Source organism: Corvus cornix, chromosome 4 (genome assembly GCF_000738735.6).
Source record: "Corvus cornix cornix isolate S_Up_H32 chromosome 4, ASM73873v5, whole genome shotgun sequence".
NCBI lineage: Eukaryota > Metazoa > Chordata > Aves > Passeriformes > Corvidae > Corvus > Corvus cornix.
In genome coordinates, this window is record NC_046334.1 from 24,359,897 (window position 1) to 24,626,472 (window position 266,576).

The 266,576-nt window shown below is 37.2% G+C and overlaps 3 protein-coding genes and 1 long non-coding RNA gene across 4 annotated transcripts; 2 read left to right on the forward strand and 2 right to left on the reverse strand.

Annotated features, from left to right (window-relative positions):
• Positions 1–26,925: 26,925 nt before the first annotated feature.
• Positions 26,926–166,620, reverse strand: LOC120409982. The gene is made up of 4 exons (XR_005601880.1): positions 165,986–166,620; positions 164,199–164,271; positions 163,986–164,091; positions 26,926–30,241 (listed from the first exon to the last, which is right to left on the reverse strand). It is a non-coding gene; the product is annotated as an uncharacterized LOC120409982 (long non-coding RNA).
• Positions 166,621–204,091: 37,471 nt separating this feature from the next.
• CTSO (cathepsin O) lies at positions 204,092–213,527 on the forward strand. Its single transcript, XM_039551100.1, has 8 exons — positions 204,092–204,412; positions 205,097–205,202; positions 206,172–206,305; positions 207,362–207,529; positions 208,918–209,039; positions 210,235–210,398; positions 210,852–210,944; positions 212,252–213,527. The coding sequence occupies exons 1-8, from the start codon at positions 204,236–204,238 to the stop codon at positions 212,284–212,286; spliced, it is 999 nt and encodes a 332-aa protein (XP_039407034.1). The 5' UTR covers positions 204,092–204,235; the 3' UTR covers positions 212,287–213,527.
• A 56-nt stretch (positions 213,528–213,583) lies between these two features.
• Positions 213,584–225,228, reverse strand: TDO2 (tryptophan 2,3-dioxygenase). The gene is made up of 12 exons (XM_010411837.4): positions 225,122–225,228; positions 224,665–224,770; positions 223,482–223,572; positions 222,225–222,295; positions 220,501–220,628; positions 218,627–218,813; positions 217,739–217,846; positions 216,675–216,786; positions 216,493–216,550; positions 215,907–215,986; positions 215,240–215,330; positions 213,584–214,374 (listed from the first exon to the last, which is right to left on the reverse strand). Exons 1-12 carry the CDS (start codon positions 225,154–225,156, stop codon positions 214,221–214,223), a joined length of 1,221 nt encoding a protein of 406 aa, XP_010410139.1. The 5' UTR covers positions 225,157–225,228; the 3' UTR covers positions 213,584–214,220.
• A 9,027-nt stretch (positions 225,229–234,255) lies between these two features.
• Positions 234,256–251,649, forward strand: ASIC5 (acid sensing ion channel subunit family member 5). The gene is made up of 10 exons (XM_010411838.3): positions 234,256–234,295; positions 237,835–238,141; positions 240,055–240,286; positions 241,437–241,556; positions 242,477–242,626; positions 243,186–243,333; positions 244,797–244,853; positions 246,906–247,074; positions 250,743–250,834; positions 251,456–251,649. The coding sequence occupies exons 1-10, from the start codon at positions 234,256–234,258 to the stop codon at positions 251,647–251,649; spliced, it is 1,509 nt and encodes a 502-aa protein (XP_010410140.2).
• The last annotated feature ends 14,927 nt before the right edge of the window (positions 251,650–266,576 follow it).

The following is a 266,576-nucleotide window of genomic DNA, read 5'->3' on the forward strand; positions in this document are numbered from 1 at the left end:
AGTTCAGTTTTTATGGTGTTACATTCTTAGGACTTCTGGAAAGTGAAATGAAAACAGACTATTACTAGTCAATTTTTATATATCTTATTTTATTTCTTAGGTCACGGTCAAAATTCCTGGTGATGCCCTACACCTCTCTTTATAGCAGCTATGGGTACCACAGAAGATATTTTCCCTTTTTTCCTTTGGACAAATACCTGGTTTTTCTCTAGTAAGTACAAAGTCAAGTAAATAAAACTTCACAGACACCCTCGCACAACTGAAATTTTTAAGGCAATGTCAACTCTGAGCTGCCTTAGGTGACTCTTGTACCATTTACCCTCACTGGGCATGGGTGTGAGGGAGGTGGTGGGCAAATACCCAGCCTTTACAACCCTGAGCCCTGAAAACTGGTTTACCACTTCCTCATCTCAGCTGTGCCTTAACATCTCTACTTAGAAAGATAAGTGTTAAAACAACAAAGATAATTGTTTATATAAGCATAATGAAATTATTCAGGTACTTTGTCTGAAGCAATAGTTTATTAAGACACTTCAGCATACAACAGCTGAAAGAGATTACCACTGAACACAAAACGGCAGGCATAAAAACTACACCAGTCTGGAAACAATGACAAAAATGTGTCACTTATCAGTAAGTTATACACGTGTTCCCGCTGGCCAACCAAGCATGCAAGAATTTAAAGCTTGTGGCAGATCCAGTGACTGCATGAAATCTAAACAAATAAGAAGCATAGCAATGGGAAGAATGACCTCCTACTGTATTAAGTTTAAAGCCGGATATTGCCAAGAGACATGCAAAACTGTTGGAGTATGCACACAGATAATCCTTGAGATACCATGGAACCAGACCAAAGATAGCATTGGCAAGGCAGATGGAGGGTTAAAATGCAGCCTTATAAACTGCTGCCAGCTGCCAGAACTGAGCTGGGATTCAAAGCTGTGTTCCACAAGCAAGGCTGTGACTGAGCAGCCTTCAGAGAGAGACTAGTCCAAGAATCTCCTTTGATCTTATTCTTTAGTGGATACAGCCATGTTTTTCAACAGTTGAAAAGTTTTTAATTTTTAAGTTCACTTGCTTTCTGTTCTCTGAAGAATGAAAACTTATTATTAGCTGGGAAGTACAAATAGTAATTGCCAATGTGTACATTTTGTACTCCCTCTTCCACCTGCTCCCTCATGCTAGATTTCTGTGTTAAGCCAAATTTTGGTTTAAATGTACTAGAATCAGGTTTGGGAAAACAAAAAATTTACAGTATCAGTGTAAACCAGCTATAAGGTACTAAAAGGCACAGCACAGTATTTTAGACTGTTGTATTTACACCCAGCATATGTTGTCATCTTTATACAGCTTCACATATACACTTTATTAGGGTCAAAAGGGGTATGATTGTGGACTAACAACTTGATTTGAGGAGGTTGAGCAATCCCATAAAGAATCAAGAACAATCTCAATAACAGTATTTTGCAATGGTGGTTTCTTTCACGTATTACACTAAATCCAGTGTGTAGTAAAATTTGTTCCATGTGACAGAAATTCTACCTGCATGTTATTTCAAGTTCTAGCTTTCCAAATTCCCCACCCTTCTCCTCTCTGAATTTCAAAAGTCATGTCTGTCTTTTAGAGGAGAAAAATCAAACACAGCCTACAACAACCATCCTGCCCTACTCCCTAAATCCTAAGATAGTCTTCCAGGTTCCAGAAGTAAAAGTATAAAAGCAGAGATGCAGAGGCGAGCACCATCCCCAAATCCACCAGAGGCAGACAAGTGCAAAACTCATATCAGTCACAACTCTGCTGTCTTCCAAGCTAATTCTTAACTCCTAGGTCTCTGGGAAATGAACCATATGAAGTCACTTCATGTCAAACATTCAAGGTAAAATCTTTACTGATGTTTGGTTGCTTGCTCATTAGATTGCCTTTAGTGAAAACTTCTCTTCAGATGATCATTTTTCTCCAATAGTTTAAACAGTTACAACTCTCACATTTTCTAAATTCTCACCATGAATTACCCTGGTGAGATTTTGCAAAGTATCTAAATGAACTCCTGTATAGTTCTGGCAACAGTAAAATTTCTTACTTCTTTCTGAACGCTTCTTTCATTTTTGGCATGACATTTACATTCCCAAACTTGACAGACGCAGCAATAGTTAGTCTTGGCATTCACTGTTGTGCAACTCCAGTTCAAATGCTCATTTGTGTACTTTTTTTAAAAGAATTCCCTCTGGCTCTTCCCTTTCAGCACAATTTTTCTTTTAATTATTGTTCCATGACAAAATACAAAATATTTTGTTGCAGAGGTGCAAGATCAAGGTATTTTGATACCTTACAGGATAATTCAGAATAACTTGCTGATGATAAAACTGGATGGGAGAAGCTGATACACTTGAAGGCCGTGCTGCCATTCAGCAGGACCTTGATAGGCTGAAGAGCTAGATGGAGAGAAACCTAATGAGGTTCAACAAGGGCAAGTGTAGGGTCCTGCAACCTGGGGAGGAATAATCCCAAATACCAGCACAGGCTGGGGACTGACCTACTAGACAGCAGCTCTGTGGAGAAGGAGCTGGGAGTCTTGGTGGATGACAAGCTGTCCATGAGCCAGTGGTAGCCTTGGGGTCAAGGGGGCCAATGGGATCCTTGGGAACGTCTGCAAGAGTGCACCCAGCAGGTTGAAATCATTGATCCTGCCACTCTATTTGGCCCTAGAGAAGCCACAACTGGAGTGCTGTGTCCAGTTCCAGTCCCTGCAATTCAAGGAAGACTGGACAAGGTCCAACAGAGGTCACAAAGATGATTTGGGGTCTGGAGCATCTGTCTTAGGAGGAGAGATTGCAGGAGCTGGAGAGGGGAACTCATAAATTCACTTAAATGTCTTGAAGGTGGGTGTCAAGAGAGTTGTGCCAGACTCTTTTCAGTGGTGCCCAGAGACTGGACAAATAAAAAAAACCACAAGAAGTTTCAGCTCAACATGAAGAACTTTTTTACTTTGAGGGTGGTTGATCACTGGAACAGCCTGGCCAGGAGGTCATGGAGTCTTCTCTCTGGAGGTGTTTAAAACCCAACTGGAAGAGTTCCTGTGTCACCTGCACGAGGAGACCCAACCTTGGCAGGGGATTTGGACTAGATGAGCTCCAGAGGTCCCTTCTAATCCTAACCATCCTGTGATGCAGCATCAGTTCTTTAGATTTATAAAAAAATTTTCTTTACTTAGTTTTCCTGTTCTCCTCTCATATTTACTTCCATCTTTTCTTGCAGAATCACCATTGGCTAGGAACCCTTTTTTTAAAAATTGTGCATTAACTCCTTCTCTTTAAAATACTTTACTATATTAAACAGATGCATAAACTCATTTGTAATTCCAAGCCACGTATCACTGATAATGTGCAATGGAGATCTGCCTCTGTTTTGCCCACCAGGATATGCTTTTCTTTTTATTCTAAGCTGAGCTGATGACATTGCAGTTATAATATTTGATTAAAATAAACAAATAAAGCAAACTCTTTTAAAGGCAGGGAGAGGAGAGAAGACAAATGAGTCAAGTAGGGATGACAAAGTTCTCAAGGACTGAGAAACAGTTGCATTAAATCCACAGCAGAGACCCCACCCTTACTCCACAGGAATGTGGCTGCCATACAAAGTTTCTGTAAACGTTGCAGAAAGATATTTACACACACATACATGAAGAGTCCAAGGACAAAAGACATCTAAGCTGTGCAATGCAGACACTCAAGTAAATAGATATTAGGAATTAAAATCCCTCCAGCATGGCACCTTATACCATTTGAAAACCTCACATTCATTTGTGGAGATGACAAGAATATTAATTCTGCATTCTACATTCTTGTTCTACATCATTTTCCAGCATCACCCATTCCTAAAAGTAAACTAGAAATCAATACCATACCTTTTGTTTGATGAGCAAAAGTCAACTAATTTTTTTTAAATAAAGTTTACAATTAAAATAATTAATAGTTAAAAATTTTACTGCTGAGTAAGCATGAGGTTGTCACTGCACTGCAAGCAAGCTCTTTAAAGTTACTTACAAATGCACATATAAAAGAAAACGTGAAAGAGACACTGCCTCCTGTGTGGCAGAAACAGAAGAGTAACTCTTCTCACAGTCATTTAAACTGCTGGTGCTCTAGAAACAGGGATGCAAAAGTTCAAAAAACAGGATTTTAACAATTTAGCAGGATAAATCTAACGAAAAATTACAAAAGTCAAGGAATGTTACTTATATAGGGAATTGGGTTTTACTGAGCATCTGGATTTTGCAAATAAGGTTTTATGTAGTGAAAGCACTAGTTTCCCCTCTACTAGCAGGTCAATGACTATAAATAGCTACTATTAGCAAATGCAACTATCGCTTTTAAAAAGACAAGTGTTACCATGGTGACTCTACAGGGAAAAATCATGTAAAAGTCATGATTAAAAAGATCAGGAAAACCAGCCTTACATAATGCTCATTTTTCCACAGTAGAAGAAAGCGGGTACTGTGACATTTGCAGACAGGCAAGCAATGCAACAAGGGAGAGGAAAATTGTAATCATGAGGTGCTTGATTGACAAATACAATGTATAATCCAAACCACTTAGTGGAGACAAAATCTTTTGGCTGTTATTGCTGGCATAAATCCTATGAACCAATGAGAAAAGCAAGAGAGGACAAATTAAGCATGGGACACTAGGACAGGGATTGTTCAAACAGCAGACCACGATCTAGGTTGGGCTGTGAGTGAACTTTGCTGTGCCAGTGCATAACATCTCCCACATTCCTTTGTGAAACCTGAAAAATCCATTTTCAAGACAGATACAGCATACCAGTTTAGCTGCTGGCTGGCAGCTGGAACCTGAGCAGGTCTGCAACAGGTACACACAGTCCTACTGAATAGCAAATAAATAATAATCAGGAGCTTCAGGAAGGTTGGGGGGAAAGTGTCTTGCCTTGTTCTGAACACTTCAAAAAGATGGACAACAAACTTTCAACTCAGCTTTCTCAAAAGCCCTAGAGAAACCAAAGGCTTTTCCCCTGAGATGGAATCACAATTCTCAGGCAAAAGCCTCTCTCCTTCAACAAGGGCAACACTATTACAGGTATGACACTGATCTTTTTGCTCTTCATTTACCTTAATATATTAGAGAGAGGAGTTAGGCATGGTGTCTAGAAGGGATCATTCTGGGAAGGAGGAAAGCAAAAAGAAATGAAAAACACACTGGATTTTTTTTTTCTGCCAGGTAGTTTTGGTGACAAAGGTCTAAGCTACATGTGACAAGTCTACAAGCTCTGTTGCAGCAATGTCATTATACGTCATGGCATTCTACATCTGACATTTATTGAAGTTGTCTTCCTGGAAAGAGAGCAAAAAGATTGCAGCAGCTCACAAGAAATTGCAACCCTTCAATGGAAAATACAATTAACTTTATTTTTACTTTTAAAATTAGATATGGTGGCCTTTCAAATAAATAATAAGAAAATAAATGCTCCGTAAATTGAAATACACATAACTCACTGATTAAAAAACACTATGGGCTTAAAAAGCCTACAGCTTTGTTGAATTTTTAATGTAAGCTACCAAAAAAATCCACTAACACCCCAAGCATGATTTAAAAATATATTATACTAAGCAAGTATGTAGGTAGATGCAGGGAGAATGAATTTCATGCATTCTCAGTGCATGACAGAGTTGACAGATTAACAGTATTTCTCCTTAAATAAAAGACCAACTGGTCACAGCTTCGCTTTAAGGAAATGAGTCATGAAGAAATGATATAATGATAATGCCTGCCTATCATTTGAGTTATTTAGGATACAAAATGCTACAACACATATGGAAACATTACACTTAAGTACTTTGTAATAAAATAAAATTAGGGAACATTCCAGAGGACAGTCTTTTGTAGCCCTCCAATCCCTTAACTGAAATACAGACAATGCCTATAAAACTAAAGGTTAAAAATATGGTGATGATCAAGTAAATCAGGTGTACACAAGGAAACACACAGGGAAAGAGGTAACATTTGTTAAGGATACTGTACCCCCATCACTAAAATCAGTGTCTGACACTCATGATCTACTTTCCAGATTTTAAATTATCAAATAAGTGGTTTTTTACTGATTTTAAATTTGACGTTCAATCAAAATCTTTAGAGGAGGAAAAAAGAATCTATTGTGCATTCATCTTGGGGTGAGACATTTAGCTATAATAGCACAATACATTATTCAAAGCTACTGTTATATATGCATGCTAAATATATCTCTCTATATTCAGCATTAAAAGTACTGCACCGTAAACTCTCGGCCAAGACAAGAATTACTTCTTCTTTGGCTATGGCCACACAAGAGTTTAGTAGGATGAGTTCAGCTAAATAGTTTTTCAAAAGAATTTGTTCAGCCTTATAATTTTTGTTCAAGATACCAATTCATTCTGCTTTCCAGGACTTCATTGTTCTTCCATAACCCTTTTTATACCTGTGCCACTGCCCTCAGTTCAATTATTCTCCATTCACAGCTAACCATCAAGCCTCAAGTCACTGTAAGTCAGATCAATGATTCAGCCATGTAAATCACTCCAAGTTACACTCCAGATCATGTAGGAGATCTGTCTTTCACACTTCAGCGGAGCTATGAAAACAATCTGAAGGAGAGAAGCAAAGCTACAATAGGAGACCTAGGACTTCCACCAAAACCAATCACAATACTGACTCTACTGTGAGATGATACACAACACGATGCATACTGGGGTGTTCTGATGCCTTAGCTAGGGCAAACTCACACAGCGTCACTGGCTCCCAAATCAGCATTTGGTAAGTTCTAACTCACACCTGAAGCAAAAGTAGCTTGGTTTGATATAAAGGGGTATGATTACCATGTAAGATCTTTTAACCAAGAAGTTAATTTAGCATTTCTTTTTCTACACCAGCATTTCATTCAGCCAGGTATGAAGCCTGTGCAAACTGCATTCATGGGAAGTAGCCAACTAGAATTGATTTCTGTACAGTTTTCATCAAAATAGAAAAAAATATATTAGAAATGGCTCCCAATATCCATCGTTGTTCATATAAGTACACGCATAAAAAACTGCGTGCATACCCATTCCCTCCCAACTGTTTAGCACACAGCTTAGGAAAGACTCAGAGAGGAATCTTCACCAATAGAGATTACAGAAATATTATGTTCCTGCTTGCCTTCACCCTGGAAAATAAACCTTAAAAGTTCGGCTTTCTTGCCCACTGAGCTCTTGACCTCTTTTTCAAGTAGACAAAGGATACTGCAGTACCCAGGCAGACACAAAAGGGCAGAACAGGATCTTACTTATTTCTTAGTCTTTGAAATAAAAATGCACTCATGGGGAACACATGATTCGCTACATGCCCAGATCCATTTTTGTCATGTAAATGGCCACATATAGACAGAGCCTCGATGACAATCGCATGGGGATCTATGCAGCAACAAAGTCATCCCTTACAGGTAAGTGCAGGACCCCACCTAAAATTTCTGACTGGTGTTGTAGAAGATCAAAGACGATGATTAAATAAAATAACAATGGACCACGGAATGGTCCACAGGCAGCAGCAGCCTTTCATATTGTGACTGTAGAAAATTGTTCACATTACATTCACATTTCTTATAGCATATCTGAAAACTGTTTGCAGCTGTTCCATTAATTTTACAATTGGGGAAATGATTACTGGTGTAATATTATTAATGTATAAATACTTGTATATTACCTGGTATTGAGATACCAAAAATACCTCTTCAGTTTCTAAAAGGAAATGATATCAGAAAGGCATCTGCAGTAAGTCTTTCAGACGTGCTGGAAATAAACAATTTGCCACAGAAAGCATGGAAAATTCCACCACCTTCCCCTGAATACTGGTAATATTACTTAATAGGAAGCACTGAGTCACTGGAATTTATTTCATATCCAGGAATGAGTCTGGTAAACAGGTAGGTCATCTGTTTATGTAGCAAGACACTTTGAGGAGAAAAAATCCTTTAGGACTCGTGTGGTGAGGGCAAGGAGGTCAGTGTGTTCCCAGTATCCAACCTGCTTTTTCCAAAATTCATTATGAAAGAGAAAAATAGAGTACTCCACTTCTGAGTGGCCTCACAAAAAACCCTCTACCTAAAAAAAGAGCCAAAGTTCAGGCTAATTTTTTTTTTACTGAAAGAACTGTATTCACAGCTATATAATGGCCCTTAGGCTTACTGAGTGGAATAAAACTGATGCAGCCTAAACTGAAAATGAAGGAGGATGAGACATGAATATTTCTGTCTTATGTATAGCCTCTTTTGATAGTAAAGCAAATTAAAGGACATCCAAACCCATGAATACTAACAGATCTATTCAGGATAGATGTCATGTTCTGAAAACCAATTATAAATTAAAGCATAAATGCAACCATAAAGAATTGATCCTGGCAAACAGATAAATAAGATGCAGCACATATAGCCTAACTGCATAATCAACCATATGTGTGTGTGTGCACAAGAATCCAATAGATACAATCAAGACTGACAGAGCAGCATGCCTCACTCATGAAAAAAAGTAATATTTTAGCTTTGCTATACAGTTATCTTCGGGTAAGTGTAACAGCTATGAAATGTTCTGAATAGCTTTTATAGGTCACTAGTGATATTGCTGTACAACATCTCATGCTGCTGGCCCCTCAGTTCCACTTGGTAATTTGCAGAGAGGGGAATCTTTTGTACTTATTGAGAAAAGAACCAGTGAGATGGGTACACAACATGAATAGTTGTTTTGCATAAATATGTTAGCCCACAAAGGGGTTTTTTTGGTAAATTTTGCTGTAATTTAGATGGGAAGGGACACACTGACCCCTTCCTATCTCCTTCTGCTCATTTTTTTCTTCACACCAGATCTGTCACATTCATCAGTGACACAGGAGAATGCACTGGGGACAGTTTAGAGAGCTTTGACAACTGTGGACAGGCCTCCATTTCCACAGAGAAATGGTAAAATATCTGAGTCAGGCAGAGGAGTAAAGAGAAATTTAGTACAGGGAAAGGTACAGTCAAATCATTCCTCACATCATGATGTATATCTGTCAGAAGACATTATCACAGATAAGTCAAGGTTTCTTGACACTGCTCCAGAAGGGAGTCCTGACTAATGTTGAAACAATCCAGGAAAAAAACAAATAAATAATTGGGGCCACTTTATCAAAGTAAGACACAAATACTTTATTTTCACTTGTGGAAAATGGCAAGAGGCTAACTAACTCTTTGAAGAAGCAAAACAAGACATCTTTGAAAGAATATCCATTTTTCTTCTCCTAGTTACATAACGACGGAAAATTCTAGAGAACTACATCCTGCCTTCCTTCCTTTTTTGGGTCTTAAACTCAAGTTCTCCTTTGAATTAAGTCTTCTGACATAGAGGTACAGTACAAAGCAAAACCAGAACAACAACAAAGAAATAGAAAGAGAAAGAGAAAAGAACAACAAACCCCCAAGCAGAAACTAAACCACCCTCCAAACAAGGCTATCAAAAGCTTTCCCATTCTAGTACAGAGTGAACGCGTCTTCTGAACCTGCTGTCCCCACCCTTTGAAAGAGTCAAAAGCAGTTTGCAATGACACCTGCAACTAACTGTTCTGACCTAAGTACTGGTGCAAAAAAGCATCAGCATTTTTGCAAAGCTTTATTTGATTACCCTCTACAACAATGAAACCAAAATTTTTGATTTTTGCAAGTGAGTTCATTGGCACTGTCATTTCTCTTTCCTTTTCCTGTTCCCTAATTAAGGCTTGAAGAGTCTCATATTCCTTACAATATGCTCTGCCATTTCTACAGTAGCTATTCTTCCTCATCAAGTGAGAGGAATCTTGATTTGCAGATCAAACAAACAGCACACTCAGGGTTTTGTGAATTGGCCCTATCAAAAGACAGGATGTACAAGAATAATTAAACCAGCATCCCCTTCTACCCTACAAGCACATTCATTTCCCAGTTGGTAACAATAACTTTTTTTCAAATTCTGAACTCTCCCTCTCCATGTTTGGAAAGTGATCCTATACATCCAAGCAAAACATAGAGGATATAGCAAACTTGGTTGCATTTTGGTTTCTCCTCTCCCACTTCAGACTGGTGCATGAAACATCATGAATCTAACCTGGACAGTGTAGGACCCTGTACCTCCCTGTCTTTTTCTGCCCCTCTGAGTCAAGATGAGCTCCTTCAAATTTACTTCGAAGTTTTTCATGATACTTAATCAAAGTTCAGATTCAGCCACCTGAAAAATAAGATGCCATTTATACTCTCAAATAGTTTCCTGGGGTTTACAACAGTTTCTAAGTGAGTTTGACTAGCAAAATGAATTCAGATCTAATACACCTGGCCATAACATGACTGTTTATTAACATTCACCAGAAACATGAGCTGAATCTCATTTAATCAGGGTAAACCTGCTAATGAATAAGTCAGAGTAATACTACAGAATAAACCCAGAGAACAAAGACATTCACACAACCCAGTGAGAATTTTCCTTGCAACCAAGAAGACTGCTCCTATTAATCTATGAACACCCCTCCTAAACAATTACTAAAGACTAAATACACAGCCAGATCCCGCTCACCTTCCCACACATTTTCCTTCTATTTAGACTACAAATAGGATTTTAGATATTTATCTCACAAGGATTAATACATTTCCACTATAAATCTAGCTCCTGTACTGCTATGTAAGTTACTCAAGTGCTCCATAATCAAAACAGAAGTATAAATTGCAACTGATTAATTCAAAGTGCAGAACTGGAGAATGGACTGCAAAATCTTTTCACAGATTTCAAAGTTATAGCTTTTCAGATACACCCTGCTGTACAGTCAGTCACACTGTAGAGTTCAGATCCAGATTTATTATGTGCTTATGTGCACTCAAAAGATTTAATCATCAGCTTTTCCTCATAAAAGCCTTACAGTCCCAACTCATTTAGATGCAGAGAAGACAGATTTTTCAGCAAGACATTTGCCTTTTTCCTGATCCATCCATTCAAGGTTCTGTCTGTTCAGAAAAGGCTCCCTATTCCAAAACCCACTTAAAACATCACATAGTTTCCTCGGTTACCATACCTGTATGTCACATGGTGAAAGCATACTAGAGCGCAGACAGGAAGATTTTATGCTCATCATTTTTATTCAGAATTTCTCTATTCCATGCCAGGGATTATGTTCTGCCCCTTCTCCCAAATTACAGAGGAATCTATTAAAACTTTGTACAGAAGTAACCAAAAAGAGATCACTCATGTACATGAAACTAACTCTGCAGTTTTATTTTTTTTTTTAATAACAAGAATGTTGGGTTCTAAATCTTTGTCTTTCAAAGCCATTAAGAATTCCAACAGGATTGGTAATTTTTTCTTTTTTTCAGCAGAAAGTCCACACATTTTAACCAGTATAAGCTCAACCCCAGAATTTGGGGCTACTCATTGTCTCTTTGCAGGAGCAGTGAATTGCAGGATTCAGCCCAAAGTCTGTCTGCCTAGACCTCATCCTTCATCAAAGTTGACCTCTGGACTTTATAGGAAACTGTTCCTTAATACAAAAGCAGTAGTCCTGATGCACCAGCACCCACCTGATCCATTAGTCCATGATGTCATACCCTGGCACTGAGCCTTTGCTGAGGGAGAACACACCAGACGCCAGCAGCTCATCTGTCTGCTCTACAGCTCAACCACACTGCGGGCAATGGTGTCTGCAAACGACTCCCCTTCCCAGAAATATTGCCAAGTCATCAGTGTCCCTTCTGGAGTATCACTGAAGACAGCTATGCTGTCCCAGGGGTGTATCCTTTGTATGCAGCACAACCGCGGTGTGAAAGGAAACCACAGCTGGGACAAGACCACCTACACCACAAGACTGAGCGATGATGTGAATATTAAATGGTGTCCTATGATAACTGAAAGTGGAAGATTTTGCATTGAATTCAGCAGGGCTGAAGAAACACAGGTTTTCAAGAAAGGAAAAAAGGTAAAAAAACCTAGTAAACTTATTTTTTTCTTCCATTTTTACACACAAATGGTCAGTTTCCAGACTTGAAAGTTTATAACCATTAGCAAAGTGGCAACATAAACCCCAAAACAGCCCTTCCCACACACTTTCCCCAGCATGAAAATCCTGGTAGTTTGCTATTGCCACATGCCAAATAAACAGTCAATTTAATAAAATAGCTCAGTAAAGTGCTGGCTTTGGGTCATCACCCTTTAACCTGCCTTCCACAAGCTAAGACCGTGCTATTCTACATTGACACAACACAGATTAGTTTTCTTTTAACTCTCAACCTTGGTTTCTGTTACAGAAGATAAATCTGGAAGGAGAGAATATTTCTTATATCCCTCAATGTATTTGTTTTGACATGTGCTTTTAGTTCTCCCTTCCCTGCCACTGTCCACAAAAGCACGGGCTTGCATTGTCCTTCCCAGTCTTTTTTCCCTCTCCTTAGATGTTGCACAGATTTATTTTTAACTTGTTTTTGCATCATCCTGTGTGCACTGAAGCCCTTTCATCACTGGATAGTTTTCTGGGGAATGCTGCAGTGTGAACACTGTAACTGTGACCACATGCAGACACTGTAGCATAAGCAGCATGTGGCAGCCACAGCTACTGTACACAAGACATTTCAGGAAGTGTCTCTAGCATAGTGCATGCACTTTGTCTGCAGCTTCCAGACAACCTATCATATAGCACTCAAGGCAGCCAGGGCTTTTATGGGAAACACATGGTAAGCAAAAGTCATGACCTACTTAGTAACTAGAATTAAAAGAAACTTCGGAAACATGAGTCCAGCTACTTTTTCTGTTCCCCTGAGAAGCAGAAGTCATGCCATTGAAGTCAATGGAACTACAGCAGTGAAATCCTAATACTACCCCGAAATTAAGACTGCTGAACAGCCTTGATGTTGGTTACACAATCAGGAAAACTGGTATTTTGATTCATTGATCATTCATTTGAATAGATACATCACAACTGCCCCATCTGCAAAACAGATGATACTTGTTCTTCCTTTAATTGATCCAAGACATTTTTGGGGTGATTCAGGGAGGTTTTGGGTGATTCAGCACCGTATCTGCCCTAATGCTTTATTCTCTAGCATCCAATAGTATCGCACCTCCCAGCAACACTGCCCTCTCTTGCATTTACCTGTTACTGCCCTATCCCATGATTGCAGTTCAAGGACCCATAGTGGCACTGATGGCAGTAAGAGAGAGAACTAAAGGCTGATTTACTCGAAGGAACTCAGTGGACAGCCAGTCCCAGGTTAAGGGAACACAGAAGCAACACTTACAGTACTTTCTCTCCAACTGCAGCAGCAATCTTGGCCTAGCCATTAAGAGATTTTCCTAAAGCATGTAAATTGTAAGGATTTCATGGAGAAGGCAGCTTTAAAATCATCAAGCAGACAACATCTTCTTGCAAGTAACAACAGTCATCTTTTAGTTTCAACTTTTGATTAAACATCCACTGAACATAGTTTGGTTCCCAAATTATAGGCTTCTGCATGTCCTTGCAGGAAAGGTGCTGAACGCTTTGCAGGCTTTTGTGGAAATAGCTACTTTGGGAATGCTGGAAGAATGTACTTTGTAATTAGTAATTTAGCACTGATGACAAGTTTCAGAATAAAGTATTTCTGCAAGTCAAAAAAGGAAATCTAAAATTAATTCTCTGCAATCCAGTATTAGGCAATGATGAAACCATAAGGTAGGGGCTCTCACAGGCAAAGGAAATGAAGGGAACAAGGACAATGGTAACTCCCTGAGCCCAGTCAGAAGAGAGCTACAAATTGACACTGGCAGAATTCTTCCCTTCATGCCACATCCTGTGCTTCTATTTACTTCTGGGGAAAAAGAAAAAAACCTACATAAAAACAACCAACAAACAGAAAAACCCCACAATGTGCATTACTGGAAAAGGTCCAAGACTGCACATGATCATTCTGGGGCAGCAGGAAGCTTTCTACTTCCCCATTGTCAGGGAGAGAAGTATGTAGACTCCCACCAAAACCACCAACTTCCTGCACATAGAAAAGAAAAATCACTCCTAAACATCAGACTGATTTTAGCATCGCAGAGCTTATGCAAGGTAATGCTCTGCAGAAATGAAAAAAGAAATGTTAGAACAGTGTACCAGTAGCACAAGCAATTTGAAAATGCCTGAAGCTTAAGACAGATTTATTCTCCTTCCCATCTTTATTCCCTCTACTTTGGCTGCACACTGAAGATTTGCATTTGAAAAGGACTTGCTCATCCTCTCCAGGGAATCAAAGCAGAAGGAAATCTTACTGCTGACTTTAGAACTTAATTAGCTCCCACAGCAACAGGCCCATCACAGACACACACCCCTGGGCAGCTCTAGGAACAGCCTTGCAAGAATCCAGACCTTGTTTGGAGCAACTGCACATTTCAGAGACCAGTGCACTTCACATAGAGCTGCAGCACAAGAACGACACCTCTGCACAGTCTAGGGTTTCACCAAACCTCTCACGAGCTGACACAGTCTACCTCACCTCACCTGGGTGCTGCATTTGGAAATTCGTCAGCAGTGCTTTGCAAGCAATAGAGTTCCACATCTGACAGAAGGAGTCTCCCAAATACAAAATAAACAAAACACAAGCAGGGGCTTTGGAATATTCACTGTAAAAACTGCTTCTCAACAAATATCATAATTCCATTTTCCCTGACTCTGGAGCTGTTGGCTCTCATTTTTTCACCCTAGATCCCTAGGACTCTCGTTTCCTTGGCTGACGTGCAGGAGTCTGGTGAGACTGATGATGACACATGTGAATGTGAATTTATAGACATATTTACCCAAAGACAAATGCTTATTTCTGTAGGCAAAATCAGGATATACCATCTTGACTTTTAGCAATGTTGCAGAAAACATGATAGCTTCTGGCATCTGGTGCCCTTTTACTTTTTTATTTAATTATTTTTCTGTGAAGAAAAAAATAAAATATTTACACAAACAAGGCTTTGTGATAATTAATTTAAATGGCCTCAAGTGGGAAACAGTTTTATCCCAGATGATCAACAAAACTCACATATTAAATGAGAAAGATGTAAACACAAAGGAAAAACAAATTTTCTTTGGCCTTAAATGTATCATTTCTATTGATTAATGACATCCTTTAGAGTTTAATATCTTGGGCAATCACATTTACTAAAGACAGCATAAAAATATTTTTAAATTTTCATAATATTGCCCTGGGAGGCTGTTTGAAAACACAGGAGAGAGAAAGAAGGCATATGTACTCCAGTATAACTTCTCAAAGACAGACACATTGGCTTATTTTTGTTCCTAGGAAGTCACTGAATACTTGTTCCTCTCAGAAAAATGCTCTCTGGGGATGTTGCATATGAAAGATTTCAAGGAAATGATGATCAAAAAACATTCAATGCCATTTCCTCTCCCACCTCACACATTAAAAGACTGCCTTTTCCATCTGGAAACAGACTTCATCATTTTGTACTTACGGGTGACATAAATTTTTCTGAAGTCTCATCAAGAGATATATCCACTGCCAACTTAACCTTATTTGTTCTTTTAAAATCATTTCAGTTGCTGGATAGTGGTATGTTTGTGGAGGCTAGATCAGATCTATTCTGAGACAATGCAACCTGCAGAAAAATAAAAAAAGCATACTAGATTTATTATGAATTTAAAAAAAAGTACACTGCCCTACTTTCTGATCTGTGTCAAGCTGGCTACTGTAGAGAAAAAAAGATGACAGGCATTAATTTACTGAAGGAGCTCAGCCTGTGACACCAGCCCTGCCCAAAAGTCCTGTATGGGATAGTACCATAATTCAGGTCAGCTGAAGACAAGCAAATCCAGACAGTAGTGAGGAGGAGGAAGTGAGAGGGAAGACAACATGCAGGGAGATGGAACATGCTCCAATTTTAATCTTAATGCCAAAGTATTTACTGAAGTATTTTACATGTTCACGTTTACAAGGTTCATTTCTTTCACACATCTTTCAAATAGCTCTTCACTTGTGTCCTGACTGAAAAATAGGAGGAAAAACATGGTGTTTTCCAGCAACTTAAAAAGGGGGAGGGGAAAAAAAAGGAAAAGGTATTTAGCAGGCTCTGTTCTTAGTGTTAATGTTTATTACCATAGCCACAGTGCACAGATGTGCTACTCTTACTACCAGGCTAGCTTGTTACCCACACCAGGAACTTCTGTATCACATTCTAAAATGTTGACACGCAGAACACAGAGATGTACAGATTTTTACAGAAAGACTACTGGGATAACTTTTATTAACAATGGAAGGAACAAACTTGTTAAATAAGGACAATCTCTATCTCTCTCTCTAGGTCTTCCGTTCCTCCAAGCTCCTGATTGTGGTACAATTCACCAAAGCAGCTAATCTGGAAAAAAACCCATCTTAAGGGGATTTCTTTCTGTATCAGATGAAGGGACACAGATTTTATAGATATGTCTTCCAACTGATAATTAGTCCAGATATTATGAGCATAAATACACTTGAGGTTATGCCTTGAGTTTTTCAAGACACACATTGTCCTGCATGGAACATTCAAGACTTAGAAAACTGGGTGATGCCTGCAAAAGCATCAAATAATTTTACAGCCTGAAGCTGCTTCCTATTTGTTATTCTACACAGACTTTGAGGTCTCTGCATTACCCATTCACACCCAGGAAGCCACTTGGATTAAATCACAGATCACTTCTTTCCCACCATCCCAAAGCTGTCTGAAACACAGTCTTTCTTTCTAGCACTTAATCACAGCTTTGCTGAGAGTGGGGAGGAGTAGAAGGGCAAGGGCAACAACTTAGTGTGAGTCAGAGCAAATACAGCTACTGGCTTCAATACTGGTAGCTCTACAAAAGGATCTGCCAGTATTTTCCATTTTCCTTTCAGAGCACTTTGGCTCTGTTTACTTCATAAAAGGTGATCTAAGTGTACTGGATGATGGAGCTTATGTTCTTTTCTGAGGAACTAAGAACTGAAAGGGATGTTTCTTCAGCACGACAGTAAGCAGAGTACTTCCGAAGGCAAGGATTTTTACCTTAAATCACATTAGGTCTCTTAAGTTAGAAAGCACCTTAATGGCTAATGATGATACTTTGCAATTCCCTCACTTTTAACTTCTAACAGTAATATAATAGCTCCAGTCTTTTATTCTATGTGGTCACTTAAAAGTGTCTACACACAGTAGCAACACTACTCTCCAAAACTTAGAGTAAAAAAGCAAACCCAAATCCAGAATAGCTGTAGTAATTCTAACATTTTTCTCCAAAAGATTTTATAGGTCCCAGATCAAGTTATGCGAAATACAGCATTAGACTCCGTAAGAGAGTGGGGCGACAGCAATCAGAGCTCTGTGAGGAACGTGCAGGATAGTTTTTGCCAGAGCTTTCCAGGCAAACAGATTCAGATGTAACAAGAACCCTACTTCCTCCACTGTCATTTAATATCCAGAAGGAAATTCAGTTGCATTTCAAATGTCCTCTACTTCCTTCCTTTCTTTGGGGTTTTTTAATTGGCTTTTTTTCTTTGCCAGACTCATTCCCTTAGAAGTTTCATTGATAGTAACTTTTGCTGGAGAACCCAAGGTATACTCAAGGCAAGGGGAACCTTCATCCCTTAAGACCAGCAATGAGAGTCTCTAAGGTTCTGCCAGAGTATTCAGTCTGCCCTTTGTTTTCAAGGAATCCTTTTAATTATTTTCTTCATGTCACAGATCCAAACTTCTGAAGAAAGTCTGATTTGCAGCTCAGATGTTTATAGGGCTACATAATTTTACCGAAGCTTCAAGAAAGAATTTATAGGCTCTGTGGAAACAAAAGAATTTCAAATAAGACAGGCCAATGACTAAAGCAGTGTAACACATTTCTTGGTCTTCTTTCAGCTGGTTTTGCTTGCCCTTCTGATATCCTCCCCAGACTGTGGGCATACCTCATCTAAAAGTAAAAGGCTTCTCTTTTTTAATGTCTAGCAAATGGAATTTTTCCAGGTCTATATTGGCTTCTTTGCATGTTATATAGACTGTAGATGGCCCACAGGAAAATGCATGCTTTTATGATTGTTCTATTGGTTTTGCTTGTATCTATCTTGTAAAACTGTATGTGACAAATATGTTTTCATTATGTTCCTTTAATACAAAGTTATGTTACTTTTGCTACCATATTAAATCTTCAGATAAATTTTTATGGCAACGGCAAATGATTGCAGTTTGTTGATTGGTTTGCAAGCATGAAATTCAAAGTCACTTACCTTTAAAGAAGCCTGCCTGAAAAAGATATCCATTTGCAAGTTATCTGCAAGATTTTGACAACACAGATTCAAAGCTGACAAACAGAATAACAGGACTGTCAAAAGCCTTACTGGCCAAGATACTTAAGCTTCTCTAAATGTTCAGCTGAAGGCTGTTATTTTGCCTTATAGTCAGTTGGCTCTTCTACCCTGTTTACCTCTGTATTTTGATCAAAATCTAGAGGACTCTTACAACATCTCAAGGGGCAATAGGAATTTTTCTTGCTCTTGGAGTGGGCTACCAGTGTATCTGTTTGGAAGGCTAGCCTGATCCTAAAAATTCAAATTGGAAAGCCTGCAACATTAAGTCTGCTTTCAATTCTGCACAGAAATTATTAGGACTCAGACCAATGAAGCCTTTACTCAGAGACATGCTTAATTTTTTGTCGATTTTTTCTAATTGATTAGTCTATGTAACTCCTAACAAAACAGAAGGCTACAATGCCCTTGACACTTGGACTGCTTAAGCTTAGTTCAATTTGAAAGCCCCCTGCATTGTTTTGATGGAAATCTCAGCTATCACTGCTATAGTAACTAGTAATTCTGAAATGAAGGGATCCAGTTCCCCAAACTCCCCTCTCTCTCTGCTCAGGTTATTTGCCATAACTGCTTTTTCAAGGCATGAACCAAGACACAGTTTCACCAAAGTCGTTGCCATGTTCAGTGTTATACAGAAGAGTTTTATAATGTAGGGTGATAGAGGAGTTAATATTATTTCTGTGTCATGATTTGACAGCTCTGGAATTTAGTGTTCGTGACATTTCATTTCCACTCACTGAGCCTGCTGAGATTTACAATGTCCAATGTCGTAATAGTACAAAGGGAAAACTATTGCAAAGTTCAATTCTATAAGAACATCTACCACTGTTGTGACAGTTTAATTCATGCTGGTGAAATTCTTTTAGAAGCTTGAAAAGAAAATGTGTGACTGGTTGGTTCTTATATGCTGCTGAAATTATTTAAACAGCATGACAATTCTTGAGACCGCTCCATACCAAAGCCTACATGTGCAGCATTTGACCAAAAATTGTCATTTGAGAAAGATTTTGGAAGTTTCTAAATAAGCCCTGTGGTGTGGTGCACCTGTATTTTGGGTGCTACTTCTGCCACTTATTGGAAGGACCACCAACCCTTGACAACCTGAGTAAAATTCATTATGGTGTGTACATATATACGTAAGTGTGTAGATAGATTTGCAGATATGCACACAACTATACTTTTCTAAAAGTTTTGTATACTTTTACAAGACAAAGAAAATCAAAATAATTTACTGTTTTCTCTCTGTTGAGAGACTGCTTTCCCATTAAAAGTTTTTTAATTCTCTAAATTAAAGCAACTCAAAGCAGTCTTGGTGAGCTATTTTGAGTATAATGTGCTTCCCCCATCACTATCAAAAAGCACAGTAATTAAGTCCAACATGATCTCTAAAAACATTCCCTACTGTCCAAAACTTCTTTATTGTTCTTGATGACCAGACATTATTTTTTTTCCTTCTGTAACCTAAAGCACCAACACTAATTAATATTTAATGCCTCATCAATCGATAACAAATCCCAATTGTCCAATCTTTCATCATGTGCCCACAGCAAGTAGTTAGGCAGTCTAGAATAACAAGCAAACAAAAAACTGAAACAAACAGGCATCCAAAGCAAAAACCACCAATCCATGGCCATTCGCACTTTCAAATGACACGGCATCTCCAAGAACAGTGTATACTCACCACAGAACCCTCAGATTATGTTACACAACCAAAAATCACCAAATCATGAAGGATGTCTAAAACTACTTTCAAATGCTATCCCAAATTCTTGGGCTACAACATGCTCTCCCCTCAGCCAGCATTAATGACTGGGGCCTCACTCTGTTTTCAGTGAGCGGTCTGAAGCCGCATCACCTCAACATGGAAAATGCATGAAATAAACGTGTCTGGTCTCGACTGAACAAAAACAGACTGACTGAGAAAGTTCCCTGGCAGAGAACCAAAGAGTAGTTTCAGAAAAAAGAAACAAAAATTACATTATGGAGGGAATTTGTAGCAGGTGCCTTCACTTACCAGCTACCCAAATGCTGCCAGGTCACCATGGTCCACAGAAACAAAGCTACAAGACACCATTCCCTGTGCTTTTTAACTTCATATTACTTCCCATGAATATAATTGTTCCGTTTTAATGCCTCTTAAAAGACATAAAAAGGAAATCTATTTACATCAGAAGGCTTAAGAAAACTGTGGTTACATCTTGAGGGGAAGTGTTGCAGTGTTTTTGGCTGGGTGTATCAAGTGAGAAGTTATATATTTTATAGATTAAAAAAAGCCTAATCTAACGAGCAAGCTCCTCACTGATTTCAGAAACTCATGAATTACAGAAAGTATTTTTCATATTTGGTTTTTAATATGATAAGGATTTATTTAAAGGTTTACCAAGAAGCAAAATTCCCAATGAAACCCATGATTTACACTTTAGAGGAGAGGAAAATGAGAGTAAAATAATAAAGATTTTCTGCTGTAGAGTTTCCAGTATTAACAGACTTTCTTTAGCTGCAGCTTTACCTATTACTTCATCCTTTTAAAATTAGATTTTCCAAGTGAAAACAAAACAAAAAAGGGGTGTAATACTATTCTAAGATCACATGTACAGTTCCATTAGTGAATGAAAGTTCAATATTCAATAAAACAGAGGAGGGGATCAATATTTATACTCTGTAGAATTATTTGGCTCTAGGATAAACAAGGCAAAACCTTCAGTAATTATATAATTATAGCACACATATCAGTAAGCAGTGACACAGCTTATACAGGAATAAAGAAATTTCTCTGTGTTAAAACAAGCAGTCCCTAGTATGGGGATGGACCTTCACAATTTGCATCCTTTACCCTTAATGATTTTAACTGAAAGCCATATTTGGATCAGAACAACTTGGTGTATGAAAGTTTTTCCAAGCCAGAAGAAGATACATACAAAAGCCAGGATTCCTCTCTCCCAGACAATTCTACATTCCAACACTTAACAGTATTGCCAACACATGAGCACTATGCACACTAAATAGAAAGTCACCCTCCTCCAGAACATATCTGCTTGGCATAACCTAGATCTACCTTTCTTCTTACATACAGTATGTTTATTACAAGTCTCAAGATGTCTCTCCAACACTTCCTTTTTCCCATTGCCTCCTAGGAATAACACAAGCAGCCACCACCAAATACAAATAAATAAATCAAACTTACGGCTTTTCAACAGCAAACATTTCTGTACTGCAAGTCTTCACTCCTGCTAATACAAAAAACAACATAAGAGAGGAGACTGAGAAGAAAAGCCTTTCCCAGATCTAGACTGGAAAAACTACCCCAGCCTGCAGCCTTAATCAGCAGTAATCACCAGTAACCTCTGGCACCTAAGATTAGACAAAATGAGAAATGAAAAATAATGTAACCCTTCACATCTTTTTAAACTTTGGTATTTTTTCTACACCATTTCTGGTTCCTAACCATTCCTAAAAATTGCAGTTAAGCAGGTTCAGGGAGATAAACTTTAAAAACAGCTCCCACATTCCCATTGAGACTTTACACAAAAAATACTTTAATTTTACTTTTGTGAGGAATATGATTCATAAGAAAACAAAGGAGATTGTAGTAAGTGTTTTGATAGTTTAAAAATAAACATAGAATATGAAACAGAAGATGTTTGGGCAAAGGAAACAGCCAAGGTAATGCAATAGTTTCAAGTAGTCTAAGGCTATGATCAGGCTGTGGTGATAACCAAATTATCATAAAAATATATCACTAATGTTCAGGATTTCTCTTTCATGTGAATTCAATATCATACATTCTAAGACAAAATTTGATCCACTACTGCTTACTCGGGAGCAAATTACATTACAAATATTTTATCAATACATTGCATTATCATCATATATATATATATGAAGGCTTTTTCCCTTTATTTTAGAATACATCAAAAAAATCCCAGATAATAGTCATATCTACTAAAAGCAAAAAAGAAGCAAGATTGTAATTAAAAGCAACAATGAGAGAAGGAACATACAGCATAAAATTTTTCATGATATTTAGAGACAAAACTATTCACTGGAAATCTTTACTACTACGGCTTAACAAGGAATAAATATGGATAGATGACAGAAGTGATTACAACATACTCCCTGCAACAGAAAAATTACTTTCCAGAGAACCAAGTTAGAATATTTATTGTTTGGAAAACTCAGAAAAAGGCACAGCAACACCAGTTCCCAGAAGAGTTTAAAGAATTAACTTAACCTGGTAAACTAATCATAGTTTTCAAATTGTCGCCTGCCTAGGCATGTAAAGGAGGGTCAGCATGCAAGAAACCTTCTTTATTTCTGCCTCTCAAGGAGAGAAATGAGCTCCTTCAGCTGTAATGGATACAAGTAAAATGACCCCTGCACATCTTATCGTTGAAAGTTCAACTCCGCACCTTTAGCACATGCAAGATTCTATCACTTATAGGAAAGAATAACTGCATTATCTGCTTAAATATTAATAAAATGGGTTTTCCTGTGGTAATTTAGGAACCCTGTTACTCCTCACTGTTAAAACCAGCATACAATAACCTCCTTTATTTGGTTTCTGGCTGTGGAGACACTTGTGTATCCATGGACCTTTGCAAGCACCAGCTTGAATAGCAGCTGGGATACCTAACGAGATACAAGCAAAGGCCGTCATTAATTGATTAAACTCATTTTTATAAACCCTGAGCTCCTGTTTGCATGCTATTGATGAGTATTAGAAGCTCTGTAGCCCACACTACCTGATTATGACACATTTTTTTTGTAATCTGTTCACTAAGCAAGGTCTCTCCTTGTCACACCCTTAGACCTGTAAGATTCTATAGAGGATGTCTGTACTGTGCCTGTAGCACTGAGCCCTCCAAAGCCTTTATTGCAGCTTTGCCTCAGTATGGCCTGTAAGGCACAGGAGTGCTGCTGAGCCAAGCCAAAGTGCAACAGAAACCAAGCAATATATTCAGGAATTTGTTGGAAGTATTCAGTAGCACAGCAACTGGAGTTTGTGTCTTAAATTCTAGCTAGAGTTCTACCCATGGAATTAGCTTTTTCTTCTCTGATTTTTCTGGCTGGTGAAATAGTGAGTCATCTTTTTAATTCTCTCTTTAGCAAAAAAAAAAACCAAACAAACAAAAAAAACCAAAAAACAAACCCTCAAAAAACCCACCTCTGTGCTTGCAATATGTAGAATGCAATAAAGACTGCATTTTAATCAGTTTCTAAAATAGTTTACCCTCTTTTAGAAAACATACAAAATCAAGGCCAGAAAAAAGTACTATTTGCAAAAATATTTCTCCCAGTTTTCACAGCATTTCAATTTCCTATAAATTTGGCTCCTACTGCTGTTTAAAGCTTGCTGTGTTACATACTGTCTCTCTTCAGTTAAGAAAATAACTGAATTTAACACCTTATACGCTATCGTATCACAGGGAAACAAACTAGAATTTAAAAAAATATATGAAATTATTGCCATATTAAATGTTTAGGAGTCTCTGTCTTTCCAATTTTCTTTAATGAAATGGCATGGATCAGAGCAGACATAAACCCATTACTTCTCTTAAGTCACAGAACAACAACCTACCTCCAACCTTCCACTTTAGCAGAGGCTCAGCAGTGTTTTTGTGGTATGGTAAACATACCTGAAATATGAAAGCTGCAGTGTAGAGAGTGAATATGAAGACAAATGTAGCTCTCTATGAGAGAACTACTCAAGGAGGGAAAATCAACTTTGTCTTTTCCATAGGACTCTCCTTTGTTTTATCCAACCTGTGAGTGGCTCTGCTGAGGGAAGTCTCATCTTCGGGCCATTGCTGATGGCTCCTATTCAGTGATCATAGTAACACTGGGAGAGAGCACCTCAGAGGCCTGATGGGAGGAATTAACCTTAGTGCATTTTTATTCAGTTCGGAAGGTCAGAATTAGAAAAACAAGCTTGCAACCATAAAAATGTCACTCATGTTGCTGCTTGGCAGTGCATTAAAATGGCACTCATTTACTTGATCTCATTGCTTTTTGGCAATAGACTTCCTATGCTATAGCTTTCCTTTTTCCTTTTGGGACTTTCATGGCAGGCCAGTATTTTCCCCTGGCATCAACATTTTACTACCAATCCATTATCCATTACCTTCCTGGCACGTGCAAACTTCAGAAAAACCTTGTCTGGGATTTGGCACTCTACCCAGTGCCTGATAAATGCTATAAACTTTATTTCTTCTCTTGTGGTGCAAATTGGAAAAATATGTCATGCAGTTATGCAAGCATGACACTGTCCTCAGCAAAGGCTGCTTTTCAACACAAAATCCTCCAGAAATAATTTAGTACCTCTTAAAGCACCACAAAAAGAAAGGGGAAAAAAATGTGGCAGTTTTCCTGGAGATGTTTGATTCTCTGAAGACACCGAAAAAGCTTATATTTTGAAAATAAAGCTTCTCATTACAAAAACTTTGAAATGCTGCCTTTAAATCAGCAATGCGTCATCCATTTCTGAGTGGACTGAACTTCAAAACTGAAGAGGCTCCTTTGAAGACAAAAACTTTCCTGCAACTTTGTCATAACTACAGAAAAGTAAAAGGAACAAGGTTAAGAGATAAAAGCACAGAAAATCTGGATTACAGATAGAAGTGGCACTGTCGTCTTCTGACTAGATGTGTATGTGTTCATTTTAGGATGCATTTTTCTCTCTTAATTTGCACATTAGGTTGTTCTGGATACCAAGTAACAACCTTGAGCAAAACTGAAATTATTTGCAATAATAAAACCTCTACTTAAAGAAAAAAAATCCTAATGTATAGGCTGAAAAATCTCCCTGATGTTAATAAAAAGTGTGAAAATGTTACTGTTTTAATATTTTGAAAATTGCATCTTGCATTTTAAGTGCTCTTTCCTGTAATACATGTGCCACATTCTCTTTCCTTACCAGTTACCATATTCTATTGCTTTATGCAGTTATACTGGAGAAAATAACACAATATGAAATAGTCCAAGGTTAGCCACCTGCTGTGATTAAAACAGTTACCAGTATGCTAACAGCAATGCCTCTGTGAAAAAGGCAGGGAAAAAGCTATCCCCTCAGACTTAAAAATTTAATTCGTGTTAGATGGTTTGAAGCACAGGTACTCTGGAGAATAAATACTTTGGTTCCCTTTGATCCAAAATGGGTGTACTTGTCTAACATAGTATTTGCTCCCTATGTCATCACATACTTGCAATTCTCAAATTCTGATGCTGCTGGTGTGAATCGCCCAACAGATCTTGTACTCACCTGTTCTTTTGAGTCCTTAGGATGCTCTGAAAGCATACTCACTAGTGAGACCTCCATAAAAAGGCTTGGGATGAAACCAGACTTAGGAGAGGCTTTGTTTCTACTTTACACAAAAATTCAGTGGTTTAGTGCTCACCCAACACTTTCTGTCGCTCCTCTGCCCAAACTAAAACAGTCATTGAATGATGGCAGGAGACAGACATGTACAGGCAGAAACACCCACACCATCAAATATGAGAAAGTGGTTCTCCAGTTTCATAACCATGACACTTAATAATGTCACAGAAAAAAGAGGTTTAAAGTACTCCTGAAATTAGCATTTATTTCTTCAAAATTTAGCAATTCCAGTCTGAGAGGTTGGGAAATAAATCTCCCAGACTGCCCACTTTACCTGCCATTTCTTAAGGCGTGACAGAAATAACTTCAAGCCCTTACTCTAAATCAAACAGAAGGTGATTGAAATGACATCACTTTCATTCTAGTAAATATCTCCACTGCTGAACTTCTGTGAAAAAAAATCTGTTCACTTAAGTGTATAGCTCCAAAGCACTGTAATAGATTCACATTTCCTTCAAAGTCAACAGCTACATGCCAAGCAACCAGGGCACAGAAATCTCATCTTACTTCCAGTTTAGCTACTAGACTACCTCCATCCAGCTTACTGGTTGCAAAAAATGTAATTCAGAGGCACTTGATTTTACTTAATCCAGGATGTTAGTTTCTATGAGAATAACAAAAACATAATCAAATGAATATTTTTATAAAAAATCTTGTACCCTAACAGAAATGCTACACAGGCAAGATCCAGGCAAGACTCTTAGGGAGATGATGCTGCTCCATTCTGAAGTATTCTGCTTCGTCCCTTGAACAATGATACACTCACTTTGTATCTCTGACATCCTGGACAGGGAATCTTTAGCTAAACATGGATGTGCATGCATGCCCTGATAATCAACAGAGCTCTAACTGCTCTAGAATGCTGTAGCATGGCACATGTTTTGCAATTTGGAACATGGTACCTCTCCTAAAACGTGGGCTTATGCCCATCTGGTTAAACATTAACTCACTGATGTTTAACTTTCTGCTGAGCAGATACATTTTGAAAACTGAGTTATTTATAAACATTGTAAACATATAATAAGATTGTACCATATGTAGCTTTTATTTGCTTTCTGTTCATCCTGTAAACATAGAACATGTAGATTTCCCTTAGTGAGCCTAATGTGAGTTCTTTGGTCACCCTATGGATATCTCATATTCTATGACAGTTACAGTGACAAAGTATGACTGGATTTGCATATTATTTGAACAAAACTCTTTGATTTCAAAGCTAAAAAAATACACAATATTAGCAACTTAAGGAAAAAAACTATTCACCATAATACACAAACCAGTATACCAATCCTATTTCTGAGATTTATTGGAGAAACTGTCAGGGAAGTGAGTACCAGGCAGGTGGATCATTTGACTGGGATTAAAAGTAAGATAGCAAATTCACAACTAAGTAAATCATCCCAGTAGCTGCCGAACATCCTGGCACTAGAGATAGAAATTTCTAAGTAAATCTAAAAAAGACATTCCGTTAAAAAGCAAAAAGAAATCAGGAAAGGGATATCCTAACACAGCAAGTTTAGACTGTCTGGCATCACAGGTTCAAATGCTCTCACTGACTCAGCCACTCCAAGTACTCATCAGCAGAATATATTAAATGATGTGAATGCAATTATGACTAAATCTTGCAGAATGACAGTATCATTAAAAAAATAACAAAGAAAATATTTTGTAAATTTTTGCTTGAATATTAACAGCATAGTGATGCCTTTTTTAACAATAATGGTTTATTCTTTGCTACTGTCTGGCATTTTTATCATTATACTGCCACCTGTTCTCATTCCCAGAAAGGTCTGCTTTTGAAAAGTGTCTTATTTCTATGAAGTGAAGTATTCTGGCTGAAACTGCAACTGAGAGTAAAATATTGTCATTGTTACAAAACTTACCGGTCTGAACAAGATTTTCATACGAAATTTTTATAGGGAAGATTGCAAAATGAGAAAGTAAGAAATAACTGAAAATGGAAAGAGCAAGAAAGAAGCCCTATGTACGTAGGAAAGAAGAACAAGAGAAATTTGCAAGTAATACCAGGCATGGAAGTAAATAGATTAGATTTTTGTTACAGGATGTTCTTGTTATCCCAGATCTAGTTACAGTTATAGTTCACAACATTCAGTTTATTCCCTTTTATCACAGCATTAATTGTATGGCCATAGTAAATCAATAAGATAATACAATAAATTTAACTTTTATTTTCCATTCAGTCTCAAACAAGTTGCAGGTCTAACCCTTTCAGTCTTTCTTTTACATATTAGCAGCTATACTGTTTGGGACAAAACTGTGGAAGACTCTAAACTGATGACTCAAAATAGGACACCAAAGTGTACCAGGAAATGTAAGCTGGTAATAGAGGGACTCACTAAGGAAAGAAGACAAATATACTGAAAATACTATTCCAATACCTGTTTTCGAGAACAGCATGTCACATTCAGGGTGTTAGCAGAAGAGCTGCATACAGAATTTAGGATGACAGCACAAGGCAAAAGGTTTGTTGAAGCAGTCTTCCCCTCCATAACTGTATAGGGATATAAATTTAACCATTTGTTCTTTTGAATATAAAGCCAGCCATATTGCAAGAGACATAATTTCACATATTAGATATGTCAACTCTATCCTGGAAAATGCCACAGTCTAGAATTAACTGTTTTATTTAAATTGTTGTTCTATGAGTTGTGTCTTTATTGAAGCTTTTGACTGATACATAAGCACACAATTAGGGTACAAAAAAGTGTATGTTGTTTTTATTTTTCCCATGCTCACAAGTCTGTTAAGCTGGACTGTCCTAGGTTTGCTGATTAGACTCAAATAACTGCAAATCAAATCTTCATCTTCACATCATAGAAACAAAAGCAAGTGTCATTCTTTTCTGTGGTATGCCATAGTGAGCCAGAGTTACTTTCCAGAGGTGAATAACTCTTGTCAACTACTTAATAAGTGCTTCACCAATGACTCAGTGGCCTTCCTGGTGCAGACTTTCTTGGTGTGCATTTAGGATGACCATGTGTTGTAGTTTAACCCATGTGACTCACTTGTGGTTTTGCCAATTGTGAGCAATGTAAAGTCATCCTAAATGAGTGCTAAAAGAACCTTACAACACCTCACATTCACGTGAATTCTTTACACAGCGCACAACATACTGGAGAATTAATTTCTCAATGTTTAGTTTTTGGAAGAAATTATGCAGCTCTCTGTGTCAGCTGAGATCTATTTTATGGAAGACAGGACTAGGAGAGGTGGTAAAATGGTTGTGTTTTACATGTTTGCGTCTCTCTAGTCTTGGGACTAGTGGGTTTAACTATGGCTTGTGCCAGCTGCTAATGTTTGTGCCAAACAAGATCTGCTTTCATGCCAGTGGATGGGAAATTGCTGTCAAAGGAACTTTTATAGTATTCCGTTTGCATAATGGAATCTCATAAACATCAAGGAATACCTTGGAGCTTTAATAAACATGGTGAAATCTTGTCTCCATTGGGATTTTTGCCACAGATATCAGAGGAGGCAGGATTTGAAATTGCTGTGTTTAAGACTGCTTTGCTTCAGGGGCTGTAATGCCTGTCCAGAGATTGTGAAGGTATAGCAGGAATGCCAAGTGGAAAAACCACACTCCTTTTAGTGTCATGAGGGATGGTTTTGATTCAAAGAGGTATGTCATTCTGGGAGCTTTTATTCACTGTCTGCAGCTAACACTGCTTAGGTAAATGGCAGCCAACCTCCTCAGCACTCTGGAATGCATCTCACTGGATCCCGTAGACTCATGTACATTCAGGTTTCTCAGGTGGTCATGAAAATGATCTTTTCTTACAGTGGGATGGACTTTTCTCCCCCATCCTGCCATCTATCCACTCAAGAGGTGTGGGAAGAGAAGCTGCCATTGAAAACTCAGTCAAAGAAGTTGTTGAGCACATCAGCCTTCTCCATTTTTACCAGTTTGTCAGTTCATTTATCAGGATGGCACAGCTTCTTTGACCTTCTTCTTCTGGTTTAGATACCTGTAGAAGCCCTTCCTGCTATTCTTTGCCAAGTACACAACCATACGTCAGCTCTGTGCCCTTCCCAGGTCACCTGTCCTTGTGTCCAGTGCCTGTGCATTTGCTTCTTTCCCTTTAGTTTGACCAGCAGTTCCCTCATTCCCTGAGTTCCATTCAGCCATTCTAGTCTCTTGGTTTCCTTGCCCATTTTCTTGGTCCTGGGAATTGTGAGTTCTTGTACTCTATGGAAGACTTCCTTAAATATCTGCCAGCTCCATTTCACTCCCTTATCCCTGAAGGCAGTCTCCCAGGGGATCCTGTTGACTATTTCCTTAAAGAGATAGAAGTTTTCTTTCCTAAAGTTCAGGCACCAAATCTTTAATCCTTATCTGACTCATATCCTTTAGGACTGTAAACTCCACAAACTCCATCAGGCTGCCTCCAATCTTGATGTCTCTGATTCGCTCCCTTACGTTGGTGACCACCAGATCCAACACTGCATTCCTTCTGGTAGAAGTCTCTTGGATTGCATGGAATTATTTTTCAATAACATTTCTTCTGCCTCAGAGAACTGTAAAAGATTAAATAAATCTGAGAATTCAAGAAAGAACATTTAAAAGCCCAGATACAAGGTCTGAAACTTTGGGAAATATAATTTGTTCTGCAGCATGAGTATTGCTCTAAGATAATATAAAAATATGTGCCAAATTTTGCTTTAATTCAATTCAATATAAATCAGGAATAGTTAAAAGTATTGATACACTTCTTAATTTATATGCATTCAGCCATAATATAAAAACAGCCCACACATTTAACATATGTTTTCATATCATTATGGAAGAAATATTTAAATGCCTCTTTGCCAGATAAGCACTTTAATAGGAGTATACTCTACAATTAGACATAGGCATTGTATTTTAAGTCTCAAGAAGAAACTACACTCATCAGTTATCATAGATATATAGGATATTACTGGCAGCAGTGGCATGTCCTAAGAGTCCTTGCTAAAGAATTAAATTTACAAACTCTGATGGGCCACACTTGACGACACATCACTTAACTGTTATAAACAGTCAGCAAGACATAACTGAAAACAATTATTTCACTTAATTAGCGAGCCTGGTGAGAGAAACCTTACATCTATTTCCTTTTGCAGGATTATTTTTAAAAGGTGAACATGGGTTGGCAAAGAGTTATGGTAGTAAAACAATGGAGTATATTCTAGAAGAACAGTCAAGATGAACAAGAGAAATGGCAATTCATTTCTGTTCTGAGAGACATTAGGGTCATGCACGCACGCTTCCATTGATCCTTAAAACAACTCATCTAATCCCATGTCAGCAATATTGAATCATTCAAATAATGTACTGATCTATCAGAAGTTTCCATGGACCGTGCCATCTGAAACCTTCATTTAGTTGATGAAATTACCAATGGGGAAAGAGGAGATGCACATATCAGCGGCATGTAACAGCCTAGGGAAAGAACAGCTTTTCTGAGTCACAGCAAATGTCCATCTAGTCCTGTATCTTCAACCACCAGCTAAGGAATAAGGGAGGTGTGAGTATGTAGAAACACTTTATTGGCACATCCATCCAGTTTCTCAGGAATTTCCCTAAGCCAGAAGACTACTTCATTACAAAATAATCTTACAGAAATATTTTTAGACTTCAGTCTAAATTGTCAAACGTGTTGCTGACACACGTATTTTGCTTTGCTTTCAGTTAACTTTGCAATATTTATTTTGAAATTATTTACACAGCTATAAAAACCACCACATTAACTGGAGAGCTGACTAAGCAGAGGATACCAGCATGTCATGATCTGGGATTACTAAAATAACAGCATTAAAACATGAATACAGGTGTTGGTATTATGGATGCATTCATAGTGAAGGCCAAATGTCCTAGCTTATTTTAGGTTCAGTAAACTTGAAAAAGATCACATAATTACCTGAACATTGATTTAGTGTTTCAGTTTACTCTTTAATTCCATTCTCATCACTTTCATGAAAGTTCATTTTTATTTCCTTAAATTGATTACTAAATTCCCTACAGTTTTACTTTAGAAGCAGAAAATAATGTAGTATATGGTATTAGTCATGTTATTTTTCTTTTTCCAGGGCAGCAGTAAGAGGTGGCAGAGTTCAATGCCCCTTTATGCTGGGCAGAGTGAAAAAACATGCACACTCCCTGAGCTTACAGGCTTCACTATTGTAATGGAATACAGTTCAAGTGACAGAAAAAAGGCAGAGAGCACTTACAAGAACGTGAGTCACACCAAAGGTCTGCCTAGTTCATATTTTGCTCCTGACAGTGATCCAAAGTGGAGGTCCAGGGAGAGCAGAAGAGTAGAGCAAGTACATACAATGCTTCCCCTGAGTTTTCTTCCACCCCTAAATCATGGATGTCACAGTTCCTGTGTTTCTAGATACTCTGATTACTGTACAGAGAACAAAGATAAATTCAAAATCCCAATGTTTTCAAATTACCAAGCTAAAATTTAGTCTTTAGAACATTTATATTGATTCTTAAAAGCATTTCCACATACTTCATCAAAGCCTTTGGAAAACACTGATTGAAAGTACCAACTCAGGTTTTTTCCAAACAGAAATACATTGCAGTCATTGGTGATATAGGAATGTAATATTACATGTTATTCAGACTAAATTTCAGGTGTTGATTCATGAAATTATTCATAGAGTCATAGAATGTTAGTCATAGAATGTTGTCATAGACCTTGTAAAGCTCATCTAGTTCAACCCCCCTGCAGTGAGCAGGCACATCATCAACTAAATCAGAGCCCAGAGCTATGGACAACCTGACCTTGAATGTTTCCAGGCACCCTCTTTCATTTTGGCACAAGGTCATTCCCCCTTGTCCTCTCACTACATGCCCTTGTAAAAAGTCAATCTCCAGCTCTTTTGTAGGGGAGCCCTTTAGGTACTGGAAGGTGCTCTAAGGTCCCCCTGGAGCCTTGTCTTCCCCAGGCTGAACACCCCCAACTCTCTCAGCCTGTCTCCATAGGAGAGGTGTTCCAGCCCTCTGATCATCTTTTTTTTGTTTTGTTTCTACGGGTCTTTCTTGTATACACCCTTAGGAAATTGAATTTATTTAGATAACTTTTTAAAAACCATTTGAAGGGTTTTACGATCTAAGTAATTGAGATAATTTTGAAAATCTTATTATTCAAAAGAGACAATAACATATAAATTGAGAGAGTTTTTAGGTAAGAGTAGCAGGACCTCGAGGTAGCACAGAAAATGTGTTATATTTTTGACAGCTCTAAAGGAAATCAGAAGAATTCATCACTACACAACTTCAGTGTTCAGACATGTTTTATAGGTTTTCAGCTGGACATGCTTAAAGAACTTCAAAGGGTTCTTTTGTACCTTGATGTAGACTAACAAAGCACCTTATCTGTCATTATCAGTCTAGTATCATTTGTTTCAGATATTCCAGTAAAGACTGAAAATTGCAAGGGAAAAAAAAGTTACTAACACAGTTTGTGGATGCATCTGAGACTGCACAGGTTTGTGCAGCTTTCCAGAAGTATCCTATAGCATAGCAAATTGATTTCCACATGTTCCTCAGTATTCTCTGCTGTTCATCAAGGCCTCAAGATAATACGGTCCATAGCTGGAAGTTAGAACAGATGTAGCATACTAATCTGGAAATCACTAGTTTCTGATTATGAGTTTTAACATGTCTCTTTTACACTTCTGAATTTTAATAGTTATTAGAGTGTAAGCCTTGGAATATAGCTCAGTTGAACATTGAGATCAAATCAAAAGAGCAAGGATATCAGAAATTAAAACAGATACAATACGTGCTGCCAAAGAAAAAAAAACCCAGACATAAATAACACTTCCTTCTTCTCAAAAATATCATTTTGTTTCTATTGGTGCTGGCAACCAGAGTACATATTCCCTTGCTCCCTTCAGAAACTCATACTTTTCTCTTCTATACCTCAGGATTATGGTGAATGGGTTGCAAATATCTCAGTATTATATTCAGCTATAAAAACAGCCATTTAATTCACAAATGCAGAGGCTATTCAGTTTAAAATATGATCTTTTTGCTTCTAGGATGCAGTTTCAAAGCTACTGTTCCTCTGTGTATGTGCATGTGTAAGTCAGTACACGTGTAAGTGTCTGTTCGCTGTCCAGTGAACAAACTTGCATTGAACTGGCAAATGCAAAGAGGGTTCCTAACGAGGTAACTCCCCTGAGAAATAAATATATTGCCTCATAACTCAGCTCTCTCTTGGTAGATTTCTCCATAAATCTGCAGAAATCAGAGGAGCAGTGTCACGAGACAACATCAGGAGGGAGAAGGGGCTATTGTGTGGTCACATTCTAAAGCAGAGGAAAAGTGAGAAGTGAGCTATGTGAGACATCAGCATCTGTGAGCAGGCAGTTAGATGCAGGTAGTCAGTGCCACTTCTGTGTGCTCATTCTCCAGACCTCTCCATACTTTGCACAGGTCATTGCTGGTCTGACTTTTTCAGCCTTACACAGATGAACGCATGAATTTCTTATGAGAACTTTGCATAAACTGTGGTTCAAATTTCATTGAAACTGATGTCTGCCAAGAATAATATTTTACTGGTGCTAAAGCCTCTGATAACTTGTATTTTACAAATCGTAATTTATATGCATCACAGGAGTATATTATATCAGAGAAAAACTAGGTTTTCTGTTTTAATCAGTACTAAATCAATGTTATAAACACAATCAGAAATATTTATTACTTTTCACTAAAAATTTTCTTCTTTGATCTTTAAAAGTTAGACAAGGTATCTGTATTTGCTTTGTAAGGTTTAAAAGTCACAAAAATTATAAAATATTAAGAACTGACTTCCAACTTATTGTTTAAAAGAAGAGACAAGGTTACTGTAAAAGAAATTTCTTAATGAACTTCAGGCAATTGGGTTTTAAGTTAGTGCCAAATTGAAGCTTCAAAACCAATCTAAATTTCACAAGTCTATAGTCTTGTAATCTCCTGCTTTATTGTCCATCATCTTATTTCTGTGTCTTGAAACTTCCAAGACAGCTAGTTCATTTGGCATTATTTCCTAAGGCACAAATCAAGATTTAGTCCAAACTTGTCAAAGCAGAAATTTTTAAGACAACAATTTTCCCCTGCAGACATCCAGAATTATGAAAAATGTACTCTAACTTTTCACTAATGACAGTTAAGAAAAATACAGTGCTGTTTCTGCCATAGTTTGCTCTGCTGTCAAACATTGTCTCAGTACACTTCTTATGTATCTGTGTGTGCTTCCTAAATAGCTTTGGAACTCACAGTCTGATTTCAGTGGAAATGAAACAAAAGGACATTGATCTCAAAGATTATTGTGTTTCCATGCATTTTGCATAAATATAAAACTGAGGAGTGAGATCAGATTCTGTAAGTTTGTGGCTGAAGGAAAGACTGTAAAAGGAGTGTAAAATTTTTATGATACCTGACAATCTGCATGCCAGCACTTATAAATATTCAGTATTAAGAAAAGCCACAGCATTTTTGTACCTTAACCATCAAGGCCAAACAACTGCAAGGCACCAGTCCATAGGAAATGGGGCTTCATTCATGCTTCAGCTCTACGTGCCACTTGTTAGTTCTATTACTTTTTCATTAGTCAAACATGGATTTATAGCCAGAGGGGACTGCAGCCAGTGTGTAAGAAATCTTAGCCTCCATTATTAACACAACAAAGTTCTGTGCATTTGTCCGAGATTTCTGATATCTGCGCTCCAGCCAAAGTGCCATGATGAATGGACAGTGTAGCCAGAATCTGCACAATTCAGTCTCAGAATCCCTCATGCTTTGGGTTTACTGTAGAAGTGTTGTGTAATCACCCTGTACAGGAGCATACCTCTCCTTATATACGAGCTAAGATCAGTGGCGATGGAATTAGTTTAAGCAAATTCAAGTAATGAAAACAATCACTCATTTCCAGTGTTCCATGTACAGATTCAGCAGATAAAAGAGAATATCATTCTCCACCAGTTTGGTGACTACTTGGAATGGACGGGAAAAAGGGCCATTTTGAAGGTATGTTCACTGGGAGGAGCAGACTTCATTAACAGAGGATGCTGAAGACCACATGTAAAATTACCACGTTCTGCATGCTGCTGTGAGCACAATGAGCTAACAGTGAGTTCTCAGCTGGTCATATTAGGCTGTGTGAAGGTGCTGCACTAAGGTAGCTGGAATTTAATTGAACCTGCATGGGTGTCTCTGCCCAGTATTTCCCAGGTTTTTGCAGGCTAACACAACCAAAGGGAGCTCAGACCTGCCTCTATTTGCCAGTGCAGGCATGTCCTCCTTCACATATTTTTAGTGTGATTTTAGGCAAGTTATAATCAGTAAAAAATGGGTGGGTCTGGAAAATGGTTAGAACTTGTCTGGAATTTTTGGTGAAACATCAAGAAATTCTAACTCTTCAAAACACAGGCTTTTTGTGGAACTGTACTGATTTTGAAAGGGAAATCACAGGAGGATAATTCAGATTGAGAGGCACGTGTATGGCCAAAGGTGAAGACCTAAAAACCTAGATGGTCATGAAGCCAATCAACAGCAGTTTTCATCTAGGGCTTAGGCAGCCAGGTTCAGAAATCTTTGGGTTGCAATCAGATATAGCAGAGATATAAGGTCCAAATGACAGTCTGATCTCCATCTGAGATTAGGAAAGCAGTAAATGAAATTATGGACTTTTGCAACACTCTAGTAGAACATCAAAATATTGTGTGTAATAGCCCTGCTTAGGCTAGGTAGGGTTTGGAAAGTTATTTTGCAACTATCTGAACTCACACATCAACTTTGCTACAAAGATATATAAGGCTTTAGCAGTTTTTAAAGTTACTGCAGCTCTGAGCTCTACTGCAAGAAGCTGCTCAAGAACAGAACCCTTCTCTCAGATGACACATTCAAATACCTTTGACTTGGCATGAGACGTTGGGCAATTTTTGGACAGTAAGATTTTTTTCTATGGGCATGCTCATGCAAAATATATGTGTATCCTATTATCATCAGAATTTTATTCTTCACAATTATTCTATAAAAATGATTAAAACCCCCCAACCAAAGCAAACAACAACAACAAAAATTAAAGGAGTTATGTGTGAAGTGTAAGGAAAAAATGGTTCTAAATTTATGAATGGCTCTAAATTTATTTGTATCTCTTAACTCCCAAGTACATCTTCTAGCAGTAGCTTCCTATCTAATTTACAACATTCTCCTGTTAACTAAGCCACTGATATTTCAGTAAGGCTATCAATATATAACTTGTACCAATGAACAGATTGATTGAAAACAGATGTCATAGCTATAGCCCTAAATAATTCACAGAATATTTTTCTCTAGGCCAGCTTTGTACAACTCTAGATAATGTCCAGCATTCTAGTGTGAGCTGTTTAATTCCTCTGTTGCTAAAGCACTGTGGTATTCCTAGGAACCCATGCACAGACAACTGTGCAATACACAAACAGATGAGAACCAGGATTAAAATGAAACATTACAAACAGGATTTTTAAACTTACTCAATGAAATCAATAAGAAAGGAACTCATTGCATCCTTTGTTACCTTATCAATCCTAGACTATACCCTAGAGTCTATTTGGTGAAAAAGGGATACATCAGAGCATAAACTTACCTCTGTGTGTGTACTGAAGTCTGGGTTCTTCCTCCATTTTAAAACTGATCCTACTTATGAAGAACATTTAAATTGTCTCCTTGAATTTCTAAGAATAATAATTTTCTTAAAATATAAGTCCACTCTTCAATAATTCCTCGATTTGGAAACCAAAATATTAGCAAGAATAAGCAATGTATGATGGTATAATGGCACTGACAGCATGAAAGCATAACAAATATGATATTTTCATATTTTATACTCTTTTAATTTCCGCTGCAGTTTACTGTTCCACTAAAACCCAGTGTAAATGAGGTTCAGCCTTACAATTCTTTTTGAAGTACATGCTGGTAATTTCATAAATGTCCAGTAAAATTGTATGCAATCTTAAAGATCCATCATATAAATTATTGTTTTAAGAGTATTTTTGCTATCACAGCACACTGAAAATAGATTTTTCATAGACAGAGTTTAATTCAAAATTAGAGTGGTCAATTCAAAATTTTCTGATAAACTATCTCATCCTATATTGGAATAGTGTGCTGCTAATAATTTTCAGATCATTGAAAGCAAACTGGAAAATATTAATAAGTCCTTTCCTTAGAGCTGGAGCCAAAAGTGCTTTGGCCAATTTAATTAACTACTGTGTACATTGGTTCTACTGCTTCAGCTTCAGCTGAACTCTTTAAAAGCCCTTTGCCAGGTGGCTTATGGCAAAAAAAAGGGCCAGATACAACACATCAAGGGCCCCTCACAATAAATAAATAAACCTAGCTGATATCTATGCTAAAATGTGGGAAATCTAAATGCAGCTTCTTCATATGGCTTTCTCAAGCAAAATTTTGAATATAATTATATTTAAGATTTTTTTTCAGAATATGAATAAAATACACATAGACATACATATAGGCAACTAAACAGTAAATTATGCATTAAGTCCTTCTGAGAACTCTGGCAGTGAGTCTCTCTTCCAAGACAGCAGTGAGATTATTCCATTTGTTTCATGATGACCGTAATTAATTTATCTACTAAAGTCCACTTACATTTTGGAGCAACACAGAACAGGATTTGCAGTGACTCTTTACAGATCTGCTTTTCTCCCCAAAGAGCTGCTTCTTAAATCCCAGCTAGAGTCATCAGCCTCTTCCTACTGAATTACTCTGGAGACAGGTAAGAAGGCAAGCTCCATCTCCATGAAAGCACACATGGCTCTTCCAGCTGTATACAGCTCCCAGTTTTACCTCATGTCATGTTTGTTCAGTTCTTCAAATGACTCCTCAGGTGGAGGGCACTAAGACATCTGAGTTGAACAGACCCCCAGGCTGACATTCAGTACCAGCATTTTATCTGACCTTTCCCCTTACTCACTGGCAAAAGACAACCTCCTACCCCTCAAGTCAGGCTGAAACTCTTCTTGGAGCTTCTCAGTGTTCCTTGAGGAACTGTGAGGAGGCACCCTATGCAAATGAAAACGATTACTACAATTTTGCCTCCCCATTAATACAAGGAGTGATTTTGACACAACAGCTTGCATGAATATATGAAAATGGAGTAACTAATATTACACTAGGTTACTGCAGATTAACCAACAGTTTCCACTGGTGAGCTTCACCTTTAACCACTTAAAATTAGCATCAGATAATCATCATTACAATTAACCAATCATTATCTTAATCAAACATGCATATATCAAAGCAGAACAGGACATTCTGACTATCAGTAAAACTGTAGAAATGCTGATGAGTAACATCATCTTCCCACATTTTTGACTCAGAGTACTGTATTGAATTTTTTTAGGAAAATGCATGCTTTCTGTCTGTTGTTTTGTCCTGTTGTTTCTCCAAAGAAATAGAGACAGTGTTACTTCTATCTTCTGTCAAAGTATGATTACTCATAATCGTATTTTTTTCCAGTGTATTCTGAACTTACTTCAGTGACAGCACTCCTTCCAGCAGAAATCACCCCACTGCTTGAACAGGCCTCTACTTCACAGCACCTTTATATATTTCAATTGAATCTTAATGTTCTTACTTATTTTATTTCTGTTTGCATCACCATAAATACGGTGCTCATGCTCTGTTCCTTTTTCATCATTACATCTCACATTCCCATATTCTGTACAAGTGCTGCTCATGAAAGCTATGTTTGTTTATAATTTTTCTTATTTCCTAAATCACCTCCTAAATTTCTTATGTGGGTCTGGATGTAAATACATACTGCAATTTAAAGATATGTTGTGAGTGTGAAAGAGAGAAAATGTGCATGGGAGATCTGTTCTTCCAGTCCTATGCCGATGTTTTTTTCTAGGCAGAAGTCCCTGGAAATAACCACATTTCCAGCACTTGAAATATCCTAAATTTATTTCAATAAATGGAACATTATTAGGAGACTGTCTTCCAAAATAGGTGGCAGACAATAAACTTAACCAAAAATAATTGTATTTTAATAGGAAGTATACACAGATCATTAAGGTTCAGAATCAAAAGTCCATGGCATTAAATTAATCCTTGGTCAGGGTTTTTCAGGTGAATCCAGCCTGCTGCCTTCTCTTTCCAAGGAGGACTGTTCTCCAACCCCCTGCCAGCTCAGCTTTTATGTGCTCATGTGTTTTAACATCACAGCCCCTCCTGATATTTCCAGTTTGATACCTTCTTCCCACATGAAACCTTTAACAGCTAAATAGATATGCCCAGCCATGAGGCATGGCTTGATTTACTCACGGTTTAGCTGCTAATTATACAAGCCTGCTGCAATTGCCAGCTTTGGAGCAGTGGAAGAGCATGGGGTATATAGGAAAGGGAAGTATCTCTTTCAGGGTAGTGTAAGGCACATGCATGTACACAACAGCAGTCAAAAACCAGGCTCCAGCTCCTGCAGCTACCAGTACTGCAGCATATTCCACTCCCTGTCCTGCTGCTCCCCCAGGCATCCAGTCAATTTTCAAGATGTCTTAGATGGGAGTAATTCAGTGGCCACTCACTGCTTAGAATGTATATTTTATTTCATAAATATGTTTGTGGCAGTTTCTCATCATCACTTTTCACTAGTGCCTTTCTAAATTAACATCCTTTGTAACCCTTTTTCTCCTCTTTAGAGACACATACCAAACTATACAGTCTTAATTTTGGTTTTTACTCAAAAGATCAACAGGCAAAAATAAAGAGGGGAAAAAAAGTTGGCAGAAGCTCACATGGTGTTGAAACAGTTCACAAGAAGCACAAGGTGGTCACAGCCCACCTACTCAACAGTGCATTGTGCACCCTTTGTACTCTCTGTCTTTAGAGGGCCTCTAGCAGCACCCAGTGGAACACCTCAAAAAGAAAAATATCACTTTCACATAAATTGCTGAAGAGAGCCTTATTCCTTCAGTGTGTATCACTCAGAGTTTTACCTGTTTGTCTGCATGATTAAATAAATGATGGCTCTTGGGATCACAGTGTTCCTGAATAGGTGCTGTAGCACATTGAGTTGGGATGGGTATTTTGTTGAACTGTGACAGCTGATTATGCTGATGCTTCTGTCAAGCATTGAGACTCCTGGGCTGACACCCAGAGCATGGGGAAGGAGGTAAGACATTGGACTTCTTTTTTAACCAGTACTCTGTTTAGAGGTCTCTGCCCATATCTCAGGAGGAGTCCTATAGACACAATGCTCTGGTTCTATTTTGAAAAGAAAAGTAAAATTGGAACTAACATGTTGTGCTCACAGTTCAGATATTCTCACTAAGTAATGCTTCCTTCTGATGTACATTTCAAATTCCAATCCTCTTGCCGAGTTAAAAACCTAGAGTTCAATATAAAGAATTATGCTTGTGAGATAGAATAAATAGTCCCCCTATCTACTCAGAAGAAACTTCTGTTGATTAGTAACAAATGCAACCATAAAAACCTGTATCAAAAGGAAAATGCCTTTATTCATTATTTTCTCAAATTGCTTTCAAGTGCTAGGTTTTTTATTAGCTTTATTTTTTAGAAAATATACTATTATATGTAGCTACTTGGATCTTTTCCTAAATGCTTATTTATTCACAAAAAAATAGCTTTTATATTTTACACACAGAATTTTCACAATAGACAATTTCTAAACATTTAGAAACTTCAAGGGATCACTATTTTTATTCCTACTTCGACATTAATTTTGCTTTTTTTCCAAAGCGGCACAAGCTGTTTTTCTCATTCTTACCGTGAACTGCTTTGAACATCATTTCCATTGAGTATGCCAACTTTTCATATTTTGTGATCCAAGGCCTCCTAATTTCATAGCCAGCTTGCATCACCATGCAAGTTCAATTTCTATTTTATACCTTAAGGATTACAATGATGAAATCTGACCCAGTTACCTTAGGGCTAAAAAGACTGAAGTTTTGATCAGTGATCACTGTCAGCTTTAGCACACATTTTCTTTAATCCTTCTTAGCGTGCTGGAGCCATTAGGATTGTTTTTGCTGGGCTTTGGACTGGAAACAATCCTTAATTTAATCATGAACATTTGTTCACATAAACCAAATTTTTGGGTCTGTTAAAGTTTCATTAAACATGTTGTGTGTTCAGCCATGCTTAGAGACTTAAGTGACTGACATTCACAGAGAAATTATTCATGACAGCCAATTTTCTGTCAAGGTCCTCAAAAAAATACACCTTTGAATATATGAAACGCAAGGTATTTCTTTCAAACAGAAATAAGCCAAATGAAAATACTCCAGAAAATAACAAGATGTGGAACTAAATGTAGTGGAAAATAGACAAATCATCTCTCATTCCCAATTTATCCACCTCTCCCACTGCATTCCCCATGCTTTCAAATACATGAGTATATACACAAGGAGAAATCTAATGTGATCAGTCTTTGTTTTTAATGAAGCAAAAGAAAAGCAGAATATCATACTTGGAGTTTGCTCTGTGCTAGCACCTTTTTTAACAGAGCTGTTTCATCCTGACCTGATATATTGGAAATCAACACTTTCACCAACTTTTGATAAACAATTAAGTGGTTTAGTAATGCAAAGCAAAATATTTTGAGGATCTGAGTAAGATCATCCAACTAATTCCTGCAATGGGTATTTTATTTGAGATAAAATGGGAGATCAGCTCACACCACAGAGATCTAATTTCATCAAAACTTAAACTCCATATTCAGCAGCTTGAGAGATTCAATTACTCATTAATCAAGACCCGCAACAGAGGGATAATTATTCTTTAGTATTTCTTAATTTACTGAGGTTTTCACTGTGTTTACAAGGACTGCACTGTTAGTCACTTCAAAATAAGTTTGTTCCCTTGAAGGGAGAATGCCCCATTATTATCTTAGCAGCTACTGTACATAATTTTTTCTAGGCAGAGTTAACCTTTATTAAATGAGTCTGTGCAAAATCTCCATACTGCACAAGGCTGGCAGTGGATTGGTCTGACAGACACTGAAGCCAGGTACATTTCTCATGTTTATAGTGCACATACCATAGCTTTAGTTCCTCCACAGTAGAAAGGAGTGTTGAAGAAAGTCTTAAAACAAAAAAAACAAATGCAGGTACAAAATGGATCTGTTTCTCCAATGACCCATAACATTATCATGGAAGAGGAACAAGTTCTTCTAAAAGGGAGATACTCAGGATGTTATGGTAGCCCTGGACACAATCCCTAGTTCAGGAATAGTTATCTTCCCTCCAGTGATTTCTACCATCTCACATACCCTAAAAAGGTTCATCTCCTGTGTTTTCACGTACTTGTTAAGCTTTTTCACACACATAGGTTTCTTCCACATATTATCACTTATGTATGACCTTACTAAAAGCAATGCCATCCCATAAGCTACAGTACAAATGTGCATACAATTCACTAGTTCTGGATATGACTGGAGATGTTGATTTTTTAGAAATAATGTTACTAAAGTGGGCATCAATTCATAAATTACTGTGATATTTGGATGCCTAAAACCCTACTGGGATTTTGAAGTTTCTTAGCAGATAAAACATAGGAAAAACTTTAATTTTCTTAAACTAAGCATGTTGTGCTTCCTTGCATCTTTTAAAAGCTATCCTGTGTCCTTTTCTTAAGTTGCACACAATTTTATATAGTATTTTGTTTTTACTTATAGATGTATTTAGAAGTACATAAACTACAATGCTACAGAACTTGTATAAATAACAGACTTGCAGCAAGACATTTATATTATTGTCTGAGATTTCCAAAATCTTAAAATTTTTTCCCACATCCACCTTTGTAATCATGTAGGTAGTTCCTTAATATCTATCCTCAAGTTATACAAGCACATAGAAGTAGTTAATATTACTTCTACTTTAGCATTTCTGACCGCTTGCTAATCTGGAAACAGTAGAGGTCATTTAAATCCTTGCCTGGTTAGCAACTCTGCTTAAAGACTAGTAGAAGCTTCAGTATTCTACAGTTGAAAGAGCTTCATTACCTCAGAAAAACTATATCCCACTCTTTGGTCCTGTACTTTTTGGCAACCCAATCTTTTTATCCTGTTTCATCAGGTGTGAGTGATACAAGATACTTACATTTCTATTCCTCCTTAAACAGACTAGCATAAGCTTTATTATTAAAATATGGTTGTATACTACATAAAATTCTGTTTGGTTTTAAGTATGAAATGTTTAAGAAAGGTTTAGGAGATTATGCAGTTCAAGATAACTTTCACACATAGTAGAATTCTAAAAAATTATTGCTCCCAGGAAGAACTTTGTTCATTTTGCATTATGCATAACTGTCTTCTGCTGTTTTACTTACAACCACATCATTTAAATATCCTACCACACAAGTTTCTTCCTTCTTAACCTGCAGCCATGGTGACACAATTCTACTCCCATTGCAAAGGGGAGAAACAAGTTCAATCTCAATAAAGCAGAAGTTTCTGCACTAATATTAAACTATACACAAACTCTATGGTCTAGAAATTGCTTCCAAGTTAAAGACACAGAGAAGAAAAAATACATGTTGAAACAAATCATCTTTTACCCATTAATTTGATGAAACTGGAGTAACACTAAAAATACTCTTCAACACCAGTGGGAGTGAGAAGTCAATATTACAGCAAGGAGTGATGCATGCAATTGCATAAGGCAAATAGATTCCTTTTAACTATTAGTTGTAATGAAAGTAACTTTGTAACAGCCAAATGAGTTTACTGCCTGTGGGTTGATTTATAAGTGTATGTACACATGGACATGTGTGTGTGTATTGACTCACATCTGTGTGTCCTCTCCCAACTGAGATATCAGTTACTAATATTGATTAACCACATTTCTCTTAGCTTAAGTATTCTGAGACTATCTCACAAGCAAGGATCTTCCAAGAACAGGCAAGAACCAAGACTTAGTGCATTCTTTCCCAGGGCTATACTTCACATGAATTCACAGATGGCTGTTTTGTAGGTTACAGCAGCTTATTTGGTAAATATTACCTTCCACAGTTATGAGCGGAAGCAGTGCTGGAACTTCTACACCTTTTTTCTACTGCTGTCCAGAATAACTTGAAATTAACTGCTCTGAACGATAGCCCTTTAAATGATCAAGGTCTTTGTACCTGAGATACATCTTAGCAAAGACAACCATGCTCTGAAACCATAGTAACAAATAAGAGAGAAGCCCCACATTTGGATCCAGCTCCTGCCTCTGAGGACACAGACAGTCCAGTGTTTTTCCTCAGTTTGCAAAGAATAAAGTCTGAAAGTTATTTCCCTAAGCTTTTCAAGAAGAAGGACATAAAAAGAGTCAGTAGATGAATAGGAGGAAAATTGCTGTTTTGGTTCAGGTCTTGATTGGCTACTTTCTGACTGGTGAGTGAGAGAAGAGCTGCCCAACTGCATCACAACAGCTCCTACAAATACATCACTGACATGCCCAAACTAAACCCCCCCAAATAGTCATAAAAGATAACTTATACCACTGCACCTCTAATCAGTTATTTTTTGTGATAGTCAGATCCTCCAAACCACAAGGAAGAAAGAGGATTACTTTTTTTCAATTTCCACAGTCTTCCCCATCATATACCTATAAAAACCAGCTGATTCCTCACAATGACCTGACTCACTCATTTTCTTCCTCCAGAAGTTTCCCACTTCATAAATCATAATTTCTCCAAAGCTACTCCTTAGCAATATCTGCTTACATGCATAGCTAGTTTAGCTGAGATAGTTGCAGAGAGTAAATTCAATCACATCTGATTGTCTTTTCTTTACCTGTCATCCCTTGTTTCTGTCCTTTTTGATATCAAGGTCTCTTTCTGATTTCCTACTCCTCAACAGGCCTTGAACTGCAGGGTACAGCACATCATAGCACAATAACTGCCTGGTTTTTTTACAAATTTAACTCTTTCTATTGCTTCAAGAATGACTCAAGTGTATAATACAGAAGGATAATTCATGCTGGAACCTACACCAGCTCTGCATGTTGACCTATTTGATAGTACTCCTATATCAGTTTTTAACTTGACATTGTGGGAAAGATCAGGACAGCCTCTCACACACACATGTAAGAATACACATACAAATTTAGGATGATATGCTACCTGTGACTGTATTTAAGTGTCTATACATATGCAGATAGAAAAGTAATGTGGATGTAGATCAAGTGGTCCTGAGCTTGCACAGCATTAGCCTGGACACGGAAGATAAAAAGGACTTTTCTCTACCATTCTGCTGCTTTCACCAATAAAAGCCTATCTGCCTTGAAGGTAGTTAGCAACACTAGAACAAATTGTAGCGTTACAGTGTCCTGTAACTAATACCCCATTTTCCAATGCAAAGGTTCATTAGGGAAAATGAACATAACTATGTGGATCAGGGGAGAGGGAAGAGTAAGAGAGAGAAGAGAAGGCAAGGTCTGGCAAAATAGAAGGAAGGATGACTGTGTAAGAAATGCAGTTTCCTTAAGAGGAAGGGAGAAAAGGTTTAACAGAAAAAGAAAAGTACAAATCCTATGAGGTGAAATATTGTGGAAAATGACAGCAAGAGGGAAAAGAAGATGGAAAAAAGAAAGTCCAGGAAGGAAATGAAACTAGTGCTGAAAGAAGAGCAGGCTACGTATATTTCAAAAATCCCTTATTATTTCTTTTCCTAAAAACAATTTGGGATCACAACTGCATGCTTCATCCCTGAGGTGTTAAATCCCTGAACATAACAATAAAAATTCAATAAAACAAATACTCTGTTAAAGTATTGATTGCATAAAGCCACAGGTTAATGAGCATCTTTCTAACTGGTGAGTCCTGCATATAAATGAGGGATGTGGATCTCAAAAGCTTACAATTCTGGTCCAGCTAAATACTGAGCATGTTACCAGTACATTGTAAGATACTATAATGGGCCAAAAATCATTTTCTTTCTATAAGAACACAATTCTAAATAATAAATATGATTTTACTAATCAAATAGCAAAGATTGAGGCTACAGAATTCATCCTCGTTACAAAACAATATTAGCTCGCTGGATTGCTGTGGGTTGAAGCTCTATCCTTACACAGGCATACAATTTTCATTTTCAGAAGCAGTTGCTAGGATCCTCTTCTGTTTCCTAGCAACATATTTTTAACCTACTTTCCTAGTGCATTGCTTGCCATTAACAAAAAGTCTTTGTAGAAGCAAATTTTCAGCTCTTCTTTCAATACAAGTATATGCATGTAATAGTAAATTGAATATCTATCTGGAGGAGTTACTGAAAATTCACATTTTTCCTGAGATTAGGTGCAATGAATGAAAAAATTATAATGAAGTATCCCTGAAAAACTGCAGATTTTCTATTTCTAGTGTCCTTGTAATTCTGAACTTACTATTATCTCTTTGGGGGGGAAAAAAAGTGTTCCTAACGGAAAAACCTATTGTTTCAGGGGAAAGTTTACTGGAGAATTTGAGAGAACAACCTAATGAAGGCATAGATTTTTAAAATAGATAGTACTCCCTTTTTGATTGTATTGGGATCCTTGGAGTACAATATGCTGGATATTAAAGAATCTAACACTAGGGCATATTTTGAAGCCTTATTTAGAAGCAAAAACTGAATAAAGATACTTTTTAAAAAATTAACAGAAATGAGACATGTAAAGGGAACAAGGTATACTTCCCATCTCCAGTGCCATTCTCGTAACCATTGTTTAGATATCATCTTAGCAAAATTAAAATCCTCTGGGGCTTTTTTCAAAAGCAGAGTGGTTTTGCCCTGCAGCTAATTAAGCAAGAATTTCAAAACACTGTAAGTACAACATTATTTGCGTGTTCCTGGTATTTCACTTTCACTTCTCATCAAACACACTAAATGATCCAATAACATAACCAAATCATATCCTGCAGCACAATAGGAGCATCACAGAGTTCTTTTGATATCAGTCTGCAGTGGGAAAACCACAGTACCTTCCCTCCAAGAGTTTGTAAACAAACCTTGCATGTTCCATGTAATTTAGAGCAATCAGTCTATGCCATGTCATTATGTTTCCTTTCCAGCAGGCATTCTCATAACCTGTCAGCAAGACACTGCATTCCAAATAACTAAGCAGGCTTAATCAATATGGGATTCAAAAGGAAGACCAGATCACTTGAAACATATACCAATACATATCTTTTCAAGCTAATATTCAGACACTAAAGAAGGCACAGGAAAGGCCAAATGAGTGACACAGAAAAGCAATGCTGACAGATCCAAATTCTAAAGCATTTTTCCTACTTCTAAACAAGCAAACAAACAAAAAATCCATGTGTAAATTAATAAATATGCATGATGTCAGCCCTGCTCCTATTTATCAGTTCTTACTACAAAAATGACTATTGATTTCCTAGTAAAAATATAAATTTCTATTAAAGTACGAAGATATTGCCCAAAATTGATGTGTTCTATGCCATTGGTATTTTTTTCCCTCTTATTTAAACAATAAAAATGGAAATATTGATACATGATTTGTGACACCCTATACAGGAAGAAAAGTGTACAGCACATCAGCAACAGAAAAACTGGGTTTTTTTCATAAAGTATTGATTGAAATGTTTGTAAATTCTAACACTGCTCTGCTACATTGGTAATTTAATTGCAACTAATGATAAATTATTAGCTCTGATATTTATAGATAATTTCCTGATTCATGTAAAATTCATTTCAATTGGAAAAATGTTCTTTGTATAATTACATAGATAATAGATTACTTTAGTAACTCTACTAAAGACATCCATAAGTTTATCATAACAACGGTGCACCTGTTCTGAATAAGAAGCTATAAAGAGGCTAATAAATACTTGCAAATGATACAGTATTACTGACAAATAGAAAAACTCATGATTGTAACCCAGATATCTGACAATTTCTTTCTTTTGTAGGCACCATGTGGTATTTAATACATTACGATCACTTTTCTGGATATAAACTCTTATTCCTGAGAAACTACTGCGACGACAGGTAGCACCATGGTATACAACTAAAGATGTGTAATTCCTACTGAAGTATTTTTTTCAGAAGCCAATATTGCTATTTCAACCTATTAACTTTCAGAATTACCACTGATTAGGGAATGGGACTTCAGGAGAGGTTTAAAGCATTGCCAGTTGCCACAGTGGAAGGAACTGTGGCACAGGCAATTCAGTTATGTTCTTTCAGGAAAAGATATACCAATATTATGGTCATTTAACAAAGGTTAATATAGTAAATAATTCTAATAAACTCTATAAACACCTATCTCACAAGGAAGTGTTAAACACCAGGGTAACTGAAAAAAAAAAATTGTAAATTTTAGAAGTGTTTAGTATAGCTCTCAGGCATTATTAGGTTAATCATTTATATTTAATAAGTATCATCACAAATCCACAGGAATGTGAGAAGCCACTTCCTTTTCAATATTGATCTTTATGTTATGAAACACATTAAAAAAATCAAAAGAGCAAGGAGACAGACGGGGATATTAATGTATGGGAAACTTCAGAAGAATAGAGATGCCTAATTGCCTTCCAAAGCAAACACCTGCAGATTAAATGAAGTGGGTCTATAAGTCATGCCAAGTCTTGCCACAGAATCCAACATCTTTCATCCTTAATTTTGTCCACAGGAAAAGACTAAAGTATCCGAGATATGCATTATGAATGAAACCACAACATTGCTTTCACAGTTGTGTTATGAAGCACCTGAGGAAACATGAAAAGAGGTTGACTTTCAAAAACCACTTGGAGACAGAAACACATAGGGAAAGAAGAGATCTGAGGAAGTTGATTTTTCCTCAACCTGATGTTAAATATAAAAACACTTATATTTTATTGTAGAAAAGGTGATTTGGCTTGCAAGGGAAGAAAAATAGTGGGCAGTCTCAGAAACCTCACTATTTGGAGACTTATGCGTGAGTTAAAAATCTACTGAGGAAACTGAAAATTTTTCAATATGTAACATTTAAAGTAAATAAGAAAATTAAATCAGAATGTAAATCAATTTTTTTCCTACTGTGAATATGACATTTTTTACTACAGCATAACATTCTTCTCATGTACAGTGATTTCTACACAATACAAAAGACCTCAAATCAAATTTGAGCATATGCAGGTTGACTTGGAGCACTAGGAGTCCTTTAATTATCTTTTGATACAAAATTTAGTTCACAAATTTCAGATGTCAAGTCCAACATTTGGAAATAAGTTTTTGAAACAAAGGGTTGATTTATTGAAAGCAGTTTTATCATTTTGCACAACAGACTTCTGGCACACTGAAATATCCTGTCACTATTAACACTAAGGAATCAGATACATACCTACATCTATAATATCTCTGCACTGTTACAAACCCCTTGTAATTTAATATCAACGGCTGAATGTTCAAATGGTTTTGTCCAAAGATTCCTATTTGTGCATATTCATTGTTGGAAGATTTTAATTATTATTAAAACTTATAACTGGCATCCAGGGATCATAAGATTTTGCTAATACACTCCTTTCTCTTCTACTCATTTAACAGCTACATAACTAATTTGGCCTTAACATATTTACACTTAGATTCCTGTAGCATAAATTAGAAAACTGCCACATCCTGTATCTTTCCTGGGACTTGGAATCATGCCTTATTTTATTCTCATAACCCGTCACATTTCACTCTCATGTGAAGTGTGCTTGCTAATGGACATCTTCATTTCATATATGACTACCATATGATATCACACTCATTCCATATTTCAAAGAAAAAACAGAAAATTCTGAGTAAAAGACAGTGATGCTGGAACTGCAGGGGTACCAACCCTACAGTGGGATTTAACAAGATACTATTTTTGATACTCTAAGATCTTTATCACTATGGTAACACATGCACCATTTTATTGCTTCAAAATCTTTCACTGAAGAAATGAGATAGCACAAATACAATTTAAGGAAAATACATGAATACACACCCACACAACTGAAAAATAAATGCAGACTGAACAAAGGCTCTTTGGGCTTTAATTAAATAGAAAACTGTGAGATATATCTTCATAAATATGTGCAATTTCAAACATGTTTAGGAAGAATTTCACCTTCATTTAGCATTGAATAAACTAGGCACAAAGAAAAAAGCATATAAATAACTGTTTATAAGTGTAAATTATATTGACAAAAAAACATAGCTGTTTTTCCTGTTGCTAGGCTCAGGGTTTGCAACAACATGACTTGGTTTGGTAGGATGGAACTTAGAGACTGCCACGATTCCCAGATGGCAGAGTAGACACTATGGGCTGTTTGTCCCTCAGCAGATTTAGAACTGCTGCTTTCAACCTGCTGTCGAGGAATGACTGCACTGTGGGCAGGGGGGGTAATGTCAGCAGGAACAGGCCAACCTGTTCGGACCTCACTGTGGGGTGGCCAAGAGAAGCGAGTGGAAACAAACATCCTCCTTTCCAGCCCACACCAAAATTTCTGCTGACACTTTCATTACCTATCCCTGCTGGTTTGATTGAAGATGTAATTCAAGTTCCCCACTGCATTGTAGACTTCCCTTGACTACAGAACCAAAATTAGTTTTTACTTGGCCTAGAAATTAGGGGAAGGATCAGAAGGTGACATATCCCCTGAAATATCTGGAATACAATGTCTGTTATGCAGCCAAGTTTTAGAAACAACTAAAAATGCCACCACAACTAAAAATGCTAGAAAGGAAGTCCCAGCTCATGGAATACTGAATCTCTCTCACTGGAGATATTCAAGAACCCTCCGGATGCAATCCTCTGCCATGTGCTCTAGGAAGACTCTCATTGAGAAGGAAGGTTGGGCCAGATCACCCCACTGTGGTCTCTTCCAACCTGCGACTGTTGAATACTGTGATTTCTTGACCAGTCTCTCTTTCTATTAATTCTTAATAACTGGGATGGCAACAATTTCATAATTTTGCAAATAAACTAAAAATATGGCACCAAAACCAGAAGTTAAGAAGACAGATTTTTTTCTTTCCTATTTGCATTATTTTGAGTGCCCTGAAAAACTGTTTTGGTTAGCAATAATACCTATTTCCCCTTAACTCCCAGAAGTACCATATCTCACACATACTTAGTTCTTAGTTTTACAAATATGCATGCTTTGGACTTAAGCAATCACAAAGTTGCAGATTGCTTTTTGCAAACAGCTTTTACCAACTTGAACCTAAAGGATGTAAATTGACAGCTGCACCTACTCTAACACAGCAAAAATTCTAGCACAGTGAAGCTCCATCTTTACATGGAATTCTGGTTTATAATAAAATAACAGTAATAGCAGTGCAAAAGAAAATTGCTAAAATGTTTGGATTGAAAATGTCAAAAACTGCAATTCAACTTTAAAAATTGCTGAAGAATCCCAATTCCTTATCAAAGTTTGTGGATAGACCTTAAAAGCTCCTCATTTCTCATACCAGAGCTCTGAAGTCATACATTTATTTTGCATACTGATATTCAAAAATGTTTTGGGGTTTTTTTTTTCCAGTTTTATTAAGGGCACAGTAACTTGTTATGCTACAGGGTTTTTTTCTTAGTGGCAACATTTGTACTTTCCAGAAGCTGAAATATTCTATTTACCTGGTGATTTACTAAATACTGCTAATGTACTAAAGACTTCTGCACTGATACTTTTATCATAGTAACAGCTAAGGTTATAGATTTTAAATAAATAACATAAATTTCCTCTGAACTGAAACATCTCTTCAGTTTCTTACAGTTACTGATCTGGAGATGGTGTAGCTTACATTTTTCAAATTTATCTTGTTACACGTCCTCAAAATGGACTATTAAACTATAAATCTACCTTATTCGCTCAGTGCTATTTTTTGGCCTTAAAAGACCATATACATTATATATTAGTCATAACAGTCTCCTCATGACAGTACAAATGCATGTGATGCATTGCACAAATACCTTTCACTAGAACATGTCTATCATGTGTTTGCTTTTGAGACACAGATTATTTTAGTCTCAGTGCTGGCAACAGTCAACTGTGTGCCATTCTGTTTTCCCCAGTTGTGTTTTTTTCGGCTTCTTACTTCCAGGCAAAAATTTTGTATGTAGATAGCAACTTGATACGGCAAATTTGGAGCCAAATGTTGGCCCTTCTGTACAGGGAGATTTGAAGAAAGTGATTGGGTTCCTTGCAGGCTGTGATTTAAGGAAGTATACAAACTATCTTCTATTCATGCAAGTAAGATATGAAGCTAGCTAGCTCTTACCACAGACAGCTGAGAGGTACAGCTTTCCTTCCCTCTGTAACACTTCTCTGGGTAACACACAGCCTGAAGGCTCCCTTTTCCAGCACCACACAGGTTATATCACACCAGTGCAGCTCTGATTTCCTAAGCACCTTCTTTTCAGGATAGTCTCTGCTCTCACAATAGCGACCCAGGCCTTGAGGCAAGTGTACTTCACCACTGAGATGCTGGTGCGAACACCTCCTCAACTTGGCTTTTTGCAGAGCTCCTCCCTGTGGCACAAGAACCCAAGAAGCTGTACAAGAGCACAGCCAAGCCTGGTCTGGTTGTAATTCCATCTGTACCGCAGCCTTGCATATTGGAAGAGAGACAGCTGGAGAAGAAAATGCTCTGTGTCCAACTGAGTTCTTACAGCAGCTACAACATTACTGTAACTATTCCAAATGTGTTAGGATTAATTGAATTTCCATATTGATAACAGTTGGTGATATAGTGTGCAACTGGTTATTAAAAATCTACTCCTAAATTCAATGTGCGTTTAAAAAAAGTTCTTATCAAAATTCTACCAGAACTGGGTTAGGGCTTCTCCATGCTGAGTTAGGTCACCTGTTATCAATTACTTACAGCCTTAACCACAGCTGGAAAAAGCTCCTATAAAGCACAGTGTGTTTCCATCCTTCCTGTTCTCCACCTAGCAAAAAGTTACAGGTCTTAGTATCTATTTTTCATGGGTTTCATTTTGTCTTCAAGCTGAAAATGCAGAGTGCAGCCCAGCACCTGAGATTGAAGCCAACTACAGTATTTTAGGATTCCCTTCTTTCCAGTTTAATTTATTGCACCTGCTATTATTTTGAAATTGCCATTCCCTATCTTACTGCTCCATCACAGTCCTCTGTTACTGATGACCTCCAAAATTATTTGTTTTGATGTGATTCATGATGTAACACACTTTTGTCTTTCTTGCACTGTGTGTTCACAGTTTGCTACTAGTGGACTTGCTTTGGAAATGTATATTCTGTCTTACACTTGCTACTGCCTTGCTCTTTTCTACAAAGTCTTTCAGAGCTGCTGGAAGCACTGAATTCAGCAGCCATGACAGCAGCAATATTTCTTCCTTTCTCTGAAACACAGCTCAGGAGGGAAATCGTGTTGCTAAGGCAGTTCTATAACCTTGAAGGACTTAGTCTAATTCATAAGACAATCTGCAGTCTATAAATGCTACCTGTTACACAAATAAAATAAGTAAAAAAAAAAAAAAGCTGTAAACTGATCAGAAAAATAGTGTTCATAAAACCTCAGAATAGTAGAAACTCTGTTATGATATTCTGACTTTCCTTGGAAGCAAATCAGGTCTGAAGGACAGACAGCATTCTGTATTTTAAATACAGATGATGCAGGAAGCACCACCACTTACAGCTTACTACATGTTTTTCACTCTAAGACTAAAAAACAAAATTAGAATTTAAGAGAGGTCTGCTTTTTTATTTATTTTATCAATGTTATCAAAGTAGAAAACTTAGTACCCTGAATAAAGACTGGACTTGAGTTGACTGACATGAGACTTGTGACATGATAATGCACAAAAAACATTTTGTGAGTTTTAATCACTAGATATACACTGCACCAAAAAAAAAAAAAAAAAGGAAGAAAATAGAATACCTTAAAGAAGAGCATTAAGTTACTAAATGGAATCATTCTAATACTTCAAGCACACATACTATCCATTATAAGAAATGTTTTTCAGTGGATTTGCTTTGCAGTTGAGTCAAACCCCTTTACTTTTGGTTCTCCCATTGTTCCAGTTGACAATACAGCTTCTCTGTTCCTAGCTGCCTCTTGTCACCTTTGATTCACTGCTCAAACTATCCCTTTATCCTGCTTCCTTTTATAACACTGTAATGACTATAGCTGGTTTTTTTTAAACAGAAAGGTGGTGTCACTTTCCCAAGTCTACAGAACTTGCTTTACTTTCTTCCTTCCAATCCCTTAAAGAATTATAAGCAAATTCTCCCATAAGAAATTTGAAAGCTTATCTCCTCACCTCCAAGTCCTCTCCTCCAATCTCAAGCATTTCCTAATTCTTCCCTCATTCATATGTTCCCTCTGTTTTTCTTCTTTGTCTTCTTCTCTCTATCCCTTTTTTGTCTAATTAAGGATGCAAATAAATCTCTTATGCTTACAAACCTCATTTCTTGCCTATTTCCCATGCAGTTACCAGCTCATTTTCCTGCCACAACCCAAAACAAAGCAGCTACACTTTGAATATTTATTGAATAATAACTAGGTGTTAATGGAAGACTTTTTTTTCACATAGGCCACTAATATGTCAAGGACCACAGAAAGATCCGTCCAGACAATGATAAAATAGTGGCTCATATAGAAGCCTAAATTTAGCATAAGCATAGTTAAACTCAGCTACTATATTTGTGAGACATATAGTTCCCTGTTTATCAGCCCATCTGAAGCCTTTGGTAATTAACTGCATTGATCCTGTTGAAAAAACACTGGAGAGAAAGAGAATAGCACTTTACTGAGTTGCTTCTTTCGTTGCCATACAGCTTTTTCCCACATGGGAAGGATTTTGCTATAAACTTGTTTATAAAAATATCTTATTTATTGGTTCCACTTTTTTTAAACCAAGGCAAAGCAACTTTTATATCAATAAGCTTCCAACAGAGATCAGCTATTTGTGCTTACAGTTCTGATAAAGTGTTTATTCCCATAGATACTGAAAATGTGCTCTCTTTTTCTAATTATTTTGATAATCAGATAATTTAAACACTCTTTTCCATATGGATATCCCAGCAGTGAGCCTCTGGGGTGTATTCACCATGCCACTCTGCAAAACAGATTTCAAGATTTGCTATGATGCAATGATGGAGCAAGACTCCTCATGTCTATACATTTATATTGGATGTGGCAATCTCAGCTGCAAAGGAAGAGCTCTCTCTGCCATGAAGAATGTTTATTTGTTTCATCTAATGAATAATTAATATATATGTGTGTGAGTGTGTATATGAATACATGTTTATACATGCAAGCAGGAGCATCTGCATTCTAAGTGGGTTTATTTGGGAGACAAGTGCTAAATGTCTTAACCCAAAGCAACCTAAGAGCTTCACAAAAGCAGCAAAATGTCTAGAGGCTTTTATTGCTAAAAATCTACACTTCAGGTGTTCAGTCACTTCAAAGAAGTAGTGGCAGACAGAGTGTTTGGGGGGTTTTTTTGAACTATGTCTTCAGTATATTCACCTTTACCCAGACTCAGCTCTGTGAGGTGCTTAAATTATTAAATAAGTCTAACATTTACAACTTTTCTGCCTGTTGAAATAGGGAACAGTGAGGAATGAATGATAGTATCAGTAAGACTTCTAGTCTTCTAGTTCATTGTGTCTATTTCTACACACTTTAAATTTCAGCTGACATAAAATACATTATAAAAAGATATGTGTATATACCCTGACTAGTTCATGAGTAATGGTAAAAAAATTTGCAGAACAAAGGGAAATGAAATTACTTCATCTAATAATGCTTCCAATTTACGCTTCCAAAGGACATTGTTCACCATTACTATACAACAAGGGATTATTTCAGCTCACATAGAGTGGTATGTCGCAGCATTATAATTTAGACTGGTGGTTAGATTCTTACAGCTGCAAAAATCAAAATGCAGTCAGCTCTGAAATATTCTTGAGTAGTTTATCCAACCTGCATGTGTTAAGACTTCCAGCTTGGCTCTGTACAGTGGCACCTTTGGTCCAGTTGTTTTATAAGCCCTTAAGGTTGCTGCTGTAATTTCCAGAAGATTTATTAGTGAGGCTGTAGTGAAATGCAAAAGCACGTAGCCAGCCCAGGTTTCCTTCTTTCTATAGGAAAATCATTTGCATCACTGGTAGAGAAGGAAGGAAGAAAAGGAGACGGAAGATTTTGAGTCACTCTGACTACTAAAATATGCCAAACACAGATGAGATTAATATGGCTAAGGAGAAATTCAGCACATAAGTACAAAAGACGCAGACATACTCAAAGAAGCTTCCATCTATGGAGCAGAGACAACAGCAATGAGGACAGGGTGGCAACAGTGCTCCAGAGACCATACATTTGCTAGCCTGCACAAGCAATCCTCAGCTATCTTCATTGCTATTTCTACCCAAGAAAGTAATACAGAAGCCTTGCAAGACCATGGCGATACGTGGTGGCAAAATAATCACCAGCACCTCTTCCCTCTTCTGAAACATACATATGGAAAGAGGACTATTAAAAGGCCACTAAGGGTAAAGGCTTGTTTGTCACAGCACAACACTCGGTTCACCAGGGTTCCAGTTTCAGCACCTCACACTCCTGTGGGATCTCCATGTGTAGATTTTATGTGCATGGAAACCAGTCTGTGATTATGGTAGCAATCATTCCCACCTATCCAAATATGGAGGCAGGACATAATTGGGCACAATTCTGTGGGGCATCTGGGCCCTCTGGTTTCTGTATAATGCAACAAACACAAAAGAACAAAGAAGAAAGTGACCCAGGCAATAGGGAGATTAAAGTTGACCTAACCTAGAACTAAAATGGAAATTTTTTGAAAAAATATTGCTTTTCCTGGAGAATTTTTATTTCAGCAAAATACCGCTGGCAGGAAAATGTTTCATGTGCAAACTGTATAATCAGGCTACGTGAAAAAAGCAATTTTACAGAAGCACAGGAACACTTAAGAAAGAGATTCATTTGACACACCACATCCTCGTCTGCCTTTGTTCACGTTATATCTTTTTGGCACTGCAGCAAGAGAGACTCACAAGATTTGTAAGAATTCTCTCTTAAAGTAAAACCTGTTGAAGGAATTAAATGACTGCCTTTAGGATTTGCTGTACATGACAAATCTAAGGGCTTTAAATTTAACTGAATACAAACAAAATAACTGACAAAAAAAGCTTTTCATTCTTTCCAACTGGCTACCATTAGTTCCTTTTTTTTTTTTCATTAATGCTTGGTATTTTTGAATAAAAAAGAATCCATCCATCTCTATTCCCTGTTTCAAAAAATCTAAAAAAATATCATGTTTTTTTCTTCAATCTCCTGGGTTTTTGTTCCATTTTTATAGGAGTATCTTTCAAATGAGTTAAATTGGCTTAGCCTCATACACTGTCTTGTGTCAGCGTCTTTAGTCAGTGTTCTCTAATGCAGAGACTAGATGACTAGAGATTTCATTGGTGATAGATGTTTTAATTATTTGGTTTTCTTCCAGAAGTTTTTAGTGGTGATAGCAATAATGAGCATGACTCCTGAGATTCCTTCACAAGGCAGAATATATTTATATTTATATAAAAATATACAGTAACTATCAGATTAGTGGTCTCTCTGCAGTACTGTTAATTCCTATATGTAGGAAATGATTCTCTTATTTGAGAAGAATCATTTTCTCATCCACTGCAACCTTTTTATCCAAGGGCTACAATCACAGAAATGCAAAAGCTACATACTGCCAGGCATAAAAATAAAATAGAAGAAAAGAAGACACAGTGCAGATATCACACAACAAGAGCAGCATCATTAAGCTGATGGGGACCACACTGATGAACTCCAGAGAGAAAAGCAGACTAATTATTAGCCACAGAGTATAAATTAGGGTTTGCACTTTAAAAAATAAGCTGATTTACTTCAATAAACCCTGAAATTCACTCTAGGTTTCATTGAAGACTTGGTATATTTCACACTTTACTTTTTAGTATATCTATATTACTGCCATTTATCCCCTGATTGAACTATAAAAAGATATAAAATTATGCCATCTAAAATCACATGTAAATTAAATTACCCAGATTTGTGATACAGATAACTACTGCTCAGAGGGTATCTAAATGTCTAATTGATTTACCTTAAAACCTAAACAAAAATTACTAAGGTGGGGTTATCTCCACATAAAATTAATGGGGAAAGTTAAGATCCTAGATGAGCTGAAGCCTATTTTAAGTGCTTTGGTTTTGCCAGAGAAATCAGATGACTGAAATGGAGTTTGAATCTAGTGATGATGCACACCAGAATCAGATATAAGATGAGCTCCCAGGTCCTAAACTACCACTTCAAATAACTTTTTTTTTCTCATTCATAACACAGGAATATAAGTTTCTGTGTGAGGCATTTTTGTTGGATGTATAAAATCAAGAAGTATGAATATCTTCTCAGATAAAATATTCCTCATGACTCAACAGCTACTTTGGGTTTTTTTTATAAACTTGTGAAGTTGAGTATTGAATGTTTTCCACTCTAGCTGGAAAGCTACAAGTGGGCATGCAACAAACACTGAAAGACAAATATGCACATGTACATACTGTCCCTAACATCTTATCCACCATGATATAATAATCATCATTATTCTTTAGAGCTGCCTAGAAAGAAAAGAAACACAGCAATCCATGATACATGAAGAGTTGTTCTGCTCAGATCTGCATTTTTGCTGAACTTTGTCATGACCTTGAATGCAAATCAGTCTGGGATGTATGCGTTCTAGAGATTTATTGCTGTGGTTTGCTCCAATCTTTTCTTAATAAACTGAGTCAAAAATAACTCAGACAGCTCATTAGTTATAGCATGATACATTTTTGCCTTAATTTTGGGGATGGAAAATGTTTTCATTATTCTTAGAGCAATATGTGCTGTGTGATACCTACTGTGCCACAAAAACCAGTCCAGTCCTCTATGCATCATCTGCTTAAAGAATAATCACCCTGTGAAGTATTTGCCTTTGGCATCCTACTTCACACTATTTTCTGCCTTGAATATCCTTCACTGCATTAATGTTTGCTTAGCCCTGAGATTTATCTTTCCTGTTCTCTGAGTATTATTTAGAGTTATTAATAAAATTGAAATAATCTCCTTTGCCACGTTTGGGTTGTCTACAATGTAACCAAAATGAAACATTTTAGAGAGTTACCTCAATGGAAACTCCATAGCTAAGAAAATTCTTGTGGCATTAGCATCAAATGTTCTATGCAAAGGAATTGTTTTTCTTCAAGGAATTTTCCAGTAAATCACTATAAAAATAGCATTTCTCTTGGTGTTTCCATTCTATACTAGTGTATTTTTGCCAGCATTTTTTATTTAAAAGACGTTTTGTAACATAAAGAGTATTTGCCTTCATTTTTAATCCTCCATTTGTTCAGTGCTTTATACCTAGTCAGAGCCAAGGATGGTTGTTTCATTTACATATTCATCATAAATATGCATTTCCAGGGGTAGCACTAGACTCACTAAGCAGCAGTGGAATTGGTTCCTTTATCACTATGGTCCCTTTATCACTATGATGTCTGTTTTTTCTGGAAACTGTTAACTCTGCACTGTTCATTATTCACTCTTCTCCCTTACCCAGCATTTTGTGGGCAGTAAGATACATAAGCATTTGTTATATATACATAGATGTGACTTGTCTAATGAGTTGCACCTTGCTGAACATGGTAAGGCAGTGGTGTGTCATCTTCTGGACTGTCATGTTAGTGTTTCCTGTTTCCAAAATTAAAATAGATCCACAAAAACATAATAAATCTGCTATACCTAAGATCAAAATGTAATTATTTATTCTGCCATACATTAGTCCTGACTTTGATGTCAATTGTTAGTTTTTTAACAGTCAATTGGTTATTAAAAATTTTCTTATTTTCATATCCCTGAGCAGGGATGTTGCCTCGCTTGTGCCTTATTCCAGAACTAAAAGTAAAAGCTTGTCTAGACATTTTGTTTTGATTTGTTTAAAATCTGTATGGAATAAGGGAACACATTTGTCACAGTAAAACTGAAACTATACTAACCACAACTTCATAAAAAGCAATGAAGATCTTATCTCCTTAATTCATTTGGACACAATACCTCTACCATACCATTATTCCACATCCAACTCTTTAATTGATCCCAGCAATGAAGCGTTAAGTTACTTGGATCCTGTTTTTTCTTTTCAGCATACAATAATTCCCACTGATTTCAAGTTAATTATTCAGTTCTTTAGGACAAACAGACAGATCACACTTAGGCACAATCATCCATATGGAGTCTGCTGGAATTTCCATCACAGAAATAATAAATCCATATTCAAATATGTCCATAAATAGGATCCTAAGGAATTAGCATGAAACATGTCAGTCAATCAGAGTAGTTTGAGGTAACATACAACCAGTATGATGCTACCAGTAGGCAGAAAATACGTATTTTAAATAGGAATTGTGCAAAGAATGCCTTTGGATTTTATTAGTGTTAATGGAAAATGGTGACATTTCTCATGAAGGAAATGTTAGTTTTTGTCCTTTCATGTTGCTAAACCCATGTCCTTTTAATGGGCTTTTATCCAAAATACCAGTGTCTTCGTATTTTTGATGAGTGGCATCAGAACATCTGTTTCCTTAGCTTTTTATCACTGCCAGGAATTAGCCACACTCTTTGACTTTTTAACTGCCTCTGTGACTGGATATTTGAGGCACATAAAATAAAAAGACATCCTCGTGGAACAAAATTTCACTTCTCTATTTTTATTCCCTTTATGTATTTTATTTTTTACCACTATTTCAACTGAAATACTGGAAATACTGGAAGAGGCCTAGCGTATGGCTTTTTACGGTGAGATTTTTTTTTTTAATTAACATAAACTTGAGTTTTCAAGTGTGGTGCATGAGTATGAGACTCAAAAGCTGAGAGCAAAATGAGTCTGTTTGTTGCAGAGTTAAGACAGTACTTACACACTTAGTGTGAGAATCTCTGTTCAGTCCTTCGCACGCAACCCAGTTGCAGGCCTGTAATAAATCCATCTGCCTGACAGTTTGTTCGTTTCCTCAAGGCTTGCAGGCTTCAAAGAAAACAGGATGTCTTTCCTGTTCTCAGATAGTGTGTAATCTACTTTCTTCCATGCTTCCCGGAATTTTCGGCAGTGTCAGGCTTGTTTGTTTCTCACATTCAAGAGTTTCATTTGTACAGCATGTAGAGAAAAAAACCCCTACAGTATAGTGCTAAATATAAAAGGTTTGCCTATTTCCGGTTCACAAGAAAGAGGCTCTAAAGAAACAGAGAATACGGATATGTTTTAAGTTCCACTATGAATTCTAATTCTTGCATCAAGGTGATTGACTTCATAGAATCATAGAAAACGCTGAGTTGGAAGGGACTCACAAGGATCACTGAAGTCCAACTCCTGCCCCTGCACAGGACAGCCCCAAGAGTGACACCATGAGCCTGAGAGCACTGTCCGAATGCTTCTTGAACTCTGGCAGTGGTCACTTATGTGCTGAGACCACTTCCCTGTGGAGCCTGTTCCAGTGCCCAGCCACCTTCTGGGTTGAAGAACCTTTTCCTAATATCCAACCTAAACCTCCCCTGGCACAGCCTCAGGCCATTCCCTCAGGTCCTGTCACTGATCACCACAAAGAAGACATCAGTACCTGTTCCTTTGCTTTCCTTTGTGAGGATGCTGAAGACCCCAATGAGGTCTCCCCTCAGTCTCCTCTTCCCCAGACTGAACAGACCAAGTGACCTCAGCCTCTTTGACAGCACATTTTTATGCCTTACATGCTGGAAGTTACTGGTCTAAAGTGACTAATTTTTTAGAAAGAATATTTTTCATATAACTTTTCCATATGCTACTATATCAAGGTAGAGAAAATAAGAATAAAAAATGGGATCTGAAAGCAAAGGGAGCAAACCAAAACTGTCAATGGCAATATAAAAAGGAGCAAAAGCAAGATGTTCATACCATTAATTTGCAACTTACCAGAGGAGAAGTGGGAGATGAAAGGCAAAATAAAATAAAGAAGGGAGACCTGTAAGGCCTTGATCTCTGAGAATCCCACGAAGAAAAGAAGAAACCCACAAAATACAAAGCATGAAATTTTTTTTTTTGAAAATCTGCTAACAGTATTATTACTACAGCAAACACTGATGACTGGTTGAACTCTCCCCTCCAATAGTTATGCCCTTATTTTTGCCAATATATTTATAATTTGTCCCAGAAAATGGGTAAGTAATTTTGCAGGGATATCCTCTCGATTTTTGAAAGTGATCATCTCCAATCTCCTCCTTGACATTTTCTACTTAAACCTACTCATAGTTCCCATTTTTACATGTTTTTATAGTTTTACTCTGAAATAAAAATGCGAAAAATATGTCTATTTATCTGTCAGATCTTACCTGAAATGAAAAGTCCAGATATGTAAGGTTTAGCAGGCAGATGAAAATTTCAAAATAAATCTGTCTAATTAAACACAAGAAATGAGAGAAAAAATTACTTACTCTTGTTTATATTTAATTTTTGGTAGAACTTGTCTCTACTCAAGATATTGTACAAGTATAATTTATTGAAGTTGCCACAATTAACAGAAATATCTTTTGCAACTCTCTAAGAAGAAAGATTTATTGTGAGACCACTTTACAGCTGACATTTAGTCCCAGTCTCATGGAATCCAAATTTTAGATAAGCACTGCTCCACAAAAATGAATCTGAACAATTTGTTCACAGACAAAATCACTTTGTTGACTTAGGTAGGAGCTTGTCACTGACATTTAACAAAATTGCATGCCTGTTTTTAAAGCTGACAAAGACATTTCTTTTCATATGCAAACCCTGGGTGTTCTTTCCAGAGCTACCTGAAAGCTGCACTTTTGCAGAATCCAACAGTTTGGCTCATCTTCTTTCAAACCTTATCAAAACCATTTATATTAAAACAGTAATGGATGATGTGATCATACTTTACCAGGTATTTTCATCACTGTATGACAGCCAAGGCTCCAGGAAAAAAAAATCCAAATATGATTAATGATACAGCAAATTCCTGTAATAGTGGTAAAGTATGCAGCCATCTAAAAACACACAGGAGCAGTTTTGCAATGATGAACTGCCAAGGAGATTAATTTCTCTAGAGCACTAAGTCAGTGCCACATATGATTCTCAGTGTCACATATGAAATTCCTTTGATCCTAGCTGGAGTTAGTTACTGCTCTGGGTACAATCCATTCCCCTGTAAACAAGCCCTTCTCTTTGCAGACATGCCCACATGGTCACGGTGCAAAGACGAATGGCTTAGCTCAGGCTTTGTACAGCCCTACATGGCTGCCAGAAGAAAACTGGCTTTTATCCCAATTTCTTGAAATGTATGTGAAGCCACTTGCAGATTGTGTGTATTTGACTTTATAGATGTATCTCAACTCCTTCTTTGTCAAGCTAAAGTGCTGCCAAATCAAGAGTTTCAACTTCTGCCACAAGTCTACCACTACAGAATGCTGAGGAGCTTCTTTTATTCAAACTTCATTCCATTAGATGTAATAATCTATTGAAAGGGATTTCAGGCTACCAACTCCATGAGTGCAAAACCCACCACCTGAAGAACTTTAGCAATTTCCATGTGAGAAAATGTCCACTTCTATTTTAATGTTTTACTCCACATAATAATAATAACAATAATAATAATAATAATAATACACAATTCCTCAAAAAAGAGTCCTGAAAATAATTCATGTTTTCAAGACATGCTCAGAATACAAAATCCCTGATAAATATGTAAAGTACTAAATGGTACAAAGAGTATTAAAAGGTATGCTATTGCCTTCTGTCCAGTCATCATCTGAGGATATAAGAAGATCCAACCTTTGAGCTTGAAAATTTTCAATTCAAAAAGAAAAATATTTTCTGGAGAATAAATGGAAATGGATCCATAAGGGCTGAAATGATAACACAAGCAGCAATTTATAGTATGCAAAAACTGAAGCTGCAGATGTTTTCAGTGCCAAAAGGCTGAATTTGGTTTAAATGAACATAAACAATGTGATTTTCATTACAAGTCACAAGTTTTCCTAGTTCAGCCTTTATTCCCCCAGTGGATATTAATGAGGACAAATTCTTTATTTCACATCTATGTTTTCTACTGTCATAGACAGATATCACACCCCTGGGTACCTATGACCTTTCTCACATTAAGAAAAGGCCTTTATAAAATAAACTTTATAAAATGAGAGAAAAAGCAGCATAATATAGACACCAATGAGAACAATGCTCTTGGCAAATAGGAATGATGAAGGAATCATCTAACATGGAAACTCCACAATGTGCTCTCAGAGTAGAGTAATGGCAAAAAAACCTCAAAGACCAAGTTATAGCTGAATTACAGCTAGGCAGACAAGTACCAAGATTACACAAAAGAATAAACACATGATCTCCTGAGTGAAAACTGCAATAAGTCATCAGAACAGCTCACACAGCTCACAATGTTCTGCTTGTCAATCTCCTCCCAAAGGCACTACAGAAAACAACAGGCTGCAATGTGAATAAATCTTTTTGTCACCTTCCTGCCACCTCTAACAGGGATGGCAATCCCCCATTGCATGACCACACATCATCTTTCCATGGCATCAACATCCCTATCATCTTGTGATGGTAGGCACCTGCATTAAAATCACTCAATAATGTCAGTTCAAAGGACTTTATGACGCCGGTCTTAGTAAAAGATAAAAATAAAAAAAAAATCCCTACCTCCTTCTTCAAGATTTTATCACTTAACTACTGTCTGCTTAGCATCAGTAAGCAGTGGCTATAATATTTTAATATATGATTGCTGATAACAGTAAAATAAGAAGAAAGCCACGTGCATGTTGTCTACAGCCATCCTACAGATTGAAGGAAGCTGGTTCGTGAATTGGTCCCAAGCATTATTATATTTGTAAAGACAGAGGATATTGCAGTGGAATTCTTCAACTATCAGAGAGACACTAGACTATTTGCTTTTAATGTAATACACATACAATGCAATAAATACCACTATCAAAAATCATTAGATCAACTTGTGTGGAAAATTCCTTGTGATATCATTACAACCCATATGTTTTGAATTTAGTGACAAATTAAGTTGCATCTGAAGTAAATCTAATCAACAGAACTTTAAGATAAGTATAAATTACTGGACATGTCATAGTCTCACAGACAATAAAAGCTGTGCCCAACTATAGGAGACACTGGATTTAAATATTTTTTACTATTTCTTTTGCTTAGTACCTGATGTTGTTCAGCTTAACTGGCAGCTGTACAAGAAACAAGAAAAATTAGTTTAATAACGTAACAAGGATCATTCAGATTCATAACCTGGGAGAGCAGGAAATGGTTTAATACAGATTTTTAGGACTGACAATATCTTTTTTATTTACATTACTTCATTAGTTTCCAGAAAAGTATGTATGGAACATCTGGTAGGAGCATAAAGGGCTGTAATGCTTTCTATGGAGTCAGGCCTTACATGACAAATCACCACAGTACTTCCAAGAGGCATATAATCAGAAATCATAGATTAAGCTTCACCCTCACACTGAATGGAAAATGTCTGCAGAGCTCAAGGAGAATAAGGGTCAGTAGGTGTCTTTGAATTAGAAATACCAGGCAGCATTGTTACATTAGCTAAGAGAAAATTTGTCTGGAAAGATGAACGCTAAGAAGATTTGAAGTCATAAAGGGAAGCTCTCTAGCTGATGCTAGACTTAAAACTCCAGATTCACCCAATTTGCAATAGTCCATAATACCAGACATACAGGTCAGCAGCTGAATAAACTGATGTGGCCATTAGACACAGAACAGTGACTTGCAGTGACTGAAAATTCAATCAGAGAGACCCCAATATTTGTCACATAACTTGAGTATTGACCACGGCAAAGACTCTCAAGACATACTGTCCCTATTTATTGGGTTATGATTCATGCTCATCTTCTGCAGCAACTTTAAACCTAAGTACTGGATTTTATATCCCATTTGGAATGTATAGATACACATACCCATTAAAGGAGAACTTTTATTTAAATTTGACAATTTTGACATTGGAATGAAGTCCATTATCCCAATATTTATGGCAATGACTGAATTTAAACACTGAGATTAATTTTCAGCTAATTGCACAGACATTAAGAGTGAGCACAGTAAGGCTGACTGCTCTCACTATTTTGAGAACTCAAGATAAGTAACTACTAAGTCATATTTCAGCAATGTTTGAAAATCATTTTCATGTTAAATGAAAAGTCAATACCATACTGGATAGCAATATCATTCACAGTACAACAGAATGTAAAATTTCAGCTAAGTGTCCTGAAAATCACAAAACCTAGTTTTAAACCCCTGTTTTCAATTTCTTTGCATTTTAAAAAGCTTTGAGGAATACAGATATTCAAAAACATAGTTATCCTAGGCAATTACATAAATTATGTTAGCCCTGTGGAAGCATAATATTTCCATTCATCTCTTCCACTTTCATAGAACCATAGAAGGAGAAACATGTTTCATTTTCACGCTGAATGTGCTGTCTACACTATGTGCTTCATTCATTAGGTTTCAGAAGAATATTTTCATGTCTGATAAATAGCATTTCTGGGCCAATTTTACAGCTGTGTGGCAGACAGAAACAATAAAAAAGCGTGTTCACACTGGATTATTATCCAATTTGATCACATGTTCAAGACTTAAACATTTATAAATTATGTGATTTTTTTGCAATAACAAATACTATATGGCTCCTGTATATTCAGCTTGTCAAATCTTTTCAAAAATCAAGTGTAATCCATCATTCTTTTTTTTTCTCTATGTGCAGTCATCTGCAACATCAAAGGGAGATCAGCTGATAACACAGTAAAAGAAGAAGAAAGCCACGTGCATGTTGTCTACAGGCATCCTACAGATTAAAGGAAACCAGTTCGTGAATTGGTCCCAAGCATTATTATATTTTTATAGTAGAGACAGAGGATATTGCAGTGGAATACATATGCCAGTTTATCTCAGACTCTTATTCTCTTGAGTGTCTTCTTCCTTTTCACACATCACCATAAAATTTTGTTTGGAAAGTACCAGAAATGTTACTATAATTTGGAAATAATTAGAAAATTTCTCCTCATAAGATTTATGTTATTAGCTGAAATGGATGTTCTATAGCAAGAGCTCATCTGGTTTGTAAAATGTCTATCATGCATCTTACACTGTCTTGCCCATCATTCAATGGCTTTAAGATGCTGGTGATGTGTGAAATTACATATACAAGTTTGCTAAAAATATTTGTCAACGTCTAAAACACCTCAGATGTACCAGAAGCCAAATTTAGGGATAAAACTGAGTAAAATATTCTGTTTACCTAAAGGGATTTCAAAAGAATGATTTTGCTATCGCTATTTACTTCTTTACACTGTGCTAAGAGAATTCGGTATTTATTGTCTTCCTTGTATTTTTTCCCCATGGAACTCAGCAGCATAGATCCTCCTTCCTGCAAAATCTCTGTCTTTACATTATGGATTCTATACATTCATCTCTGTTGTCTGTGTCATATAAGAAATAAAGATATGTTATCCAGGAAAAAAATACAGTTCCCAGCTGTACTCAAGCAGTACCAAGTACTCCCTTTACACTGGAAACAAGTCCTTTTACTCTAGTCACATGACAAAAGGGTAGCAGTACCACTCCTCTGCTTCACTCTTGCAAAATAACTATCCCACTTTTGAAAATCCAAAACCAGGGATTGATTAAAAGACAATCGTTAAAGAAACTGAGGTCTAAGGCACACAATTCAGTTGCCACAACTTAACAAGCAGCCATGAACCCAGCAAACAGAGTAATAGCCTATGTATGCCACCAGATTTAAAAGAATTACACATTTAGGAGAATTTAGTGCAGAATGAGAGGAAGAGAAATGGGTGTCTTGCAGATGACATGGCAGGCTGAGAAAGTGAAAAGCTGAGATTTTGGAAAAATATCTATAGCCTCTGAAAAAATAGCAATTCTATAAAGCTGAGATTGCTAAATTAATGTTTCTTTCAATCAACATGAATCAGTAACTTCATACTGAAATGATCCACAACGCAAAGTCAGCTATTAGCTCTCCATCATCTTATATCCATCCATAAATACGACATACACTGACACAGCATACACATGAGCTTTGACACAACTTGCAGATATATGCTTGCTTCTAGGAAGGCCATTCATTTATTTACACAGGAGACCCCCATTCAGGATTTACAAGTAAAACAGATGCTTTTCAAATCAGCCTAATTATTAGTTCACCCCGGAGAGGCAAAATTTTGTCCTCAGTGATAAATAATACTTCATTAAGATGCCCAATTATTCTTCCCATTTAATGGGAATTAGTTCAAAGTCATAGTACCAGTTTTATGTATAAATATTTTGGTACACATATTTAAGCTGTCCGTGATGGGCTTCAGAGAAAGTAAGGAGGCACACACAGATACATAAAAAATTCAAAACCAAGACAGATTTTTCTATTTGCTAGACCTTGAGAAAAGTAGAAATTAAATTAGTGCCCAAATACATTTAGTCACACAACTACATGGGTGCAAATATCACTCTGCAAGGTTATAGATGATGAAAATACTATTTTTAAAATGGTTATAGCAGCAAAAAGTAGTTACTTAATAGACCTTAAAAACAGGGTACAAGACTTTAGAATAAGAAAACCATTATAGAAGTTATAGTCTTATATGTATTTGAGAAAGAAAAGTCCAGGTTAAGCCCCACTGTCAATGGGCAGAGAATTTAGGGTAGTATCATAAAGCAAAGATAAGCCACTTTCTTCTGCTAATTCTATATTCCAACCTGCTTTACTGTAATCCTTCCAGAGGGTAAATCTAGACTGCAATATCAAGATAGGAAGAAAAGATTAACAGTTAGCTTGCAGTACTATTGTGCTCAGTCTATCACAATAGATTTCAGTTTGGTTTGCCATTATTTATCTGTCACTATTTATCTGTTTACTCATTAACAATGGAATGGAAATATAAACACATTCAGTGCTATATTACAAAGAGTTTGTACTGAGAAAGAGACAAATTTTGTTAATGTCATGTTTAAACACCAAGCATTTAACAAGACTTTTAATTTTTCTTTGAATCCTAACACAGATAGAGGAAATAAGACTTTATCAAGATATAAATAAAGAATCACCCATTAGTTGTGAGACATATTGAAAATGTGTTACCTCTCTGAAATATCCTTACCAGTACTGAATCTCTGCTAGACTTAAAACCAAAATTTTCAAATAACTTTCCCTGGGGAACTTACAGAGGTGCGGAAACATAAATCTTGAGAAAGAGGTGGATGACCAAGCCAGCAGAAACACTGTGACAGATGCACAGAGAGAGTCAACACTTAATTTTCAGTGTAGCTCTCAAACATACAACTTATATCTTACAAAACCCTGCTCAGATAGCACTTTTCTTGAGGCAGCCAGAATTCTGAGTACATCAACTGGAAGTGATGCTTCACTTTTATTTTTCATAATTCTGGCACTGTTTTCCTTTAACATAGAAGACAGTAAGGTTCAATATGTCTTTTGACTGAGGAAATATGCACCTACCTCATGAAAAAAGCCTTGATCACTTGGCTATGACCTAGTCTGGAACAAGGCGCTCTCCTATGAAAATTGTTTTTCAATGTACAGAATAATTAACAGGCTAAATAAAGAAAAGACATAAATATCTCTACAAGATGGAAACCAGAGCACTCAATACGGAATAGAGAGACTTGAAATAAAATATTTCCAATGACTATTATTTATTGTACGTTCTGTCTCAAGAATTCCTTACTGACAGATCCATAATAAGCTACTTACTTTAACATATGCTTATAGTAGTAGTCAGAGGTTCATTTTGGGGTGAAACTACGACAGTTTAAATAAAAATTGGGATTCAGTCTTACCTCAGTATGATCTTTAATCATCTACATGCTTCTAAACCAGCCCATCTATTTTACATTCCTGTCTCAGGGTGGAGGTGCATATTTATCTACCACAAGCACAGAAAGAATCTAAAGACATGTTAAACAGTGATGGTTAACTTCCAGGTCATTAAAATACAGCAAGAACCCAGAACCCTGCTCAGAGAAGTTCAGGTTCTCAAGACTGAGTAGAACTACACTTCAGTTTTGAAAATCAGCAATAGTGACTAATTCCTCCCTGATTTCAATGACAACACTTAGAGAGGAGTGAGACAGATTTACATTTAGCTCCTGTCCAAAATAGCCTTGTCAGTAAGAATACATTGACTTAAACAGGCTGTGGAAAGAAATGTAATAGCAGAAAAAAACATACTTATAGGTCAACCTCAACTATTTGACGGGTTTGTTATGCAATTATTTTATGGTCAAAATGCTGAGATCTGGTGCTAATATAATGTTAATAAGCCAAAATACAAAATGTATAGTGAGTCACAAAACCAAATGTGTGAAATGTCATTCTCAGATGTTTAGGACTTGGCACTTGTGAGAGACTGAGATGTTAATGGTTAATGGCTCAAGTATTTAGCAATTTGTGGAGGTGGCAGGGTGCTTTGCTGGAGCTACGTTTGCAAGCCCAGAAGGGCAGGAAGGGAGTTTTTGAGCGTGTAGTGGCGAAGCCTCTGGTCTGCATAAGATAGTGTGGGTGAACACCCACAACGAGAGGCTCTGGGGTTTGAGCCAGATAAGGGAAATGGCTGATGATAAGCAGATCCTTCGAGGTGGGATAGTGCTTTTTGCCATGCCATTGTCCTCTCTCCATCCCAGCCTGGGGGGGGTCACATCCCTATGGGACATTCATATTCACACATGTAGGCCTGAGAATGTTGATCCCTTCTCACTGGGCATAACTGGCTCAACTGAGCTGATGTGAGAGGCAGCTTCATGTCTTAGAACGGCTCATAAACCATCAAAGACCCCCAAAGCACCCCCCAGACTCATTTCTGGGACCTTTCAGCAGAGGACTGTGCATGATCCACAGTGTTGCAACAGACAGTGTAAAATTTCCCCCCAGGGGAGATACTGTGGTGTTCCCACCTAACCTCAGGGTATTTTTACCCAAATGGACTTTGTGTTTCACGGGATTTCCCCCACCCCTGGAGGATCAAGACTGCAACCATCACTTTGACCAACAGGCATTGAAACTGCAACAGCCAAGTCTCATCTCTGGATCAACGGGTGGTGATGTCTTTCTACTCTTATCCTTTCTTTCGCCTTCTTTTTTTCCCCTCATACATTTTCTGACGTGTTGTTTTTATTCCTTTATATTGTTGCATTTCTATAGATAGTAACAACCAAAACAGCTAAACTAAACCTGCCTTCCTTTGCAACCAAACTGTACTAAAATAAACCACATACATATATATGTATATGTATATGTATACGTATATTTATAAACACCAGTCATTCAGTGTCATTTCACTCTGAGGGTCACCTAAGGGGTTAGTAGATCTCCTGAGGAATCCATTACAAGAACCTGAGCTACCCTCACCTTCAGGGGCAAGTTGTAACAGCTCTCCATTCAGAAACCTCTCCAGCATTTAAAAGTTTATTAAATGAAATATAATTAAAGAAGCGTAAATCTGTTATATCTTATTAATTAACAGGAAATTTCAAAATCAAGTGCAGCAATTACTTTAAGTTTTGTGATTGTTTATTTGCCTATTTCAAATTACTTTTAAGGAAATATTAAGTGCAAGGGAAAAGCAGATTGCCTCCTGGAGATTGCTCACTTTAAATGCCAGTGACTTCATTCAAGATGCAGAAAGAAGACACAGTGGTATCATGAGAAAATTATAGGCATCTTTTCTTCTAACTAGCATTTGAAATAATATAATGAAATAGATACTAAAAATTGTATTTGAAATCTTCAAAAGAAGTGAAGAGTTGTACATGTAGCTTCTAAAGAGATTTACACTGGATGCTTCAATCATTTTAAAATCCCTTGAATATTTGAGTCTCCCTAAAACAATTCTATCACTAGAGCCATGGGCAGAAATCCTTCTAAGGTGTCATGCATTTGAAGTCTTAAAAAGAGATGATTTGGAGCTATTTCCTAAACCTGATTTCAATCATAGTATTATTAGAATATGATTTCCACTGTATTGGCTAACAATATTTAACATTTCTACTGCTAAAATAGTTCAATATAGACAGTTTTGAAAGCATTAATATATAATCTTGTATATCTCTAAATAGCTGAGCAAAGAGAGTAGCATAAAGCATACGTCTGAGAATGACATGAAACAGAGACTGTGAGGCTCGAGTTATCAGTGGGTATTATTAAATCATCTCAACTCTATCACTGAGAAACTCAGCTCCTTTGGTCTTCCATTTTAAGGGTACTAACAGGTTTGCAGTGTTACCAAGTGATTTTGGGAAGCATGTAATGTAAATACACTAGACAGTACACACAAAAAAATACGTGTATGTCTCGTATTAAAAATCGTTCTACAAAGAGATCATCAAGAAAAATAGAAGTACACAAAAGTTTCAGGCCTGCATGGAGCACTGTAATTCTAATGAATTTTTTGCACCATTTATAGAAACCTCAGAAAAATTAAGCACAGCAGGGATCTTTGCTGTCATTAGTTACATGACCAGGATACTACACAGTAGCAGTAATGCCATGAGCTTTGAAGTGACCACATTGTTACAGCAAAATACCATCTGCTATTTTCCCCTGTTTCTCCATAAATGACATTTATATGCTGGAGGTGCCCTTATAACATATTCTCAAAAGGTGAAAACACTAAGCAGATGTGGGTCAAAATGAACTGGTTTTATGGCATAGACTTCAGACAGGCAAATTAGAGTTTTAAAGTTATTTTCTCCTACTAATACTACTATATTGTGAAGCAAAATGAACAGCATTAAAAAAAACCAAAAAACCCACAAACAGAACAAACAAACAAAGCCAAGACTCCACCATGAACCAGAACATACAAGCTGTATATCTAGGAAAAGATACGAAATTAAGTTCTTGGAATCATAACTTGGAGATCCCAAAACACCAGATACTGCTTAGAGAATCTTCTGACCCACAAGATACATGCCACTAAACAAGATGAAGCTTTTACAAAGGAGTAGAAAAAGAAATTTTAAATTTTTAATTCCTCACCTGGGTATGCATTTTATAATGTCAAAAGCTGAGATTCACATTTTTAAGCCATAATTCTGTTCCTATTATCAACAATTGCAGTATTGGTAAGGGTTACATTTCTTTTTTTTGTAAGAGTTCTGTAGCTGCTACTTTATTCACACCAACAGGACTAGTTCTGTTAAATTCACCTAGAAACAAACCAGAGTAGGGATAAATACTTGGCTGTCTGTCAGTCAGAAGACCTGTTTTGGTCATCTATGTGACAACCAGCTGGTGTTAGGAAGGTCACATGGATTTTTTTTACTCTCTTCAAGTACTGAAACTGTCCAATGGTTATATCTCTGAATAAGCAGTCAGATATATGAAAGAACCTAAAATATACTATGCCATAAAGTTACAAATTATTACAAATATTACAAATGCCATAAAGTAAACTTAAGAAAGACACTGCAGACATGTTTTGGTTTTTTTGCTTCACAAGTAAATCACTTACAAATATATTTTTAGTCAAAAACATAACAAGACCTTTGAATATCATCCAAACTAACTGTGATGAATAAGTGAGGTATTCAACTGCTGCAGTGCCCACTCAGGCTAAATAAATTCTCCTTTTCTACCCCCTCAGAATCTTGTGAGGATTTTTCTCCTGACTTACACAGTTTTCCCATTTGTCTCTAGATGCTATAAGGCATTATAGCTAAAGTTTTAGAAAAGGGAAGTATCACCAGATAACAGGCAATTGCTGCTGCTAAAAGTGGCACTCATTCCCCCAACTCACTCTCTGTTAAATTGGCTCAGCAACCTCATGAAATTTCACCTTAAAAGGACAATTAATCCTTTGACCCAATAAAGTTGAGCCCTTAATCCATACCATATCACTTCAGGAACTCAATTACATTGAACTGTTCAATGAACTGTGATCCTAGTCTTTCTTCATTATAACTCCTTTTCAGTTAATTTATAGTGAAATATTTGGACAGATTGTTACAATTATCTACCTTCTACTGTCAGGAGCTTTTCCTGCTTCTCTATGAATGATTCCTTATATTCATAGTTATTTACACAGCAAATTTTACCTGTATAGCAAAAGTAGTCCTTCAACTTTCTTTTTTTAATATTTTGCCTATTATTGCAGCAAAATCACTTGCTTTCATTTTTATCCTGGTTTTAGTTTCAATGCTAAGAATTAGTTCTTGATTTAGTAAGCTATGTAAACTCAAGATAAGTTTTAAGCATCTGCACTCAGATTTGGGGCATTTTTGTTTAACATTAACCCTCAAGCAGCAGCAAGTAAAAAGTAATAAATTTACTCCACCGAAAACCTAGTATATTCCTAGCAGTCTCAGAAACCAAAATATTTTACTGGTAGAACAAAAAAAAACCCAAGCTGGAAGAACAAATAATTTCATCATGTCTTAGCCCACATGTGGTTTTCTTGCATTAATGATGCATTAATTTGTTTACCAAAATACTATTGAGGCTCCTGGCCATTTCATCTCACTGGAATGAATGTGACAATGCCTGCATTTGTCTCAGTCTTGGAGGTTTCTTGGTTCACTTCATTTTCAGTGGTAAGCCAAAACACAAAAGGGTATATATAACAAAGTAGCATTCTTTACAGACACATCTCTGAGCTATTCTTGAATACTGAGGAACAACAAGTAACTTAGTTGTCCTGGCTCAGATTGTTCTAGGGAGAATTGTTGCTAAATCTTTTGATATGAGGTAAGTCAGAACTGTTTAGTGAATAACTACTGCCATCTACTTATCTTTTCTAATGTCACTTTGACAATTCTCATGTTGTTGAGATCACACTAAGATGCACTACACTGAAGACATTTATGGGGAATTTCTTTTTTTTTTCTTATACAATCTTGGCATGAAATCGTCATAATAGAGAAACCTGTATTAATCCTTTCTGTGGATAATGAGAAGGCAGAGTGAGCAGTTCTAATAAACTCTACCACAGCAGCAATGCTTTTCTACAATTAAGCATCTTGTTTCAGTGATTTGTGTCAAACCGGGTCTGTGTTTCTCACTTGAATAAATAACTAAGGGAAAGACATGAGACAGAAATGTAGAATAATTGATAATTTTCTCTGTGGAGAAAAGTAACCTTTGGAATATTGAGAGGGTCTATGTGGTTCAGCATAGTTATTAATGAATATTCATGAATTCAATCACTCTAGAAATGATAGTGAATAGTATGTTCAAAAAGCCAATGAGACAAAGTTATTCAAGTTAGTTGAGAAAAACAGTATTGATTTTTAATGAGTAAGAAAACAAATTAAATTTTTAAATAGTTTTTAAATCTGTTCTCAAACCCAGAATCTAGACACTTCTAATAAAACATAATACAATCAGAACCTTACATTTCTGAACTTAGACTCAAGCTATCATTTCATTTTTCCTTTCCAAACTTTACCTTTTAGGAGGCAGTGGTGTGGCCCTGTATACTAGGGAGTGTTTTAATTGTCTAGAGCTAATGATGGTGATGATAGGGTTGAGTATTTATAGACCAGCAAGGCAGACATCCTGGTGGGAGTCTGTTATAGACCACCCAACCAGGACGAAGAGGCAGATGAAATATTCTACAAGCAGCAGGGAGAAGTCTCACAATCACAAGCCCTTATTCTCATAGGGAACTTCAACCTACCAGATGTCTCCTGGAAATACAACACAGCAGAGGAAAAAGTCCAGGAGGTTCCTGGATTTTGTGGCAGATAACTTCCCAATGTGGACGGTGAGGGAGTCAGCTGGGGAAGGTGCACCACTGGACCTCCTGTTTGTGAACAGAGAAGGATTGGCGGGAGATGTGATCGTTGGAAACCGTCTTGGGCTCAGTGATCATGACAAGATAGAGTTTTCAACTCTCAGGGAAGTAAGGAAGGGAGTCAACAGAACTGCTGCCTTGGACTTACAGAGGGCAGACTTTTAGGAGACTGGTCTACTGTTTAGGAGACTGGTTTGGAGAGTACATTGGGAGGCAGTCCTGAAGGGCAAAGGAGTCATTCTTCAAAGACATTCTTCAAGAAGAAAATATTAAAGGCATAGGACCAAGGCGTTCCCATATGCCAAAACATGAGATGGTGAGCAGAACAGCATAGCTGAACAGAGAGCTTTGGCTGGAGTTCAGAAAAAAAAAAGACAGTTTATGGCCTTTGGGAGAAGGGGAGGGCATCTTAGGAGGACTACAAGCATGTTGTGAGGTTATGCAGGCAGAAAATTAGAAGGGACAAACCCCAACTAGGACTTAATCTGATTACTGCCATAAAAGACAATAAAAAATGTTTCTATAAATACATTAGCAGCAAAAGGAGAACTAAGGACAGTCTCCATCCTTTATTGGATACAGGGGGAAACACAGTGACAAAGAACAAGGTACTTAATGCCTTCTTTACCTCAGTTTTAATAATAATACCAATTGCTCTCTAGGTACCCTGCCCCTCTTTTCTAGCTACTTCTGATGGACATGTCTTGACTTTCCCACAGCTTCAAAAAGCATTATGCAGAAGGATTGAGAAATTTAGACAGAGTGGCCAAAACAGAAGAAAACATGACCATGATAAGTCAATACCTAGAAAAGCAAAATGGTGATTAAATCACATAACCAAGGCAAACCACTCATGAAGTTTTGGGATGGAAGAAAGAAGGTATCATGTTCAGTGTATGTGCATCATGTTGCCTGAGTCACAAAATGATGAACTGTAGGAATGCTGAAAGTATGAGAATATAGTGTCTGGGAGAAAACTCTGTCCCTAGCTGTGTATACTTCATTCATTCTCTTCTTTACTTGATTTGCTCTGCTGTCTCATGTCTGAGATGTATCAAGGCAGTAAAGAATCAGCCATGAGCGAGATTATGAGGACCATTTGAAGACCAGGCACAAAAACAAGCACAGGGGAATGAGTTTTATGATGACCCACACAAACTAGAACTAGTAACAATGCTGACTAGCTCTGCTCTGTTTACTGAAAAGATTTTCTAGAAACACCCCTTCCCAAAGCAGTAGACAGTTACAGTTTATTACCTAGATGTGCATTACTGTGCTTGCACTGACATTCATTTCCCTCTGCTGTTTTATTATTCATTGCTTCAACTGTGTTATCGTAAGTCATTTGTGGGCTATTAAGCAGGACAGAAGTGGCTAAGAGATGCACCCAGCTTAGCTGGGTTTACGAGGAGATAACAGTGTGCAGTGTGATCAGGAGATTATATGCATCCTAGTGTACTGTTCTAAACTCCCACAGAGAAAAATAGTCATAGAGAAATCTCTTTATAGGTTTCAGAACCAGGAGAGAAGTCAATAACTAGGAAATGACATTTGGAATGGCTCATTTTCAAGACCTGCAAGGTCTGCTGTACAGATTCTGAAGTGTATTCTAAAATCAAGCAATGTTGCCTTCCAGTGCAATCTGTGAATAATTTGTGACAGACATTTAACGTATTTTTACACAAAGATCGTGTGGAGGACAGAGGATTGTTTGTACTGAAGTACCTCAATATATGTATTGCTGAAAACTTACAATATGCAATAGCAACAAAACTGGGTGGTATCTCTCAATAAAATAGTAGCCTCGCTGTCTAATAAATTTGATTTTGAAAGGTACTAATGTTCTTTTATTCTATTATTATTTTGAATTACAGTATATATTGTCAGGAATGGGCATTTCAAAAGTACAATTTTAGTAGTACTAGATTATCTTTCATAAAACTCACTGGCAAAACCTTAACACTTTTAGTAGTAGTAGTAGTAGTAGTATTACAACAGCTCTGAGATAAATCCTATTTTCTGAACCACTCTCTCTTTTATTCCTTTTGTTAATATTGCTTCTTTTTTTTTCTCTTGGCTTATATTAGAGCACTCACTGATTAAATATATTAACTGTATTTAGAAGTCTCACATAAAATTTATCAAAAAAAAAAAGATCCAGGAATTCTAGCAGATAGGAATTAAAGTGCTTGTTTTGTCCTTAACTGTGCCTGAAGGCAGAAATCAACTTGACAGATCTACAAGCAATCACTTCTTGAAGGTTTCCAAAGTGGAAACTCCAAACTGTTATAGGCAATTTATTTCACTTCTTTATCTTCACCTTTAGCTAGTTTCCAATATTATATAGTAGAAAATCCCTTGCTGAAATTGGAACTGTTTCATTCTTGCCTGATCTCACTTCACTGTGATGAACAGTTCCCTTCAATTTTCCTGCCGTCTTTTATGTATTTGAAAAAATAGTGTTCTCTGAAAGTCTTTTTTCTCTTCTCTTTAGGTTAGATAAGCCCAGTTGACTTAGTTCTTCCTTCTAGGAATAACTCTAATAATTTTTCTCCTATTTCATTGAATCTTCTTCACTTTTCAAGGTGTAGTCTATTGTTGTAGTATATTCTGTATCTCTGGCCAGCTTGAACAGAGGTTATATGTCTCACCATAAAAAATTCACCTGATCTCTAATTTTGTATAATAGATTCTAAAGTACTGGGTATACAATGGGTTTACCCATGCTCAGAGTAATCCTGTATGTTCTCAGTGACTGAATGGCACCGATAAAACTATAAAGTAAAGATCCTTTCTCTCACACTAAAAGTGAGATATAGCATGGCTCAGTAAGAAGTGCCAATTATAGTGGTTTACATGTCAATATATTGATGACTGTCAGCTCGGTCTGCAATTTACTGGTACAGTTCTGATTCTCACAGTAATTAGAAGTGCAAATACTAGCAGTCTGACATCTATATTTAAGGAGCTACAAATAATTCCAAGTGTCCTACTATTAAATATATACAAAACAGAAATAGAAGGGAATAGTAAGCTCTGCATGCTGATAGGTTCCTCTTCAGTTACTACGGAAACCACCATGGTCCTCAAAATAGGCAAGGTACTTCACCCTCCAGTCAGATGACAGTTAAAATTTTGTTTGGTTTTTACTCATTGGATAATGGAAACTCAAGTCTCAAACAAAGTTAAGTTCCTATGTGCTCTAAAGTATATGAAATACAAAATAAATCTGCACACATAACGATGCCAATTTCTAAAAAGGGAAAAAATAAATGGTATCTGAATGGTAAGGATTTTTAAATTTAACTTACTGGTTTAAATTTAGAGATTTTAAATTTAGAATTTGGAGAAAAGAGATTATATTTCACCACTAACTTGTCATTTTTTAATTTCTCTTTGATGTATTTTTCAAGTTTGCATCAATCTATTTGTTTTAGAACTGGAACTTTTTAGACTTAGTCATTAAAATAACCCATCCCTAGGAGATCACCATTAATTTAGGGCAAAGTCTTGTAGAAATACCTGGTTGGGATTCTGAAGCTGAAATGCTGGCTTTGAATAGATCAAACTTCAAATTTCCTTCCACAGTGGTGGAGAGATTCAGATTTGGTGTCATTTGATATAATTCTACACTATATAGTCAACTTATCCAAAATACTTACCACATGATACATAAACTTCTTAAAAAACTTCTCAAAAATATTGTATCCAATTAGAACCATAGTTAATGAAGTACACATTTATTCAATTTTAAGGGATTTAAAAAATGGTACTTTTAATTCTTGATTGCTGACAGAAAAGAATTTTATGAAATTCCTTTTCGAAATTAAAAGTTAATTTTGCCTGAAGGAAGGATATTTTAAATCCAGAGCAAGATGGAGATTTGATGTAATCTGGTTAATTTTTTTTATAAAAAGAGAGGTGAAGAATATGCTAATGACCCAAGTGGCAAGCAAGCAATATATGATTGCTCAGTCACAATATATGAAGAAAAGAATAAAGATTGATGTTTTCAGAGAGTTACCCACATATATAAGTCAATATAAACCAAATACACTCCTAATCATTGACAAAATATTTAAGATCCCCACATTCATTCAGCTCTTCTAAGCATTTCACTTCTAAGATAACAGCTAGAGCTAATTAAAGTGCTTTGTGTTTATTTTCTTTATTTTGCACCAGTCCTGCAAACAGAGCAGAGTATGTACACCACCCTTATATGACACATCTCTTGAGTTTTATAAACATTCAGCAGCAAATAAAGATCACAAAAGCTATATTCTCACTGCTTTCTCCTCTTTATTACAGGCAAATTAATCCTAAAATTCTTTCAACATTAGTTCATGTTTATCCAGCAAAACCATGACATGCCTGTACTCCAGATATGTACAACATCCTGGCTTTAACTCAGGAATTGAATTGATAGAGCTTGGCATAGGACAGGACAGGCACAGCAGCACTGGGCAGTAACTCAGCACATCCCAGCCCCTCCTGCCTGCCCAGTGCAGCTCTGCCTGCTCAGTGCTGCTGCTGCAACCCACAGAGCACAAGGACAGCAGCCTCGGCAAGCCTGCTCCTGCTCCCAGGCACACCAGCCGAGGGTGCAGACAAAGCCACAAACAGGCTTTGTAATGCCTCCTAAAGGGCTCTGTGTTTGATCATATCTGCTCCTAATCCTGTCTCTCAGTGGCAGAAGTACCTCTGGCTTCAGTAAGGGCAGCACTAGGTCAATCTTGAGCTCTTGGGCAATTGTGTTCTGTCATACCAAACAAACTGGATGTAAGCAGCAGGCAGATCGAACACCTCTGATTTTTATATAGAAAAAGGGCCTGAGTTTTTCTTCGGCATGGGATGAGCTCAATGCCTTAAACAGGCACCATATTTATTAGTACCTTTTGCAGATAGAAAGAAAAAAAAGAAAAATTTCATTAAAAAAGGTAATACAGGGAATTTTGTCCAAGGTTGGAAATTCGGATATTTGCAGTTTTATGTTTAATCCACTCAGGATGAACTAAAATTGGTAGCTGTTAAAAATTCAGCCAAAAATACAATCCAATTTATGAGGCTATCCAAATCCGTGGACACAATTCTCAAACCCATCCTGATACTGTAAGCTTATATATCTGGTCTCACAATACACTTGTTAGGTAGCATTCACATCCTAAAATGCAAATCTTACTCTACAAAACCTTTTGATTTATTTTAGACACAGAAGAGAGAATCTTGTTTGGCTTGGACTATTTATGCCATCATTTAGCCACTGGCCTGAGACTTTGCCTTTACAGCCAGCTTCAGTCTACAAAGCCTTACAGCCACCAATCACTGGGTGAAGTTGATTGAAATTCCAAACAGACACCACTAGTGAGAAACAACAAGTGGAGGAAAAAAGCTGATCAGTAAGAAATATTGAAACACTTCAAGGAGAATTGTTTTTCTAGAAATGACACCACATATGTGAGAACACTACACAAAACAAGTTTATTAATTGATAAAAATGGTTTTGCCTTTTGGAGAGATGCCGTCTAGTTTACTGTATAATGTCATGCTCTAGGAAAAATCAGAGTGAAATAAATTGCCAAGGATACCAATCAAATATTGTCCAGCCTAAGACAGAATTTTTTTAAAAAGCTATCCCAGGACACAGCCAGCAAAATGCAGACAAAAACCAAGGGATCAGAATTTGCTAAGCTGAAGAATGTCAAAGACATCTTGAATGAATCTATGGAGCTGAAAAATAAAAATCAGCTAGATGTAGAACTGAAGCGAACAGATGCTGGATACTTACACTTACCTTCTATCACACCTTTAATATTCAACGTTTTAAAGCATACTTATAATAGCAAAAAGCCATTTATATGTGCTTATTATGGTGCTTACAAAATTATTTGGGTTGTTGAAATTATTTAGTCCTCAACCCTAACATTTATCAGTAACCTGTGTATGCTTACAGTTTATAAAGTATGTTCCAGCGCTTTTCTCCTAAAGCAACTCATAACTGCGCAGGCAGGAAATAAGCATTATGTAAACCAGCTAATATAACAGCTAAAGATTATAACTTATGGGCAAGAAAAGGTTTGTTTTGATAAATTTTTGAAAGGGAGTAGAAGCAGCAGGAATATGTGAGCCTTCAAATTCCAGTTGCCATAGCAACTGGTGGTATTTTTAGCCATCAAAACAACTTTAACAATTGTAGAGAATATTAGTGCTGCTCTCTCCAAATATCAGTGCTGATCTTTCCTTGTTTTTCCAAATAGAAGTCCGTATGTTGCTGCAGCGCAGGAAGTTCTAAATAGCGGTTTGCACATATGAAATAACTTGCATGACATTTTGCCAGCTTTGCCTTCTCTTGCAGGGAAAAAAAAAAAAGAGGCCAGAATCATTTGGCCTTTTAATGCAATTAGAGAAAAATTGGGATTAAGTCTTAAAACTTTATGGAATTCATTCCTTTTTGAACCAGTTAGGCATTTAATTTTTTTTTCTCTTTCTGTAGGTATTGGTAGTCATAATTTTTCCAATTCTAGGTCCGTTTAGGACACATATGCTTCATTCCCTATAGTTCCCTCCCTACTATACGGCTCACAATAATTTTCTAAGTACAAATTTCTTTTACACAAAGAAGTCACTTAGAAGAAGGTAATTCAAACCACAAACCAAAATTCCCCAGCAATTTTCTTGCTATAGGTCACACAGGGGACACTCTTCATTCTTAATGGAAAACCTTATAAAAGACAAAATGCTTTTTAGATTTGTTTCAACTTCCCTCCTATTTCTAGTACTTCTAATGGGCCAGATTATGGCTGAAATCCTGATTCCAAACACCTGCAGGGTAGGGCAAAGACAGTTGCTTATAGCAGTCTATTATTTCCACATATATAAAATGCATGTTAAGTTATAATTTTGATTAAGGGTACAATTTATTTGTTCTTAACCAGGTGCACACAGCCCAGGACTCACAGCCACAAGATCCTAAGAGTAGAATTTTATCAGTCTTGATGCCAGCAATAAAAACTCCAGAATTGCATTATAATAGTGTAGAAGGTACAACTTCTATCTTCCTTAAATCCCAACTAAAACCCAAGGCAATCATCATAAGCAGAGTATGATTACACAATACCTGAGCCTTAATCACAGTTTAAAACAAAAGGTAGGATGCTGCTTTACCTGTTGCTTTTTCCTTTAAGCATAACCACACACTTAACCAAAACAAGGTCCTCTGAAACACAGCTTGGCTGCCCCAGCTAAATTCCAAGAACACAAAGGACAGAGCTGAAGGGTACCCGGGACATGCAGGGGCTTGCTGTAAAAACACTTGTTGTAAGAACACTTGTTGTAGTGGAAATAACAAGAACTAATAGGTGTGTCTTGCCTAACTTTATGTAATACTTCTACAGATGTTGCCACAGAAAGCAAAGTGCACTATAAGACTTGAATATGTTTACTATGACCACAGAAAATTACAAGGTGAAAGTGTGTAGGAAATATGATTTCTTTTCAGTATGTGTTTTATTCTTTAAGACCTAAAATGCTATTGACCCAAAAACCAACATATAATTTACATCCAATTTCATGAACAGCCATGGATATTTATCTTCTGAAATAATCTGAATAAATCATAGAGGCTTTTATTCTCAATTAAAATGAACAATTAAACACTCTCAGGATGTCTACTAATGAAATTCCAGGACAAACCAAAGGCAACAAAGGATGACTATACATTGAATGCCACCCATGTGCCCCACCCAGTTCTCAATTATTTTTTTTAAATCCTTCTAGTTAAGCAAAGCGCAGCCCAATTATGCAGATAATGCATAACCGAGACTGAGGTTGTGCATTAGCCTGCTGTAGCATGTGATCATACTGCCCTAAGAGACACTGTAAATAGGGATTTAGAGTATTTATTATCTAGCAGTTTATTTTTACATGGGTGCATGAACTGCAGCCCCGCCTGCAGCCAGCAACTTCTCCTTGCAGTATCTGGTCAGCAGCCAAAGTGTATTCCCATAACAACCAATAACTCATTATGCCTGAATTGCCTTCACCTCACAGTGCTGCTAAGCATAGCAATCTGCTCTGTTGCAGAAACCCAGGAGTAAACCCCACCAAAGGCAGTCAAATCACCCACATGTGCAAGATCCATCCCTTGACTGGGACTGCAATCCCTTGGTTGGTGAAGCCCTTTGCTGCATGAGGTCAACAGGCTCAGCATCCTTCAGCTTTAAGCAAAAGTTGCACTTAGCCTTTCAAATGTATGACAAATGTAGGTCTGCTATTACTTTTTGCTAGCACAAAACTGTGTTTCCTGACTTTCCACATAGATTAGACTGAATTATTTTAAAAAGCTATTTTTGACACAAGGAAGCGCAGCAAAAAGAGGCTATTGAGAAATATATTCAAAGACCAAGTCAGCCAAACTAATCTGTAAGGCTCAGTGAACAACATCATACAATAATTATTTACTGAACTTAAATTGAATTCATTTTGTCCCTGGATGAATCTCATCTGTTTAATTTTTTAAAACAAAATGTTCATCAAGTTTTAGCTCTAGGAAGCAATATCTAAATGTCGAAGAACAGCTCAGGGTTGGGGTTTTCTACTTTCTGCACTGAGCACACTCCAATTCCCTTAGAATAAGCACTGTTCCTTGTATGAATTCTTACATTTGGAAGCAAACTCTATAAGCCAGATGGATCTATGTACATGAATAAGGCAGGTTTGGCAGGAAGATACTTGCACATAGTGGTAAATTAAATAGGGAAGACACCACATCATCAAATATGGTTTAATAAGCCAAAAAATAATCTGACATCAGACTTTACAGTAAGATAGCTATACATGCAAATATACTTATTTTGAGCAAAATTATTTAAAAATATATCTGTTCAAAAATTCAATCATAAACCAGTCTAATTTTAACACTTTTGTTGTCAGAAAACAAGGAACAGTACAAAATTCTATAATTCTTTGTTCCTGAGTTATGGGGAGGTTGCTGACTTTTTCTCTATTTTTTTTGTGTTAATAGCTAAAGTCCTTTTTGAAGTCATCAGGTAATTAGAGAGCAGGATTTGGGCAAGAAGTCAGAACTATCAAGCATAATGAGGATGGCAAATAGTATTTAATTTTCACAGCAAGCTGTTTGCAATCACATTGATGGGAAAAAAAAGAAAATTCTTTCCCAAAAATACATATTCAGTAGATTTTAATAATAAGGGAATCTGAAAAAGTAACAATTCACATTTTTAAAGAAAAATATTTCTCAAACCCAAATATATCAAATTTTCTATTTGTCAAAAGATCTACCCAAATTCCCTGGTTTGGTTTTGTTTTGTTTGTGGCTTTTTCCATGTTTTAAGTAGAACAACTGATTTCACACAACAGAAACCTTATTTTCCAAGGCTAGTTTGTGTTCAAATCACATAACTTCAGAATTTAACTCAAAGGCCAGTATCAATGGTTTCGTGACGTAGGACAAATAACAGTTCACATCAATACTACCTTGAAAAACAGGTAGTTTTTCAAATCCTTAAGTCAGGAGCTGGGTTCTAGCCTCTTACTACTTCCATTTTTGTGGTTTCTTCTTTCCCACATGTTTGGAAACTGTATTTATACAAGAAGTTTATAGCTTTAAGCTTGGTAAATAGATACCAATCACAGAGAATCAAAGATGAAACACTAAAATAATTTGCATGTGCTGTTAACTTGTATGGAGACACAATAAAACTGTACCTAGTAAGTCTGCCAAAGAGTTGTGAGATCTGAGGCTCCCAGTCAGAAGTATCTCCATTTTTTTCCAGAGGGTGTTGATCTACTTATTTGGGAGAAATATGAGCCATCCCAGGCAAACATAAAATGCATCTCTTCAAGGAAACATAATATCAGAGCACAAAACTTGCTACTTTTATGTCTTATCTTTTGACCTCAGTCATATTTAAAGATCTCTTCAAGGCAGATTAGAAAAACAGATACAGCAGAAAGGATTTTAAACCCAAGACAACAATCATTAGCATTACAAAGAAGAAAAATCGGTAAATGCAAAGGTTTCAAAACAAAACTCTGTGAAGAAAAAAAGCCCCAAATTTCCATAAATGTCCCACTTTTGTTTTTTTCAAGCAAGAGAATAAATAAAAGTTCTATCTGTTACAGAAAAAAAATATTCACAGCTGATTGCCAAACTCACATTTATCAGAGCAGCATGAATCAAAGCAGGTTGTTTTGTCTTGCTTTCACTGAATTTTGGTTTCAGAGTTTATTTTTCCCTTAGTTGTCATGGAAATATGTACAAACCAAGTTTAAGCAGATAAAGCACCGCTGACAAAAAAAATTAAGTTGTTCCTACTCAGGCTGTGCTGATTAATGCTTTTTGAGATACTTAGGAAACTGTGGTATTCATATATCATTTGATACAAATTTAAAAGTACATTTTATGACACTAGAGCTTTATACAGTCAATTGTCCAGCTGTTATGGAAATGTCTATTATTTTTCCCAGAATTCAACAAGGCATCTCACATTTTAGCATTTTTTAACATTTGCAATGACAGTGAAAGAGAAAAAAGACCAAAGGAGGGACAAAAAGAAACAGAGAAAGACTAGGAAGAAGAAAGAAGCACAAGCTTACTGCTTCTATTTATAGATTTTAGCATCTCTGTATTTTAATAATATTCCTTTCTCTGCTACACCAATCTCTACAGAAAAATGACAGTAAAAGCGTGAACTGATCCCACCTTTGGCAGTTCTAGGTGTATTTCAGTAGTGTCCACTGGTGGGATTATCTAACACCTTTTATGTGGTATGATAACCTGGATGTTGGTAATTAAGGGAATATTCTGGAAAATGTGACATCTTGGAGCAGCTGCAACCTGACAAAAGGTAAAGGTGGCACAAGAGTGTCATGACATGGCCTACATGTCATGTGTGGGATAATGAGGGACTCAGTTGTTTCCAGATGTGAACTGTCCCAGCTGAATGGCAACTTCAGGTTCTTAATTCTAGCATATCACATGTGAGACTCATGAGGTGGATATTGGAACAGGAGATATATCCTGAAGGGCACTTCCCAAGGACTTCCCATAAGCAGATGGAAACAAGGCAACCCTCATTTGGGTCCCTTAAGATCAGTACAGTCAGCAGGGCCATGTCAAATTCAGTACACAGGAGATTGAAGCTGGGATTCATGGTTGGTATTTTGAATGGCTCATTAGGCAGATGAACTATATAACTTTCTACACTTTTAATGTGGCATTTCCCTGGTCAGCAGGCACCCAATTAGTAAGCAGCACCCTAACAAGTTCCACTCCACCAGAGCACCTGAACACTTGAAGTCAGACAAGAAAGCAACTTCAGTTGAAAATGTCAGATTCCAGAATTAAAGCAAACACAATATTAATCAAACCCTAAATATCAACATTTTAACTAAAGGCAGAGGTAGGAATAACCATGTTCTTCTCAGGTTGTTCAAAACATTTGTACTAATTGCGGTATAATTTTAATGTGCATAAAACTACATCCAATGTACTTAATTTTAAACCACCCACTATATCAGTAAAAAACACTCTATTCTCAGAGGATAATAATCCTCTCTTAGTACTGAATATGCACATGTGAAAATGGATAGGAATTTGTTGAAATGATAATTTATTAAATCATATGTAACATTATTTAAAACTCACTAAGTCATTTTTTGATCAAACACATTTTCTTTTTTTTTTTTATAGTGAAAAACTTCTGGAATTGATACATGTAAGCCATGTCTGAAGGATTATTATTAACTTTCTATTCTTTTATCAAATAAAGAAAAAACCCAACATCCTGCTGGTTACTGAAGACTGTAGATACAGGGTTCTCTCCAGGTGGGTATTACCATGTAGGGAAATGAGTGGATAATGATGGAACTGGTGAGAGTCATAATTACAGGATGCTAATAGTTGGCATTTTAATTATTTGTATTTAATTGAGAAGACAGTTGGAATTCGGGGCTGCATAAGTACATCAGTGGCATAGATACTTTTAATTATACACTCATCATGCACCTTTCCATAATAGATTGTGCTCACAAATACCATCCAAAGTATTTCAGAGTGCAAGAAGCATACAGCTGGAGACACTTGCAACTTACCACTAACAAGATGTTGTCATCACTAATTCAAAGACTGGTTTATGCTCTTAACACTGGTTTTAAGATTCACAGAATCAGTTCAGTTGGAAAAGACCTCTGACATCATTGGGTCCAACCTACGACTGAACGCCACCATGTCAACTAGACCACGGCCCTAAGTGCCACATCCGGTGTTTTGTTAAACCCCTCCAGGGACGGTGACTCCACCACCTCCCTGGGCAGTCAATATCTAATCACCCTTTTCTTGAAGAATTCTTCCTAATGTCCAACCTACACCTCCCTTGGTACAGCTTTAGAGTATGTCTTCTTGTCCTGTCACTGCTCACCCGGGAAAAGAGGCCAACCCCCACATGGCTACAACCTCCTTTCAGGCAGTTGTAGAGAGCAATAAAATCTACCCCCAGCCTCCTTTTCTCCAGCTGAAACACCCAGAGTTCCCTCAGCTGCTCCTCATAAGACTTGCACTCCAGACCCTTCACCAACCTCATTGCCATTCTCTCGGGCAGCACCCAGAGAAGATTCTCACTCCAGCACCTCAATGTCCTTCTTGTAGTGAGGGGCCCAGAACTGAACACAGGATAGAGGTGAGGCTTCACCAGTGGTGAGTACAGGGGGACAGTCACTGCCCTGGTGCTGCTGGCCACACCATTGCTGATACAGGCCAGGATGCCATTGGCCTTCTTGGCCACCTGGGCACAGCTGGCTCATGTTCAGCTGCTCTTGATCCGCACCCCCAGGTCCTTTTCCACTGGGCAGCTTTCCGAGCACTCTTCCTCCTGCCTGTAGAGCTGCATGGGGTTGTTGTGGCCAAAGTGTAGCACCCAGCATGTGGTCTTGTTGAGTGTCATACAGTTGGCCTCAGCCCATTCATTCAGCCTGTCCAGGTTCCCCTGCACAGCTTCCTATCTCCAGCAGATCGACACTCTCATCCAGCTTGGTGTCAGCCCCAAATGTGCTAACTCACATAGGATTCCTGAGGCATTTTTGCTTCTCAGAAAAACATAAGCAATGTAAATACTGGTTTTAGCTGCTTGTTAACTCAGTAGTGGAGATGGGAATTTGGCCTTATTCTACTCCTGAGCTGTTTCAAGTCTGGCAATGAGAGACAGTAGACATAAATAGTCCTTAAAGGAGATAAAATCTTGTCACTGCTACTGTCCTATTCCCTGGCTGTCCTCTGAGCAACCATGTAGCACAGTCACAGAACAGACACCTGCTTTTCTGTTTTTCAGGCACAACTACTACACCAGTAAATAGACAATAATGCATTCTAGCTCCTAGATTTCTTGGAGCAGTAAAATTAGGTTTAAATTTAATTATTCTTAATAATGCTTTCTTACATTCATGTCTTCTGGTAATTACATTTAGTATTACTTCTGCAGTGAATGCCAGGTGTAACTTGGATCCTGTAAACAAAAATACATAGTTCAGGCAATGTTTCTGAAACTACTAGAGGAAAACTGATTAGGTAAGTCCTTCTGACAAAAGCTGTCTCAACACTAAGCACATCCAGTTCCAGACTTCTTTATCATGAAAATTCCTCTTCTGTGAGTTCCTCAATAAAGCACTTCATGCTCAAACTCTTTTCATGATTTCAAAATCTTAGTACCTTGGATAGACAGTCTTTTTTTAGCAATCCAATAGATCTGTGAGAAGGTTTGTAATGACCATGAACTCACTCTGTTTTTCTGTTATTCAAAGCATAAACCCCCCAATCAGGGAAACATGTGAACTCTAAGAATTCAAAATGCCAACACAAATTCAATTTTTCAAACATGAAAAATTCAAGTTCTCTAATACCATAAACCGAACTGTTGCAAATCACTTATTTAGCTACATTTCCTGAAAACTTTTAAAAATCCCTGCCAATAAATTAGTTTTCACTTCTTTAAGCTTGAATGGACTTAGTACTATAACATCTCTCTATGCAGAATGGAGAACATAAAAATTAAATACAAAATGCTTGTGTCTGCTAAAAACCTTTGATTAACTTGAACTGACGATAAGAAAGGATTTTTCTAAATCCAACAAGGAAAAAGATCTAACTTTGTGCTATAGTACATATACATTAAAATACAAGCCTCTATATAAATTAGTCAATTCGAGTTTCAATTTAATTGGCAAATGGAAAAAGTATGACCATTTGAAATTTTACATCCTGATGTCCTTCTGCAAAGAAAAAACTTTGTCTTAAATATTTAAAGCTCAATATCAAATATTATTTTTGTATACTAACTAAAAGTAAAGACAAGGCTGCTCTGCCCTGAGAAATGTCCAAAGACACTTACAGGTTACTCTTATTTTCTTTTCAAATAGTGATTCAAAGAATACAGGTAATTAATCACTTTGACTTCTTTTTAAGTTTGTTTAATGACAATTTTCAAAGGTGTGCAATCTATTTAATTTAAAATACTATATTGAATTTTGAAAAAGGCTTTTTTTCTGTAGTCTACCCAAGCCAGAGTACAAATTTGCACTTGGCTTTTAAGATCTTTCAAATCACTTTTCAACACATTCTGACCGATTTCTGTGCCAGATGGATGTGGATCAAGAATGTATAAACATATGGCAGAAATGGTAACCAATATGCTCCTAGAAGTGTATAATGATTCATTTCGAAATATGTATCTCAGGGTTATTAATAGTCTCTCTTTTGAAAGTTTCATATTTTTGAAAGGTTGAGATTTAGAACAGCGTAGCTCACGTCAGTTTTCTCAGGTGAAGTACCAGCCCAGCAGAGCCTAACTGATATGTGCCCAGAATGATTGCAATGCTTAGCTACAGGCTTTTAGGCAGTAAAAGGCAATGAAATCATCCTGCATCAGGACATGCTCTGTCATCCTCAAGTAACTGACATGTTTTATTTCATCCACCCTGTTTCACTGTCAACCAATGACGTCAATAAACAACCAGAAATAAAGGGCTTTGGTTTGCTTTAATTTATGTGTGTGCAAATAATGATGTATTTAATGTGAGTCAATAAATACACTGGCTAGACAAGGAGTAAATGAAACCAGGAGACAGGGCCCTCATACTGCTCTTGGAATCCTTCAAATACAATATTAGACAGTGAGGTAAAGAGCTTTTATCAGGTCTTTCTCTCAGCACTCATGACACCCTCCTTAGTGATTTTCCCTCTGTAGTTATTAATACACATATTGGTTCTACAACCCCTTACTTCTGGAAAAAAAACAACTACCAAAAAAACCCAAAAACAACAAAATAGCAAACGAACAAACAACAAGGAATAAACAGGATAAGAGAGAAACTGATAATCGGTATGTTTTGGAAGCCAGCTTCATACCCTCCATCTCCCTGGCTTCTTTGTGATGACTCATCAAGCAGCAAGTGCCAGATTTTTAAAAGGCATTTAGTACCTACAGATAATAATGTCATTAAGGACAATGTGTCACAAAAACATTCTGCTCAAATGCACTAGTACATGACAGACTTGATTCCTCAAATCTTACTCTACTTAAGGCCAGAAGATCCAAATTAGGTCTTTGAGATGTAGCCATGCACAACACTTAATATTTGTCTTTCAACATCCTCTGACATTGCAATGACTTATAAGTAATTGTTTCAAAGTAAATAACTACATTTATTTCTCAGAAATCTTGATTTAAGAACGAAGAATCAATATGACAATACATCTTAATATTTCCTTTTGTCACCTAACTCCACTCAGTATTAACAGGCTCGATAAACCAACTCAACAGGTCAGTATCTAATTTATGCGCATCAGATAGCAGGAAAAGTCCATTCACCCTCCTTCTATAGGTTTTTTCTCCAATGTCCGTCCAAGCATTGGGAATTGATTTATTTATTTATTTTATTTTGCTAACAGCCTATTTTTTAGATTTAGTGACTTACAGGTAGTCTCAGGAAAATGAACCATTTTAATTTGAGAGAATGCTTAAAAATAAAGTCTATTTTTGTTTTGCAATTTTATTTCTTCATGGTTTGTCCCTTATTGGGCTCCTACTAGTGAATGTCTAACTACCACTGTTTAGTACCAAGCAGATAAAACTGACAAAAATTCATATATATATATATATATGTATAAATACACGTATAAACTGACAAAAAGATATATGACAAAAATTCAAAACAGCATAGCTAAGTTGTGTCTCTGGAGTTTCAGCAGTACTTTGGCATCCAAACACCCATGTTTTCAACTTTAGTGGCTTTACTGCTGCGGCTACTCATCCCCTAAGTGTTGGACAGCTACAAATGCTGACAGGCTCACACTTTACTCTCTGCTGCTGGATTGAGTATTTGCAGATGGATATCTGATTAGCATATCCGAGCCCTCTTTACTCTAAAGAGTTCAATACTAGCAGCTCTGAAGCAGGGTAAGCATTTTAGGCATCCAGGGAGATGAATGAGCTTTTGAAGAATAGGTGAAAATTCATGCTGCTGTAGTTTCACTAAATTTGAACAAAGCAATCAACACCTCCTAGATATGGCACTGATTAACTCAGTACATCACTATCTGCAACTGGAACTAGAAGGTTCCTAGCAATCCTGGTGAAAAACCAAGAGAGATTAAAAATAAAATCTGATACACTCTTACTCATTCCATTTTCCATCCTTACAAAAATCACTTCTCCCTGAAGTGCTAGTGTGCCAGATCTGCATTTACCTATGCATTTCACCACTTGCATGCAAAATAGTGTAATTAGTCTGTTGAACTGCTCTGTCACAGTACTGTCTCAGAAGTAAAATGAGCTGTGAAGATCTGGAGAGCTAAATCTTTACTCTGCTGAACCACAGTACCCCAGAGATAGGTAGGTTTCCTCACAGCACTGTACATTTGTAAACAGCAAATTCACATACTATGTTTTTTCCACAGTTTTGCCATAATTGCAAACTTGATCCTTTGAAGTTTCTTGGCTCCTACTACTTTTTCTTTTTTTTTTTTTTTTTTTTTTAGAAAAGGAAATTTCAGGCTGTGATTTTGCAAGCTTTTTAGACACAAATTTCTTCTTTGAAAAAGCAATTCACTCAGGGATAGCATTTAGAGGAAAGGAACATAATTAAGTCAAATATGGTTCTGGTGTGTCACATTAAATGGTACCCTTCTGTCTCTGGGTGTTAGTAATGTTTATGGGGAAACCATCTTGAGCTGTTGTAACCATCTAGCTATAAAAATGACGTTGAAACACAAGTATGTTCTGGTTTGTTCCTTATTACCTACCAAGCGACTGTGAACACGATTAACATTTTAAAGTTTTTACTGCAATCTACAAAGTATGTAAGTAAGAGTAAATATCAGAAGTTTCTTTCCATTGTTATGATAGCAACAGCAATTTTCTGAGTGTACTGAATTACATTTCACCCAAAGTTAATTATATGTTACTTGGAATTTTTCTAATTTGACAAGTCTACAGTGCGCAATATCCTGTATGTGCTACAGATGCTCCTTTTGAATTCCTAAGTAAATCTTAAGAGTTTAGATATTTATAACTAACAGTTCATATGACTTGAGAAAGCAGGATAGTTTATTCATGCAATTACTACTACATTATGCAGGATTTGCATGCATAGGGAAGTGTTATTTAACCCAATGGAAAAGATGCAGATGTTGAAAATTCTGTGTAAAGAAATCTAAATATTTTCAAATAGAATTTGGCAAAAGATGATCGTTATTTGATAATTCAACCTGTGAAAAAGATACTTGAGTTCACATAAATTTTCCATGTCATGAAATTTACCACTACTTATCAAGCTTTAGTTTGACAATGTGTAATGTTGTGTGTGCTCTAGGCAAAAAGGTATTTCACAGCTTAATACTACCAGTTTTCTCTTTTTTACAACCATGATAGAAATGAATAAAAAGTATTAAAACAACAAATCTGGCTAAATAGGGTAGTACAGGATAGAATGGCTAAAGTGTCATCTTGTACATGTTTTCCTGAGATGGCCGTGCTAATGTTGATTCTAACTCATGCTGGGAAATAGAAAACTGGGCCAGTAAGAAAGACAGTAGACATAAATGTAACTTGGTTTTTTAGAGAAATGATTTTTTTTTTCCTTATTGACCATAAGTTCAGGGTGGTCTTAAAACTGGAAAAGTTTCTCAGAGAGAATATTAGACTGTGATCCTTTCCAATCTTTCATTTATGTAACCAGTCCTTCAAAGTTGGAAGCCTAGACCTTAAGCTCCATATAACTATCTCTGCATCACAGAAAAAAAAGTTATAGAAAAATCTTTTTCAACTTCTGTAAAAGAAGACACTGAATTTCAATGTATGTGTACAATTTTCTGTATATACTAAATATCTAGAACCATATAATTTACACATTGTGTCCAACTGTGTTAGTGCCATATAAAGCCAAAACACATTCTTTCTGAAGCTATATTAAAACAGTGTTAAACTAAAGTTAATACTTACAACCCATGAACGACTAAACTGGAATACCTTCAAAAACTGTCTCAATTATCATAGGGAAAACTGGACTCTCTCATGACTCAGGCCATAAAACCAACGTTGCTGACTTGACACATCTATAGGCATAACCTTGATAGTACAGTACACAGGATTAAAACCATAAATACATTTACTTGTCCATCAGCCTGCCAACTCATGCAACAGCAATGTAGACAGACCTCAATAATTTATCCAGAATTTGCAACACTTCTGTCTATGCTGCAGACCCAAAACCAAGGGATGAAGCAAAACTTTGTTTTTCAGCAGGCCTGAAAAATAGGCTCTGATTTATATTGGGAGAACATCTGGTAATAGCCATCTTTTCATTACACAAGAATTGTGGGGGTTTTTTCCATTTTTTCCCTATGATCTTAACTATCTGCCTGCAGAAATAAATGCAAATACCACAGTATTAGTTCCAAATACACAACAGAGGAAACTTTATTATATATGGATATATTCTGGTTAATTTTAAGGGCACTTTAATTTCCATCAACTTTCACATTATAGCAATCATTTTCCTATCTGTAATTTCATAACTACTATACTATTATTTTAAAAGTACACAATTACATATATTATTGAATGAAGAACCTCCCTGTTGGGGTTTTAGGAGCACTCCTGGTTTTTTTGGTTCTTTTTCTGTTAAAGGAATTTTCCCCCCATACATGTTGCTAGGGGAACAAATGGCCGACTACTTCAGAAAAACAAAAGACCTGGCTGCTCTTTTGTTTCACCTGGGTGTGTAAGCAGTCGGTCTCGGCGTTCGGAGTGAGAGGGAAGATGCTTTCTTCGACCGTTTTTCCTTCTGCTGGAGAAGCCCCAGGATCCCAAGCCCGCCTTCCCCGTCCCACTGGGAGCTGGCCGTGGCTGCCCTGCCCCGCCGTTGCTTCGAGTCTTCACTATGTTGTAGCCCTGCTCACCCTGCCTGCCCAGACCTCTGGGGGGTTTCCCCATTTGGATACACCTCGTCTGCCATTCGGGATTTGTGCCCGTCCCTGCCATTCCAGCCTGCCGCTCCAGCCTGCTGTTTCCAAGGGTCCGGCCGGACCCAGGATCGGCTGCCCAGGGGTTTGTGAAGCCTTTGTCCCATCCCTTCCCGGGATCCCAGGGCACCGGTGCCGCGTGCTCCCCGAGCTCGCTCCGGAGCGCCCCCTGCAGCCGCGGGGGAAACCATCGCACCTGCCCTGCTCACCGGGAGCCGCCAGCGCCCCTGCCGGCTGCGAGCGGAACTGCACCCGAGGGGAAAGGGCCCGACAGCCGAGAAGGCTGGGACTGGGTTTGTGATTGTTTGCTGTTACTGCCACAGTTATTGCTATTTGTTTGACTGGTTATACACATATAGATATATAATAGTAAAGAACTGTTATTCCTATTTCCCACATCTTTGCCTAAAAGCCCCCTTGATTTCAAAATTATAATAACTCGGAGGGAAGGGGGTTGCATCTGCCATTCCGAGGGAGGCTTCTGCCTTCCTTAGCAGACACCTGTCTTTCAAACCAAGACACTCCCTGTAGCCTATATGAGCTCTTTGCTCTTTTTGCTTGTGCCAGCAGTATTACCAGTGGTCTTCAGCATGCAGCACCATATGTTCCTCCTCTGTTGTGCATGGTTATTTTTCAAGTAGGTTCTCAAAGCAGATGTTCAAATATTCTGTAACGTTCCCACAGAGACTTCAGGTTGAATTGCTGCCCTCCATTTGATCCCACTGAGGGAAAACCCTGCCTCACAGATAACAGTTGACAGATAAAGACATTTGGATGACCTTCTCTTTCCTCAATCAGTACTTAATTTTTTTTAAAATGTTCCACTCTTTTTGAAACTAGAGAAAACAACAACAAATGAGCAGTTAGATTGGCTGCTGTCAGACAGAGTTTCTGGAAAAGTGATAAATCTGTACTGTGGGGAAGAATTGAACATCATTTCTGTAATGAAATGTCTTGGGGTGGGAAAACAACAATTTGTCACTATGAACAGTGGACTAATACCAGGCAGTAGTCAAAAAAGCAACATAAATTCTAGGAATTAATATGAAAGGAAAATGAAAAAAAACAACCTTACACCACAGTAAAAAATTTCCTTCTTATACCCCTTGCATATCCTTCTCTCCCATTCCCAAAAAGGACACAAAAGAACTGTAAAAAGCCAAGCAACGAAAAGTAACACTTTCCATATGAACAACTAAGTAGCCCAGGATTGTTCAATTTGAGTAAAGAGGAGTTAGAAGCCTACAAAAACATAAATTGCATAGGCATGGTAGAGAGCTGACCGGATTATTCACTGCCTCTGTCTACATGAGCACTGGGCATGATGAAGTTAAACTAAGAGATACAGGCTTGGAACAAACAAAAGGCTGTGATTCATTGCACAGAATTGTGTAACTCCTAGTCAGAGACATCGTGGATGCAGAGAGTTTTGTGGATTCAGAGGAAGAGTGTGCAAGGTGAACTATTAAATGTTACTAAATAGGAACCATGTTAACACTAAATACCTAAATAGCTAAATGATACACAGCTCAGGAAATCGTGTTAGCCAAGATACAGTCAGAGAACGAGAATACCTTGAGGAAGTTTTATATCCCTTTTTATCCCTGGTTTTCAGTCTTCTTAAGGCATCAGTATATGGGTGCCTTAGAGTCAGGATATCATGTTATGTAGACTCATAGTCTGAATCACTGAGCTATTGTCATGTTCTGAATTTTTCAAAAGACAAGGCTGAGGTTTGACAAAATGTATATTGGAAAAAATTCTCCCTTCAAGGTGGAATTAAAATCTTAACTGGATAGATAGACAGCAAAACATCAAACAAAGTAGAAAAGCATACATTCTATGGTCTAGGGCAGTCAAGCTTAATCTCTGCTAGTCTGTCATTTGTAGAGTGAGAAGCAACTTGAAAAACCGCTATTCCCTATATTTAAACATCCATTTTGCCACAGAAAGTGTCTCTAGAGCTCAGAAGATTCCTGTGACAGCTTTAACTAGACATTTAACTAGACAGCTTTAGCTAGACATTCAAGTCTGCATTTTGTTGACCAGAATAGAGAAAACAGAACAATTAGAGGCAGAGATAAAGCAAGGCTCCTGCCAGTGGTGTGATGGTGAGATCATTCACGCAGCAATGAGGAGACTACCTGGACACTCAGACACTGACTTCACCTGCACTCTGCTGGAGTGTGAATAATGCAACAGCCTGCCAGACAAGCTCGTGTGATGCTGCATGTGAACCGTGATGCTGCGCTAAGACAGGAATATTAGCAGAAGCTCAGTACTGCCCCACTGCTGGATTTAAGCTGGTTTGTTTTCAAGCAGTCAGGAGGAAGGGGAAAACCCATAAGGAGCAGTTTTGGCATTCCAGATGTATTTCCAGACAAGAGGAAATTTACAGACCTACTTATCTCCTAGTGTGAAAAATTTTGACAGATCTTGGGTTATTTCAGTACTGGGCTCTCTTTTGAAGTCTTGGGGGTTGGTTCCTGTTTTAAAAGCTTTGCCATATTGGTAGGTGTTAGTGTGCTACACCTACATCTATTTTTATGGACTGCAATACTGACAAAATTGATCTGTGTCTGACATATCAAAATATATACAACTCAACAGCAGAGAAAAGGAAGAAATCCACAAACACATACGCATGGCTATTCTCTATGAACATTTTGCCTTTCTTGGCTGCACACATACAGTGCTCCTTGAATACTTACAAACAGATCTGCTACTATTGGCAGCTGTGAAAGGCATTCTTTTAAAAAGACAAATTGATGTACTAACAGGGTTTTTTTTTTAAATGTATGTAAACAAATTACATAGTTGTCAGAAATATTTGGTTATAGAATTGTAAAAGATAACTGTATCTGCTAACTTAACAAATAGGTTCACACACTTGCTAGCACTATGGGATTGTGTTATATACTAGAGCTTATTTTGGAAGATCTTTGTTCTAAGTTCTTTTGAGGTCTGTGTTACTGTCAAGAGCCAAGAGCTTTGACAGCTGTTGCCAGCTCTATGTGGTTTGTTTAAAACAATAAGTGAGTTGCCTAGCAACATCACATCACACATTTGGTACCCTACAGTATCTCACATTCCTAACTACTCTGCACATCCTCACAACTTAAAGGGACACCGTCAAGTTAATAACCTTACATGAAAAATGAACTTACTTCTCTTTCACCCATAATTAGATATGTAAGGTAAGAGAAAGAAAACTGACATTAATAAAATATTATTTTGCACCTTCTTTGCAGCAGTGTTTGATATTTTATCTCAAATCAGCAATATCTGTTATCACTTGTGGCCACACTGTTTGGCTTAAAAATAGCTCAGTAAAAAGCAGTTTTCATAAAGAATTTTACCTTACTAACGCAGATCTTACAAAATTAATGTTTTTTCTCTGTGTAAATACAATTCCTATCACACACATTATATACACCACCAAACTCTTTATAAAATATGGATTTGCTGTCAAAAATTAATTGGTTATTTTTTTTCTGTTAGGTGGCATTCATAATAAAGGTTGTCAGAAAGACCTGTGGGGCCTTCAGACCTCATGCAAAGTCATAGATAGTTTAGGGTCCTTTGCTTATATGAACCGCAGGCACAGTTTGGGAGAAGTTCTCCAACTGATCTAATATACCTTTTGTATAAACATTTCTGCAACAGTCATAGAGAAAGGTATTAAGAAAAACAAACAAAAGAAGCCCAAGGAGTGAGAAAGTCCTTAGGAGAGGTATGTATCAAAGCTAATTGCCTGCTATCTGAAGAACAGAATGATGTCAGAAAAGAAACAAAGAAAAGAGTTAAAACCAATGCAAAATTCAAGACTGTTTCTGAAAGAAGGTAAACAAATGACAACAAAAAAAAGCAGAAGTAGCAATGACAAATGGGTTGATGCCACACACAGGAAAATTCAAAGATAAATCATAAGATTAGACAGCTGCAGAGTAAGAAAATACTAGCAGTTTTTCCTAATTAATGCATTTTGTAGACCACAACTGTACCCCTATACTGATGCTTTATTCAACCACCTCAAACTTTATCAATTATAAAATCCATCACCTCTTGTGACTTTTGGTTTCCCACCTCTCCTCTTGTCAGTTTCTCTTAAATATTTTTTTTTCTTTGACTGAGCAAATTATGTGAGCATCTGAATAAAAGATGGCAGATAAATAAGTTTAAAAAGGCACATACCTAATTTGACCTTGGGCAGCCAACTCTTCCCAAAAAACTCCCTGTGATTCTGTAAACTCCCCACCAGTGGCTGCTTAGCCATAGAAGTATCTGAACTTTTTAGATCATCTTGTTTTTCACTTCAAAGCTTTCTAGAGCCTATTATGCTTCTAAGAGCATCCCAAGCTGACATAACCTTGGTTGGGATGAATAGCTCCAAGACTACTTTCTATACAAATCCAATCAATTTGTATTTATTTTAATCAAAACACCATTGCTCATTTATCAAGCTGAACCTGTCAAGAAAGATTCTCTCAAAAGAAATTCTGCATCCTGGTAAGCATATTTCTATGCAGTAACTCACTCTAAAAGTTCAGTTCCCCATTTGATATGGGGATTGATTCATTTCTGTAAAGTATATAAGACAGAAAATGGCAGTTCAGATCTTTTTTCAATCAGAACACCTGCAGAATTAGCACTTTTTTTTTTCCCCCAAATAAGTAAAAATCATGTTCAGTTTTCTGATAGAAAGTTTGTGGCAGCTACCTTGACTACAGGGAGAAGTTTTTCTCTACCCCGGAAAAAAGGATTTAAAATGGATTTTTTTTTTCTTTGTGTTTCCTTTTGGTTAGCTCTAAATGTGGGAAAGAAAACTTTCAATTGCTTGGTGCTTTGGCTGCTTTGAATACCACAAGATTTCACTTAGTCTTTAACAGCCCACGCAGGGACCTTTGTTCCACACAATGTTCCTAATATGATACCATGTTCCATACATGATACCAAGGCTTTAACTACTGCTCTTAACTTCTCAGTATTAGAAAAGTGCCTTATCATGTTTGATCAAGCTGAATGATTGTCACTATAGATGCATATTCTAATTATGCTACATATAATAATCTTTTGGCTAGTTGGCTGGTTGGGTTTTTTTTACACAAGAGCTATGGCACCTATTATTCTTTGTTCACTTATAAACCAAACTTATGACTGTGAGAAGTAAAATTTAAGGATAGGGAATAGGCTTACACTGGTTCTATCATCACTGAAAAGCTTGGGAAAATTGTGTTTACTACAATAACTAAATTTTTCCTCTGGAGCAGATTGGTGTGGATACATTAAGCAACTGCAAGAAGTAAACTGTAGAGCTTAATATTCCATGCCCCCAATGCTGGCACCTAATCAAGCTGTAAGTTTCAATAATTTATGCTTGGCAAGTGTACATTTTTTTCCTCAAACTCCCTTTGAAATACTGGACATTTCAGACAATGGCCAAAATTATTTATTAGGTTGGAAAGAGCAAAACAATCAAGCAGGAACATAAATGGAGTAGGAAGCAGTAACTAAGAAGCAAAGCACATTGACTTTGGTTACGTCTGCAGTGAAATAGGTATGGTAGCACTAATGAATTCCTCAAAACAGACGGAGAAGGTAAAATGTTTTGGTTTACATATGTACAAGTAAGTTAACATACACTGACAAATTCCCCCTTTCTCTTCATATATTTTCACATATTTTGAAAACAGAAAACTGGTGGTATATTTGGATTAATATATTTACCTTCAAATGCCACTCAATACAACATCAACAGTATCATAGGAAAGGAATTTTCAACGATTTTAAAATTCCCAAAGTTGGTGGCACAGCTAACTTCAGCAGGCGCATAATTACACCAACACTTGGTATTTATGAAGGGAAAAAAATATTTCAAAAAATCACACAGGCACTGCAGCAGAATCTAAAGTCCTACATTAGCTAATTAGTCATTTTGTACAGCCTATAGGAATATTTTGAATACTGGGCAAGGAGGCAGCTACAGTAATTGTATTAAGCACAAAAATTCCTTCAGCTGGTTTCAGGAACCAAAATAAAACAGGGAAAAACTCAAACCCCACTTTTTCCAAGCATCTTTCTTATGAGTCACGGTAGGGTGACAATACTGTCACCGTTTTCCACTGAAACCCAAAAACTGTCACATCTTTTCCAAACACCAAAATAAAGACCGTGACTCTAATCTATCATGTACTTCTTTTTTGTGGAAGTATTTCTGTAAATTCCTAGTTACTATGGACACTTCCCTGTCTGACCACTCAGGATCCACTCCGGCAATCACTCTTGCACCCATCTGAGCTGGGACCGAGGCCCCTTCACTGCTACACACCCCACATTCACGGTCAGACCACATTTCCTTACAGCTTTGGCCCCAGATTTCCCATAGTAGAGTCCCAGACATCCCAATTCCTCAAATAATTTTATCTTGGTTCAAAGACTAAATGGTAAAATAACAGTTGGACCTGGTGCCTCAGAGGAGGGACCCTGAGCAAAGGAACTCCTGGGCTTTTCCTACCCTCACAGTCTGAGTGTGCCACAATCTGGGGGTCCCCAGCTCCTGCTGTGTCTCTGGTGTCCAATCACCCTGCTGGGCCACAGGTCCCCGTGCCCTTTGTTCAAAGGGTCAGTGCCAGGTCATAACCTCTTGCCTTGGGCTTTCTTCACCCAGGGCTCAACCTGCAGCTGCCCCCTGAGCTACCTGCACTACATGGATTGCTCAACATAACTTTCTTAGCATCTGTCTCTCAACAGTTCAATCAATTGGCAGCAGCTGATTAGACCATATATCTATGCTTTTTTACCAAATAAAGAAGTAATTAAACTTGCACCTTTTTTCCCTCCCTCCCCAATCAGACTACGTAAGTGATTAAGGCAAAATGAATACACAAGGTTTAAGTTCCTGCTTAGCAAGAATTTTTCATGATTTGTATTTTGGATCAAACACAGTAAGGACTTGAATAAGCAAATCTTTGATCAGAAAGCAGACCACTATCTACCTTCCCCTTTTCAAAATAAAAACCACACCTAGACAGTATATTTTAACAAAACAATGCATTCTAGCAAGGCTGCATCTACCTGAAAACATGCATCTGAAGCTCTGGTAGATAGATATAGCTCAAATACTAAAAACCTATTTTTTTTCTTCTTCATAAAGGTAGAAAATCGGCTAATAATCTATTTTATGATACCCATCACTTCTTTCAGTCTTTCAGTCAAGACCAAGTTAAGATTATTTTCATCAGTTTTTTCTGTAGTGCACCTAAGGGTAAAATATCTACTGTAAGCCTGATTTTCTCTCACTGATTGATACTGAATTCATAACGGTCCAACTGCTTCAGTGCATATCTCAATATTATCTGTCTATTATTGACTCACTATAAACACAATAGCTAAATGTAACATAGCTACCCTTTGAGACAGATTTAATTTCAAGAAAAATAATTACTTCTCCCAGTCAAATTAACATAGATTGTTTTCAGAGGTCCCATTCAACCTCAATGATTGTATGATTGCATAATTTTTGTTCCCCAAATTATTTTTCTCCTATAGACAGCTTCACAACTGTGCAGATCAACAGACACATTTTTCCTTCACTGAAATGGAGCTTAAACAGTTGAACAGGATGCCAGGGAAGGGGTTGAGCCACCATCCCTGGAGGTATTTAAAAGATGTGTGGATGTGGCACTTTGGGACGTGGCTCAGTGATGGACTTGGCAGTGCTGAGTTAGTGTTTGGACTAGATGATCTTAGAGGTCTTTTCCAGCCTAAATGATTCTATGATTCTTTGATGCAGTGCCTAAGAACAGATGCTAAAACACTGTTATCATTATCATTACTGTTATTTACTTGACTGTTGAAAGGCTGAGTTCACTACTTTAACTGGCTTTAGCAGAATATAGGGATTTCAAAACAAATGCTTTAAAATTATGCTTACAGTAAATGAATTTTGTATGCTGTAGTGGTTTAATATGTTTCTCTTAGTCAGACTGTACCATCTTGCCATAGAGAGCTGAAATGTTTAGCCTTATGGGCTGAAAATTCCAAACACCCAAACAAAGCTTTTCAAATTTAAGAATGCTTTCTGCATATATTATGTTTGACTATATATATATATATATGTATGCATATTTACACATACAAATGTCTCCCGCACGAACAGAAATTGATGAAACACTTTTCAATTCTCTATTTTAAAAGCGTATAGGGAAATTTTAAAAAATTGTTTAAATTCTTAATCTCTCATTTCTTAATTTTTCTAAATAAAACTGAAAGACAGGCTCTTTTCTGACTGGTAGTTTTATGATTTTTGAGCTGCAGTCAACATATGCTACTTTTGGCTATGTCTTTTTATGATCAATAAATACTCAGAAATGCTCATTGATTTTCAGAAAGGCCAAGAATGTGTTCAAACTTTGTAAATACAGTTATTTTGGAATCTGTGATTCCAGAGATAAGGCTTTTATTATTTCTCGGTTAAATTTGAGTTCTTTGTATGTGCAGGCCAGAAAACAACTGGTGCGCATTAATTTTACCAATGTCAATGTATAGGTAACAATGTAAAGGTAACAATGTTTGTCTGAATCAATATTTGAGGATAGCCCCAAAAATTTTAGGTGCATGGCAATTAAAATAGCTCAAGCACCTGAAGAAATAAGTTTCCTATATTTTTTTTTTAATTATTCATGTGACACAGGTAGAATAAAAATCGCCATACCCCTCTAGAAGATAAAAGCTATGAAATGCCATTCACATTTTCAGAGATATTCTAGAGATAATCTTCATGTAAAAATATCTATTGGACAAGAAGTCTGATCATCTGTCAATAACAATAAATGCACTCAGATATTTTATAATGAGAGACGATAAGTTAGGCATTATTTTATAGGAAATCATGAGTATAACTGATGTCACTAAGAGTAACAAGTTGAATGAAACAATAAAAACTAGCAGAGAATTAAGACTTAATTCCTAAAGCAAGCACCACCACCTTTTATAACATACTATAGCCCTATATTGCCTTTTGAAGGATATCATACCAAAGTTTCACCCACAGTTCTGCTGCCAAGTTTTAATTAGCTACTGTTCTGAGCAAAGCTGGCAAAGAGAATTCTAAACTTAATTTCTCACTTTAAATAAGTGAGTTAATTCAACATATGGGCCAACTCATTAGCAAAGCTTCTGTCCCATAACTGCTGTATACTGCATGTGCAATAAAATTTAGCATGAAATAAAGTTATCATGGTGTCCCAGATTTAGACCTTTAAATTCCCTTCTTTAACACTAGATATTAAAAAAATGCCAGTAAACATTCAAGAACAAAATCAGTTTTAATGAATTGCATCAAGACCTTTTTTAAAAAAGAAAAAGTCAGCTAGCAATTAGTTTTTAATTGCATGTCTCCATGTCATCGTAATTAGTAGCAGATTATAATTTTTGGTTTGGCCTATTAGTTTCTCAGCATGATTAGTTTTGGTTTATACTATTTTAAGATAATTCAGTGTTACATTTTTCTGCTTGGTTATAATTTAGTTTTTTAATTACAGTACATTACTCCAGCCAGTAGCAATCCCCAGAGAACTAATCATCAAACTAGAGTTGTGTACACATTGAAGGTATGCTGTGATTTTTTCCGATACTTTGATGAATATCTAAACCATGTTACATATTATGAGCTTACTGAAGAGTTCCATTTAATAACATAATCACAATAATTATTAAGTTCTACTAAAGATGAATGAAATAATTATCATTAAACATCTACTTGTTTATGGTTTGTTCACATGCTACGTACAGTAGAATGCTGTGGCTGCCTTTAAAAATGGGAGTAGTTTAAAATAGGAGTAGTTCAAAAATAATAATAATAATAATAATAATAATAATAATAATAATAAACCCAAACCCACTCTCAAACTGCAAATATTCGTCCAGGGAACAGAAGTACAACAGGAAGGGATGTTTGGAATATGATCTATAGTATACAGTAGGCACAACAATTCTGTTCAGCCTCAGACGGGCAGATGCTGCTTTTGCATGCATCCTACTGTGCCAGTGTGGGAAAGGAAAAGTGTAGCCTTGGAAGGGATGAAGTTTACCTCTGGCTGTACCCCTTGCAGAAGTCATTCACTGCAGCTTGTAGGATAGATCTCACACAAATGCTGAGGGCTTGTATCAAAAGTAGGTGACATGAGTAGGGGAGCCAGTTTTACTACTTTGGGTCTCCCCTTGACAATATCATTTGAGCAGCAAAAGACAATGCAGGTGGTAACAGGCTATAGGGCCTTCTTGTGCAGCAAATGCTACAGGGAGAGTGCTGAAAGATGCACTCTCAAGGGAAGTATAAGGAACCATGGCTCCCACAGGCCTGAGAAGGAGCTACTGGAGTCAGCAGAAGCAAATCTGTATTTCAATGACATTGGCATAGCTGAGTACTTTGTTATTTCCATCCTCCTTTGTCTTCCTTCTAAAACCTGAGTCAAAAAGGGAATAGGAAATTCCTGGAATACAATCTAAATGCCATCAAAGCAGAATACATTTTTGATGCAGTATATCTAGTATTTAACTTGAGCAAATGAAGAACGTAACGTTTACTTTCCTCTACATTCTTTCTCTCTGCAGGAGCAAAATAATGTCACAAAGGAGAACACACTTGATTTAACTGTTTACCATAGACTGTTAGTTAGGTGGGATGTAGCCCACTATAAACAATATTATAAGATTAGATATTAGATCTTACTCACTGAAAACAGCTGGAGCAGAGTCAGCATTCTGATGCACAGGAAGAAAAGCAACTATATCTACTCAAATTATGACCCAAATATACATGTCGATGGTGATATATAGGAATGAGAGATCAATTAGAACAAAATGTTCTTATAGATAGACTTACTGGTAACAATGGAAAGTTTAGTAAAACAGAAGCAAAAAACTTCAGTATTACCCCAAGAATTGCTGTAAGCAACCAAAACCTGTGTAAATAGCACTGAAGAGCAATCTTGGCATTCATCAAAAAACGGAAAGTATATGAAATCTCATCTGCTGGTGGAGAGGAGGGAAAATATCTGCTAGATGTTCTTTATGGTTCATAATTACATGCTATTCAAACTCCATTGCTATGCAACAAATAGACCTCACAACTGAAACTCTCATTTCTTACAACCAGTAACAACAATTTAGCTCTGTGAGCTTTTCATAAGAAACTTTTATAAAGACTTCTAAGTTACACGATTCTCTTCTTATAAACAATGCTGACTTCATTTTAGCTAAGAGACTTAAAAGATAAGCAGGTGTCACCACAGCTTGCTTCAAGCTATCAGAAATCACTGTTATGTGCTTTTAAGCTCACTTCTTGTTTTGCTGAATTTAGCAAGTGTTACTACATGATTACAAATTGATGTATGAACACGTAACAGGCTGAGATCCCTTGCACTTGGAAAAGCAGAAACGAGAAAACAAGGTTGCCTCCTCCCCAAGCAGTGCACAATCTAAGCCTAAGATGAGGCTAAAGATAGACTGGAAACTATGAAAGGCATTTCTAGTAGTGCCAAGAAAAAATAGAGTCCTCAAATTATATGTGCCCTATTAAATTCATCTAAGGCATTTCTGCATTTCCCTGACCACATGAACTCATGATTTCTAGCAATCTTTGTCATGCCATCTTATGAAGTTTGAGATGTCCAGTGAGACAAAGCATGACATGCACGGGACCCCAAAGCTGCCTCCTGGTTCTGCCTTGCTGCAAGTCTTGGCCTGGAATGCAGCTGCTGTAGCAAATGTCTTCTTTCCCACAGTGCACTCACATTTCCTTACAGCACTGGCTTCCATGGGTGCCTGTGATGAGTTGAATGTAGCCCATTCCCCACTTTTTCACTGCTTTTAAGGTGGAGGCTGGGTTAGGAGCAAGTGTCTTGCTTTAGAGCAGAAAGAGCAAAGTGCCACTTGTCGCTACGCTTCTCCAAGGGAAGGGTCTGGTTAAGGTGGATAATAACCACTGAGAAGCTTCTCTTTGAGCTACGACTTCTGTTTTTCCCATGCATGGACAATTAAACTTCTCAAATATTTGGGGATTTCTGGAGCTGAAAAGCTCTAAAAGTGTCAAGTCTTATAGACCTCACTCAGTCACAACTGCCATTAGTAATGGCTTTGAGAAGAGATTTTCCTAAATAAAAAGAACAGATTTTTTTCATAACAAATGCATGTCACTTTTACTTATTTTCAGACCAACAGGAAATTGCAAAAAATCCCTAGTAATTTAAAAAAGAAATCTGTTCTAAGAAATTAGCAGTTTTGCAAGGTAAAACAAATACTTGCTTTTATAAACTGAATAGAATTGTAAATTTTGAAAGCCTTATTCAATCAGATTTAAGATTTGTAGAGACTGGCACAGTTTTCTGTAGAAGTCTTAGCAGAATTAATTAGTTTGAAATGTAATACTGCCATAGATTTAAAAGCAAATAACAACATATTTCACAATCAGCGAAATCTTTGTAGATGTCAGCACAGGAAAAAATAAAAGGGACATATAGGTAATGATTACATAACTGAATATGTTCTTAAAATACTTGCTTCTACACAGAATTGGATCATATTTTTACACTGATGAAAATACCTGTAGCTTTTGCCTTTCCTTGATATTATATGCAGGATCACAAAACAGTGATTAAATCAAAGCCCATTGCTTGACTACCTTCTCCAAAAAAGGAAATATATCCACTCTCCATAAGAATACTTCTCTGTCCAGGCTTAATAATCACAATATTTGTAATAACAGAAAGAATATTTTAGTTACTGATACACTGGACCCAAAATAAGTAGGAATTTATAACTGTCCCACTAAAACCTTGAACCAACAGTGAGCAGGACATGACCCAGCTAAGAGTTGAACCAAAACCACAGTAGAATATCCAGGGCCCTATTTCTCTTTCCTATGAAATCACAAACAAAGTTTAATGCTGAAACAAATTGGCTAATGAGGAAATAGAGAATGAGATTCTGATCCACAGTAACTGAATAGGAGACGTTCTGGCAGCAGCCTCCCTTCAAAGGGCTTCAGCTCAACATCTTCCTCTGGTTTCTACTGAAAAAGCAATTATACACTGAAGGCTATAGAAGAACTGACTTGCTTTTAGGGTGTCGGAAATGTTTTGACACGGGTTCTAAACAAAACATGTATAACATATACAAAGCCATGCAAAAAACCTGCTTGGTTTAATGTTTCATTACAAACTGGGAACAGAGCCCACATTAACTGAAAGGTTCACATAGTTTTTGTGTGAACTTGGGCCAAGATATCTTATGGTTTCACATCAAAACCTGTCAGAAATGTGTGGGTTTTGCATGGCTGCAGTGTGAAATTGGGTGAAACCAGTATTTTACTTGGAGTTCTGGGATCCAGCTGAATCCAAACACAAGCCAAAATTCAATGAACATAAAGGCAAGTAGATTAAAGTCTTTAAAAAAAAATTATAAACCCACCATGTTTTGCACAGCTATGAATGACACCTCTTTTTCAGATCATCCAACACTGATCAAATGCCAAGGAGAGATTTCAGAAGTCTTGTGGTCTTTGAAAAACCAGAGCTTTATTAAGCTCTGAAACAGTTCCGTTGAAACTGGTGTAAATACATCTTGTAGACAACACTACTCAAGCTGCAGTGTTACTTTCACAGACTTTTCTTAAATTGCTTGGAAAAGAAATTAAGCTGAATTATACAACTATATTTTACATGTAATTGAGATTATTTGTTAACACACCCAAACACAACACATCTGCCCCCAATCATGACAGAAGATTCTATAGTCAGCAAAGTTAATGTAGTTTCTTCTTCCACAAAAGACATGAATACAAAGGAACAGAAAGACCAGAACATGATTTAGAGGAAGTGACAGACTTTGACTACTGACGAGAACCTTATGTAGGCACTTATACCTATTAAGGAAAGATAGTAAAATGGCAGTCCAAATGCAATAAATCAAATGGGCAGGACCTTATCTCTTTTTATGAATTTACCTGCAGAGAACAGTACTGCAAGATTCAAACTAGGAAAAAACTCAGTTTCACGCTGACACAGTCACATGTTTTAAATCCTGGTATACTGCAACAAAGTATTCTAATATCATTCCATGAATGCAGGAAGAGGAATACTAGTTTGAAAAATGTGATTTATTTGATCCAACTCATTAAAAAAACAATTCAAAACAGCATTAATATTGAGACTGCAGAAAAAAAGATAGCTCTCAAACTGAGTTTATATGTGCAATCTGAGTATGTGCCAGAGGGTGGTACATAGCTTCTCTGTAAAGTTAAGACAATTGTGGTATAACGGGGACAGAAGTTATATGATTTACGTTAATTATCAGCTTCAGTTTTTAGCTCTAAAATATACATCTTGGATTAACTGAGGTTAAATTTAGGCTGTTAATCCACCTAAAAACCAAACTCCAAACACAATTTAGAAGTATTTATTTTCTTATGATCATCAATATGCATTAAGAAGTCAACTATGATTTGCTTGCTATCACTTTTCACACCTGTATTTAAGGGGTAAGTACTGGGTAAGTAAAGAACAGGTTGAAGCAAATATAGATAAATTAGATGTTGTCAGAGGGACTGGACATAACAGTCTGCATTTTAGAATACTGTATCAAACTGCCAATGAAAACTCAAAGCCATAAGTAGTTCTCTTTAAAAAGCCATGTCAAACAGGAAAGATACTTTTGAAAAATGAGAGAAGAAGGACATAGAAATGTAAACCAAATGGCTTAAGTTCAATATTCAGAGAAACATTGGGATAAACTAAACTACTGATAAAGTATAAACACATGAAAGGTAACATTCAAAACAGATCTGTCAATAATACCAATCTAAAACCACACCAGAGTGAACTATAATTTATTTCTGCAATGTACTCTGAAAATCAGAAATCTCTCTAACTCTGTAGAGTGAGAGATACACTAACTGATATATATTATGGTAAGATTGGTTCACTGTGAAGAAAGTTTCCATTGAAAAAAAATTAGAACATCAGTAATTTTCAACTATATTGTGCAGCTCTGTTTTTACAATTTTACTTCAAAGTTGTCAGACACGGAAAACAACAGAAGCACTCAGATTACTTCTGCTTAGGGAGATAGGAAGAAGAAAATATATTTCCTCATATCAACCCAAAGAACTGAACATTGTAGACGTTTGTGGAGACAAAAATCTGTTCCCTCCTCTAATGGGGAGAGCTTCCATAAAATGTAAAGAAACCATGATATCACTGCAGAAGTAGATATTTAGGCTCCCCTTGAATGTCTCCCTCACCAAAGTTCAGCACATTTCAAGCAGAAAGAGCACAAGAGCCAGCTGACATTCAAGTGATGGTTCACAGCACTGTAAAGCTTCTATAAATGCCATTTCTACACACAGAAGCTGACTAAGAAGGAAAAAAAAATTAGTTTGTTTCTCTCTCTGTCCATTAAAGCATAACATCAACATAAACAGATTGTTTCTTATCCACTGGGTTTCTTCCCTTTGTTTGCTTCTGTAATAGGTTCTAAATATTTTTGTGGTTTTATGTTAAGTAACCAAGGCCTGCAAGAATTTTCATGCAACAAACCACAAATTCCACAATGCACATTCACACTTGATGTGCTTCCCTCTGAGCACCAATAAACTAAGAAATGAGGGGGGAAAATTACACTGTGCTGTTTGATCTTTGCCCTGTGCTTATTCTAGCAGAGGACTTTTCAAATCCACTCCTAGAGACAGTATTACTACACAACTCCGGTCAAAGTGTAGAAAGAGGAAGAGCCACTCTCAGAGGACTAAAACAGAGATGCACATCTTTATAGTCTTATAATCATGTTATAATGATGAAGCACACCAGAGGTATATAATGCTTTTTTTTCATACACAGGCAATCTGAGTGTTCTGTGTAATTGCTGCAGAACTGATCCTTAAAAACAGACTTGTGAAACACCTTGTTTCTACTGTGCACTTGCCAAGAGGGCTTCAGTATCATGAATTCACTCAATTCATTGCCTGCACTTTCTAAAACTAAAGCCCAGGCAAATTGCTAAGGTCGTTTTCCTTCCAGATACTATATTTAGACAGCAACAAGGTTTCCACTTTATTTTTTTTACACTGTATCATTTCAAGCAAATATCCAAAGTCAGAGAATGCACCATCTGAAATGCAGTTTGCCTAATTGGTGCTCCCTGCGGCACTCATGAATCGTGTTTTGGGATAAGCAGTTGGATTTTATGTGTACAGTACCTGGGAGGATTGTTTGACACCAGCATCATCAAAATTAGTACTAGAATGAAGGCAAGCCTGAAGAATTATAAATGTCTTAACATTACTTAGTTTAATCTTAATGTCCCAAATTCTGTAAAGAAATGATGTCCAAAAGATTTCTCCTTCTTGCATTTTCCGTGTTGAAATCTATTGGTATCCTTATAAAACTGAAAGACTAGGTAGGTAGAATGAAAAGATTTTAATATATTGTTTTTAATATTCCCACTTAGATCAAGAAAGTTCCCACAATGCTATAGATATATCTGTATTCTAACTATATCTAACAGAACTAAACAGATACCTAGACTTGATTCTAGTATTTATGTAATAGTAGAACAGATAAACCTTTATCTATAGTCTCTCTTATTGGTATTGTTAGTTCACTCAAATATTTTAATCCTCAGTATCTAGGGCAATGGAATGAACTTATCCCAAGCAAGCTGGTACCACCTGAAGAAAATGCTGTTCTGGATTTTGAGGAAAAAGAATACACTTCCTCCTATGTTTCAGTTTTATCCTTGATGATGCATTAAAAAAAATACAGAAAATTAAAGTGACCCTTTACAGAGAGTTCAGAAAATCAGCCATTGGTCATTAATCTTCCTTCATAATTGTTTTGATAACAAGAACTCAAGTAACACAACACAGAAGAAGTATAATTCTGGATTTTAGAGTCAACCAGAAAATTTGGAGGTATGTTTTTACTGGTGTTTTCCAGGTCAATATTTTATGGAGAATGCTTGATTCCGGTGAGGTTTCTCAGAAAAAAAAGTCAACAGAATCCTGCCTTGCTTTTTTTAGCTTACTTGCTTACTGAATTCCTCAGCAGCTCCATTCCTAAATCTGCAGTCCATGCCAAAGGCTGTCACAGTGTCAGGCTTTCAGTATCCAACGCTGCACAGGCATCCTGGTAGACCATGCTGGGGTTTCAGTCCCTCTTATGTTCCAGTATATTTAGCTTTCACTACCAATACAGGCCTCACTGAGCATTCAGGTTTAAGGCACAACTGGGACTCTTTGAACATTTTGACACAAGTGTGTGAAAGGAAATGTGATACACACATCAGTCCAGCAGGCAGAAAAGCATGTTCCATAATGAAAAACAATGAGAGTGGGAAAAAAAGACGGTTGTCCTACCTCATGATTTGGTCACGATTTCTTCCAGGCACAGTTAATAATTGCATGGGTTCCTTCTGGAGCAGTAGAGAGCCCTGTACCATACTACTGCTTTCTGAGATGACCAGAGCCCAAATAAGCTCCAGAGACACCTCAGCTCTGCCCTAGTCTTTCTGGCTTGAGAAAAAAAAGCAAACCAAAAACCAAACCAAAAACCAAACCAAAACCCAAATAAACAAACAACAAAAACCCCCAGGCAAACTAAAACCACCAACAACAAAACAACAACCAAAAAAACCCCCAAACAACCACCAAAAAAACCCCAAAACCAACCAAACAACAACAAAAAAAAAACCACCAGCAAAATAAAGCAGGGAGAACCAAAGTGCACTGAAAAGAAAAATTAACATTAGTTCAAATGGCCAGCAAACCAAACCAAACTTCACTTCCCTATAACTCAGCCTCCCTTGTTACACTCATCTTTTATTACTGTTGTGTTCTCTATCAGTTTCTCTTTTACATTCATGCTAATGCCTTCCCACATTTTCTTGCTTTCTTCTGTACCTTCCCTTGTGCGCAGATCATTTCCCGAAAAACATCACAGTCACTTCACAGTAGCTTCTCCCAGTTCTCCTATCTGGCCAATCCAATGTTCTCAGTCCTCTTAGTTTCAGCTCTCCAGATGAGAATTGTTTTTCCTAGACACTCAGCTAGACAGTTAGAGGTGTTTCCAACACATGGTCCACAAACATACCTTGGTCCTGTGCTGTTGAAAGCTGAAAGGCACACAGGATCCATGAGGCAGCCTTTGCATAATCACAAAAGATTGCAGACTAGCACAGAAAAGCTTCCTTATATGAAAACTTAGGATGCCTAAACATATTAAAATGCTCTAACACATTTCATTTAAGTCCCTAAAAACTATCATACTAATGTATCCTTTCTGTTTCCTTTTTCTTAGACATCCAATCCCAACTGTTCAGAACATAAAAAATGTACCTTGCAATCTCTATGGAATGGCTATCAATGGTTTGCCAATGATTGGCTCTCTTTCCTGCAAAGATACATGAGTACATGAAATAAAAAGAATACCACTTGAGTAATAGTGAATTTTTCATTCATAGTACTAATTTCTGTCTTCTCCATTCCACATATTTAACTATTGTTCTCCCTCAAGGTCTCTTTAAGAAAATAGTTTACCTGCTGATTTCTCTGACAAGAATGTTTTAAAATTTTGGGTACTGAATTAATAAGAGAAATAAACTTATTTTCTTCATACAACAGAGCTTGGACTTCAGATTAATTGTAAATGTTTCTTCCATTTCTTGAATTCACCTACAGTGCCCAAAATGCATTACTCCTATGAAGTATTACGCTCTATAAATTCACAACAACAAGGCCAATGTACTCCACAGGTCTTTCTCATGACATCTTTTCCCATTCTTTCATCAAACTTTTTATAAACTTCAAGCAATGTTTTTTTCTTCTTTCTGGAATTCTTCCAAGTATGAAGGTTTAATGGCTGTGATTTTTTCTTCTGCTGTTTAGGGAGACTAAGACAAACAGGTATGAGAAACGGCAAGGCTTCAGACACCTTAGGCTTCAGACACCACTAGGACTGTTTGACAACAGTGCAATTCTTCTCCCTGTGCACAGCCTATCAGTGTATTTCCTAGCACTGATGGCACAGAAACTCAGATTTTTCAATTCCAGAAAAGAGAATTCCCTATTGTTGTACAAGTGGACTGGTATTAGCAATATGGGTCCCATAATATCCAGGAAATATGCTTTGTCTCCAGCATAATATGCATTATTCACATTACCATCCAGTTCAGTATTATTTTACAAAATAATAGAACACCCTTAGAATCCTTGAGCCCCAAAGATCTACAGATAAGGAGTATCATCCTGTGAATATGTTGAAATGCATTCACTGCTTGAGAAACAGTCTCTAAGATGATAAAAATAGGACAGCTACAGCTTTAAGGATACTGCAGACTTAAAGGGAAAGTCACTGCATTTTTCCATCTCCTGCAGTAATTTCCGTCACTCAGGCTATGAATCCAGTGCACTGCAAAGAGACTTGGTAACTGTCTGGGCACATACAAATAAAGTAAGAGAGGGAGGAATATACTTTGACTCATGCCTTTGGCTTGGATGCTTTTCTCTTGGGAACAATTATGAAAATGTGTCAGGATTTATTAACATAATATTACATTTATCCAACTTAATAAATACAAGCATAAACTATAATAAACTTGAGAACCTTCAGCATTCTGAAAATAAAAGTGTGGGAACGTCACCATACAGCAAACTATTTGAAAAAGTATTCTAAGCATATTAAGAAAAATACTTAACAGTCCATGCCCTTTTGGTATAATACAAAAGGGCAATGTGTTGTAATTTATTTATTGTTGAAATACCAAAAATCGCCTTAGGATGGTTTAGCAAGTGAATTTCAAAAAGTTTTAAATTTTAAAATTCAAGGAGGGATGAAGTTGGGAAAAAGACACCATGACAAAAAAGTGACTTTAGAAGGTTATGGCTTACATCATTTGCTTTCTTTCTAGTTACTTTCCTTTGAAAGAATTTTTTAACAATTTAAATTATGCCATTACTCTTAGCTTATGTGCTCATGGATTTTTAGATTTTGCTTGTTTCTCCTCTGCAAAATTTTTCAACACCCAAGGTACTTTTGGTAGGGAAGGGGCCTTATTCATAAAATTTGACAGGAATTTTCATATGCTTTTCAAAAAAAAAGACCTGGTCTTGTGCTTTTAGAGAGCATTTCTTTTATTTTGATATCTGGAATTTTCATTTAATAGGGTAATGTTTACAAAAATTTACCCGGAAGTAGTTCCACACAAAAGCTAGAATCCTATGTATGGAATAGTAATAAGAAGATAACATTAAAATAATAAAATTTTAACCAAAGGAACAATAAAGAAAGGATCATAAACTTCAGCAGATTAAATTTAATAATGTAGTTAGCAAGGGTGAAAAAGGAGTTTGAGGAGCAAGGAGACATAGGGATCAAAACTAGTTCTATATCCTTTTTCTAACACCTCAGAAAAAAAAGAGCCCACCAAAGTGTCTATAATGCCAATTGGCATTCATGGCATAGAGACAGTACAGGGAAAGGACAAGATTATTGCAAAGAAGCAAAGTGCATTCTCTGAATTGGTTCTCTGAGGAAGAAAACATTGAGGTCCTAACTTGGGAATCCTGCAGAAGAGAGTACACACAGGCCAAGCAGAGGATAGCACACCACCAGAGCCAGACAGCACTCACCAGGGATCTTTAACAGAACTCATTGATGAAATACCAAAATTATCTATGTACCATGTGCTATAAACGCAGGTAAACTTATCAATACAGAAATAAAGTCTAGAGAAGAGATGGAGGGGTTGTTTTCCGCTAAGCTCATACTTAACCTGACTTTTGGCCAGGTGCAATACAGTGACCTTCTCATTTTTGTGGAATCTCATGAAAAATCTTCTTTGGGCTCCTCATACAGCAGAAATAGCCCATGTAAACTTTTCTTTCCAGCAAGCTCCCCTGAACTGCTGTCCTAGTATTCCCTCTGTTTACTCAGCTCTCCACAACTTTTGTCTCTGGAAAAGCAGCATGAGGGCATCACAGCTTCTCATTCCTTGTTCCCTGACTTTTAGTCCTCATCACATTGCTTACTTTGAAGTCACCAACTCCACGCATGCATAAAAACTATACAAGGCTCTTCTGCAGCAAACATTAGTATTGCAGAAAATTAATCTCATACCCTTTTTATTCCAATCTTAATAATCTTCCAAAGCTCTGTCTTAAAAGGCATTTTGTTATATTAGAATTCCCTTATCTCTGTTTTCTTTCAGCTGTCCTCGGTATATACTATATGCTAGCCAACATTTAAATAATTAACCAAGGATGAATTAATGTATTTTTTCTTAAATTAGTGGAATGTAGTCCTGCTAAAACTATAGGAACAACAAATTAAAAGCCATTTCCCAGTACCAGATTATATATCGAAAAAGAATATATACATACATAGCACAAAATGTAGAAAGCATCAGTGCAAAATTATCCTTAGTATCATATATCTGCTTTTACGCAATACATTCTCAGAAAAATTTCTCATGTTCAGTAGTCTTCTAACTGTTGAGAATTTTAAGAATTTATGATTATGAATATCTTAATTCTAAAAGGAGTATTTTTCATAAGAAGGAAATAAAAACCTTCTTTTTTTGCTTCTTCAGCACTTGTAACAAACTACTCTCACTCAGCAGAGGAAGGAAAAAACAAATCCTAGGATGTAAGTGGCCTTCCAAATAATTATAGCATCTGCATAGTTGTTGCTTTGAGATTTGATAGCAAGGAGATACTCAAGGACAGATTTATTTGTTGTACATATAATGGCAATGTTAAGCTCCCCACGTAGAGAAAAACATCCTGAAAATGCAGGATTATAAATACAAGAAAAAGAAAACAAACAGGGCAAGGTAAATACAAATTTTACACACACACAAATTATTCGCCTCTTCTGTCCCACACTTTATAAATATTGCAGAACACTAATGTATTGTCCTTCAGATTCCAGCCTTGTTACTCTTCCAAAGGTCTGACAAAAAATATTTCATTACTTCATAATTTCTTTAGTATTTTTTCCTTTCAGCTACTCTCTGCTTATAAGCAGGTCTGGTTGATGCAGCTGAACCTGCTATGCCCTGAACCTTATCAGGGCAGTCTGTCCTGCCTCCCATTAAAGGTCCAGCTATCTATATTTTCAGTATGAAAAGGTAAATGGTTTTATTCCAATTTTCACTGTCAGACAACAGTCACAGTCCTTGGGAAGGGCTGCCTTTCAGGTATTAATTTAAATTTTGCTAATATAATATGAAAAACTTTAAGGACTCCTCATTAAAAAGGCAACATACATATGTAAATCTCATAATTGCTACTTTGAATTAGGTATGGATGCTTGAGGAAATGTTATACTGGAAGAATACTCAATTTCTGCTTGCTGCGGAATTTGGTTTTCATTGGGGGCAGGGTGAGAAGTATTTCAATAATGAGGAAGGACTTACAACATTCATTAAATACATCCACTACATGCATGTTTACAGTCTGTATTTTTTTCAAATCAGCTCTGTATCGGGAAGTAAAATTTAACTAACATCATTCATGATTTTGCACACGTGCTGTTCAGTATAAAATGTTGCCTTCACTGACAGCTGCTTTGCAAGCACATGGAGTCCATGTCAGAGTCTGTGAACAGTAGAAAATATACTTCCTAATTTACTGTCTTTAGCTCCACTGAAAAATCTCAAGACAAATTAGATTTTCCAATTCCCTTCAGGGAAAGCAGTGACATTTTCTGTTATCCTTTAAGCACTTAGATTATATGAAGAACAGAGAAGTCAATAATCAGCAGTAGCTATGCCATCCAGTATCTAATTACCAGTGCAGTATTTAGAAGTACTACACTACTCTCTTCCCTAAATTTTCCGTGTAATGGCAGATTTTATAGGCTTTTAAATGTTAGGGGGTTGCCATTAAGAATAAAAGAGAGCTTCCTGAAATGAAATAAAATATTCTGTATTTTAAAGTACTCTCTGAAACACAGATCCAGAACACTGAATATTTTTTGGCTGCTAAGAAGAATTGGACAGCGACCTTGGAACCATCTATCCTTCCATTTTCTACAGAATTTTCCAATTCTCTTTAAAACATGGTAGCACAACTCTTCCCAAAAATCCTTTGTCTTTCTCCTCAGAGTGAAATTAGGAAAAAAGAAACAACCCAAACCCAATCAACCAAACTGAAAACCCAGCCAAAACCACTGTTCGGAAACGTTGGAAAGAGGGGCTGTGTAACATGGCCATTAGAACAACTCCTCAAGCAGTAACAGCAGAGAACTGCACAGACTCAAGAGTTTCATGCAGCACAGGGTTATGCATATTAATTCATGTTAATTTTACTCCTCTCTTCCTCCCAGTCCAAAATGCCAGGTTAATGGAAACTAAACCAAAAAATGATGAGCAAAACTAGAATAAGATATTCATAGAAGTTTTGCTTCTCTTGACTGCTTGAATGTTTTAAAAATATAAACAAGGCTAAAAAGAAGCGATGGTCACATTTTCCTAACACTCTGAGAGATTTTTATTGTTTTTATGATATGCTAAATATATTTAGTAAATTTCAGCTTGTAGATTGAAGGTGTTTTCTTAGACTTGAGACATTATTGTTGATAATAATAGTATGAAAAGTATCTTGCAGAAGGTAAATTGGGGTACTTGGAGTGGAAAAGGCTGAGATAGAAATATTGGACATGCTTCAAGATAATTTTAAAATGTACTGATATTCTAGTGATCTCTTAGAATTATCTTGTAATATTCAGTTTTGAAAGCATCAACTTTGCTGTGATTTCTGTGTAATAAGAAAGCTTTAGGAGGCTTATTAACTAGAGATATAGTCACTCAATATGAAACATTTTCCTAAATTCTTACATGAAATATTTCACTGGGCTGCCAAGTAACGAAGTAGTACAGCAACATTTATTATTTACGTACATACAGTATCTGCAAAAATTTAATAAAAAATAAGTGTAAGTCTTTGTGGTTTCTCAGTAGGGAACTGCAAAAAGTGAAATAAGAATCTTTATTTTTCAAATAGCACCTTGAAATACCTAGCAAATGTCTTCTGTAAGGAAAGTTACATTCTAAATTACAAGTGAAAATGTTTTTCACATTCTAGGGTGTAAATGGAACTGCCTCTGGGCTGGATAAGTTTTGGCATTCATCTCAGAGTTCAGCATAGCAGTCAGAACTCAAGAATCACTTGTCTAATTGGTCAAACGGATAATAACTTCCTTCCTTCCATTATGATGTTGGTTTGCTTCTTTATTTTCTTTCTCAGCTTGTACACAGTGTCACATTTGAAGTACAGAAAAATGTTTAAATTGAAGAAGAATTTCTAAAGGGACCAAAAAACTTACAGCATCTTCCTTGCACTAGCAAGGAACATCACACATTCAATAGATGACAACTGCATGAAATTAGTGTTTTGATCTCCCAAAAATAACCACCAGTATTTAAGTGTGGTTTTAAGAAACCACTTACATGATTGCCACTTGTTTACTTGCTTGTCAAAGATAAATTCTGTCATCTTGCTCTATAGCAGTGGGCTACAACTATTGCTCTTCACTAGACCATCTGCCTGACACATCCTCACAGCTGAAAACAATTGCTCAGAAGAATCCTCTGCAAAAAGGCTGTGTTCACAGCTACGGCAAAGAATCCAGAGGTTCTAACATCTCCCATCTCCTTCCTTTCTCTTATTACATAGCTCTAAAGGGGGAATGTGTCCAAGAAAAAAGTTAATGAAACATTTCTGTTTCTAATCAGTTCAAGATCTGAAGAGAGTATGAAAATCTTTTTCCAGCCCTGTGTGGGACCACAGACAGATGTATTCAGAAAACAAGCCACTCACAGCATCAGGGACTACACATGGTCAAAACACTAATGTAAGGAGCAATAATTCTTTCTGAGACAACTTAGTGCCATTTACAGTAATATTTAATGAGAAGTGTGTTTTAACCCAATTCAATGTGATTATTCATTAGGAGATGTATTTATATTGCATATTTTTTCCATTTCTAAGTTGTAATTGATCATATTATGAATTCTGGTTAGATGCCTAACAAAGTGAATGACCCAGCTGGCAAAGGGGAATTAGTCTGTTTTTATCTTTGTAAAGCACACATCAGAACACAAGAGGAGATCATTTTAGTTTAAGTAATCTGTATGCAGTGCACATCAGCAGCAAGAGCATAGTGCCACAGCCAGTTTGTTGGCTAAGGATTATCAGATTGTATATCCTGTGTCAGGAAACATACCAAATAAATCCTCATGCTGATTAAAGAGATAGACCATCAGACTCAGAATTCTGGTATCTAGTGGCTGACTCTTCCACAGAGTCCATATTAAAGTTGCATGTAGCAGCTTTTTCATCTGCCTAAGCTTGTTTGCATCTCAGAAAGGATAATTCACATGAGAATGGAAAGCAAAGAGTCCCATTCTTTGACAACTACATTTTAGAGCATTTACCTTATCCTCTAAGTCACACTGCAAGCTGCTTAACCTATTTGCACAGTTATAAACAGAAGCATGAGAAAATGAAAAGAACAGTGTTCCACAAATGAATGGATGATTTCTATTTTTATTCTTTAGCTGGTATTATTGTAGCTTTGTTATTAGCTACATATTCAGAATTACACTGGAACCACTTGACTTTGGTATTTGTGAAGAGGTCATGAATTGAACTACAATCATAATAATAAAAAAAAGAAAGATGATTTATTGCATTAAATTGATGGTTTGTCAACTAAAGACTGTTGCACTCCTGGCATTCTCAAATTTGCTGTATCTGTTACCACATTCTACAAAAGCCTGAGTACAAAACAAGATCCTGGAAAGGATCTGGATCAGAACACTCCTTCTAGGCACTAGACAATACATATTTACATTGGATAAGTAGGTTTTTTTTCTGAAAGTATTGAGGGTTCCCCAAATAAACTCCTCTAATACCAAGATAAAGCTTTGTCATGGACCATGCTCTTACCTTTCATTTCTTGGGAAACGAGTGCCCATTCAGAATAGCTGCTTCATGTAAAAAAATATAAATAAATAAATTTTCAAAACACGCCAAAATCCTGTTTCCATGTATGCGCAGAATTCAGATGTAAGAAACACAGATTGCCTTAATCTGCGGTCTGATACTCAGAAAACGAGGTCAAGAGCCTAAGTTTCTTCAGCTTCAGTATAGATGAAAGCTACACTGTTTACATTCCTTGTGAGCATTTAACTAGACTTTATCGTTGCTGCTGATGGAGGTGGCTATAATGCAGTCTGTGGTTACAGAATCAAAATAAATCTATTTATTAACTAAATTTTAAACTTTCCTCATCAGAATCAGCTATTACGTCACAAAACATCAGATGTTCAGCTACCACACAGGTACTCTTCACCCTGAACTTTATCCAGAGAACGTGGCACGGCATGGGAGCACATGACAGGGAACAGAGTGCCTTCACATTTTCTCTTCTTGATTTAAAATTATTTTTCTCCTCACATGATCAAAATGTTTATATAGGATGATATAAATTAGAGTCCTTTCCTTGCCCTGCCAAAACAGCAATGCTTATAGGAGTTTTATTAATAGTTACTAGTAACAGCAAGAGCAATATCCATCACAGCACAGGGAAAGAAAGGGAATGCAAGTAAAGGCATATACAGACTGTGCTTAAAGATTGCAAATTATATGAATAATTTAGAAGCTGAAGTGGGTTGACAGAGCAGATATTAAGAGATTTAAGTTGCATTGTTCTATAAACACTAAAACCCAGTACTTTCCTGGCAAATAACCTATATTCCAGATTCTGTTGATGCCATGAAGATTTTTGCTTTTTCTTTTTTACCCCTGTTATACCCGTTATACCTTTTTACAGCTTCTGTATTCCTAGTGCTTTTTGCCTACATTTTAAGACCAGGAAAAGGCATTACTGTATCTAGCACCTCTACAACCCTCTTCATGTGATACACTTTTTTGAAATCTGAATTTTTTATCAATGGGATTTTATACTATCCTCAAGTCATTAACATTTCTTCAGTCCCCCAAAAAAAAAGAAAAATTGAAACTTCAAATCCAAAAATGCATATATTTTAAAAGGGGGACAACAGAAAATCCATAAAAAATCATTTGGTTCTTTGCCACTATACCAATTTTCACTGAATGTTTTCTGATAGAGAGATGATGAGCACCCCTGTGTGAGGGCTGAGGACAGATGGATGAACAGGCAAAATTCCCTGTCAAGAAGAAATGCTTATCTCTAATGACAAAGAGACAGTCATAATGGTAAACACCTCTCACCTTATCTTATTGTACTAATTGTTAAAGTAGCACACTTTTGACATAGTCACTTAAAAACTTTTTTGTGGGAACCTAGAATGCAGAGGATATTTCTCTGCCTGTTTTGAAAGGTTTTACCCCCCTGGACAGCACTGTTTTTGACCTTTGTCCATGGGAAAATTTCCCTAGCCTCTGGGAAGAATTTGAAACTACACTGGTGTGAATTAGGTGATAGAATACTATGTGAGATTATCACAGGGTGAAAAATTTAGAGTTTTTAGGTCTACTTGCATAGTAAATAGATAGAAGTAGAAAACCTCCAAATGGAGGATAAGTTGTAGTTAAAAGCTTCTTTCTTCACTAACTCCATATTTTGCAGCAATAGTGGTTTGGGATGATTGGGTAAAGAATTCCTCAGTTCCTGTCTATGTGATTTAGGAACTTGTTGGACATTGGTAAAAAAGTGAAAATATCTTGCATTTTAAGCTTTTATTGCGTAATTTACCTTTAAAAAGGCTGTCAAGTCTCGATAAGTTGTCTTCTTGCTGCACTCTCTGCTCTGTACTATGTCTAGGCCATGCCAGTGGCTTGTACTCCTTAGATAAGAATTAATAAACACCTCTCTGGAGACTGAGAAGCATGAAGTCCCATTCGCCTCCTTTTTTCTCCTGGCAAAACTCTACACGTCTCACCCTCCTTGTGGTATTTGCTTCCCCGCATACGGGAGAGATATTAGAACATGCATGTCAGCATTTTCTGCAAGCATTTGCATCATTAGGTGTACTTTAAAAAATAAAAACAAACAACAGTCTAGCTTATATAGCAAAAGAGCTACATTAATTCTTAATGAGTCAGAGTGCATGTCACTCCTTCGGTATTCCTCATTCTCCTACAGGGTAAGCAATCATTGAAAAAAAACACCAAACTTTAAAAATCCCCTTTTGGTTAAACAAAAAAAGGGGGGAGACAGAGGCTACGCCTCAAATGCGCTTGAATAAAGCGCTGTACATTTTAAATTTTTTAAACAGCTCTTTTGCAAAACCAAATTTGCCTATAATTACAAATTTTTCCAACATCATATAGGCAAACCCTTTGGTTTAGATCAGAAATCCAGAGACAGGGAAAACTGAAAGTGCGTTTGAACTAATAACCTAGGGCAAAGGTAATGTTTGTGTCTTAACAGGTGCAGGACCAAAGTGGATTCCAGCAAGGAATGTGAAGCCTGGCTAGCTCAGTCAGTAGAGCACGCAGACGTGAATCAGTGTCAACACTGTTGTTGATGACACAGACATCAGTTATCTTTCTGTGCAAGAATTGTGGACTGAATTTTATGCAAAAGTGTGAGAAAATTAAGGGTGTAAATTTTGTATGTAAGAGTGTGGTATAAGTTATGTTGCAGATCAGAGATTCCTATGTGGGATAAAGCTGTTGAACATGAAGCTCAATCAGGTATTACACTTGTGCCTTATCATCTCACTGATTGCCTTAAGCAACGCAGCTTTCTTTCCCAGTGAAACAACCAAAAGAAAATGTCTAGGAGACTCTGGCCAATGCATCAGGCCTAGATAACATTTGTCTCACTCACTCAAGGCCAAAGAAACCATTCTCAACATGTTTGGTTGGTTTACCAGCAGACAAGTGGCCATTTCAAAACATGCCCATCTGAAACTTCCACGATTCAGTTTGAATCCAGTGGAAAGTTGGGATGTTTGGATCAAATCCCTTCCGGAGGCTCCTTATGAACCTCAGGAATTGGAAACTCTTGGTTCAATAAAGATGGAGTTTTGTGTAATATTTAGCTCTCCAGGGTTGAAACAAAAACAAGATGTCACTCCAAATTACAAAATATATAGCAATGCAACATCTTGGTGCAATTCGACAGTAAAGATGAACACACCATCCAACCAGGATCCATTACACTTTTTTATATCTTATTCTCATGTTCTTGGCTTCATAGGTTTAAATGAACTTCTGTTTAAAGTTACAGAGCTCTGGTAAAAATAGTCATCAAGTTTTAATAAAATTACTTTCATTTTTTCTGAAAGTGGTCTAAATGTCACCTCCTTAAAGGATCTGAAAATATTTCTAAGTAATTATATATAGTCTCAACAATAAAAATAGTACCTATGAACTTTTGCTTAGCTCAGAAATTAAGATCTATTTCTCAGCAGTCAAGAACAAGAAGTGAAACTGCTGTTGTTAGCCAAGTGATTAAAGCAAGTGTGGGAGGAGGAACTGTATCAATTCACAACCTATAGTCTCTGGTGGTTCAGAGAGACTGATTTTTCAATAATAAAAAACATAACAATATCATCTTAACTTGCACGAAATCAATCCCTTCCTCGTTAATCAAACATTCTCCTAAGGTGCAGTACTGAAAAGGAGAGTGTTCTGATATATTTTTCCCATAACACTAAAACTTTCTATTTTAAAGTCTGTTAGAAAGACAAGTATCAAAAACCTTTTCTCTTTTCCTCACTGGCCTCGTACTTGTGGTCCATGAAGGAACTTGTTATAACTCTGATTCTCCAGGCTGGCTCATTTCCTGATAAAAACTACAGCAGCTGCTTTAACACTTTTATATTAATCTTTCTATTCTTACATTGCTAAGAATCAGCTTAATTAAGAAGAACTACAGAAATATTACACATTTTTATGTGCTAGTCTTTAACAAAAATTGAGCTGTCATTCCTCTGCTTCAGTTACTCTCTAATACAGTGTTCAACATTTACTTCTAAATTAATTCAACTTGCTAATTAACAAATATTCATATTTGGCTAAGATGATATTGGTTCTTAACGATCTGATTTTAATTTTTTTTATTGTCTATTCATACCCTTTTTCATTTCTCTCAGCCTGTCCTCACCAGGTCCATCTATTAAAAAAAGCAGGTCTGACAACATTAGCATGGTGCTGGTAACACCAAGGTTGGGGGTTTGATCCACACGGATGGAATGTGGATCAAATGTATGGGCCCTTCACAGCGAATTGGATTCGATCCCTGTGGACCCTTTCCAGTTCAGATGTCATTCTGTTCTGTGATTACAAGGAGATCTATGGTGCTATTAAATATAGAGCAAGAAGTTTTCTCTTTCTGCATCATATTTTAAGTATTCTATTCAGGTAGCAAGTTTTCTATCACACATATGACTTTTTTCTTTCTAAGCAATTTTCATCCATTTAATAGGACCTGGTTTTCCATAACAAGTATAACTACCCATATCTACAGTGATATTACCCACTTTAATATAATGACATGGTTTCAAATTAAAAGATGCTGCCACCTGATAGAGGCAAAAAGTGGCTCTAAGAAAACCTATCTTTCACACTGTGAAGACACAAAGCATCCCCTCTTTTGTCAGGGATCAAAAAATAGTAAAAAACAAAAAGAGTCCATTTCATGAAGGAAATTAAAAAAACCAAAATTGACAAAGGTACTAAAGGAAGTTTAATGGGGCCCATTTCCTGCCACATAGATATGTTACCCTGGATATATTAAAGATCTATATAATGCTATTACAGAAAGTGAAGAATCACATCATTACAGGAGACTGACTTTCCAGAAATAGATTGCAGAGTAATCCTGGATACAACAGGTAACAGATTTATTTATCAAATAGTTATTATAGAGAACAACACTGGGGAAAGAACAACCGGATGAAAAATACCTATTAAAAGAAGATTTCTAACTATCAAAAAATCAGATTTTGAAACAGGATTCCACTCACAGTATTGAGGGGGGAGTGGGTGGTGGGAATGGAAGTGAACATATCTCATTTTAATTGAAAGCTGTTGTGAAAGGGTGCAGTTGTCTGAAACCTGTGGTCTCCAGCAGCTCTTACAGCACTTCTGTGTGGGCAAATACTGAAAATGGATGATTGAAGTTTTCTGCTTTTCTCTGAGGCACTCACTGACTTAGGAAGCATTTAATAATCGAAACAAAATATCTTCCTCATTTTGTAGTTACCCTGTATCTGAAAAAAACACTGCTATTGCATTACCAATTCAATCTGTTTATGCATCATTACCCTCTTCTAATAGTATTCAAACAGCTAACCTGATGAAACAGAAGTGGTTAGACTGGACATTTTAATTTTTTAAAGGCATGGCTTGTAATCAAAACAGTAAAAGGTTAGGCAGTGGATGGTATAAGGAAAACAAGGAAATACATATTAGAGTGTCCTATTGATGTCTTTTTGTTCATGGGCACTAATATTTATTTTGTAGCACACTTTTTCTTTCTACAGCAGTGTTTTCTTTGTCTTTTTGCAAAACCAGTTGTTTCAAAAAGGAAGGTCTTTCATAAATGTAGGTGCAAAGATGAGATTTTTATCAGCAAAATTACTCCTGTTTCCCTTATTTGAAGCTATTTAGTACTATATGGAAGGTGTATATATGGAAAACAAGCATTATGCTTCCTCCTTCTTTCACTGCTGCTGTGCCTCAGGCATGTATAGGAAAAACTGCTGAAGTAAAAAAATAGTACTGTAGTTTACAAATTTACTAAGGCTATGACAAAAAAGACGTTCCTTATTAATACAAGGTAAAAGAGAGACCATTGTGATAACTAGGAAGGGTAAGAAAGTATTTATATTATAAGGCATTAGGAAAAAAAGTCACCTGAAATTAAAAACAACAGTTAACAATAATAGTTTCTTCCCATTTTTTCATATATATACATTCAATGCAGAACAAAACTGTTTTCATTTTTCTTTAGATTCAGCCTAAAGAAAGATTGAAGCTAAATCTAGTTTGAATCTTAAAATAAGACCAAAGATGATGATAAATCCATTTAACACACAAGTGGTCTTTCTCATGAGACAAAAATAACTTCATTTCAGAGCCTACAGTACGTATAGTTAGGAAATAAAATATTTGCATGCACGGAAGGATCATCTCTCACAGCAAATGCAATACTTGGATATGTTCTGTTCACGTAAATGCACACCCAGATCAGATTCTTTTAACCAGGAGTATGTGTTGCACCTGTGTGAGTGGGCATGGAGCAGATACCCGTGAATTAATAAACATCCTTCAGCTTTCTCTCAAAAATTTCACTCAATTTCTCACCACAGTTGTAAACAAAGCATTTCCAAACTCACCCTCATTGCCAGGCAGTTCTCTCTTCTCTGTAATGCTTATCCCACATGGATTCCACCCCCGATAACTAAGAAGCGACCATGTCTTTTGAGACAAGCAGTGAAAGTCCAATTTAAGCAAAGACTATAGGGCAATTAAGTAAAACCAGGCTCTGAACCTGGAGACCTGAACCAGACTTGAACTATATTCCTCATAAATTTATTTAAAACAAAATAGATCAAATATAGATGCCTCACAGTGTTTGGATACAGGCACATTTTATTTGTCAGTCACAGAGACCACACAAGTCAAAGTACAAAATTTTACTACAGATTAAGTAGATGAAATTAATCAGGCTAACTCGCCACTATCCACTTTTCTTCCATAAAATACCCAAAGCCTACCATAATAATAATGTCCCACTCAAAAACAAAAACCAAAACAAGATGCAAACAAAAAACAAAAAAACCCACCCAAACAAAACCAAAATACCCACAAAACCAAAAACCACCAACAATTCCTCCCAAACAAATAAAGAAAGACAGGGCGAATGCTCCTAATCAAGTAGATGCATGAAATTTATCTTTCTTCTGGTGTTGACTAATGTGTAAAGAAAACTAGAGAACCTAAATACTAAAATGGGCTTACATGGGAACATGGTTAAAGAATGCCGACAAATAACAGTACTTATTAACTTCTGGAGGAGGAAGCTTCATTACTAAGATCATAATCTTTTCTATCCTTTGAATTGATGAAGTCACTCTCAAATGTCTTCCATGGAAAAACCATTAAGATATAATCTGCCTTGTTAATACCTTCCCTTCACAATGATATAACATCTATAGAACTAGAACAAAGTCATAAGCAATCCTAGAAGGACCTGGGAAACTCATTACACCTACTTCTGCATGTGTTTGGACCTGTGTACTCTTCAGTCCTCCCATTAACATACTCAGTCCTTTTCTTTGCTCTTTTCCACTGATGTTGTATCTGTGAGGTACAGAGTGAGAAGCCTTGAAGCAAAACCAAGAATTATGATCAAGCTAAAGTAGTGTCCCTGAATTCTAGGACATACAGACAATAATGTGTCTTCAATAAATATGGCATTTCATCTCTTGGAATGAGACCTCGCTCGCGTCCCCAGCCTTGCCTCACTTGCCATCAAGTACATTATCAGGAGCGTGGTTAGCCAGCCACACTATTCTCAACATAAGTATGCTGAAAAAGATTCGATACATGTCCACAAAACTGTATGTTCCAGAAGAATAATGTTTTGGTAGCCCCACTATAAATTAACAGACTCACTATCTGTATGACATAGATAAACTCAGAAAATAGAATCCAGCTGAAAAGATGTGTTCTGCTGTGCACAGAATTCACGTGAATAACAACTGGCTACACCTGCTTTGTTATCACACAGAACTGAATGGAGTGTTTTGTTTAAATACAATAAAATACTACAACTAGTAAATGGATTGGCAGAAAGAGGTAATTGGAGGGTTGTAATATCACTTCCATAAACACTGATTCCTTTTAGGTTCATCAGTAAACCTATAGTTAAAGGGAAGGTACCTAGTTTAGATGAGCACAGAATGATACATAAGCATATGTATGCAACAGTACAGCTATTAAGATTCCATGCAAGTCCATAGGGCCTGCATCAACAATTCTCCATGCAGTGGCATTGAGCAGAAAAATAAGTGCCTTGTTTTCCCCTTTCATTTTTTTTTAATGCAGCCATGCCATAGAAGAAACAGTAAGACTCCCTGGGCTGCAAAATCCTTCTTTTGTTTCTTATATATTGCAGAAGCTACTTCACAATAGAAATTAGGTTGGCAACTTGGTTTTAAAGGAAATAAAGAAATATATCTTAAAGGAACTTGCCACTTTACTTTTTTTTTTCTTTGAAGCATACCTGCTAGTATATGAATATAAAAGAAAACTAGCTTATCCACACTGAAATGTACTTCCTTCTAAGCAAAAAAATTATGAAAGGGAAAAAAAAAAACAAACAAAAAATGAAAATACCCTGCTAATGCTCTCTTATTGAAAGTTCCTGCTATGAGATATTATCTTATTAATAATAAAACATGGCATAGAAATAAAAATTTCTAACATAAATTCTTCTCATCCAATCTGTATTTTCTCATTCGTCTGTTTCACACTTTTGGGAAATTTAAAATGCCATGTGAAAAAATGCGTCCTTCGTAGTAGCAAGATTTTTTTAATCTGAACCTAATGCTTCAAATATGCTCTATTTTATATTGCTTTTTAGTTTAGGAATAATATGATGATGATGTGGCTTGGTGGGAGTGAATTAGTTTTAAATAGGAAACTTGTTTCAGGTAAAAATTTTACTCATTACTACATGGCACAAATATAAGTAGTGTTTGCTTTTGTTCTTCAAAAATTCCAGGATGAAATATTCTTAACTGACTTTCTGGACAGCTATTCCAGCTACCAGTATCATATTACAGATGTATATTTTCATGTTCTGGAATTCTTAATATTCTGTAATTTCCAAGAATAAAATCACTGGAAAAACTTCCAGATTAAGAAGCAGCCTTGCAGTGTCCTAAAATAAAGTGTGTATTTACCAATTGATTTGTGAACCAACACAAACACCTCATTGTGACTAGTTACTGCATCCCCTCACCCCCTCTCCAGTTCTCTTCACTTTAAAATATTTTAGGGTAAAAGATCAAAATTAAAAGCCACTGTACAAATGAAGAACTCACTCAGAAAAGTAAAAAGCTGACCCTCGTATGCAAGCTACCAAAATAATTATGGTGTGCTTTGACAAACACCTCTTTCTCAGTCTACTTATTTTTTCTGATCATCAGAAAAGTTAAAATAAAGGGTTTGTGACATTCCAGTAGTACAAACATTATAGGAAAGCTAAAAGGGGTGATATATTTTAAATCAGTGAAATAAAGTGTTAGCACATGTTTATAATTCTACTAAACAGATTTTATTTTGTTCCTCTCTATTCTCTTTCAGTCACTTACCTAGGATTTGGGTTTATTATTCTAAGTTATACAATTCTCTTTTGTTATTACACTTCTTTTCCTAATTTAAGGATGAGCAACAATATTCAAGAGTTCTCTTGATCTCTTATTCTTAGAGAACTGATTTTGGCACCATGGCAAGAATGGTAAGAGTTCTTCCAAAGACAGCTATGTTTTCCAAGATATGCATCATAAGAGAGAAGGAGAAAAATCTGGTTTTGCTTCATGAAGCCAAGTGCAGAATCAACACGTCAAGCCTTAACTGTTGATAACCTATAAGTAATTTAAAGAGCATGGTTTAGGGATTTTTAATTTTTTTAAAATTTTCTGTCTTTTCCCCATAAATCCCTCTCTCCCAGAAATGCAATGAAATATCAGGTACTTGCCTTTAACTGAGAAAACTATGAAAACTACTTCATTATTATCCAAGCTGTATCCACTCTGTGACAAGGTTATTGCCAATTTACATTTTTGCTAACCTGCACAACACTATTTACTCTCAAAAATGTGAATTTGGGAGCAAACCTTATAATTCCCAACAGAAATTCTTTAGATCTGACCTAAAGGCAAGACTCAGGAAGACAAGCTCTCTCTAACCACAATAAAATCTCTTGTTGCACAGAATAAGATAGTACCCAATTTTAATACTGATACTCTGAAAATTATAAGAGCCAAAGCCTTTGTAGTACACAGTGTACTATGGCATCTTCTAGTAGTCTGAGCCTACTCTAATTGAGGTCAATAGGGACTTTCTTAAACTGGAGAAGATTATGTCCCAATAGTCAGATTTGACTCAGTATTGCCTTCAGAAACCCTGGAGTCTGAGAAGCAAAAGCTTTGAAGCTGAGCCTTTTCAGCCTTTTCTGCTTGAAAATCTCCTTTCTATACAGCACTTAAAAAGCACTGGAATTTTTACAGCCCCAAAGCCTGCCTGTGAACTTTGGGGGCTGAGGACCCATGGCCTACCAAACCATTAATAAGTTCAATAAAACTAATTCCATTATTTAACTTAAATAAGTTAATTTGCATGGAAAGCGAGGCATTTGCAAAGCAGCTTTTATTCTGTTACATACTGTTATATAGTAGTATGTAGAAATATTGCTTCTTGTATTTTGCTATTTTGTGACACAGGAACGAAAAGCAGAAGCAAGTGGTTGTGGTTTTAGCCAAAAGACTAAGAGAAAATGTACTATCTTTGAAGACATTTGCTATAGTGATGACTGATGAAATACTGTGCACTAATGGAAGAAATATTATAACAAATTCGAGACCAAAATGGAAACATTGAAACTTATGGAATTAAATACAGCTGAAAAGGTATAAATTGCAAATTTTCAAATATTAAAATATTAGAAAAAATATTACAACTAAAAACATTTCAGATAACAAAATAAAATATTTAGTTAAGAAAAAGTCCCATAGTCCCTTACAAAAAATATTTTTCAAACTTTTTGTTCTTGTTAAAGCACTGCAAAATAAATTAACTTATGGAATCTCTGCAGCATGTCATGGGAAACAATCTAAACTGAAAACTGGGTCTTTAGGGACAAGTGTGTGGGACATAAGGCACTTGAATTAATTCACGTGAGATATTTGGCAGTATTTCTAGGTTTCCTTTTGACTGGTGGTGGTGGGATGAGGAAAGGAAAGAAGCACCAGAGAAAAATTATGTCTCTCTTTTCTCCTAAGAAGTCAAAAATTTTCAAATGGGAAATAGTAATTTTCAAAAACTACTTAGTTCATGTAAGACACAAAATTTCTATTGCAAAGCATTCTGGTAAATTAATAGCCATTTCTGAATACATTTGAAGCTGCTTTCTATTTACTACTTTATATTTACTTCATTAAAGTAAATTGTTATATTAAACTGTAATTTTACAACACATTAAAATCACATGTGTTAAGCAGTTGGTTTTATAGACATGACAGATGCACGAAGATAGACATGAAGATGCAAAAATGAAAAAAGAATTTAGTTCACAAAGAACCAAGTATTTTAAGGTTACTTTTCTAGTCAAAGTGATAACCAGATTTCCTGAAACAAGCAGAATTTTTACCTCTGGCAACAAGGGACAGTTGGGATAGATCTTTTACCCAGAGCCATACAATCAAGTAATCTAGCCAAAAGTATATTTAATGTCTCACAGGCACTACAGAAATAAAATTAATTAAAAAAAAAAAATAAAAAAGGTTTAGCTTTTATTCCTCTCTGAGAGAATCCAAGCACTGCTTCAAGGCTCATGTTTGCCAAGTTCTCAAGACACATGTAGAGGACCAAATGCATAGACCAAAAAAAGTAGAAATTCCTTTTCCACTATGCCATCAAGAACTAGTCCTCACCTAGCAGACAAATAAAAGTTGCCCAGAAGTAATTTCAGCAGTTTTCCTTTATCTGCATTTTAAGTATGTTAGGATTTCAGTATTCAAATTGAATACCTGTATGGTTTAAAGGATGTGATTAACAACAAGGCATTGATACCTAATGATTTACAATTTTTTTCCCCTGTTTAAGACCACTGCAGTAACAGAAAGCTGACACCAGCTGTAGTCTTCAAAAAACCATCCCAATCCAAACAGAACTAGATCTGCTCCCGTGTGATGTAAAGATGAATTCTGTGTTAAGTGAATTCTGCAAGAGTGTGTGAGAAATAAAATCAGGTAAACCAGCAAATATAGGAGTATCTGCTAAAAAGACAGAAACCAAGCCAGAAAAAAAGCCAGGTTTCTATGCAATTCATTGACATATTACCAAGTTACATTGTTCACCAAATTGATAAAAAATTTTGTGAGCAAATTGATAGAGATAAATAGGAAAACAGTTTCCTTCAGGTTTAGAAATTCAGTAAATTCTTCAATACCAGTGCCAAACTAAGGGTACTGAGTCCCTGGGCTTCCTTCTCTCAGAGCAGGGAGCAGTACTGGCAGACCAGTCTCCTCCTGTTCACCCCAGCTGTTTGACAAGAGCTTCCAGTGGGACAAGGAGGACAGCTTTTTTTTTTTCCCTCTTAATTCCAGCTTGTCTTCACCTCCTCACTACAGCTGCCAGCAAAAGGTGACAGATTACAGAACTGGATCACTCGCCTAGCTAGAAGCCACGCTAGACCACCCACAGCCCTGCTTGAGCCAATCCAGCAGCTGTCCATGTCAGAAGGCTGGATCACACCTAGGATGTGAAAGGAGCAGGTGCCAGCCAGTAAATTCATGGAAACAATGTAATGTTATTGAGGGACAACAGCAGGGAACTACGCTTAGTTTTACTTAACTGCACCTCGGGGAAGAGTGATCAGTGTCCTACTGACATTTTATGGGCCAGATTTTAGGTTTGGTTTTAAAGGGACTCCTCCCTCCTTTAACTTCTTTTTATTCCTACATACACATTGGAAGAGCTGCAGTTATAATAGAGTATCACAGCCAAGTCCAGAGCACCAGTGAAACACCTTGGAATTTCAAGGTCTTACATATGTGTATAAGGACTCAATTCCTCACACATGTCAGAGATTTCTGAAATATTTTTATCCCCTTGCATCAACAGCTAGTACCATGATGCTTGGATGGCTGTGGCAGCTACTTTTTGCTGCCCAAACCCATTCTATATCCAGACACTTGTCAAACCTTACCAACATCTCCTAAAGGGACTAATCTTCTATCCATGCTCTGCATTTACCTTGCATATAAGGTAAAATTATATATAAGGTTAAAATCAGAATGTGCTGGGAAATGAGGTAGTGACAAATCTCTAATAATGCGGCCAACAAGTACAGGTCTTAAATTCAAAACTACTTCAGACTCATCTAACAGAACTACTTCAAGAGCTCTGAATTGTTTATTTTGGTGAAAATATTAATAAAAAAACTACCAGCTTTTTATTAAGCCTTTTCAAACTTGTTAGAGGAAGATCTGAACAGCTTTAATTACAAAGTCTAGTTGCACAAACTAAGAGAGGAAATGTTTCCCAACAAGACCCAAAGTGTAGCACCACACTCCAAACCACTGATACACCTTGTCCTTTGAGAATGTAGGGTAGAACACAGCAACCTCTTAGATCAAGGCATAAAAATCCAGTTCTCTGATACTGCTAGTTCAACACCAAATTCACAGTATATAAGGTCCTGAAAACATAATTTTCAGGATATTTTAGTATTACTTTGTGGCTAGATACTTTATCTTAAGACTGCCAGCTTTTCCAATTATTGCCAATACACAAGCAACAATCTCCAGGAACAACCACTTACTCCCTGATGTTTTGGCAAATAAATTTGTTCTGAGTGCACCCCATTGGTTGTGCTCATAGACACAAAGGCATTTTCCTTGTGATTTTTATTAGGACTTCAGTTTCAGGCTGTATTGGTTTTCAGCCTGGTTTTTGGTAGCAGGGGGGCCATAGAGGTGGCTCCTGTGAGAACCACCAGGAAGTTTCCACCATGTCCAGCAGAGCAAATCTCTGATGGCTCTGAAAGATGGACATGCTGCTGGCCAAAACTGGGCCAATGAGAGAGGCTGGTAATGCCTCTGTGATTATATATTTAAGAAGAAAATCAAAACAAAGTCACAAGATTTTGGATTCTCTTGGAACCCTGAGATCAGAAAATTTCAGTCCTTCAGTGCTGACAGGAAATGATTCTCAGAAGCATGCTGCATTTGACCTGAGGCCTTGGGAAAAACCTCCCAAATTATGTGATAGCACTGAGATTATTGCTGTGTAATTACAGTAATATCACTGGGTGGAATAGGTAGAGATGTAGAAAATTTAGGTTTCTGGGATATAATAATATGCATGTAACAAAATGGAAGATTTTGGGTGTGGGTAGTTCTTGTTCTTTTTTCCTTCTTCACAAATCTGGGTGTTCTGGTATTGGTTCAAAAAATCCACAGTGTGGATCATAAATGATTAGTTACTGGATTATAAGTAAAACTAAATTAGTTGGAATTCCATGATTGGATAGATTGGACTTTAAAACACCTTGGAAGGTAGCACTCAGGGGCCATTTCCACCTTGTTAACTTAGAGGCACATTCCATGCAGCTGTGCTATAGATAAGAAATAATAAACATCTGAGTGCAAAGAGGAACTCTACATCTCCTGTGTTTCAATCCAAACTCTGAGTAAAAGAACTGGTGAGACAGAGGTAAAAGAAAAATAGAGAATTTAACAGGATTCTAGTCAGAGAAGAGGAGGAGGTGAGAATATGTGAGGAAAACAACATGGTGACACCAAGGTCGGTGCAGAAGGAGGGGGAGGAGGTGCTCCAGGCACTGGAGCCGAGGTGCCTCTGCAGGCCGTGGTGCAGACCATGGTGAAGCCGCTGTGCCCCTGCAGCCCATGGGGATCCACAGGGGATGCAGAGATCCACCCGCAGCCTGTGAGGGAGGTGCCTGTGCCGGAGCGGGTGGAAGCCTGGAGGAGGCTGTGATCCAGTGAACACCTGGCAGAGAGAGAGGGCCCTGCTTCCAGGCTGGAGCAGCCTGTCCTTGGAGGGCTGCACCCCATGGAAAGAGAAAGCCCCGGCACAGCAGTTTGGGAGGGCTGTGTGCCCGTGGGAGGGTGCGGTGGGGCTGCTGCCCATGAGAGTGGACCCATGTTGGAGAGGTTAGTGGAGAGCTGTCTCCTGTGGGAATGACCCCATGGTCTCACAGGGGAAGACTCCTCTCCTGGAGCAGCAGAAGAGAATCTCGGTGATGGACTGACCAAACCCCCATGCCCTGTCTCCCCGTGCTGTTGGTTGGAAGGAGGGAAGGGCTGGGGCTGAGGAAGGTGTTCTAAGGGCCTATTTTACTTCTCATTATCCTCCTCTGATTCTGTTAGCAATAAATTCACTTTGTAACTTTAAGTTAAGCCTGTTTTTGCCCTTGAAGTATTTTGTCCCGGTCTTTATCTCAACTAATGAAGCCTTCATTAAGTTTTTTCCCCCTCTCTTCTCTGCCCAGCTGCAGCAGGGGAGGGTGAGTGAGCGACTCTCGTGGGTGCCTGGCATCAGGCCAGCATCATACCATGACACAGGCATCAACTCTCTGGTTTTGCCTATAAGCAGCAGAAAAAAAAGTCAAACCAAAAGCCATACCCAAGAAAACTCACAACCACCCACTACACTTTGACTTCAGCAAAGCTATATACTGTGAGACAGTACTGATATCCAGAAATCCATACACTTATGAGTATGGATATTGGATATTTTGGAGAAATAAAAGACTAGCAAAAAATCTAGAGAGCAAAGCAAAAATAGTATCCTATCAAAAATAGAAATGAAAACTGGAAGGAGATTAGTTGACCTCAACAGCATTCAAACTGCTTGACTTATTTCTACACACAGATAAGAGACAATGCTGAGCATCCATGACAAAAGCATCCACGCATAACTAAATAATTTACGGTACTGAGGGTGGCACTAATGCAACTTTTATATATAATAAGCAATTAGACTGCTCCTGATAAAAATAAAAGCAAAGCAAACCAACACCACAACCCACTCCCTGAAAAAAAACCAAACAATAAAACCCCACCCAAATCACTCAATAAAACGCTTCAAATCAAAACTAATAAAAATCAGTATATTTAATAATAATACAACAAAAAGCCTCAGTTTGGGGTATGCAATAATTGAATTCTGAGAAAAATGAAGAATGGAACAGGCCACTCACATGTAAATAAGGTAGCTATTAACAAGTTAATAATATTTTACTTGATACATTTTTATAAAATTGGTGATAAAATTTTGGTAGTTTGCATAATTCACTTTACAGATTCAGAAGTTTGTTCAATTAATACCGTGTAAATGTTGTCCTACAGTGAGTAATCAAAAATTGTTCTCATATGCTGAGATATTCCTTAGAGAAAAATTAGAATAGACTTAAAATACTGATCCAATTAAAACACATATAAAGTCTTAAGCATTACTCCAAAGTAAGGTTATCTTCTAAGTGGAAATTTGGAATTAAATCCAGCAAATACTTGAGCAATGAGGTCATTAAACTATTAAAGACAGCTGTTCAAATGCTTTAGGCAAAGTGAGACAGTAACACACTGAAAGGATGCGATCCCGAAATATTTTATTGTATGAACAACATTACACCTCAAGCTGATTTTAAAAAAAATAAGGAAAACAAAAATTAAAACGTACAATGCTAAACACAGGATAGCTTGACTGTTGCAGGTTGTTACAACACATTTGCAAAGTTTTGAAAAATCTTCCAAAAAATTCAAAATCTTCCAAACCAATCAAAACCTAAATAGCAAATAGCAAAAGGAAAGCAAATCACTAAACAGCACACAAAGAAAGCCTCAGTTAGAAGACTGTTTCAGGTGAACATCGTGATGACATTAACTCTGGCTTATTAAAGAGAATGCATGCAAACCTGATATTTGAGCTGTTGGAAGATAGTTTCCTGCACTAACAAAGAATGTTCAAATACAATTAAAATGGTAGTAGAATGTGGGGTATGCCCAGCCATCAATACACAGGTACTTAACTAAAGTTGTTCTCTAGTTCATGTTTCAATACTACAATTAATTAGATCAGAAAATGAATGAAAGCAGCCCAATTTTCCTTTCCATGCAACACAATCTCCACAGGTCTTCCTACAAAAGACAAGTGACAGGAGCTTGTGATAATGGAGTTAATTTCCTCTCCACTCTCTTTTTGAATATGATTCAAAATACATATTACTATCAGAGGCATGGTTTTCTGTACTTATTGAGTGGCACAGAAGGGCTCAAGAGAGAAATTTGTTCTCTTTTAACATATGCATGGGCAAAACCAATTTCTACAGTAAGAATACAAAAAGGATAATGATGTGACAACTGTTGTCCTTAAACTGTAACGTCAGATTTCACTATTGCTTACTGTTAAAGTCAACAGAAAGTACTGGAACACACTTTATGATGTATCTGATTTTAGAAACTGTGAGCATCGTTGATTACAACTAAAGTCAGTGAAGTCTGAGATTATACAAAACAAGAAAATAACAATTAATTCCTGCAAATGCATTTGCACATACTCAGTGAGTCCCTATCAGTTAAAGAGCAGTTAAACTGAGTTTGCAGAGCAAGTGTGTCTAGGGACACCACAGGCTTAGATCATTTGGCTAAGGCACTGTAATTATAAAACACTCCCACTTCATTCATACATAACTTTCATCTCCATATAAAGTCCATGCTTTATAAAAGATATCTTAATACTTATATATCAGTAATGTTAAGAAATCAAGAATGACCAATAGCATAGAAATCCCTGTATCGATTGTTCTGTCTGAAGATGTATGGCAAGTCTCAACAGAAATATTGCTTGCTCTAAAAAGCAACTATAGAAATACACAAGTCATTTCAGCTCATGATCCATGATGTTTTGTAATTAGTTCCGACTTAATTAATACAAATACAAAAGAATTAACCATTTCATCCTCTTGTAAATAACATGTAAGGAAATGCTAACTTTCCAATCTGTATTTTCATGAAAACACTAGAGACTGACATGAAATCATAAGGCTATTGGGTAAAACCTGGATATAATGTCAGCCCTTCTTACTCTGCAGGCTTAACAAATAATCAGAAATATGTAACTACAAAACTATAGTTGAAGTTTTTCTGCCATAAAATAGAAATCAAGAGGTCATTCTATTCTCCCTAAGTAGACAACAACACATGTATTGATATTATGGTAGAAAATTTTCTAATTTTCTGTTTATGTAAGCTTAGAAAAACACTTAACATAAAAGGATGCGCTAACCTTACACTACTTCAGCCTACACACACATCCTTTACTATCCCCAGTGTATTGTAAAAGTAAGGTTCTTTTTTCTGGAAGCTGTGGTTGAGAGGGCCAGAAAAATGTAGGTTTGCTGCTTTATTACAAAAACTAGCAATTTCTTAGCAGAAAGCCATGATATCTTTCTTAATTCAAGGGGTTAAACTCCAAAAACTAAATATAATTACCTACGTTTTATTGTACAAGATTTATGCTGAGGTCCCATAAAACCTTTCAAACAAGAAAGGGTGGGGGGGAAAGGGACAGAAATTTATTCCGAAAACTACAGTAATTAACAGAGTTTTCTCAGCAGATTATCTTTAGCAGATTTCTCTCAGCATAAAGAGAAATAGTACTGAAATTATATTATCAACTTTCACCTTAGTATGAAATATTATGAAATAAGCTTGAAAATTACTCATCACTAGAAGGCTCAGACAAGTTCCATTAAGGGCTTCAGTTTCTGTAGGCTTTAATGTATTTCTCAGACAGCACATTCCAGAATAATGCTGGTCATAACTATTTTTTCAAGCACTGCACTCACAGAATGCTTTGACACTACCCGTGGCAACATAAGCGACTAAATCCATACAAGAAACACCTGGGCAAAAATGGTCTGATTTTCATACTCCCCTCAACACCACTACTGTACAACTGTATTTTGTGTATCTTGAAATAATATTGTCTCTGAAGCCCCACTGATGTATTTTCCAGCTAGCCCCCTTGTCTGCTGAACTATAAAAGGTCACTAAATCACAAAATGGAAGATGAGAAGTCAAAAGAAGAGGCAGTAGACACAGCCACTGCCTCTAGGCCTCCTTCTGACCATGCATTACGTCCAGTGCTCCTGCTGACTTTTTGCCAGCTTCTCAATAGGTCTACCTGTCAAACAAATGCCTCCTGGAAAAATCAGGCGCCAGGCAGTCATTTTTCTTTAACGTTATTACTGCTGCATACATTAGTTCTGATTCAGAAACAGCTGTGAGCAGTACTGTTTCTACAACTTGAGGGTATACTACTCTGAGCAAACATGGGGGTTTTTTAAGAAATCCAAAACTTCTGAATACAAAGGCTGTTGTCATACCCCTTCAAATCCTAAATGGTAGGCTGCTTTATCTGACTCCTCCTCTGCAAGTAAATGCAGTCCTACTTCTGCTTACATCTTACATGATGGCTATATTTACTGCCTTCATCCACCACATCAGCACAGTACAGAAAGACTTTTTAAGACTTTGTTTAAAGAGAGTACTTTAAAAACAACAGCAAAAAACCCTAAAGAAGAAACAAGGAGTCCCAGAATATCACACTAGCAGAATTTAGGGGAAGTATCACCACTAGTTTATCGTTTGACGATATTTTTATGCCAACTGAAAAATACATATTTTTTCATTACAGAGATGGAATGACATTAAGCAATCTTGCCAAAGCAAAAAGATAATCCCACGTCATGACATCTAATTAAAACCACATGGTTCCCATAGGAACAGATCAGGAAAACAAATAACTTGGTGATGGACACAGCAGAAGAGCATGAACAGAACTGGGTAACTCAGTGCTCAAGAGATGTTGTCTTGGTTATAAAAGCAAGGTTTCCAGGACTTCTAAATAGTGTGACAGCCTGCCTGATAGAAAAAAATAACCTATTAGGTTAATTTTGGTTTGGTTTTTTAGGATTACTTAATAAAGTCCATTATATGTGTGATGTACAAATAAAAAATTACAGATGTATTAAAACACATTTCCTAGAGAATTCACTTTACATGTTTGTTTGAGGGTCTTCTTCCCCACAGATTCTTGTTCTTTCTACTATGCCAAAGACATTCATTCAGGAAAATTGATTCACACAACAGTGCTCTGTATAGGATCTATTCTTATATATAGGTGATATCTGTTCAGCATGTGCCAGATCAAATATGTACCCACTCTTATTGGCACAAAATACAGTACTTTCAGATATTCAGATACATTCTGAAAGCATCATAATATCCAGTACAGATTCATCTTAAATAAGTATAGTTGATATTTGTAGAGCATCACAACTTGCTGAAATCCCAAGTAAATGTTACAAGTTCATTCTCTCTGAAAATGATTTGGAGGAGGATGAAGATTGAGACCACTGCATTGAGAGAGAAGGGATAGGACAAGTCCAGGACAACTTGGCTGTCATCTGTATTTCAATTTTATAATCAATTCAGTCTCTCAACATTATTAAATTTTTCTCTAAGATTTCGTTTTAGTTTTAATAACTGAAATGTGCCAGAAAGCTTAAAGAAAATGGGGATGTGTTTTGAATACTCTATTCATTACTTTATCTGTATATATAAAATACCAGTAAAGGCTGAAAAATGCAAATGACTCTGCAGCTCATAAATTTTAGGGATTCTTTCCTGATGACATACCTTTGTCTGACAGAAGGGCAGCAGCAAGCCCTTCTCAGGAAATGTGAACATTAGTATGCTTTTCAGACATTCAAGCCCTGCTGGATTTGTGAATGTACCCTTCTTAGCTGGCTAGAAGCTTATTCAGCTCATCTTCTTCCCTCTACCATGTTTTTCAGATCACTTCTGCTAAGAGGATAACAAAAGTTGCTTCTGACAACACCAGGCACTCCAACCCAAGCTGAGCTGAAGCTGCCAGCTAGAACCAGCGTAGAGAAGCAAGAGCAGGGACTGAAACTGGCTGGGACTGAAAGTTTGATTTTTAAATGCTGCTATCTGCAGTACTTCTGAAAAGCTGAACAGAAAGACAGAAAGCATAGTTCTCAGCATAAGCTGAGAAGAAAGATGGGACAGCGATAGAAGGTTTATTCCACACTATTTTTAATTCTTCTGGACTCAAGCCCTAAAATTAAGAAACTTACCTGTAAAACAAAGAGGAAGCACCCATACATGCATCCTACAATGGAGTAGTAGTAATAATAATAATAATACTGCAATACAGTCCTGACGACTGCCAAGGCTGTGTTCAGTTGCTTCTCAGTCTGAAAGCAAGTTCAAGTTAATTCTCACCAGCTTAGGATAAACTGAAAAAATTGTGCTCTGAGTGCCAGACAGCCTCCAATTAGTTTCAAATAACTTTAAATATTGCTGTAAGGAATTATCTTTCTCTTTCTCAGAACAGACATGAACCATCCAAGAACCATAAATAGCATATGAGGCAAGAACCAAAGTTACTCACAAACAGGACCCAGGGCACCTAAAAGACATAGAAAACTCAGAAGTAAATTTGCAGAACTGACTGCACAGCCAAATACCTTGGACTCCAGTTAGCAGAGAATTTCAACATCTGTTTTCATCAAGGGTATTAAACATGTCCCTAAATACTCTGAAAAGCACTGGGCAAGACAACCAACACCGACTAAGGTAAACAGACTAGTTCCACAACACAAGGTTTAACTCCTCCTGAGTAAGTGCTCCCCAAACAATCAAAAAGCTCAAGTTATCACAGTTTTCAGTCTTTCTCATTCATATTTTGGGCCCACTATGATTTAGGGAAAACTGAATATTTCAACCAGCTGGAACTACTTTCACCCCAGTAATTTTTAATAGGAGAACTAGTTTTGAAGCAGAATTATCATTTACATCACTAAGATATGAATCAATGTTGCTGGTTTTTTTAGCAATATGTTCCAGTGATGAAGGGTACTTACCTGAAGTGAATTCTCTCCCTGCATGAACTAATACATATATTAGAAGGACAAATAGAATTCTAAGGAACAGGTAAAAAAATTAAATAGTTGGAGGCAATTAGACAAAATGGGCAAAACCATTCATTGTTAATGTGCAAATAAAACCTCCATTAAAACCAAGATTTGAATTTAAATATGGAATTTATCTTCAGTTTTGTGCATTATCTTCAAGTCTCCTTGTTCCTAGTCGAGGCCCAAATGATCAAAATGTTGGTTTTTAGAACACTAAAATATTTCACCACTCAAGAATGTTTCTTTTTTTCCATTTTTTGCCAGTCAACGCTAATTGAATCCCATTTCACCAATACTGCCAGCAATTAGAAGCCTCATTTTTCAGTGAATAAATGTCTTAACGAAAAAATGTCACCCAACTCTGTATAGAATACTGGCTTAAAAATGTGAACCCCCACACCAATGGGCACTTTGTACCCAGCCCATCAGACAGCCCCCCAGACCTGCTCCCAGTTCTGGTCACACAAGCTATTCAGGGTCTAATTTAATTTCTTCTCACTTCTGGTAAACTTCACACAAAATGAACTACAAGCAGGTCATTTATTACACCTGTTGAGAGGCTACTCTGAAGAAAGAAGCTTTTGAAATGCATGATATATTCAATGTTCTAAGTTACCAGAATAAAGATATTCTCACTCAAAAAAAAAGTAAAAATAAACAGTAAATGAGCATCACTTTCACAGATCCAGCTAAGATAGACATTCACAGTAACTAAACTGAGAGCTCAAAGATGACTAGATTAAGTATTTATGGGTTTCTCTCATTTTCCTTAAAGATGCCACCAAGGTTTACTTTAGAGTATTCCTGTTTAACTAAACTTCACAATAAACTGACTTCCTTCATCTATGAGATTTATGCATTTCTTCATGCTGAAATGACCTCATGTCACTATTGTGTATTTAGTGATAAGAAGGTCTCATTCCAGCAATAAAGCCATGTGGAACACATTACTCCAAAGCCTATTAAGTATGAAACATTCAGCATTTATTTACCACATCGAGAGAACAGAGTCCTTAAAAGGTTATTTAGACTATAGCATGGAGACTAAAATATACCCAATGTCCTATTGATTTGACAGCCTGCCATCACTGTCTCATACAGTCTTAATTAGAACACAATACGTACACACACACTCTTCTGGGAAAACATTCCCAATTACAAAGAGCCACAAGAAGAACAGCACTGCTTTTGACAGCTGGAATGCGCATATTGTCGTAATCCTGCTGGATACCTACTGTAAGTGAAAGGTATGTATTTTCCTGAACCTGCAAAAGGTGATGTCAGATTGAATAAAAGTCAGTGTTGTAGGCCCAGCCACCTACGTGCCACACTGACGACTCCAGCTTTTGCTAAGGGGGAGGAAAATTGCTTGTCGTTTTTCTTTACCAGTAGAGCTCATACATCTATTTAAATCAGAAACAGGATTTGGGGGAGGAAAAGCTTTTCAAGTGCTGTCTCTATTGCAAATATAACAGCTCCACCTTGAGGTAGGACCCAGTGAATGTTAGCAGAAGGTGCAGTCAAGCTGAAGATGCCCATCAGCATACAGTCAGCCACAACTACCTAAAACATGGATTGACATCTCCTGGTGTCCCTTTCTGCTTATCTTCTTAGCATACAAGAAGGCATGTGTGCGCACAATGCATGTGTCTGGACAAATTTACTGAAGAGAAATTAAATATATATCAAATAAACATCAATTTGACAGAGCAGCTCCTAAGGATGATACAAGTCAAGCATAACAAGGCCTGACAGAAATAGTCCTTCAGGAGCAGGAATTATCGAAGCTTCTCTTTGAGTAGTGCATACAAACAAATTTCAGACCATTAATTTTTTCATTATTGTATTCTTCCTAAATGAGGAGTAAAAAGATTAATATATTTCAATGTTTCGTTTAAATCACAATTCAAATATTCTGAGATAACAATTTCAATGCACTGCTAAGCATTGCGAGTAAGTAATCTGCTTTTCAAGTACTAATGACAGTATTTATAGTTAAATAGGGGGTTATTTTAAAAACTGAACTGCTACATATCAACTTGCATGTTCTTCAGACTACTTCAGGAGTTTTATTTTTAATTGAAAGTGTAACAGTATTTAGAACTTTTCTAATAAATCCAAATTATGTCAGCTAGATTGGCAAGTCCAGACAGACATAAAACCTGTGTTGCATTTAAATAGCTGTTGATAAGGGTACTGAGATAGATTGATTATGGCATGTATTATATATTTGGTTGAAGACTATCAGTAAGTGGAAACAGTATTTGTAGCAAAAATCAAAGTTATACCTGTAGAATAAAATGATAATAGAATAATGGAAAAAAATCATCATCAATGGAGTTCACCACTCTAAAGAGGGCACACAAGTAGTCAACTTGAGAAAAGACTGGAATTAGCCATTTGTGCTGGTTTTAGCTGGGATAGAGTAAATTGTCTTCACAGTAGCTAGGATGGGGCTGTGTTTTGGATATGTACTGAAAACACTGGGCAATATAGGGATGTTTTAGTTACTGCTGAGCAGTGCTTACACTGAGTCAAAGCCTTTTCTACTACTCACACCACTCCACCAGCAAGGAGACTGCAGGTGCACAAGAAGCTGGGAGGTGACCATTTGGGACAGCTGACCTCAACTGACCAAAGCTGATACTCCATGATAATCCATGGTCAGCATATGAAGCTGAGGAAAGAAGGAACAGGAGGATATTTGGAGTGACGGCACTGATCTTCCCAGGTAATCACTACACACAATGGAGCCCTGCTTTCCTGAAGACGGCTGAACACCTGCCTGCTCATGGGAAGTAATAAACAAATCCCTTGTGCTCTGTGTGTGAACAGCTTTTGCTTTCCCTATTAAACTGTCTTTATCTCAGCCCAAGAGTTTTTTTATTTTGCACTGCAGTGGTGGGGAGAGAGGAGAAGTGGAAGTGGTTGTGTGGTGCTTAGCTGTTGGCTGGGGTTAAACCACAAGATCATTCTGGAAAACAAAAAAAAGCAGAAAGAAAAATTACAGGGGCCTGACAGAAGCACAACTTTGAAAACATGTTAAGAAAGTTATTTTGCAGGTAAGAAATAGAAGAGATGAAAAGAGGCTAAAATTTTGTCTTATTTAGGTGAATGGGAATTCTGCCGCCAAGACTTAAAACAATCCCACCCTTGGGATATGGGTATGACTCATTCTCTTTTTTGCTCTCAAGTGTATAGAAACTTATTGTGACCTTACCAGCATTGACAAGAGCTCTCTAAGACTATAAGTATTGCAAAACAATTGACCTAATTTATAAATTAATTTAATCCATTAACCATTGAAGACAATGAGGAACTTCATTAAAAAAAGTTTTTGCTAGTTCTAAGATGACAGGAACATGAAAGAAACTTTAGACCTGGATAAAGAGCAGATAGTTTCCTAATTTTTTTTTCTTATGTGAAGAGTAATATACAAAATATATTTCAAATTTATCAATCATTTCTAGCCCAAACTATGACTCTTCACAAAATCTCAGGGTAAGCCTGCTACTTTCTTTGCCAAATTGCTTTATTTCTAGCTTTATTAAGGGAAACAATGTTATCCTGATGTGAAAAGGCAACACAAAAATAAGCATTAGTTTGATTTTAAAATTCAGTCAGCATCTATAATTTGCAATGCAATCTCTTTTATAGCTTATTAAAGTAAGTGTTAGTGAAACATAATTTTAATTCTGTACAGCTGAACAGACTCATATATATTTATGACTGCAACAGATGTTTCTATGGGCTCATTTAGATGGCTTCTCCTTGCATTCCCCTCAGCTGATGAGGTGCCCTTCTATGTTACAAGGAATTCCTTTTACATCACAGTAGTACAGCTGGTTAAAACCACCATCTGCACTCATAAATGCCTGGATTGTATTTAGCCACAATATACAGAACTTAAGAATGCCTAATGAAAGCTGGAGATGAAGTTTTACATTATACTGGATGGAATTTGCACACATTCAACTTTTAAGTCCCTAAATATTGTTTATGTTGTCAAAATAACTCAAAGTAGGATTTTACCAGCATTTGTTTTGTGGTGGCCGTTTGGACCAACACAAGATCAAACTGTGATTTAACAATTTTTTTTTTCTAATCAGTGTAGCTTGCTTTCTTAAATGGTACATCATAAGCAATAGGAAAAACTTTACTCACTTCAAATCCATTATTTAAAATCATTATTTTCAAAACCAGTTACATTGATAAATTCCATTTATAAGAGTCAGTAATACACACACAGTCCATAACATCATTTACTGCCACAGTGCAGTGAAGTCCTAACACACACTGGGCTCCCACTGCCTGGTAAAAGAGCATTCTCAGCTTATTTCTAGAAACCAGTTTTAGGAGCTCTGATCTTCACAAGGCTCAATTCAATCTGCTGTTAAACATGTGAGTGCCTCAGTATAGCTGCTTATCCAAAACTATTTTAACCTATTTTAACCTACCTCTCTTTTAAAATCTATTTTAACCTACCTCTTCACTCACAGGACTCACTTCTATTAACTGCTTTAGTTCCTCTAACTAAAGCAGCTCAAATGATACATTTCTGCTTCTAGACTTCAGGAGTCCAAGCACTTGTTCTCTCACAGCTTTTTCCTCCACGTCAAACTAATTTACCCTGGAAGGATTATAGCCAGTAATATTACTTCTGTATCATTTCAATAAGGAAAAGAAGTGTTTGTAAAAGCAGTTGCACTGAAACACTATAGAAAATTTAAAAGACACTCAGACATATTTTTAATCGATCTGATATTGATTTGCTATTGATCAAGAGACAGAAATTCAATCTGTGGCCTGACAATCTTTTCACTCATATTTTAAGGAAGAAACAACTCACCTAAGAAAGCTTTATATATGTAATTTTACTCTTCTGCAAAGAGGTTGTTCAAGCAGTTGCTCTCCAGGGACTTCCACCTACCCTTTTAGATATCAAAACTCAGCCACAAGAAGAGTAGATAAAGTAGACAAAGATGCTGAGAAGTTTGCTGCAGAACACACCGTTTTCTAACAGCTTACAAAGATCACTCATGTCACAATATATCACCATGTTTTCAAACATTACTATGTCGTTAATCTTTTCGTAAATATTACATCTGTTCTGCAGCTTCTGGACACACAAAAAGCGCCAAACTTTAAACATCATAGTTAAGAAAAAATTAAATTCAGTGGTTCTTCTATTGAAATGTAATACTGAATCCTTTCAAAGCTATTTTCTGGACTCCCAGGTCTGTATTTCACAGGTTAAATTTGTCAGAGCTGTTAAAATTCCCAGCAACTGCCAACCTTTACTTCTATAAAGTAAGAAGAATTTTGAAAACACAACACATTTGATGATTCACCTCTGCAACAATAGTCATTTTGAAGAAAACACATGCCTGGTACTAACAACTTCTAGAAGCCCTATTACACCTATGGGAGAAAATAATATAATTACCACAGAGAAATGCAACTTTAGGAGGAGCTAAGTACCCTCAGTTTTGTTTGATGTTTTATGTTTGGTTGGGTTAATTTTGCTTTTTACCTATAACTGTACTGAAGTTGCAAACTTCAGGGTATTGTTGAAGAAGCGTCAGTTTTGCCCTACTGAAATAAACAGGAGTACTTGTTTTTCAGCTTAAAAGGACTGTGTTTTCCATCCTGTTCCACTAATGAGAGACTTTATAAATTGAAAACATGATATTTAGAACCAGAGGGAATAAGTATATATCAATGAGGCATTTTTTTCTGTTGTTCAGAAATTACTAGCAGCTACAGTAACATTCTTTTGGTTCACCTGTGTTTAATAGCAGATATGAGTTTGGAAATCTTTACAGGAAGAGAGAGAAATTTATTTTAATAATTAAACATTTAAAAAATAATTTTTATGAAAGCTTCTCCAGAAGCCTTGTAGAGGTTTATTTGTTACAAATTGCTGCACTTCAGGTAACTTCTAAGTCAATCTAGAATCTTAGAGCTGTGCTTTGGTCACTGCTGTCATTCATTTGAGCTACAGGATTTAGTGCCAAGTCATGAAGGGAGAAGAAAACAACTATCACATCTGATTGAAGTTACACGCCTCAGTAAAAATGTGTCCTTCAGAGTGGGAATTAAAGTAGTTTTGTTAATTCTAAGAGTCTGATCTACTTAAATAAGTACTATTGGTGAATAAGTGTCTGACAAGGCTATCAAAACAAAGCAGAGCCAACATTAACATTTACAGTGGTGTCAAGATGTTGAGTCTACCTGTCAGATGGTAGTCTTGGCTAAGATGGATGCCTAAAAATCTACTTGTTCCCCAACTCCTTTTTAGACAGGCAAAACAATTTACTTCTGAGCCAAGAGTTGTCTAACCCATACAACAATAGCATACCTTCCATTTTATTTCAGTAACTGAAAGAAAGCAGACTAAACTTCTGTTATAATGCAGTTTCACTGTCAGCTTTAGAAGACTCATTTCCAGCACTAATTCTACTTTTCAGAAATCAAGTGTCCATAAAGAGAAAACCTATATAAATTAAATAAATGCAAGATTTCCATCAAATCTCTCAGAATGTCATGATTGCCAGTATACAGAACAGTTCCACTGAGAGTATGTATTTAATTCTTAGGTGGAAGGGGTTTGATTTTGTCTTGTCCTTCTCTTCATAAATATGGCTGGTGGTTTTATTTAGCTGGTTACTTATGTACTGCCAGCTTGTTTGTAATGTTATTATTTGGAGACATTGGTATTATTCATAATAGAAAAAGAATTATGAAGAAATATATATTTTTCTTTAAGAAATGCTATTTCTTAAAGAAAGGGCTAAATTTAGTGATTACGTGAGGAGATTGTTCAATTCTGAGGTATTTAACAGCTGGAACTCAGGCCACATACATATGACATGTTTAGGGGCTTGTATAGTCAACTTCATGAACAAGTGAAACCTCGAAAACACATTCTGTTTGTCCCAAATTTAAGATTTTCTTCCCATTCTGATTATGTGTATGTAATAAGCTAATAAACTGTGGTATAAACAATGTAACAGATTCTTTCTGGACCTGCCAACAGACTGAATAAAACTGTAAGTCTTATACAGTAAATCTAAAACTGAATAATGACACAATGACAACTTAGGTTCTAATCACTGAAAGAAATTATTATGTCACATTTCATGAGAACTTTCACATCTATTCTCAAAGTCCATGAAATCTGAACACCTCTTTGCTGAGTGTATTTCCTTTTAAATTCAGGAGAATGCTGCAGCAGAGTTTGAAAATAAGACTGGTCTCTCATTCTAACATCTTACTGATTTCACTAAAGGAAAGTGCAATAGAAACAAACCAGAAATTCCACTTGCAGGATTTGTCTCATTAGCTTCAGATTTGAATATAGTGTTAAGTAGTTAAATTTCTGAAGGGTTTTTAAATAGTTAACCAAGATTAAAAAAAAATCAGAAAATAAGTTCCTCTGAAAAGAACTATCATAATATAAAAAGATCTTGCTCTAATATTCTGCATTTAAAACAGTATTAAAATATTAATATTAAAAAAACAGCACTAAAGGAAGAATAATTATTTAATAATATTGAATAATATTTTAATACTTATCATGTACCTTGGGATTTTAGTCAAAGCTTCTGTGAGAGAAAAACAAACCTGGAAAAGAATGTGTACATCCTTCGTGAATTACTAAAGCCCCAGCAAATTACTGTGGATATCCAGGCAACCATTCACCTGCTGCTATCAAATGAGAAAAGAACAGTTACCTTGGCAACTGCTGTATCTCATATTACACTGTGTTACTTCCAAGACAAAAACATGGTCTTAGGAGAGAGTTGTGGAGACCATGTGGGTTTTACATTTTCCCTGGCAATGTCCTCAGGGACACCAAAACAGGCTTATAAAGCCATCCCAATTCTCAATTAGATAGAAAAGAAATGCATTTTCATTATATGAAATGCAACTAGGTATAGTCTCCATCTTAGTCAATATATAGACCATAAATATTGTAGGGAGTATTTTATTTTGTTTCCCTTTAATTTTCAAGGGGAAGAAATATTCATCAGATTCCTCAGGAGATTCAAATTACACCACACAAGTTTTATAGAAAAGAATATAGGCATGTACTATGTATTTTACATTTCCCTTAGAATTGTATAGATTCATGTGAAATGCACTATAGGACATTATGTCATCTCTTAGTGACTGCAGTACCCATGCACATCAGATATGAGCTAGAACTGCTGAGATTTTAAAGAGTATAACTAAATTATGCAAGACTTCCTCCAAAGGAGAACAACAGCGTTTATATATAATCTGACTCAAAATTAAGAAACCAAGAAACTAATTTTAAAATGGTTTAAAAAGGTCACAGTTATTATGAAAAAAAAATTTAACATTTTTGGTACAGGAAGCCTCTGTGCTTCTGTGTATTCTATACCTTACATCACAAGACTGGCATCCAGAACCTAATTAAAATTTCCATTCAAGACATGGTCAGAATTTTTAAAAAGCAATTTGAATAACGGTTCCTAAAAATTATAGAGAAGAGTGGCTGTTTCTATTTCCCCACAAACAAATGTGCTTATATACCAACCTTTTTTCTAAATAAAAAGAAGGTGGAAATAAGTTTTATAAGTCAAGTACAGGGTATTTAAAACAAAATTGTTAAGGCAACGAGGAAGTGATGTATCAAGAATTACACTACAGGATACTAAGTCACCAAGTTAAACTCTCAAGTAACCATTCTTCCACTGAATGATCGATTATTTGCCACTTGTTGATGACAAAGAAAACAGCTTTTTACCTGGAACCTGTCAATATTTTCAACTTAGTCATTATCAGATGAACTTGATTTCAAACACTCTATTAAAGTTTGAGGATACACTTTGCACATGAAAGCCTTTCAGTAATTGTGGCTGTAGATCTATTCGACAGGTTACATAGGTGCTATTCGAGTTATTTCATCCTAATGTTTTCCTAGTTAATGAGAATCTCAGCCTGAAACTATTTAAATTCATCTTAAGGGAAAAAAAAAAACCAAAAACAACTAAAACCCCTCACCTCCCTCAACCCTTTCATCACACGAATGTAGCAAAAACCATAGTCGGTGGCTGAATCTGAATGGTTTTGTTTTATTTTAGATGTTTTCTTGCATATATACATGTTTTCGATCTGGAGACCTTAATTACTGTTTTGCTTTTACACAGTACAGCATAATCCTCTAAGCCCCTCTGAAATCACATATACTCTGGCTTCTTTTGCCTTCCTAACTGACCAATGAACATTCTTTTTATCTGACTACCACACAGGACCTTAAAAAACAGTCATAAGCAAACTTTTCGAAGAAACTGTGACAAGCCAGTGTATCATCATCTTTTATGATCTTGCCTAGATGTCACAAATTCTGGGGTTTTTTGATTCCTACTGATTTGAAATAGGGATGTAGTTCTCATACCAGATTACAGACCTACTTTTTGGCTATTTATAAGTAAACCTTTCTTCCTTCCACATCTAGAGATGTTCTACTTCATATGAATAGTATAGTTCAAAAAATCGTGCTTTCATGCAGGAAAAAAGCCACCTTATTTTATTATATTTGCTATGGTTTATTAGTATTTCTTTTCTGGTTTCCTTTTAGTCTACGGGCAAAGAATAAAAGAAATTTTTGTTTCACACAATTACTTGGATAGAGAGGTACTTTTCAGTGTTATTACATACTACTTTAATTATTACTATTACACTGGCTTTATTCTTCTGTTCATACTAGACAAGCCCCTGAAAATAGCAGCCACTCTCTTACAGTACTGCCACCCAGTAATGTAGTTGGAGACAGAGGAACATCCCCTGCCCAAGCTGGTGAGACATGAAACAGAGAATCAAAGATTTTCTAATGTGTGAAGAGAAATTCCTTTCAGCTTCTTTTTACAGTGCTATTTGATGTCCTGTAGTCTTGTGTTTTGCTGTGGTTAGAGAGTTTAGTTCTCTTTGTCCTGTCAATCCTCCCTGGAACCTTGGTGTGCTGGAAGCTGCTGCAAGAGGCCACACCAACATAAGGTAAGGTCAAAACCACCTTTTTGAGCAGTAATTCTTCATGACAAACTAGGACGATCAAGGAGGACCTTAGCAACAGAAGACCTATACTTGAGAGCATTAACAAGAAACAAATTTCATACTACTAGGAGCAAACTAGAGTTTGTATTAATGTTTTTACTCAAAACAAGATATTATCAGTATTTCACTGATTTCTAGTTGCCCAACCCTCCTAATTCCATACATGGATTTCTAGTGCACAGACAAAACTTCAGAAAAAGGGAATCACCTCCACAGAGGATTAAAAATTGGGAATGTGACTTAACATCTGTATATTATCTTGGTATACTTCTAGAGGAAAGAGAACTTTTTATTTCCATGCCACTTTTAGATTACTGATCTGACTTGTTTCGCAAGGCTTTTAAAGTACACCACTTTATACTACAGGTATACAAATAAATCTTTGAGCTACTTCTTCATTTTGAAATAAAACAAGATGCTCATGAGTAAAAAGAAGCAACCCAATCCCCCCAAAAAAAACAAAAAAAAGCCAAAACAAAGCAAAACCAAAACAAACAAAAAAACCAAGAAAAACAACAGTGTTAAGTTAAAAACTTCAATTATTCAAAAGAGTCCAGTTGTCCAGCAGTTAGTCTGGGATTTCCCAGACTAGACTGAACAGAGATAACACAGGAATCATGCCTTTAATAGTAACTTTTCTCCTACAGTGCTTTAAACATCTAATGCATGCACTTTACATGTATTAGCATAGTTATACCCACTTTACAGGCAGGTTAAGTCCAGCACATAGAAATGAAGCACCTGTCTCATCACTACTCTGTCCTTGGACTAACAGTAAAGAGAACCTGTATACCCTATATTTCAATCTGATACTTTACTAATCCAGACTTCATCTGATTGTAGTATTATCAGATGCTCAGTTTCACACAATCATTTATACCAGAGGATTCAAAATCAAATCTAAAGTCATTATATACAAGTGATACCAAAAAACTCAATTTTATCCTGATGAGAGTAATAGCTGAAAACAGGAGCCATCCAGTCCGATGTGTCTCAATCTCACAAAATGCATGAAATAATCAGAAATCCACCCTTAGGTCTGCTGCTACATTAACTTAATCAAAGAAGGATACAGATATCTCTGGTACTGACAAGACCTAAGAACATTGAAATCCAAGACTGCAGAATTAAAAAGTAAACAATAATTCATGAACTTAATAAAAATGAAAGTGTTGAAAGCTGAAAGAACATGGCTATGAGTACATAGAATGATAAGCAGCATTTAAAAGAGAAAAGTTAAGGCCTTTGTTACCGCAGCATTAAACAAGGGCAGCACAATATTAGTTATGCAATTATATGTTCCCAAATATTTTCAAGAAGTTTTAAAATAATTTTAGCAAACAATGAAACATAAAGTACCTGTATATTGTAAGTTGTGATCAACTGGCAAATTATAAAATATTATTTTTTATAGTTTTGTTTTGAAGAAAAATCTAATAACCACTAATTTTGGAAAATATTACTTGGTTAATTCAAAGTCATGCAACTTTCTATTAGTTATTTCATGCTGCATATTTCCCACTCATCCTTCTCTAGTTTTGCTATTAATCTAATATCAAACTGGTCTTTAACAATTTGTGTATTTTGTAAGACTGATAAACCCCATTTCAGAGCTTGCATAACTAAAAGCCTAGGAATAACTTCTGCTGTGGAGTACATTATCATTTCCATATCCTTTAACTCTGACTCTCTGAAAGTCACATCAAAATATCTTAAGTTAAAGGCTTCAGAATATGACTTTCACAATTACAAATAACACCGCTTATTACACACAAAGTGCTTACTAAACACAAAGTGTTACCACATTCAGGTGTTCCTATTTTCCTTTCCATGCCTTCCTAAATTAATCACCTCCCTTAAAAGTTCCACATAAACTCTATTTGTTGTTGGTCACCTCCAGCAAAGAGTCAAACGTTTGCCCTTTCTTTGTGTGTTTCCTTTGATAGCTTTTGTGTGATCTTTAAATAGCACTGACCTATCAAGAAAGTGTTTCAGTCACAGTGGCAGCAGTGCTTCTAATTTGTCAACATTAAAAAAAGCAGCTATTTGTGCTTATAAAACAAAATAGTTGTTTCCGGATAAAGCTATTCATTAGAACAGTTTTGAACTTCAATCTGTTTTACAGCATTCTCCAATTTCCTTGAATCTTACACAGATAACTGTGGGGCCAGTCTCTGACTCACATTTCAGTTAAAAATGTACTTCTTAGCTGAAGAAAAGTATACTTATAAACCTGAAGCAAAGTTAGGAATATTTTTGATTGGATTACACTAAGTTCATTATTTTCAAGATATTTGGAGCTTTACAAAAATACCATTTGTCAGACTCCATACTTATCTAATTTGTGGCCTGGAGAGATAAGGTAGTTGAGGTGCTACTCCTTCAGTATTGTTGGACTTCTTGTCAGTAAAGCTATATTCTTGTTTTCCTCATCAAAAAGAGCATAATAGATTTGCTTTTAAATTGTTCAGTGGTATCACTTGGTTTTGCAAAAAAAAAAAAAAAATTCAGAAGTTCATGAAGTAGACACTGTGCAAGTTATGTAGAGTTAATCAAAAGCAAACCTTCTGAAGAGACCCATGAAGCTTAAGACCTGAATTTGGAAAGAACTGAAAGTACCTGCCTCCCATTGCATTATACAGGCAGAGAACTATCTTCTCTATGGTAATACTTTTAATACTTGATGAAGAAGATTTACAAATCCTTTCATTCACCTGTCCCACAGGCTCTTCCAAATCTCTGTACTTCGACAGCATATATTCTGCATAACATCATACGACACACTTCAAGGGTATCTCTTAGCAAGAGCAAAATGCTTACTCTGACAGCTTTCAAAAAACTGGAGAATATTACTTTAGGAAGAAATCAAGATAGTTGTGTCTCTCTTGCTGAGATTGTTCAAGAAATGACAATTTTTCCTATAAGTGCTAGTTGGTTTCTTCTCTTACTCAACACTTTAAATCAAAACTCTGGTACCCTGTAATCATTTCTACAATAGCCAGTTACGACATCACAAATGTGTAACTATTTAGTGAACAATATAGGTGTCTATTTGAGCTCCTGTAGTTCTAGGCTCACTCTAATGTTTCTGGTAATTACAAAAAATAAATAGTCAGAAAGCCAGTTCCTCTGTCACAGGGCAGCTCCACCCATGATCTTTGCCTTTTGTGCTTCCAGTTGGAGGAGAATGGCAGAAGTGAGCAGTGGCATGGTTTTAGTGAGACTACTAAATTGTAAAATACCATTCCCAAGCCATGACAAGTTAGTATTTTAATTTTTAATCAAGAAAAAAGTAAAATATATAATAAGGCAAACACCACACAAAATCAAAAGCTGACATGTCATGAAAAAAAAAAACCCACTGAACTTTCAACCTGCATCCAGGGTCTTTTTCCCTTCAACACCAGTCCTGTGCAGCACCAGGGTCATCTGACCAGTGTAAGAAATATGAAGTTTTGCTTGGTTACCACTACAATTTTTGTTTATAGATACGGGATGTTTATCAGAGCATGATTCTTACCGGCGAATATTTACTTGGGATTTTATCAAAATATAACCAGATTTCATCCAAAATTGTGCTGGAATAGTCACCTTATGTTCCAAACAAAACCAACAGCAGTGCAATTGCCTTATAGTAATTACTTTTTCCAACACTAAACCTAAAAGCAAGCTGTTCATATCAAATCCATCCATTATGCCCTGGAAAAAAAATGCTCGAGCTGTTACCCCAGAGTCTGTGTAATAAAGGTCATCTGCATCTCAGAAACACTAACCAATAGTTGAAAAAATGATGGTGAGACGTATTAAGATTTAGAGAATAATGTTTCAAAATAGATTGCAGGGCTTGGATTATGCCTGATAGTTCTAGCAGCTTTCAGAAACTGATTCGTAATACCACAACATTTTCACTGCACAGGAACTGAAAATGAACAGGTTGTCCTGTTCTCCATTTTGGCTCATGGAGGAATTTTTGCTGGTGAGAATGTTGAACCTAAACCATTGTTTTGATTGATTTAATGCTAGAAAGAGGAGCATCCTTTACTAAATTATTCCTCTTTGCCTCATAACTTTCAGCTGTGCACTGGAACCCCAACCTGTTCCCTTATATCATCATTTGGCTGAAGCAAAATACAACATTAGTTTTTTCTGCATATTTTTTACAACATGTGGGTTTGCAGAACACAGCTGCAACAAGGTGTTTGCAAAAGCACCAAACATACTGCTTTTACTGCACCTACTGTCTCCTTAATTGTCCTAGATTAAGGTCTGATGTAGAAAAAACACCAAGATGCTGATGACGTCTGGGCAAGGCATATCATTGTGTGCCTAGGCAGCTCTTAGAATATTCTATGAGGTATATTGAATCCAGAGAATCTAGTGTCAGGGAATCACATATCCCAAAAAAATCCAAGTCCCAATAACCACACTGCTTCTGAATGTTTTTCTGAAAACTTCCACTGTCTGTTTTGCACTGTTCATATGCTTATGTGAAAGCCTTAAACCTATACTATTCTTAAGCCTTGGATCTGTTACAGTAAGCTGTATACCCCACACACCCCATAAGTTCCTTAGCAACATGAAGAGAAGGAGCACTACAAACACATTCTGAAAAGAAACTGACTGAAAGCCTTTGAGGCCCAGTAGGCAAACTATTAAAGCCAGCTTTGTTACGTATTACATGCTGCACAATACAAAACCCTTCATATAAACATGCCAGTCAAGCATACCCACCTCATTTACCGCAGCTGTCACCATAGATCATAGTTTTTTGGGGGATATTCTTCTGCCCCCTTAAGAAAAAACACACAGTAACTTTGGGCTAGGTTTAAATCACTTTGTCTATCAATCTCCCTTTTCAGTGACTACTTTTATCCTAAATCCATTTTTCATATTACCAGCTTAACAGAAGTGAAGACTGTACAGAGCATGAAACTGTCACCCCTCCAAAGAAAAGCCAGAGGTGTATCCATGATGTGCAAAGTTGAAGAGCCCAGCACACATCCATAGCAGCTGCACTGGGTGCCAAACCTTCTATTCACCAAAACAGTTAAACTCTTCCAAAATGGAAATAATTCTGTTTTCTTAATTTATGTGAAGTTTAATTTGAAATTTAGTGAAATTTCAGAACTTAGAGTATCAGCAGTACACAAAAAAATGCAACAGCAAATAAATGGATTCAAGTGCATTTGATTTCAAAGCAGAAAGACTTTCACAACAATACAGAACTTAGAGAAGAACCTTACTTTAGAACTCTGCAAGCCTATTTTTTGTTAATATTGATTCTTCTTGGACAGAATTCACAGGGTTGAAAGGCATATTTGCAACCTTTTCTACAGTATGGCTCTGTTTGCTTAAGTGCCATAAGAAGAATCCATCTGCAGTCTTAGTATTTAACTGTAAGTGGATGGTATTTATTCAGCTAGTACATTTTTTCTGACATTTATATTACCTCAAAGGATAACACTGCCTTTGGAAATTCTATTTCAGATTGAGCTAATTGAACTTCTGAAGGCATGGTAATCATGTCATGAATCAGCAGCACTGCTAACAACTTTGAAGAGGTGACGTATCATAGAAATTGATTTTTTTTTTCAGCCTTGGTGAAAAGGAATCAAGTTATATAATAAAATAAATTAACTTTAAGTGAACCAAACTGCTAGAGGTATAACCTCTAAGTGCCCCACTCCCACAATGTATGTACGCACATAAACTTTGAAGATGGCTTGTCTTTATGAAAAGAAGTAAAGCTATTCTAAATATAGGCTTACTGCTTTTATGGAGTATCTCAGGCTTACAGTCAGCCTATCAGAAGAATTAAATATATTAATGTATACATTATATACTCATGGTGAATAATTTACTCTGAAGTAATTATTAGCTCTGGATGTTCTCTGCTGGAAAAAAAAAGCTGGGGAATTTAAACCAAATTACTTGTAATTGATGAGGTTTCTTATTTAGAGATCATTAACCTAAATCCAGATAATGTGAAACAAAAACAAAAACTAAATTCAGTTTTCTATCTAAAAGGAAGTAGTATTCTCAGAGAGGAACCATGAAGATGCAGCAAATCTTCTTCTATAGATAATACAAGCTGTGTCTCAACTGCCTCTAAAAAAATCCACAGTGCATAAAGAAAGGTTCTTATGCTGTATAACACTATTAATGGGAATTTTCTAAAGAGGTCCACACACTAAGAAAAAGCTGAGAATAACTAATCTAGAATAACAACTGTTTACTGGATTTTCATACGAGATTTTGGCAGGCAGGAAGAACATTAAGCACTGCAACAGCCCAAAATCTCTCAGCCTTGTGGAGAGGGAACATGGGCAGGGGAAGAGCTGCTGGAAGATGTTAAAAGAAAAGAAAATTTGAAAGGACACCTGTTCTGAAGATTGGATTTGTGCTTTCAATAAAATATCTGTCTATTCTAAATTGACTTTGTCTTGAAGTAGAAGAATAGGCCTCTTCAGAATTTCCAAATCCCTTCAAACAGTTTTGCTTGCTTTTTACCTGCTCCAACAATATTTTGGTTGCTCATGGCATACTGGAACAGTTTCAATAAAGAATGGCAAGTGCCTCCAAACAAATTAGCAAAAGCCTCCAACTCCAACATTCACCTACGTGGAAAAAATAGGGTAAAATCCCTCACACAAGGGAAAGACAAGAGATCTCAGACTAACATACCTCTGCAAAATGGAGCTACAATATTGAGCAAAAGGAATTCAAGCACATGCCTGTGGTGTATCAAAGAAGAGGCTTATTGAATGTAGCCTCTCTCAGTAAACCCTTGAAGGACCCTTTTGTGAGGATCTGGAGCAGGACTGAGCACAAAACATGTGCCTGGTCATCTAACTGGGATACAATGGAAGCAAAATTTCTGTACATGCCTAGATGCCCAGAAAACTTCAGCTGAAGGCAAGTTTGGCAGCACCATGTCAGGAATTTCAGTTGGGAACTCCATTCCATAGCTGAGACCCAAAGGCTTTTGAGGCTCTGGATCTAAGAAAACATGCTGTTTCACTGCATATTAACAAAGATTAAACTCTCCATGGCATGCAGCAATAATACGTTAAATCACATGTTCTACCTTTACTACAAGAAAAAATTACTTTGAAATTATTTGAGATCAAATACAAATGTCTGCTGGGGGTAAGTCCTGATTCCTAACACTTCAGGGAGAACTAGCCAAAGCACAAGTAATTATAAATTAAAATTCTTATTTTATGGCTCAGCCAGGTATATGAATCCATCTTCCACACTGTCTAGAAAGGCAAACATTACTAGAAATGATGTGTTTTCATCAAAAATTGACATTTTGTGTAAAAAGAATCTGAACGTTATATCATCAGGGAAAACCCAGTGGAAAATAAATGAAAAATCTGAAAGCAATTACTACATAAACAACAAAAAGAAACTTTAAAATGTACCACAGTTTGAGAAGATAAATTAACATTATATCCTGTTTACCAACACGCAAACCAATGCTCAATTACTTCTAATAATTCACAATTAAATAACAAGTATGACCTTTTCTGAAACAAAGAGTTAATTTAAGTTGACTAAAAGATGAAAAATCAGTATGCTCTCACCACACAGGGTCATCACTCAGCAATTAACAGGCTTCTGGGGAGATAGACTCACAAGTTTAAATACAGGCTATTTCCTAGTTTTCACTGAAGCATAAGCTAAGAAAACAATACTATCAAAGATCTCTGCCCACATTTCTCACTGTTCAAGTTAATCTCCACAATAATAGCTAACAGTCCTTTTGAAAGTGAATATCATTTAAGGGTGTATGCAGTGATTCTGATACTTTCTTTTAAAACAATCTACAATCAATACTATTCCACTTCAAAAGGACATTAAAAAGTATGCATGCTAGTTTTGCACAATACAATCCTTGTGACCAGATCACATACGATGTCCTGCAGAGGATGAAGGTGGAAAACTATTTAATAAGGCCAGAGGACGGAAGGGGATGGATCCTTGGTTTTCTCCTTCCTAATGGTAGAGGAGGCTTAGTTTTCTGGAGCAACTTCTGCTGAGCAGCTCAATCACTTTCTGGGTAGGGATTGATGTTTAACAACGTAAAAGATTCTATTGTGACATCCTCTGTTGCATGCAGCTAAAGTCTGTTTCAAACTCTGCCACTCCACAATTTCCTGGAGTGAGAAATTTGAGAATTTCTACATTCTGCATGAAAAAGTATCTATTTTATACTGACATCCTAGTGGTTTCAGGGACTGCCCCTTAATTCCAGAACTGTGGAATTTTGTGAGTAACATTTCTGCTTGTCATCACTTTCCTCCTCAGCTATCACTTCTATTAATTTTTAGAACTTGATCATATATATTTTTAAGCCTTTTCCTACCAAAATGGAATCACCCTCATATAGGTTAGTATTCCACCTCTACTGCATAGTTCAAGATGAAGTAACTTTATCATACTTTTTTTTTTATCCCCAAGACTTGAAAACTTCATGAATTTCTGAAACACCAGAAGGTTATATTTTAAGCAGTAAACCAGGGATTGTTAAACTCTTGCCACTTTAATGATGTTGTGAGCTTTATCATTCCAGCCATGTTACAAAATCTGCCAGTAGAACAGACATATCATGTGACATTACATTCTGCATGTGCCTAACGAGCAAAGGTGATTCTTCTCCCTCTACACAGAGAAGAAAATATATTTCTTTCTAACAGATGCTCTAATGAAAGATATCATATGTTATTAAATTTCCAGTTTAAAATGTAGTTGAACTTGCTTTAAAATAAGTGTGACAGCAATATTCACTCAAATCACCTGAGACCACTTCTTCCTTGAAGTAAAATACAGAAGTGCTTACAGCCTTGTTATGCACACTGGTTCTGTATGCATCATGAATGCAACATCTACAGAATTAGGTATTTCAATTACTTTAGGGGATTGAGAGAATATAGCAGTTAGATGATAGAGAAATATCTTCTTTACATAGTCTTTAAATAGACTTTTAGATATCACATATGTTCATCTGAAGGAGTTTAGGTCTTTCTGTTTATTCCATACCATAAAAGTAACTATCTCCCCTCAGAATGAATTTTAGTATAAACTAAATTATGTCAGAACAAGTGTTTGAGAAGAGTAGCACTAACAGCCTGCCTATTCAGCATGCAGCATATGAATTTACTGCACATTCAGCATAACAATGAAGGACTGATACATTTTCCTAAAAGAATAAAAGTTGCCAAACACACACTCATAAACTGTCCTTAAGACCTGCAATTTTTCTTAAAGTTTGTGAACAAAGAAAGCCTAAAGCTGCCAAGTAAGGCTGAAAAGGGGATGCCAAAGCAAGAGGTGGGCTGCAAAAAAAATTCGTTTTATAGATGTTGGGTTAAGGCTCAGATGAAGGCATAGAATTAATGTTGAGAAAACAACACACCCTAGAGATACACCTAGTGTAAATAAGGATAAAAGGCCTGCCAAAAAGGAAGGCAAAAAAAAGAAATTTCCCCTGAAACCTTTCTCTATGGGTCATGGCTGTTGGTTCAGGGTAAAGACTTATCTGACCATCTAGCTAGGGCTGGCAGGGAGAGGTTGCCAAAGAGATCCCAGAGCTACAGTATGTATAGGGCCAGGAAAAGGCTGCCAAAGGGGACTGCCAAAGGAAATTTCCCCTTACAGCTCCTTCCTCTGGGCAATGCCTGTTGGTACCCAGTTAAGGTTCCACTAAGGGCACTGGCTGTGAGACAGGTAAGGCCTAAGATCTACAAATAATACTTACACCACTATTGTCCCAAATTTTGTTGCTCATTTTCCAGTAAGCTGTACACTAGTAGGTACTTCTGAAAGAGAATGGTCTTACCGTCATAAAGTGGTTCTATAACCTATGGCACTAATCTCTGTTCTGGAAGAATTCACAAGATTTTTGTGTTTCCTTCACTCTGTAGTACCACCTCATTTTTGATAAAAGACCCTTACACATGAAAATACTAAGTCCATTCACAGTTACATACCTGAGGGATGAATAACCTTGGAGCCACTCTCCCCCATGTAACCACATTGTTCGCAATCCTACGGGGTTTTTTTTTTATTCCTAGAGAATTTTTATTTGGCCATGACCTAAGTGCAGAAGGAAAAAAAAGTCCAATGAATCTGAATCAGCTGCCAATTATATACATATATATATAAATATCCCAAAGACCCTGATTTTTTTAAAAGAGACTTACAGTTCTATTTTTCCTTCCTTTACATCTCTGTAGACCAGGAATAATTCCCAGAGAATGTGGAACCCAAATCAGGCTGAAAATAAAAGAAGCTACTATTATGTTCAGATCAAGGCTAAAGCACAGAGGATAAATGAGATGAGGAAAGCAGTGCCCTGCCAGCTGGAATTTTACCCAACATGTACAGAGGGTAGCAACCTCCTACTTGTTCATTCTTCTACCTTGTACAAGCAATTAGATTTCAAAAAAGGAATTGTAATTAGACTCATAATCAACATAAATTCTCTCCACAGAGATTTTGATTGATCAGAGAAGACCAGTGAAGCCAGTAAAATCTCACTTATTGCCTGTAACACAGATGTCAACACATGAAAAAGGCTAGGTAGTTCATATTTCTCATTTTCTACCAGACTTTCTGTTAATTATTAAAAATAATTCTGACATCTCTAAATGCTTAAGGAAACGCTGCTTCTGGTGGATCAGAATATTTACAGCACATCTGCACATATAGGCCTAGGCTGTAGACTTGGAAGGTAAATTTCTCGTAATGTATGGCTATCTATATAAGACCAATAGCTTTCCTACACCTGCCTGCCTGAGTACACAGGCTTTTTTGTTTTAGATCATTATGTAGAATTCTGCAAGTCCTAATTTAGAATTCACAGAAAAAACATATGGAAATGTTTTGTCCATCAACCCCCTCTCAATAAATTACAATAACAACTGTACACATCATTCATATTTACGCGGTCTCAGTTTGAGAGTTTATCAGCCTTTTAAACATTTGTTATAAACAGACATTTCTAGTTTCTCCTGGCAGAAAGCTTTATTTTCATTTAAAGCTCTTTCAGCAATTCAGGAAGGATAAAATAACCCTGTACTCAGGGTTAATGGCAACCATAAAGGTTCTTTACCAGAGTGCTACTGAAAAATTACAGCAAATAATCTTCATGAAAATAACCTTGTTCATGTTGTGAGCTATTACATATTGTCCTTTCTTCCAGGATAAAAAACATACTAAAATATTAAACTGAATCATGACCCAGAATAAGGTCACATTCTCACAGTAAATAATGTGGGAAGGAGGAGTTGCAGTGAAATACGCAACAAAATTCTCATTAAAAGAACAGTACTCACTGACTCAATGAAAAAATTAAAAAATATATTTTTATAAAAATTGATTATTCAAAGTAAATGATAGATTCATAGGTTAGCATAGTTTCAATTCCTCAGAAAAAGAAGCAAACAAACAACCTGTATTCATGACCTAGCTGAACTTTCTTACTAATCAGAACAAAATTTTCATTACAATCATGCCTGCTTACATTTCTGTACTTTGTTAATTTGTCTCATAAGCCCTCACAGGAGTTTAATTTTGGTTTTTAGTAAAGAAGGGTCTGATTTTGCATAAAGGACTTGGATTTGGGTCATTTAAACCATATCTGGATTAAATTTCTTCATTGTAAGATATATAAGCAGGAAGCATGTCTCATGTATTTCAAAGTCATCTATTTTTAGGGTGACCAACTCCTCCATTCTTCTTGACAGAGATCCTTCCTTTTTACATTCATCCCTATTCCTATGACTCTCTCTGCTCAAGTTTGCCAGTTTTCTTCCTTTGAAGAAAAGCTTTTCTATGGGCTCTGTGTGGTTGTTTCTGTTATAGGAAGGGATGGTTAGCTTCGTAGAAGTAATGGTCCTGCATACCTGGACACTGCACTAGAGATCTGGACTGAGGGAACAGCCATTCAGCTCTCCATTTACCAATAAAAGAACTTGTATGCACTTACTTTATGGTTGGCAAGGTAACAAGTACTCTGGGTCCATCTCAACAAATCTTTTTAAGAGCAGTGGCAAAACCAATTCAGAGACTAGCCTTGCTACTTTTTCAATTTCCTTCTCCATGTTTCCCTGGAAAAAGATTCATAATGAGAAAAACAGTATTTTGAGAAAAGACAGTGGCAGCATAGCAGAGGGAATAGACCTAAAAAAGTGCCAGTGGTAACATCAGTTAAGTATTTGGAGGGTTTTGTTTTGTTTTATTTTGTTTTATAGTTGCTTCTTTCACCAGAAAGAATAAAAGTCAGTGTACGCATTTGTGGTTTTCAATGTTACAGATGATTTCTGCTCCATAATCCAATGTACAAATATGTAAGATATTTTGCATTCCTGGTATCTCTTGCTAATAGTTGACTGACAGAACATTTTCTTCTATTTCCCTAACAATGTAATTGTAAGCTTTGAATTGGGCTGCAAGTTGGCAAAAAACAGCATGGGGTGGGGGGAAATGGGTACTAAGATGACAGACAACTAGCACTATTCTTCCTGGTTCATTTCAGGTACCTTTGAAATGGAAAGAGTGATGTAATACACAACTCAATTATTTAAAAGGCCAGAATAAAATAATTATCTGAATCTGAGAACAATTTTGTATGACTTGAATTACCTTTTCACAGCTTATTTTTTAACAGCTTATTTTCTCCACGAGTTAAAATCAATCCTTAAGGCTGCACAAGTGTTTCTTATTAATGATGGATCATTAGACATAACTCTCCAAAGTAAGTTATAACTTTAGTCCTAACAAATTTGAAGAACTTCCAATACAGTCTTACATTTTAACATCCATGTGACAGAGGATTAAGCAAACCATAATCATCTTTTTCCTTGTTCAAATACATTCTTTTTAAAAAAAAAAATAGAGGCTCTCAATTTTTCAACCTCTACCCCCAATTTTTTTTACACTAAACAAATTAATTTCAAACACCACATAAGTCACTCATTCTCATTCTTTAAATCTTGAAGAGTGAACCAAATAAAAACAATTAATAAAAATAAGGGTGGCACGATGAACCTCTGACTACATGCCCAGACAGGTTGGTAACTGAAAACCCCTGTTGCCTTTGTAATTTATCTGGCTTTGTCTGTGTTCACAACTATCTTTTTGGGGGTTTTTTCTGTATTAGCTATAGAATTCATTGCAGTTTTGAAATGGACAAACGAAATTAAAAACTTACTAAATATGTTAAAGCTAAAATTGGCAAGACACACATAAAAAATGGAAGTGGAGTTACAGCTGTGAAAATGTGTTCTTAGGCATATCCCCCACAGGCAGCATTTCAGTGTCTTTAGGATATATCAGGCACAGTAATAGCACTACCACCAGCCTGTAATTCCTGTGCTCTTCAGTTATTTCATTTAACCACACAATGAGCAACAGAATAACTCACTAACCTAGAACGTGTCTGCAAGACTCTGCAAACTCCTCTGTTTAAAAAGGTGATGCCATGATGATTTTTTGCCCTTTTTTATATATACCTTTTATATATACTCTTTAATATAGCTTTTATGTATCCCCAGTGCTTTTAGCATGCATACTTGTAATTCCTTAAGTCTGATAACTTAGCTTAGACCCAATATTCCGTAAAGCAAGGAGACCAAACATCCTGGAGGCCTCACAGTTGGAGGCCAGAAAGCCCTAAGCTATCCTGAGAAACCAAGGTCTTCCCTAGAACATCCTGTAAACTAAAATAAGCCCATCCAGGGGGGCATTTCCTGGGATGGGGGGGGTTCATTCGAGCCTCTCATTGGGGAATCTTTGATAGATATGCTAACTTGCAAGGCCTATAAATTGTATACATGATCTATCGTGTGTGTGCATTTCGGTGTGCATTCTGGCAGAATTCCACCTGGACAAAGTGGTGCACCTTAAGGATCCTTAAATAAATACTGAGGTAAAAACCCCTTTTCCCTTAAACCATGTTTGGTTCTTAATTTTAAGGCCAGGGAAAGGCAACAAAGGGATGGGAGAAATCATTGTCAATCAAAATATAAAATCAAGTTATAAGCACTTCTCATTAAGCATATACAACATATGGTTTATATACTCATATAAAATAGAAATTCTTTCTTAAACTGGAAGCATTTTTATTGGTGTAATAAAGCTTAGCTCATTAACTCCATGTTAATAAATGAAGGTTTACTCAGCGTCACTTTTTTACCCCAGTTAGTACCACTATACTACACTAGATCAGAAATACCCATATTTTTGGTTAGCTGCTCCTTAATGCATCCAACAAATACAATTGAGAGCTAGACTGAAGAAGAAACACTTAAAGAAAAGTCTGCTTATGTAGAATTTATTTGGTAGCTAGCTACAATAGATCTACTATATTTAAACCTTCTATGCCCCACCTTTTTCAGATTTTATTTAGATTAACATTTATAGAATATTTAAATCAAATGGAAAAGAAATGCACTTATTAAAGACCTTGTGCCTAATAATTTCTCTATTTGGGATTGCCTCAACATTTACTACATACCATTACTTCTTTCTCATTTCTGTCCATAGCTAACAGAATCCATTGCCAAATCGGTTTTAAAATGTGGTTTCATTAATTCTTTCCTCAGACATATAAAAAGAAGTATTAGGTTTACCTATGGGCCATATGTCTTTGACAGTCAGCTGTAAAGTACATCTATATTCAACACTGCAGTTGCTATACCAGTTGAGACATGAGGCTTAAACAATCTGACTAGAAAATAGAATACGTCATTCCACTGGAGCTTGGGTCTAGTCATGTCAGGTTGGCCTATGTCATACAACTAAAAGGAATAGGAAGGGATGTGACATTAAAAATAAGATAGTGAAGGTTTTGTACTGTTAAGAACTCTAATATTTCCTCTGATAAAAACTTACTGAAAGCTGATTAAACTGAGATACTCATTGAAGTGTTGCTACTTTTATAGACAACTGCTTCTTGCTTAGCAGCAAAGAAGATTCACACTTTTAGATAAGCTTATCAGTTGCATAACCATGACTTTCTTAAAATATCCATTATTTATACTGCAGTACGAAGTAAAAGATTTTCTGTGGCTCAGAGACATTCCAGAATGACAAAACACTAACAGAAATTTTAGAACTAACTACAAAAAAAATCAGTATTCACATTCTAAAGCAAAAAAACATCTATAGAAAACTTTCCCACTTTCCCTTGTGCCTAGGACTTTATACAGCAGGAACAGAAATTAAATGCAAAGACATGAAGAAACTATGAATCTGAGAAAAAGGGTTCAAGGTCAATAGTACCCACCAGACCATCAAAATGTTTCCATTTGTGTTTCCAGTGTACACCAAGGTTCCTCTGAAATTACTCTCTAGGATAATGGCTTAACAAATCTGCCACATTTCATGCACTTGAGAAGTTATTTAGCCTTCATATTGCTTAGTACGTGCCAAGCTTGGTGATTGAGAAAAGCCAGAATGGATTTACTAAGGGTATATCTGACCTGATCAGTCTGATGCTTTTTCCCTGTTAGGACAGTCAGACAAACAAAACAGGCTGCCAAAAGAGGCTGTGCAGTTTCCAGCCTTGGAGGTTTTCAGGATACAGCTGGATCAAGCCCTGAGCAGCCCAGGCTGACCTGAGGATTGACCCTGCTTTGAACAGTGGCTTGCACTAGAAACCTCCTGAGATCCCTTCCAAACTGAACTACTCTACAGTTCTATTAAATCAATATTCAGTGGATCACTCGTATGCATTTTCCACTACATGTGACAGCATGCAAAATGCCCTACAGGTGAATATGAATAAATTATCTGTATGAATATAAAGCAGGTATCAATACTACAAGGAATAATACAGACAAAACACAACTCAGAACATTTCACATTTCTTATAATCCACCATAAAGAAGAACAAGAGAAACTTGTCGCAGAAAAGAGACTGCCAAAGGGTGAAATTTTTGAGCTCCTGCCTTTCCATATCCATTCATTTTTAATGAGTCACCATGAAAAATTAAAAAAGGTGTTTAAATTTATATGCCACATTCACTGTTAAAGGAAATGAATTTTCCTCTTTTTAAATAGAAAATAAAGGTGGATAGCTACTATAAAAACTTAGTTTTGTCATCTAACCATATACCACTATAATATAAATGCCTGATGGGAAGTACAAGACTTTCCAACTGACTGAAATAATCACAAGTCAGCTTGGCCCTCCTTCCTGTACTCCTTCCCCACCAAATCTTTATCCATACATCACTGAAGGATTCTCCAAAAGATTAGTTAAACTTTTTTCTTAAATAAAGGCTATCAGGGGTATCATGGAAGGTGTCAAGTGTTGGGTCTTTTTACAAAATACCTGACATAGGAGCTCAATGTCATACTTCAGGTAGGGAATGCAGGATAGCCACAGGAGCCTTCCTCTAGGAAAAGCCCCTAAACTCCAAGCTGTTTGAAGAGCAAATGACTTTTTCTGAAATAACAATATAACCAGTATATCCCATAGCAGGAAAACACAAAAGACTCCTACAGATCTCATCGTTGGTATGACACTTCTGTATCAACTGTTTTATTTATCAATTTTAGTTCAATTAAAATAGCACTAGCAACCTATAGAGCTCTTAAAAGCTCTGTATTTATTCCATACACAAGGTATTTGCTTCAATTATATTAAAGGGACATATCCCATAACAACAAAGAATAAAATAAAAAAAATGAACCCAGAAAACAATAGACATTGGACAACTTTCCCAAAAAATCATACATTCTCCAAAACAACATCACTATCAAGGCAAATCTTTCTTGATAATTACAAAAACAGACCCTCAACCAAATTAACTGAGGTTCCTTTGCACACTGCTAAAATGGATTGTTTGCAATTTAAAGCTCTTATCTTGTCAGAAGCTCCAGACTCCACATTTAGGTGGAGTCCACCCTTGTTGAAGGTTGATAAGGTAAGGAGACAAGTTCCTACTGATCAGTTCTAGTTCTGCTAAATCACACCACTAGGACACAAATATTTACAGAACACTTACCCACTTTGGGTTACAAGTCAAGGAGGTTCCATACACACAAACAAACAAACAAAACGAAAACCCGGAAAGATGGTTACATTTCATAGAGCTTGAAGGCAACTGGCTTTCATGACCCATTATGCCTTTTTAAAATGCAAGCACTTCCTATGCTATTCCATCATGGACCTAAGACATTTTGAGATTTTCATGCAGCAAACAGAAGAGAGCAGCCAGACAGAAATGACTCCTTGACAGTCGATCTGCCCATTTCAGTCTCACTTATAGTTACATAAACAAGCTACAGGGACCTTATTTTGATTTTCAGGTACTTCTTACAGGTCATTTATGTGAGAAATTAACCTTGAATAGATCAACATATGATTCCTGAGTTGGAGTAGTGTTTTCAGATAAGTTTTACAGACTGCTCTATTTCCACACAAGTTCTGTGCATTTTCCAGTTGGAAAAAAAAAATTTCAAAACCACCTCTTTAGAAGTTCAAATAATTTATTATTGCAAAAAACAACCTGCTCTGATGCATGGAAAGAGGAAGTGGAGCTTAAAGAATGAAATAGGTATCTATAATGAACAACAAGTATCTAAGACCCCTGATTTTTTCTCTGCAATGATTGAGAATAAAATGGACTACATTTTCTGGAAACATTAAAGAAAAGGTGATGACCAAATGGAAATGACCTTTAACTACTGACTTGGAAAACTGTTTTACCTTTAATACAAAGTTCTTATGTGATGCTTTGAAAATCATTTAAATATTCTTTGTGCTGCACCACTGCCTGTGAAGTACAATTCCACATAAATCATAACTTTATTGTTTTAAGCTTTGCATATTACTCAACTCTTTTTTTAATTTTAGAACAAAACAGTCCAAAAATAAGTACACTTTGAGTCAAAATATTATTCTATCACATAAAGAAAATAATGCAAAAATTTCCCTTCCAGGGAAGTATTTGAGAAAAATATTGAACATTCTAGAGAAGAAACTTCATGTGACCTGGAGAACCATAAGGAATTCTCTCTGTGGTCCATATGCAAACTCTGACTTGATCAGAATATATATACAAGATAAGCAACCATATTCTCAGTAACTTATATATATTCCCAAACAGATTTGAGGATTTGCTTTTGCAAGGCTGTGAAAAATAATGGTAATGACTGGTATGCTTCCACATGCCAGTTGAAACATCAAGTTTGCCAATACTTGAGTGCTGCATTTCCATTAAGACTAATCTAAGTAGTTGACTGAAATTTTCCCATTGGTCTCAGTGGTATTTATTCAGATCCTTAAGTTTTTATTTGTCTTTCTTCACTGGCACTCTGTGCTTATCACAAACTTGAATAAATTATTTCATGCCCACTATTCCTCACCAGATTTACAGGGTGAACTTCTACCAAGTTGCACAAGTGATAGCAGAAATTGCCCCATAGTATTTTCTCTTACACATTAGTCTTCAAAAATTTTTGGCAAAATAGTCCTTACACTACAAATTATACCAGATTATAGGAAAATTATACCAAGTGAGGTAAAATAAAACTATACTAGCAGAAGTGAAACAGGACACAACACAAAAAGGATGGATTAGTGAGTCAGTCTCAATGAAATCATGGAGTAAAACACGAAATATGCCAACATATCTTTGAAGAAAAAACCTTTACCACAACATTTAGTGCAAAATAGTAATAAACCATTAGAAAACAGTAATAAACTATTATTGTACAAGTGTAAGTAATAATGTGAAAAATGAGAAGAAAAAATAATTATTTATGATAAAATACATTCAAGTATTAAGGTTGGCACACATTCACTGCAATAAAGCAATAAGGATTCCTAAACCTTATAAAATATACAGCACATTATAATTTCAACAAATGTGGAAACACAGATGAAATCTTTATTGCGAAGAAAGTTTTTGATTCTCCTGATGCCTTAGGACTTTAGCTTTTGTATATTTCATATCCTGTAATTCTTAAGTGTATAACTCTAAACTCCATATACAGTGTTAGCTACTGCTCTCCCATTTTGGTCAGTCAAAACAATTCCTCTCTAGGCCTGAAACTCAAGGACACCTTCCTGTCCCAGGCCCTGAGAAATGTAAACAATGGTGTGTTAGGGGGGAGCAAACTTGGAGTAAATGACTTCATTACCTGAAGCTGTAATTGGAGGATTAACCCCTGATATGCAAATGGACCATACCTATAAAAGTATGAAAAGCCATCATCCATTTTGGGTGCAGCTCCTGGGGCTTTGACTGCCGTAATGGCCCTTGAAGGCCCTCCAATAAATATAACTGCTTTTATTCTCTTAATTTTGTCTAGCCTCTGTTTTTAGGTAGCCCCATCAAGGCATCACTCCCTCCCTACAGTAAAAATCTATACATCTCTGGTTCTCTCTAGGAGAACATACTTATCTATTCTTTTATGTAGATATTTCTCTAAAAATATCAAGATAAAACATATACACCTTGTAGAGATTTTTTTTTTAAAAAAGAGGAAGAACGTGTGAATATTGACATCCATTTTCTCCTACTGAATAATGGCATGCAAAGAAATCTATACTTAGTAAAGGCAATTTAGGGGGGAAAAAAAAGAAAAAAGTGAAAAGAAAACCAAAGCAAGGTTTTATAATTGATGCCACATCACAATTAAAAGTTGTTGAAATGAAGCAAAACTCATTACCTGAAATGAGGGAGTGGTACCCTCACAATGACATTATAAATTAAGGCAATAAATGCTGCATAATTTAAATACCAACATTCAAAGTGATCAAATTGAGTGATAATTAAGAAAGTTTTAAAAAATAAAAATTTATCACAGAAACCCTTATGGAAACACATATGGAATTACTGTATTTCCTCAGCAGAGTCTGTGGAATTATAAATAACTCTTATTCGTTCAAACAACATTTTTATGACTACTTCTTATATAGTATTGGTTTAAAAAAAACCAAAATAAAACAAAAATGGAGGTATCCTTTGTCAGTAAATTATTTCAGAGGATATTCAGGAGATGTATCTTGAGTAGTTAACAGCAATCTCCAGGCATGTGGCTCATCGTATTACCACCGCAACATTTTTATTTCATAAAAGCTCCTGTGACTGGAACTAGATGCATATGTTTTCACTTTATGTATGGTAGAGCTATCAGCCCATTACCATTCCCTACTTCTCTTAAATCATTCTGTTAGGTATAAAACCCATCAGACTTACTACCATTCAAAATTACGAGTAATATAAGGCACTGTTTTAGGGATCTTTGAGAGGAGAGAGGGAACCTGCCTTTGATCCGGAATTATAGCAAAGACTTTGAATATGAACTATGAGACACTTGGAAGGAATGCTGGTTTATAGATATCAATTCTTATCAATTACTGGCTACAGTAAACAATAGTCCAGCATTCCAGTGAAGGAGTAGGAGGTGGGGTGGGGAGTTAAACATGCAAGAGTTTCTCCTCCATGGTACTCCGGACAACAAAACATTTGCTGTTTATTCACAATAAATAAATTACATTACTTTCAATCCTTACGTATACAAAATGGGACTTCATATTAAGGTAAAGTGAATAGGTCACAAAACACACCTTAACAACATATCTCATGTGAAGTCTGCCAATGCTTAAATTAACAAAATAGTTACCCTTAATTGAACAGGTTAAGGAAAATACATTGTCTTTTGACAGATTTATCATTGAATGCTAGAAAAATTATATGATACATTGAAGCATTCAGGCATTTACTTTATCTACATGTCTAAAGTCTAACTGAAAGTGTTGAGATTAATTTTCTTCATATGAATAATCTCATGTTTACTGTACAGAGCTTGTGAGTTCTCACAAAGAAAATATTGAAATACGCTGGGCACTTAACTAACTGAACTTGAACTTTGGGACTGCAAACAAGATAGTATGTCTTGTATGCCCAAATGACACTGAACCTTTTCCCAAATAATTGGTATTAAAGTCCCAAATAATTGGTATTAAAGTCCCAAATAATCAGTATAGAATCACAGAATCACAAAGGTGTGGGTTGGAAGACACCTTCATGATCATCTAGTTCCAAATCCCTTGCTGTGGGCAGGGTTGCCACTCACTAGACCAGGTTATTCAGGACCTTGAACGCTTCCAGGGATGGGGCATCCCCAGCTTCTCTGGGCAACCTGTTACAGTACCTTACCACCCCCACAGTAAAAAAATGTCTTCCTAACATCTGACTAAACCCACCCCCTTCCAATTTAAAACCATTGCCCCTTGTCCTGTCACTATCTGCCCATATACCAACGCCCTCTCTCTCTCCTTTTTACAAGCCCCCTTAAAGTACTGCAAGACTGCTTTATGGTCCCCCCAAAGCTTATTCTTCTCGCAGCTGAACAACCCCATTACTCTCAGCCTGTCTTCACAGGAGAGGTACTCCATACCTCTGACCAACTTAGTGGCCCTCCTCTGGACACTCTCTAGCAGGGCCAGGTGCTTCTTGTGTTGAAGACCCCAGACCTGGACACAGTAATGCACGTGGGTCTCACAAGGGAGATTCATTCCATCTGTATAGTCCTACTATTAAAAGGGCTATAGACACAGGTCGCATGCAGAAGTCACCATTTGCTGTGGCCCTTGTCAGTGGAGTCAGAGCACTGAGAATTCACTGAGTACTGAGAACACACAAGAACTCCTAGGACTGACCAGAGTGGCAGGTAAGGTGAACAAGGCAGACAGGTCTGTGTACACACATGCTTCAAAGAAGACAATACATCACTAATAACAGACGTGAGAGATATGCCAGGAGACTTACAGTCACATACCTATAATTTTAAAATGCAAAGGTGATATTTTGCAATGGTTTTACAATCTTGTTCTAAGCTTTGTACTGACACTTTATACGATCTTTGCACTTGAAATGGGTACAACCGTCTCCTCTAGAATTCCCTGACAGGTAAAAGAGATGAATGAGTAAAGAAAATGCTTTACAGAGAGGCATAAGGCTAGCACATGCTTGAAAAATCTGGGGATAGTTGGGCTGCTGTAACCTCTGGTTTCATTTTAAGGTAAGATACAAATACACATGTACTGTGTAAACAAGTCCTTATTTCGATCCATATCAACACTTACCAGATGCAAGGAGATCAAGAAAACTTTCTGAGGCTACTGCTGTGGCCAAGTCTAATCTCCCAAGAGACTGCATGAGAAATCAAATACTTATGTTCATAAAACAAGTGAGCATGTGTGAAGCTGTTTCTAGCAGATGCAGAATACAACTGCTGTGCAACTCTGAAACACTCATACTACAAACTGAATACTGCACCACCACTTTAACTTCAACCCTTAAGACAATATCCAATTTTTCCTATGGTTATTTAATAAAAAGAATATAATTTGGCATATTCATGATGCATTAACATATTTACTAAGAATTATAGAATGACTAGTGTTTTCTGAATGCTTATTTCACCTATTTCAGAAGTCAAACAGGCTTCTCTTTGCAGCAAGATAAAAAAACAACAACAAAATCCCCACCACCCTCCAATTTTCGAACCTCCACTGACTTCTACACCAATTCCATAAACCAGCATTGACACACAAACTTAACTAGAGTTACATTCTCTGGCTTGTCTTAGAGACAACAGAGAACAACATGCCAGTATTTAGGACACTGAAACTCATCCTGTTCAAATAAGAGATAAGAGCTAACCAATGTTCTTGAGACCCTGTAAATTGCAAACCACGGAAACAAGGAGATTGATGCATTAGAAGCCTGACACTTGTCATGCTATAATATGAACTAAAGGGAGCAATTCCTCCCCCTTCAATTCAGTACATATTTTATTTCTTAGCTACACTGCTGTGGCTGTCCCATCAAATACCTCTGAACTGTTCTATTTCAATACAGAATTATTTTACACTTAATAAACTTTACTGGATAATAAAGAAGAATCCTTAACTTCCATCAAAAAGAGAAAATTATACACTAGAATGATTATCCAGGACTCCCACTGCAGAAGACCAGCCACTGAATAGAAAAACAGCACTTTCCTACTGTAGCCTTCTCGCTTCTCAGCATGCCTGTTTATAATAGCAATCGGCAGACAAAGGTTGGGGTTTTTCTGGGGAGATTTGATAATAGAAATTTCATTTTAGGTTTGTACCAGCAGATAAAATGTCAGCAGGTCTGGATTTATGGGAGAAAATAGCAATAGCGTATCTAGTTCATTTACTGAGGAATTTTGTGCCTACTGCACACACAGAATATTTTCCTAGAGAGTAAAGAATGATGATTAATAAACTACTTATATATATTGAATGACCATTAAAAAGGAGAAAAGAGTGGCCTAAGGATAAAAATCTCATTTTCCAGAAAAAAAAAGAGAGATCTTGTGTGGCTCACATGACAAACACACACAAAATTCGATCAAGTACTGTTCATGGGTGTCTGAGTTGTCCTGACCTGTGCAAAGATCCTAATGACTAAATATCTCAAGGAGATTTTTCACTTGAAGGAACAAATAATGAAAATTAATTGCTTACCTCTGAATTGCATGTTTTGCCATAAAAACTACTTTTTTCTTCTCAGCACAGTAGGAGAAGAATGAAAATACACTAATCCCCAGACAGATCAGAATAAAACCCCATTTTACCATTGAAACAAAGATCTTTTCACATCTATCCAAAAATCTCAGAGATCAGGTTCCACAAAGCAAAGATAAGCAAAAGCAAAAAATTCACCCTGAAAGGCACAAGCACAAGCATTTCTGCATGAACCACTAGGTAGGAGAGTTTAAAGGAACAGAGATAATACAAAGATCCTAAATAGTGCCATAATCTCAAAACTTCAGAGTAAAATGGGGGAGACTCTGTAATAAAAACAGGCATGATATTTAAGTGGTATGTTAAACCTCTCCAATTTGCAGGTTATATAAAAGAGTTAGGATGTTTGAACTCCAAAACTCCAAACAAATGCAAATGCTTCCTGCAATCACATCCACCAGCAAGTATACTAATCAAAATCAGGAACTATGGATGATTTTTAGAAGAATCAGTATGGTCACATTACTCTGTGTAAGACATTGTCCAGCATAATAATGAATGATTTCTGTTCTATTAAATTTATTGTAAGAAGGAGGATATACACACTAGAAGCAATTTAGTAAGGTATGAAACAATGCCATAAGTTAAGCCTTTTTTTCTCTTTAACATTGCTTCCTAAGAAGCAAGAGGTAATACCTCCCACATTTTAGTATAAATTTCTGAGGTTTTCTAGTCAAAGGAGATTTTTTACATTTACTTAGAAAAAGAAGTCAGGCAATCAGAAAATATAGTTTTGACAGGACAGAAGAAGCATCCGAGACTCCAGTCAAGACCACCACAGCAGAGTTCATTCATTGGAATAATGCTATCTCCACAGGTCCTGCAGGAGACCTTCGCTTTCCCATACATTTCAAATCTAGACATTAGAAGCATTGCAGGCAGCTCACTGGGCATTTCTTGTTCTTATACCTATATCCTCAGGAAGGCGTTTGTTGCCCTATATTCCTCAGGTTTGGCCTAGGAAGTTCTCTTTATGGATCAAAAAAGAATGATCCAGCTTGCAAGTCTTTCATTGCACTGTTGTTCCCTCCCTTACATATTATTCTGAAGAGAACTGTTGACAGAAGTTAGTTCTAAACCAACAATCCCCCACTCTTTCCTCCCAAAAGCAGAGTGTTATTTACAGTGCTGAGACAGTCATGCTTAGTGGCACCAAATGCGCTAAAGCCTCAGATCTCAGCTTGTCTCCCCTGTGCTGCCCCAGGTCTCTTTTCTTCCTTCCCAACAAAGACAGATGCCTACCAGTATCAGTTGCCTGCTTTTTTCCTGATTTTATTCCCTTTTCCTCCAAACACATTTATAGATTTGAGATGCCCACTGTAACATCTTAAAAGCTTCCGCTACTGCTTCCAACGTTGTTATCTCACCTGCAATCTGAGAAACAACTATATTTTGCTAAAGGTCACTCTTAGAACAAATCCACAACACATCGTAATCATATCTAGCTTATATAGGTATGTACAAAAATACTGCTCATAACAATTTTACAGGAAAGTATAAAGATATTGTTACAGAAAGACTTGTTTCTATATTACAAAACAGCTGTAGGCAGAAATAATTCCCAGTAAGTGTATAGAAGTGACCACAGAAAAGTAGTTCATATAAAAAAGTACAAGTCCTCATATTTTTAAACCATTTCTCCTGCCATTTAAAAATTATGGATACCATTTGTGGGTTTTTTTCTTTTTTTTTTTGTCTTTTTTTTTCCTTTTAAAGCAGATAAATTGTTTAAGCACAGCAATAACAAACCAATCATTTCTGAAGACTGTGTGTTGCATTGGCATGAAGCTCTGAGCCAGAGTAAGACAAGTTTAGGTGGCTTAAGGCTAAGGAGGGATTAGATGGAAGTTGGACCTCTGAAAAAAAACTCTGCACTCCATCAAGAGAGTTTACTGCCATCTTTGAAGATGAGCAGGCTGTGAACTGAAATCTAAGACTAAGTTAATAGAACAAGTTTCTTGCAAGAGTGCAAACACACTCTGCTATGAGGGCAACAGCTGTCACATAAGCAGTGGATAAACAGTGCATTGCCATGAGTATGAATTCTGAGGAATTACCACTGTGTGCCATGACATAGCCAATCATCACACATCCTAAGGAAGCCCTCAGCAGTCGGATGCAGAGAGTGACCAACTTATTCCTTTTCACTTTTGTGCTTCCCAGGGTGTTCTTAGATTCACAGATAAATCACGCAGCTTCCATCTCCAATTAATACTGCCAGATCAAGCCTTTCCACACAAGATACTCGAGTATCAGCAATGGTCATTACCTGACACGAAAGCAACAGTGAAGAGTTAAAAAAAAGAACCAACACCTCACTCACCAAACAAAAGGTATCCAATTCTAAATTTGACTGCAACACTGGGTGATACCAACAAAAGCAGGATAACACAATAATTAGCAGAAAACATTACTTAACAACCAAGTCAAATCATAATCAGCAGTCTGTACACAAGCCAAAGCCCCAGCCACAGCCAAGGTACATACAAATGTCCCAGTTCAGTGCATGGTTCCAAACAAGGAGCCCAGACACAGCTACCATGAGGGAAGCATCCCGAGGAAAGGCATCCCTAGGGAAGGTGAGCTGTAGTTCTCCTACAGGTTTCCTATAGTTCTGCAAGTTAATTAAATAAAAATTATCACACAATTTTAATAGTATTATCTTTATCACAAAACAGCCTAGTCTTAAAAAGAAGTATTAAATTAGCTTAAAAAATACTCATTGACCATTTTACTTGAAAACACATTGATTCTGCTTTTGGAATCTCATTACTTGGGTGCATAACAAGGCACAGTCCAGCCTAGCACACACCTGCAGAACTAAAACAGACCTGTGGAACATGTGTCAATGAAGGATCTATCCATGCAACTTAACAAAAGAGACAATTGAGACAAACACGTACCAGGGATAACCAAAGAAAGAAAACCCAACCTACGGCTCTAAACTCCTGCATGGAATATCTGCAGTCATTGTTTTCTCTGTGTTCATGAAGGAGAGAAGATGGAGCATCAACACCTGCAAGTTCTTGATTTATAGTGCACTACTGCTGACAGCTTTGCACAAAGGAGGTGTTTTCTCGTTTAGACAAATGTCTCATCTGCCTTTGGTCTGGAGCATTAGAGTGGTACACTCTTTATCAGAAGCTGTTACAAAGTGATGTTAGTAACTCTGCCTGTAAACACCATTTAATTGCAAAGGGGCTGTCTGTTTTAAATTTACATTGAATTCCAGGAACCAATGACTGGCAATGTACAATCCTTTTCCAACCTGACCTTGAGGCAAAATTTCAAAGTCACAAAAGGAAGAGAGTAATAACCAAAAAAAAAAAAAATCATAATTTACATCTATGAACTGTTAGTTTACATTTAGACTTAAAAATATTGCACTTAAGACTCTTAGACAAGAATTCTGTTTAAGAGATATGCTTCTGAAATACAATTAGCATCTGAAATACTACCACAAAGATTTTTTTTTTCCCTTTTTAGCTGATAACTGCTTAAGAGATAAAATAAATATTTCATACTTGTGGGCTGTTCAGCAATGGAAAAATTAGGTATGTTTACAGTCACATGAAAATCTTCTTACTTGCCCTGCAGCATCTTTGTGAGATTTCATATGGTAACTATTTTTTTATATTTAGAGCCTTTAATTTTGGGTAAGAGAAGTCAATTTTTTTCTAAAATTCATGAAAGTAGAAGCTTCAGTTCTGAAATGTGTCTGTGCAAGTGCGAAGAGGGGAAGGGAGATAAATAGCAAATTTCTGGTTTGTTCTTGTCCTCAGAATTAAGAGAATAGACTATTATTACACTTTTTATTTTCTTCAGGCAAAGAGAAAAATACAATGTGAGCAAACAAGTGAGAAAGAAAGAGGGCAAACATGGAAAGTCATGTGCATCTGCATATAAACAGAAGCCTTGACCCCGAAAATGCAAACAGTACTCTACCCTCAATTAAAGAAGGCTGAGAGGTGGACAGAGCAGAAACAGTGACCAGTCACAGCCCATTACAGGCCACTGACATCACGCTTGTTGTGCTGCAGTTGTGACTCACCGCACTTCTTTAACACTTCCCTACATGCTTAAACTTGAATGACAAAAAGGATTTCAAACAGCAGGGCATAAAATTGTGTGCTGATATCTGAGTCTTTTTTTCCTATCATCTAACAGACAGTTTTGTGTAACTATTTCTATTTCTAGATATAATTTTTTACAGTGATTCCATAGCTTTTAAGCTTCACACCTCTGAACGTCAAGCCTCCTGCTCCCCAGCTGTGGAAAAGCAGCTCCTCGCACTGCTGGGTTGTGCTGCCAGGCAGCAGGAAGTTCACAGGCAGCAGGTGCCGCCTCCCAGCCAAAACCCAACACAGAGGCCACAACTGCGGGCACATTCAGTGCCCTGCACAGGCACTGCAGAGTGTGTCTGCACTTCCCTAGGCTGTATAGAATGTGGTCACCACACCAAAGCTAACATGGGCAGGAAAGGCCTGTGGAGAGCCCCAGAAACTGTAGCTCCAAGCACTCACTGACACCTCTGAAAATGCAGAAGTATTTTAGATTAACTTGACCAGGCCTATAGTACTTGAGTTATTGAAAAGGAAAATATTAATACAATTTATCTCACAGCTTGAAAGGTTAGGTCCAATAAGTAAAATGGAGCACAGACGATGAATAACAAAGGATATACAAGATACTAGCGATATTATTTTTTATAATAAATAGTTTTATCAACCTCTTTTATAATTACCTCTGTCCTAAATCAAATTTAGACAAAGGAATGCAAATCAAAGAATATTCTTAATCAGTGCTTTAACTACAAGATTAATGATTCATTTAAAACAAATGTCTACTCTGATAAAAGAAAATCTCATTATTTTAAGAAGCTGCCTTACTCTACTTGATTACTACATCTAATAGGAATGTAAATTAAATAACAAAACATGAAGCCCATTTATCTTACAATTTTTACATTAATAACAATCTTGTGTTGTAAGCTGCTGCCGAGTAAACTAGTAATGAAACGGCTACACAATAGTTTCAGTTAAAAACCAGCAGCAGCTTGGTTTGCAACACAAAAGATAACAAAAATATAGCTTGCATATCAATTGCACCTTTTCAGTAAAATACACAAGCATTAAAATGCTGGCCAGGATTACAAGGCTGGATTAAAATCTTTCTAGTCATAGGAGACAGACCAGAAGATTCACCTAATGCAGAGACCATTTTATTTTATCACTGCATTATATCTAACAAAAACCCTATTGCAAGAAGCAACAGCAGTGTTTTCCCTTGAACAGCAGCTTTTTGCACATATGAAAATGCTTGTAGGAAGGCTTTTGCCAATGTAGCTAATATTTCAGAGGGAAAGGAAATTGCATTCTTAATGATGTTACCATCACAGAAATTTCAGTTCAGTGCAGCAGGCTGAGGAGTCAATCGAAGGTCAAGCCAGTTAGAAGTTCAAGTTCCTTGAAAGAACAGGGCTCTGAAGTTTAATTGTTTTCAGGGAGAAGTCTGCTGATAGGTCAATAGCTTGTGTTTTATAGCTGACAACATTCATGGAAAGAAATAACTTCCAAGGCTGAAATGGCTATGGACTACTGAACAAGAAGATTGAAAAAAAAGTAGCACTACAAGTCACAGTGTATTTAAGCTCACCATTTACCAACTTTTTAAAAAATGCTACCTGCATGACTGATTAGCAAAGCAGAGTAATGTACCTCTCAAAAGCTATTGAAATACAAAACAAAAATACACAGTTTTACAAGAGAATATAGAAATCTTGAGATCATATAAAAGTTGCTTGATGTTCTAATAGATCACAGAATGTCTTAGCTTGGAAGGACTTTAAAGACCATCTAATGCCAACTCTTTTGCCATGGGCAGGGACATCTTTCAGTTGCAATTTACCAGCTGAACTATTAACACAGAATTAAAATTTAGGAGAAAGACCAGAAAATAGCAAATGGAATCTTCAGATTTCAGACTCATCCATATGGATTCTTTAACTGCTGGCAAAATTTACAGCAATTAGGAAACAAGAATCAGTTACAGTGTTACAGTCTTAGTGATCTTCTCTGGAATATGCAAGCCCATGTGGGCACATAGCATCCACAGAAATTCTTCCTTCCCCTAAGGTGAAAGACAGAAATGGGAAATCTTTGAAAGTACTCCAAAAGTATTGAAAGTACTCATTCCATTCACTTGCTCCTCAGTAAGTGATAACACTTATATTATTCTTGTAGATAAAATTTAAAAATAAAAATTGGGATGCAGAGTTGGAGTCAGTCCACAGCCAATTTTTACTTTCTCAACTATCTTCCACATACGAATAAATTAGCAAGTCCTTTCAAAGTACTAATGAAAAAAATCCTGTTTCCTCCACTTTCATAATCACAGGAGATATATTAATAACTTTTCACTCCAACTGAGTAGAGCTCCCCATCTGCAGCTTCACAGCCCTTGATTGAATTCACAAGGTACTACTTGTGTATTCAGAACAGAAATCTGATTGCCATCTGTATGCACTGATTAGTTAGTGATCAAATAAGGTGCAAAATATATTCAAGTATGCAAATCAACTCTTTGCCCAAATACCGAAGGCTCAGTTATGCATAGGCACCTAAACGTGTCCTCTATGTTACACAATTTGCATAGCTTTGTGGTATTAGTTTTCATCATCATCTCAGGAAATCAACTGAGCTACTACTACAAAGTTAGCACATTGCTGTTGGACAAACACTGCCCTAGTGTTGTTGGGACCAAACAAGGACTGGTTTTAGCACAATAAGACATTTTAGTTGGTTTAGGTTTCTTCTAAGTTGGTTTGCATGCAACAGTCTGGAGAGAGGCAGGATTGCCTTAGGTTACATCCTTTTCACAGAGACAGAAAACTGCAGCAGAGATAAATTCAGCAAGTAAGAAAAACCAAGAGAGAAATGAATACTGAAGTCAACAATACTGCTCCAGATGTAGCCTCTACTTGAATTCTAGAGCTGATGCTACAAAATCAGGCAAAACTCACTGCTGAAACCACACAATAGTTTATTAATATGGGAAAACATGTTTTGTAGGATCTGAGAGAGCCTAAGAACAGTCTAAGAGTCTATTCTCTGCATTATGGCCTTTACATCACCAAGGTAACAACTTTTTTCCTAGATCTTTCTAAAACATCTGACTTAGCCTCTTTTTTGAGAACAAATATCCACAAGCATGAGAAGTGACTGTGCATCAACAGAAGTCATGCATGGCAACCTCCTGCCAGGACTTAAGTGCAGTTAGTTCAGAAAGCATTCAAAGTCAAAGCTATATACATCCTTGACCTTTCCTACTCCTTCAAACAAAGCTAAATTCACTCTACCATGAAGTGGATATTCAAATGAAAACAAAACTTTATGCACAGAAGCACAGCCTTTGAGCTATTATTTTTTCCCTTTTCTTCCTTTGCTGCTAGTGCTAACAGAAAGCCAGAAATTCTTCAGTGGGTTAGTTTTAGGAAAACATTTATTAATCGTTTCTTTTTTTCTTTTTAACCTTCCTCAGTTATTTTGAGAAATTTTATACAAATCAATGAAATATTAGATATAATCACAAAGGAAATTACCTGAAGGCAGTTCAGAATGTAAAAGGTATGTTTACAAAATACACTAATTAAACATTGACAACTAATATTGATTTTGGTGTAAAAAGTGAAAAACAGCAAGGGTGGAAACAGCCTAAGGTCCTTAATGGTGGCATAGTCACAGTGCTCAAGACAGTCCATCAATTTATTATTTTTTAATCAGTACATGCAAGCTTTTACAGTTCCCTTCTTTTGATCTAGCATATCTTAAGCAAAAAAGAATCAGACTTTTAAGCAGATATTATATTTATGAGCTATATATCTTGCTATCTTTTCCTCACTGATAACTTTATTACAGGGAGAGAGAAAGCAAACTATTCCCCTGAACAAACGCTGCCTTCTCTGGTGTACAGGGTCTGGCTGGGATGGAGTTAATCCTCTACAGCCCCTATCATGATGTATTTTGGATTTGCGATTAAACCAGTGTTATTAACACACCAGTGTTCTGGCTTTCACAGCACCGTGGTTTTCCTTTCACTACTCTGCCCACCTCAGCAAGTAGGCCAGAGGTGTGACATGAGGTTGGAAAGGGGCACGGTTGGGACAGGGGACCCAAACTGACCAAAGGGACATTTCCTATGATATGCCATTATGCTCTGCAATAAGAGCTCAGGGCAAGGAGAAGGAGCAGGGTTTTGGTTATGGCTTTCATTTTCCCAAGCAACCATTATGCATGCTGAGCCCTTGCTTTTCAGGAATTGGATGGACCTCGGCCTGCCAACAACAAATAGTGAACATATTTCTGATTTTACTGTTCTACTTGCACATGCAGCAGCTTTGCTGCTTCATCTCGACCCAGGGGTTGCCAGCTTTTGCTCTTCTAATTCTCTCCTCTGTCCTGCTGTGGGGGCAGTGGCTGGGTGTGTGCTTTACTGCAGGCTAGTCAACCCATTACACCCGGGCACGGTCAAAGACACTGTTCTCACCATTATGCTGTGTTTCTTCTCACAGTTGGGAATTCTGAATAAAGAGGACAGATTGTGACATTTCTATTCCTTTTCCTCTAACATACTCATTGCAGTTTAAAGGGCATGGATGAAGATACAATTTAGAATTTGCAGAAAATAGATAAAAGCCATGAAACATTCATAACGCCTACTCTCAGCTACTTAAAGGCAACACTGTAAAGTCATCGTGCCCAACAACTGATTAAGATAGCTGATGAAAATTATCTAGTGCAGATAGTATGAATACCTCTGAAGCATCTAGTGCTTTATACACCATGAAACCTTTAGAATTTAACTGAATTATTAATAAACAACTGAGAAAAAATAAATTTAGATATGAGAAAAGTTACAAAACTGGGCCTAAGACTGTGAAGTTGTGATCTAAAGCTTCCTACATGTGTTAGGAAAATATTGTAGAAAATACTAAAAAAAAATTAATATATATATAAACAAATTGTTTGCCACCCCTTGCTAAAGCAGGGGTTATCTGTTAGCTACACAGACACAAAATTGGGCACAGAGCCAGCAACCAAGTACAAAATAGGCTCTTAATGAAAACATGCAAGAAAATAAACAAATAGAACAGGAGGGTGGAGTCACTAGAACAACACATATTTCATATATAACAATTCTACAGTTCTCCAAACAGCTTAAATTGAAAAGTTCCCCTTTAATCAAAATTACATTCTCTTTTTCTGTCAAAACAATCAAGGACAAGCAGAATAAAGTATTAGTAATTATCTTGTTTACAAGACAAATTGTTCATTACATCGGATGATACTGTGAAAACCTGTTCACTAACACGGGTTTAATTATTTTGCTAAGAGAGGTTAATGAATTTTGTCCCTTTTCACATTTAGTTTTCTTCATCTTTATTGGATCTCCCATGTACAAATGATGTGGATATGACTGTCATCTCTATCACAAATACCACTACCTTTGACTCTCTTCAGAAAATTATGTAAGCAAATAATTAGGTAAAAAAAACTCCCTGCCCTGATTTTAACTGGTGTGAAATATAAACAATTCAGGTGATTTAATCTCTGTAGCCTTAAACAACAATTTAAATAATTCTGTTATTGTCAAAATTACATGGATTATTATTCAGATGAGCATTTAAAAGTATTGCATTGACTTTATATGCAAGAAATTCATTACTTTAAGATAGGAACTGGGTATGTTTTCATTGAGACTAGAGTCCTCACTAAAAGTAGCACCAGCACAAAAGCTCTCCTTTCCTTTGAGAAGCAGCAGCAATCAGAAGGAGAAGCTTCAGATGGGCTCAAGCATAGTATCAATTTACATGACAGTTTTCACCATCAGCCTATGTATATTATGCAACTCTTGGTGAATAAATTCACAGAAAGTGTGATTTTCTTCTGTCCTTGCCAGTCGGAAAAGCACAAATAACCCACATATTCCAATTCAAAGCCATATTTTAATCCAAGTAATGGAAGAAGGTTTAAAGAACTGTACTATTTTTTCAAGTGCTCATAATACCTTATTACCAAAAAAACCCCAACAAAACACTAACACACATCTTATTTGATGGAGGAGACTATGATAAATTTTAGGACAAAACATAACAATAAAGTCCAATTACTCTGCTATTCTAGCACAAAATGTCAGCTGCAACTGAACCCACTTAGTTTCTGGTGAAAGCAGAAGTAGTTTGAAGGGATACACTGAGATATACAGCAGACCTCTCTAATATATCCATTGTTGGAAAGTCATTTTCTCTCTCTTAGCTATCTGAAGAGAAACAGAGCTGTTGGCTCAAACAACAGTGACTGAACATTTTTTCACTCTGGTGCACTCTGATAAATAAAGGTTACATTCAACTGAGACAGGAATGAGCTTCCACAATCAGTACCACAGGTTGCTCTGAAATATCCCCTCAAGGCAAACCTTTTGTTGAATAGTATCTATAAATAAAATTTTCTACCATTTCTGGCAGACTACAAAATAAAAATCAGAATAATACAGTTTGGAAATCTCTCATGAGATCAAATTTGCCTAGCTGAGGTTCTCTGCTTGAGTTCTGAATATCTTTGATGTTGGAGATTACACAATCATTCTCAGATTTAATGTCTGACCACCCCCAATGTAAAACTGTTTTTCTACTATTTAATTGGATTTACCTCATTGCAACTTTTCTCTGATGCCTCTTGTTCTGTCATTGTGCACCTACCAGAAGAGTTTGGCTTCATCTTTGTAATTACTCACCAGACAGTTTAGGACAGCAACAGGATCTTTCCTTCTTCAGGCTTAACATACCCAGCTCTCTCAGCCTCTCTTTGTATATAATTTGTTCTAGCATCCCGATGGCCTTTCTCTGGACTCACTCCAGTATATTTATGTATTTCTTGTACTGGGGAGTCCAGAGCTGAACCCAATATTTCAGATGCAGTCTCACAAGCAGCAAACAGAGGGAAATAATCACTTCCCTCCACCTGCTCTCTATGCCCTTGCTTTTAGTCTAGTATGTAGTTGGCCTTCTTTATTGAGAGGATACATCACTTTCACAAGTTCAGCTTGTCTACAGGGGCACCTAAATTATTTTCTGCAGTTCCAAGTCTCCAGACTGGACTTTTGTAGCTTGATTCCTGTAGACAGTAAACTCATCTTCATTGCTTATGTTTTTAAGAGCATCTGGGCTACAGTATCTCACACTTGAACACTTCACACTGTCATAACTCTTCACAGCAAACCAGGCAAGCTCTGTTTATTGCTCTACTATAGCATAGCATGTAAGCACAAAAGGCAAACCAAACCTTTTCATTAGCCAAGAAAGAACTTGGATTTTCAACCAAGGCCAAGACAGTGCTGGTAGAAAGGAAAGTTACTGTGTATCACCTCATAAATCCTGTACTCAGTTCACATGGGTAGGGAGCTAGGAAGAGACTGCTATGAGTCATCTCACAAATGTTGTATGGTTACACCAACCTGAGTGTCCTTATAACATCACCCTACAGCCACAAAATAAGAATTTGGCACTATTGTTTTTGAACATACTATCATTTACTTCCTCTTCATTGTTCTGGTCTTTTGATATGTGATGTGCAGAAATCTTCATTTGGCTCAGAAAAACAATCTCTGTCATGCCATTGGGTGTCTGACCACTAAATTATGTAATTAATTCTGTGGAGTAGGGGGTTGGAATTAGTATTTCATTATGAGCAGACACCAAACCTTGGTCTCATTTTCTTTGCACTGTTTACCTCAATATAAAGATCAATGTATCTGTAAGCAGAAGTTTGAATTATATATAACATCATACACTGAAAATTTTGCTCTGGGAAAATAAATGCAAGCTGCAAAGCATTTGATACTGTAATTTCCTGAAGTAGCTTACCAGGAGCAAAATTATCTTACCAGCCCAGTATCAAAACTGAATGCCTAATTCTTTACCCCTTTACAGCCTGCATTCCTATACATCTGTAAACAATGGGAGTAAAATGCTACTGTTTTAGCAAGACATGTTTCCTTCTTTTAGCAAAGAGTGAAATCTGTCAAATAACCCAGAGAGATTTTGCCGAGATCTTGATCTGTATTCATTGCAGCCATTACACCTGAAGCTGATTTTTACTCCTAAAACACAACTTTTTGTGACCATAGTTGAGCTTCCATGAAGACATAGTAAAACAATCCTAAGGCAGCACTGGGGAATAATTGGAACAATAAAGTATGGATACATCAGCTATCAAAAGACAGCAGAATAGTCACACGGAGCTGACTCCTACTTTTTACCTCCTCTTCCACTAATGCATTTAAAAAAGAAAAAAAAACCCATATCACTCTCTGTCTTGACATCCTGTATGTAAGTGTATGAGCTAATAAAAGTTCTGCATTAACTATGACATGTTACAGAGTCACAAATAGGACAGCAGAAAATCCCTGCATTGAATACTTTGGAATGTATTACAGACTGGTGATAATATAAAAGGATGTGAGAAGACAAGAGTTTCAGAAGAAAATTCAACAGTAGAATATATATACTATACTATAGAATATCCTGAGTTGGATGGGACCCAAAGGACCATGAAGTCTAACTCCTGAATCCACACAGGATAACCTAAAAGTTAAACCTTATATCTAAGAGCAAACACTTTAACACCAACAGACATGCAGTCATGATCACTGCCTGGAGGATCTTGTTCTAGTGCTTGATCACTCCCTCAGTGAACAACTTTTTCCTAATAGTCAATCTAAACTTCCCCTTTCACAGCTTTAAGTCATTTCCTCACTTATAACTTTGATGATCAGACACACTATTTTATATATTATATAACACCAACCTAACGTCAGCTTTTTCTATTTCAATATCTGCTTTAGCTAACAGGGTTTAACAGATAATCACATTTCAAGGAAGTAAAATAGTAATAACCCCCGTGGTTTTCTTGTTATTTCCACCTTCTGTTAACTTGCTTATCTATTTCAGAACACCGCAAATATATATTTCTATACCAACAGCAAGAAAAGTTAATGAGATTATGGCAGTGGTTAAGGCACTCATTACTATGATGTTGATTTAATAAAAGAAATCCATTTTAAGAACTGCAGCACTGTAAAGATAATGTAAAACATCTCTTTTTTTTGTAGACACTGCAGTACTGCCAGCCTGAGACAGCTGCCCTTATGGAGGCAGGTGTAGACTAAGGAAGCCTACTCATAGTCTCATTGGAACAAGACTGAGTGAAACAGAGGAATACAGAAAGGGAAAACAGAGCAGCATCTGAGATGTGATACTACAGGCTGTGGAGCCAGGAGAGTCTTCAGAGTCCTAACCCACACAGAACTCTGTGCATCGGCAGGCGGTGTAGGGAATAGCAAAAGCAGAAGTCACAGCTGATAGCTCTTGGGACACGGCATATTAAGAAGCTACAGAGTTAGATAAATCTCTGAAGTAATCATGCTTACCTGCACAAGGAAGTACAACTGGTAATAGTACCTTCTGGACATTCTTAGTCTGTACATCTCTGTAGGTGCAGCATTCTTTTTGAAATCTCTACTTATTTCACAGGGAGGAAACTGCAGATGAAAATTTGAGTTGCCACTCAAGATTTTTCTTCTCGAAATAGGTATAATATAGATGTAGGATAGAAAAGAACAAATCAATTTTAGTTAAATCTGAAGTTCATATATGAAGCTTGACACAATAGAAGAAACACTGTCACAAAGCTCACTTACTGGTCACAGAAACTGGGTAAAATCAGCTTTTGAAGAATTGAGGGGGGAACAGCTAACTGCATGGAATCAGAATCAAAAGTAAAAAAACTTTTGGGTTCAGTGTGTTTGGGGATTTTTTTGTTGCTTTTTCTTTTTTCTGATTGATCAAAAAAAGCTTTTAAAACAAAGATACTTCCAGAATGTAAAAGGAGCCTACAAGAAAGCTGGAGAGGGAATTTTTCAAGGATATGTAGGGATAGCACAAGGAAGAATGGCTTTAAATTGAAAGAGGGTTATTTTAGACTAAAAATAAGGCACAGAAGCCCTGACTGCTTTAGCTTTCTAGTTAGGCAGCTTTTTTTTCAGGAAAGCTAGCATGTAACAACACAAGAATAATACAAACTTTTTGTTGGTATTTTTACAGGTACACATTGAAACCTCCCTTTAATGGGTACATTCTTACATGGTGCAGCAGATTATGATTGAGGGAAAAGTAGTGAAAAAATAAGACTTAGATACGACATATAATATCAGTATTCCCTGATACTAAGTTATGTTTGAGTGCAACTGATTCTCAGGCAGAAGAGTTACACAGAGGTTTATTTCAGCCAGCACCTCTATCCTACGTACAGTATTCTACAACTCCAGAATACCATTTTCATCCCTGCTACTGCCTGAGTGGGACATACATCAGACCAGACAGAGTTTAAAATGGTAATATGGTATAAGATTGAGGTTTAAATTAACCCCTGAAATTCTAAGAATAGATACATGTCACTGTGGTGCAGTTTATTCAGTATCTTTTATTGATACATTTTGTGTCTGACTTCCTGTTCTGTACAAAAAGCCAGCTTGACTCTTGCTGTGAAATGCACTTACAGATAGTTTCCAGACAATCAGATCTTAGAAGTTCTGATCACCTCTACACCCATTAATTTTGGTGAACTTTATTGTGATTTCTTATTCCAGCTGCAGATTTTTAAAAAATGTGCTCACATTTTATATATTGCTCACCTATGATGCACTGAGATATTTCTCAGCATTCATTCTTTTTCCCACAGACTGGCAGGGTTTGACAGATAAAAATGATGCAACAAAAAGCCATGCACCCTTGTAAATAATTCTACATCAAGTGGTTCTGCTACTAAAATAACGGGTACTGAGTAAAGATTGAGTATGACCCTATCTTGGTAGCTGCAACCTGGAAAATGTAGATCTTTACCATCACCACCCAGAATCTCTTAGGAAAAAACTGTCACCTGTTGAAATACACTCTGAATAATATTTAACTGAAATACTTTCTTTCATAAATAACTGTGAAAAGAATTGTAAAATACTGTTTAAAAACATTTCAATTGCTGCATTTCAACTCTTAAATGCTTTCTTTATAAGTAACATGCACTTTAAATAAACTTACAGTAATTCAAGCTTATAACTTTAGACAATATAGTTATGTATATAAAGTAGGTTTATACTCTATAATAAAAAAATTATCATTCGTGTTTAAGACTGCACTGTGTTAATTACATACATATATACATTTCTTCTATTACTACATATTTTTATTATTATTATCATCATCATCATCATCATCAAATTCTCTGCATTTAGTTTACTTTTTAATATCATGGAGCCTGTATAAGCTAGCATGGATCAGGCTGAAGGAGGAATGACAGCAGCTCCACCATGCCCTCACCAATGCCACTGGTTTTCCCAGAGGACTCCTCTCCTTGCTCACAGCAGGAATACACCCGAATGTCTCCATAATACCTGAGATACTATACTATTAGCTGATATTATGCTAATATATAGATATTATACTACTAGGCACCTCAGTTTTCCTTTAGCTACAGGTTAATGAGAATTAGCTGAGAGATGATGAAATATACTTTTCAAGTCCTTTTGTAGAACCCTGCTTTTTATCCTTCTGGGTTTATAGTTAATTAACAGTGAATTAACTCCACAGTAAACCATTAGTTTGATTTTGTGTTTAGAAAAGATGATAGAGGCCTTAGGACTAGAAACTGGTGATAGAGATTCTCCACAGGCTTTAGGTCATGATTTTTTAATTTGTCCTTTAAATTAACTCTTTAACGCAAGGAAACTTGCTTGAAATCCCTGACTATTGCTAAGTACCTGCAGTGCAGAAAAGTAAAATTGTTTACAGTATTTTCAAAGGTGATAACTGATATATTATATACAGTTCTTCAAATACCTTTTAATCAGATTAAAACTATTCAGCAAAGGAATGTATTTTGCCCATAACTCATTGATTCACAAGCATTAATTGTTTGTCTTCCTGAAATAATATCAGGCAAAATTTGAACTTAAGTCTTGGACAAAGACCTCAAAGAGTGAGGTGAAGATAAATCACTTACAAACAGTATTTATATCACCAGTCCCAGTGAGGCTTCTTTGTTTATTGAAAGACTGTTAGAAAATATATTAATAACTTCTAACTTGATAGACTGTACTTGCCCAAAATAAATCTAAGCCATTTCTAGACCATCACTTTAACTCACATCAATTTAACTCATTACATGGGAAGAAATTCTTAATTGCCTCCAGAGTAATTTATTTAAAATTAAAGTGAAAAGAATTTATAAATTAATCATCATTTTCAATTATTTCCCAAAGCAGTGGGACCGCTTATTTCCAAGATATTTTTTCCTACTTACAGAACATAAGACCGCTCAGTAAAACTCACTGAGCACCCAATTTAGTGCTGCATTTTGGTTAGTGACACAGCTGCTGCCCTGACATTTTCAGTCTTCAGAGTGGTTACAAGAATCAAAGGGGACTGGGCAACAACTAAGTTGTGAAGTCAAAACTGGAGTCATCTCTGATGACTAACCAGTATTTAAGAGCTAAATTTGTATTCAAACCAGTTTATCTTCTCTACAATTACTGAACACTACTTCAACAATCTGGAGTTTGATATTTCAGTGAACCAAGTGCATTTGTAGGGATATTTCACTTGGCAAGCCATGGAGAAATTGATTTAGATTTTTATCATGTTTTATCATGACTCTCTTCCTACTCCCCAGAGGTGGTAACTCAATAACTGCAGGATTAGTCCAGAAAAAAAGCAGCCAGAGGCTAAAATCCACTTGAGAGCTTTTCAATGAATTTAAGGAAGGTTAACCAGGCATGCCAGAGGGGTGTGCAACTTATCAATGACCTATCAAGTTTTCATGGTGCAGCACTCCTTGCAATTCTAGTTAGGCATTATATCTGTACTTTAGGAGAGACTTATGCTTGGATTTCTATCAAACAGAGCAGCTGCTGGTCTTTGTCTTCTTTTTTATTTTGATTTGCAAGAGGTTGGAAAACAATCTTCACATTCCAAGAGGATTAGAAAAAAGGGGTGATCCAAACAATACAGTCTGATGGGATATTCTTCTAATGAACAAGGAAAACACAGCACACAACATACTTTGCTTTCAAATGAGACGTCATTATCTTAACTTTGCGGTCCTTAAAATGGTCAACACCTTTATCAAAAGGAAAATTAGAAAGTACCAGCCATTTGACCCTACATCCAAATAAAACAATGAATATCTCCATTTTTGTCTGCAGGTCACCTGGTATCTCTTGAGCATGGGATGGCTGCACCAGCTGCTCACCAGGGACGTGGGCGGCTGCCAAGTCTGCAGTCAGCCCTGGCCACTGCAGGATTTAACTGGGAACATTGAAGGGGACACATTCTCTCTGTGTAGGCAGAAATTGTTCTCTCTCCAATACATTTGGCTCCATCAAGAATGTATTTCTTAATGTTATAAAGGGGAAAATCACCCTACCCTAGTGGCTTTACTTCCTTTGCTGACATGCACTGAAAATACAGCCAGGCCAGGCCTACTTGGAAATCATGACTTTCTGGCCATTTCCCTGGTGGTACTTTCCTGCACTGCCTCGCTGCCCCTGCCCAGCTGGCTACCTCTGCTGCTCTCCTCCTGCTGCATGACCCAGAGGATACCTTTCACTACACAGAATCACACTCAAAGAGCAGAAGAATGAAAAATATTAAATTCCCTTTAATAAAGTTCAAACAAAGGAGCAAAATTAACCCAAGTCTATTCAGATTCAAAACAAAGGATCTGAGTAAAGTTATCCCACAGCTATAAGACCAATCTTAAGGAAAAGGAGGCTCCCAGCACTTGCTTTGCTGATAAGCACATTATCTCTACTTCATAGGCTGCCTACTGCATGGCAAAGAGGAGCTCACAGGGTGCAGCTAGTGCATTGTGGTTGCAGGCTCCAAAGAAATATGCTCTTTATAAAGAAAAAGTCCTGTGGCAATTCAAACTCCGCACTGTTTAAGGCAGACCGCCTGTGTAATTAGCAAGGACAGATTGTAATATGGCAGGCCTGCTGGGGAAAATGAGTTCCTGAAAGCTCTGGAAGCTGGGCTTAGGTAAGCACCTCTTGCCACAGCATTTAGTGTCCATTTTAATTGCAAACATTTCGTTGGCTCCAAATTACAATAAATTGTTAAGGCAAAAAACATCACAGTTCTTTAACTGCTAGGGCCAGCCAGCCTGTGCTTTAAATTGATGACTTCTCAGGTAATGCACATTCTTCCCAAATCTGGACCACAAAGGTATATAATAAAAATCTTCTAAGCACTCATTTGTGCTCATTTCCTTCAGCAGTCTACAAATGTGAAATCTGATTCTATAGGACTTCATACTCTCTTTGCATTCATTTTGGCTGGAAATAAATGGTGGCGTTAACTAAAAATATCCTCTCTTCTTAACATCGAAATGAAGTACATTGGGCCAAGAAATGTAGTCCAAATATCTGCAGTTCTTCTCAGCTCAAATTACACATAATTTAGTTTCACTAAGTTCTCAGTCATTTCAAAATACTTAAGCGTGACCAACTGAATGAGAGAAACTGTTTGTGTTTTTAACACAGGAAATATTAACCCTATTGTACATGCACCATCAACCAAAAGAAGCAGCATGTCTGGTGTTGGCTCTAGGTAGCCTGGTAGAGGTTACTACAACTTCTTTAACAATTCCAACAAGAAATTCTGTTTAGTTCAAAAGAAGGATAAGCATCTCAGTCTCAAAAAAAAAAAAAAGCTATGTGCATAGAAACATACAGGGTAACCTGTCAATAAAGAGCAGTGCTCCACACAAAATGACTGGCAACACACCCTGAACAACTAGGAGAGATAGTTGCTCCTCTTAGAGAAGCCAAAGCGTGTACCAACCTCCCATCTGTCCATGAATATTGTGGCTACATTCCCCAGAAATGACCACACAAAGACAAAAACCCATAATTTGACACAATGTTTCACCATCAGTATTAAAACCCAGTGACAAACGGTAACTCAACACAACTCAGTGGGACATCTCTTATGAGGACAGGCTGAGGGAGCTGGGCCTGCTCAGCCATGAAAAGAGACAACTGAGAGGGGACCTCATCAGTGTCTGTCGGTATCTGAAGGGAGGGTGACAGGAGGACAGAGCCAGGCTCTGCTCAGGGGCGCCAAGTAAAAACGCTTTCACACAGTTTTAGCATGAACATCTCCTATATACATAAATTTATTTCTTCAGACAAAATGTTGCCTTAAGAATTACCTCAATCTATTTAAAAACTGTTGTTTAAAATATATTACTGTAATGTTGTTCATTTTAAGCGAAACTTAAATGTAGGTGTTAAATTAGATATTAAATCCTTTTCATGTAATATTAAACATGTATTACTTTTCCTCAAATTCTACCATGTTGTCTATTCATAGTCTTTGGATATTGAGCTATTGCAACAAATACACTGTAGATGCTGTGTATGTGGCTAGCCCGGTTATTAAAACACGTCTAAAAAAAAACCTATGAGAAAAATGATAATGTCAAGGGCTTTTTGTAAAAGCAGAACATATTTCTTGAGTCCTTTTTAAAGAATAATAACAGAGAATGCTAACCCATCACTAAGAAACTACATTATATGACATATAAAGTTTCTACTTCCTGGGAAAATTAGAAGAGCTGCTCAGTATCCTCATGAACCAAAACAAGTCAGACCTTAAGACCCAAAACCTGAACTACCCTTTTAAAACCAAAATTGACTTTTTCTAACAGAGAAAGGGTGAAGTAAGCTGTCATTATGTTTTAAATCAACCCAAATACAATAAATATTTGACTAATTAATGGAATTTCTTCTTTTTTTTTTTTTTTTTTGTGCAACAGTTCCTGACATAATCTAATTTTTTCAAAACAATGTAATTTAATCATCTGGGAAACTCTGTGTGCACTGCCGTTTATGGTCTTACACAGGAGGCCGACAGTACTGGTTTGTAAGAAGAAAACTAGAAGCTGCAATAGGATTTCTCCCTTCCCCCTGACAAGCTGTAGACACAAGTTCCAAGTCCATAACTAAGACAAATATCCCAGGCTCAGCTGTGTTCACCATGGTATTAACTTCACATCACTATAATTACACACTTACATGGAGCTCCTCCTGCTTTACACTATCTAAAATGACCAGTAGGACCATAGAATAGTGAAACTAAACTTTTATTTAGAGTCATAAAAAAGCATCAGCTCAATTGAAAAGTCAACATCTATTTGAAATTATGTTAAAATAACAATTTAAGTTCAAAAGTCACATGATGTATAAACAACTACAAGCCCAGCATTTGCTAGACTGTTGGTTTACATATGCATAATAAATTATCCTATGGTCCCCTAACTTCAAAATATGTCCAAATTCCTATTTATAAGATGATTTCATTAAGTCAAGTGAAAGGACACCTTTATGAATCCTAAAGCATTTTGCCTTTCTGCATAACAAAAGCATTTTTACCTTTTGTCTCCAAACTTTTATCAGTGGAAGTGTACATGACACATTCCTGCTGCACTTCTTTCTTTCTAAAAAGAAGAATCGGTTCTTGCAACTGAACAAGAGGAACTCTCCAAAATTCAACAAAGGCAAATGTGGGGTCCTGCACCCAGAGAAAAATAAACCCATGCTCCAGTACAGGCTGGGGGTGACCTGCTGGAAAGCAGCTCTGCAGAGAAGGACCTGGGGGTCCTAGTACACAAGAACCTGTCCATGAGTTACCAGGGCCCTTATAGCCAGAAAGGCTGATGGTGTCCTGGGGTGCCTTAGGAAGAACATTCCAGCAGGATGAGGAAGCTCAGCCCTGGTGAGGCACATCTGCAGTGCTGTGTCCAGTTCTGGGCTCCTCAGGACAAGAGAGACGTGGAGCTCCTGGAGCAGGTCCAGAGGAGGGCAACAAAAATGATGAGGGGTCTGGACCATCACTCTGACAGGCTGAGGGAGCTGGGCCTGTTCAGCTATTAAAAGAGATAACTGAGAGGGGACCTCATCAATGTCTGTCAGTACCTGCAGGGAGGGTGACAGGAGGACAGAGCCAGGCTCTGCTCGGTGGTGCTGAGCAATAGGACAAGAGGCAATGGGCAGAAACTGATGCACCTGAACATGAGGAAAACTTTACTGTGCAGGTGACTGAGCACTGGTACAGATTGCCCAGAGAGGTCATGGAGTGTCCTTCCCTGGAGATATTCAAAATCATCTGCACATAACCTTGAGTAACATGCTCTAGGGGTCCCTGCTTGAGCAGTGAGGCTGGACTAGATGACTACAGTGGTTCCTTCCAATCTCACCCATTCTGTGATTAAAATACCAGGATAATGACATGGCACTCTTATACTGGCTATAGATGCAGACTGAAGATCACAACCATGGCAGGCTGTGTGCTTCCCACAGCAACAAAAGAGGTAAGAAAGGGCATAGTCCTATACCTCTTTCTCTAAATCTATTTTCCTGCATACTAATCCTCCCATTTGCAACAGGCAGCTGGGTCCTAATATCCTCCTGGCATGCCAGAGCTGCAAGACTTCAGAAAAGCTCATCCTCTTTAGCAGCATGTGTGGAAACAGCGGTAATGTGGAGGTGCATTTCACACAAGCAGCAGGAGGGAAGGCAGGACAGTCACTTCTCTTACATGAAAGCCTTTTAGACCAAAGCATAAAGCAATGAAACAAGTTGACCTTCCACCAAAACTTTACATAATAAAAAAACTCAACCACTGATATAAAACAGATCCCCTGTTCCTGTGCATAGGTTAGTCATGGACACAGATCTCATGCCTGAGGTGTAAATTTGGCATTGGTTTTACATTGCTGACCTTCCCACAAAGGGCATTGGAGTTCTATGGATAAAAAGCACTACAGGGACAAAGTATAGCTTCAATAGTATTATAATCATAGCAGTAAGTCACAACTCATTCACATCAATGTGACTGTAAATCCGTTCTTTTAAGTTTCACAGTAAAACAAAAGAGGAAGGTATTGCATATGAAGCAGAAAGAACATAAGATTGGGATGATTCAACAGCATTTTTGAATTATAACCACGCATGGAGAAAGTCAGCAAACAGATCCTCCAAAAATGAGTTCAAAAATCTATGTAGGATAGAAATACCTCAACTCCTAAATGGTACTTTTCTCTTTAATTTTGTTTCTCCTTTCAGGTGAATTTTGCAAGCCCTCTTAACCTCTTGCTAGATTCCCCTACCAACAAAGTCACTGATGAATTCATGAAACATATCCAAACAACTTAACTGGAGCATTTACAGAAAGCTGCGAAGTAGATTCTGTAAAACAGCATTACTTCTACATAAGAGCTCTTTGTCCACTTCCCGTGGTCAAACAGTTTGATGGAAGATATAAGAACAATTACAGTGAATAAATGTTTATGCTTGTGCCCTTAAGCCAAGCTGCACCAAATATTGCCTGAATTTCTTCCCGAAAAGCTGACCACTTAGCCCACTTTCTGGAGCAAAAAGCCAACAAGAAAATAAGACTTGAATGACCTAGATCTGAGAAATTTTCTCAGCTGAAAATATTTAATGTGAATTTGTAGACACTGGCAAGTGGGACTGGCAATAAAGACAGAAAATCAGAGTATCAGCAAATCAGATTTCTCAGAGAAAGTGAATTCTCAGCTCCTTAAAGTTGACAAGATTTCTTAATTCAGTCTCACTCAAGATTAGGTGCTGTTCCTTTCTGCATTCTTATTTTTTGATTCACTGTTTGATTTGAATTATTAGCTCTACTGCCAGCCTTCTTCATTCATAATTCATCCCCTACTGACAAGATTGAAGAAGAACATTTTTAAAAGAGCTAGAGACTTACTGGTGTTAAGGATATTCAGCTGGGATACAGACAAGTCACCTTTGAGAAGCAGATCCTACAGTTATTTCATTATTTGCAAAGGAAGATCATTCTAGCAGGAGAGACTTCATGGTCAACACAGATGTTTGTCATGATATACCTAAGGCAGCCCCTGGCAGTTTCGTTATTCCTGCAAACCCAAGTGCTCCCATGTGCAATTTCCTCTGCTTGTCACAGATTTCAAAAAGTCTACCTTGGGGCTCAGAAAAGACAACTTCTGAACATTGGCTACATCAACACCACTCATTTACCCTCACAGGGATAGATTTCACCCCAAGACTGCAATTTTCACTTGCTTTGCTTACATTTAATAATTGTTACCAGTGCAACTGTATTAGCAAACAGCACCTCTGCAAGGTCTTAAAACAAGCAAATCCTTGGACTTACCCTGATACAACTTTTCCCCACAGCCTTTTTAAGAAAAGGCACTTAGCCCCATCTGCTGGGCTTGGAATATTTCTCTCTGCAGCTGAAGACCACACAATACAGATGGATTTATTTTCCCTTTGTTAAACATCTTGTATGCCTACAATAGGAGTCCAACTGCTGCTAAGTAGATACCTCCCAAAGTGCTGTAAAGGCATCGCTCCTACCTGAAGGTTCATTAATACAGCTCAATTCTGCCCTTAGGGGCAGCAACACCAGTCCTTGGCAAACCTCTCACCAATTCAGAAGTAATTTCTTATATTTTGCCCTGTTTGCTATGATAATTATAAACACAGAGGGCACTGAAGCTGGGCTGTCCAACCAGATTCAACTAACTATTTCAAACAGGTAAGCAAAAATCACTGGAGGAAAAAAAAAAAAAGCCTGACTAGCAAATGTTAACATGATCTTTCAATCTGAACCTGTAATACTATAAAAACCCACCCATTAATAACACTGCAGTGTTACGAGTAATTTTAGAAATGAGTGTTTTGCACCTGATGGGAAGCAAATTCTCTTAATAAAACAATATCCTCATTTAAAGAAAACAACTTACAATGAGTTTAGAGGTTCCTAAACATATATACACTATTGCTTCTTCCCTTAGTATGCATTGTTTCAACTCATCAAATTCTGGATAGGCAGAATGGGATAGAGATTCATAATATTTCATTAAAATATATTTTTTTAAAACTATTTACAATTATAAAATTCTAAATCAGAATTTAGAAAGAGGGAAAAAAAGCATAAAAATATTTTCATCATCTGTCTGAGATGACTAGTGTAACTAATATATGGCTTACCTGTGTCAATGAAGCAGTCAGAATTGTACCAATAAAGCCTTTTTAAAAACTCAGTGGAACAAAACAACCCAAAACAAACACAAACACCAAACACTTTTATGTCCTATTCTTTTTACGGGCCTTGTTCTGATATTATTTTTACAAGTGTATTTTCTTTTATCTTAACAAAGCATGGCTAAATTTACACTGGAGTAATTCAAAGAAAAGCAGGGACTGCATGCTTGCAGACTGAGCTCTCTGTGTACTTCAGTGGGATTTTGTTTATCTAAGAGCAGGCACAAAATGTTTTTATAGCACAGTAGGTAGTTCAGTGGAAAAATAAAACCTTCTGAAACACTTTTGCTGTCAGTAGCCTACCTTTGGCTGTTTGTTACACTTTATTCCCCCTGAGAAAGTCACCAGAGGAGACACTGACTTTTCTTACACTCTCTCCTCCAGAACAAGATAAATTGAAACACCTACTTCGTACACAGAGGGCAAATCCAGGGGAAACAAGCCTTTTCCCCTTCCTATAATATACAGAATTTTTAATGCAAAACAATCTGAGATATATCCATTTTCCCAAAATAGGAAGGGATTTTTTTGCTTCTTTGTTTGCTTGGGGGTTATTTATTTTAATTAAAATAAAAATTAAAGCTACGTGGTTTGCAACTACATTTTCAGAAGTCCTTTGCTGCCCTCATGTGTTCCACGGGAAAAGTAACCCCTGAAGTCCACACACAAAACAAAACAGCTTCTCCAATCAAGAATACTGTTTGAAAAGGGCATAGTCTATAAAAATAATAACCAAAAAAAAACCTGAAAGTTAATGTCTTTGTTCTATTAAAGCTAAGTTGACCAGTTTAAAATTTAATGATGATACATTAAAAACAAGACAATGTATTCCGTTTGAGATAATCACAATCCCAATACAACAGATTTCAAGGGCAGCGTGCCAATTTAAAGAAAGTTGATCATGTTGGACTGGTGGAAAATCTTAAATTTTTAATGAAAAGTATGTTTTTAAATAAAGCATAATTTCAGCATCTTTTTGTTGCTTACACTTACTGGCAGAGTAACTTCTTTCCTGTTCCGTTATACTGCACCACAGAGAATACAACCATGTGACTGTTGCATTAAGGCTCAATGTACATTCAGTACAGCCAAAGCTATGGTGACCACAGCAAGCTTTCCTTTGACACTCCTGCCAGCCACTACACCTTGCACTTCTCATGAGGATCTCAGTGCTCAGTCACACTTTGATGGAATTTGCCTCAGAATTTGGCTGCTGAGGTTCAGACCATCCTCAAAAACATTTCACCACTCAGTTCTTCTGTTACTGTCTTCATCCTATTTAGTCGTCATGCTGATACCAGACCTCAATCTGTCAACATGGGTTTGTAATAAATTGTAATAACTTCTCCAATGCCACTCCTGGGTTTACAATGATAAACTGTATCAGAACTACCAATAAAATCTGCCCAGCTAACAAGATCTTCCATACTCTGTCCATCAGCCATAAATAGCCCTCCTTGTAACAAAACTGGTGGCAGTTCAGCAATCCCCCAACAGCCATTCCATGGGAGAAGGAGAGCAAAGGCAAAGCTGGATCGTGATCCCCACAGGTTTGTTCCCCAAGCACAGTGCTGCCAGGTGTGCTACCGGCACCCCAGGCCAGGGGACCGGGGCCTTCAAGTTGTGTTAACAAGAGGGTGCGTGGGGAGAAAGCAGCAGAGAGAGCTGAAACGTACAGCAGGTTTAAAACATATAAATATCCTGTTTACAGGTACTGCGTAAAAATACCTGGTGATTGAAGTTAACTCATAATGGCCTAATGGAGCTTTTAAAAGCTGAACACTGTCCTTCTTGCTCAAGTACCAGTATGACCGGTCTCTGAGGAAAGTCATGGTTTCTCTCCGTGTGTTCTTTCAGCACAACCAATCTCACTGGGACCCAGCGGCTGCGGGCACCGGCTGCGCAGCACCAGGCAGCGCCGCCCTCCCCACCCGTGCCTTCCCTTGCTAAAGCCTGTAACCTGCATTCCTGCTGCTTCACTCTCCTACTGGCAGCCCAGCTTGCAGGTACCAATTAACTCTCCTCTCGGAGAAGAGCTTGCACGAATTTATAACCTGGCAGATAACTGAACGCTCAGCATCCCTTTGCCCCTCCTTTGCAGCCCTGCGCGCCTGGAGCGCGTCTCCCACATGGAAAAACACCGCTAGAAACACGGCTTTGCCCAGGTGCCACGGAGCACGGTCAAGCTCAGCCTCGCTGCCCCACCACCCCCGCTGGCAGAGCTTTCCCGGCCCTGGGCGGCGGGGCGGGGCGGGCGCTCCTGGATGCCCCGCCTGGCCCCGCCCCGCCGGGCCCGGCCCTGCGGGAAGCGGCAGCGGGCGCAGCCTCCGGCCACGGGCCGGGCAGGAAGGGTTTCAGGGCTCAGCCCCTTTCCCGCTCGGAAGCCGACGGGCCTCAGCTCCGCGGGTGCGGGTGCGTGCCCCGGCCAACCCCGCCATGACCCGCTGGCCGATGCGGGTGCTGGCGCTGCTCCTCTGCCTGCTGCGGGCGGGCAGTGCCGCCCTCCCGGCACCTGCAGGCACCCGGCTTCGGGAGGAGGGCGGCGGCGGCGGTCGGGGCCGCCCTGCGTGGGATGGAGGCGGCCGGGAGCGAGAAGAAGCGGCGGCTATGCGGGTGGGTGTCCCGGCCCGCACTTCGCTCGCCATCCGCGCCGCACCGCGGGGCTGGTGCGGGTTCTGCCGGAGGAGGAGGGCGGGCGAGGTGCCGCCGAGCCGCTGAGGGCCGGGTGATGGAGGCCGGGAGGCGGGGGCAGGCGGAGCTCCCCTCCCGCAGGGCCGGGACGCGCCCGCCCGCTGCCGCTTCCTGCGGGCGCTCCCTTCGTGCCAGCCCCGCGGGTCTCCGCCGGCCGCCAGAGCGGCTGCCCCGCGACACGGGACAGGCGGGCGAGGCGGGGAGGCCTCTAGGTCATTATGCTGTTCTTTTGCTTTATAAAGACATAAAGTGATGGGGTTAACTCTTGTCTGAAGACATTCTTGCATATCTCTGAACCACAAGGTTTGTTGTGCTTGTCAAAGAAGGACATCAGATGAGTTTGGCACTTGTTCTCAGCTTGCCTGTTTTGTCTGATTCATGTCAATTTCTTGCACTTAACAAATGCTTTTTTGGTATTTGTTGGAGTTGAAATTAGTCTAATGGCTTTCCTATTGGTTTGCTAGGGATACAGGATGAATTTGAGGTGAACAGTTCTTGTTATCTAATTTTGTGTTTACTGTTGCTAACCTTTTCTTTTTCTGCTCTTACGGTTTTGTCCCTGCTGCTAATTTAATAATGCCCACAATTATTTTTGTATTCCTTCAGGAAAGCGCTAAAAGAATTAGATTATTGAATTCATCATCAAAAGATAATACGACTGCTATCTATGGAATAAATCAGTTTTCTCACCTGTTTCCTGAAGAGTTCAAAGGTACATTTTCTGGTTGCTTCTAGTGCATTTTCTGTTATTTTTTTTTTTATTCTTTCCCAGAACCTTGTGTCTTTCACATTTACAGATTCTTCCTGTCCTGATAGTCAGGTAATTTACAATGGCTGGTACCAAACTGTAAGTACTTCTGGAGGATACAACAATCCTCTTCATGTTCTGTAGTCTTGCAAGGTTGAATTGCCCACAGCCTGAATATGTTTTAGTATTCAGGCAGTTCTATTTTTCCTTCTTTCTTCTGATGGTGCTTTAAAGCTTTTTTCAGTTGCAACAGTTTTTAAAAAGTAAGTAAATTTCGAGTAAATTCTCAATTAAATTCGTATTCCCTACCCCGGCACAAAATCTGACTACAGTCCAGACAATGCTTGGAGGTCCATGGCTGCACAATGACAGCTGTGGCTTTCTGGAGCAATATGACATACTTATTTCATTTTTTCTAGAAAATTTGTCTGATACCTGATCTAACCTTCCCTTCTTGCTGTTCATGGCTGTTGTTACATTTTCTATTCATCAAAGGATTTAACATTTTCTTTTAATTTTAAATAATTAAACAAATTTTTTTAGTGAAAAAACAGCAACTTGCAGGTATTCCAGAATGTTTACTTTATTCTCTTATTTTCTCCGTACATGGCTAAAAGAAAGTATTTTTTAAGTAAGTAAAATGTTTTGGAAATTTTCAAGTGAAATTTGTTTTGTTTCTACCCACATTCCCTACATAGAGTGTTTTTGTTCTTTGTGGAACTGCAGAAATATTTACATTCATTCTGGAGTATAATGATTATTATAAAATACATGAATTTTCTATGGATTTTAGAATGAGATATAATCTCATGGTTGTAACTTTGTAGATCTTTGTAGATCTTTGTAGATCAAAGTTACCTCTGAATTCTAGTAAAGTTGTTCATGGGATTTTTTCTGTTCATAGATTTATAGATGTTTGTATTCTGTGTTTAGCTATTTACTTGAGAAGCATACCTCACAAACTTCCCAGATACATAAAAGTGCCAAAGGGGAAGGAAAAACCTCTGCCAAAGAAGTTTGACTGGAGGGACAAGAAAGTCATTGCACAAGTGAGAAATCAGCAAACAGTAAGTCCTGGTGTTTTCTGTTCCTGGTTCTCAGCACATAGGCTGTAGAGCACAGTGGAAGCTTTGCAAGGTTTTGCTTGAAGATTCCTTGGAGCACTGGCACCAGAATGGCTGGTTGAATGTACACAAAGTCATGTAGCATTTTATGCCAGGTGGTATTAGACTTTAAAGTATGAGGTGTAGAAGTTGTGCATTTAGAAACTGTGTGTAATTTTTTTTTGATCTAGCTAACTAATTCAGCAAATATTTTGCACCATGTGCATTTTGTATTTTTCTGAAGGAACCAAGGTAAGTTTAGTACTTAACCTCATCCCCCTGGTTCACGTGGATAGGTTTAGATCCTTTCCTGTTGTTTTTCTGCCATGACTGAATCCCCTTGGCTGGTCACCATCCATATCTTTACCAGTGAACTCCTCAGGGGATGCATTTGTGATAGGAGAGTAAGCAGACCCCACACAATTGCAGTTTATCCCAAAGTGATTATGGTCACTGGTAAAAAACAAGCTGTTAAATCCCCAGTGTCTCCTTTCCATGCTTCACTTAGGACCTTGTGAGGAATAAATCGTGCTTCTTATTTTAAAGAGCTTAGAACTGCAGTATAGATTGTAATTGTCTAAGAATTTTTCTATAATGTTTAATTTACTTTATCATTTCTTAAACTGTAATCTGTTTCTACAAAATTTTAGAAAAACTTGCTAATGTGGTTAAAAACCAGTTTCATCCTGAGGCCACATTTTTCTTTGGAAAACAGATATCTCACAGTAAAAAGCATCCTCAGACCTATCTTCAAGAGCAAAATTTCATCAGGAAGGAGTCCTTAAAGTAAGACACCCATAATGCATTTCTAGTTTTCACAGAGCAGTACAGGGGGGAAAACAGTTCAGCATTTTAAATGGATTATTACATTTCTTATTGCCTAAAAAACAGAGTTCAAGGATGATGTATTAAATGAAGAGCATTGCAAGACTCCTTTGCCTCTTTTCTTCTTTTCATATCAGGCTTCAAAAACAAAGCTGACTTTTGCTTTCTCCCCCATTTCCCTTTTCTCTCTCTCAGTGTGGAGGCTGCTGGGCTTTCAGCGTTGTAGGTGGCATAGAGTCTGCCTATGCAATTAAAAGAAACACCCTGGAAGAGCTCAGTGTGCAGCAAGTTATTGACTGCTCATACAATAATTACGGCTGCAACGGGGGATCCACTGTTAGCGCTTTGAGCTGGCTGAACCAGGTCTGAAACTCTTCATGAAAGTCTCAAAAGACTTCATCAGCTTTCATATTACCATTCTTATTTATTGGAAAAAATTGATGGAGAAGGTGAAATGTACAGATTCTATTTTTTAAATGTGTGTGTGTGTGCATATATGCATACACATATGCATCAGTGTATAGGTATGTATGCTTATTTATTTAGTTTGGAACCAAGAGAGAATTTGTTCAAGCAGAATTGAAATCTGATTGGAACTTTATGCTCCATATATGTTCTTGTGAACATAACAAATCAGTCCACAGGGGTTGAAAATAACATTCCTGAATTCATTTGTAGGCATACAAGTACCAGAGTAGACAGATTCACTTATGCATATGCCATTTTGTGGATTTGAGGCACCAGCATCTGGGGAAAAGGAAGGATCTTGACATTTTCTCTTTTCAAATCTCAGTAGTTTCTGTTGCAAACACTGTAAAATTATATAAAACCTCGGAATGAAATGAACTGCTTGTACCTTTGTTTCATTTGCAGCCAAAACCATTGAAAATGCAGACAAAGTTTCTACGTCAGTTGTTGCTAACACATTTCATTTAGTGAAAAATTCAAAAAATAACATAGGTAAACAAAAACATTTTGGTGTCTTTGAAATAAAAAGTACTCTCTTAGCCTGAATTACAAGAATATAAAAAGAATTCTTCAGTTTTTTGAACTAAAAAAAACCCCCTTATTTTAAGAGACTGTAATTCTATCCCTGAAGAGTAATATACCCATGGCTAATAAGTCTAGATGACTTGTTTAAGTTTGAATATCAAGAACAACAAAGGATACTCACCTTGATTCCTGTGAAGCAGAATTCCCTCTTGCTTGGCAGCAGCAGGACCGCAGATGAATTAGACTGAGGAAATCACTGTCATAAATATACTGTACTGCAGAAGACATGGAAAGTATAAGAGGCTGATCATACATCATATACTAGCATGAGAGTTAGATGCTAAGAACAGAATTGGACTTTACAGTATTTTATGTAACTTTTTGGGATATTTGTGCCTCTTGAACTCTCCCAAGGAGAGGGTAATTTTGTGTGTGGAAGTCATTTGAAGAGAATTCATTGAATGAGTATCTCTGTGTCTTGAAATTGACAGGATTGCTTATGAGGATAGTTTATACCAGAGATGCCTTTTAAATTTCATTCCTTATTTAAAGATTTCTGAATCCCTTCTGAAGCTGTCTCAGGGAACAAGGAAACTAGAGGTAGTAAATACATATTTCACAGTGTCACATTCTTATTTCTAATCCTGCCCAACACACACTTAATTTTGAGTGGGTTATGTGGTAGTTTTCTATACTTTTTGAGCTGCATAGTAGTAAAGTCAAATGCATTAAATTCTTACTCAATTACCTTCTTGCAGACAAAAGTAAAACTCGTGAGAGATTCAGAATACACTTTTAAAGCTCAGACAGGACTGTGCCATTATTTTGATCGCTCAGATTTTGGAGTTTCAATAACAGGATTTGCTGCATATGACTTCAGGTAGCTATTATTGATTCTTTTTATTTGCTGTACTTTCCTTCTGTGTTCAGCAATCATGGAATAAGCTGGAGTGAATAGTGCATTGACCAGGCAAAGGTTATGAGGCTGATTACATCAGTTCTGTAGCTGTGTAGGATTAATGCATTGATTAACTCCTTGACAGTAATGGCATGGCACAACGAATCCACTCAACACTGCTATCACTAAGCCTGTTCAAATGAGAAAGCTTGTGTCTTGAAATTAGGTCTTTTAAATTGGCTATAAACTGGAACATAGAGTTAGTTACAGTTTTTAATAAATGAACATTATACTGCTATATTATCAGAAACAGTAAAGCCTACCGATAGTAACTGGAATTTATTGAAAAATTAAGAAGCATTCAGTTACTTCAGTACTCATGCATTTACATATCCACCCACATCTTCTCCAGCCCATGGCTTTAGAAACAGTGTTACCAACTGAATTCTGTAGACTTCAGCATTTTAGGCTCTGTGTGAAGAAACTTTGTTTCTGAGTTTTAGCCGTTCAATACATCTACATACTGAATAAAGACAAGAAATACTGTTCCAACTAGGAATTGTGTTACTGCTCGATATAAGTAACTAAAATCAATCATATCTTTGCCAATCTCTATTTGCCAAATTTAGTTATTGAACATAATCATGCAGTGATGAAAATTTTCTGTTCCAGTATATTAGATAAATAAAGCTGTATGAGGATGCTAATGCTAAATGGCTGATAGTGGAAGTGTCCTGTGTTTTAATAAGTTTGAGACATATTTTAGTGTATTATTATGTATGAGAGGTACTTCTGTAGGTTTAAAAAGCAGTGGGAAATTCTAATATGGACTAATGATTTGTCCAAAGCTGGTTTTGATTGAGAAGAGTGATGTACAAAAAGTATGTAGTGCTCTCTATTGCCCACTAGCTTGACCTAGAAACCTGCTGCTTTTTAATAGCATTATGTCTTTGGATCTGCACCTGTCCCATAGTTTGTGTGTCCTGTATTTTTATGACTGTGTTGTAGTATATGAAATACATAATTACTGATGTGTGTTATGTGGTATGTAGAACTTGGAGGAAAGAGTTTAGTTATTTGATTTTTAAACTGTCCTTAACAAGTAGATTACAATCACTCTAATCACTTAAGTGTGCTAACTTCAGTAACTTAGCATTTTTACTCACTTCTTTCACAGTGGTCAAGAAGAGGAAATGATGAGGATGCTTGTCAGCTGGGGCCCTTTGGCAGTGACAGTCGATGCCGTTAGCTGGCAGGATTATCTCGGTGGAATCATACAATATCACTGCTCCAGTGGAAGAGCAAACCATGCTGTTCTTATCACTGGTTTTGACAGAACAGGTGCGTTTCCACCAGCTGAACTTGAGCACAGTAGGTTTGTTTTACTTGCTACTTGCCTTTTGTGGGACAAGTGATTAAAATCCAGAACTTGGTTTTCTTTTGGAAGCTGTTTGGTTTGATGTCACATCAGTTCTGGAAACGTAGCCTGATCCCAGGAGAAAAACTCTTTTTTTTTTTTGTTGTTCCTTCAGTTCTGTGGGACTTCATCCTTGTAAAGTCAAGAACATGGCTGTGTGTGTCTCTTATGCTAGAAGAGCCCATATCCAGTCTTCCCATACCAGAATATTAGCTCTGTTCTGGATATGAACAACAGTTGGTTTCACTGGCCTGTATCATCAATCCATCAGAAACTATGAGATACTAAAATGCTAATTAATTCTGTGGAGTGTTAGGAGGCCAAAGCTTCCCAAATTTCGTGCTGTCTCTTGTTCATGAAATGAATGTCTCTTGCAGGTAGCATCCCTTACTGGATTGTACAGAACTCTTGGGGGCCGACATGGGGAATAGATGGCTACGTTCGTGTTAAGATAGGCAGCAATATCTGTGGTAAGTCTGACAAAAAATAAGTAAGGTGGTAAAGGCCATGGGCTGGGATATGTTTCTCAATGGCTGTAAAAAAGTAATATAATACATATAATAATGTAACAGAGGTATAATGGGATCCTCAGAGAGGCAGTACAAATCACTGCTATACTTCAAAACAGGTTAAATGAGTCCAGATGGAAAAATAAATAAAGTGGCTGCTAGTTCAACGAAGCCACCTAGTTGAATGATTGAAAAGCACCATGTAAAGGTAAAGCTGTATGAGACATAAATAATCAAAGTACTGTTGTCCCTTACCAGGTAGAGGTAATTGTAGAGTATCCAGCCATGTGTGGTGGTTCTAGGTGGGTGCCATCACTGTACTCGCTGTAGGTAAAACAGCTGCTGTCCTTGTCTGCTTGGTGCCATTATCTCTGGGCTCAGCTCAGCAAACAAGTGTGAAAAGCGAATCTGCCTGGGAATTGTGCACCCTGCTTGTGGCTTTTCTTGCAGGACAGAGATACATCTTTTTATAGTGCTAGTTTGATCTCCTGCCCTATTATTGTTTGCATGAAATTTTTCTTTGTATTTGGGGGATTTCTTTAGCATTAATTACCCAGTTTCTGCTGGATACAGAGGTAAGACAAGTCAAGCTCCTGTTTATCATTAGATTGCTGAACCAGATTGGTGGGATATTACCACTACATAGGAAGCGTTGTGTATCTGTTGTAATTTTATGTATTAGAGTCACCCCTTGGCTTTCCCTTCCACATGTGTTTCACAGTAGCTCTCAGCCACTGCAAAAGGTGTTAGATTACCCAAGACTTCTGCAAATAAAGAACAGACAACATTCAGTTTGCCTGCACTTAGTAAAGATCAGAGCAATGTATCCAGTCATAGCTTTCTCGTGTTGCTGAATCTTTTGTTCTAACTGTTGCTGTGTAAGCAATTTGGAAAGAGAAATTTAGTAGTGATAAAGCAAGTCAATAATAGAGATGGCAGGGAGAACAGATGTGTTATTTTCAAAACCTGTTCTTTCAAAAAGCAGGGTCTTTCACATTTTTTGCAGTTTACCACACCAGAACAATCCAGCAAAGGACAGGTGCTCTGATAGCACCAGGATACAAAATTTTGAACATAAAAGCAGAGGAAGGAGGAGATTAGGTTTTCAACTATACATAGTGCAAGGCAAGGAAGAAATTAAATAAAAGGGTTGCAGCTGATTCCCTGGATTCCTACTGTCATAGCATGGAGGGGAGGGGGCATTGTATGAATATGAATTCTGGGAAGTCTCCAGTATTTATTAAAACCAAATTTTATTTCCTTTATAGGTATAGCAGATACAGTTTCAGCAGTATTTGTTTGACACGTAGCTGGGCCTCTACAACTGATCAAAGACCACAAGTATCATTAGGACATACACTGCATATGAAGGTGTAATTCAAAACGTCTTTAAATATAACAAATGGCTGTAAGGGCAATTCCTGCAACTCCTGGCTGAAGTTGTTAAAAATGCTTTTATTTGAAATGTGTGTTGTGTGCCAAATTTCTCATGGAGTAAGAAGACTCAGAATCAACTCCAGAGTGCACAAAAAGAAGTTACGAAGATGGACTGAAGCCTCAAATGTGAGCTTTATCCAGGTGTTGAATACTACTCCATAGAAAAATCTTGAAAGAAAAGAAGTGATGGCAAATGAGAAGGAAAAAAATCAATAGTATAAGAGTATATTTGAAATTATTTGAATATAAGAAGAGTCATGAGTAACAGTTTACAAAGTCAGCAATTACAGAATACATCAAATAGAGTGAGTGTTGAATTTCCCTCATTAATTGAATTCAGAGGTGGGACTTGGTGGTAATGAAAAAGGGGTTCCAGCTTCGCTGACCTCTGAAACTGCAGCTGTGGGCAAATGTAACTAGAACTCACAACCAAACATGTAATTCTAAAATGCTCTGAATTTTTCACCTGGAATGCTTTACCTGTATCTTTTAAGGAGGCCTACTAGAAAAAGTATTGAAGAAATTCTGTTAATTTTGCACTCAATTACTGCACCATGTTTTTAGATTAGTTTTTTATAACCTTTTTATGACAAATGCAGTGAGTATTTATAATAGCCTGTTCTAATTGTTAATATTTTAAATGAAAGGAAGACCAAGTATGGTGTTTCTTTACTTCAGGTTTTGCTACTTACTGAATTTACTTGGCTGAAAACTTCAGTTGAACAAAATGTGAAGTCTTCTGTACTCTGACTGTTGTGTAGTCTGGCCTTCCCTGAGTGGCTTACAAACAACAGATAGCACACTTCCATAACTGGAAAACAACTGCCAAAGTTCCTAATAGGCATAGATAAGAGTAATGTAGTCATAGCAATATGAAACACAGATGTGCCACCAGTGTTTTTGAGGTGCTACTGCCAGGTATAAGTACCCTGAGATGCTGCAGTAGAGAGAACTTACCAGAAATTCCAGCCTATGTGTCTTTCCAAAGGAAGCACTTAAAAAGACAAAGGTCCATTTAATGAGAAGATGACACTGCTTTATCAGTATTCTATAGCCAAAGTTGCCTTTTATTATATACCAATTTGAATAAAAACCACTTTAAATGCCTGTCATACTCTTGTTTGAACTTTATAGTTTGCTTTAGAAGAAGACTTAACAAAAGATGAGCTTTAATACTGCTTTATTTGAAATGCAAAGTAAGTACTTATAATCTGCTATTTTTAACAGTATTTCTACGTAAGGGATTTACATTCACATGTAACCCATAGATAGCAACATGATTCTTGATGTATTACAGGTTCAGGATGCTTTGGTTTCTACAGATTCAGGACCTACTCTTTTGAATCTAGCTTTTGAAACTTGTAACCCAAAATTCCTTTTGAAATTGCACTAGAGCTCAGAAACAAATATTCTTCTGAAGGCAATGAGACTGATTATATCCTCAACTAGACATTAGGCAAACAAGCAAATACAAAACTATGTACAAATAAGTCATGATCATAACAATTGCATGTAATTTTCTCCCTTTCTCTAGGTGTAGGCTTTAAGAAGTCAACTAAGAGTTAAATTGGTCATTAGGTTGAATTGGGATATCATTGTACTCGTAATGTGGGCTAACTCAACACAGATTTATTTTTTCTACAAGCAATTACTTTCTTTCACAAGCCAATTATACTATTCACAAAGGTGTCATACATAAATACATATTTACACGCCCACACTCTTTGTGAGAATAGCTGGTAGCACCACTCAAGGTGAAAGTCAGGAAGTTCTTTACAGCAACCAGCCTAGAAAGGCAGGCTAGTCAGAGTCATCACTGCTGAAGTAGGAGCTGTCACAGTATTCTGCTGTGTAAAGGAATTTATGAATGGTTGGGTTCATCTTTGGTATCCAGTGTCTTGGCACTAGAAATGTTGAAAGATTGAACAAATCCACAAACACCTTGTATCTGTCACTGAAAAAGACAATCGGAACAATAATTCCATCAGCATAGAAGGCCATAATTTCTAAATCCTCTGTAACCATTCCTTCTCATGTATTTAATAAGATGCCTTGCACTAACCCTCCTGAATATTGCAGAGCAAGAATCCGGTCCTAACTTTTTAGGGCATAGCAGATTAGGCTTAAAAAGGAAGTAGGGTTCTATAGTAACATCTTTCTTCTGAGAATTCAGAGTACGTAGGGTGTGATCTCTAGTAGAATTTATCTAGAAACAATCTTAACCTGACATGAAGGAAGAGTGGGAGAGCTTTCTAAAATCCACAGTGGACATTTAATTTTCACTAGCAGTCTAACCATCCACTTTCTACTCTGCCCTCTCTTCCAATGGTTGTGATAGTAGTTGCTCACAGCCATACATGGTGGTTCAGTGCTCTTTGAGAACAAACCTCAAAGATCCTCCTGTAAGGAGGTAGTGCAATTAGAGGTCATGCCAGGGAATAAAGAAGCTCAGTTACACAGTAGCTGGGACTCACTTCCAGCCTGTGTCACCTCTGTGGACTTGGGCTAGCTGGCACACAAACTAAACAATGCAGGGTTAATATTATTGCTAGCACTGTAACACCTGGACCCCTTGGCTGCAAATTATAGATGGCATTTTGTGTGAGTGATCAAAAGGAATCCTTACTCCCTAGAAGCCTTGGAATTTATATATGTCACTGATAAATAAATGTACAACAACCAGGTGGAGATGCTAGAGTTCTAGAAAGAGAAGCAGCAGCCCTTTGGCCTCCAGTGAGCCATCTGAAATAAGTCTCCCAGCATTAGAGTATTTATGAACTGCATTACTGCAGGTAACAGGGGAAACATGTTATTCCTACCTCACTGTTGAGCGCAAGTAGTGGTAGCCTGATGAGCCTCCAGTGCCAGCCTTGCTGCCAATCATTCTGTGCACCAAACAGACATGGTTATCTAAATGATACAACAGGAGAAAATGGCACATGGTCAGTGTTTAGATATAACTAAAGAGTCACATTTATTAAAGGTCATTCAGAGATCTTTACAGGGCTATAGAACTATTAGGTCTTCAGCAATGCAGGATTTAATTCTGCCATTCTTCAGTCAATTAATACAAAATTATTGTTACTTCAGAATGAATACGCTAATTATTAAACATTACTATGTTCTGTTAGTACAGAATTATATATTCAGTTATGTATGCCTAGATAGGGAAGGAGCAGAAGGAATGTTTGCATATAAAGACATGTCATTATGACCACTTGGGATACATTGAAAAATATATAATTGGCCTTGAAATAAGATAGTACACTTAAAGCCCGTCATACAAGTGGTAGCTATACCTATGTATCTAATGGTCACAGAAGCAGCTCTTTATCTTTCCTCTTGGCTGAAGTACAAACAAAAAAAAAAGTCATTCCTAAAGCATGAACTCCAAAGCTCAATTCTTAGACTGGGTGTAACTCAGAGACAGAACAATTTATTTGCGTCCAGAAGAGGGAGTGTCACAGTCAAAAAAGTCAAACTTACATCTCCATTTAGTCATGAGCACATCGAGATCCATAAGGGAGGTAAGAAGCTGAAAGGGAACCTGGAAACGAGGCTCCTCCCTTGGAAAGTGAAAGAGAAGAGTGAGACCTCTTAGCATGTGCTGTTATTTTTCAAAGTTGCATTTCACCAATGCTCAGTGACTTAAAGTATAGTTTTCCAAAATTAGTACTGAAATATCGGTAGATATTTCAACAAATGCTTCTGCCATGTAAGTCTTGATCTGCCCCTTTTCCCTTGTACTTGGAAAAGGACTCCAAATCTTTCTAGGACAGGTAGAACAAGGCATTTACTAGTCACAATCGGAGAAGCAGCATCTGATCAGACAAGAACCAGCTGCCCAGAGGGGATGTGCAACCTCCGTCCTTGAAGATACTCAGAACTTGGCTGAACACGGCCCTGAGCAGCCTGGTCTGACCTTCGAGCTGTATCTGACTAATCAGGGTTCCTGTGGAGGGCTGAAGTAGATTGCTTTCCACAGCCTGTTCCAGCCTAACTAAACCTGGGCTGCTGTTCTTACCCTTCACCTCTCCTCCTGCCAGTCACCATCAAAGACACACAGCATTACCTGTAAAAGTAGATCATCAAGGCCCCCTTCAGTGCTTTGTAGGACAGTCGTCTCTCTCCTGCAAGATAAAAGTGTCCTTAGTTTGTTGCTCATTCTCCCGCAATTTTAATGTTATTATGTGGTTATAAATAAGATGTATAAAACATACAAAGTGCATATTGACATATGGTAATGCAATCTACCTTTACTGAGCAGATGTTCATGGCGTTTTTCATCAAATAATGAAAGTAATACGTCTCTCTGTTTTTGGAATTCAGACAATAAGTCATCTTTTTCTTCTGATTCTGCCTTGGCCTTTGGTATTTAAAACAAAGACAAGTTTTAGAATTCAGTAGGGAAAATTAAGCACTTGAATGACTCATTATGCAACTTTTATTTAAATAAATACTCTGAAGTTTGCATCTTAGATGTAAGAACTGTATTTGCAAATAAGATACATGAGTCACTGTCCTTTGAAAAGTACAATTACCAAGAAATGTACAATTAAATAGATTCCAGCATAACTCAGATAAATGAATATTCAAACAAGCTGGCAATTTATCACTTATTTTGGTCTAGAGGCCTTAAAAAAATTTAATTTGTTTGAAGTCTGATTTATTTGTTTTCAAGGCAAAAAAATTACATCCTTGCAGAGCTGTGGGCAAGAAAATTGTAAATAAAAAAAGTTTAGATAAGTTAGAAAGTCATAAACAGATATTCTCCGGAAGTTGATTAATTCTTTTTTTTTTTTCATTAAAAATGAAAAAATTAAAAATGTTATTTAAAGCCACAGGTCTTAAAATATTCAGGGATTTTCTAGTCCTTTTTTGCCAGCATAATTCAAATGATCACATAGCAGCAAATTGCCATATACTGTTAAACAGAAATGGACTGTTTATGGTGACAATCCATATTCACAGCTTAGGGGCCCAAACTTCATATTTACTGTGGATTGTAGATGCAAGTACTAACTAAAGGTGGATTTCAGCAGAATCAAGTTCAGCCCTCCCATTGATACTAATCCATCCCTTTTGCCATCAAAATCATCCATGTATCTCATGTTTTAAATCATTTTAGATGTCAAATTTAAAAAATATTCCTATTTCCTTAAGAATTTGCATTTTTTTCTGCTTCTTGCAGACAGAGACTGATGAAGATTAAGTGAAGTGAGTGAGAAACTGTGAGTGAGCCAAAAGTTCAACTTATGGCAGACTATCATTTTGCCAGATGTCTTTGCTTATGGGTAGTTCAAGAGTACACTCTGTACCTGTATCAAGGCAAATTCCTCTTCCAGACCTTTTAAAACATTCTCTTCAAATTGTCCCCAAAAATCAAATTCTTCTGAATCGAGTCCTGGAGTTCTTTCCAGCCATGCCTTTAATAATAATAATAGTAATAATATTAGTAGTAGTAGTAATAATAATAGTAGTAATAATAATAGTAGTAATATGTACAAACAATAACAAGGCAAGTGCATTATCCTAGAATTACAAGTTATAGCAACATAAATTATACTACTACAGTTCTGGTTTAGTATCCTGTAGAAGTGCTTATTGCTAAATTCAGCATGTCCATGCAGATAATTTACACCTGCATAATGGTGCCATACCAACCCCCCTCAGCTTCCAGATTGAACGGCCAGTGTTGGAATACAGAAGCTGTCTCATTCTAAGGATATCATTAAAACAAACTACAGGAAAACAAATCTTATTCTACATATATATATATAGAGAGTAATATTAATGATAAATCTCAGAAGGAAGATACAGAGCCATCTATAGTTTTTAACCTCTTGAATAGCCATCACCAACAGTGGGACTATTTTTAAAGTTTTCTTCCCAGAAGGGCCTACAGTCATGAAAACATGCAAATGAAACAGTACATTTACATTCTCAGTTCACACTTCCACAATGCGATTTGCCAGTTTAACAGCCAGAATTTTCAGATGAAAGGAGATGCTGTGAAAAGTCAGTTGGTTTACTAACAACTAACTCTCTTTCATGCAAAATTTGTAAAGAATCCAAAACACAATTGACAGAGGATTTGCCGGCACGCTTGCTTCTCTTAAGGTAGGAGAATTTGTCGCTGACACTAATGAAGGACATTCTCAGGAGATGGGGGAAAATGAAGCAGGGCTTAAGGCAGACACTGTTACCTCCACAAGTTGCAGTAGTGTTGGTTCTTGTTCTGATTGAAGCAGTAGTTCATAATCCTGTCCCTTGAAGTTATCACGGTAATGCCTTCTGTTGTAAGGGACTCTCAGACTCTGGGGAACGCCAATCTTGTTCTCTAGCAAGCGAAACTGCAGGCTCTGAAAACCTGAGGCTGGGCTTAGGTGGTATCTTTGGGAACAAAGGAAAAGAAGATACAAAAATGCAGGATGTTATTTTACAATGGTGAGTTTATCTTTTTCTCAGAAAACCCCACCCATATTTCATATTTGAAGAATAACAAACAGCTATCTCAGCATTTTTTTATATGACTGCATTTAAGAAAAGAAAAAAAACATGGAACCTTAATGCAACTACAATGTTTGTACAACAATCTTATTTTCTATTTCTATCTTGTTTGTGCATACAGAGATACATTCACACATTTATGTTTACACTGTGTTTTAAAATGGCAGCTTTGTGCACACAGTGTACAGGAGGCAACATTAGTGAATGCCATTTTTTTTCCAAACAGAACAGGCAGTTTCACACCAAATTGCTATTACAAAAATTTTCACAGCAAAAAAGTGTCAACAAATGCACTTTAAAGTCTTGCTATACAGCATAATTCCTATATATTACTACATATATGTGTGCAATATTATATATTGCCTTATTCTATACAGTAGAATAATGTTCAGAAAAACTTCCAGTGGGTTTTTTTGAGGGATTCATTAATGGGAGTCTTTTCGAGTTAAATCATCTGACCATGCTGAAAAACAATTACTAGTGAAAGTAACCTGAAATCCTACATTGCTAGATAATTGTAATGCATTTTGAATAGCGAGTACAAGACCTGACAGAGGCAGATCACTGATTAAATCTTAGGTTTACTTATCAAATGACAGTATGTGGTTGAAAAGGTGAAGGAAGTATGGATCAAAACAGCCGATTAGCCCATGGATTTCCCCGGCTGTAATGTAATGATAGATGATACAGACATTTCAAACTTTAAAAAAGTGAAGAGAAATTGTAGTTTCCTGCTCTTTTTATTAGTGAACATTAAAAGATAGAAGGAAAAGGGTTCCAAAATGCAGAAGTGGATGGGATGCTGGATGGCACTGAGGTCACCAGGCAGACAGATATGCACAAATGACACAAGCAGAAGAACAGGGAAGGCAAACAGTGGATGAAACTGTCATGCATGGTAGTGTGGTGGAAGGACCTAGATGTAGTGAGGGAGGAGAAAGAAATGCCATGGGAGAAGTGAGACAAGCCAAAGGATCCCAGAGAATGCCTGGGCAGAAGGCAGAAGAGCTACCCACCACCGAGCCCAGCAATACACTGAGCTGCTACTGGAGAGCAGAAATAATTGGGGAAAAAGGACAAGGGACAGCAATGCTTCCTTCAGCCACTTGAAGCCTCCAGCGCTGCAGACCCAAGGAAACACCATGCAAACCAAGACAGCTGAAATGCCTGTTTGATAATCTAGAGGGAGTGCATTTCTCCCACCCAAGCATTTCTATGATTTGCCATAGAACAAGGCTTCAGCTCTGCAGTGCCAAATTTCAACTAAATTGTTAACAGAACCATGAGCTATTTGTGTTTTTTCTGCTGTTTTAACTTTTGACTCTGAAACCAGTCAGCAGCACCCTGCCCCAAAACGTCAACACTTGTACTTCTTTGCAGAACATGCTGGACTCACACTCGGGCTCAATTTCGTAATTGACCCTTGCACTTTAATGTCATGTTTGCCTCTCCAAGGTGAGTTCTCAGCTTGCTGAAAAACACCAGCAGGCATGCAAAACTCACAGTCAGTTCTAAGGATGGGAATTACCAGCTTACTGGTGGATTACTGTGTGGAATAAGAAGTCTTCACCTGAAATCAAAGAAGTCCAATGCAGTCATAGTTTCCAAAACTGAGAATTGTTCCACAAGTAATTTCAGAATCAGTGAAATTCTGTTCATTCGAGTAATAACCTTCAGCATGTTTCTCTCATCTCTTACCTGTAGAAAAAATAAAGATCATTACCAGACAGAATGGTGTTTTCTCTAGATCCTACCTAGTTATTTCATGTCTTTTCACTGTTGTACATCACTACAGTTCCCAAGTCCTTCCCATGTGAAATCCATAGCAGCAGAATCTCATATGGAATAGAGCACTCTGGTTTCAACTGAAAACTGAAACTATAATTTTCACAGATTGAAATCTGTTTTTTTCTGACTGATGTTACATTACAAGTAGGCCTATCATATAGGGATTTTTCTTTTCTATGTTTTTGACTAAAATAGAAGTCAAAGAAATTACATTCTAAAGCAAAATAATTTATGAATTCCAATAATTACAATATTATTGTAACTTCATATTACATAATACAAAAATTATATACTTTCTGTTATAATTACTTCCAGAATGATTCCTATTTTTGTGAAGGAACAAGCCATAAGGCAGGTATGGGAATTACTTAGAAGTTGAGAAGCAGAATATCTGACAGCTACATCAGGAGAGCGCATCTAAAACATGTTCATCAGAAATGTGCAGTAGCAAGCAGAGAAGAAGAGAAAAGTGGGAAATAGAAAAAAAGTGGTGGGAAATAGAAAATATTAAATGGAGAATACAGAAGTTCTTTGTTTGGCCAAGTTGAACACTTTGCCTGCAGAGGTGTCTGCTAAAATTCCTTTCAGTTTCAATGGGATTAAACTTCTCTCTAAAATCTGGGCATGCAACCAGGAAATATCAAACTACAAAAAATGGCAAATGATAATCATTTCCCTAATTGCTTGGCTGTGTACTTGACCTTAACATTGACATTTCAAATTCTAATTACAAGCATGGCTTCATTTTTCACAAAAATAAATATTGAAAGATTATTCTTCTTAAGAACTGATTTTGGTCAGTTATAATTTGATAAAATGTTAAACTAAAAAGCCAATGAAATTAGGAATATAGTGGGCAACAGAGAACATTTTCATTGCACCTTGTGAAAATAAGGTTCCTTTTTTCAGTCTGGTCTAGTTTCAAATTTACTTTGTAGACACATGGTCATGATGTCCTCAAGGTATTTCTCAAACTGCATGCAGTCAGTTTTTTCTGTGGATGTAGTATCAAGTCAAGAGTTTTCCATTGTTGCCTATTGTTATAACATGTGTTTAACTTTGGACAAATGCAAAGAGTTCAAATCTGTAGACTTCAAAAACTGAGCAAATGCAGAAATGACTTTTCAACATAAAAATTCTTGTGAGCCTTCTGCTTTTCAGTTTTGCCTCTGAGGCTGCTTTTTCTGCAGTAGAATATCTCCAACTTACGTTTCTGCAGTTACCCAGCACTAGCAGAAGAATATGAGAGCATGGCCAATGAAATTGGCCTTGAAAGGTGATCTACACAAAAGGCAAACTTCCAGAGGAAATAAGATTTTGCTGATCAAAGATCTGTAGTATCAGGATATAAGAGCCACTTGGCCAAATTTTACTTGGTCTTTTGATGCTGTTTCTAAAAAGAGCACTTGTTGCTTTAGTAACCCCAAGTATATCAGGCTCAGAGGCAGAAAACAAGAGAGAAACGGGGCTGAATTTTCCAAAAATTAATATTTGTTTTTAACTTACATGACCATTTTGAAAGATCACTCGCACAGAGTCCATTTCCCACAAAATCTGCTTAAACCAAAGTTCATATGCTACAACAAGAAAGACACTGTTAGCATCAACTTCAAGGTTACTTTGTTTTTTCTTCTTAGCACCAAGAAAGAAAAATTCTTGCATGTTGATTTGAAATGAATGGCCTGCATTGACACTGCCAGTGCACAAGAAGATGCTGACACATACACTCTTACTTGTTACAGTATTCTGTCCTTTACTGAAAGTATTCCATGAAATAATCTAGAGTCGGGAATATTGACAGAATTTTTAAAAATAAGTTTTAACATGTCAGATATTTGATCTACAGATTGTTCATTACAAAAGGAGGAAAGAGAAAATCCAGATCTGATACTTCAATAAAATCTAACTCCAGAGCTGCTTACAATCTGCATGTTTTCTGTCAATAACAGAAAACATCATCAGGCCAGGCTCTGGAAAATAGGCAGATATGGGCATTATGGAGTGCCTAACCAGTGTGCTGATTTCTAGACAGATTCTAGGTGGTTAAAACTGGATTGAAGTTTCAGAGAAGGCACAAAGCAACACACAAAATTTGCCTACAATAAACTGCATAGCAGCCTGTTGCTTGGACAACACCAAGATTTTCACCACCTTAATTTCTCTGAGAATAAAACCATCCATACCTTGGTTTACCAAATCCAAAGGTTATACTTATTGTGGATACAAAAATGCTGTTAGTGAGAAATTTTCCTGCTCCTTTCTAAGCCCGTGGGATACTTTCCTCTCTCACGAGGATATTTGCAGAAGTTCTGTTAACTATGAACACCTGCGACCTTGTAGAACTATGCTTATGGTACAGTAGAAAAATATTTTGACAATGGATGCTTTAGGATTCTAGCCAATCACCCCAGGGGGTGTCTGATCCTTTGTCCAATTACACTATGAAGAAAAAAGTCTATAACAGAGTTTGTAAAATAATTAAATGATTCAATCTTGTTGCACAATTCCTGCCTGCTGGATCTTATGTCCTCTCCTCCCTACGGCTGCGGGATACAGTAATAACTTATGGCTTCACAAGCATAGAGTTGATTACAGTCTTACAAATTATATAGGAATATATACAAATATGAAAGCAGATAAAAGACAGAGCTATTGCTGTGCTAGTGTCTAAAATGAAAACAAATTGTGAATTGCATGTGTCGGCACCGAATAACTCCCTGTGGCAAAAATGTTGGTCAACCACCACTACACTCCTCCACTTACCTTGATGCGTCACAATGAAAAGATGCTCATCGTGGATTTTCTTCCCTTTCTTCTCACTCTCAAGTTCTTGAGCATTCAATATTTTGTTCAGCTTAAAAATAAAGGTAAGACTGTTCTGTAAAGCTCTCAATTCTACTATTAGCAATGGTAGTCCTACTGTGTATAGCTAATTTTTAAGGATAATATTTTTTAAAAATACACAAACAGACATCACACTCCAGGTTCTATGAGAAGTTTGACTAAAGTGTCTCAGGTATGACTTTTACTTTTTAACTTAAAAAACATCTTGCCTAAAATGGAACATTTAGGTACCTCAAGTAATAAAGCTTTGAAAATAATTTTAAGGGTAATTTAGTTTTTTATATATATATATATATATATATATAAAAATAGAGAAAACAAAATATCCAGCATGCTTTCCAGATTTTAGGTCTATACTGTTGTGTCCCATGAAAACAGAGTTCCTATAGTAAAATTCTGAGTAACCGTTCAATAACATCTGCAAAAGAGTTCTGATTTGAGGCTGTAGAATTTCAGTTCTGACATTACTAATTTTTTTTTCTTAGCCAAATTTACAATTTAATCATACCTGTTTTCAAATAAATCTTTGTAAGATTCCAAACAGTATATCAACAAATCAGTTCACAATTATAGAGTTATTCCCTTCACTTCAGTTCATGCTGTCAGAAAAAAAAGAAAATCTGGATTCTTTTTTACCTATGGCATTTTATTTTTACTTATTTCTTAATTACTTCTAATTTTTGCAGGTTTTGTTTGGGGTTTTTTTATATCACCCCTTTGTCATCATCCCACCCCCTAGATTTCTGAAATACACTTTTCCAGTCAAGTATTCTGGACTTTCAAGGAAGTTGCACACAGCCTGCTGACGTGCAGAAATTGCTGAGTGATGATTGCCAGACCAAAGAAAGCTTTTTGTGGTGTGTCACTTTACAGTTTAGGCTTACCAATATGGATAATTCCCTACCAACCCCATCTTCCTTGCAGTTTGAGAAGCCTTTCCCACAGTCCACCTTGAGGTCCCAGCTGAGGTGGGCACCTGTGACTGTAACACCTGGAGACCTGTCTTAGCAACTAGCTGACTGCAGGGAGAAGTGCCAAACACATGTTCTGCCTCAAGTTACAAGAGCAACCAGGACAGCTAACATGAAATCCTTAAACTTACTTGTAGGTATTCTCCATAGATAAGCCCACCTTTGCTGGCTTTATTTATTCCTTCTTGAGACTTGTCATCATTCTCATCTTCCAAAGATAGCTTGTTAAAATTAAATCTAAGAAGAAAATGAAGTAAATATGTAAACTATTTAATTAAAGAATTATGAATATACCTTTCTACTAACAGATCCACCTACAATTCAAATGATGCTTTCTTTTGATAAACAGAACCAGTAAAGCAGGCTTTTGATAAAAACTGAAATTCCTCTTGTCACAGTAACAGCTGGGAGCATCACATCTAGATCATCAAGTAACAAGTCCTTGTATGATCGCTAGTAATTTAGCGATAGCTACAGCTGTCTACTTGTTGATAATTAGTAATTCCTCTCTGGAATTTCTTATTTTGCACTAATACAATACCATTTGAATTGAATGTATAAAGCAAAACACAGAGAGGAAGTACTCACAGGTAATTCTTCCCCGCAAAGGGGCAACCAGTCATGATTTCAGGATCCAAACTCGCTGAGCTGTGCACCGGGGAATACACTCTGGTAGTGTTCCCAAACCTGCTGCAGCTCCCTTATATGTAACCTTATCTCATTGCCAAGGCCAGCCCCCAAATTCCCCTCCTTAGCCCCCAGCCCATCCCCATTATTCAATAATTACAGAAACTATCACAACACAAAGGTCAGGAAGTTCATGTGTCATTGGCTCTCCAGGATTGTGTTTTTCTCTGCCAGTTAAAAAATGAATGGATGACATGCTTCATCCTATGGTACAAGCTTTTTGTGCTTTTACTGCAAGGTTTCCACCAGTTGCTTCTTTGGGTGCAGGTGTAAGGTATAGTGTGTAAGGTGTAAGTCAATGAGAGGCCTGTGTGTGATAAAAAGGCAGTATTTAATAAATTCAGGAATTGTTAAAGTAGGTTTTTAACGTACAGCCTTTTGTATCAGGATACTATTAAGTTTAAAAAAATCAAACGTGTGGAAAGGGGAAAGGAGGAGGGGAAGGGGAGAAACATATTTATGTGGCAGACTAAATAGGCTTATTCAAAGAGATTTCAAGTAATATATATAATTTTTTTAAATGTACACAGATTAAGTAAAGAACTAAAAGCTTCATGTACCTGTCAGGATGGTTTTCCAGTTATTTAATTCATAATAATTTCTTAATTTTATCTCCTTGCACAGAAGTTTCTCTCTCATTTATTGACAAATGTTACTCAATTCTATCTGGTCATCAGCTTAATACACAATGAAGTAACATGTAACTAGCATCCACTTCTTTTCTGCCTGCCAGCCCTTTCTGAAAAAAAAAAGTTAATGCTCAATTTCACTGCAAACAAAACCACAGGACCTCTGTGACCCTGGATCATTTGCTCTCTGCAAGATTTATTCTGCTTAGTGGTCTCTGTGTGGTGGTCTCAGCTGTTCCAGTCACTTAAGAGTAGTTTGCTCATTAAGAAATGCATAATTAGGATGTGTGGGTGATGGGATGGATACCCTGTTCATCAGCCTGATGTCATTTGTCAGGCTTTAGACATATCAGCTTAAAATTAAGTTTAGCCACAAGAAAAGGAGGACTGCACTGAAGCAAGCCACCAAGCAAGGTCAAAGAGCTCTTCATGATGTAAAACCTGACAGAGGAAAATAATCCTCTCCTCACACACACCTACACGTGCTCAGCGATGCAGACAACTAGAGATGAAAGCAAAGACACCAGGAATTAGATATTGAAAACTGCTTTTCACGTATTTGCACTCAAACAGCTTGATTTACAAATGTAGAAATCTTGCGCATCCATAGATCTCAAAGGCATGGAAAAGGGAGGTTTATATTGTCATTCCTGTATATATTCACCCAAAACATCCAGACTGAGCCTACATAATGAAATCAAGCTCTCTGTTATCTTTTCTCATGGCAGAAACAAAGAAAGAGTGTGAAACTAGTAAAAATAAGGACAGTTGGAGAATACTGAATATTTAACCTCACAAAATATGTTAATGTGTGTTTCCTTGTTCAGTTTTGTTTTCTTCTGTGGAAAACAGAGAATAATAAACTTCCAGTGCAATGATCTCTGACTGGCAACCTTTACATTGCCTACCCAGTAGGCAAAGGACTTTGAAGTTCAGAGCCCTTTTACACTCTGTGCTTAACAAAACATTAACTCCTTATTTAGGAAGTAATAGTACCATAAGTTCATTCAGAGTTAGCAAACTCACTTGAAATCTAGCTGGGGATACTGTCTTACCAAGACCTAGACAAACTCCTGTCTTGGGGTGACTTTATGATATGTATCCCATATCGCTGCCCCATGCCCAGGAATTCATTTTGTGCCTTTCTATGCCTTTAAACTGAGCCCGAGAGAGAGAAGGAAAAACTGAGTAAAACTTTTTCAAACAGTTTGCAGCTTGTTCAAGGTCACACAGAGAGAGAGAGGTTTTTTTTTCAGCTGCAGCAGGGGAGTGGGAGAGAGGGGAAGCACCTGGCTTTTTTTTCGTTCCAGCCAGCTTTCGGCAGTTTTTTTTTCCTCAGCTCCTTTTCCTTCAGAGAGTTGAACTTTTGTTTTCCTGGGACTTCGCTTTTTCTTTTCTCTGCTGGACTGCTTCAACATCAGAATACATTGAGAGGACTTTCCACCGAGGCCTTGGCCCTGGAGGTAGGGCCACCACCCCATCCCAGCTCCAAGGAGGGGGAGAGAGATCTATGGAAGGACTCTGAAATTTTCCCAGGTTTCTCTCAGCAGATTGAGAGGTTTCATTATTTATCATCATTATCCCTTTTCCTGTGTGTTTGTTCAATAAATAGTTTTTATCTCTTTCACTTTCCTTCTAGGAAAATTTCTTTTTCCCTGAACCTGGTGGGGGAGGGGTGGTTATAGCCTGCCTTCTCTCAGAGGATGTATTTCTAAATTTGACCAAACCGGCACAACTCCCGATTTAGCAACAGAAAGCTTCAGTCAGTCAAATAAATTGGTAAGACAAGAGCAATTTAGAAAGTTTCTTCCAGTGTTTCCAACATTTCAAATTCCTTGTTTAAGGACCTCATAGCTGATTGGTCCCAAAGCTGTAAAAGACCAATTCCTGAACAACTGGGTAATATTATGGATAATATTTGCAACCATTCATTTAAGAAAGTTTAATCTCTCACTACCTGAATTCAGATCTCTAACCATTGCAACTACAACACATTTCAAACTCTCTAAGATCAGTGGAAAAGATGTCTTGATGAGGACTTGAAAACCCCTGAAATAAAACCATAGACAATACAGATCATTCATTCACCTTACTGGCTGCCTTCATCTGATCTCAGTAAGGCTCCAAAGTGTGTAATGAGCTTGGTAGCAAAATAATTTTTTTAAGTGACTTGTATGACCTGATTATGAAACTGTCTATTGGCAGTGTAGATGATAGCACAGGTTACAAGAGCCCTCAGGTTTGGATCAGCTCAGAGCCTTGAACTTTGACATGGCTGCAGATACCCTTAGAAACAAATGTGCTTCTGCCATGCTGCTCAAATTTGGGGCTCTCAGTAGGGACTTCATTTTTATTTGAGCAGCCTTCATATCCTAACAGAGATTTTATAGCCACTTTGTCATCTCTCTCTACTAGCATAATCATAAACAAGTCTTGATGAAAAAAGCTCTCCAATGTGAATATATCTGAAAGCAAAATATAGCCTTAATTTTAAATGATGGTATTGCTTTTTTTCTCAAAATGTACCTTCATTTCCCTTTTTCATGTTGAACTCAGAACCACAAAGAAGCAGATCTAACCACACACATAACTTGCTGTTCATGCTGAAAATGACTGAGCAAGGCTGTGAAAACCAAGAGTATATGTGCCCTTGAGCTTTTATTTAGTTATTTATTTACTTTTAACACTTGAAAGTCAGATAAAAGGCCTTCTTTTCATCACAGAGGACTCTAACCTTCAGCAGACAGTGAGAATGTTCTATTTTGTGACTGGGCTGAACACAAAACAGTTACATACAGCAGAAAAAAAACCCCCCACAGCTTCCCAGAACTGCTCTTTGTGGCCTTCGAATGAACTGTCACAGCCTTCGTGACCAAGCACGGGAATTGTTAAGCACCCTTCTTAATCCACCCTTGCCCCACTTCTGCTTACCTCCCCTTCCCCAGGTGGATGTAGGGTGGCTGGCTGGCTGCAATAGGGTTGCAGAGCAGAGACAAACTGAACTTACTTGGACTGAGAGAAGTGTTTCACATGGGCAAAAAAGGAGCCTCTCTCTAGCCTGGCCAAGGGGAGGTTTGATGTAAGGCAGAGGTGGCCTGCAGCATGATTTACGGATACAGCCAGAGCCAAGGGTCTGCGTGTTCTCACTGTGGGGCTCTGTCTGAAACATTATGTTCTGATGAGGACAGGTAAGCAAGACTGACCTCCTATGTACTGTCATGAATCCAACCAAAGTGTGAATTGGAATTGACCTGTTCACCCAAGCCAAATCTCAAGTTTTCCTACATGAAATCACTTACGGAGAAGAAAAAATGCACACACAAGTGGTTTGGACAGTGTTACCCATTCTACTAATCAAACTCTCATTCTGATTACAAAATCATCACAGATCAATTTGTTTGTCTAGTGTTTGTTAACTTGAAGAGCTCAGAGAACTTCTGACTACAAATGACGTTTGAAACTTCCCAACACTCTTGTCCAACAATTGCAGACTAGGAGCCACCCCGCACACATGGTTTCTACCTATGTAACAATGCCTGCAGTGAGTCAAAGATCCAAGTAGGTCATGCCATGCTGAAAAGTTTCAGATAGAAAGTAAAGGATGTCTTTGGGAAGAGCTATTAGAACAAAAGAAACAAACATTAAAAAAAAAACACCATCAACAAAAAAAAAAAAAAAAACAAAACAAGCAAAAAACCCTTTGAAAAACTAAAAAGGAAGCTTACCATGCAATAATTTCCCCAGCATATTCATCTAACTTTCCAAAGTTGATAGCCCAGGACTTCCCAAGAGGCTTGAGTCCTTACACTTAATAACCTTTTTGTGGATTCTGTGAATCCACAGCCTGCAGCAATGACTTCTATAACTGAAGCATGTATCATGTGAAAGAATATTTCCCTGTACAAGTTTCAAACTTCCTGCCAAATAATCAAGTAATTTTCATTTCTGTTTATTACTAAGTCATGGCTAATGAGAAATGGGTGCATTAGAACTTCGTAGTCCCAGTCACCCTGTTCTGCACTTGTGCAGATTCTACTGTGATCTTTGTAAGATGAAATACTCAAAACAAAAATATATTTTCTATGTATAGATGTTGCATTGTTAATTTCATAAAATTACAGTGATGAAATAATTTGGACAGCCAACACAGAACTGTAATAGTATATAATATATAATAGTATATAAAATATAATAACTGCAATACAGCTGCTACAGTTTTGGTTGACAAGGTGCAACTCAAATTGCAGATGCGAAGCCCCCAGTGTCCTAAGCCAGAACTTCACTGTTTTGGCTACTCTGCCAGCACTGAACAAAAATCACTTCCTCATCCAATTTAATAACAAAACAAGAGATAGACAGGTGAATAAAGACGCATGAAAGGAAGGTGAAGAGCAGAAGATAAACTTGGCACCAAAATGTGTCCTCTGCTGAAATTAGTGTTTCGTGATTTTCAAAACTGGACTTGCTATCTAACTAGCATTTGAAATTAACAGTTGGTTTTAAGAAAACTAAAATTGGGTGACTCCAGGCTAAAACAAACAAGCCTAAAGTTGATGCAATATTAATAATCCAATCAGACATTTGTACCTGGGGGAGGAACAGAGCTCAAGGTCTTGCAAACTACAAACAAAGAGATGAGATAGTGCTGGAAAGATTATTTTTTTTCTTTTTAAATATTGCATTTGTTCAAATTCTTAAACACAAAGAACTGTATCATCACTTCCCAGCATACTTTTAACTTCCATCTGTGTTTCACACATCCCAGCACAACCTTCCCCCTTCTCTCTCTCATTTGTGGCTCAGCAGAATGCAGAAGTATTTCTTTCACATGCTGATAATTTCTGACTGATAGTTATTCCCTGAGTATGGAGAAAATGTTCTTTCAGTTCTATTGTCCAAACACCCTCTTTCAATCAATGTAAATGTATCAATGCCAGCCAGAACTATAAACTTAGGAGAAACAACATACCTTGAACACATACCACAGCATTGTCCCAAGGCAAACCTACCCTCTATTAATGCCTTGCAGCCAAACATTGCAGGGTGCAATTCTTTAGTACAGGAAGGCTGTTGTTCTTCCCCTCCTGAACATTCCAGTCCTGGTTACCTGTCAGATCCAGTGAAGCACAAACCTGGAACCATAAGATACTCCTATGCCTCCACGTGGCTCAGTTCATGCTGCTGTTTACTCCATGGTACAGCTGTCTGGCAAGTGCAAAAGGCTGGTTTAGGACAAATGTTGATAAAAATCTGCTAATCTTGTCCTATTCAGTATTATCTTTAATGGCTGGGGTGATGGAATAGGTTGTACACTTCTTAAACTGACAAATCAGAACAGCCTGGAAGGTCTAATAGCATGCTGGCAGATGGGAGCTAGAATTCAAAATTACCTTGATGCACTGAGATCAATAATATGCAGCTTCTGTGATGCAAAGAGCAGTACTTTTGAACTTCAGCTGTGATAACCAAACTAGCAAATAAGAAATTCTTTAGAGCAAATCTTATACTGGAATTTTTAAACAGAAACTTTATACATGGCATGGAATCCGTCCTTTCCATCCAGCATCAGAAATAATTCATCCATTATATTATGTCCTGGGCACCACTCTTCAAGACAGATGAAGACAATGTGGAAAGGGCTCAGAAGAGGATGGCAAGAACAATGAATGTTCGATGTAGAAAATATGGCCCTTAAGAAAGATGGAAAGAATTTCACTGTATAACTAAGAGAAGATTTTGGGGGAAAAGTGAGAAATATCTTCCTTTCAAAAGGAAGAGCAATAAGCAACTTCCAATATACCAGAGCATGGGAAAAGGAGTAACTGGTTTAAATTATGGCAAGGTAACTCAGACATAAGAAAACAATAAGTAAGGAAATATTACTATCTGTAAGCACGAGAAAACAATGAGAGCTCATAATTTCTCCAGTTATAGCCAATTCCTCCTCAAGGTAGAGAGAGACTCAATCAGTCCTCAAACTCTCCTTGAGCACCTTCTGCTGCAGCCCCTTCTACCCTGCTGTCCCCCATTGCTGAATCCAGTGGCAGTACATGCTTGAAGGAAGGAGCAAGACAGATGCTTGCATATACCATTAGTTACCAGCCTTCCATGAAATGGCAATGACAACACATTATAACAATCCAGATGGTGATCACTCCATTGTTTTTTCCTCTCTTTTCCCTTTTTGCTACTATTTTTGTATGAATTGAGTAAAAGTATTTGTAGTCTGCTATATTAGCAAATGCATTACTTCTGTCTTAAAAGTAGATAATATTTGAGATGTTTCTATTAAAAAAAGAAAGCAAAGCCAAACATCAGTAGCATTAATGTCAAGAAAGCACTTACAGAGTGTCATGCAATGTAACAAGCATTGGAAAGAAACATTTTAACAGATTTTAAAAAATACAAAATTGCCTAATGAAGCTAAATATACACCAAATACATACTTGTGTATGCATGTATTTTATCTCAGCAACACATAAGAATTCTCAGAAGACATTTTGCTGCAACTAGGCTATAAAGAATTAACTTTATCAGAAACATTTCTATCTATTTGCCTCAGGAAATAGCTATGTAGTTACACTGGCTGCAGCACTATTTTTTAATTTAGCACCACAACATAAGAACTGAACAGCACTTAAGACTGACTTCAAATAACAATTTGAGTACAAAATTTGCATTATGTATGAATGCAAAAAGTGGTGACCACCTCTGTCAGCAGTTGGTTTTCCTAATCTTTACGGCATTAAGTATTAGGGAATGGTTTAAATAACCAGATACAAATGCTAGGAGTGAGTGGACAGAGCAAGCTGCCTGTGACCAATTTACAACCTGGAAACTGTTTGTCCAAGCCATTTGGGAAGAATGAACAAACATAAGATGGGTGGTCCTCGCCCCTTAGTGTTTGCTTAAGAATTAATATAAAGCAACCATAAAAGAAAGAAATTTTTGAAAATCAGTTTCTTATGTAAAGCACAGTGGGACAACAACAGCCTTGTTCATCTAAAGTATTACATAAGCGTAACAACTCTTTTTAAGGCAGCAACACAAAAAAAAAAAAGTTGAATCATTTGCTGTATAGAGAGCAAGTAACTTACAGTTTGTACTTCCTAATTCTATGCACATAACAGTATAAAAGATTGACATAATTCGTTTTATGAGCTCAAGCAACTTGGTCAAGAGGTGGTGTCTGGGTTCTGTGAATTACAGTGGTTAGCATCAATAGGACTCAATGGATCTGCAGCGCTCAGCAACTGCTCGGCAGAGCATCAGTTGGGGTCAAGTTACAAACAGATCTTGAAAAACTGCTTGAGTCAACACAAGTGCTGTGCAAAGCTTGCCCTGGCAGAGAGCCCCACCAGTGAGGCAACACTGACAAATGGAGCTGGGAATTCCAAGAAGTAGAGTACAGAATCTTGTCAGCCAGGAACAACTAAATGGAGTTCAGTGCTTTACCTTGTTGCGTGTAGCATTAAAAGGACAACCAGAAAATGGCAAACAACCAGGCAGTGAGACACCAAGGAGCCAAGCTAATACACCTGATAACCCAAGAACACTGTAAGTGATCACCTGGACAATTACTAACAGAGAGAAACAAAAACACGGCTCAGAAAGAGAATGCGAGGGGGGCTTTTTCCTTATATTTTCCTAAAGCGTTAATCAAGTACATCCCACATTTGAATTTTCTAGTCTTTTTATTCACTTTTATTAGATGTTCAGTTCTTTACTTGAAATAAATTTCAAGCAAGATAATATCGCACATTAACACAAAAGCAGTCTCTGTCCTTTTGCGTAAGGCCTTGCTGGAATGATTAAGCCTGCATGTATATTCATCCTTGCTTACAGGGTGGGTTCTTATGAGTATCAGCTCATTTTTGCTGAAGTCCACAAGAATATGAAATCTGGAGCTGGTCATGAAGACAGCTATTCAAAGTGTGACTGGACTGCATCTTGTTCCTGATGGGAACCTAGTGAGAGACATTTATTACCCTCCAGACCAAGAAGGAGCTCCTTATCTATTTCAAGAGAAGCTATTCAGTTCTGAACAGCACAGAATTTCTGTGAAGATAATTGGCCTTTCTAAAACAAAAGGAAAAAATACGAAAGAAATTTGCAAGGTGATGCAATGCACAAGTGCACTTGTACTACTATTAGCATAATATGTAATTGAAATTTATATAAATGCATATGTCTGATCCTGTAATAAAAATAATCTTCTCTTTTACATTGAGGACCATGTTAATGAAAGGCAAAACATAGCAACCCTGGCAGGTAAATTACCCGGTCCCATGTGTCATCGAGTATCACCTCCCATTTAGTGTTCTATAAAAGCCATTACCCAGCAGTGACCACAGTGGTAAGGCAGCTTTCTATCCATCCCTTCCTTACTGAAATAAGCACGGCCTCATGGAGCAGCTTGGGAGATTCATTCAATCAGATGCCAAAGGTACGTGACTAGGTATATTAGAGTACTTTAGAGCTTTGTTGTCATCCTGTCCAAAAGTAGCAGTAGTGTACCTTTTCAAGATACAAAGAAGAAGGGAGAGCTCAAAAAAGCTTGTAGAAAATAATTTGTATGCTTACTTAAGAAAATAAAAAAGTCTTTAGCTATTGGTCCTCTGTGTATTTAGAATAAAGCTAATACAGTTTTAACTAGGCAATTCCTTCTCTGAATAATACCACACTTGAATGATCTTTAGATTAAGGCAAAGAGGAAATCAGAAATCTATCTAGACTAACTAACCCTAGCAGAGAGGCCATACAACCTTCCCAAAATAACTTCTTTCAGGTAAAAGCTCTGGATGAAGACAAGTGATCTTTTAAAAAGCCTTTTTTTAAAGTGTATTAGTGAAAATCCAATCACAATTAAACATCAGGACTACAAAACCAAAAGTGTTGTACCTTATTTCCCCTACGGCTTAGCTTCCAGTTCTTCCCACTCAGTCCTGTTATATCTTTTTCTCCACTAGATCAAGGAGCCTATTCTTATTATCTATCAGTTACTGTGCAAGCAGTTATAGATGGTTAGCAGTTGCCTGATGGCTGAAGTGAAAAAACCCTTTAAATCCAATTTATAACATTAACATTAAAGACACTGTGAATTTATGAAGAGATAATTTCTGAATGTCCCTATTACTACGTGAATTTCTATTTTAATTTCTGTAAGCCCATAACAGTATGCCCATGTATCCCTGGTTATACATGCAGGGAAGTAATTTCTTCTTTAACAACATTTACTGGGAAATTAGGTTTATCTGTCTAACCTTGATGGCTCTCAGGGCTTTTCCATTAATCAATGTTTCCTGAGGCAAAGCACCTGCAGCCCATCCTGAACATACAAGCTACAGTACTAGTTCTTACATGCAGGTCCTATATTTGGTTCCTAATATGTCATTTGCTCCTGAAGCTGGATTCCTCTAAGTCCTTACTTTTTTACTTATCCATTCTCTACTCTCCAAATCTGCTATAAAAATTTGATTTATTGATATGTTTGACTGTTTTTTTTTTCAAGTAGCTACATTAAATGTACTTTGTATTGCTACTAAAAGAACATTGTGCTCTAAAGCACTTATTGTCTTATGTGTCTAAGTCCTTACAAGGCCTTACTGTCTATCTAGCAGCAACTTGGATACTCTAACTCTCTTACAGCTAGTTCGGCTATGTTGGTTACACAACCTTAGGCCAGGTACACACAGCCTAAGTGTTGCACAGCATAGGATGTGACAACCCATCCTTAAAGGGAAGGAAGGATTAATCATTTATGATCTCATGCCCATCCATTATTGTGGTGTATTATTTTACTATTTGCTAACTAAGACCTGGAATAACCATTCTATTACTAATAATACATCACTGGAATGTATCTATTCCTCATAAACAGAGCAAATCACAAATCAATGGCTATTCCCAATTTACATATTTGATACTATTTTCCAATGTACCCCATGTGAGCAATTTCACACCAGAAGTTTACCATTTCACCCCTACTTGGCATAACTAACAATAGTTTTTCTTAATTTTTTTTTTTTTTAATAATAGCATTTTCTAAATAAATCGGGAAGTAGGGTGAGGATTCCTTAAGATGCTGACAAAGTGGTGCTAATTCCTCTGGTGAGAAACCAGAATAACTAAAGCAGCAACATGCTATTGTTAGATAATCTTAAGCATTAAAGCAAAACTTTTGCAATCAGGTGAAACATCATTTCTACTTCCTACTATTTACTGTACTAGCTATGCACAAGAGCTGAAATAGGTTTAGTTACATGTTTGCATAGATTCAAAGTTGCACTTCTGCTGATTAAGGTAAACAGTGTTTTATGATGGCACTGGAGTTTTATGTAGGGACATGCTATCATTCTTGTACCTAGCACAGTGCATACAGGAGAAATAAACACACATGGCACTATGCTTGGAGAAAAGGATCTGACCTGCCTGTGGTCTCTTGTTGGAGTCTATAGGCAGCAGATGCAGACATGTTAGAAATGTAGTTCTCTCTGCTCCTTTTTGGGGAACATGCAAAGAATTCGCCCCACTGCCCATGTGCTGGTGAGAGAGAAAATCAGAAATCCACTCCATTCCAGCATGATGTACAAAACCACACACTGCTGAACAGATTTGCAGTGGGCTCCAATAGTCACTAGAGCTAGGAGAGAAACTTTTGAACAGTTTTGTAGCAGAAAACTGATGATAAAACAGATTCATAGTAAATTATGTAATATTGATCAAAGTTCTTACACAGACCTTAAAAGAACAACATAAAGTAAATTCTTTCCCTTCAGAAACATTTTGAAACCCGGCACCATCTGGGATTTCATTATCATGGTCCAGAGACTGTGGACCAAAGAAACACCCCTGAGTACTGATTTGGTCCCAATGTGGCTTTGGCAGATGACTCTTATATCCCTTTGTTCCTTTGCCTGACTGTAATAGCCTCAAGTAAGTCAGTCTTTAAAAGGCTATATTGTCTTCCTACTACACTATCAAACCTAATTTTTGGTTAAAAAAAGAAGGGAAGCATTTAATTGATGTTAAACACTGATTTAAATAATATATTTTCAGATATTAATAACTGTCTCACATACTTTCTTTGATTTACTGTTCTTATGGATTTACTTAATGTCAAAATAAAGTAGCGGATAGCGATCCGTAAAAGAAGCACTTTGCAAAGAGAGTGACCCAATTATGACAAGGTACAAAAAAGGTCTCATGAAGTTTCCCTCATTTGGGTATTTTGGGAGAGAAAATGTTTTTAAATCCATGTCCAAAAGATTATTCAGCATAAAGCATAAGAAAGTTCCAGGTACTGATAACATTCATTACTGTTATAGCCCTTAAACTTAGATTTAAAAACTGTTTGGCTTGGTTTATTTTAATATCCGTTTATAGAAAACATGAGGCAAATGAAAACTAAACCCATCCCATTTCAAAGGTATGGAATCAGACAAGTATGAAACTAAGAAAATGAGATTAGATATTCTTTGGAACCTGTAACCTTCCAAGTCTTATTCTGAAATTTTTAATAGTGAAAGAGTGAAATTCCCTTTTATAGCATTCACATAATTCATTTTTAACCTTGTTTGTCGGAGCATGTTTGAAGGACCAGTCCTTTATTGGGTTGTTACTGCAAAAATAAGATGTTTAATTTTTCACATTAGGTTCACAGCAACATATGGTTTTAGATCCCTGAGGTATGTCAAAATCCAGTTTTTCCCCCAGAAGTGGAACTACTCTTTTAAATTAAAGTGCTTAAACATTTGTGGGCTTGAAATACTGCAAGATATAGTTTGTACTCAGGGCAGCACTGAGCTCATCTCTTAGCACACAACTCTTCCATCCTCAGAAACAAGTTCTCCACTTAAAGAGAGAATTTACAATTAAAGGGAAATTTTACATCTGCTTTTCAGCATCAGAATTATGTGGATTCCTTTCTTAAGTGACGGTTAAATGGTGTTTTTTAAAAATGTTTTCCCTTTGTTCCATATTCAGGAATATTGGAAAAGATACGGTTGTGTTTAATAAAGAAACTGCTGCCACATTTGGAAGACAGAAGGAGGTATCATGAGGAGTTTGTCTCATCCACTTCATTTCATGGCGTGCATAACGTTGTCCACACGCAGAGCAAGGCTCGCAGAGTGCTGTGGCTGCTGATAGTTGCAGGCTGCCTTGCCACTGTCATTTGGCAGATCTGCAGTCGCTTCATCTACTACTTCAGCTGGCCAACCACAAGTACAGTGGTGGTTCAGTACGTGGAAAACATCAAGTTCCCCTCTGTGACCTTTTGCAACTTGAACAGGTAAAAATGAGGTCTGTTGTTTGCTCTTGAGCCACAACACATCTTTATCTGAAAGCAGTCGGGTTCCACAGCTTGTTTGGACAAATCACATAAACCAAGGGAAACATGGCTATGAGGGGCATGTCTTCCACACCACCACATGATACTTAAATGAAGATGAGAATATGAGAATAAAGAAAGGGAGGTTGCTTTTATAATCTTCCCCTTCATTCAGATGACAGGATTTTTAAGTTTCACAGCAGAAGTTGATATAGAAAAACTCCTCTGGTGGTAGTGTTCTATGTAGAAGTGTTGCTTTTACAGTGTAACTAAGGGACAGTCATCAGCCACACCCAAGTTAAAAATAAAAGACAAGATTAGCTGATGATTTTAAATAGACACCTCATGCAAAGATAAAAATCTTAGGTAAAACAGATACTCTTTTTTCAGAGGTGCTCAACCTTTACAGCTCCAGCTGATGTCTGTGGTTTCTGCAGGAGGAAAGCATTTGGGTTGTTTGGAAGTCATGTGTCTAAGCAAGAACTTCACTCCAGATTTCTACATTTGAAGACAGTGGCCAACTGCCAATTCAGTGCAGCCACTTCAAAAATAACGTAGTAAAACCACAGCCTGATTTTTAGAGCAAATACGTAATTCAGGAACAGTTTTAGAAGCACAGAAATTTTATCCACCTTTTTTTTTCCTCAAAAAATAGTAAGTTTTCTTAGTTTCTACCTTTTGCTGGCAGAATTAGCCAGAAGTCCAAGTCATTCTGCCTCCCTATGCCACCTTCCCATTACCTGCATAAAGCCACCCTGTGTTATACCTCACAATATACACTGCAGATGGAAGTACCTCTGGTTGCAGTGGGCTGGCTGTTACAAATGTGCCTTGCTTCTTGTAACCATAGCAGCAGCACATTGTAAGGAGTCAGCTACTGAGCATGGCTTTTTTCCACCTTTGTAAAAATTTCCTGCTATATCCATCTGCCATTCATGCTGTGCTTATCCTCCCCTCCAGTTTTTAGTAAGTAGGAGTTTTTTGTTAGCATGACAAAGAGGCACAGAACTCCCTCTGTCTTTATTTTTTGACTCAAATTCAGTTGTGAAGAGCTGATCCTATTAATCTTCCTTAAACTGGGGCATTAGAGCTACTACACAAATACATTATATTAATACATTTTTTAAAATAAGATAAAATGTCAATGCTAAAGAACATGGCATAGTTTCATTTGTGCTTATTCTCTTTTCAAAATTATAATTTCTGTAAAGCCTTACTTTACTTCAATAAAGAACTTCAATGCTGTGCACAAGGAAAGCACCACCAAAGTCTCATCATGTTTTTGAGACTTTTCTAGTGGATTCAAAGAGTAAGGCTCATGCTTGATTTAAGCCACTGTGCCACCAGCTCATGGGAAGGTAGACTGTCTCTACACTGGGGTGTAGTGCCTTAGTAAAGCAGGTACATAGATTATTGCAGATGCACTTAAGAGCTCAATTTTCCAAATTAATTAAGACAGCTTTTTTTGAAAGAGATAGCTCCTCTCAGCTAGTTTCCCATTTATAAATGCAATTGTTCAGCTTGTCATGAGTTCTACAAATCTGCTTGTTGGCTTATGTGAATTGTTAATCTATGCAGGGGATTTGGTTTTTAATTTTGAATACCACATACAACATAAATGTTTCCTGAATGACTGGCCAGAATAACCATTGGAAGATGTCCATTTTGTTTCCAGGTATGGAAGATACATTCCTAGAGATAGACACTATATTGTTTATCCATGTTCTAGGAATCAAACTGCAACCTGCTGGGCAAGAATCACTTATAGTTTGCGAGCAGACAAAAAATTGTGTCACAGTTTTGTCAAGAGCAGCCTTGAGATCAGTCCTATAACTGCAGAATTCCAAGCAATTCTTTCTCCTTCTCACTGACAGGTTTCAAGCTCATGCAGTGAGCAACCTGAAAGTAATTTTTTTAGTTTGGAACATTGTATCTGCAATACTCAAAAAATTTGCTATGGAAGATAAATATTCCCAGGAGTTAAATGATTTCCTTCTTGGGAACCAGAACTTCAGCATCAAAGAGTTTACAAGGAAAAATGGGTTTTATCTGAACAGCAGCACATTGCTAGAATGTGATTTTTTTGGAAAGCCATGTTACCCACAGGTAAATATGTTTATTTCATTAAAACAGTAGCATGGAGAGGAAGGGGATATATTCTTACACTCAACATAAGACATCTAGTTCTTCCAGCTACTCCCCCTTTGTTCCCTTATAGTCAGACAATAGAGAACAAAAGTCCTACTCTAAATTACCCCGAGGGCCTCGATTCTCCCACTGACTGCACAGGCAGCCTGCTGGACTCTCTGAGCTCTAAGATGGGATTTCAGTTTAAATTGCTCTCTGCCTAATGCCACTTCTGCACAGACAGCAGCCTTTGAAAGCTGTCATACCTCCAGGCTGTATCTAACAACCTTTCCCAGCCTGTAATGAAGGACAGTTTGAACAAAGTTTTTTCATAGCTTTGTTCTTGAGGTCAAGAATACAGATAGCCAGGGTAACTATATGCAGAGTCCACAGGAATTTTAAATATCGCAATGAAAATACCCCATCTTTGGGAATTTTGGACAACAGCCAAAAAATATGATCATCCCATTCTTATGTTGATTCTTCCGTTAAGGAATTTCCAACTTAAACAGAAAATGTGAGCCAAAAAGTTAGTTCTATATTCTTTCAGTTTAATCTAACCTTTAGATATGCTGTAGTTTCTAAAATCAGACATTAGAGTCTGAAATTAGGCATCAGAGACTTCTCTTAACTGGAAGACACTAGTGCTAATAACTAAACCTAAAGCAATGAGATGCAGTCATATTAAATTATGAGGCGTTTTCAGGAAAAAATGCAAATATTGTATTTTCATATGTAACATGACAATTAGTTTTGAAACAGTCTTCACTAAGCAGCTAATGGAAAAAATTAAAAAGTTATTTTTGAATATATAATTTCTACATAATGTAACAGGTATAGAAATAACACAGGACCTCATTAAATTATTCTGAGCAGCTCATAAGTATTAATAAAAAATGCAAAATTTCTCCTTTAAACTTTACTTTCTATAGAAAGGACTGAAATACTTTTGAATATTTCCATTAATTACCACTTTTCTGATTGTAATATTGAGCACTTTGTGGGGGGGAAAATAAAACAACCAAAATAATCCAACAACCCTAGTAGTTCCTCTCTTGCATTGTAATTATTAAGGAAACTTCAATGCTCTTTGTTTCATTTCACTCTTCCCTGTTTTCCTTTATTGAAGGATTTTGAACATGTTTTCACCGAATATGGAAACTGCTTTACTTTTAATCACAATGATCTCTCCGCAAAAAGAGTGAGTTTGTCTGGAAGAGGCTTACATTTGCTTTTTGATGTCCAGCAGGTACAGCTATCCTCAGGATTATAACAACAAATCATGTAGTAACTTATAAATTAGTGGAGGAGTTTTTTTCTTTGGTTTGGGATTTTTGTTTGATTGGGTTTACCCAGACCTTCAGAATTTCATGCACAAAATTCTAAATCAAGACTATTTCCAAGTGAGAGAGTATTTTAAAGGAAGGACCCAAATAGAGATTTAAAAAACCAGAATTATTATTGACTCTGTCCCCAGCTAAGGGGTGGGGGGAAGGTTGTGAGTGAGCATATACATGCACTGTCCACCTACAACTGAAACACGTCATCAGAAGAGTGATTTAATTTTATACAAGCAGTTCATTTAATAAAAGGCCCAGTAGCAAAGGTCACCTGGTGCCACTTTCTAAGTAGCACTAAATTTTAGTTACAGCAGCTGCAGCAGCTCAATGCCAGCCAAGACCTGGTCTTTGAACTGTAAATTATTTCTCACATTGTCTTCGACCAACAAAAAGCAGAAAACAGGGAATATCACCTTGTGAGAACAGGAAAGAAAACTAAAGATAAACAACTTAGACATTTGCTATTGTTCTCTGGAATTATGAGTCAGTAGTGAAAGGTTCTGAAGAGAATAATGGAAAGTTTGCTAAAATGTGATGGGTAGTTGCAAGTAAAAGGAACAAATATCCAAGTTATGAGTAAATGCTCATCTATGATTTCTTGCTTTTAAAATTGGGGGATGCCAAAAGGAATAAAAAGGTTAAAAGTTTATAGCAACTGGAAGGAAACCCACAGAGGGGAACAAAGGAAATTCAAGTCAGTTTGCTGCTGTACTTTCCTGTAAATTGCCAAAAATGTTACTAAATAGCATAGTACCACATTAAAAATATAGCTAAAGCTTCAGATCATAAGCAAAGCCAAAACTACCTTAAACAATTCTTTTTGTATTAGGACAAATTCACTGATGAACCTACTCTTGGTTATACTGATGCTGGAGTAACTTTTATTATCCATTCACCCCAAGAGCTTCCACGCTTTGATGGTTTAGGTTTATTGACACCAGTGGGGATGCATGCACGGGTCGCAATCCGCCAGCTGAAGGTAAGGATTTTGTCCATGACCTGGAAGTAGTGTTTTTTACTGTCTCTAATTCTCTTCTGAAGCACTGACAATGAATTAGACATTTTGGAATGCATAATATTTATTATGCCTTAGAGACTCCAAAAAATAACATTTCCTCCAGACACAAACAAAATTACTGCTCTTTTGGGGAGGGTATCACTGGTTTACCTAATTTGTCTCTATCAAGGCAGCCTTTCTTTCCTGTATCTTTACAGCCTCATTGACAGATAACGATAAAAGGACACCACAGCATTTCCCTATCAACATATTCTGCTACCATTAAGGGAGTCTCAGATTCCTAGTGGAATCCAAGCAGAGTGGAGTACCATTTTGCACTAGGCTTTCTGATCAGGCCCTACTTTTGCTGAGAGAGAGATGAATTTTTAATCCCAAGAGCACAAACTGTAATTAAATCACAATGTTACAGCTTATGTCTTCAACAGGCTTTCTTCAGCAATTTAAAATGTGAAAAAGCAATACCTACATTTAAAAGAGAGACCAAAAATTGATTATATCTTTTGTTATTATTACCCTACAGAAAATTATCCAAGAATACCCATGGGGAGAGTGCAAGCCTGATATAAAGCTTCAGTACCACAAGATTTATAGTACTAATGGATGTTTGTTGGAATGCAAAGCCCGGTACATACAGGACTGGTGTGGCTGTTTGCCATTCATTCTTCCAGGTATTTCTCAGGAGCATCATCATACCACACACTGATCATCTTCCTGGAAGACCTCATGTGCAGATAGAGCACTTATATGAGGGATATCTCCAGCTGAGATTAATTAAAATTCCAAGAAAACAAGCGAGATATTTGGTCAAGCCTAGACCTAGCATCTGGGTCATTGTCTCTTCTTAGGATACAGTCCAAAATATGGAAAGAAACAGTTATGCCTTAGGCATGCGAGACAGGTCTGCAGTCTTCAACCTACATTCCTAAGGAGCTGGAACTAAACCTTTAAGAAGGCATATATTTTCACATGTACCCCAGACAACTTACTTTGCAAACAGGTATTCAGCAGAAGAGCTTGCTTGAAGACAGAATCTGAGGTCCCCGACATGAGCCAATGAAAGATCCTGGCAGCAGCAAAGGCTCTACAAAAGCCAAAAAGCTCTATGGAGCCTTCTAATCAGCCTCAAATGTGGAGCACCAGGTGCATGCTGTAATAATCCCCTCAAATATCCAAGCTTCTTAATCACTCTAGAAATGTAAAGCAGTAACACCGAGCCCTCACACCTTTTCAGCATTAAATGTAACAAAAGTATTGTCACCTAAAGCAAGAGCTGGAACCCAAATCTCTGGCTTTTGCACCTCTTTTTTCACAACTACTGGGCAAGAAAGCCTGCACTTTCTGACTCATTGTATTTTTTAAATATGTTCAAGCAAGGTAGAATGTTCTTAATAAAGCAGACCCATTAATGTGTAAGCTCTAGCCTGTTTGTTTCAGACCCCCTGGGAAAGGAGGTTGGCAGTCTTCTGCAAACTGCCAGGGAAAGGGGGTTGCCAAGGCAATTAAGTCTGGGTCCTCCATGCCTGGGGTGACAGTTTTATACAAGGACAGTTAGCTGAAGGAGGGCAATGCCTTCTGGAATTAAGTGTTCTAAACTGCTACATAACATTTCCATGTGAGGGAAAAAAAATTTAAAAATGGGATGAAACTGAGGCCATCTGAAATCTGAAAATTTTGCTCTACCTCAGGATACTATCTTACCCCTTAGATCTCCAAACAACTCTTGCATGAAGTTCAAAATTTCTGCAGAAACACATGGAATGTAATCATATATCAAATTTACCTTACTTTGTTTTTTTTTTTTATCATTTCCACTAGGAAAAGCAGAAAATCCTGTCTTTAGCAAGCTAACACAAAGAGTGAGCCACAAGCTTAAAGGCAGTTCTGGCTGGTACACAATGAAGATGCTTGCTCCAACAGCAGCCTCCTGGCTTGGTCTGTTGTGTCTCTTCACTCTGTACCACTTCTGGTGTTTGCAACTGCACTGTGCCCAACTGAATTGATTTCTCAGTTGTGTAATCATTAACGTGGAGTTGTGAGCAGGCTTTGATGACATTACATTTCAGTTTAGTACAAACAGAGCTAAGGGTTAGATGGTTAATTTAGGCTCCTAAACCTTTTTATTTATTTTTAGGAAATGGAACAGAATGTGACTTGCTGAAGTTTTACAAATGTGTTTATCCAGCAGTCTGTAAGTAATAACTTCATATTCATGTTTTCTAAACTGGTTCCAAACAGTAGACAAAAATAAACCAAAATACTGAAAGTAATCTGAAATGGAGTACATCCCAGTTCATTTAATATTCTGAAGACAGAGTCCAGACAGAGCATGAAATATATGTCCAATAAAAAACAAAGAAACAAACCACACAAAAAAATACTCCAAAAAATAAGTGTGTGTATATATATATATATATATATATATATATATATATGTATATATAAAAAAACTAATAGAAGAATTCATTTTAGCAATCAGAAATGGTTTAAAGTGGAAGAATATTCAACTAATCTGTTTTCAGTTACCAAGCCTCTGGCTAGCATTTTCACATCTTCATGGTATCATCCTTCTAGATCCAATGTTGTATTCTCTGTGCAAAGAAGGGTGAACAGCACAGTAATAACAGGTTTGTTAACTGGTAAAAATATAATTCACTGGACTTTAAGGTTTTATCTTTTTAAAAGTAAAGTTAATTACAAATTTTGAAAGCACTCCAAATGCAATTCTTTTCCATAAATAAATAATCTGCACACCGTGGATATGTGTCACTTACAACAGACTTTCTGGAAAATACTTTAAAAGGTAATCTGAGAAGTAACTTTTCATGAACTTCAGAAAGTTTTCTTTTTAATTGCTTGGTTTCTATTGTGTAATGTGACTCTCTCTGAGTGATTAGTAGACTCAGAAGTTGGTGGTGGGGGACTGTTTTGATTAGGTGTGTGCAACATTCAAGCCAGATCTACTACTGTGAACATTTCCCATTTTTTTTCCTGTGGCTATTTTGAAATGGATTCTACTAAGTTCACATTCTTATCTAACCACAATCTTTGAAAGCCTGTCATCAGGGAAGATGTATATTATTTTACTTAATAGATATTCAGAGACTGAATTTCAAAGAAACCACAGAGCACTAAGCAAAAATGACCCTAAAGTCCTATGAAGGATGGATAGGATTCAGAGCTGGACCCCAGAAGGTCTGTAGGTATATGGTCCCCAGGATCCCATGTTAGGGGCTGACTCTCCTCTGACAGTGTACGAGAGGTACATCATCTGATAACAAAATCTCAAGTAAGAGCACACTTATCCAATATCTGCAGGACCTACTAAGAGCATTTATTTTAGGAACTCTAAAGGCTGTCAATCGAGAATTAAATCCACAACCCCAGCACCCCTGAAGAATATTTCAAATCATCAGCTAACAAGCTGAGATATCTCCTCCTCTGTGCTTTGCAAAAGTGACAAGCCCGCAAGCAGAATGAACAGACACATCCTCTGCCACCACACAAACAGGACAAATAGAGCATCACAAGCAGGACATTACAGTACTCATCTCAGAGTGATGGCTTATGATTTAGGAAACATTTATGCCTTACAATTTTTCATCTACATTGTTTTTCTCTAGCTTTCTCAGATTTCTGTAATGATTACTTTCTGTTAGAGCCTTGTTAGGAGAATGGCTCCCCACTTTCACGAGCACCCAGACCTGAAGAATTTTATGGCTTCTCTTTGGTATTCGAAGAGACAAAGCTTTCCCTAAGCCTTCTTAGCTGTCCTGAGCCCAATTACCAAATGGAAGGCAGGGATTAAGGTAGAGTGAACTTAGTTTACCAAGGTCTTTATATAGTTATCAGATGATAGCAAATTAGAATTGGAATTGCTCTGAAAGATGTTTAAGATAGCACAGAACATGGAAAGTCTTTTGTTGTTCTTTTGCTTAACAGTGGGTGAGAAATAATAAGCACATAAAGCCCCAATGAATGCAGAAAGACTTAGAAGTGCTATATTTCTTTGGAAAAAGTGAGAAAAATATCTCAACCCTTATTATCGTGAACCAGTTTCCCAAAGGACAATTGCAAATACTTCTTTGCTCCTTCAAAACTGACTAAGTATCCACTTTTTTGGGGATAATTAACCCACACATTAAAGACAGTTAAAAGTAGTTTATAAAGTATTTTTTAAAAAGTTTTTAAACTGTGTGCGTTTTTAGAAATATGATATAAATTATTTCTTCTGAAATTTCAGATGATATAGAGATAAAAGGATTATGTACAGTAGGAACACACAATTCCACTTGCCCTGCCCCATGTGAAGAAACAGATTATCCTACCACTGTCACCTATTCAAACTTGGGAGGAGAAAAAGCCATAAAATATTTTTCTACAAAACTGAAGAAAAGCCCAGAATACATCAGGTAATCTTGCTTAACACCTTGTCTAACTAAGAAATTATCAATTCCTTATAATGGTGCTAGCAGAGCGTATGATGAAAAGATGACCTTAAAAAATATTCTTACGTGCAGTATTAATAACATTGTCTGTGAGATAACATAATCTCTTGGACAAAATTGGTTAAGATTTATACAAATGCATATATATATAGATGTATGTATGTATTAGACATATAGGTACATATATGTCTATAATACACTTAGATGCATCTAAGACTGTGGATAACAAATATTAGATAATGCAATTAAAAAGTAATATTCTCAATTACCTTCTCTGTCACTGATCTCCTATAACAAAGCTTTTTGATCGCTGCTTCAATTAAGACTAAAGAAAAAGCAGGGTTATCAAACCTATTCACAGTCCATGTGAGCCATCCGTTCAAGAGAGAAGAAATCTTCACACTTCCACAAATAAGGGCAATGAGTAACACAAATAGATGCTATATAAAGTTTTTTTCCTTTCAGCTTATTCCCAAAGGAAGCTTGGTAAGCACTGAAGACCTAGGTTTTACTGTACTGGCAATGCCACAAATTTAATAATATTTTCCACTGTTAGTAGAGTTCCCTAAGACCATTTATATTATAAAAGATATTTAGAAAATCTTTGGTACAATATTAATTCTCATGAGGTAGCAGAAGAGTGAAAGGGGATGGTTGTGTGTGATTGAAAGCACTACACAGCAAAGGAAGGTAGTTCTCCACCCAATAGAAGATACCTTCTAGTGTGAAAACATCTCAACACTACTGACTACATCTTCTATCCAAGAAAAGGGGACAGGATTTACGTTATGCATAGAGCTGTGCTGCTCAGTATGCAGACTGCACTGACCTAATCTGCATACTTTTAAATTCAGTGATGCCATATATCCTTATGCTTTAATAGACCATACGTGCCTTACTGTTATGATATAATGAATTGATGCCAAACTTCCTCGCAAACACAAGCATTATATATCAAAAAATTGAATTATTGCTAGATTTTTTTTGCTAGAAAGAAATGATCTTGTTGTCAAAGAAAATTCAATACAGTTTCATACACTGAATTGCCTCTTTCTCATAGCCAGAGATGTCAGCAGTACAAATAAGTATTAAGGCAGGTGCTACCTGAACTCATAGTATATAGAACATCAAAGTATGTTTATAAACAAATGTAGAAAATTTGGTCCTTGAAGTATATGAGTTTCATTGTCTCAGTAACTTCAGTTTTCTCACTTTTGAAGCCATCAGTCTGCAGTGCTTGCATATGTTTATACATGAACAGGAACTATACAAATCAGAATAGTTGGGTTGGATGGGACCTTTAATGGTCAATTAGTCCAACTCCCCTGCAATGAGCAGGGATGTCTTCAACTACATCAGGTTGCTCAGGGCCCAACCTGACCTTGAACATTTCCAGACATGGGTCATTCACCACCTCTTGGGGCAACTTGCTCCAGTGTTTCACCACTCCTGCTGTAAAAAATGCCTTCCTTGTACCTAGTCTGAATCTACCCTCTCTTAGTTTTCAACCATTACCTCTTGTCCTACGTCTACAGGCCCTATTAAAAAGTCTGTTCCCAATGAACATTATGAAAATTAAACCTGTTGTTATATGCAAACTATATTAATCCCTTGAAGACATTTTATCTTTGTTGATTATTTTACTGTCTGTAAACATCATGCGCAACTCAGTAATTACTCAATTAAGCAAGGGAACATACAGGACATTCCCCTGTTACTGGGCCTTAACCAATAGGAATCCTGCCAACACATTAATGAGTACATATTCCAAACTATAAAACATAGAGATGTATTTATTTCTGACGATGGAAGGAGGAAAAAGTTAAATATTTATTGGATAGTTCTGCCATGACAAGGGCAGGAGCCTTACTAAGAGAAGCTAGGAAAAAAAGATTATTTTTATAAATTACTGCTGAGTTTTAGAATTATCACCCAAGGAAAGAGAAGGGATGATTTTGTATAGAAAGTACTTTATTTTCATGAAAATGGTAAATGACCTCATTGTCACAGTCAAACCAAAAACCTGTAGCTGTTAACACTTCTGAAGAATCATAGAATGCTTTGGATGGAAGGGACATTAAAGGTCATCTAGTTCCCATCCTCGTGGGCAGGGATAGCACCCTCTAGATTGGGTTGCTCAAAGCCCCTTCCAACTTGGCCTTGAACACTGCCAGGGATGGGGCATCCCCAACTTCTCTGGACAGCCTGTTACAGTGCCTCACCACCCTCACAGTGAAGACTTTCTTCCCAATATCTAATCTAAACCTACCCTCTTTCAGTTTAAAGCCATTCCCCCTTGTCCTGTCCCTATATGTCCTTGTAAAAAGTCCCTCTCCATCTTTTTTGTAAGCCCCCATTAGGTAATGGAAGACTGCTATAATTTCACTCCAGAGGCTTCTCTTCTCCAGGCTGAACAGCCACAGGTCTCTCAGCCTGCCCTCAAAGGTGAGGTGCTCCAGCCCTCTGACCATGTTCATGGCCTCCTCTGGATTTGCTCCACATCCTTCTTATAATGGGGGCCCCAGAGCTGGATGCAGCACTCCAGGTGGAGTCTCACAAGAGTGGAGTAGAGGGGCAGAATCACCTCCCTTAACCTCCTGGTCACTCTCCCTTCGATGCTGTCCAGGCTAACTCTGAGGGCTGCAGGTGCACAGTGCTCATTCATGTTGAGCTTCTCATCAATGAACATCCAAGTCCCTCCACTTAGGGCTGCTCTCATTCTATTCTCCATCCATCCCATGTTTGTGCTTGTGCTTGCCCTGACCTAGATTCAGTACTTTGCACCTGGCCTTGTTGAACTACACGAGGTTTGCACAGGCTCTCCTCTCAAGCCTGTCCAGGTCCTTGTGAATGGCATCCCTTCCCTGCAGCATGTCAGTCACACCACACAGCCTGGTGTCACTGACAAACTTGCTGAAGTTGCACTCAGTGCCACAGTCCATGTCACTAAAAAAGATGTTAAACAGCACTGGTCCAAATACTCTACTTGGACATCGACACATTGACATTAGCTGTGCAATCAGGTTTTGTGTCTGTTTTCTTCCAAAACCATTATTTTTATATTCAGTCTAGGACTTAAGCACAATCTTTCTCTAGGCAATATATAATAAAGAGGAGCTCTACACTCAATCATTACACAGGTCTTGCTCCAACTGAGATTTACCTACTCTTCCACTTTGGCAGCAGGCAAGAATATAATTAGGGAAGTGAGGCTACTAGCAGAGGGTAGAACTGAACATCCAAGTTTAGGACAAGCACTGCTCTGCACAAACATGCCCATTGAAATAACCACAATTAAATAGTATGTAATCCAGAGTGGGAGACTATACTTTGCTTGACATTTCCACTCAAGTTTCTATCAATGACCCTTAAAAAGTATGAGTCTATCCCACAGTACAGATCTAGAGCTACTTTTTCAACACAGCATGAAGATCTACTCCTGACAAAGTGCTGTTGTTACTAGGACTTTGGGTTTTTTCCTTCTCTGATGTAACCGATTTTGATAACACTCATCTAATTTTTCATTAAAAGACACCATCACTCTCCCTGAACTCAGACCATGCTGACAGATTTTGGTAAAAATGAACTGCACTCCCAACTGTCTCAAGTAAACTCTATGTATTTGTCATTAGGCAAAACCTTGTGCGCATTGAGATTAAATATCATGATTTGAGCTACAAAATAACACAGCAGCAGAAAGCCTTGACTGTCTCTGAGTTGCTTTGTAAGTGAATGTTTACTATTTATTTATTATTGATTAATAATTAATCTAAAAATAATAATTTTTTTTAAACCCTCTTTTTATAATTGTCTCTCCTCCTAAACCAAAACCTATGTGGGCTTCTGAACAAGAAGCCACAATTTTTATATTATAACAGTAATAATAATGTCTGTCTCATGGTCATTTTTGATACTGTCTCCTGTCATTCCATTAAAGAACCTGGGATACGGACAGCAGCTGAGAGTAAGAATTAAGTCTGGCACTAGTTTATGGCTGTATCACAGGCAGGACTGTAAGAATAGTGATGTTTTGGGGATTTGGAGAGGAGAGGGAGACCACGGGGATGAGAAGCAAGGGAACAGTTAAAAAGACATAGAAGTAGTAAATATTTTAAGTATCTCTTTCACAGTAGGATATCTTGTGTTGTACTTGCTTTATTTAGAATTTTCAGAAACACATTACTCTTCTTCAGTAAACATTCTTAAGAATATTAATTCTGTTTTCTTAAAGTGATGGATTATGTGTATTGAATTTAGTTACCACTTGAGTCTGGCAGGGTTTTGTTTGCTTGCTAGACTAAACCAGATGCTTTGGATGACATATGTTTATTTTCTTCTATTACAGCTGAAGTAGGTGGCCAGCTTGGATTGTTTTGTGGTGCCAGTATGATTACAATCATAGAACTGCTAGAGTATATTTTTACTAACTTCTGTTGGATGTGCATCTTTCTTCTTTTGAAAGCTCCTGAAATGCCTCAGTGGAACAATCCATCCCAGAACCAACATAAGGAAAAAAAGAGGGGAATACAAGAATGTTAGTGGATTGTAGAAGTTCAGAACTAATTGGTTTTGCAAATTCCCTTTCCTCTTAAGATACAAAGGAGACAGTAATATTTTACACTGCTCCCTTGTCTGCACTCCTTATTCTCCCTTTTATTCCCTAGAACTATTTAACTGTACTAAATAAATTTAAAGAGTGCATTTCACAGTCTCGCTTTCCTTCTCATGTAAAGAAAAAATGTAATCTTTAACTAAAATTTTACTTTAATAAATTAATCTTTTAAATAGCTTAACAAGTGATGCTGACATACAATATAATTTAGCATTCATGACCCAGTTTTTATCTTCTGTATTTTGAGTGATGAGAAATAATACACATGCCAAATTATCTCACAGAAGTTTCTTGACGACCATAAACATGGAGCATTGCTATTCTTAAAAAGCAAGTTGCTTATTAACAATTCTTCTAGTAGGTTATCACTGTAACATATTCCAGTGAAATATGGTAGCTTCATCTAGAACAATTAGGAATGTGCCTAATAGCATTAAAATTTACAGTACTAGCTGTCTCAAACACATCAAAAAAATCTCATCAGCCTGCCAGCTACTCTAGAGAACCATAGGGCATCAGAGCGGATGGCAAGTGGGCAAACATGAGTCAAGCTCAGTGTTTAATGTCATGAAAGACAATAATAAAGACTAAAGGCTTCATCTAAGTCTTACTAAATATGAGTCAGTGTAAGGACTTTGTGGCTTTGGTGCTGATTCAGGCTTCCTGAATGTTTCTTTCTTTAAAAGTGTTCAGAAAAGCTTCTGTGATTTCCTGCATGTTTGGGCCTACAGAGCAGTAGCAGTTTAGTCTTATGTTTTTTTAAGAAGACTCTGGTGATTAAATAATAAGTGTATTTACTAAAGAGCCAAGTCCTTAAGGTCAGATATAAAGTAATGAAAATGCTACCATTTGGCCATCATTGGCAAGAGCTTCCCTTCAACATAAGCCCTAGGATATGCAATTCAGGAAATACAGGAAATATTTTTGCTTCGTAGAAAGAGATGCTTTGATTTTTGTCCTCTTAAGCATAACTTAAAGATTTTGTTCTCAATTCTATTTTATTGGTCACTCCACTTCTGCTGGGACTTTTCCCCCTCACATGGCCACATCTGGCTCAGCAGCCCTACAAAAAGGTCATTCTAACCCCACTGTCCAAGGTGTGTATTAGGCAACACAGAGGAAGAATAGAAAGAACAGAGCAAACATACTGCAATATTTCTCTAAAGACTTCTCCCAGCCTCAAACAGTTTGTAACTGTGGAATTCTTAAGCCAAAAGAAATTATAGGTTTGGAAGTAGAAATCAGGTATTATCTGAAAAGCAGAGTAAAGTTTAAACATGGTAATCTAGCACACCTTGTATTTCAGAGATCAAAGCATTTTGTAGCTATCAATCACAATGATTTGGTTTGTTTTGTTTGCTTCTACTAATAAGGGCTAAATAAAAGAACATTAGTATTGTAAGTACGAAACAAAACAAAACAGGTATCGTTTCTGTCCAAAGGTTCAAGTGAAATGAAGCACAGAACATGCTAAAAAACTCACCAATCCTCAGAAAGGGAAGGTACTGAAATCTTTGCTTTGTTTAACAAGAATAAAACAACTTTTGCTTACTCCACTGACTTTGGACAAGGACAGATGAAATCACTGCTTGGTTACAGAATCTTTTAACATACATGGCAGAAAGAGCTCTGAAGGAAGCACAAAGGCTTGTTTTGCCCAAGGTCAAGTGACAGACTGGGATGTTTTTTTCCCAGCAATGGCTTGTGATAAGATTATATAAAGCAATTGATTCCCTAGCACAGCTAAATTTAGCAAGTGTGCTGTGCAGCAAAGCAGAAGTAAGGGTGCTTTTGTATTTTGATGTATGACTACTCCTCCATTATGGCAATAGAATTTTTAAAAGTGTTAAGGAAATGTCTGGCTTTGCTGGATGGGTGACAATGTCGTATCTGTAAGGACAGCAGAAGCAAGGTATTTTACCTGTTCAAACAGATCTCCTAGCTTAGCATTACTTTGCTGCTTATTTATTCCATTTTCCTTTTCACAAGTGCACATCCATGCTCCAAGTAAACATATTGGCAAGCTTTTCCCATAGCAATTGGTTCTAAAATGGTAGTCCTAACAATGGAATTAGTTGACATGATCAGGAAAGCCCCCTTGGACTCTTCCCGACTCCTTGTCTAATATGCAAAAAGAGATGCAACATAGAATTTTGTAAAAATAATTTTAAAAATAAATTTTTAAATGCATTCTGCAGAGGTCATTAAACTTTATTTAATGCTGTAGAGAATCTCATGCAGTTGCATACATTTTCTGAAGAACAGAGGGAGGCACTTTAGTTGTGTGGATAATGACCTGTGTTTGGGAGCTCTGGATTTTATAGAGTATTGTTGTATTCCTTTATGCATTGTATTCATTTTAAACCCCTGGGCAGCTGGTCAGAGTGTTAGAACCCCTGTACAAGGAAGCCAGACTTAATAAACTATCAGAGAACTTGCCATAAGAGACTGGGGTGGGGGAATGTTGGAGATAGCTAAAGACATGAATCACATGTTTTTACAAGTTTCTTTGGCTCATTTCTCTTCTTCTTCTGTCTCACAAGACTACTATTGCAATGTACATGGCAGACATCTCTAAAGGAGTGCCAGAAAGTAAGGAATTATGCAAAAAGAAATTGTAATTCTTTCCAAAGAGTTCAGGAAACAGGTCTGACATTTGCTTATTTGGCAAAGGAAAATGTAGACAGAATGGCCTGTACAGAAGAAGGATTTGGAGCAGACTTCCATGGAGTAGGTGAATTCACTACATTTCACCAGTAGATGCCCCACTTACCTTAGGCTGCTGTTCACAAGGCTTCTCATGCACAGTTGATTTCTCAGCACCTATTACAGAATTACTATAACTGAAGGCAGGTTGTTTCCCTCTTGTTAATGATGTATCAGCTGGGGAAATATTTCAAAGGAGCTGCTGGCAAACCTGCCATTACTTAGACTGAACTGAGACATCATCTTTGCAGCACAATGTTTAGATTGATTTCTGAGGAAAACAAACAAAAGTATACAGCCATCCCCACTCTGCATCAAAATAAGCTGATCAAAGCATTTCTTAAGGAGCTTATACAAGCCAGCTGATCTAATGTTGCGTAAGAAAGCATTGGTTAAGGTAAAATAATTACCCTCACCAATTCTTTATGCTGAAACTATGCAGGGGGGTGTGGGGGGAAAAGTATTTCCCTAATCACTCAAGTTTGAAGGTAGTTAGCTGTGCCTACACCCTAGCCCAAATACAAGTGTTTGCACTGTGTGTGAATCTGGTGCTGGCAAAACCTCAAAAAAGAACTCTTCCCCACCTGAGTAGTACCCCATGGCAGCATGAGACAGACAAGTTTTTTACAGATAAACTTTGCCTTCCAGTTGCTCAGTATTTTGGAAATCCAAGCATCATCATGCAATTCTAAAAACTCCCAGACCAACATAAACCATAGTGTTTCACTAATACTGTCTCTCAAGTACAAAGTGTTTCCAGCACTTCATACTTCTGTACACTGGAGTGAATATCCCTTATTAGGTTATAAACATTAGTACATCTTGTCACACTAACTGTATCCAGAGTTAAACACATTTTTGTGTTGGCAGTTGGTGTGCTTAATGAACTCAGGATACAGGAAATATGTCCAAGTTCATACCATATAAATTATATGGCAGGGTTATAAATTATAAATTCTATATGGGGAGGATACTGCTGCAGATCAAGGGTTAGCATCACATCTCATTCATGTTGCTTATGGCCAGCCTGCACTGTTAACCCTCTTGCACTCTAAGTCCCTTTATCCACCAGGAGATGCTCACTGCTGACTCCTCACTACAAGCAGTCACCACGAGAAGGAAAGCTTCTTTAGAACACATAAACTTCCAAATGGCTCTTCCCACTACACACACAACTGATGTCCAGATAGGGAGTCCCCAACTATCTCGTGTCTCAGGACAGAAATGCTCAAGGTGGTGGGGTGGGGATTGTGTTGTTTGGTTTGGTTATTTTTTAGCATCTTTTGGGATCAGGACTGCTTTTACAAAACTAGGAAGAGAGGGAGGTTCATACATGTAGCTATTCTTTCCTGAGTGAAATACTAAGACCCTTCTATCTCCAGAAAAGCATGTTATTTTGCAACGGGAAGACTGGTTAAGTGTGTATCTAGTTTTGCCTTGCTGATTGTTGGGGGTTACTTTCAAAGAAATAACCCTGAGCCTTAGAAAATTTAGTAATACTTCCAGTACATTTCGAGGTTTTAATGAAAAGGTTGATAGTCCCCATTACAATTGTTAGCATTTCTGCCTACTTTGCTACACTTTCAAAGCCACTCTCAACTTAGCCAGTCATTTTGAATTAAAGAGATGAACACTGAATAAACACAGGTTGTGTCCCTTGTGGGTCTCAATCTGAGCACAGCATTGGGTTTCCTTATCTACATCTACCTATTTAAGACTTGGCAAATAGGTGTGCAAGGCAGGATTGATGATTCCACACTTGGTCATTCCTGATGTATCCCTCCCATACTGTCAATCAGCTGAAGGTAAGAAATAGGAACAGTTACTGTCTTGGTTTGAAAGACAGATGTCTGCTAAGGAAGGCAGGAGCCTTCCTTGGAATGGAAAATGTAACCCACTTCCCTCCAAATTATTAAAATTTTGAAATTAAGGGGCTTTCAGGCAAAGATATGAGAAATAGAAATAACAGTTCTTTACTAATATATATAACAAGGCAATAATACAGAAACACCGGCTTATTTAACCTGACAGAGTCAGGACATGACCTGACGCCCTGCTGGGCAGGGTGTGGTAGCAGTCCAGTTAAGCAGTGGCTGCAGTGCTCTCTGAAGTGATAGATGTGGTTCTGTCAAAGCAGTGATCCTGTAGAAGGGTCTGGTCTTCCTCTGAGGGTCCAGTGGTGGTTATGTAGCTCTTGTCCTCTGGGAATCCAGCAAGTAATGGCTACCTGTGGTGTTCCAAGCCTCAGATTATATCCAGGCAGGAATGCTTGGTTCCTCCCCCTGGGCAGAGCATCTCACAATGGGATGATGTAATTTTATGAGTCATGCAGTGGGGCCGGATGGCCCATTAACAGAAGACATCCCTCTGGAGGGAGTTATCAGGGATGTGTGTGGAAGAGATAAAGAACACTGCCTCACCTGGTTTTAACAGCTGGTGATAGAACACATACTTTTGGTTACATCTTATATTGTAACCTAAGTCAGTTACAACAAGGAATACTTTCATGCACAAGCTGTAAAAAACATGGGCTTGGCAGGGCTGCACACATACCACAGAACATGCAAAAACTGTTCATCGAAAATGAAGGTTTGCTTCTGGTGTTTTTAAACTAAACCCATAGGCCTTCCACAACAATGGCTCAATTCTTATGCAGTTTCCAAAACTGATACTCCCAAAAATTTTAGCTAAGAATTACAATGTAACCCCTTTGCCTGTTGTAAGCATAATTCCAAATTTATGGGAAGTTAGAGTCAGGGTTAGGGTAAGAGTAAGGGTAAGGGTTAGGGTTCAGTTAGGCAAAGAGTTAGGTTAGGGTTGTGTTAGGGTTAGGGTGCGGTTTTGGGTTGGGTTAGGGTTAAAGTAAATGTTAGGGTAAGGGTTAGGTTTAGGGTTAGGTTTAGAGAAAGGGATAGGGTTAGGGTTAGGTTTGGGGTGATCTTTAGGATTAGGATTAGGGTTCAGATAGAGTTAGGGGTAGGGGTTGGGGTAGGGGTAGGGTTAGGGCTAGGGTTTGGGTTAGGGTTTGGGTAAGGGTTAGGTTTGGGGTAAGGGTTTGGGTTAAGGTTAGGTTTAGGATTTCCATTAGGGGTAGTGTTAGGGTCAGTGTTAGTGTACGGTTTTGAGTTAGGGTTAGGGTTTGGGTTAAAGATATGGATAGGGTTGGGATTAGTCTTAGTGTTTTGGTAAGGGCTTTGGTTAGTTACTGGGTTAGGTTTAGTGTTAGTGCTAGTATTAGTGTTAGGGCTAGGTAAGGGTTAGTTTTAGGATGAGGGTTTGGGCTAGGGTTTCTTCAGGGTTCGGGTTAGGTTTAGGGCTTGGGTTAGGGTTAGTTTGCTGGGTCAGGGTTAGGTTTGGGGTTAGGTTTCGGCTTAGGGTTATGTTTCGGGTTAGGGTTAGGCAGAGGGTGTTTTGGGGTTAGCATCAGGCTTTGGTCTAGGGTTAGGGTTAGGGTTAGAGTAGTTTTTGGATTAGAGTTATGTTAGTTTCCAGGTTTTGGGTTGGTTTAGTGTAGCAATGGGGAATGAAGCTGACAGACTCCCTTGTACGTCCAAGGAAGATTTGTTTACTGTCATAAATCTTCCCCCTTTCTTCCCCTAATTTCCTCCAGACACAGCTGACACCAGTCTGAAACTTTACAGAATTTCTCCTAAGAAGGGCTCCCATTGGCTGGCTCAGCTGCGCTGCTGCTGTCCGCCCATCCTATCACCCAATCAGCTTCCTGTTCACACGCTGCCCAAGCATTCCTCCAGCCAATCACAGTCTCACTGCCAGCTGTCACTCAACCGACTCTCTCCTCACTCACAGCTGCCTCTCACCCCTCAACCAACTTCCAACCGAGCAACTGTGCCTCTCCCACAGGGCCTTCTGGTGAGCATAAGGTTTAACAATATTAACAAAGATAATCCCATAGCCTACATCTTCCCCTTCTTTTGTTTAAGCAATGAAAACCTACTAAGGAAAACCAAAACAACTCCTACGACATCACTAACAGTAACAACGATAATAACTTTTCAAAAACTAGCATATGCCTATAACATCGCAACTATATACACATGGAAGCACGATGGTGCAACAAAAGGTCGCACACACCTTGATGGAACCCACTCTGTGTAGCAACCTGTGGCAACGCAGGTATAACCCCTGCCCCATGTTAGTGAGTCCAGGGGTCCTTTCCATTGGCCAGTTAGTAAGTCCTTCACCATTACTGGAGGTCTTAGACGAGCCTTTGTGTCAGAGGAGTACTGTCTCTCGCACACACTCAACCGACTCTTTCCTCACTCGTAACTGCCTCTCACCCCTCCACCGTCTTCCAACTGACCAGCCTGTAACTGTGCCTTTCCCACAGGACTTTCTGGTGAGCATAAATTTAACAATACTAACAAGGACAATCCCATAGCCTACAGTTTCGGGTTTTGGTTTGGGTTAGGGTTAGGGTGTAGGTTTAGGGTTAGGTGTTAGGGCTAGTGTTCATGTCTAGTGTTCCACACAGCATCGGATTTTAGAGAATTCTTTTGTCATGAAGCATAAGTTGCTTATTGTTCTTTATTTTGCAATATGCCAGTTCAGAGAACTGTTGTTTGAAGTACCTCACAAAATGCAGACCTTTTAGAACACTAAGGCAGCTTTTTTGCTCCTTAACTCAAAGCACCTGAGGGTTTGGGTTGCTCATTTACATGGTGAGATAAGAAAGTGTGCTTAGGTATGCAATGGCAAGTACCGTTTCTCCCATTCTTACTGCTTGCAGAGAAAGTTTAGATGTCTCAAAACAGATGGCCTTAATAGTAAGCAGAGAACAGCAACAGCACTGTCATGTGATGGATGTGACTATTCCTGAGCCTCCCTTGTGAAGGCAAACATGTTTTGCACCTGGTGTAGGAAGCAGGGTGGAGAAGCAATGGTTTCGAATTATGCGGACAACCCAGCTTCCTGTCACCCAGTTGTTTTGATGGCATCTTTGGGTTTGCTCCAGCAAATACTCACCCACATAAGCTCTGCTGGTGACACTAGCAAGTACTGCATTATCAGGTTTACATCTAAATTTGGAGACAATCTTTTTATTCTTTATTGCTGACACACAACTGAATTCTCACGGGTTGGCACTGCCAGTTTCTGCAGATTCCATGGGAGGTTTCAGTACAATAAGCCAGTAAGAAACTTTCATCAGAAAACTCTGTCTGAAAATCAAGGACAATATTAGCAAGTTAGTAACTGTATTCAATTCCAAAGTTACATCCAAAGGTGAAAAACAGCTCTTTGGGGAAGAGGAAGGGGTAGTTTTCAACTGAAGAAGAGAGTATTTCTTGTGATGGGATGGTTCATATCTCTGAGGAAAATCAGGAGAGCCAAGGATCCAAACAGTTCCTGTGCTAAAGGAAACACTAGACTTTTGCCTTCTTTCTTAATCTCTGTGTCTTTCATAATGCCAAACATGAAATAAACCTTCTAAAGGTGTAATCTTCTACCGAGTTTGGACCCAGCAATGGAATTCAGCTCTTCAGCTCTATTAATTAACCCTTACATAAAACACTCATCACATTCTCACAGTGTAAAATCAACAAATACAGTTCTGAATTCAACTGTGTAATTCTCACATTTTTGCCTTAATAAAGAATTGTGGCAGGGCATATCACCCCTCTCCCCACCACAGGTGGCCGGTGTGGATAGGAGAGATAATCCAGGTGGACAAGGCCCAGCGGGTGTCATCTCCTGGCACCAAAAGGTCTGCCAGCTTAACCAAGAATCAACATCTTGATATGGAGAACAGATGTGGGAAGAGACAAAAGAAAAACATAGGTGACCCAAAGCCCTGCTTTACCCTATAAAAATACTACAGATTATCACGGAGGCAGAAGTCTCCTACACACACCCTGAGAAGCCTTCTACCCACACGCCCTGAAAGCGTGTGAGGCGGCTCCCCGGAGCCTGGGAATTGAGGGAAAGGGTTTCAATGTGTGCTCCATCAGGAATTGGATGGTAAGAAACACTGGATTCTAAGTTATATTGTTTCTTCACTAGCTGTAAAATTAATGGTACCTTTAACCCTGTGTGTATAATACTATTATTATATAAATAGTCTGTTTTAAGTCTTATGTCTGTTAGTTTTGTGTCTATTAAATAAGTAATTCATTCTATAATAGGCTGAATCAGCCATTATTACAGAACTTGCAGACAAGAGTGGGTTTTGGGGTGCTGGCCATCCCTATAAAGCTACCGCCTGCTGCCAGAGGCCTGGGCAAAAAGCAGGGACTTATTTAAATCCACATCATCCATTCATAACAAGAATATAAACAAACTTCATAACAAGAATAAATCCACAAACTGATCAGCAATTTATTAAGTAATGATGTTAAGACCAGACCTAGGATGCCCTGTAAGGAAAATATGCAACAGCTACTTACCAATGTGAGTGTTATTAACAACAAACTCTATGCAATAGTGCTTAAAGCTAGCAAAATTCTGGAGGGTTACAGCAAGGACAAAGTTTGACTCCTTTTTTTTTCAGTCTGCCTGTCTTGATTTATAAATGCTATGTCCCTCAAAAGCTTTCTACCTTCAAATAATCAGCAGAAAGAGGTTGAGGGTTAATTTTTGAGACTGTTCAGCAATCAGGCTCTCCTGCTGAGAAAGCTACAGGCGGAATGGATTTCTATAACGTATTCTGAATGCATGCATTTGGCTTTGTATTACTAAGAGCAGATTAATTAAATAAAGCATATACAGGACTTGATAATTAAAATGAATGCACAGTTCACATGCATCAATAGATGAGTATTTGCCCTAAGGAGGTGAAGGACAGTAGAACAGAAAACAGATGGCAGGCAGCTCTCAGATCCACAACCAAAACAGTTCTTTTTGGCCATGCTTACAGAATTTGTTGTGCCCGAATTCTGTCCCTCTTTTTCTTGTTAAAAGTGAAAAAGCAGCAACATTGTTCAGCACTGTTTCTTTGGGTGCTGATGGAAGAAAATCCTCAGCAGGGACCTGAGCGTCCAGCACCTTGCCCAGGTCCCCTGCATCCACAGAGCCACACTGCCTCTGCTACAGGGCAGGTGCATCTCAAATGCCGCTACTTTTGCCAGTGTCCAGACAATGAGAGGAGCTCAAATGAAGCCTGGTGCTCAGGAAGCAACAAGTCTTTTTTTCTTTGCCCTCCTGATTATCTGTTCCACCTGTCCCTGCAGGGAGGAAACAGGCGTAGTTGAAAAAGCCACAGCAGTACTTAAAAGTTACTGCCCAACTAAGCCGTGTGCTGGTGAGTGGGGACTATTCCTTTCATAGACTAATTTCCCACTCAGAATCCTGTTCCACCGATCACTACTAAATTTTTTTGCACCAAGCTGTGCACTGACAGAATTTACCCACTTGCACATCAGCCAGAATAAAGCTGCTTTTTTTGGTTTTTCCACAAGCAGGGAGCTTTCCAGCGTATGTTTTTTTGTTTAGGAGCAGGAGATGTTCCAACCTGGCCTAGTGACTGCAGTTAGTAACTCTAATGGATGCTTTCAAGTAGACTGAGAAAGTAAAAAAGTTCTGACAAATGCAACTCAAAGTTCAAATCTGCATTATTGAGATGCACAGAAGGGAAAGGGAATTGTTACAGAAACAGATGAGAGAAAGAAGCAAAGATTCTTTAACATCAGACCCTCCAGTTCATCCACATCCTCACAATTAACAATGGAAGTACTTTGAAGGCTGCAAAACTGCAGAACAGAATAGAAGCTGATGCAGGGAATTTTGGCATACTCCAGGTATGAGCAACAGCCTGTATATTAGTTTTTCCTTTTTTACAAGTATTCGTAATTCCTGTCTTCAATTCAGAGACACTTTCTGTAACACTTGTCTTAATAGAACTTTTCCTGTATATTTACCAGAGCCGTAGAAGAAATGAACATAAGGTACAGAAAGATAAGTGCAAAATGGGCTACTTTGCATCAGGAATGATACTGTTGGTCAGCAGAAACTCCTAGCAGAAAAGTGAGCACTCTACAACACAAGCCACTTCTGAAGTGCTGACAAGCTCTTTCCAGCAATTAATTCCATTAACAGACCAGATAAATTTTCTTGCAGCACTGTTACACTTGCCACAGGCCTCCACATTCATGGGGGCAATAAAATCAGTCACTATGCAAGCAGAAATGACCCAGAACTCCTTGTATGAGTAATTACACATGAATGATGAATTTGAATGTTTAGAAAGACCTGTCAGTGTAGCATCTTTGGCTTGTAATTATTAAATGGCTAAAACAAACTATCTCTTCAAATTGGAATAAATTTTGGTTACTTCTAGGATGCATTCCTCCTAAGAGCCTCCTGTAAATGTAGCTATAGGAATGCTGGGTGCACCTTGGGAAAAGCTGAACTCATTTTCTTGAACTGAAATAACAACCCTGTTGTTACATAATCCTTACCAAAATGTTACCAAAGATCCATGCCATTGTAACCATGTCTTATGTAGATGTTGGAATATTTTATCTTTATTTAAAATGGCAGCTTATGTTACATACTTTTACACGAGAGATGTTACAATACAAACTACTGACACATCCATCAGACACAAAACACCTGATTTGTGTATTCCTGAACTAAAATGTAATGAAATACATGATGGTTTTTGGATAGCATCCATAGCACCAGTATTAGATCAAACGACCACAAATACGGCACTGACATGTGAATTCCAAAGCTGAGTTAGGAGTCAAGAAGGGAAAGGCTTTTCATTTTCTTCAGGGTGCCAGGGGCTGCCAATGGCAAGGTGAGAATTTAGCACTTAGTAAAAACAAAACCAATGAACCAAAGGGATGGGCAGTGTTCCTCAGCAGGTACGCAGCATGGTTTGGAAAATAAGGTTCAAGTGAAAACTGAGGTTGCGTCTCTCATAGATAGAAATGTTATCATTAACCCAGCACTTTTGTCCAGATAGCCTCTCCTTTCAGACTTATAAAACGAGCAATGGAAGGAAGCTATTGCTTTCAAAACTACGTATTTATCTGTATAAACAAAATTGATCTTTCTTTTCTTCCAGTGACCAAAGAAAAGTAGTTATTTTCAGTGTCTTCCATCAGAGGAGAATTGAGTACCTCAAGAAAGCAAGTTCTTCCAACAGCTGCTGACTTTAGATTTTGCAGTCTGTATGCCATTCATGCTACTCTATGCAAGAGTGCGCAGCACTCAAATGTGCATGTGTGTGTATGTGTGTGTATATATATATACACATGTACGTGCATTTATAAAGCCTGAAGGGTAGGATGATGTGGGAAAGGCTGTGTGAAAAGGCATGTATCCTTATTTAGAGGGCAAGTTTCTTATCCTCTAGATAATTACAAAATTGCCCACAAACACATCTGTAATGTGGCAGAAAGCAAAGCTTTGATTTCTTGTACAGAGCTGAAGCTCTGAATGCTTCACTATGCCTCTGTGGAAAAAGGATACTTACTCTTCAACATCCTTATACAGGTTTTTTTTGATATTAGGTTATTTCTGAACACTTCGTGTAGGAAAGCTTACATTTCTCAAGTCTGAAAATAACAAGGCGTAACAGGCTGCCTTTTCTTTCCAGGAACCCTATACACAGTGTTTAGGACTTGCAAGAAATAGATGTGCGTTTCTTCCCACTTAATACACTGCATATTTCAGTGTGATTTATGAAGGTGGTTTATTTGTCACACACTTCATTAGAGCACTACACCCATACTGACATAGGGGCTGAAGGCAGCAATACTGAACTCAGAGTTTTATTTCTCATCTGAAAACCATGGCCATGTAGTTCCTGTGGGGGTTTTTGTTTGTTTTTATTTTTAAACAAAGGCTCAAGGACTATTGGCTTAATTGGTCTCTAACACCAGCTAGGAACTGTGAACATTTTCAGCCTTTTGTCAGGACTCATCAGATAAGTTCTGTCATTTTAATCACAGGTCAGTTGTTTGAACACTTAGACAGGACAGCACATTTATCAAAGTGTAAAATCAGTTTTGAAAGGCTAGAATGACCCTGAGAACCTGAAATATAAAAAGGCACACAGATTTCCTGCCAGAGGTGTCCAGCACATGAACAGATAGATCCTCAGCACACAAAATTGCTGCCCTTGAAAGCACAGTTGTTCTGTGATGTTGAATCTGTACTAGGAGCATAATCATCTCTGGAAAAAAACAGTAACAATGCTGATCTGAACACTGGATATGGGGAATAGTCTGGAACAAAACCTTTATAACAGAGATCACATCTTCATCCCAGAACAATAATCACAATATTGTTTTCACATTCCACTGTTGTCATTATCTCCAAAACAGTTATATTGGCAAAAAGACCCCTTGATGATGATGAAAGTGAACATTATTACCCTTTTCCTGTTAATAACAAAGAATGAATTGCTGGAGACAGCATGTATTGTTGCAGTTTTTCCAAACTGCCACCCAAAGTCAGACAGAAATCTAAAGAACAGTAGAAAAAACCCCAGTGCCTTTTATGTGCAGCTAGAGATTGGGGAATGGAACCTCTTTTTTGTTTTTTTTACAGTTACATTAGCACAGCTCTGTTTACTGGCTTATTACTTGCTTCCCTCTCATGGTCAGGTAGGCACATGAAATGACACCAGTTTCAGACTCTCCCCCATGAAAGAATCTTGTTATAATGAAAAATAAAATCTTGTTAAAATAAAATAGGACTACAAATCCAGTCAATTCCCTTTACTTGAAGATGGTAAGCCAACACAGTGACTGGCAGAATTAATTTAAAATTGCTATAAGCTCCCATTTGTACCAGTATGCTGACTGTCTGGAGAACATGAATATTAAATTCTCTTCAAGTTCTCATAGTGCTAGAACACGATGACCCAACTTTTTCTCTTCTTTTTTTAATATATGATGGCTCTAGAAATGCACGGAATAACCATTTTACAGTTTGTGACAATACAGTAAAGTGTTGGCCTGTCTGTGGACAAAAAACACATTTTAGGATACAAATGCCTCAGGCCTTCCTCTGGATCCATGGAGACAGGTGCTACTGAGAAGGCCATCAACATTTCAGAGTACAAGAGTGTGTATTGTAGTGCACAACTGCCTGCAGCACACTCATTTAATAGCTTTAGATTTTACTAGAGGTTTGTTCAAAGCAAAGGTTCTGGGGCCTCCAGCATCACCCACTTTTTATTCATATCAGATGCTAGCTAGATCCCTTCCTATTTCCTTCTTGTACATATGATTGTCTTTCAAAAGTGAGCTTGGAACCAGTCGGATATGATTTGCACTACCACCTTAAACACTGGAACCAAGTAATAAAAAAACCTCACGTGTCCCTCCTGGAGGATGTCCTGTACAGAGAATCACAGTTTGGAAAACAACTCTAAGACCATTGAGTCCAGCTGTTAACTTAGCACTGCTGTGTTCACTGCTAAACCACACTCCCAAGTGCTGCATCTGTGTGCCCTTTGAACATTTCCAGGGATGGTGATTCCACCACGTCCCTGGGCAGCCTGTTCCAGTGCCTGACCACCCTTTCAGTGAAGACATTTTTGTGATAATCCTGTAAGCAGATATCCAAATGAGCATCTCATCCATTGTTTATCATTTTGTTTAAAAAAAAAAAAAATCAAAGATGAAATTATGTTCCCAGAGGTTGTTCCTACCAAAGACTGAATCAGCAGTTTGGAAGCTGACTGCAGGGCCCACTTTAAGACAGCAGTGGAGTCACAGAGTCCCCTGCACAGCCAAAGCACAAACACCACCGAAAATCAATTTGCCTTGCCTGTCTGAATTCAAAGGAATGCATAAGATCCAGGAGACTGAAAATAACTAAGCATTCCATAATTTGCAATTTCATGGCTGATTTCCCCTTTCTTCTCTTTGTTCCATTTTTTTTTTACAAAAAATACCAGAATAAAATACATCCATTTATAAAGACCTTTGAAACAGACTTTGGTAATTGCTCTGCCTCATGTTTCAGCTGGAGAGCTTCTATTGGAAAGGCAAATCTCTACAATTAAATGTAAGAGGCAGTAGAACACTCATAAAAGAACTAAATACCTGCAGAAGTGTTTAACTGTTAGCTGAGAGTAATATTTAACCAAACCATAAATTTAGTAGTTGAATGCAGCATTTAAGACCAGTTTTAGTAACAGAAGTGGTTAAGCGCCTAAACTGAACTGAGATAA

Coding starts and splice junctions, on each gene's coding strand:
- CTSO (XM_039551100.1), top strand. CDS start 204,236: ATGACCCGCTGGCCGATGCGGGTGCTGGCGCTGCTCCTCTGCCTGCTG. Junction 204,413..205,096: donor AAGAAGCGGCGGCTATGCGG/GTGGGTGTCCCG, acceptor GTATTCCTTCAG/GAAAGCGCTAAAAGAATTAG. Junction 210,399..210,851: donor CACTGGTTTTGACAGAACAG/GTGCGTTTCCAC, acceptor TGTCTCTTGCAG/GTAGCATCCCTTACTGGATT.
- TDO2 (XM_010411837.4), bottom strand. CDS start 225,156: ATGACTGGTTGCCCCTTTGCGGGGAAGAATTACCT. Junction 216,551..216,674: donor TGAACATCTGCTCAGTAAAG/GTAGATTGCATT, acceptor TTTATCTTGCAG/GAGAGAGACGACTGTCCTAC. Junction 215,987..216,492: donor TTGATGATCTACTTTTACAG/GTAATGCTGTGT, acceptor TCACTTTCCAAG/GGAGGAGCCTCGTTTCCAGG.
- ASIC5 (XM_010411838.3), top strand. CDS start 234,256: ATGGAGCAGCTTGGGAGATTCATTCAATCAGATGCCAAAG. Junction 242,627..243,185: donor TCGCAATCCGCCAGCTGAAG/GTAAGGATTTTG, acceptor ATTACCCTACAG/AAAATTATCCAAGAATACCC. Junction 250,835..251,455: donor GACTGTCTCTGAGTTGCTTT/GTAAGTGAATGT, acceptor CTTCTATTACAG/CTGAAGTAGGTGGCCAGCTT.